This window comes from Euwallacea fornicatus, chromosome 30 (genome assembly GCF_040115645.1).
Source record: "Euwallacea fornicatus isolate EFF26 chromosome 30, ASM4011564v1, whole genome shotgun sequence".
Classification (NCBI taxonomy): Eukaryota; Metazoa; Arthropoda; class Insecta; order Coleoptera; family Curculionidae; genus Euwallacea; species Euwallacea fornicatus.
The window spans coordinates 2,625,681-2,911,230 of NC_089570.1; the positions used below are offsets into that span (position 1 = coordinate 2,625,681).

General features: G+C 35.9%; 15 protein-coding genes and 1 non-coding gene across 44 annotated transcripts; 8 read left to right on the forward strand and 8 right to left on the reverse strand.

Moving 5' to 3' along the window:
- Positions 1 to 4,936: 4,936 nt before the first annotated feature.
- Positions 4,937 to 47,342, forward strand: Syn (synapsin). The gene is made up of 11 exons (XM_066298487.1): positions 4,937 to 4,999; positions 5,184 to 5,429; positions 5,989 to 6,182; positions 7,762 to 8,005; positions 9,921 to 10,031; positions 10,669 to 10,773; positions 39,667 to 39,759; positions 39,818 to 39,947; positions 40,000 to 40,160; positions 41,640 to 41,892; positions 43,208 to 47,342. Exons 1-11 carry the CDS (start codon positions 4,937 to 4,939, stop codon positions 43,375 to 43,377), a joined length of 1,770 nt encoding a protein of 589 aa, XP_066154584.1. The 3' UTR covers positions 43,378 to 47,342.
- Positions 8,964 to 34,073, reverse strand: Timp (Tissue inhibitor of metalloproteases). Of its 5 annotated transcripts, none has more exons than XM_066297998.1 (5): positions 33,878 to 34,073; positions 18,720 to 18,837; positions 14,422 to 14,636; positions 11,011 to 11,196; positions 8,964 to 10,961 (listed from the first exon to the last, which is right to left on the reverse strand). In XM_066297998.1, the coding sequence occupies exons 2-5, from the start codon at positions 18,835 to 18,837 to the stop codon at positions 10,863 to 10,865; spliced, it is 618 nt and encodes a 205-aa protein (XP_066154095.1). In that variant the 5' UTR covers positions 33,878 to 34,073; the 3' UTR covers positions 8,964 to 10,862. The 5 variants fall into 5 exon arrangements, with proteins under 5 accessions (XP_066154095.1, XP_066154092.1, XP_066154096.1 ...); XM_066297995.1 differs by having other exon boundaries at positions 18,720 to 18,840; XM_066297999.1 differs by lacking the exon at positions 33,878 to 34,073 and adding an exon at positions 28,144 to 28,417.
- A 919-nt stretch (positions 47,343 to 48,261) lies between the features above and the next one.
- On the forward strand, positions 48,262 to 69,544 carry LOC136347736 (uncharacterized). 4 transcript variants are annotated; one of them, XM_066297991.1, is made up of 9 exons: positions 48,262 to 48,850; positions 48,940 to 49,252; positions 50,032 to 50,237; positions 50,302 to 50,451; positions 60,658 to 60,833; positions 61,392 to 61,584; positions 61,640 to 61,925; positions 65,879 to 66,399; positions 66,446 to 69,544. In XM_066297991.1, the coding sequence occupies exons 2-9, from the start codon at positions 49,134 to 49,136 to the stop codon at positions 68,056 to 68,058; spliced, it is 3,264 nt and encodes a 1,087-aa protein (XP_066154088.1). In that variant the 5' UTR covers positions 48,262 to 48,850; positions 48,940 to 49,133; the 3' UTR covers positions 68,059 to 69,544. The 4 variants fall into 4 exon arrangements, with proteins under 4 accessions (XP_066154088.1, XP_066154087.1, XP_066154089.1 ...); XM_066297990.1 differs by having other exon boundaries at positions 48,262 to 49,252; XM_066297992.1 differs by lacking the exons at positions 48,262 to 48,850; positions 48,940 to 49,252; positions 50,032 to 50,237 and adding an exon at positions 50,877 to 51,764 and having other exon boundaries at positions 50,334 to 50,451.
- On the reverse strand, positions 53,950 to 54,020 carry TRNAG-GCC (transfer RNA glycine (anticodon GCC)). The gene has a single exon. It is a non-coding gene; the product is annotated as a tRNA-Gly (tRNA).
- LOC136347737 (glycine dehydrogenase (decarboxylating), mitochondrial) lies at positions 69,533 to 74,923 on the reverse strand. The gene is made up of 6 exons (XM_066297994.1): positions 74,638 to 74,923; positions 74,333 to 74,411; positions 72,757 to 72,923; positions 72,499 to 72,704; positions 72,291 to 72,442; positions 69,533 to 72,228 (listed from the first exon to the last, which is right to left on the reverse strand). Exons 1-6 carry the CDS (start codon positions 74,827 to 74,829, stop codon positions 70,052 to 70,054), a joined length of 2,973 nt encoding a protein of 990 aa, XP_066154091.1. The 5' UTR covers positions 74,830 to 74,923; the 3' UTR covers positions 69,533 to 70,051.
- A 659-nt stretch (positions 74,924 to 75,582) lies between these two features.
- On the reverse strand, positions 75,583 to 78,305 carry Sec61alpha (SEC61 translocon subunit alpha). The gene is made up of 5 exons (XM_066297961.1): positions 78,108 to 78,305; positions 77,885 to 77,952; positions 77,580 to 77,645; positions 77,144 to 77,354; positions 75,583 to 77,037 (listed from the first exon to the last, which is right to left on the reverse strand). The coding sequence occupies exons 1-5, from the start codon at positions 78,112 to 78,114 to the stop codon at positions 75,959 to 75,961; spliced, it is 1,431 nt and encodes a 476-aa protein (XP_066154058.1). The 5' UTR covers positions 78,115 to 78,305; the 3' UTR covers positions 75,583 to 75,958.
- A 476-nt stretch (positions 78,306 to 78,781) lies between these two features.
- LOC136347721 (transmembrane protein 65) lies at positions 78,782 to 82,658 on the forward strand. 2 transcript variants are annotated; one of them, XM_066297964.1, is made up of 5 exons: positions 78,782 to 79,273; positions 80,287 to 80,412; positions 81,553 to 81,594; positions 81,736 to 81,803; positions 81,867 to 82,658. In XM_066297964.1, the coding sequence occupies exons 1-5, from the start codon at positions 78,961 to 78,963 to the stop codon at positions 82,173 to 82,175; spliced, it is 858 nt and encodes a 285-aa protein (XP_066154061.1). In that variant the 5' UTR covers positions 78,782 to 78,960; the 3' UTR covers positions 82,176 to 82,658. The 2 variants fall into 2 exon arrangements, with proteins under 2 accessions (XP_066154061.1, XP_066154062.1); XM_066297965.1 differs by lacking the exon at positions 80,287 to 80,412.
- Positions 82,659 to 83,137: 479 nt separating this feature from the next.
- On the reverse strand, positions 83,138 to 84,748 carry CSN5 (COP9 signalosome subunit 5). The gene is made up of 5 exons (XM_066297962.1): positions 84,439 to 84,748; positions 84,066 to 84,300; positions 83,810 to 84,004; positions 83,484 to 83,751; positions 83,138 to 83,428 (listed from the first exon to the last, which is right to left on the reverse strand). The coding sequence occupies exons 1-5, from the start codon at positions 84,603 to 84,605 to the stop codon at positions 83,235 to 83,237; spliced, it is 1,059 nt and encodes a 352-aa protein (XP_066154059.1). The 5' UTR covers positions 84,606 to 84,748; the 3' UTR covers positions 83,138 to 83,234.
- A 388-nt stretch (positions 84,749 to 85,136) lies between these two features.
- On the forward strand, positions 85,137 to 87,166 carry LOC136348025 (sugar transporter SWEET1-like). Of its 2 annotated transcripts, none has more exons than XM_066298547.1 (5): positions 85,137 to 85,298; positions 86,084 to 86,282; positions 86,341 to 86,623; positions 86,687 to 86,806; positions 86,863 to 87,166. In XM_066298547.1, the coding sequence occupies exons 2-5, from the start codon at positions 86,113 to 86,115 to the stop codon at positions 86,983 to 86,985; spliced, it is 696 nt and encodes a 231-aa protein (XP_066154644.1). In that variant the 5' UTR covers positions 85,137 to 85,298; positions 86,084 to 86,112; the 3' UTR covers positions 86,986 to 87,166. The 2 variants fall into 2 exon arrangements, with proteins under 2 accessions (XP_066154644.1, XP_066154645.1); XM_066298548.1 differs by lacking the exon at positions 85,137 to 85,298 and adding an exon at positions 85,347 to 85,494.
- Positions 87,167 to 90,905: 3,739 nt separating this feature from the next.
- On the forward strand, positions 90,906 to 96,248 carry LOC136348024 (G-protein coupled receptor 143-like). Of its 4 annotated transcripts, XM_066298544.1 has the most exons (7): positions 90,914 to 91,218; positions 91,272 to 91,471; positions 92,205 to 92,316; positions 92,392 to 92,486; positions 92,871 to 93,049; positions 93,101 to 93,428; positions 93,482 to 94,060. In XM_066298544.1, exons 2-7 carry the CDS (start codon positions 91,322 to 91,324, stop codon positions 93,710 to 93,712), a joined length of 1,095 nt encoding a protein of 364 aa, XP_066154641.1. In that variant the 5' UTR covers positions 90,914 to 91,218; positions 91,272 to 91,321; the 3' UTR covers positions 93,713 to 94,060. The 4 variants fall into 4 exon arrangements, with proteins under 4 accessions (XP_066154642.1, XP_066154643.1, XP_066154641.1 ...); XM_066298545.1 differs by lacking the exon at positions 93,482 to 94,060 and adding an exon at positions 95,727 to 96,248 and having other exon boundaries at positions 90,906 to 91,471; positions 93,101 to 93,432; XM_066298546.1 differs by having other exon boundaries at positions 90,908 to 91,471; positions 93,101 to 93,432; positions 93,482 to 93,658.
- LOC136348023 (late secretory pathway protein AVL9 homolog) lies at positions 94,472 to 100,177 on the reverse strand. Its single transcript, XM_066298540.1, has 10 exons — positions 99,937 to 100,177; positions 99,456 to 99,653; positions 99,024 to 99,249; positions 98,773 to 98,962; positions 98,488 to 98,720; positions 98,139 to 98,433; positions 97,698 to 97,903; positions 97,296 to 97,467; positions 97,033 to 97,121; positions 94,472 to 96,813 (listed from the first exon to the last, which is right to left on the reverse strand). Exons 1-10 carry the CDS (start codon positions 100,003 to 100,005, stop codon positions 96,476 to 96,478), a joined length of 2,016 nt encoding a protein of 671 aa, XP_066154637.1. The 5' UTR covers positions 100,006 to 100,177; the 3' UTR covers positions 94,472 to 96,475.
- Positions 100,178 to 101,583: 1,406 nt separating this feature from the next.
- Tlk (Tousled-like kinase) lies at positions 101,584 to 159,418 on the forward strand. Of its 14 annotated transcripts, none has more exons than XM_066298428.1 (15): positions 101,584 to 101,949; positions 102,970 to 103,046; positions 104,886 to 104,950; positions 129,207 to 129,257; positions 148,719 to 148,809; positions 153,328 to 153,593; positions 153,664 to 153,792; positions 153,860 to 154,036; positions 155,194 to 155,357; positions 155,517 to 155,819; positions 156,119 to 156,328; positions 156,739 to 156,886; positions 156,990 to 157,240; positions 158,073 to 158,292; positions 158,825 to 159,418. In XM_066298428.1, exons 2-15 carry the CDS (start codon positions 103,019 to 103,021, stop codon positions 159,041 to 159,043), a joined length of 2,322 nt encoding a protein of 773 aa, XP_066154525.1. In that variant the 5' UTR covers positions 101,584 to 101,949; positions 102,970 to 103,018; the 3' UTR covers positions 159,044 to 159,418. The 14 variants fall into 14 exon arrangements, with proteins under 14 accessions (XP_066154525.1, XP_066154523.1, XP_066154527.1 ...); XM_066298426.1 differs by lacking the exon at positions 102,970 to 103,046 and adding an exon at positions 126,156 to 126,241; XM_066298430.1 differs by lacking the exon at positions 129,207 to 129,257 and having other exon boundaries at positions 101,585 to 101,949.
- Positions 159,419 to 162,923: 3,505 nt separating this feature from the next.
- On the reverse strand, positions 162,924 to 178,549 carry LOC136347970 (putative leucine-rich repeat-containing protein DDB_G0290503). Of its 4 annotated transcripts, none has more exons than XM_066298422.1 (19): positions 178,023 to 178,549; positions 176,914 to 176,962; positions 176,737 to 176,857; positions 176,328 to 176,480; positions 176,121 to 176,275; positions 175,888 to 176,053; positions 175,400 to 175,568; positions 175,143 to 175,337; positions 174,876 to 175,086; positions 174,643 to 174,770; positions 174,359 to 174,538; positions 173,180 to 173,423; positions 171,190 to 172,810; positions 170,974 to 171,103; positions 170,778 to 170,860; positions 170,288 to 170,467; positions 169,904 to 170,113; positions 169,161 to 169,435; positions 168,330 to 168,575 (listed from the first exon to the last, which is right to left on the reverse strand). In XM_066298422.1, exons 2-18 carry the CDS (start codon positions 176,957 to 176,959, stop codon positions 169,264 to 169,266), a joined length of 4,164 nt encoding a protein of 1,387 aa, XP_066154519.1. In that variant the 5' UTR covers positions 176,960 to 176,962; positions 178,023 to 178,549; the 3' UTR covers positions 168,330 to 168,575; positions 169,161 to 169,263. The 4 variants fall into 4 exon arrangements, with proteins under 4 accessions (XP_066154521.1, XP_066154519.1, XP_066154518.1 ...); XM_066298421.1 differs by having other exon boundaries at positions 176,914 to 177,763; XM_066298424.1 differs by lacking the exons at positions 168,330 to 168,575; positions 178,023 to 178,549 and adding an exon at positions 162,924 to 165,553 and having other exon boundaries at positions 176,914 to 177,990.
- Positions 178,550 to 178,744: 195 nt separating this feature from the next.
- Positions 178,745 to 180,138, forward strand: TBC1d7 (TBC1 domain family member 7). Its single transcript, XM_066298441.1, has 4 exons — positions 178,745 to 179,154; positions 179,209 to 179,683; positions 179,738 to 179,867; positions 179,927 to 180,138. The coding sequence occupies exons 1-4, from the start codon at positions 178,959 to 178,961 to the stop codon at positions 180,026 to 180,028; spliced, it is 903 nt and encodes a 300-aa protein (XP_066154538.1). The 5' UTR covers positions 178,745 to 178,958; the 3' UTR covers positions 180,029 to 180,138.
- Positions 180,139 to 180,330: 192 nt separating this feature from the next.
- Positions 180,331 to 180,987, reverse strand: EMC6 (ER membrane protein complex subunit 6). Its single transcript, XM_066298442.1, has 2 exons — positions 180,694 to 180,987; positions 180,331 to 180,562 (listed from the first exon to the last, which is right to left on the reverse strand). Exons 1-2 carry the CDS (start codon positions 180,812 to 180,814, stop codon positions 180,351 to 180,353), a joined length of 333 nt encoding a protein of 110 aa, XP_066154539.1. The 5' UTR covers positions 180,815 to 180,987; the 3' UTR covers positions 180,331 to 180,350.
- Positions 180,988 to 190,462: 9,475 nt separating this feature from the next.
- LOC136347805 (homeotic protein empty spiracles-like) lies at positions 190,463 to 224,614 on the forward strand. The gene is made up of 3 exons (XM_066298109.1): positions 190,463 to 191,226; positions 212,345 to 212,517; positions 222,276 to 224,614. Exons 1-3 carry the CDS (start codon positions 190,686 to 190,688, stop codon positions 222,489 to 222,491), a joined length of 930 nt encoding a protein of 309 aa, XP_066154206.1. The 5' UTR covers positions 190,463 to 190,685; the 3' UTR covers positions 222,492 to 224,614.
- Positions 224,615 to 285,550: the final 60,936 nt, after the last annotated feature.

Here is a 285,550-nt window from a genome sequence, read left to right on the forward strand (position 1 = left end):
TTTTCATTAAATATACTAGGTGATTCTATGCAATAGGTCGTGAAACACAACCAATGGCAAAACCTCCATGAACAATCATCTCTTAGGTAGTTTAAGCTATGGTTTTTTTCAGAAAATGCCCTGTATGTTTACAAGGAGTTTTTTCCGATTTTTCGTTGAAGTATAATCCGCAAAATTTTGTCTGCAGAAATTTCCATCACCCTGCATGTGGACCAAAGTCCCTCTGCATAGTAGAGATGTGACTTTGGTCGATGAGCTTGACTGCCTCAGTGCATTCCTCAAGCTAGACCTTCCAATTTATTAGTCAACCATAGCATGGTTTGGGATAATTAGGTACCACGCGAAGTTTTTCTATGTAAAAATCCTTGACGGCGAAATCTAATTATTTACAATTACAACTTTTAGCCTTTTTTGCGGAAGATACAAAGATAATGGATAACTACGAGTAAAACTGGTTTGATGCTGTTCTACGGTTGTTATTGGTTACTACCCGAATTAAGACTGCATTGGTTACAGAGGCGTGTGGCATGAAGATCTATTACAAAACGTCCTTTACGCTACGGCTTAATTTTCAAATTTTCCCACCTCGATGCAATTGAGAGAACACTCTGATAACTTGAATTATGATACTCTAAAATGACTTCGACGAGTTGAATGTGTTTTAGATTAAAAATGGAAATAATATTGGCGAAAATGATCATTTCTAGACATCATTTTGTAAATATTACGCAGACTGGTACCGTAATTATGATAAAATTGTAAGTTTGGCCTGGTTCAAACGAGAACTCGGTAGGAAGAATTACTTCTTCACCACATTGTCAAGAATTCACGTATGTAATGATGAAAACTGGTAGATCTATTAAAATGATAAAAACGAAACTATCGCAGGAAAATATTTTTTTACTTTTATCCGATGGCATTTGTGTAAAAAACTGAGAAAGGAAAAATATTGAAACAGTCGCGAACAGAGTGTTCATTTTGACCTGATTAGCTTCATGCGCGTACATTTTGTTTCTATTAAACCATTAACAAATAAACGCAATTTCGACATGACAGCGATTTTTTTTTAACGTTCATATACAAAATAAACTTTTTTTTACAAAAAAACACTGCTTTGCATAAAGTTATTTCATGAAACGAACACACGAGCAAAAGGCTTACGTCGATGAAAATTTCATTTATCATCCGAGCATAACTCACGCATCGAAAATTCTACATAATTTTAGAATATCCATTTATAGTTACAAACGACCATCAAGAGAGGTCGCTCCAAGTACTGGTGTCGCGTCGTCGAACTATTCTTTGCATTATTCACCTAAATGAGCCCATTAATGTTAACAAGTTTTTTATGTTGATATTGAGATGCACTGTGCCATTTTACAAATCCGATTTAACATCTATCGCTCATGAACGCGATCGAAGTTGACTTTAATTTATTGTTAAACCTAAGGCTTGAGAACTCGATGCACTCTACAACTGCATTGAGCGAAACGGGTGCCTAATGCGATGGTCAGTAATACTGGTAAATTGTTTCATTGACAAACGAACGTTTTTCCTTGCAAAAAAAGTTTCCTATTTTATCGTAGATGGGGAAATCCGATTTTCAACAGTTTTCGAAACGATGACGTTTGACATATTACACTTCTGACATTTTTCTACGGCTTTAACTTTCGAACGGCCAAAATAGGAGTAAAACACATAAATATTACATATTTTAACTTGTGAAGCTCTCTCTGATGGCATAGTTTTCTTAGTTTGACATGTGTCAAAATTTTTGATGTTCAAGTGCCGCCACTTCGACAAAATTTATCCGATTAACGTTTATATTGGGCCACATTTTTAAACTTTTCCCGATTACAGCTTCTCTGTAATAAGTCAATACGGTTCCTAAAAGGCCTGTATACTGTCCCCAAAGGAGTTCACTAATAAAAAACAATATATTTCAACAAAGAAGGCTCAACTGATTTTTTTAATTTTACATTAATCATTTACAAAAAATTGAGGGCCTTCAGAAATTTTTCTGCGTTATTTTTTAATTTTCCGGGTAAACGACTTGATATATTGCTGGTAGATTACGCTTAACTTATTTTAATTCGGGGCTTTAGAAATTATTATTTTTTTAATTTCATGTTTTAAATTACAATCAATTTTTTTTTTAATTTAAATGTTCTTGAGAAACTACATAATTCCAAAATCTAATTCTCTGTATGGCCCTTTAAAACCTAATTAATATTCGCCAACAACTGTGGCGGCATCATTTTATTTATGGGTCTCCCAAAACCCAATAATCGACCATAGCCAGGAAGGGAAATATCGACCACGGTTTTCCCAAGTTTCCCGTACTGAGGCGCTGTTATAGTCCGCATAACACGAATTTACGCTCAGTTCACATTTACCCTCATTAACGGAAACTCCGGTTTCTACCCCCCGTGCCCGTAGAATATATATTTTCCGAAAATTATCCGGTTTTCGACAACTCATCGTCTCTTCGAGAGTAAGTATCAATAAAATAACTTTAAATTTCAGTAATGAGGTTCATACCATACCTGCGATTCAGCGATTGCCTGGCGATGATAAAAGTCTACTAAAACTTAGATTCTGGCGTTAAATAATTATTATCAATTAATCCAGAATAAGTAAAATACGAATTAGGGTTTTGAGGAGTTTCAGCTTAAATTTTTTTGAAATATTTCCATTTTAAAACGTGCGGAATCAACTAGTTTTAGGTTATGAGTCCGCGTATGTAAGGCCGGATCAATAGGGGGTTGAGAAGGCATCTGTGCTACATTGGAGGGGTGAAAGCTTTGGCACAGACTGAACAAGCTCGAAAGGACAAACTGTGCCATACCGAATAAAATCAAATAAGGGGGATAATCAATCTTAGATTTTTTTTATTTACGAGGTTATAATTGCGGGTATAAAAATAGAAAATATGTCGTTTTGGGGGCTGCGAAATATCCCTGACACATCGACGGTCGTAAATTATATTAATGTATGTTGGGAAAGCCTCTGCGGGGGTTGACAATATCTGAAAATTAGTTTTTAATGCCGCAAAATAAATTTAGAGGCGACTAATGAGAGCCGTATTGATTTTTAATATTTTAATTAACACCTATGGAAATGTTCAAATGTTGCCGACCGAGGAGTCTGGACTAATTTGAATCATCGCACATACAGGGAAGATTGAATTTTTTAGAAGCAATGGAACTCCCGCTATTACGTCCGGAAAAACCTTAAGATCGTTTTTTGGTCGCATGACTAATCAACGAAGTCCGACTCCTCTCCAATTTTTTACTTTCATATCTAATTCATATCAAATTTAACGATTTTTCTCCCTTATTCAAATTGGATTCGGTTTGTTACCCCTAAAAAGCCACCGACACTAAACGTTTGCATATTCTGCAGTTACGATAGAAACCACACTACGAACCTTAAAACTATGGAACTTCTCTGTTTGGAAAACCGCTTCAACTTTTCGATTAAGACAAATGCGTTATTTCAACCTCAAGAAGTTGCAGTAGATTTTTCCAGGCCCGTTAGGGACAATCTGCATAGAGCAAACATTACGTCGGAAGCAACTTCGCAAGCTTTCATTATCGTTAGCCTTGAGCTCCCTCACCTTTAATACCTATCCATGTTTGTAGTTTTACAGAGCTTTACGGATCCGTTAAATATTTTACGAAATCATTACGGCATTTGCGGATTTAACAAACATTTCATTTAATAAATCCGTAATTGGAAATAGAAGGTTGCATTCTAAATTTCCATCTGCGCCTCGTTGAAATCGTCAACATATACGTTTCAACGTTTCTGAATTCGATCTGCTTTTTTCTCGAGTTAATCGGGTCTCCGATTTATGGGATAAATTATCCCTAATTCCATTAGCAGGTTGCATCGATAATTCCAACAAGCGCAAAGGCAAATCGCGTTTTTTTCCCTACATGTTATTTGTTTAATCTCGTGAGAAATAAGGAGAGGCCTCATAAATTCCAACATGTTTTAAGCTGCAAAGCGCAAAGCTCTTGTATCATTTAATTAAAGGCTTTTATTCGGGGACCTATTAATCAATAGCGTAAACGTGGAAAAAAGCAGAAACGGGAACAAAGATACAAAGTCGCGATTTCATTCAGGTGAGTTGTTTCGTAATCCGACCCACCTCTGCCTTTTCGCAACAGGAAACTCTACGGAAAATATTTGCCTTTCTTCCTCGAACGTGCACTACAGTAAGTAACCGGGGCTAGGAATAAATATAGCGAATATACATATATTTGTTTAAAAAGCATGTTAAAGAATCTAGTACATTTATTAATCTTCAGCTGGTTATTCCAACATTTCGCTCCTCCTTAATTCGATTCTTTTGTCTAAGCGGATTAAAATTAGCATAATGACTTCTGGATTCCAACGAACTTATTTCTTTGGGTTCTGAAGATTCTAATTAACGAAGCCCATTACTACGACCCAACTAAATATTCGTAAGGAAAATTTTTGGGAAATCCACCTGAACGTTTTGATTCTGTTCAAGGTGCTAGAAACGTCACAAAGTCCACTATCCGCGCACGCGCAAGGCAAAGAAATACCAAAAATACAATTCGTTGACATGTCTCCTGTAGATCGAAGATTAAGATAGCAGATGACGAAAAAGAAACGTTTAAGCTAGATGAAATTCGGAATTAGACACAAATGCGCGCGTCGCACGCGTCCGGCATTGAAGGCCCCCAGGTCCTAATAGGAATTTTGCGGGGTGAAGATGACCGAAGACCCCAAAATGAACTCGCAATATCCAAAACAATCACTGCTGTTGCTCGCTGACGTTCAAAAAGGAAAAAGCGCTTTTCGTGAAAAATTAAAATCGATGAGAAACGATTATCGGTTGCGTGGGTTCTTGAGAAAATGGAGTTTAACCTTTTAACGTCGCTTTTATGCCTCTGCGCACGTAATGCTCAGCGATGTTGCTAATGCAAATTTGTTTGGGGGTCCATTAGTGAAAACTGAACTAGCGGTGACCTCTAGAAGCAGAACTTCCCATTCCTATTAGAACTCACAAGTGAACATGACCCCGATGTTTAGAACTAACGTTGTTAAAAACTGCTTGTAATAAGTCTTAAAATTTTCTTTTCAGACACCTAGACGTTTCCGCGTGTTCTTTTAACCCAAATCCGGTGGTACTCAAGACGCAGACGTAGAACGTCGCGTCCGGCAGGGACCAGTGCGATAAAGCCTCCGGCAAAATTAACGAGTGTGGCAAGTACTGCGGCCAACCCGCCAACGGCCCCACCATTTCGTTCAGCAGCTTCCGTCAGTCCTTCACCTCTAATGTTAATTACTTGAAACGGAGGTTCAGCTCCGGGGACCTATCCTCGGAGTGTGAAGATGGCGACGCTCACATCGACCCCTACGCCAAACCACCTCCGGTCACCTCACAACCACAGGTCAGTTTAATGAAAATTTACAGAACCTCCTTTAGGGAATTAACGGTATTTCCTTTGGCCCACTTGCGGACCTGGTCATATCAGAATTCAATATTCCAAGTGATAAGATTTTAATCAGGGACCTAAGGCAGTGCGGTGAATCTTGCGTATGGTTGCGGTCGTTCAAGGCACCATGCAGGTCAGTGTTGCGCTGTCTTGGTCAATCTTAAATTCCCAAACCTGGAAGATGATAATTGAGCATGTTTCTTGGCAATGACGTTAAAATAATATGATCAGCTCCAACGGATCTCCAGATTATTGCGATTAGGGTTAATAGTCTCTTCGGGTTACTAACCATGATCCCCGTGCCAGGTTATTGGGTTGGTAGGCATTTGGGATGGAACACAGAGAGGAATTCTATTCGATTTTTCGCCATATTGAACGAATTAAGAATGAGAGGGGCAGATAACGATCGATCACTACAGCATCGGTGCTAGAAATTCGTAGAATAACCGAAGCATCTTCGGAATGTCACATCGCTATATAAAATTGCAATCGATAATTAGTCTTATCATTCCAGGGACCTCCTCCTCCCCCTCCCTCTCAGTCGAGCACGAGTGGGGATTTATCGCTTAATCTTCGACCCGGGTCGAAGACGACTAGTGCACCAAGCTCACCTGCAAAATCGCGGGAGAGTCTTCTTCAGCGCGTACAGTCTCTGACTGGTCAAGCCAGAGACCAAGGGGCTTCCATTTTAGGAGCAGCAGTTTCAAGGTAGGTTTTGTCTGATTTGGTCGTCACAATAGTTTAAAATAGGAAATTTAAGCGGGATTTTAACGGTAGAATTGGAGTTTTTGCAGCGGCAACGCAAAAGAAGATACGGGGGCATTTCATTACGAAACGCGACGAATCCTAAAAAACGAAAAAATGAAATTCTCTCGAAGTGGCAGCGTTTTCCGAAATATTCTATCATACATTTTTGGTGGCATTCGATGTTTAGAACCACCTCCCGAAGCATGGCTAGGCAGCTCGGAGACACCCTGTACGTCAAAAACCGAAAAATGCGAAAACGCCTCGTTTTATCGTTCTCAGGCTTTATTCAATTCGGATATTTGTCTGGATCGAGAATGAGAATCTTTACCGTCATTTTTCACGCTGATCGAGGGGTAGCAATATTTCAAATTCGCCTTTATTTGAAATTCCTCCTTGTTTTCACTTTCGCACTAATAATTTTGAAATGGAAAACGCCTAAACTTTAACTAATGTGCCTACACGCAAGTTTTGAGAATAAGATTTGAATATTTCTCGAAATTTCGTTCGTTTCAAAAACCCGTTATAGGTGGAAAGATATCGGTGCTCTTTTGAGCCTCAATGTACGGCGTCTGAGAGAACAAGTTTATCAAATTTTGGCGGAAACACGAGGGATGTTAGAAGTGTCGCGACGTCGGACTGGGTCTTCGAGACTAACCATCTAGGAACCAAAGGTCCCTTGCTAGAAATATAGAATGAGGCGACTCTTCTTTCGAAGAGCATTCTAACACCTTTGAGCTTTATTGCACTCAAATAGAAACATCACTTGACAGGACATTCATCCACTCAAGGGGTGAAACTATTCATGTATTCCGATCGGCTATCAATTGAAAACACTGGAAATTGCTCTCAATGATGACGATATCGATCCATGTTTTCTCTTAGTAACTCATTTTCATTTCGTTCGAAACTCTATACGACTCTATTTCCACTTTCTTAGAGACTCTTTTCGGCTAACGCTTTTACTGTTAATAATTGATAGGCCCAGGTGTTGCTTCTGATAAGGGCACCTCTACAACGGATTGGTTTTCTCGAGACTTCCTCCGTTTATTAGATTGCGATCCCCGTAGACTCAATTTCGCAGATCGATCCATGTGTGCAGCTGACTGCGATCACAAAAATGGACCGAGTTTATTAATTAGTAATAGCTCTCTTTTTGCGGATTTATTTTTAGTTATAGATGATGGGAAGTGTGCCACGAAGCTTCATTGAGTAATATCGATTCATCACGAGAAGGTGAAATTACGTATCACCATCGGAGTTAGTTTTGTCCGCTGGGTACCATGGAAACACCACGCTTTCGTGGCCGTCGAAGCAGGGCATTTGCCAATTCCTCCGTTTTCACGTATGCGGTACTCAAATTCCCAAAATGTCTCTTTGCTAAAACTACCCGGACTTTGGCATATCACCAAAATTCTCCTCCCTCCGAAGTTGTCTCCGAACGCGGGACCTAGATCTCGCGTAAGGAGCTCCGCGGAACCTCACAATCTTCCTTTCTGTCAAATTCCCGTGTCATTTCTCTTACAGTTCCGTTCTTTTCCAGTGCTACTCGTGTAACGTCGGTAGTCTCAGGCCGACATCTGAGCCTGCTGGTGATCGACGATCAAAACACCGATTGGAGCAAATACTTCAGGGGAAAACGAATCGGAGATTATGAGATCAAAGTAGAACAAGCAGAATTCAGGGAACTCACGATTACAGCGAATTCAGATGGCGCTAACGTATCTATGGCCGTTTACAGGACCGGCACGAGGGTGGGCCGATCATTTAGGCCTGATTTCTTATTGGTAAGAGAATGTGCGTTTTTAATTCAATGTGGTTCGATTCTCCGTGAAGCGACGTTCACCGAACATGAAGAGACCGCAGGTCGGCATTCGCTAAACTAGTTCGTCCCAGTTTTATTTAGGATAATCGCGCAGGGTTATCTACTAAGTGCTTATGTAAAGCCTAGAAAATCTACATTTAATTGCTCATTAAACGGGCGCAGCTGAAAACACAATATTCCATTGGTTTGCTGAACAATTAGATAAGTAGCACAACAATAACCTGGCCTATTTCTCTTTTGTGGAGTAAAGCTGGGAGAAATTTACTAGCATGGGAACAAAATTGTACTTTCGTATGTCCATATTTTCGCTCCGGGCTTAGAAGTAGTGAAATATCCAACTCACCCTACTCAAACGTGGAAAGCGACTCAACGAAACATATTTCAAAAATCCTTCATTTAATATGTGCCGACGTCATTAAAATATATCCCTTCTTGTATATCTCCATTATGATAATTTATTATCTAACTTGTATGTAATTCTACTAATGACAGCACGCTAACGACCGTACTTTTAACGTACGGCCACTTTGTTAGACACCTACACTTTCCTTTATTCAACAAGAAAGGGGAGTTTTTATTAGAATATTTTCAGCATTTGATCGACATATGTGCAATCAGCTATTCATTCAGGTACTTATTGGAAATATTAGTGCACCTCTAAACGGGCCTTACAGAATTTCCATTTATGTCTAATTCATTTTCGGGGTATTTTTATCTTTTTGCACCCCGAAACGGGGCGACCGAATGTGGGTTTTAGCTCGCAATTTGAGAATGATAAAATTTTTGTTTTTGGTCACAGGGTTTGTTGTTCCTTTTCTATTAAATTAGATAATTCTCACGTGGAAAGGCGTTTTTCCAGCGAAAAAGCACCATTCCTTAATTTGCTAAATATGGCCCCAAAATAGAAGAAAAGTAAAAAAAAAGTTAACCATACTATTTAATACTTATTAGAAAGCTTTGTACAATAAAGGATGAACTATAAATATTAGGAGTAGAAATATATGCAACTAACACATAATAAATTAATATCAACATCAACAATGCCGTTAATAGATTAATAAAAAGGTATTTATTGCAAATCCTTAGAATCTCGCGTTCGCGCATTGATTCGGCACCTTCTTCAGGAACCTGGCGCCCTTCAGTAAATAGAATATTCACCCTTGAAACAATGCAAATACGCGGGGTGTCTACTAAATGATAGCATTAGTTTCAAGGGGTGATCCCTTGTCACGTTTTATGAAAAAAAAGTGCTAATAAACGTACACTCTATCTCACTTCGTCTTCGTGGTACAGGGTGTCAAAGTTATTTTTCCGGTTTTTCATAAATAGTTTCGGACTTAAGAGCAATGTCTCGATAAAGATCGGCATCCGGGAGTTTTTCGAGACGAGAAGTTCAAATGTGATATCGGTTTTTGCCGCAATACGTAGGGGCGCACCTGCGGCAATGGCCTTGCGTTAAGTTTGCCCCAACATTTTTAGGACCCTGTATTTTGACGCCTAATGGATCTTCGCAAAAATCCGCTCCTCTGTCGTATTTTTGGAAATTGCCATTTACTTGTTGTTCGGTCAAGACATTCTCGTTTTGAAAAAAATGACATAACGTGCACATTTCACATGCGACAAAATTCACTCGCCCTCTTATGGTCACCCAGTTCTGCAGTTTTAAATCATCTAATATGTACAAGAAAAGCTTCCTCTCAGGCTCGTTTTTCCAAAAGAACTCGAGATTTGTCCGCCGTGATTTATTCTATTTAGATAACAGTCACGTATGACACGAAATTTTACTTCTTAGAAATTTCCCTCAAGTAAGCTTCAACTGGCATTTGCATACAAATACACGAAAATATATCATGAGGAAGACTTTTGCCAAATTTCAGGTAAGGCAGAACTTGCGAGATGCCGGAGAGGACAATAAGAAATTGCTGCTGGCCTTAAAGTTGGGCGGAGTTCCTAGCATCAACAATCTAAACGCAGTATACAACTTCCAGGTATTAAATCTCATTATTTCATTGGAGTTCAAAACTTTGCTAAATTGAAATCAATATATTGTTCTCAATCTGCGAGTGTTAGAATTTTGTGGTCACGTTAAACTTAAAAGCTTGCACAAGTATTTTGGAGTATCGATTTCAAATTTAGCAAGTAAGCTAATGTGTTTTGTACGTGTTTTCCAGTAACGTTATGTTAGTATAAGTTTCCATGAGTAAGTCCGGGTTAAAGTGATATTGCTTCAACCACCGGCTTTTCTACGCGTTGGAATATTAACTACAAAATGTTCATAAAATGCGCTACTCATAACTGAATAATTTATGATACACCTTTCTCTTAGAACGTCTTCCTTACTAGTACGGATATGAAATGAGGTTCGAATTCAGAGAGGGGTTCTTAAGCAGGTTATAAAATGGTTTAATCATTTTCCTCGATGTGATTGCATTGGTTTCGTGATGTAATTTTCTTAGCGAAATTTTTCCGACCCAATTTACTTGTAAAACATGCATTCCCAGAAAAAGTTTTTATAGCAGTTCGGGCGACTGAGTCTCACAAATGTAAATTTACAATTGAAAGGGCAGATCGGTGCTCATGAGGTTTGTTGCCATCTACCCTGTTCTTATTTGTTTGTATCTCTAGGACAAGCCTTGGGTATTCGGCCATCTGGTGCAACTGCAACGAAGACTGGGTAAAGACAACTTCCCCCTCATCGACCAAACTTTCTACCCGGATAACACCGAAATGGTAAGTTACTCTCTTTTGTCTAAGGACTTTAGTAAATACCTGTTTAAAAACAATTTAAAAATGTTTAACAATAACGCGAATCCTACAAACTAACTGTGTGGTCTCTCTCCCACGCCAGACCTGCAAGATGTCAACTGCTTGTTCTTGTTCCACATGCAGGAACCGTGTGCTTGACGTAAACAAATTCCCTAAAAAGTGTTCCTGAATTTTACCGTTTAAGACATAAATCATACTTACATCGCGGGTTTCGCATTCACTTTTCCATATGCAGCTATCTTTCGGCCTAGACTTGCTGCACCAGCCGAATGTGCAGTTTTTGATCTTGCATTCGCACCCTCTCTTGTAAAGCATCCTTAAACCTTTTCGTTGCCTCTTGGAGAGCTCATTCCATTCTTTGATCATGTTGCAAATATTGACTTGGGCCTGGAAATATTTTAATTCATAAAAAATGCAGCACGGGCTGATTAATTTGTGTAAAAAGTTTTATTAAGGATTTTCAGATACAGGAGGATACCGGTAAACATTTTTCGGAACGGAAATAAATCTCTTAAAACGCGATGCTTCTCCAAACGACGCCGGCGATTTTATCAGACATTCTATAAATTATGTTACTTTTCCTCTCAGGGAGAATAAAAATCGATCAAGTATATTTGAGCCAGTTTCACATTACATTCCAGGTTTCTGAGTACATAGGTAGTGTCCCCGAGCTTGCGAATTATAATGGCACGCTAAGGGTACACGTCGTAGACGAGTCCAATTATTTCCGTATAACTTCAATTTGAGATACACAGGGTGAATCGGGAGGATCGTGCCAAACTTCAGGAGCGTGTTGTACATGAAAAATAAATGTAAAAAAACTCAAATGTTGTCGTCCGATTTTCGTTTGTTTGCAAGTTACAGCGTAAATAAAATTAAAACATAAAATTTAAAAAATTTATAAATTTCATAAGAAATTCCATAAATTAACGTTTGGATACCATAGTAAGTGTTCAAAAATATTTCCATTAACTTCTAAATATTTTCGGCTTCGTCCATGAAGAGCATTCGTTGCGCCCCTGATTGTTTCATGTCTTTCTTTAATGGCAGCTGCAGCATTTCTAACGCGTTGAACTAGAGCATCTTGAGTGTCCATTTTTACTCTGTACACTTCAGTTTTAAACCAACCCCACAAACAATAGTCCAGTGGTGTGAGGTCTGGAGACCTTGGAGGCCAACTAACAGGGCCACCACGACCAATCCAACGTCCAGGAAAGGTACGTTTATGGTAAATAGAATCCTAGTTAAAAAAATTTATTTACGCCATAATTTGTAAACAAACGAAAATCGGATAACAACATTTGAGTTTTTTTACATTTATTTTTCATGTACAATCCTGAAGTTTGGCACGATCCTCCCGACTCACCCAGTATAAAAAAGTTTGGGAAAACAGGACTTTTTTCACATTATAAATTGAGTTAACTGGACATTCCTTCACGTTCCGAACGATTAGCCCTAGTCTGGACTTGACTGAGCATATAAGTGGAACTCGGAAGCGTCCAGAAGAGAATAGATTTTTGTCCTCTCGATTGTCCCAGTTGCGATAATGAGCCAAATCGTGGCATTACTGTCTATAAATGTTTTTTTTTCAGAAATAGCATACACGCGACATGTTTATTCAACTGTTCATGTCATGCCAACATGAACGATAAATAATCAGGTTCTAATAAATTACGCTAAAAATACATAAATCAAATGTCGTTGTTTCCTCATGCATATTTCATCGTAGCTATATCAGCAATACAGCAACTTTCCAGTGGGGCGACACAGTTCTCCTAGGTTAGTAAGAATATCAATTCAAAAACCAAGAAGTTCCGACACAATCCATAAACAAGTACGTCGGAACATGAATCACTTCGTGCTACAATAACGTTGCGCTCCTTGAAGCTTCAGCATGGTATCGATGGAGGGTTCTGCCGCAGCTACCGGCTGCTGTGCAGACACCCGGTGCCTCTTAACGCTATTTCGGCGCACGTGCACAATCGACGGAAGAAGGTTCCAACTGACAAGTGTGACGAAACCGGTCTTGCAGCGTGGGAAGCAAACACTTTTTCGGAATACGAAAAACGACGACTTTATTTCCATGGCTGTGCAAATAGCCGTCCCGTGCAGGCATTCATGAAAGTTGTGTATAAAACGCCGCGAAAATTTTAATTCATGCTATACGTCTTATCAAAGAAAATACGTAATATGATTAAGTTTCAGACACGGTTCCTTGTCAGCAACACTGACAAACTCAATTATTCAGCAACGTGGACGTTGCATCATGATTTCACAACTTTGAGAGTCTAAAAACGTTTGCTTGAAAACTTCATTGCAATTCATTATGCCACTTCAGGCAGAATTACACGTTTTATGGAATATAAAAACCGAACGATTTTTTTTTTACGGCTAAACAAAGGGCCCCGCACTGAAATCGATAAGACTTTTGCCCGAAACGCTGTGAAAATTGCAAATCGTTCTTGTACGCGTAATCAAAGAAAATGCATAATAAAATTAAATTCGAGGCATAGTGCCTTGTCCTTTGTTCCAACAGGAATAAAATTAAATTGCTCCACTCGCAGCTTTTCCCGAATTCTACGTTCAGTTTTAGTCCAGAGAAGTGTACTGCCGATTCTCGACTTCCGAGAGTGAATCAGTTGCTTTTGCAAAACCTAATGAGGAAAATTACACATGTCAGAATCGAAATTTCTAGTACCGGTCGAATAGGGACCATACATGCATCATAAAAGCCGTCTTATGCATACCGCCATAATCGTCGATTATGATGCATGCATATTAAAAAGGGACTTTCGCACGTATTAGGTACAGTAACTCCTACGAGCGCTTTTGTGTGTTAGATTCGCTGTTTTCTATTCCGCTAAAAGCTACAAAGCGTTATTTTTTATTTCAATTTCGCGCAATTATCGAATATTTTGTTCATTTCGATATTGCACAATTTCGCCTTGATTCAAGAACTGATCACGAAACACAGAAGAGCGAACGTTACATACGAATTTATAAACTACGCACCACATGTACGTAATTTCGTTCGCTTCAGAGAAAAGCACGTCAAGCTTCATTTGACAAAGAAAATAACATGTAATTTCGTTTCAGCCATGCTGAAAATACGGTGTAATTGGTTCCATGCCCTCAACTAAATATTTAAATACCCACATACATCACTTGAGCTTGAATTATCCCTGGCAGTTAAAATTACAACCCAATTTGTGATTATAAAAACTAACAAAGGTGCTCGGACACGTCAATTTAGCTATCACTGATTCACATCTGGTTTTGATTGGAGAACACGTGACAGCACGGAATTGCCCGCAGAGTCGCCGGGCTCGAGCACCCAGGATTAATTTCTTTGGATTTGGATTAAAGATAGAATTTAGCAAAATAAATTTGTTCGTATCAAGAGGTTGAAGATAAGTTTCGCTACAGAAACTGATCTCCCGCAGGCGTTTGCAACCACTTAGGACACCAGAGATCTGCAAGCGGTGGTCACTTTCGAATATCGTCGAAGTGATCTTTCGCAGAAACGATTTATTTCTGCGCACTACCACACAGCTCGGCCGCTGGTAATTACACGAAATATGGGTACATCCACTCAAATTACCAAACACTTACCCGCAAACTATTAATAGTTCCAGAAATAACGTATAGTTTTCCCACTTTGAGATCCACCCCACAAACCGCGCTTGACATAGCGCTGTGCAGTTTTCCAGATTTGAGGGCAGCCAAACCTTTCTCGGATATCTTGAACTCCTTTCTGATCCTCACCTTGTACACTTTCGAAGCCGTGGATTCCATAATTTGTTCCTTTTTTATTCTGGCCAAAATAACTGAGAAAAAAAATTAAAAAAGCATCGGTAAACATGGTAAAGACGATGGGTTAATGAAACTCGGCTAACAGATCGTACTAAGTAAGTGAAATCGAAACTTTGAACTGACGATGAAGACACCCCATTGTAAATCGTTTCGATATAAATATTTCCATCCATTACCGAACGGTTGAACTGGTTGGCCAATCGATAATAATGTTTGTGCATGATGGAATAAGAGATTCTCGTGGCTGCCGGCACACAGATTTCACGTTTAATGGAAAGTTAGCAGTTTCACGTCTTCATAACGATTCGGTAATAAAAGTCGCTTTTGGCTTTGGCTTTGGCGTCCGTTGCCGCGAACCTGAGTGTTACATTCCAAAAAAGCTCACTTGGTACATGCAACGCAGAGCAACCGCAGAGATTTCGAAGCACAAAGTGTCTTAATTAACAACTCGCTGATGGCACAAAAATCCATGGGAACAATAAATCCATAATACTTGTATCGAAGCTCAATTTGCTACAAAAATCCGTCTCCATCCGAGGCCACGAAAATCCGAGACATAAACCGAGTTTAAGCTCTCCAGATTTCTCGTTTGAAATCCAAGGCTTAAGGCTTTGTTTGTGAAGTTTTTGTGTTCCAGTCAAAGGCTCCTTACCTTTCAACGTTATGAGATGCTTTCAATATCTGCATAAAAGATTTTATCCCAGTTTTCCGGCATAGATTCATCGACAAGTTTTCCAAGAACCTTTTTGTTTTGCTGTATGCGAATATCCAGGTGGAAACCCGTTAATTTCCCATTGCAATTTCACACGGCGCTATTTCGTTCGGGTTCCGTTTGACAAAAACTATCGCGCATGTCTCGAAATCAAGTCGAACTCAAATTACGCTCAAGTATGGAGCATCAAGTTCAATTGAGTCATTTGGTCGAAGCATGATCTTTTTATGTATTTTAATCTCGATAGTGTGGCCAGGAGTTCGTCGAATAAATTAGCTGTATGGCGTCAACCTGAAATACCGCGTGAAGGCTTTCACGGCTGAAAAAAGTATAATTTGAAATATTTTCTGGGCATCCATAGCCCATGGTCCAATGGAGTTGCTCCCTGACGTTTCGCCCATAACTGCGGTGGAGATTTTTAAATCGGTGAGGTGACGCATAAGGTGATTTACCGTGACACTCCACACGAACGCTCATTTATTTGCTCTTGTCCTCGGTGGCAAGGGAAAAATAAAAAAATGGAAGAAATTCCGCTGGACAACGGTTTATGTGTCCGGAAATCGTAAAACGAAAATAATCTCATGGACAAAAATACCGGACAACATAAATGTTATTCAAATTCAATCTTACACAACTTCCTCGGTTTCACATCGAGTGATGTTTGTTTAAACACAAACGCATTGTAGTCGTTGTCATTTTAATCATCATTCGATGTTAACTTCGCCAAAAGTTAGAATTTTTTCTCATGATACAGGGCGAAACGAACAAGATGCTTTTTTGTGTAGATTTTTGATCGCGTAAGTACGGTCAACAATTCACAAATAGTTTTCGAGTAATATTTTCCCACTCGTCAAAAGGAGCTACCCGAAAGTCGGCAATGGTGTCCAGCCGCGTCTTGTGAACACGTCTTCCAAGCACGTCCGATACATATTCAATTGGGGTTAGGTCAATGCCACGAGGAGGCCACTTTTACCTCGCTATCCCAATTTCATCTAGGTAATTACTGACAACTAATGTTTCTCGGTTAAAACCTTATTTTTATAATTGTCTATTTGTTTGACATGATTTGATTTTTTTCAGTAAAGCGCATATTTTCGTCGAAAAAATCGCAATTCTTTCCAGAATGGACGTATCGTTGCGGATCAAAAACAGGAATGGTAAAGAAACGCAAACCTCTGCAATCGCATACAGACATCTCGCGGTGCCTGTAGATTCTTCCACAGGGTGTTTAGAAATCCGGATCAAAAAACACTTCCAGGTTTCACCCCCTATAATGACAAATTAATTACAACATTTGGTAAAATTAATGCACAGTGACGATTAAAATGGAAACGCCTAGAATTTGTCGAAACAATAATCAAAATCTATATAAAACTAAAAAAGCTACACGAAACTGAAAATAAATTATATTCGTGCTGTCCGCTCTTTTATGGCAATTGGACATTTCAAATTGCATAGTTCAGATAGTTCAAGTGAGACAGAGAAGAAATCAATCAAGCCTTTGATCAAGGCGGTTTTCTTGAGTTCGCAAGCAGTATTGTTTACAAAGAAATTCCAAATTGGTCTTTAATTTATTGAAATTATATACGCAAGTGACTGTCTGATATCATAGGACATAATTGCCATAATTTAGTAGTCGCACCGATAAATCTCTATGGTAAATTTCAGTGCGATCATAAATAATAATAAGAGAGGTAAGGAGAAGTGTCGATGCTATTTATGATACATGGGAGATGCCTCAGGAGATATGCAAAAGGTTAAGTAGGTTTTGTACTTATTGGTTAGAAAATAATACCCTCAGTTTTTTTCGTTGCTAATATGTGGAATAAATTTTTCTCGTTGTAGCAATCAACAATGGAGACGTGACTATGGCAAATTGGTATCTGCCTGCAGCCATAGACGGGTCTTAGAGATTTTATTCATTAAAGTGTACGCCAGCAAGATTTAAATCATCAGTTAAAATTCAATAATTTCCTAGAATCCCACTCTATAATCGCGCTTTTAAACTAATTTAATAGAAAAGTTTGGTTATTTCCTTTTAGACCATATTTTAAATCGTTTGGAGCACCGGTAACGTACGGCTCTGAACATTCGCTATTCGTTAAAATTTTGGCATAAAAGCGATTTCTTATTTCCATTAAATTTGCATTCATTTAACTGGAAATGAAATTCCCTCAGCTTCCTTTAATTTTTTTTTTTTTTGCTTTGAGCAATTTACTATTATCAAAAAAAAAAAAAAAACAAATTTGTGGGAGGTCTTCAGTAATTAGAAATGAAATGGGCATTTCGATAAGATGAAGTGGAATTTCTGTAGAGCTTTGGTCGAAAACCCAGATTTTTTCAACGTTTCCGCAGCTCCAACTGTGCAAGAGTAATCCTCGTTAATTTGCAAAAGTTCTCTTCAAAATTATCTTGAATTTTCCGCAGAGGTATTTTATGTAATCTTTGATGCATAAAGTGAAGATAATCCTGCAGTGCCAATGAATCAACAATCACAAAGCAGATATGGCAAGTAAACAGGAAACTCGAAGGCCTTCCAGACAAGTGTTCTTCCTCTGTGCGAGCAGCAGACACTTTGGCTTTTCTGATCCTCTTCCCGTTTAACTGTACGCATGGGCGACTAAATGATTTTTTACAGCTCAACTATCTGGATTATGATATACAGTGCCCGCCAAATTTCCGAGCCGGTGGCTCCCACGCAAACTGTGTTAAGTTAATAGTTCACGCGTTTAATTGCGATTTTGCCCTCTTTTAATGCGAAAACTGGCCAGATTAGAGCGATATTAAATAACAAAACTTTTAACTCTACATTCTCCTTTATAATTGTTTTCTTAGGAAATATTTTGTTTCAGAAGTCGCCAGTAAGATTTCTTTCAACGTTGAAACAATATCTTCTCGACTCATAATGAAAGCAATTTGCCGGCTCCATTGAAAACATTGCATGCAATTTGAATGTAAAAGAATTATTGCAAAAGGCGGCACTGCAAACACAAATATTCCATTAAATTTAAAATTAATATTTAATTCTGCCTGATCCGGTGGCACATACATAAATATTGTCGATACCAGCAACTTTGTATATTGTCAATTACTACCGTGGACTGAACAATAGACTGAAAGTAATACATGCTAATCAATTGATTTTAGATGGAATAGGTAATAAATTCTTAACGCATTTGTACGTAAACATAGGCTTATTAAGGTCGGAAACTGTATTTCAATGCACCTATGGCACTTTTAACAATCCTTTCCATTGGATCGGGAAAAAACACATTGCTAGATAGATATCGACATGAGGCCCGTTACCGTGTGTTCTAAATGCCAATAACTGCTTTATAAGGAAATAAATCAAATGGCGGAGAGATCGGACTTAGTTGGTACCTACCAAAATCTGAATTGCAATAATGCTCCTGGGGGTGGGCCTGCATGCAACTGCACCCATGGCAGTAGGAAATAGAGCTGACCAGCACAGCCAACGACAATGTCCACACGTTGGGCCTCATCTTCTGGAAAAAAGTCATAAATCACAGAGCAATATTAATGGAGAACGTCAACATTTTCAAAATTGAAAAACAAACTGTAGGAGGGAGTCAAGCCAGGCGAAGTTGTACCCAGACGAGAGTTTGAATGAGTTTTGTTGGTTTAAAACGGCTCAAAGGAAAGTACTTCGAATAAAGTTGCTTGAAACTATTAAACTTGCATCAGCAAGGGAGAAGATAAGCGAAAGAGAAACAAATTGGATTAAAGAGTTTCTATAGTTATAAATAATGCAAACTTTGAGCGCGTAATACGTAAATATTTGTGAGTTATTTTAGAAAATTTAATGCATTTCCTGGACATTTGCAAACCGTTCGGTCCATAAAAACCTCATGCCGCACTTCAGATGAAATTAACTATTGCGAAGCATCATGGAAAATTTAAGGTGGGCACACACGTAACGGCAAGATCGACGAGCATGCGTGATCAGTCTTTTCGTGCAGTTACGTGTGTACCCACCTTTACAGTGTCCTTCCGAAATTTTTACGTACTTGTGCTCGTTTGCAGTTTGCGTTCGCAAGGCTGCGAAACAAACGCATCTGTTAAAATTGCTAATCCGCAAGTTATCATTAAACGAAATCGCAATAAGTTTTGGAATTATTCCAAGCACGTTGAAGCCATTGCGTTTTATTTGCATACGTCACACGTAACAAAATTCGACAAGACCACAACCCATTTTCCAGTTGAAACATCACCGATTTTTAATCGAGCCGAGGGCAAATACTTTTAAGGTAGTTAAACCTGCTGTTTTGTTCCTTCATTAGCCTAGAGTGGATAACGCTCTGAGGATGATGGAACGTGGCGGTTCAGGGACCCCCAAAAAAGACGACAGCCGCCCACTTCCTCATTTCAGAAGAGAGACAGGACTAACCATTTCGTTTTCGAATTCTAGGAATATTCTGTGTAACGCGTCATATTTGAATCCCTAACAATGTTCCAGATAGACGCTTGGCACCGGGCCCCAGAACTATACCTAAAAATCGATTTTTTTTCTCTCGGGGGTTTATAAAAATTTAATGCCGGGGATGGAATTCGGTTCAACAGGAAGATTGTAGGCAGCTTCCGAAATGTGTGAAATTTTTTCGAGTAAGATTTAGTCAAAAAAGGCCTTTTGTTTACTTTGATCGACGTGTACTAGGCTACCAGAGGCGGCACATCCAGGACTATTTTCCTTCGATGAACACTGTTCCGCCAGTCGAAATATAAAACGCCGAAGCATGACAAGCCGCAATACTGCAAAAGCCTTGGTATTTTGGCTTTATGGCTTTATTACTGATTCATACACACATTTATTTATTTTCCTACTGGAAATGCCGTAATGCGTCCGGCTTCGTGAAATGCTTTGAGTTCTCCCTATCGATTGTCCGTCTACCCCATCGGCGGAAATTCCTGCTTCAAATTCGAATCGAATTAAAACATTTTGACGTTTCCTCGAGTGTTTTTCCGGTAAATTGCTTGTCTGAAGCCCTGAAGATTGTAGTAAACACTGTCGAAAGCTCAGTAGCTGCTTTAAGCTTTAACGGGTCAGCATTAATTTTATTTTACGAGCTTTAGTTTGTTTAGTTATAGAATTTCGATGTCAATTTAAAAATACAGCTACCCAATTAGAAATGAAAGAGGTGACTTCGGCTTCCGGTGGAACCAAAACTGCGGCATCGAGACCGCATTTTAGAAAAAGAGATCGTTTAAGCTTTGGATCGATGTGAAAACCACATTTTTTCTCAGCTCTAGTTTCTTCGTACTATATCGAGGACGTTCCCGATGGGACGCCCTGCATGGGGCGTCCTTCCTTACGAGTTCCTTTAGTTTATGAACACCCTGCGACGACCTCCATTTCAATCCATTAACGAATGGTCATCGCTGCACTTTTTCGTCTAATGGGAATATTCTCCACTTTTATTTCAGTCACCGACACTAAAATACCATAATAAAGACGTTCTACGATCTGTGTTGTATAGCTCTCGGATTTTGTTTAGTTTCGTTTGTTAATTTACTCGTATTTCTAGCCCTTAAGTTACGCCCGTGTACGTCGGTACGTACCCTAGAAGGTCCCCAGCCACAAAGGTCCTTTACGGCGGAGAATTACACTACTTTTCTGACAGCGATTTTTGAAACTGGGTTATTACCGAGATCTTTAATCCGACATGTCTGCATTAACCCAATCAAGTCAGCGATATGGTATTCACTCGAAGGTTGCACTTTGAAACCGTAAGTTCAAGGCTGGCCTATGAAGGTTTCTGATAGGAGAGCACCGCCGCATGGAAATCCTCAGTTTTTAGTACTTAACGGTCGAACCAAGTACTCTCTCTCTCTCTCTCTCTCTTACATTATGATATCTCCACTCCTCATGATGCAACTTGTACAGTAAGTTGTAACTCGCAGAACATCCATCGCCGCGAATTCCCGATTAGTGTTTAGGCCGTTTCGTTACAAATAAGTGAAAATTCTAATGCGGTCCATTTTCGCCAAATTTGTGTCTTCGTGGTTTCACCCATCGGAGGAACCTTAACACTCGGGTTCTATGTTGGCCAGTGCCACCGTTAAACCACATAAACAAACCAACAAACGCCGACATTCGATAATGCGGACATTAAACTTAAATAAAATAATCGTAATGGTCCGAAATAAATTCACTGCTCTATTGCTTTTAGCTCAGATCCATAAAAGGAGGTTGATTTTTTTCGTCTAGTTTTCTAAGCTAATCGGCGACACCTACAAAACGCATTTACCGTATCAGACTGAGATATTACTATGCGGATTTCGCCTGTCTGCCTACTTACAACGCTATAAATAACATTCAATGTAAAGTAATGTCTGATGGTCTCAGAACGAATTTGGGAAGAAAAATAACAAATTTCAGTACAAATCATCCGGATGAATTAATCTTCCTCGCGCGGTCGCAACAACGGCGCTTCTTCCATTCTCAATGTGTGAGTCTGCGGTTTTCACATATGCGAGACCAACGAGCTTCCCACCTCTTCGTACACCTTCAAAGAAGTAAGGTCGGCGAGCGCTTCTGCTGCATTCGCACAATTGGAGGTTTTTGAGATTTGTGCCCACCCACAAAAATCAATTAAGCACTTTCAATTAAATCGGCGAATTGCTTCCATTATATCTGTAGTGGTCTTTCCACAACGCTGCAATTTAGCAAATGGTCCAAGTTAGAGATCGTCGGTGGTGAATGCTTTGGCGCATCTAAATTCGTAATTCCCCCAATTTCCTTTATTTCAGAAACCAACCCCCTGCCTCCAAAACTTTTTCTCCGCTCTCTGGCTGACTTGACTATCGACGTCTACAAGGATAGTTCCAGAAGTACACGACTTGACGTATAAATGGCGATTTTTTTTGTTAAAAATTTTACCCATATTACGAAGACTTAACGTTAAAGGGCCAAAGTCTAAAGTTTGAAGGTGACACGTTGCTTTGTGTTTGCTCTGGAGCCGTTTTTGATGAGGGCTTTAAAGACTTTGTGAACATGGAAGAAAATGGTCATTGGTACGTGGTTCAATACTTTCATTTGAACGGTCTTGGCCCATCCAACATCAAAGCGGACTTGGATTCTACTCTGGTCGAATCCGTACCTTCGTTAACAACCTTAAGATGTTCGGTGGCGGCGCTTACGCGCGGTCCCACGAGCTGTCTAGACGAACGCCGCATTGGTCGACCCGATGACACTCCAGATCTGACCACTTCAGATATTGTGGTGACAAGTCACAAAACTGTACTGGAAGGTAGCTATTTTAAAAAGTGCTGGACACCGTATTTCGACCGAAGAATTGGATATGAGAAAGCTGTGCGCAGCACAGATGCCGCGATTATCCTCAATTGAAAAAAAACAGAACTGAGAGAACGTTTCCAAGAAGTCTTTGGCAAGGGTTCGCAGCAATAAAGGCGAGTCTTTACGTCGCTTCATAATCATATATGAAACATGAGTTTATCGTATCACACCTGAAAATCGATCAAAACAACGGATTCCAAGGGGACAATCGGCTACAAACAAGACGAAAACCGTTGCGTCTGCAGGAAAGGTGATGGCGTCAGTTTCTTGGGATTCACGTGGTGTAATTTCTATCGACTATCTCCCTAAACAAAAAAAAAACAAACGGAGAATATTGAACAAATTAACTGCGACGTTTGAGTAAAGGAATTCGGAAAAAAAACGACCGCATTTCGAGCAAAAAGTAGTCTTTTTTCATCAAGAGGACGCACTAGTCCGCACGTCCGACATCGCGACGGCCCAAACAATCGACTTTGTTTCGAACTCTCTCCTCAGCCCCGCCACTCACAAGATTTAGCCCTCTCAGAATATTTTCTATTTCCGAACTTGAAAAATTGGCTCGGTGGAGAGAGATTTCCCAGCAATTAAGAGGTGGACTCCGATGTTGATGCCCATTAATAAAAAAAAAAAAATCAAAGCTCGTTCGTAGAACATCGCTGGGAAAAACGTGTCAATCTCAAAGGAGAGGCGAAATAATGTAATATTTTTCAATTATTTTTTCTTTAAGCATGAACGAACGTGAAGCGACTCGATGCAGTTATGCAACCTGATCAGGGGTAAGCTAATACGTATCGCTCCGTATGTTTCGCACCTACAGAAAACTTATATCTGTAAACCGACTTTGGGCTGGTGAGAATGGCCTCAAACATCAATTTATCATCATTTCTAGATTAAAGCCTGCAAAGCCATTAATTTGAACTAATGTGACATATTTCCGATAATGTAACTTCACCTGAAATACTTTCCTATGAAACTTCCTCAGAGTTATGGAGGAATTACTCTTTAGAACGGTTTGAAAATAAAAACGTTAATAGACCGGTCAGACAAGTGACCATTCATAAAATGAATATCAACAAAAAATTCATTCTCTCGTGTGCACAGGCCGGGGTGAGCCAAGGAAAATCGATTCTGCAATTGGGCTTAATTGTTTGTTATTTTATTGTTGTGTGCATATTTGTTTGTTTTTTAAGTTAAATATTGCTTTTCCAATTATCCACGTGTTAAAAAAATCTGGACGTATCGACTGGACTTCTCGGATTTACTCCGCACAGGTCTCTATTTTTAGCTTCCTTGGTGATTGATTAGACGCCATTTGTTATTAATGTTGTGTTTTTCTTCAATGTCCTAATCGATGGACCGTTCACGATTTTGATGCATTGAAGGAAAACACAAAGTTCATAAATAGTCTCCGAACACAAATAACTCACAGAAAAAGGTGAACACTTGTCGTGAATATCAAAAAAGCAATTCCTCAGTTAAGATCAAGTAAAATGCATTTAAATTGAGAATTTAGGACGAATCGAAAACTTATTTTAAATAAAAGATGAATTGCGGTTATATTTATTTGTTGTCAGCATTTTCTTACCTTAAAACCGCCTTTATGCGAGTGTTTACCCAACATGAGTGGCATTCTCGAGCCAATAAAAGAACAAGTTGAAGCTTTATTTCAGTATCGCATTTACTTAACAGGAATGTGTTGCGATGGGGACCCGACAAACGCAGCCGAAGCTACGAGCAAGAATTGACTTTTGCAATTCAAGAAAGTATCATCTTGCGGACGTTCGAACCTGATAACGCTCCTTATGATATGTTAACATTTAGTTCAAACGTTTGCCTAGTGAATGCTGAATATTTCGTTGATAGCAGATATTTATCGTTCCAAAAAAGACAAGATTTGAACCCTGATAATTAATCATGGAGTTGTGCTAACCATCTGCCGAGTACGTGAACGAAGTTATCTTTTTTGCAACAAAAGGAAAATAATATTAATTAGAAACGTGTCAGGATTGTCATGCCATGTTAAAACTATAAAAAGGAAAACGAAAAGCAGAAGTCGGTATTATGTCGGCGGCCCAGACGTATGATGCCAACAGTTAATGGAATCGTTCCTCAAGCGTGGCTGACCGTGAAATTTTAACAGCTTTTCGAAGATAACCGGATAATTTGCCTATACTTTCCATAATAAATTAGCTGGGTTAATTATAGAAAATCCATTTGATGGCTTTAGTAGAAGCTCCCAGAATAACTCGTGCACACTCATAATGTAACAAATCTCATTTCGCTAGGTAGTTTTTTGCGATCTAAGAATACCAAGCGAACGAACTTCACACGTGATTTTTTTCATTTCTGCTGTAGGGCTAAGAAATAAGTTCACTCACTTGGTTTTCGAAAATATTCCAGAAAAACGCCCTCAGATATATCTCCGAACCTATCCGAGGCCTTTGACCGCATCGAAGCCGCAAAACTCTAAGAAAAAACTCGAAACCTTTGACATAACGGAATAGTCGTTTAAATGGGCTCATTTGTCTAATGAAGACAAAATCCAAACAACTGAGATACAGGTCATGATCGAACTATGTCAAGAACGTGCATACTCAGCCATGGAGTTCCCCAAGGCGACATACTGGGTACATCATCATAATCATTTGTATACAAGGATTTAGGATACCTAAAGGTCTGACAAGGAGGTTTAACTACTAGATGAAAGATTATTTCTAATGAGCAAATGGCGCAAAGAAGCGGCATCGGAAGGTGAGGTGGAGTTTGTACAGGGTGTTCCGGAATTAGATGGCACTGCGCGGTAGTGAGAATTACTTTAATTTTTTCGTTGCACCTCACGGACAACTAGTTTCCGAAACCCCAATTCCTTCAGTAATTTATAAACTTTTCCATGTCTATCAGCGTTTGCCAGTTATTTGCAAAAGCAATTTTTGCCATAATTTATTACATACATTTAGTGCAGAAAGTGTTTCGTAAATTAAAATAGGAAGAACCAAAGCTCGATTAAAACACGTTTTTGCACATTTTTGCACATTTTTGCACAACTGCCTTAAAAAGTCATAGGGCTGTAGCGCCTTAGGCAGACTTTTCGGGACTTATGCTCAAACTTTTTCCTCTGTTACACCGAGCAGAAGTTTGATCCACTAGTTCTGAAACACCCTGTATAAGATTATCTGCTGAACGAATGCTCTCTGCACTGATTGTACATACCTGGAGATCCCAGTAGGAGCGCATGATGGCTATGAATAAACCACATATTAAAAGAGATATAAAGAAGTACACGGGCACAACCTGCATGTTTCTTTATCTCAGACCAGTGCGATTTTTAGTTGCATTGGTACATGACTTCATGGAACATAATTTTGCTGCTACAGCCCACATACCGTGTCTGATTAACAATTCATAAGCTCAAGTTCTTCCGAACTTTACGTATAATTAACAAGATAATTGGTGTTCACTTGGATGCATATCGCATTATTTGCTTAGAAGAAAGCTTATGAATATGAACAAATCTATTTAACGCCTTAAAAGTGGAGCAGTTATAAACGGAAGTGGGTGACTACATTCTGTACCTACACATATTGTTCTTATGAAGTACACAATCCAACGTGAAACCGCTCCTATTTTAAGATCCTGAATCATACTTAAATATCCATTTTGTAAGCAAAAGAATGCGAAAGCACTTCAACCGGTCCACCCAGTCAAAATTGATCTTTTTATTACCCCATGATAAAAACGCCCAGTAGCCATGTGGTCTCAGCTGAACTTCCTCAACAAATTTGTTTGCTTTCCCACGATAAGAGCACACTTATATAAGATTGCTATTTATTGACCTTTTGATAAACGGGCATTTTAAAATTGCCAGAAGTGAACAATTCAATTTACATAACTAGGGACTTAAAGAATTTTTTTGGCTTAGAGGCGATCGAGTCTGAGGTCAAAGCAAACCGCATCGTTTGCAAGTAATTTATTACCCTTCCCTTTAAAATGCAACGAAACTTTTCCCGTGGGGAAACTTTTACGTCATATTTGGCCTAGTCAATTACACCCCTTTCACTTATAAAGGTGAACTAATTGAGTAATTCAATTTCCTGGAACGATACACTTTGACTGTACGAAAAGCGCTTTATGAGAGCATGGAGGAAATTGCTTTTTAGGTCTACTCATTTCAATCGTTTTATTGGGAGCTGCGCAATTGCAGGAATTCTCGTTTAGCTCTCTAAAAGACCATTTGTTTTTTCCGCTACTAGCTGTAGAAGACACCATTATTGGACGTATTGAGTGATTGTGAAATAGGCTTTCGCGCCCTTTCTCTAAAACTATCCAAGAACACTTTAACAATGACGTATATGCCTCATTACTGACCTAGCGCGGTAATGAAGAAATCAGCTAAAGTGTCTTATACCGGCGAACCCTGGTCATAAGAGATTAACGTGGGAAATCGATTTTGATTTTTTTGCGCCTGCCGGGATTTTCCAATTGAAAAGCTTCTACATGGAAGCCAGAGTGCTCAAGACCGGCTATTTTTCCGCAATTTTCTCAATCGTCTAGTTCGAGTTGTTCCGGCTCAAAACGTCTCCAAATTTCAAAAGTTTAAACGTCCCGCTCAGCCGTTCGAGGCCACGATTGGTAAGAATCGAGACGTTGTACTTATTCAATTTTGACCTTGACTCTAACCAATCGCCGCCTCGAACGGTTGCGCGGGACATTCAAATTTTTGATATTGGCCGGTCTTGAGTACTACGACCCCCATGGAAGTTTTCATTTGGTTAAATCCCTGCATACGAAAAAAATAAATAAAAGCCGATTTCCCACGTCAATCTCCTATGTCCAGGGTTCGCCTGGACACCCGTCATCAATTGCGAGTTTACTTATGGTTGCCATCGAAATTGATCTACAATGAAAAGTGACCGTCGATGTTTTAATTTAAAACGCGTCCTCTTTTCCTGTTTCGGATTTAAGTTTTGTTTAATTTAGATAAATTCATTGCAATTTTATCAAATTTACTACTGGAAAAATCGTATATACATCCCCGTTGCGAAACATTTATGGACCTCACGTCTTACATCCCTTAAAACTGCGCGCCTCGGGATTTCAACTTAGCATGCGGGTCGTAATAATGTGCTTTGCAGCCCTGGTGTATAATTTACTATTATTGGACGTGTACATGTAAAGCGCGAATGAATTTGCCTAAACGGCTTTAGAAAGTAGGTTCTTAAATAAAAGAGATAAAGCGGTTACACAATGATTTTTAAGTTAGTTTTTAGGCTTTATCCAAAGAATAAGAAAAAGCTGCAAGAAAGAAGGGCAATTTAGGCGAGGCCTCATTTTGGGAACATGCATTGTTCGGAAAATTTATTTGTCTCTTTGAATATGGAAAGCCGTAAAAGCCCGGAGGGATTTCGCGTTTCCATTTGGTTTTTTTCTGGTGATTTAAAAATATTAATGTCCAGCTTCAGCTTATCAGCTACTTTGCTGAAAACGGCAAGTTTACCTGAATCGCCCTATTATTTGCTCTGCAGCAGTCGACACTCTGTACCGTTGTTTCGGAGAGGCCCTGTAAGACTTTTTTTTTATTTTTCGAATAAATGGTTCTATTAACGACCCCTGTTGTACGGAACTTTTCGGTTCAAAATGATGCTCTTGTCATTGGTTAAATTTTCAAAACTTGTTTCACTAACACCCCTTATTCATTGGAATTACACCGTGTCCTGGGGAGGGACTTGAGGACGGTTAACCGGCTCGTGACAACTGCGTAAGCCTTTTGGGTGCAACTACTAAGAACACTTACTTTTCGAAACCGACTCAATTAAATGACGAGTCACTGTCGAAAATAGCATTAAATTTATTGCCACTTTCCGAGATATAGTTGAAAACATAAAAATTTAAAAATAACCAATGCAGACTTGCAATGCCAAGCCCGGGGCTTGGCCGGTGGTTATTTACGAAATCCCCAAAAATTTATGGGCGACAGGTGACTGGAATCCCTTTACATTTTTTTAGTCAGTGTTTACAGATTATTCGTCAAATCCGAAACGTGTCTCAGTTTTTAAAACACGTGATTACGTGTCTTAAAGCTCGAACGTGCAATCGTTTATCATTGGGCGACGACAGCTTTACAAGTTTGTTGAACTTAAATTTGTTAATTTCTCTAAATTGAGTATTCCCGTGGTAGTTTTCGGATTTTGAATAATTATTCAGAAAAATGCACTTGAATTAAAAAAATTTTATTTGTTCCGCCTAATTGTACGGTGCTACGCCCTTTCACAAAAGAAATCGCCGAATAAAACACACCACACTCTGCGCACTTTATTTATTATTTCAAATTTGTTTATGCGGTTTGCCAAAACTTTGCTTTGCAAAAACTCTGAAATCGCCAGCCAGCTCTGAACCTGTGTCGACTCATCGCCTTTGCGCAGTTGTTGGTGCCAAATCCGTAAACTGTTACCTAGCAGATCTAGAGCAGGTAAAACGTGGGTACCTTCAAATGATTTGAAAACTCCGTTTTTCTGCTATCTATCGCCCTTTTGGGCATGTTGTGGAGACCCACATATTAAAAATTTCCTTAGATAACGGCGCCCACTTAACAAACGGACAGCAAATGCATTTTGCATTATTATTTTGATTCGACAAACACAATAAACATAGAGTAATTTAAAACACAGTAGGTTTGGTAGGACGTTAACACAATTTCTATTTCCATTTATTACTTCCTAATTTGCCTACTGCACCATTTTAGGAATTCTTGCATAAGTAAATTGGCGCACGCATGTCTAGCTTTGACTGAGCCCATGTATGTTTGTCCTGCGTACGTTTGCTTTCTTTGCCCATATCAACGTGTCGTCAAACTCTGTAATATTTATATTTTCAAGAGTTATTGTTATTGAGTAGATTGTATTCTCAAGAATTGCGGCAATTAACCTCTATAAGTTTCTTGTTATTCCCTACTGCAACACTGAAGAAAGTTGCCAAAGTGTATGGACTAAATATAAAATAACATGTTAATGCGAACTAGATAGATACACAGACCCGATCGAGAGGCTTTGTGCTGTTTAACCTGCACTAACCTGAACTTAATGGATTTGGGGAGTGGGCCGTAAAGCCCTTCGGTTTGGAGAGTTTCTCTGCGTTTCGCGCATTCGGAACAACGATAGAAAGACCAGGTGTTCGAAGATTCCTCACACACCTGTTGATCAAGAAATAATTTTTTTTACCAACACGCAGCGTTCACCCCCAGTAAAAAATCCGTTAAAATAATTAGCCAGCGACAATATTGTTTATTCTAAAAATTAGGGAGGGAATTCAATTTTCGGATAATTATTTCGGGATTTTACCCTTGGGAAGGAACCCCAAGAAGGAAAAACGAATTCTTGTTTCCCGGTTTGGGGTGCGAAAATGGGGATCTTTTGAAATTTAACACCCTTATCAAATAATGCTCCTTAAAGGAGGAAAATTCAGATTTGCCACAACGCGCGTCTGCATCGGTGAGAAGGATATTTTAGTATGTCAAGAACAGAGAACAAGCCATAAATTTTACATTTCTGCAGCTCGCTGTTTACTGTTTTCTAGAGTTTTGGTATTAAATAAATAAGATGTAACGAGGGAATTTGGCTAATTATCGTCAGGTCCATGTTCTCAAGAATACGACTTTTGTTCCGCTGAGCTGCTTCAATTCAGTTTTCGTTTTAGCACGTTCCGTTGTCATTATCATCACATTCATTAATAAACTAAACAAACTTCTTGCTTCGAATTGAGGTTGACACAGCTCAAAATCCTGCCTGAAGAGAGTTTAAATGGAAGCCCGCAGCAACTCCTATATAGGGTGTCCGGTTTTTTTGTGCCAGGATTTTAACCACGCATGCCAAGCATAACAATTATGTTAGTTCGCCGTATGAACTACATTCGACAAATGCTTTGTCAGGGAAATTGGGAGTGTTGAAGTTTTATATTTTTTGTCCAACTTACCTTTTACAGCTCTCAAATTGTTTGAGACGTTAAACTCAATCTTTGAGCATAAGTTAATAGCATTACTGGACGGATGCGCCTCGCACTATTCCCTAGCGGCGAGGAACTGGGTAAAGCCAAACTATCTACAGAAATTGGTGAGTCGTGGATTGCTCGGCCCCCGCGATCGTCCGATCTAACACCGCTAGATTTTTATGTTTAGGGGTTTGTGAAGGAACACGTTAATCCAATCGGGATATCGTCGGTTCAGATTCGTTTCCGGGTCATGAGTACATCTACGAACGATATGTAACGCAAACTTCCGTCACCACCCTAAGCTGTTGAATCACGGCTTCGAGTCTGCTTCTCCAGCCGCTAACCCACATTTCTAATCTCAAAACCCATTAGACCCATAAATAACAATTAGCAGGACACATTTTTTACTTACTACGATGCCACAACTAGTGGTCGTCTCGTAAATATTGAAATAACGAGCGTTCTTTTGAAGAATTTCATTCATCGCCACTAAATGATGTCATTCAATCGCGAGTAATCTAAATGAGTTCTGCGAGCGAATAATCAACAACGTCTTGCATTCGTTGGACCCATTTATTTGCGAAAATTCCGCTGATTATACTTTTTGTTTATGATGGTTAAGTGGAAGTGCGAACTCTGGCAGTTTATTAGATTTCGTTATTAATCGTTCTGGTGTGATAAGTGCTTTAGTTGCCGCGACAATGGAGAGAAGAGAAATGCTGGGCGGCTACTCGAAACTTTTTACTTCGTATCTGGAAGGGCAATTTAAGAGTGGAAATGTTTTTTGGAGAAAAATGCTCCGAAGAATCCGTCCATCAACTTTGGTAAAGAAACCATCATGAATTTCTCAAAGGTAAAAACTCCAAGAAAGTTTGATGGGCCGCTTAAGGCAATTTGCATAGAAATTTCAATAAATGCCGCATATTTTATCTTTTCTCTTTGCAAGGCAATCAAGAAACTGGTTTCGTCTGCGACCAAAAATCCTGTCGATCAGAAAATAATAGCTCAGATTCCAAACGACTGGCCATCAGGCAATTAATAGGGACGAACTGACCTAAGACACGTTCAGACAAAATCGCTTCTCTCTATGTAAATATCAATAGATTTTTATTCCACTATGGCACAGCCTCGAATTATTATTGGTTATTTAGTTGGCTTGTGCTTACTTTCGACAATCTAAACAATTTAAAATTAAAGTAAATATTTGATTTGAACAACTAGCATAACCAAATTTGTTTAATTACAATGCAAACCGCAAGTAAAATGTTGCTATCTTGACGTTCTCTTCATTCTCTGAATGGGCATTGCACAAGTGGGTAACACAAGCTTCGATTACTCTTTGCCTTTCAATGGTTTATCGAAAGAGGAAAATTCTCCAACTTTAAAAAGTTCAAGTGTTTAATTAGGTATCTTCACCTAGCATTAACACGTCATTATCTCACGTGTATGTTAAAACTGAAATCAATTTACTACACGACAAATCAATAGGATGTCACTCTCTTTTCGCTTCTAATAGCATTTTGAAATCCGACTCCTAGAGATCACCATTAGTTTGAAGCCTTGAGACAGACGTGTCGATTAAGCCAGCGCCCAAACCTCACAAACGCCTCTGCTAGATATTATTAGAGAAAAAAAAAATGTTTTAATTATTTTCTTACACAAATCGTCGGCGTTATGACGATCAATTTATCATCGCCCTACGAAGAACCCAGCGGTGAATTCTTGAAGCTACGTCTACTCCCTTAACCGGAAAGTTGCAATTCGTACCCGTCTCCCGGGGTAAGTATTGTTGCGCATGGAGGCCGCTTTGACAAAAAAAACATTTGCTATCGCATGACGTACAATGTGTTTCAAAGCCCACTTCGGCTGATTTAGGTTTCATATTTTATATTTGGACAGGGATGGGAAAAACTATATAATAGCGATCGGAAAATAGTATCGGCGATCCTTTAGATGAACTTTTTCCGGTCCCGACTGGCTAAATGTTACCTACGGGCGCAGTTAAATTATACAGTAATAGAACATTTTTCGGCCGATAGTTGAGGAAGTGTTCGTTTACAATCATGTACGTAATGTTGGCTTTTTTTACCTCGGCGCAGGTTGGAGAATATCACATTTCTCACCCCTTAAATTTAGTTAATCGGTCTATTTTTATTCAATTTTAGCACTGCTTCTAGCGCATTACACATTTTCCACAAGGTTCCTCCCTATTTTATTCTCCAAAGTGTGCCAGGAGAACATTTTTGGTACTCAAAACCTTTGCCTTTTTCAAAAACGACTAACCTTTGGTCACATTCATGCCGTTTATTTTTTGGCAAAAATAAACTAGTATACAAACCACGAACTAGGCAGAAACAGTATGCATGCCTCGTTAAAGTGTCAACTCTCGACATTAATGAAACACTTTATCGATAGCTATGTAACACGCTATTTCTGTTGCCAATTGGTAGATCAGTGCGGAATCAGTAGATTCAAATATACAGGATGTTAATTAAGTACTTGCACAAACTTTAAAGAGTGAATCTTTGGCTAATTTCGACATCGTTCGTGTGTCAAACGAAAATTTTTGTTTGGCATTTTGATTATATACTTGTTCAATAACATATCAGTTTGATGATATTCTGGACACTGGGAATGTATGTTTCCAAGACTAAGATTAAATTACCTTTGCGAAGAAGTGGGCGGCATTTAGAAGAATTGCTGAAAATGACCGCAACGCATTCGTCAATGCAATATTCACTGATGGACTCTTGAGGATATACCTGATGTCTTATTAATAATGGCACACGATCCAAATATCCTGTTTCCTTGATCTCGTTTATTTTGGGCTGGAGTTTCGTGAACTAGTGACTTTGAGTGACCCCACAGAACACGATCCAAAGTTTTCAGAACTTGTGATCTGGGAGCCTTCTCTTAAGTCGCGTGTCTCGAAAACCAAGCCGATACAGACCCGCGATCGTATGAACTTGTTACCTTAAAATTGGGGAAAGATTCACTCCTTAAAGTTTGTCAACTACTTTATAAACATCCCGTATATTGACATTTACACAACATTTGTATCATTTAATGAATGTCACCCGGGATTACACGATCGGATCAGAATTCGCGTTTCACATAACGAAGCTGGAGCGAAAATGCAGCCGAAAGAATGAAATGGCAATGTGAAAAACTGAAAAAAAAATCTTGTTGAAGTCGAATGAATGCAATGGAAAATCTTTCCATTAGCAAAAAATTGTGAAATGACATACCTCGATGTGGAAATAAGATAAAGTCTTTGAATTATTGCGTTCACTTCAGTTAAAACTTGAAAACAAACAAAAATCGTCTTCCGTCATTGACGCGTATCATACGTAATCCATAAAAAAACCGCGTCGTCGTCGTCCTCGTCTCCGACCTACAAATCACCGACACCGACTGACTCGTACGAAACCAGACCATACTGTTTACAAGATTTACATCGACTTTATAAATAATGCCACCTCCCTAAAATGCATTCAGTGTTTAATTTGCAACTTTTGCACATCCGTCATATGTTTAAAATGCCATTTTGGCCGATTAGGGGGGGATTTCCTCGCTAAGCCCCCCTGAGTCCTTAACGATCAGACCGTAAATTCTGCCTTCTGAGAAACAACATACGTCTATTCGCCCTATACATGATGCCTCATCCATTACGTCACATGACGTGTTGTATAACGTGATGTCATGATTTACGCATCATTTAGGAGTACCTACCTATGGCATGTGCGGTAGTGCGGTTTATCTTGACACAGAATCAACGTTTGTATGTTGGGTATTCCAGTAGAAGTAATTCGCGAATGCGTTATTGAAATTCAATAGCGCATATAAGGATTTGGAACAGTAAATTTATAGAGATGTACATATGTCCGTTGATTAGTTAAGATTCGCTTCCCTCCAAGACCGAAATTGCGCTGCTCCTTTTCGACCTTGTATTAGGATCGAGGCGATTTGCGTGTTACATGGACGTAAAATTTCTGAGTCCATCGATATATGACAAGTTTTACGCATCAGGCAACGTCTTGCTGTTATTGTTGTATTTTTTCAAACTTCACATTGTGCGTAATAATATTACGTAACAGTGCTGCGACAACGGCGCCGCGATGCGCGCGTTATATGGGTTGCTTCAGGGTTTCAAAACGAGGACCGACGCTATCCGCTGGGTAAAGTGCAGTTGCACGGGGCGACAAGTTCAAGGGGAAATAGCTACAGGCAGAACGAAAGAAAAAGGTTTATTTTAGGGACACGAGGATCCATGATGGCATAACGTTAATTTCCGCAGGACGGCAAACTACCAGCGGCGGCTCTGTTCGAAATACGTCATCCCTATACAGGGTGATTCATTAACAATTATTTTTATTTATATAAATTAGACACCCGAAAGCTGGAGATACCACACTTCACACGATGACGACTGAAGGAAATGTGACTTATCTAAAAGTTGATAGTTTCTGACATATACGGGATGTTGAAAGTTAGTCACTTGAAAAATTGTAAAGTTGTGTTTTTAGGTAACGAATGTGATGCGATTTGAAATTTCCTCATTGCTAATAGATTATTAGAAATAATGAGATTTAAACTTAGTGTTCGTTTAATAAATTTTCCTCGAAAACGGATCGAGATATCGAAATGAAAACAACAACATGATTAATTCGGCAATGATTTGTCTTTCCTATTTTAAATCAAATTTAATGTTAGACATACAGGGTAAAAAATTATTAACTGTAAATTCCATACAACCGAAAGTGGAGCCCTCTATTAACAACACGGGAATTGCAAAACTTATATTCTTCTTCACCCAAAAAACCATAATGTTGCAAACTGAATGAAGTATTTAACTCAGAAATTTTCAAAATGATGCCAAAAAAATGAATTCAAATTTTCACTTTCAACACTGTATACAGGAAATTTTAAGTTCAGCTCCCACCATTAGGATCTTGAAACCTAAACAAGACACGAAGACGTTTAAATGGGGACAAAATTGCATAATTTAGCGCCAAATCAAATGCCGTTTCCAAAATTTGATTTCTCCGAGTACTTTCAAAGATAATCGAAAAAAATTAAAAATTTTAGATTTCTTTGTTATTTTTTTAACGTTATTTGACAAGGAAGCTCGAAATCACAAGCGCATTTTCATTGCCACTTTTTTTCAACTACACAATTACGTTTTCAGATTTATCCGACGTTTCGCCTTTCCGCTACCATCATCAACTTAGTTTTTTTGGATTTTTAACGGGAAATTAGTCGGAGAAAAATCTGAAAAAGTCACCGTGCAGCTGAGGAAAAATGGCAATGAAGATGCGCTCGTGGTTTTGAACTTCCTTGTCAAATAACGCTAAAAGAATATAAAAAGGCATTTAAGCGCTATTTAGGCTTCAGGCGAATTTTTATACTCAGAAATAAGCGATGTGCAATTTTTTCATTTCATAATTCCTATAATGAACGAGCAACACAATATGATGGAAAGTGAGGCATGGCGAGCTGTAAGGCAACTCGAAGCTGGGCCAACACAGACGCATGTCGCCCAAGTTTTTAATGTCAACCAAAGTGTAGTTTCAAGATTGTGAAATCGATTTCTTGAAATAGACCAAGACCAAGACGAGATCGGCCATCAACAACAACACCCAGGGAAGACCGATTTCTCCAATTGCTCGCGAGAAGAAATCGCAATGCCAGGGCAACAGTTTCAAAAAGCAAGTTTGCCCGTGGTAGAGGAAGGCTTGTGTCCACTCAAACCATAAGAAATAATCTCCACAATGTCGGATTGTATGACTAAAAACTAATGGTGTGTATTCCACTGACTGTGGAACACAGAAGAAGCAAGAAGAGCATGGACTGAGCTTTATCCAAATTAGACCCGTAATGACTGGGGTCGGATTCTCTCCAGTGACGAGTCTAGACTCTAAAATCTGATAACCGACGTGTTCTGATTTGGCGTGAATGCGGAACACGAAACAATCATCGTTTTATCAGAGAAAGATCTCACTTTGAATGTAGCAATATCGTGGTATGGGCTGGTATTAGCCTTGGCGGGCATACAGATCGTTATTTCATTGACAATTGTCCCTCAAACGCCAACAGGTGTTTAATGAAATTCTTCAACCTATTATAATGCCGTATGCTGGAGCAATAGGTAATCAATTTATATTTATGGACGACAATGCTCGTGCACATCGCGGTAACATCGTGAACAACTGGTTGGATAAAACGAATGTTAAGAGAATGGTATAGCCTGCCAATTCTTCAGGTGGAAATCCAATTGAGCATGCTTGGGATACTTTTGGAAGACGTGTCGCAAGTAGAAATTTACCATCTTGAACTATTCCAGAATCTTCGAAATGCCCTAATTGAAGAATGGAATGGAATTCACCAAGACATCTTTGATAACTTGACTGAATCGATGCCATCACGATGCAAAGCCTTTTTAGCAGCAAGGGGGGGTTATACTCACTATCAAGAAGAAGCTTTAAGATGGTATTTTGAAATGTCCCGTAATTGTTTTGGCCAGTGTACGTATATTCGAAACAATCAATTTTCGGATAAGGCACATTTTTTTGAAACGTCACAATTTGACGTGTAGTATCTCCAGCTTTCAGTTGCCCATTGATAATGAATCATCCTGTATGTTGGCACAATTATCAAAAGCTTAATGAGTTTTTAAACAGATGGTCCGTACAGTTCTGACTCTCTTGATGTTATCGAACTGAGTAAGTGGTAGAAAGAAGTACATGTCCCCTTTCTCGAGGAAATTAATTGCTTTTTCTGCGGTTCAACACCAATTAGCATGCGATAAAATATTACTTTCCGCACTTTTCGCTCAAACAGCCACTCTAATACTTTTAGATTTCATAGAGTTTTCTGGTACACTCTAATAAGTTCACGCTGTTTGTCGAATACCTCGAAAGAGAGCAAAAAACTACTCTTTTGGAAATGAAAATCACATGCTGGGCCCTTTTAAAGCACCAAAGCTGAATGTTCTTTGAAGCAGTCCCAAAAGGCATTACAGGTTTCTTTCGAGACGCGTTCGAGCGAATACCATTTATCCAAATCCACCTGAATCTGCGAGATGGCCTAGAATAGAGCTCAACGCGCTGAGAGGAGATGCACTCAGTTCAAACTTAAGCTAATCAAGCAAGGGGGGTAGTCTGGCTGGATGGTTAACCAAACAGAACACATCTGAATTTTTCTCAGGACTAATAGACGTTTGTGAATTTTTGTCGTTTCTTACAGACGCGAGAGAACATCTGACCTAAACAAAATACAAAACACAAGTTTGTTGTTCAGCGAACCGGACGCAATAAAGATCTCAGTAATGAAAGTTTTCCGATAATTTTCGTTTATTTATTGTAAATTCGTGGGCGCGGACATAGTCAATATGGGTCAGGCGTGCAACCTTGGTGCTCATCGGTCACTGTCTAAACTGCGAAAATATATTAAATTCACTTCAACCCAAATAAACTGCATCGGGATCGTTTATTTTGTAATAAAGTTTTGTAAGGAGATTATGTAAGTAATTTCTTAAAATAAATAGACATTTTTATCGCGCGAGTTAAGCTGTAAGAACGGCGTTCGTTATGTTAGCAGGGTCCTGTGTTCGTAACATGAGACCAGCCTGTTGACTATACGTTCTGAGGCGATTAAGTAAATATTAATCCAAAACATGAGCAGTTCCATACACGAATTTGTAATTAGTTTGGCATGCCAAACTTTAGAAACACAATTTCCTCGAATCGTGTCTCATTTTCAAACTAAATACATGTTCATTAAAATTATTGATTGACTTCCCCGTATGTGTGTTAAATGCGTATAATAAGAATTAATGTAGCTGATACGTGTATTTTTAGATATTACTAGTGCATGTAAAAATTTAAAAAATAACAAAACCAAAAATTACCGGCCTAATGGATTACGCGGATAAACACTAAAAATAGCAATTATTTGCTGAAAACATCCACTGAGTCTACAATGCAGTGCTTTAATTTCGAAAATAGCCTTTTGGTCTCTATGGAAAAAAAAATGGGTCTAAACCAGGAACGTGCCCATTGAGATATCCGGGAAAGCATTTTAAACCATGGCAACGAAGATAAATGCAATATAATCGCCGCACGTAAAATTTAGGAACATCGAAGTCTATTACGGCTTAAACGCCCATTCCAGCTCTGCAGTTAATTAACTCGAGCACCCCGAAAACCATTTCGATTCTAACGTATCTCGTCAGGCCGGTTCATCCCTAGTCAGTTAAACGGCAGCAGAAATCGAAACTGCGAACAATGAGCATGTTTGACTTGCAGGAAAGTGTCCTAAGAGTGCCAACTACCCGGCCCTTTTCCCTGCATCTCTACCGAATCTTCGAGAGTCGGCAGCAGGACTTGGCCCACCCCCAAAAACTTGAATCGCTATGACTGTGACCGCGCGAAATTTGGCACTTTTAAACCACAGTCTGAGCGACCTATTACCGGTTGCGGCGACGAGCACCGTTCAGATTTTGAAGGAAACTGCTAGTGTGTACTTAGAGGTCGGTCGCAAGTTAATACCTCTGAAGGTGTATTGCTATACACAGATTCGGACCTTCGAAGTCTGGAAAGTGGAAAAAATGCTAACCCCCCACCCCTTAGGCATTTTTCGAACGAATTTCGAAATTTTCGATGTTCTGCTTATTAGTCCTATGGCGTCACGTGGATCCTTTATTGGCCGCGGATACTTCGACTGGCGTCGCGGAGTCTTGGAAAGGCACTTTCTGCGCATCCTCATTTTTGCCACCAAAAATGGCAGAAATTTAGATTCTAAGTGATACTGCATATCGGAAACTTTACAGGTCATCCACTTGCGGTTTGCGGCATCTTAAAGAGCTTGACGAGACGATTAATATGATCCATTTTTAAGGCCCACGATTCCGCACAATCTTAAGAATTTTTACAAATCTAAACTACTCCCCCCTTGGCCTTTATCAAAATCTCGTTTAACGAAATACGATACAAAACGATTAAAAGCGAACATCTGACCGTGAAATTTTTTGTTCCAGATTACCGCACCTCGATTTCCAGTAGTCCTGAAAATTGGTCATGCACACGGCGGTTTGGGGAAAGTCAAAGTGGATAATGTTAATGACTTCCAGGTTAGTTGATCCTTAAAACCCAGAGGGTCAATGAGCTTTGTGATAATTAATTTTCTAGGATATGGCCAGCGTCGTCGCGGTGGCAAAAACGTACTGCACTGTCGAACCATACATCGATTCCAAGTACGACATGCACGTGCAGAAAATTGGGAATAATTACAAGGCTTTTATGCGAAAGTCTATCTCAGGTCTGCAAAATGTAAAACTTTGGATAATTCGTCCCAAACTCTGGATTTTCAGGATGCTGGAAAACGAACACCGGCTCGGCGATGCTCGAACAGATCTCAATGCCCGAAAGATATAAACTCTGGATTGACGAGGTTTCCGACTTGTTTGGTGGCCTAGATATTTGCGCCCTGGAAGTAGTCGTCAGCAAAGACGGGAAGGAATTCATTATAGAGGTAAAACTGCCATTATTCTCTTTAAATGGCCTCATTAATATGCGCCTAGTCGAGCTAGAAACACAGGAAATGATGGAGGTAAAAAAGATTATGACTGGAAGGGACAGGGCGTGCGTTAATTTCTCATAAATATTTAGAGAATTGCAGGCTAGTGCAATAGAAAATGGAGCAGTCAACCTGCTTTTTTCCGTTAACACGTGAACGACGAAATAGGAGCTTTGTTTGAGCAAGTGATTGTCTGCGATGACTGATCGTCTGCTTGCAACGTGATAGTCCGTTTTCCAGAAAGTTTCCATAGTACAAGAGAGTCAAACTTATTTCTTCGATTCCACTTTAATCGTTAATCTCAGTTCGAAAGTGCCATTAAGGCTGAAGCCGTCTGTATTTGGCATTTCATTCGAATGCATCTGAAAACAAAATTTCAACCCTAGAACCCAAAAGTTAATTATCCATTACCTTCAAATAGTCTTGATTTCGACTTGTGATTAAATTTTCCCTTCCCGTTGTGAACTCTCTCATTCTCGATTCGTTTCGCACGCTTGAGGTTGTTGGAAATAACGTAGCAACAGTTCTGATTTGATTGTCGACAGCCCCAAACAGTTATTGAATTCAAACCTATCTTGAAAATCAGCTCTCTTCAAATATTGGAGGAGAAAAATTGTGTTGTTAGAAAAAACTGGTTGAGGGCGCTGTATCCGCAATTTTGGAAAATAAAAAAATATGAATTTGTAGCCGTAAAAATGATGCCCAGTAGCCCTTCGTTGAGACACCACAAGGAAATCTTTAATTGTAATTTTCGTTTCTTCGCATTAGACGTGAGACGCAAAGTTTTAAACACCCAGTGTAAATTGGTGCCTAACTTTAACTGAAATTATGGAGTCAGAAAAACACGTTAACATTGGAAATTATAGACGTCACAATAACTTAATTTTTTCCTTCGGACACCCTGTGTGTTACATATTATTTTAAAGCCATTACTAAGCCCAATTAAAATGAATGGTGGTTTGCAAGGTACTTCTTTGAAAAACTTACATTTGTTATACCCGAACATGTCCGGGTCATTCTATCTCTAAGGCTACAGTTCTATTTTTTAATTTACGTGACTAAAATATGCAGTATGCAGGTAAAGGGACCTTTCAGGACATTATGCGGGCTTATCAAATAAGGTCCCTCGAGCTTTCCGTCATTTAAGGACATAATAAATGGGCTGAATGGAAAAAAAATTGAGTGAACCTTCATTGTCGAAGCATTTGTGCCGTAATATTATCGTCTATGGCTAATGTCTATTTTCGGGTAGCAACCCAAATTGAAATTAAATTTTTTTTCCCGTTAACTGAGAAATTTTGTGCAACCCGAAGAGCAACTGCATTAAAACTCCAGATTATATTAATCCCCTTGAGTGGCTTAACTTTGTTCCTTTCAGTTCCCCAGACACGAACTAATTTTAATAGGGACGTTGCTTCTTCTGTGTGTTTTCAGGTCAACGACAGCGCACTAACTCTTCTTGGCGACTCCCAAGAGGAGGATCGAAGACACATCGCCGATTTAGTAGTATCCAGAATGCAAGCAATTTGCCGACCCAGAACACCACCCAACGAAGAACCGGTACCGCCGCCAGTCGGTCCTCGTGGTATTTTGAGCAGTATTAGCAGCCTTACTCACTCAGAAACGCCGCCACCAAGTGCTTCCGACCATCCTTCTTTGAGTAGCATTGGGAGACGGGACAGTCAAGGTAAAAACTGAAACATCTGGAAAGGATTTGGGTGGTCATTGAGTGGCTGGTTGGGGCTTCGTAGCTACGGGGCTCGTCCGAAACCTTAGTCCCGGACGAATGTTATTTTTAGTTAGTTTTAAATCCGAATAGAGTGCAATTTCACAGCTCCAACAACCTCTATTGATATGTAAATCGCTATTTCCAAAAACATTATAGAAGGACGAATAATCGGCGTCGCAGATATAGAAGATATTGACGGGCAATCATCTCCTCATTCGCCATGCTGTCAAGAACATTTTTTTGAGGTGGACAATTACAAAATAATTGAAGTTGGGTTGCTAATAAACGAATTTTGAATCAAATTACATGAAATTGACTGATTTCTACATGTGACCTCAACGAATTGTTATTTATTAAATTATGTGAAAAAATTACCTCTGTTAGTGCACACTCTGCGGCTCTAAATTGTCCGTCCCTCCTGGTGACGTTTTAACATTTTTTTTTAAATTCAGAAGCAGCATGGTGATTCGCAACTCTCCATTGAATACAGTTTTCAAAGACCTTTAATTTGACGTGGCACTTGACCCATGCTTCAATTAAAAAAAATCTGCTATTTAACTTTAAAGGTGAAGTAAGCAACATTTAAGAAAATAAACAAACGTCCAAAGATAGTATTTTTTGCCCTATTTAATGCTCTTTTTCGATTAAAAAAAATTATTAAGAAGTTCCCAGGAAAGGGTTGCTTCGAAATAGAAACAGATTGTGAAATCAGAGGGGTAAAAAAGGTAAAAATTTCTTAAAAACAAATTACTCTTTTCACCCCAAAAATTTCAAAATCTTCTATTTGAACTGGAGAAATCGTTCGACTGGTAATTCATCGGACACCCGGTAAAATGCTTTAATATTTTTAAGAACTTCTGATATAAAATGAAATAAAAATTCCATACTCGAATTTAAAACTTTTAAGCAAATTTGACCAGCTGGCACGCTAAACGTCATTTTAGGGACCTAAAGTGCTTTCAGCAAAAGAGGCACTTCTGCGAGTTAAAACGTAAATCCATGGAAATGTATACGGTTGATATAACGAAGGTATTTTATGGCAAAGAGTGTGAATTCCAGTAAAAAGGGTCTCTTGATCCCAGAAAGGTCTCATTTAGGGATTTTTTGTATCCCTCAAGAAAGCAAGATTAATCATCTTTTTAATCTTGATCCTTATCTGGATTGTGCTCGGTAATTTTGTACGATCTTTTACCGTACTTTTTTTGACTCGTCAAGACTTGAGTTTTACTGTTATCTCTTTGAACTAACTCCTGAGGGGTTTCTCAAATTTCAGCATCCCAGTCCAGCACTATAAGCAGTGCCCCCAGTACCGGCAGACTTCCAGACCCTCCACCCCGCCCTTTCCAGCGACAAGGCAGCCAGCAGTCCTCCGTCGCTGAGGACGCCGAAGACACCATGAAAAACCTCAGAAAAACGTTCGCCGGAATTTTCGGCGATATGTAATTTATTAATGATTCAGTGCGAATGTTGGTCAAAAAATCACGTCATGCTCCGTTTAAGTTTGAAGTTGTTTTAATATTATGGGTAGTTATATGTAAGTAGATAAACGAAGCCATTGAATAGGGGATGATGGCGATTTCCGTTTTACCACTCAGCTCGAGCTCGGTACCGTTTTGTTGCACTCAGCTCGATCTACTTCCGGCAAAATGATCATCCTTGCGATTTTAATTGATTCAAAAGCTGCTGGTTCTGATAAACAGAGCGTTCATATCACCTCACGAGTTGAATTTTGTATTTATTTCATTTCTATAATTTTTACTTGGGATATTTCGAGATTGCAGCGAAATCATTATTTACCAGAGCTGAAACCGAAATATGTCAATAAACGATACGAATCTCTTAGAGGAGACATCCCCGAAAATCCACATTTTTTTTCTCCGAAGAAGAGGCCGTAATGTGTCACTTTTAATAACCTATAATGTAACGCTTTGGCTGCCTAGATATTAAATCTTTCCATCACTGTAGATTTGATATGTAAGCTATAATACAGCCTTTTATTGCCTGGGCAGTAAATGTTTTTACAAAAGTTCAGATATGAGCTTGCAAATAGCAAACGAAAACGGATTTTAGTCGGTAACCATCGGGGAAATCGTATTTTGTTCAAACGCAGCAATTCCTGTTCTCAATTCTTTGCTGCCTCGCAGGTTGTAAATTCACATTTTTGTCAAATAAAATTCATAATTTTCTCTCCGATTGTCGATCGATCCGTTTTTACTCGATTGATGACATAAGTGATTGGGCGACCGAATAACTCAAAACTGGCCGTAAAGCATCACTTTCAGTGCCTGACCGAAAAAGCAACATTTTTACTGTATTCCAATATTTCTGCGACGTAACACGTTTCACTATTACTTCAATAGAGTAACATATTCACTGCTTCGGTTTTAAAAAATCCACTTTGCGGCCTATATTGTATGGTTAGGAAATCACTATTTTGTCAATCGGGGAAAAACGCGTGATATTTTGTATTAGCTCGGCAAAACCACAGATTTGCTGCCTCAGTTTACTTTACGGTCAAGTCAAAGACGAGGCCGCTGCGGCACTAAATTTGCTACTTTTTCGTCTTGCGAAACAGCTTATTCGAATAACTAATCAGGTTTAAGGTGACATTTTATGGTACTTCATGTATCGTTTAATTGAACAACTGTTGTGAAATTACCTATCTCTATTCCTATGTTTATCTCGCTTTCAAGGAAATATAATATTATGTGTAGTAACATATGCTAAGCAATATATTTAATAAGAATCCTGAAGACGTTATACACTGCCTAGGGCTGAAGAACTGCATACTTACATTAGGGAGAGGAATGTTTCTTGGCAATATATTTTTAGAAAAACCAAATAAAATTATGAAAAATTCATTTTTTGCTGAAAAATTTTCATTTTGTAATTTTATAGCTCATATTCGTTCCATCTGTTGTTGCGCAAAACCTAAAAATTCCAAACTAAACTCAGTATGTTTCGATTGATTCGTGAAAACAAGAAATGTTTACTAGTTAAAACGAAAATTTATATGTATCACTCATTTTTTTATCCAAACTGGTCGTTCCAACTTCAACATATTTAGGCCCAAAAGCTCTGCTTTACGGCCTCGACTGCCCAAATTTACTACCAACTTTCTGTTACTAATTTTTGACAATGCTCTCCCAAAGCATAGTTGTCTCTGTTAATACAAATACTGTAGTAGTTTACTATGTGTAAAGCTAAAATTGGTGTCTGTTGAAACTTAAGAGATTCTCGAGTAATAAAGTATTTTATTGAATCATGTAATAATTAACTATTTAATAGTGTAACAAAGACAATATTATTAATTATCATGCACTCTTCTTGTGAACGTAGAATAGGCAAATGGAAGTTGCTCTGAATGCTATTCAAAATGCATGAAGTGTTCTCAGTTGATTAACTATAAATTTCTATCTGAGGTTATTAAATTTTAATTATTAATACGCAACGAAATATCAGTGTGATGTCTACACAAACGTTATAGCAAGTTGTGAAAAGACGCTTTTAGTTTTAGATATTCTTATCTCTTATGTTATTGTTATTTCTCTGTTTATTCATCTGTTATTCTCCATTGAGAATCGGTAAAGACTCGAATGTACTAACTCAATTTGTGGGATTTAGCGGTGCTTTCCCCGCAAAATCCTCAATTATAGCAACGATCAATAATTTTTGTTGAGAATGTGTAGGGTGTTCTAAAAAAGTTGGGCCAAGCTCAACAAGGATGTGGGGATATCGTGATGATCAATTTTCACACAGAAACGTCTAGTCAAAAATGAGCCGTTTCCATTAAAGATAAGAAAAAAAAATTATGTAATAAAATGACGTCTCCCAATCTGGTTACATGAATTTGTTCTTCGGATCATTGAATCGCGCCCGGATCTTACTGTATAAAACGAAGGGCTGCCATCATTATTTCTAGTAGTTCATCATAGGTTCATAAACCGCCGACTCGCGTACCGCCGGAGAAAAAAATCCAACGGGCTTAAATCGAGACATCGCGCTGACCGCCTGATAGATTCGCCTCTTCCGATCCATCGCCCAAAAAAATGTTGATTTAAACGAATCAGCACCTCACTGACGAAATGTGCAGGTGCACCGTAACGTCAGAAACACATTCAATCTCCCATAAGAACACGTGCATTGTCCAATAGCTCAGGAATTCGGGAGACAAAAAAGTGTTTATTTTATTTATTTTTTGCTGTATTCGCTTCAGTTGAATATCGAAGTCTTTTGAATAGAAACAACTTTGGAGCCGAAACGGCTCATTTCTAATTAGGGATTTTTATGCAAGAGTGTCCTCCACAACCCTAAGTTTGGCAGGAACTTTTTGGAACACCCTGTATGTATTTTTGGATTTTTATCCGGAATTTCTACCATTCACGGGGTCCGAGATAGGGCCGATAATCTGTGCTAATGGGACCCACGACTCATATTTTTACGTTTAATTATTTTAGTTCACGCACAATATTAAGGGCAAAATTGTCGAACGTAGACTTTAATGATTTTAAATATGTCTGTACTCGATACTAAGTAACGGCTTAGCCATACTCATATTTTGGTAGAGAGATTGCACAATTTAAACTGTATCATAATCAACAGTTTATCCATTTTACCGTTCAAAAAAATCAGAGGTCTTTAATTTCTACTATCGTTCAATGCGTTATTGTTAAAACCATTGTTTCCCATTTGTTTATTACTAATATTGTCAATACAAGTACTATAAAACTAGTGATAACTCATAAAAAATGTATCATTAGATTTTACATGAAACGATGTAGATGATCACACACTCATTATATTTTAAGGGTAGATAAGCTTTAAAATAGCTATGTCCCCGAATAAAACGTAATTAAATCGTTATTAATATAATATTAAATTAACTGATTGATTCAAGTTGATTCTGATCGTTATATGATGCTTAGTTGAAAGTTAATAATCTGGAAGAACTTTAAATTTGAATTTGGGGCCCAATTCGATCTCGTAGCCACATGAAAATGTAGCCGAGAGTGTCGGTATTATTTGCTGAAACGTTTCAAAGTGGAGTAGACATAAAACTTGAGTTTCTACCTTACAAAGTTTGTTAATAATTAATTTATGAAAATAATAACAATTTTTATATTTTTAATATTTAAATTACCTGTAAGTTTCTTCACTAGGAGGCGTGGTACTGTAAGGTTGTGTAGTTGTTCCGCTTACAATAATGTTATGTTTATAAGCATATTGTATAGTGTTATATTGATGGAATAAAAGGCAAAGTAAGGGAGGCATTTAAATCAGCTGCGAGTAGAACAAAACTTATTGGGTGACAGTACATACATATATCCCCTCGTTTAAATTACAGAGGGGGAGGATTTCAGAGAAAGGGGCTTTGTTTGAGAGAGGAGGGACGTAATAGCGCCATTAACAAATATGTTTAATAAACGTGCAGTTAGAACGAAAATCTAATATTCCTGATATTTCGCAAAGTCCGGTGATAATGAGCGAAAATGCTGCATCCTGGCACCATTTGGCAGAGACGAAAAGCACATAACGTTGACCAATTATTTAAAATTTGCAACAAATTGTTCCCCTTCAAACATATACGTTTCAAAGGCAGCGGCTTATTCGCGGACAACTGCAATAGTTGCATAACTGTTAACTTTACTGGACGCGGCCGACATTTTTCGCCCCAAAGCCTCAAATGTGAAACTTTAAATTTAGGCTAGACAATTATGACGTTTTTAGCGTAATTTTTTTACAAACCAACTAAACACAAAAATAAAAGTTCTGATAAAGCTTCAGCTTTGCAGTTGCGTCCGCTTCTAGATTATCGATAGAGGCATATATTTTTAGTAACGTGGTAAATATTAGATTACCGGTAGAACGATAAAAGCAATATAACACTGAGGTTTTCATTCAACTGATGACATCTCCAAGGTAAGTCAGATAGTATGGGGTTTAAAAATGTTTTTCCACTGTACTAGCTTTAAAGGCGCAATTATTGGATGCGAGAAGTGACTGTGAAGTGCGTTTTTTTACCTTGCTTAAAAAAAGTCATAATCATACGTATTTTGTGGTTCCGCAGGATTAATGCAGATGTGTGTGCCCACGTTTGCTGATAAAAAAAGATTGATGGGCTGCACGAGTGCCAGAGTGCAGCCTGGTCGGAAAGAACTCTCGGTCGTGTGTATTTAGTGAACAGCCCTGGTGAATAGTCCTAAGCAATCGATTAAACTGATCGAACAAACTTACACCGCATATCCAGGCGATACCTGGATATAGGAGATTAACATGATAAATCGGTTTTTAATTTTTAGCGCCTGCACGGATTATCGAATCGAAAGACTTTTACGTGAATGTCATAATACATGCTCAAGAGCGGCCATCATCCGTCAACTTTTTCAATCGTCTAGTTCGAGCCGTTTTGGCTCAAAACGTCTCCAAATTTGAAAAATCTGAATGTCCCGCTTAACGGTACCAGGCCACGATTGGTCGGAATCAAGACTTCGTATTTGTTTAATTTTGACCTTGATTCGAACCAATCGCAGCATGGAACGGTCACGCGAGACATTCAAGTTTTTGAACTAGCCGGTCCTGAGTACCATGAACTCCACGGAAAAGTTTTTCCATTGAATAATCCGCGCAAATGCAAAAAAATAACCACCAATTTTCCAAGTCAGTCTCCTGTGTCCAGAGTCCGGCTGAACGCCTAGTACATAGTCTACAATGGCCCTAATTATCAAATAAGTGCGCACCAGCTATGGACTCAAAATTCACGTTTAATACCTTACATAGTAGATAACTCATTCGAAGACCCCTTTAGATAAAGTAGCATAATAAATAACATAAAACATGAATAAAACATACCACACTGTTACACATTCGGCTTCAGCGCATATCACTTTTGAACGGGAAACGTGGATATACCTTATCTGTAAGGGAATTAGAGAGCTTCAAAAATCGTATTACATAAAATACATGAATAGGCATTAAATGCCATTTGAACGCTTTAACATCCAATAGCACGAAGGAATCTCAATTGGAAGCGAATAGAGTAGGGCCTGAGAAAATTTCGTTTGATTCAACTTTAAAGATTCAAAGTTGAAACCAGCAATAAGAGCAATGACTCTCTAATGTCCTAGTACCACCAGCATGACTTCAATTAAACAATTGTGCCGTTTTGCAGAATTCATCAGTTAGAACTTTGTCAACCCAAAATGTTTGGAAACATGGTGATTTCTTGCGTGAATCCCGAAAATATTTTACCTAGACCTGAAAACCAGATAATTCAAGATATCACGTTTCCTATTGGAATCCTCGATATGAAGCGAGAAAGGTTGGTAGAGTAGCTTAAGTACTGCTATTTTCCTACGAGCGTGCGGTAAAGGGGCTTTAACATACGAATCTGCGAGCTAAAAGGAAGGTAGCACTTAGCTTCTTTTTTTTTTTAATTGTAGCACACGCAAAACGAAAGTTTTTGCACCTAACTCCAACCGTTTTTGGGATATAAATTATAATGTGTAGACATACGATCAACTTTCACTATTTTTGGACATTTTGTCGCATTGTCCTTGTCGAATCATAGTGAAAGTACTTGTTAGTTCTAATTAAGTTTAACACGGCTTTGTAACTCTCCTTTATCACCTTAGTGCCCGAAAACATCCGTGACGTGCGAATTTGCAGCATACTCTATCTTTTCGCATTAAATTTATTTAAATGAACGTCGTCGGGACTATCACGGGCGTATTTCAGTTTCCCGAGGGGGGCCGTTTAAGGAGTCCAAAACGAATTAAAAATTTAAATGTAAAAGTCGTAAAAATTTTCCTTGCCACAAGGGTCCCATCGCTCGGAGAAAGGGCGAAAAGCCTGGATGCGGGGTTTAATAAAACTCTTATACTGTGCGAGAAATTTAACTTTAAATTTATCATCTTCAGGGTCCGCGAATTTTTTCATCGAATTTTACTTTAAAAAGTTTTACTCAGGCCCCAATTTCTAAATTGCCCATAAAAGCTAGAAAACTCTGATCTGTCTTTTTACGTAACGAACTTACGCATTTTCCCTTAAAAATCGATTAGGGGCCGTAACTCTCGTTAAGCGAACAACTATTTAATATAGAACTGCGATCAGAAGGACCCACTCATGCGACTACGATGTCCACATTCATAATCCCGAATACGACAAGAGAAAAGCCGGCGAGTTGGTAGATGAACTTCTAATGGAAATCTACAATAGCGGGCATAACGGAATCACAGATTACTATTCGACCTCCGGCAAAAGTCAAAGAGGAAACTGGATCGATGTTGTTGATTTGCACGTTAAAGGTGACTCTTCAACAACCTCCAACTGGAGGGATTTTAGTAAAAAACACGAAACCTCCCCCTCTAGGTGCAGAGGAACTGCGATCCATCATCTGGTGCTTGCGCGAGCACATCGGCCGAACCGGCAGCATGCTAGTGCGCCATCTAAAGCGTCGCGACGCCCTACGGCGGCAGCAACAAGCGCTTTGTGACGTCATTTCGGGAAGACTTAATCAGCGTAAGTATAGCTTTCATATCGATCTTTTATTACGGATACGAGTTGATAATCAGCCCCTGCTGCAGGAAACTACTATCCCGGAGGGTTGCATTATGTGGGGGTTTAAAAAAAGATACCTGAAGCAGGGCAAAATATACTTTTTTATACCTGGCGCTAGATTGTCAGATGTGAGGAACAGAACTTTCCAGAGAATAAAAAATTATGTGTGTTGACTAATATCACACGTGGCCATCGCACCGCTGGGCAGTGTTGATTGAATCGTATTAACACCGTTCTGGGGGAATTTTTTCGTTCCTCAGATTCCAGATTTCAGCCCCCCTTTTATATGTAGCAACTTAGATCTTTTTTCTTGGAATTTTACCATGCACTCTTTTCCTTTAAGGCTTTAGAATCTTTCCAATGTTTAATGTGTTTCTCCTTTCCAGAAAGCTTCAAATTCAATCATCCTAAACCCCTATTTTGAGACCCGGAATAACGTGAATCTTAGAACTCGTTGAAACTTAGGTCTATTTTACCGGATAATTCGATCATCCGAATCTCTTTCGTTAAGGTTTCGAGTTTTACCAAAATCTGGGGAATCGAGATCCAGTTCGCTCTCCCCCTGGAAAACTTTAGATCCAGATCTGGTTTTAATCCTCGAGTGGTGCAGTCGAGAGATTTTTTCAATTAACTGCGTTATTTTATGATAATTTATGATCTATTTCATTCTCCCTTTATCTGTAATTACCAATTGGAACGGCGGCAAATCATAGTCGCTAACCACTTTCCATTATGCAATTTTATTACCTGCTTCACATTCATTAAATCTACAATTGTAAACACTAAACAATACTAATTTGAGAAGTGTTTTTTGATCGGGTTTTCAGGGAAATTAAATTGAGTTGAAGCTTCAAACTTCGATTTTTGAAGTCCGATCTTCATCAAACTCGATTAAAGCTAAAGTCTAAAGTTTTTTATGCTTCGCCAATTTACTTATGCAGCTTTGTCTTCCTGAAAAACCCCCTATTGAATTTGGCTTTATACCCGAATATCAAATAAAGCAGGGAGCGAAGTAGCGCCCACAGCCCAACGACGCCGATCCAGACATCTGCGACACTCCTCGAAAAACACTGGATCCACACTCGTACGATCCAGAGAGAGATAACGCGTTTTCCCCCTTTTCCCTGACATTTTCCAGTATTTCCACCTGATAAGTGTATTACGTCAAACGTGCACTTCTTCAGTTCGTGTTTTGCAATGTGACTGTAACGTCCCAATGAGCGGTTTCCTGAGTTCTTTCAAAAAAGTTGGTGGCGATGTGTTGAGAAATACAAGTAAGTATTTTCCTACCCTTATTTCGAATTTAGACAAGGATAACGGCTGAGGAGGGTGCGAGGGCTGCTTAGCCTGATTTCTGGACAATTTGAGGTTATTATCTTGGTCATGCGGTTCTGGAATGTTATCTGTTTGTAAACAATATCAGTTTTTGTTGATATTAGTCACAAATTTGGTGGGATTTTTGATGGAAAGATTAACAGGATCTATCTGAGGTTGCTGTTCGGCCACTTTGAGTATTCGATAATTTTCCGGGCTTTAAATATCATTTTAAAACTATAGAAATGCTCCACACAAAGCTCTTTTATGTGCTTTACTCAACATTTTGAACGGAATCATGAGATTTTTATATTTTTTAAAAATTGCCATTTTTCCTGCTGACAAAGTGTAGGTACAAAGACGGAAAAAATGTGGATTATGGAAAATAGGTAATAAAAATCGTCGATGCGACACTCAAAGTTATTATCATTTAAATTCAGAAGAATCGCTATTATCATATTGCTCATGGCACTCAAGGAACACCAGGATGGGATGATATGTTTCCAACCTTGAAAATAAAACAATTTAAAATTGGTCGTACTATCATTTTATTTTTCTAAATAGGAAGTTTAATACACATCGCCCAACGGTGCTTCCAGGCCTTTATGCCACTGCTATAAAAAGACTTGTCCAAGTCTTCAAAATACGCATTTTTTACGGATATCACTTCAGCACCTGACCCCAATTTCTTATTAGTCAGACCTTTTTTCAAATTCGGGAACAAGGGGAAATCAGCAGGAGCCAAATCTAGTCAATAGGGGCGAAATTGAAAACCCCACTATTCAATTTTAACCATCACGGCATGAGGTTTGTGATATGATGCGTTGTCCTGATGAAATAGGAATTTTCTTTCTGGACAAATCAGGGCGTTTCTCCAGAATTCTGCGATGCAGCTCTTCTAGGAGGTTTGAATGATATGTTCCATTAACGGTTTTTCCCTTTGGAAGAGGGTCACTAAGAAGGATTCCTTTGCAATTCCAAAACACATTCGCCATAATCTTTCCGGCTAATGGAACAGTTTTGGCTTTTTTTGAACGGGTTCACGTTTTGCTGTCCACTGTCGGGACTGCTCCTTGGTCTCGGGTAAAACATAATGTTTTATTCATTGCAATGAAACGACACAGAAAATCAGTCTGGTTCTTTCGAAACATATTCAAACATTGACGTGAAATATTTGGGTGAGTCAATTTTTGTGGGGGCGTCAACAGCCACGACACCCACCTTACAGACGACTTTCTCATGCCTAAAAGTTTGGTCAGGACATGATATGTCCGCTCTAGATACCGCCACGGTGCCAACAATTTTAATCTTCGGCCCCGTAAGACAATTTGGTGAACTTTTTACATCATTTCTTCAGTAGGAAATATGTGTGAAAAATAATGAGAATAAACCGCCTAATGTAAACTTTCACTTCTATTGGCAATACTTTGTGGCTCCTTAGTTTTTCTACATTGTCGACAAGTGCCAAACTTTTGCGTGCATATAAAGTGAAAACGTCAAAATTAATTGACAAAAATGACAAAGTTGAACAAAAAATATATCATTCGATGTACAGATTGAATTACTAAGGAAATCTTCTTTTAGTCATTGTGAGGTTGGAAACTTTTCATCTTACCCTCGTACTTTTCAAAACTTAAAGGACAAGCAACCGAGTTTAAAAAAAGTATAAGATCCACTCAAGAGCGTCAAAGAATCCGCTTACGTGGGTGTCCCTATTAGAATTGCATTTTTTAAATCTATTATTGAAAATCTCGATAATGCTTACTTCTGCAAAATGATTCTTTAAGAAGCGACTTTCAAATATGGATGCAAATTTGAAGAAACTTTCAAATTAACTAGCAAAGGAGATTCAAGTTTGGAACTTTCGGTGTTTACACAGAAGAAGGTACAATGAATGTGAAATAACTAATAAAATTACATTATGGAAATTGCCTTTTGCGTTTACGGTTCATGTCTTATGGCGAGATTCATTTTTAATAAAGACGCGTTACGAAGTTGGCAAACTAACGAACCGACTTCTATATTTTTTTAACGTTGAAAAAACCTTTTTGTTAATGGTCAATCTACACATTTTTACTGTCAACTATAGAAGATAATTAATTTTAAAAAACGGAAAAAACAAGGAGAAAAAAGAATAAAAAAACATGCATCGGCCGGGAATCGAACCCGGATCGCCCGCGTGGCAGGCGAGCATTCTACCATTGAACCACCGATGCGTCTGATCGATTACTCTTTAAAGATACAATCTTTCGCCATTTGGTTTACTTTTAAACATTCAAATTATTAATTTAATTAATAATATTAGAAAAATAATTAAATGTGAAATTATTCATATTTTTTATGCCGGTACTCCACTGAGTACTACAGGAATAATCACTGTAATGAAACTGTCACCACAAAAGATGCCTACTATGTAAAAATGTTAAAAAAATGTTACTGTGCTGAGTCGTATATTATCTAAAAAATAATTATTTGTGACTAAAGAACGCACATTAAAAAAAAAGATATATTTTATCTTCAAAAAAGTCTAATCCATTAAAAAAGATAACTTGATAATTGAAACGAACAAAAAATAATGGAAAAATTTCTGTTAAGGGTAATTAGAAAACTATCCTCCTTTCTAATAGACTTTGATGAAACTTATGATAGTTCAAGATTCTTATTATTACAATTTTCATTCCATTATCTCAATCAGAAAGAAAGTCATTTTCAAAAATATTCAAATGATAGGACCTCTTTGGAAGGCCATATTTTAATAACAGTGCTCCGTCGGACCAATTTGTATGAGGAACTTTTTTTACTATTTTTGGCTCTATTGCTACCTCCTGAAGTTGTGTGCCAATTCTTCCAAACACCCTATATGTAACACGTGTACCTATTTTCACTTGTCCCACTAGGCCTTATTCCTTGTCTTCATTCTTAGTTGTTACCCGCCTAGAACTCCAAAACCAACTAAATAATACAGCATTACAAAGGGGAACGTTTCTAGCTTGATAAGTTAATTACGTTTCAACTAATGAACTTGAATAATGTTTAGCGGGGACGGAATTGGATTACTTTGGAATTGGAAAAACGATCGATTTCAACCCAGAACGTTAATAATATAATAACGTGTAGTCTGATGATATGTAGGCGCAGACAGATTACCATCGGAAAATTAACACCCATCTATTATGCGCATAAGTAATGTTAATGATCCGAAACAGTCACAAAACAATAGAAATTTAATTTTCTCTTTGTGAAAACGATTCCATAAGCGATATTTGACAAGTTTGTCACTGTACCCCCAGAGAAAAAGTTCTAAAGGGGTCGAAGATTTGACACATAAAATCATAATATTCATATATTCGAGGTATCACTACATGTGGGGGCTCAATTTGAGCCACACTGTATATTTTCATTCCAATGCAAAAGCATGGTTAAACACAAATTTCTATGTAAGTTTCTTTACAGCAGGTCTGATTTTGCTTACTTACTCCCACTTCCTTTCATATTCTTACACATTCTTACAGTTCTGAACACACTCACTTTTGTTGATTAAATAATTATCTAAGAAAACAAAATAAAGAAATTGGAACCGATAAACTTACATATTTACCTACCAGCTGAATAAAGCTTCCATGTTCCACGTGAAACTTTCCAAGTGTACAAAACTGAGGTCAAGTGTCGCTTTAACGTAATTGCACTCGATTTCGAAGTTGACTATGTTCACTAAAAGTTAAATTAAATTGAGGTTGGTGGAAACCACTAAAAATTATGTCTCCTGGTTCTTACTTACGCTTAAAGAAGTTCAAGCTAGCCTTCAGACCATAAAAGTTACAGAACTAATCCTTTTTACTTTCCAATCTATACCTACTTGGTTCCCTGGCAAGGAATGGTAAAAATGGATCCCATCAAGTAAAAGGTAATAAGGGAGAGTGGCAAAAAATGAAATTTGTCGAGAGTTATATACTTCAGAGATACGTAGCCCCGGTGGTGTCCAATTAGGAACCTCTGTTTATCTTGTTTTGTGGAACCTTTTAAAAAATTTATTGCAATTTGCAGAGATTTAGAAAGTTTATTCCAGGAACTCCAGAGTGAAATTGACGGATTAATAAATGAGTTATTAAAGTAGGTCAATTGCTCCCAAGAGAGTAAGAACAAATTTACTTCTCTCCCTCTCTAGACCATATACTAAATAAAATAAAACGAAATCGCTTCTGTAGATTTCTGAATTTATGTAAAACTATTCCTAAGTTCATTTAGACCAATTACCAGTAATAGCATTACCGTTAACGTTAGTGCTCCCTGCGGTTGGGCAGCAAACTGCGCCTCAGGATGTTTGCCACGAATATTTATTTCTTTAATCCTAGTGAGAGACAACGTAAACGAAAAGATTTCTGGTAAATCTAATTCTACTTCAGGTCAGTTGTGAGGATAGATATGATTTTGAACCTGATTGAAAACTCAGGGCTCAGAACAGGAAAAGAATAGGACAAAAATTGCAAAATCCACATGGTTTTTTCCAAAAAGGGCAAACCGCAAAACCCCGTTTCAGTTTCTGTTTACATAATTTCACTGCACCCTCAACTTGCTTTTTTGTACCTATACATTTCGGTTAAAGTTTCATCTGGTAAGTGTTTCCTCAAAATATTCTTTCAGATATGACAGACTTTTAGTGAACTCTCTGAAGTTACATTTTATAACTTGGTAACTACATGAAGGACACTCGAGTCTCAGAAGATGTGAAGTATGGGAGTAATGTGGTAAAGTGAGCAAAGGTTTTGTGGTGTACAATGTTGAAAAGAGGTAAATACTGTCGCAATAGATACATAGGAACATGTATCCACCGAAAATTTTTGCTTTTGTAGAATTGAAGAAAGCTACAGAATTTGGGTGATTTAAATCATCTTTTTTCCCGTATACATGTTTAAGTTTTCTTTTATTAAATAGACGTCTATGTATAAAATATTCGGATATATGTACATGTAAGTTCAAGCACACTGCTCAAAAGAATCTAGGAACAAACACACTTCGGCTATAATCTTTATATTTAATGACACGAATTCATAATAAATTCACATAAAATTTCATCAATACCTCCTGTTACTGCCACGAGCAATAATAACAACACGACAACATCTTGACGTAGTCACAATCAGTCTATCCACAGCGTCTTGTGGTAAAAGTTGCCACTGTTCCCTGGGGGAGTACTACGAGCTAAATTACCATAAACAGACGCCACGAGAGACTTGAAGTGGCTTTGAAGCATCCCCATTCCGATCTCTATGGGATTTAAGTCGGGTGATTTTGGTGGCCTATTAATAAAAGTTATATTGGTGTTCGTGAGCCAAAGCGTGGTAGCCTGGCTAACATGTGGACGAACATTCTCTTGCATATAAAGGAGTTGTGGGCTAGCAGGATGTGCAAAAGGAAGAGCAACAGCATCAAGCACATGGCTAGGTACCGCGTTGTTCAATGTCTGCGGCAACAAACGAGTGCGGTTCGATGAGGCAATTTGATACCACCCCGTACCACCATGAGACCGCCTCCATAATTATGAACTCGATATCGTTTCCACCAAAACCTTCATAAATAAAAAAAAAATTTCTTTGTTTATATTGTAATTCAGCGTATTACTGAACAAATCGGCAAAAAATATAACTGTTTAGAAAGCTTTAAATTGGAAGAGGTAATTTATTGCGCAGCACAGAGTGCAGAATGCAAAAAAAAACTCTTTGTTCATTTTGAATGAACAAAACAATGAGGCAAACATTTTCCAAACTGTACAGAGCAAGAGGGGAACCCTATGAAAATAATCACTTTATGTTCTCATATTTATGTTATTGTTGCACACCAATCATGGAAATTATTCTTTATTCTCTATACAGGGTCATTCCAAAGATGGCGTTATCCCTTCACCAACGAATACGGCTTCAAAAAATAAGATTTTTTTCGTTTGGCGGTTTTTTCGAAATATCAAGATCAACGAAGATACAGGGTGTTAAAGATTTATTTACAAAAATGAAAATTTATTAATAATTGCGACGCCTCTTGAGGTAATTAAACAACATTTTGTAGGAGTATGAGTTAATAGTTGCATTGGAGGGGAATTCTACAATAAATAAAGCTATTTTTGGGTTTATCAGTGGCGCACGTATAAAAAAGTTGTTTAATATTTTGGAAAAAATGCGTCGCCACCGATTTTTCCGAAAAGAAAAGCTCTTTATTTTTTGGTACGACGCACCGTTTTCAAGTAAAAAAATAAAAACCGTTTTAATACGCGCTTAAAATTAAATGCTATTTTAATTTAAAATTTCAAAAACAAAAATCGAAATGCAATTTGACTATCAAAAAACCTACAAAATTGTGTTCAATTATCTCAAATTGCTCGGCAACTATTAATAAATTTTAACTTTTTAAATAAAACCTTGACATCCTGTATTTCCGTTGATATTGATATTTCATAAAATCGCCAAAGGAAAAAAATCTTAGTTTTTGAGGCCCTATTCGCTGTTAAAAGGATGACTCCAACTTAGAAATCACTCTGTATAATAAATATCACGGGATTAATGGAAAAACAATTATTAGATCAGCCAAACCAGGAAAATCAATTAAGAAAAGACGCAATTGGGTGGCTAATAAATACAAAGCAAATAAATCGAAACAAAGGACTGATTTATTTTATTTGTACGAATAAACAAAACAATTTCGATCTATTCGAGATTATTCATTTACATTCCGGATGGGCATAAATCAGGAATTAGTACCAATCCCACCTAATTTAAAATGAACCCTTTCATAATAGAAATCCTTCTCATATTCATGGCCTATTACACTGTGATCTAAGTTCAGCCTCTATTCATGTTCTTATGCGCTATCAAGCAATTATTGCCCTCCATTCAGTTTAAGCCTGAAATACTGCGTGCAGGACAATTCATGCACAAGTTAACCTAGTCTACTTAGGCTCCATAGAGACTGGTGTAAATGGTAATTTACCGGACTAGAGTATAAAGCTATTTTTGCATTGAAAGTTTAATATCAGTAATTGGAAAAGGATGTAATGCATTCCGGACGAGTTTTTACGTGTTGACTTCATTAAAGACTCATGAGCCTTTTGTGAAAGTTATGCTATCGATATGTAGATGCCAATACTGCTGTTTTATGTTTTTTAAATTCCCATTATTTTGATTTTACCATGTGATTTTTCTCTGCTGTTTCAAAGCTTCACCCACCGTTTGGAGCCTACTGCACTTAATTTATGTCCTAATGGCAAATTCTTGCACGACCTCAATAACGCTCAGTCGAGGCATAGCTGTTGCCGAGTGCTTAATTTTCCATTTTCCTTAATCCATTAGCCACTCTCCATGAATCCCTCTTCGGGAAAGTCCCTATTTTCTTCCCTTTTGTCGGATCGTTATGTGGATCTAACGCAGTGCAGTTGGTCAATATTTATTTTATTACCCTGAAAATGTTTTCATTAAGATGGTGTTTACCGAGCCCGATCCTCGTGCAGCTGGACATCCAAAAGAGTATATTGATGAGCGTCAATGTATTTTTCTTGGCATGCCCAAATACCCATCATGTAATATGTATTCAGTCAGAAAATGCAACGAGTTCTATATTTAGGCAACGAGTGGGACACTGCAGGGCGAGCAAAGCGAAATCCCACAATATGACACGCGTTGTTTTGCAGAAAATAGCCTTTCCTAATGAGTTGCAAATATAATTTTTTTGCTGATTTTGTAACACAATGTATACCTGCTTAGATTATATAACTAGTTACAAAATGAAACTCGTTTAGTCACCAGTCACTGAGTCCGCATTTCTAACATAACGTCTTAAAGATGTGATATACCCTGATGTTTTTCTAAATGGGACTAAAAATATATATTTTTTTAATATCTATTATGTTTCATTCAAAAGGTAAACAACAGAAAAATGGTTTTTCAAAGTCATCCAAATTAAACTGTAGTCTCGTCACGTTTTCCTAAAACCACACCCATTGCGTCATGCAAGGCTAATGACTTGTTAGCGCCCCAAATCAGGAGCAGAGCAAGTGGGTGTGAATGGAAGATAATACAACTAAATCTCCATTACTTCCCCTTAAACTACCGTAATTGATTGTTTAAGACGTAAACATTTTACTAAAGCATCTGGACAAGGTTATTTCGTATATTACGCTGTGAAAGTGCGTTTTAGCTTGAAACTTAGTTGTAATCTTTAGAATTCACTATTTTACCGAAGTTTCCAGTATAAATTTTATCCAATTTAACTTTAAACTTCTATTGAGTGCCTGATCCTCAAATCGTTTCAAAACTTTTTATGATTTTAATAAATTATAAAACCACCTGTACGTATTTAACTTTAAGTGAAAACTGTTAAAGCAGAAAAAGTTAGGAGAAAGTCCGCAAAAGCCAACGAGCCTTCAGGTAGTAGTTGAAAGGGAAGCAGTCCGGTGACAAGTTTTTCTACTCATTGGCTTCATCAAGCATTTTGATGTGCATAAAGCAAATACGCACACCTCACGGTGGCCACGACCAAAGACGTACGCACATAGACCTGGTGAAGCTGCGCGCGAATACATTTCTTCCCTTCCATCCCTCCCTGGCTACACCAGCAGGAACGTATATTTTTTCGGACATGCGTAGCCTTATATGTGTGCGTTTACTTTTAACGCACACTCTCCTGATGAAGTCAATAAATAGAAACTCGTGTCGTTGAGTTGTGCTCTCTGATTCATTTTCTATTTTTCCTGGACCGGTTAATTCCTTTAGTGAACTTGCTACTAACTTGCCCTATATCCATGTTCATCCGCTTAAAATCCCTTTATTGTGTGAAAATTATTTATTTTATTATAATTCCGTGTTCTAGGCCTTCTGGAACCAGCAGACATGCGTTTCACCATCCACCCAACCCCAGGGGAATCTGGGTTTTCTCAATGGGTCGCCGCCATGAAGATGGTAGCCCAGCTACCCGGAGGAATCCCTCCGGAATTTAGAAGCAGATTGTGGGTAACAATGGCTGAGAGACACTTAGCCTCGAGAAGAGTAAGTCTTGCGTTCTTTCTGGAGTAAACAGGGCGATTGTTTTAAACTTTAGTCTAAGCTTTTACCATCTTTTTACTTTTTTTCGTTTTTATGTGTGTATTACAACCTTACCACGAAACTTCTTTTACGTCTGTCATTTCACTACCAAATTCCCCTCAAGAAATCTTCAATAAAAAACGTGACATGTTTCTTTTATGACACCCTGAATATGTTTCCATGTCTTTTACAGATATTACTGTTATATAACGTCGCCACATTCCAGCTTTTAGCACTTTATTGATCAAAAAACATATAAAATGAGATAATAACACGTGGGCGACTTCCCATGCATATAAAAGTAAAATGCTCCCATTTTATATCTTTTTGGAGTGATGGATGAGGCAAGTTCTTGGACATCTCGGGTTAGCATTGCGTTAAGCTTGTATGATCCTTTTTCCTGGAATAAAAAAACCATAGTGTCCATTTTCGTATAAAATAACAAAGCAAGATTCCAAAAAGCCTGAACCGTCATTTCGTAGTACATTTAAGTACAAATTTAAGGAAAAATCTGATTTTCAGATTGAGTGGTCAGAAGTAGAAAAATCTTGCTTTAGCGAATGGTCCCATCCTGCAGACGCAGAGCTCGGAATACAAATAGTAAAAGACCTACACAGGACCGGTTGTAGCTTATTTTGTGGTGAAGATGGTCAGGAAAACCAGGCTTTACTCAAGAAAGTGTTATTGGCATATGCTAGGTGGAACAAAGTTGTTGGTCAGTAGCTCCGTGGCCTCTATTACTTAGAAAGTTGCAATTGTGGTTTTAATAGGATACTGTCAAGGCTTCAATATGCTGGCAGCCCTAATTCTGCAGGTCACGGACAGAAATGAAAGTGATGCCCTTAAGCTTATGATCTACTTGATAGAAGGGGTCCTCCCAGATTCCTATTTTGCGGACAGTCTCCGAGGACTGTCGGTAGATATGGCTGTGTTTAGGGAGCTTTTGCGTAGTAAACTGCCTCGACTGTCCAAGCATTTGGATCTTCTCCAGAATGCGGTCAAAGACGGAAGTAGAAGTTACGAGCCACCTTTGACCAATGTCTTTACTATGCAATGGTAAGAATGACATACATATTGGATTATACGAGATATATAGAACCTTTTTCGCTGCTATGCCCATGGAGCTTTAGTGAGTACAAGCAAGAGGCAATTAGGCGATTGATAAGTACGAGAGAGACAAACTATCATTTCCCCTTCCATTGTCAACGATCGGCTAATGTCGCTAACTCGAAAGTAGTACGCCTCAATCCAAGGGAGGATGTAGTTCTACGTAATGTCGAAGGTCGCAAGTTCCGAGCATACATTCCGTTTTATAAAAAATTTATATTTTTCGGATTAAAAACTACAGCTACAAAAAATTAATGTTTGAGCTGAGATTTTGGATAATCACATTATCGGGCCTTTCTTTATAGATGGAAATTTGATTGCTCAAAAATATTTGAAACTTGCCGAACATCAAGTTGTCCCAACTATCACTGAGCTTTTTGTGTAAAAATCAATAGCGTTTGGTTTTAACAAGACAGTTATCCTGTCCACGATGCCAGGCAGTGCAACAATTCTGAAATCAAAATTTCCCTAATCATCTAATTACTCGATTTGGAAATATTAAGGTGGTCGCTGGATCAGCTGATTTAATTCCAAAATATCTTCTAATACGAAGAAGATTGGGCACCTAATTTAGCAGAATTGAGACAAAACAATTCTTGATTCCTGTCAATCAGTTACGCAGGACATGTTAAACTACTTTCGTAGGGAATTTTACGATCGTCGCAGATATTGTTTAACGCAAATGAGTGATCGGTTTCAGCACCTTCTGTAAATTTCTTTTTTAGAAAAGATAAACTTTCTCGTAGCTGTGGCCTTTAACTTCGAAAATATAAATTTATTCTAAAACAAAATGCAGACGCGTAATTTGAGTCTTTCAAAATCACGTAGAGCCACATCCGACCTCAGATTAAAATGCACTGCTGCGAGTCAACAACATTGGCCGATCGTTGACAATAGAAGGGAAAACGGTAATCTGTCTCCCTCGCACTTATCAATCGTCTGATTGTCTCTTGCTTGCACTCACTAAAACTCCACGTAAATAACAGAGAGAAAGATACTCTGCACATGTATCATAGGTTGATGCAATATAGATGTCGAAATTTACGTTATGATATTTTAAAACTATTTTTTGACAATTATTAATAATTTTTCCAAGTGTGTTTGATATCCGTTTAAAGTGTGTTGAATGCGCTATATTTATAGATAATTGATATTTACTGAAACAAGGATTTGTAAGAAATATTATCAATTACATTTAAGATGTCTAAACGCATTTTCGCAACATTTTTTTACGAGTATTAACTGGGCCGGTCTGCCGCTCAAACTGCTCGGAAAATCAATGAAGTGTGGGGCAAGGGAATTGTTAACGAACGCACGCTACAACGATGATACAGTAAATTTCGTTCCAGCGACACCAACCTTGAAGACGAACCACATGGAGGACGTCTATCGGTTATTGATAGCGACCAATTGAAAGTATTAATTAAAGCTGACTCTCTCAAAACAACACGAGAATGTGTCCAAGAACTTAGCGGTGGTCACTCGACCGTTTTTCGCGGCTTGGAAAAAATTGAAAAGGTGACGAAGCTTGATAAATGGGCGCCGCACCAGCTGAATGAAAATTAAAAAAAATCGTCATTTTGAGCTTTCATCGAATCATCTTCGTCGCGATGAAAACGAGCCGTTTCTCAAACGGATTGTGACTTGCGACGAAAAATTAATTTTGCACCCAACAACCGGCGTCGTTTTGCTCTGTGGCTGCGTCATGACGAAACCCCACGGCAAGCCGTCTTTGCCCCCGCAAAAGGTTCTGGTGACTGTTGAGTGGTATGCGGGGGTTTGATCCACTACGGCTTCTTAAATTCTGGCGATAACGGCAAAAAAGTACTGCCAACAACTCGATATCATGCGTGAGAAGTTAGAACACGTGAATCCAGCATTGGGCAACACAAAGGGCCCACTACTCCTCCACCACCATGCTCGACTACATGTTTCAACGATTACACGGTAAAAGCCCCACAATTTGGGCTACGAAAACTCTTGAACGCTCGCCGTATTCGCCCGGCCTCTCACAAATCCATTAGCATTGTTTGAAGCATTTGGAATACACTTCAGGAAAAATGCTTCAGAAGTCAAGATGAGGTCAAAAATGCCTCCGATGAATTCGTTACTTCGAAAACCTCGGAGTTCTACACTATTGGCGTAGAAAATCTGGCGAAATGGTAACGGTTCAAATGGCTGTTATTTTAATTAATAAAATAAATTTTTAGCTAAGCAGTTCCCATTTACATTTAAAGTTTTAAATCCGAATTTTATATTGCATCAACCTTAGGTGTAGTTTAAATAGTTTCCATTTCCATTTTTTAAATGACGATTCCGGTGAAATTGGCTTATCGTGTTTTTTCTAAAGGAAACGGAGAATTTTTTTTAATGGTCAAGGAATGGCATAATAGAACGTGTGCTACTTCTTTGATTATTTCATTATGCAGATATTACACACAGTACTAACCCACATATGACTGCATATTCAAAACAGCCGAGAATCTATTATGAGGTTCTATTATTAAACTGTTACACAAGAAATAGGTCGTGCCTCGTCCCTATCGATTTCAAACGTTTCAATAAATTGTAAAGTTACGTAAGTAGTTAGACAAGCTTTGAATTTTTTATCCCCAAATCACAGGTAGCCTGGTGGTCCGGAAAGACCGGTATAATTACTTGGTATTGGGTGCCAGAGGTCACCACACCTCGTGCAAATATTCCTTTTTCATTGCACAGAGTGTATACACATTTTTTAATAGTATATTTTCACAGATTTTCAATTACTGCATTGAAATTGCTCACAATGGAGTTTTTGAACACAATAAATTCATATTCGACTTCAGTTGTAAGGTGGTTCACTCGTGAGCCCGCAACGGCCGCGAAAATATTAAAGGCACGGAAAATCCCAAAAGGAAATGTGCCTTTTGAAGTAAAAAAATAAGAGCATCTGTTAAAATAGTCAGGTTATCATAGTTAGTAAAACGGTTTTTCTTAAGGGCCCTGTGTCCAACAATTTGTTTTTAGAACACCTTGTGCAAGTATGAAAGGCCGTTCAAGAATATGATTGCTTCTCCAAATAAAATCCTGCGTATTGAATGTCGATAAAATGCCTTTCTCCAATTCTAAGTTTATCCGTATTTGCTTCGAAATATAACAACATGCCCGATAAAAATAGTTCAATAAGTACGAGATGGGAGTATCGGAAACTATATATCAGACTTCTTTGAGCTGAGTGAACTAAAGTTCTTAGGCTTTGGCTAAAAGAAAAGACATTTTCTCGACTGGTTAAAAAGAAAAAAATACTGGTAACAGACAGGATATACGTTGGCACAAATTGAACAAGCAATTGATAAATACGCTCCTTTTATTGGTTACTTTCCAAGAACTCGTAGATCCTAGTTTAAGCACGTAAGTCCAAACGTTTTCAGAAAAAACTGAAATTTTAGAAAAATTTTCCTTTCCCTAGCTTATTCGACGAGGTGATTCGTTCGGAAATTCAAAAATGTTTAGCCTCAACGCGGCGGCCACAAGAAAACCGATGATGGTTGTCGAAAATTGAAACGTCGGATTTCAAATATGCCATCGCCACGTTGTAGAAATGGAAATGCCGCAATGATGAAGCAGTAATCATTATTAATTACATCGCCTAATAAGCCGAGAAAAAAAATATTCAAAAATTTCGGATTTTTTCAAATATCTCCGGAAGCTATACGAATTTTTTTATTTAGCCGTTTTTTTTTAACTCCATATTGCTCATTTTTGCCCAAATTTCACCAACCTTGTGTCTTTTATGGCTACCGAGATCCTTATGGTGGAGCTCCGGAAATCGACAGCCCGCAATGCGAAAACCGTGAATCATAATTAATAGTCAACATAATCACTTCTTTATGATTTTGTTCGTACCATTTTCCCATTCACAGGTTCCTTACCCTCTTCTGCAACTGTTTACCTCAGCCCACAGTTCTTCGAGTTTGGGACTTAATATTCCTCGAAGGGAACGAAATTTTGCTCCGCACCGCCCTAGCCATTTGGCAAGTCTTAGCTCAAAGGATCCTTGTAGTCCACACAGCAGACGAGTTTTACTGCATAATGGGAGCCCTCACCAGGGAGCTGTTGGAGTCCAACCTCATCGACGCCAACACCCTGGTGAAAGCTATTGTTACCATTGGGCCTCTTACGGAATTGAAGAACTTGAGGGATCACTACTTGTACAATATCACGCCTTGGGGTTCGTCAATTCCGCAAAGTGCTCCGAAGCAGATCAACTTGCATCCCAAACACACTATTCCATTAGACATAAGCTCGTTGAAGAAACAGTATGTGAAACTGAAGCAGAGACAGAGGCAGGCTCATGTGATATTTTCTTCTGCCATATCGAGGCACCCACAGCGTGCTGCTCCAGTGGCAATGAACCATCTTCTAGTAGGCAAGCGGGCACTAAGTAAGATTACGTCAGGTTAGGAAACCTTATAACATTATTTTCCTAGTTCCAGCCAAGCGCCTGGGACCTCCAAAGGGGTCCATCCCTCCAGCTCGACAAAGTCATCCCACCACCTTGCAATGGAAGGACACTCAAAAATCTCCTTCCAGCTCCAGTTCTAGTGATACCGAGCTGTGCGATGATGAAGTTCAAAGTTCCTCAGATGAGGAACTAGAGAAACCTCAAAGCGACAGTCAATATAGAGACAATCTCAATTCTGGTGATAATAATCTTATGAAGACCGACAATACCCCGGGTGACTCTGCTACTTTAACTATTCCTCCTGAGTGTGCACCGAATTCTGATAGTTTAAGGACGTCCCCGATAAATATTACTAAGTTGGCCTCCGATTCTGAGGACGAGAGTGCTGAGTTTGAGAGTTTTTTGGCCGATCGGGTAAAATGCATTAAAGTGATCGAAGCTGAGGAGGATTCGGGGAATGTGAGTGTTAGCAGCAGTACAAGGCGGAATAGTGAGCTCGCGCTGCAGATCATTCAAGAGAATTCGTTAATTTTGCAAAGAATAATGCAGTGCCAGTCGAGGCTATCACCTTCGCCACCTCCTTTGACGACTACAGCTGAAACTGGTCTAGAAGACTCAATTCCAGTGGCCGCCGACACCCAGAAGATGGAAGACGTTTGCTGTTGGATAGACACCCAATCCAAATACTGCAACCCTGAATCGACATCAAAATCAAGATACCACAGCATTCTGGAAAAAACCAAAAGTTTGGACGAGCGGTACAATAATCTGTTCTCCACCAGCGCTTTCAAAGATAAAAACATACCGCTGCTTCATGAAAGCAAGTCGGAGTCTCTGGATTACCATCTGCATTCACCACCTCTAGATATTGACCTATTTGACCCGATTTTGTCCAATAATGGCTCCGAAGATACTTTGACTCTTCAATCTCTATCAGACGATGGAGCAAAAGACAGCAAGTCCAGCCAGTTGATACAAGAGAACTTAGACTTGTTAAGAACATTTTCAACTAACAAAGCCAAAGAGCAGCAACAGGAAAGAGACAGCATGTCCAGGAAGTTGATGAAAGAAAACGTCGACCTATTAGAGTCCATTTCCAGTGAGAGACAGTTTAGAAGTGACGTTAACGATTCCCTAATCAAAGACTTGGAATCTGACGATCTCGATTCGAGCTTTGATGAGGTTCCAAAAATTATAGCAGATGATATTTCTTTCGCATTTCCAAAGGAAGATGAAGACTCAGCGATAAACTCTCAAGCTGCCTCTTCCAGTCACTATCTGATTAACCTGGACGATGACTTCTCAGTAAAGTGCAGTAGGTCTGTCCCCCTAAACCTATCAAGTGAGAAATATATCCAAAGCTGTGATACCTCTTTGTCGGATGCTGGTTCCAGTAAGTTATTTCTCGATTTGGATAGACCTCAAGTGTTTAGTCCTTCTATTGATGGCCTCAGCGTAAAGTCTTTGCCTCCTAATGTGAAGTCATCTCCCAGTCAAATATTCTCAGATCGTGCCTCCAAGGGCGAGGGGGAGACTCCTGTGAAGTCACCCAGTAAGGTTTTCAACCCTTTTCCAGTGGCACTCAATTCTAGGCAAAGTAAGGAAGTTCCTTTAAAATTAGGATTGTACAAGAAATAAAGGTAAAGAAATACTCTTCCGATTATTTAATGAATGCAATTGTCATGTGTGCCTGTTTCATGGTGGTTGTGTGATAAAAATTTGTGTTCGGTGATTTTCTCGCGGTTTTTGGTTACACCAAGTTTCTTCCCTTAGAGGAGTTCTTTTTGCATTTAGTGTGAAGAAAGCTGTAGCTGGATGCGTATTGTATGAATAATCCCCTAAGTACTATTTCTGAAATAGCGGTAAGTTTCTACCGATTTGTGAGGAAATTGAACTTTTGAATCCACACCCTCGCTAAAAGTAGTAAGATTGAAGCGTTATGTTCAATGGATTTAATACACGGTGTTCCAGAAGGGTTGAACCAAACTTAAAGAGGTTATAGGGGACATTGCGGTGAACATTTTTTGCATAGAAAGCCCCAGTTAAAAATAAGCCGTTTTGACTCCAGAGTGATTTTTGATCGAAACACTTCAATGTTCAACTTAATTGAATAGAAGAGAAACGAACAAAATAAACAATTTTTTATCTTCTGGCTTCTCGAGGCATTGGACAATGCACACCTTGTTATGGATATACGGGAGAGAACGTGGTTCCAGTATGACGGTTCACCTGAACATTTTGCCCACGCTATGCAAGATCGTTTAAACGAACGTTTTTATAGGGGATATAGGTGAAGGAAGTGAAGAAGGTGACCTATCAGGTGTCCGTGTATCAGGCGTAAACTCCCGATCTAAACCTGTTGGATTTTTTCCTCCGGAGGTACATCAAGTCGGTGGTGTATCAACCCATGATGAATTATTGGGAAGAGCGATGGCAACCTCTCGTTTCATGCAGTAAGATCCGCACATCTTACAACGAACGTGCGATTCAATGATACAAAGAACAAATTTATGTAACCAGGTTAGGGTCGTCATTATGAATCTATATTGTAATTTTTTTTTACATTTTCTTCAATAACAATAAATTATATATCGAAATCTTTAAATTTTTGAACAAAAATGACTCTGAAGGCAAAACGACTTATTTTTTACTAGGGGTTTTTATGAAAAAATTGTTCACCGCAATATCCACTATAACCTGCTTAAGTTTCGCTCCGCCTTTTTGAAACACCCACTATAATTGTTTTAATTGTTTAAGTTTTTTGAAAGGCGATAGCCTTTATTTTGATGTATTCCAGTTGTGCAAGCCCTAGACCGATTTTAAAATATAAGGAGCGGTTTTCTACAAGGAAAAGCTAGAATATATTACAAATCACCTGGTCTGTATATGTCTATGGTATTTTACGAAATGTTAAAAATCAAGTTAGATGATATAAAGATAACCATCGTGCCAGTCCAATGTACTTTACTGTTCTTGAATTTCTGATGTAGATACCTATTTAATAAAAATGTAGGAACGTAACTGAATGCTATATTTTCCAATAATAATTTACTAAATACCTACTTACCTAGTTATAATTATATTAAGATCTTTCAAACAATAAAGGAGTGCGTTATATTGTTAATGTTTATTTTATTTATAAAGTAATTACTTTGTAACAATTAAATAATAATTAACAATAACAAACACACTGCGACTTTTTTCAAAGAAAACCGTATTTTTCAATGATAAAGCGTGAGGAATCAAAACTTTTTTTAACCCATAATACTCTAAAAGCTAAAAAGAAAAAACCTTTGGGCGCCCTATATCGATTCTGAATATCCGATTATCCAATCGAATTGATCTAATTTTTTTAATCCAAATCATCATAATCAATCGATACATAATAATATTATGAACATCTGTATTCCAAGCGTCCGTTCATACTAATCTCACACTCAAATAAATCACCGAGGGATGCTCAGAAAGGTCCCTTAAAATGAGTGAAGATCAACCTTAAAGTTAGTGGAAGTTCGGCATACAAACCTGAACTTGTAAGTATATTTATATTGAATTTCCGGTAATTTGCGCAATATCTCCATTAAGTACTCGCAAAAACCCAATTTAAAGTCCAAATCTGAATTTTTTTTCTCTAATAATTATACTCATCCAAAATAGGCGGACACGTACACACCAAATGCTTATCCCCATAAATATCATCGATCCTCGCCACTGTAGGCCAAACTTTCAACTCGGGCTTAACAAAGGGAGCTGGAAAAGCTGCCTGTTCCCTTGTATAAGGCCTCTCCCAAGTGCTGCTTATAACCTGTTCCTGGGTATGGGGAGCCATTTTCAGGGGATTCACCCGAATGTCCATTTTCCCCTCTTCAATATCTCTAATCTCCTGGCGGATCGATATTAATGCTTCGCAGAATCTATCCAACTCTTGTTTGTCTTCCGATTCCGTTGGTTCTACCATTAAGGTACCTGCTACCGGCCAGGACATAGTTGGAGCATGGAAACTGTAATCCATCAAACGCTTAGCTATGTCCGCAGCTTCAATGTTAGCAGTCTTTTTCAATTCTCGTATATCAATGATAAACTCATGGGCAACAAGACCTGAGCTAGCGCTCTTGAATAAAGTAGGGTAGTGGGGCTCAAGAACCTTGGACATGTAGTTGGCGTTCAATATTGCCACCTGCGTGGCTTTTCTCAGTCCCCTAGGGCCCATCATCTTAATATAAGCCCAAGAAATTGGAAGGATCGCGCTGGAACCGAAGGGAGCAGCACTGACCACTCCGTACGAAGGAGAATTGGCGCCTAAAGGGTTGACCACTGGATGACCAGGTAAGAAGGGGGCCAAATGAGACTTAACACCAATGGGACCCATCCCCGGTCCACCCCCTCCATGAGGAATGCAAAAGGTCTTGTGCAAATTCAAGTGCGAGACATCACTGCCATAATCTCCGGGTCTGCAGAGACCCACTTGGGCATTCATATTGGCCCCATCTAAGTAGACCTGTCCGCCGTTTTTATGAGTTATTTCGCAGACTTCTGCCACCGTATCTTCGAAAACTCCATTGGTGGAAGGGTAGGTGATCATCATACAAGAAAGCCGATTTTTGAATTTCTCCGCTTTTGCCTTGAGATCTTCTACATCAATGGTTCCATCAATTTTCACTCTAACAGCCTCCACGCGCATGCCGGCCATTTGAGCACTGGCCGGATTAGTTCCGTGCGCACTCACAGGGATTAAGCAAACATCCCTGTGTTTTTCTCCCCTAGCCTCGTGATAACACTGAATAGCTCTTAAGCCTGCGTACTCACCCTGCGCCCCACTATTCGGCTGGAAACTAATTTTATCGTAGCCAGTAATTGCGCACAAATCCTTCTCTAATTCAGCGAAAAGTTGATGGTAGCCTAAAGATTGATCCAGGGGAGCAAAAGGATGGATGTCCGTGAAATGTTTGAATGAGCAAGGCATCATTTCCGTTGTTGAATTCAACTTCATGGTGCACGACCCTAATGGTATCATCGAGTGTACTAAAGAAATATCTTTATTCTCCAGCACCTTCATGTATCTGACTATTCTGGTCTCTGAGTGATGAGAGTTGAAGACGGGGTGGGTGAGGAATGATGAAGTTCGTTTAAATTCGCTTCGATAAATAGCCTTTGACCGCACTTGTAGGTCATCAACCAAATCATCAAACCGCTGAGAAGTACCAAGCACGTAGAAAAGATCGTTAATGTCATTGGGCCCTACAGTTTCATCAAGGGCAATGCCCACCCATCCATCGTCGTAGTACCTCAAGTTTATAGTCATCTCTTCAGCTCGATTACGAATCTCTTCCAATGAGATTGCCGGCTGCACTCGCAAGGTATCAAAGAAGTACTCATTGGATAGAACACTTCCAGACCTCTGTAGACCCAAATGAAGCACCAACGCTGAATGGTGAACTTTAGTGGCAATATCTTTAAGCCCTTGGGGCCCATGATACACTGCGAACATTGCAGACATGTTAGCTAGAAGGGCTTGTGCAGTACAGATGTTGCTGGTAGCTTTGTCCCTCCTGATATGCTGCTCTCTAGTCTGCAGGGCCAAACGATACCCATCACGGCCAGCAGCATCTCGAGTCACCCCAATCATTCTTCCAGGCATCAATCGCACCAACGACTGGTTACAAGCAAAGAACCCTGCATGTGGCCCTCCATACCCTAAAGGTACCCCCAGTCTTTGCGAAGTGCCCAAAGCGATGTCTGCACCGAATTCACTGGGAGGCCTCAAAAGAGTCAGGCTGAGAAGGTCTGTTGCACAACAAACCAAAGTACCTTCGATTCAATAAAGAGTGTCATACTTTTAAGAATTAATTAATTAAGGGTTACAGAACTACCATTTGAATGTGCCTCTTCGGCAACTGAGCTGAAATCCTGGACGTTTCCTTCAGTATCTGGATACTGGAATAGGACGCCTGCAATGTCGCGATTCGAAAAATCGGACTTAAAAACATCAACTACTTGGACTTCTAGGCCTAAGGAACTTAGCCTGGAAAATAGCTCAATAACAAAGATTTGATCTTTTTTACCAGTGAACCCGCTTGCCTGGTTTGAACAACAGAAATAGTCTGAGGATGTAACTTATCAGAAACCAGCATTTTCCTTCTTTTATTGTGTCTAAAGCACAAAGACAAAGCTTCAGCTGCAGCAGTACCTTCGTCTAGCAGTGAGGCGTTGGCTACTTCCAACCCTGTGAGTTCTGATACCATTGTCTGGTAGTTAAGAAGACCTTCCAAGCGACCTTGGGCGACCTAAAAGCATTTCGTTTCGTAAATTATAACGGACTTGGTGGTTAATTCGAACCTCAGGCTGATAAGGGGTGTATTGAGTCGTCCACCCAGGGTTTTCGAAAATATTTCTCATGATGGTGTGAGGTACGCAACAATTGTGATAACCCATTCCGATGTAGGATCTCCATATTTTGTTTCGTTCAGCTATTGTTCTTATTCGATTAATGAGGTCGTATTCCCCTGGAAAAGACATTCGCAAAAACGCATTCCCAAAAAAAGCGAAAAATGGAGTTATTAACGGTATTCATGTTATAAGAATACATTTTCTAAAATTAAAAGTAAAACATTTGTTAGCACTTCCAAAAAAGCACAAAATCGAGATTTTATCAGGAACTCACCCTGTAATACTTTTGTGATCGAACTCCGATCGAACCGAAAACTTCTAAATGAAAAAAATTATAAAAAAACATGTTTTTTTTTATTTCGAAAATTGGATTTTCCTGTAAATTTTAGAAAAATGTCTTTTCATTCAAAATAAGCATGAAAGCAGACTCGCTGCTTCCTGATCGTCATTCGTCTCGTCATAATTGTGTAACTTTCGTGAATTTGGAGTAAACATATATTTCAATAATAAATCTATAAATGTTGGTTGAGTTTATCTGTGGACCCCCATGGACTGTTATCAGAACCAAAAAGAAAAATATTCCCAGTAAGATATGACTATGAATATAAAATATATTAAAGTATATAGGGTGATGCAAATTTCTCGCTTTAAAAACAAACAGGTAGATCCAGAATATGTTATAAAATAAACACACATATCTCACATACGATTTTCAAATTGTGACAAAAACAATTACCTGCATAGGAATTATGAATACGGGGTGTAACATATCATCATAGAGGTATTTAGGGCGTAATAGTACTCTTAAAAAATGCTAATAGGTCAATGGTTAAAACGCACCATTTTCGATATACAGTGTGGAAAAGTTTCACGTTTTTTCATATTTTGCGTTGTTGTCAAGTATGGCTTGTGATATTTGTTTTTATTTCGTACACCTATTTCCTTTAAGACCCTCTAGTACAAGATGACAAAATCGTCGGCAGCCATATACAAAGTGTTATGGTTTTTTGAGTCATGTACTATTTTATGCCTTTTATCTTTTTTCTAAGAATATCCTATATGAATTCCGATGTCAAATTTCAAGCCCTACTTCAATTTTTTAGCTTTTTGGTCTTTTGCAGTATATTTTTGTATCTTTCGCTGTTGTCGTAGAACTTACAAAAATGTGTATTGATGCAAATTAAAAATGTAAAAAAGGAAAAAATAATCATCTGGCTCTGTTATCAAATATCTGAAGCAATTTGAAACATTTAATCAAATTTCTCAAAATAAAAATAAATCTAAACGAAAACAAGATTATAAAAAATACGAAATTTTGTCCTCTATATCGAAAACGCTTCTTTTTTGACCATGGATCTATTAGCATTTTTTTATTATTTTGCACAATACTATTACTCTCTGAAATATCTCCATAATGAAATGTTACACCCTGTATATGCCACAATAAAAATCACTATCTGCATACAATAGTATCCGGAAGGTCGATTGCAGTTTCATTTAATTTAGAGGGTTGATACCCACTTACCAAGCGGTTCCTCGATATCCAAGGATTTATTCAAACTGATATTCTTCGGCACAGCTTGCTCTGTCAGTTGATCTAACGACTAAAATTAATATTACTATGCAATGTAATCAAAAACTTGCCCAACAGGAAGTCAATAATAATTTTATTAAAATAGAAACTCTAAAAGCATTAAGGCGCTTAAAATGATGGCGATTGTGGCAATCTCAGTCATCACAATAGCTCCAGTAAAACAAACAATTAAGTCAAATTAATGTGTAGACGTCACCCTATTGGTTTCCCTTCATGTTCCCAATGCACATACTAACCTTGTATCCAATAGTATCTAACATAACAATAACATCACTATCCCTAGGTCCAATGTGCCTACTAGGAAATTCATCTTTATGAGGAAACAATGGTCCTTCAGGTTTAGCGGCTGAGCTGAAAGATCTAGCATATTTTACCCAAATTCTGGAATTATTAAATTTCTTCAAAGAATTTACAACAAGTCTATTCATTGTGCAAAAAATGCTCAGAAAGAATCGGGGCAAATTAAAATTTAAAATCGACTAGAGCGTATAATACTTCCAAATTGAATTGTAATTTGTGAGCGGAAAGAAATGTGCTTTAGGTTGCTATCTGCGTAAGGTTAAAGGGCAACAAATAAGATAAAGCAAAAATGAGCAATTGCAACTTAAAATTATCGTAAATGTGAAAGAAATCGTCGTTCATCATTAACTTATTCAAAAGGAGATACTAGATATCATATGAGAAAAGAAACATGGCGCTTTGTACCTATCTCCTTTCCAGATTGTTCAATTAACATTCTCCTCTGTGCTCCTGATTTTTTATTTTATCTTTCGAATTTTTTCGCTTCAGTGTATGTCAGGCAAATATTTATGCTGAAGACTGACAAAAGCACTAATACATCTTTTATTTAATTCAAATATGTACTTGATTGTTGCAGTATAGGTGCATAGAATACAAGGAGGAACCAGGACCTTTGGAACTAATAAACAATACACAGGAAATCACCACACAACTCTAAAAGGAAAGGGGAATTTTTTAGCAAAACACCAATTTTGGTTCTTACCTTACTCGTCGTTTTGTAATTAACGAAAACTCCAATGACGTTGCGAATCGCGTCCCTGTTATAAATAAACCAAATTTAGGATTGGCTAGTTAAACGTAAACATTGACTAAACAACCAAAAGAAGAGTAAGGTGTAGAAGGGCACAATGACTTTGCGTGAATTAAAAAACACATCGCTATACGGAAAATTGTCATTAAGTTTATTTAATAAATTACCTCTTATAAACAAAAAAATAAAGTGCGTGAGCACACAACCAAATAAAAATGGGTAATGACATGTAAAAATGATGTAAAAATATACCAAACGCAAATCATGTAAATATACAATGAATATATATTTGAGGGTTCTCCTTCGCCCTTCCAACGAATATTTAAATCTAGCAGTACAAAAAAACTTGTACTGGCACAGGAGCGACTGCACTCTTACAATGTATGTATATTACATTAAACCGAACCTATTGCATATTACGACTAAACTTGCACACAAACTTTACACTCGCAAAGTGTACTAACACATCCCCATCTTTACACTTAACTCTGAGTTCAGTCAGCAAACTAAAACAGGAGAGCTCCCATGCCTCCCATCTCGCTTTGTTCTTTAACAAATATCTCAAAGTACTGATAAATAATAGTAACAGCCAGAAGAATACCGGTTCCTGAACCGATGGCGCCCATGAAATCGGCCAGGACCGAAAGAGCCCCGATGCAGAGCCCTCCGAACGCCGCCGCAGTGGGAATGTACCTGTTGAGTTCGTGTATCATGGAGTTATCCCTGTGTCCTCTCATAACCATTTGTTGTTCTTTCAATTGCTTAGCCACATCTTTGGCAGAGCTTCCAGAAACTTCAATCCACGTTTTTGAGAAAAAGGCACAGGACCCCAACATGAAGACAATGTACAAGAGAGCGTGGATCGGATCTTCAAGTATATGGCTCACGCTCTCTGGTGGGGACAAATAGTAGCACAATCCTCCGATGGGGTAAGATCTGGCCGGACCGCCACCTCCAACATCAGCCCACACTCCCAGCAAGTTTATAAGAATATTTCCTTGGAATTTAACAGCTAACATTTGGGAAATTACGTACAAATTGGACACTAAGGCAGATTGGAGGATGATGGGAATGTTGGATGTGTAAAAAAGTTTGATGGGGTAACTGGAGTACTGCCCACGGTATCTGGCACTTTTGATGGGTAAATCGACTCGGAATCCTTGGAAGTATATCACCACGGCAAACACCAATACTGTCGCCAACAAATTCATGAGATTGGGCAAGTTTTGACGATAGAAAGCTTCACGAAGAGCCCTAATTTTGTCCTGACGAGTGGTAAGCAAGTGGAACAAAGCAATAACAGCTCCTTCGAATTCGGTCCCTCTTCCTGTATTAACAGTGGCAGGTGAGAAGGCCTTCCAGATGATAGTTTCACAAATATTGGTTGCAATGAAGAGAGAAATTCCGGAACCTAAACCATATCCTTTCTGCAGCAGTTCATCAAGCAATAGGACGATAAGGCCGGCAACGAATAACTGGATAATGATCAACAGGCAAACACCAGCTCCAATTTCAGCAGGGTCTCCATACATTCCAGTCATTACATAGACAATGGCTTGACCAACAGTGATTACCATGCCGAAAACTGGAAGAATAAACTGAAGTTAGTAACAAAACTATGATTGAACATTTAGAAAATATTGCAACTGACTTGATGCCTGTAAAAGAAATAAAAATAAAATGCCGCTTACGTTTTTGAGCACCATTAAATAGAGCTCGATCCTTTGGAGTATCTCCAACTTCAATAATTTTAGCTCCTGCAAGCAGCTGCATGATAAGACCTGATGTGACAATAGGTGAGATACCAAGCTCCATAAGAGTGCCTCTATTTGATGCAAGGATGACACGGATCCAATAGAAAGGATCTGCTGAATCTGAACTCATGATTCCAAAGAGAGGAATCTATAAAAATATGTTTAACATTAACAACACATTAAATAAATCACATATAGAAATCAAATAGACATAATATTGTCAGATGGTAATTTGTGGATTTTGCCTGAAAACATAGGAAAACTGCTCTATCTTGGTATGTGTCCAATATCCTTATTTGTTTACTTAATACCCAAATAATTATTTCAATAATAGCTAGTCATTAGGTACTATAATGTGCCACTCTAAACTTACCTGACAACAAACTAAAAAAATGAAGAGGGTTATTGCAGTCCATAGTACTTTCTCTCTAAATTGGATCTGAAAATTAGGGAATATTGAAGGTAACTTGGATCGAATGGAAGTAAAAATCTCAAACAGCTGTTTCCAAAATTGTGAATGAAAATCTTCAAATGAAGATGAAACATTTTTTGGTTTATTACCTCTTAATCAAAAAGATATTAAATTAATAAAATATGCAAAAGTATGTCAGTGCTTTACACAGAATACAGATTGAGTGTAATTGAGAACTAAACTGTTTTTCCTTAACAAGGACTCACCTTTCTTTCTGGTTTCGCTATTTCAGGCAAAATACTGCAAAATGGCTTGATCACCTCTAGAAATTTAACTGCAAAAATAAGCGAAATGTTAGAAAATTTAGGCACACGGGCCCTACCACGTCGACAGCAAAAATTTGCTAAAATTTAAGGATTCCTGGATGTTAGGTTAAATGGCTGGGAAACAAATAAAATCACAGAAAAATAGCGAAAAAAATATACTTACTCCCCATTTTGATGGGCCTTCAAGACAGGAGAAACCTAAAGAAACTACAATTCAATTCGATGGTGATGGTTTTATGGGTACTTCAACTTCCAAGCCGAAAGACAGACTTTTGCCTTCGAATTATACGGTACTTTGAAAGAATTTTGGCCCACTCGCCGAACACGTAGCAAGAAAGCGTACCACGTGACTGATGATGTTGGCTATAAGACGGATGACGATACGGTAAAAGTGCGACAACTGACAACGGGGATGCGTATATCTGGTTGCTCATCCTAAGGTATGTTTCATTTGAGATTACGCAATTAATGAAACACCTCATCAGAAGAATCACTGTAAATGTAACAAATAGTACTTTTAGCTCCACCAAGAATCCTACAAAAATTTTAAAATATCATGTCTGCTCTCCGACTACAGCTGTTATTATCGGTCGTCTATGGCATTCACCTTTAAAAGGCGTCGAGTTTAAAATTTCTTTGAGGAATCAAATTACCTCGTCCTCGAGACCACTATAGCTCTACTGTGAAAATATTCAAAGACTTCGTAGGCGAAGAAATTCTAAAATTGCGAAACAGCGGCAATAAAAATTGTAGGTCTGAGGATCTTCGCTGGAAGTAAGTGTAACTGGTGTACCCGTTAGGGTAGAATCTGTTATCTATGAGCTTGTCAAAATCATATTGTCATCTGTCATTACCAATCAAAATATTAACAATATATAATTAATTACTAAAATAATAATTAACAAATTTTTATTTTTAAGTTTAAATCCACTTGTGTTCAGTAGTTTTCCTCGCATATAGTTACTCCACTTATTTAAGGTTACGAAGCCGTCCTTATCTTTAAAACCCATAATACAATGTCTTTGAGAAACATTAACAATCGTTCTATACATATTTTGTGCAAAAGAACTTTTAAATGCTACTGCAACACTTCAGGGACTAGATTAACAACTGATTCAAAACATGGCTGTTTCATAAGCAAAAGGAACCTTAGAATTACCTCATTGGTGCCAGGAACTGCAGGACATGCTGAAACAACAAGTATGACCCAAGGACTGTCCAAACTGCAAGCACAAGAACTCGTTCTCAGGCTAAACGATGAGGAAAGGGACTTTCTAACTTCCGCACTTCACGAATATAAATCTAAGTTAGTCAAAGATGAATATGAAGGTAATTATTTTGAACCGAAATGTGGAAAATCCTGAATTCTTTTAAAACAGAATAATGTTTCTATGTAACTCATAAGAAAATATCTGTGGTAAAAGAAATTGGGTAATATTTAAGAATCATAACATGGAGTAAGTATTAAGACTCATCTGCACAAAAGTGACATTCATTATAAAAGAAATGATTGAATAGAACATCTCAAAAAACATTTAGACATTGTCGAGGTTTCTAGACTAGAGAAACAGGTTTTTAAATAGGAAAGACAGCCCACTTTGAAGAATTTCTAAAATTTGTCTTAAAGATAAATATTGCCCCTTGTTTCTTTTGTGTGGACACATCTTTAAATATTAGGTACAATGCATTAGTTGTTCAAGAAATTGGGAAACATACTGAATTAGTTATATGAAGATGATTCTAGTATGTATGCCACAATTTGCTGTTCAAATTACCACTGTTACATAGATGTGTTTTATTGTATGTATTAATTTGCTTGTTTGTTCATTGTAACTGTATTTGTAAATACACTCATTAGCTTAAAGTCCATTCATACTTCAGTCTAGATTTGGACAGATCTTACTCATCTATAGACAGATATGAGTTGCACATCTCAATTATAATCCAAATTTAAACAGTCATAAATCTTTTACAAAAGGTATATATAATCACAATCAAATTTAAATTACAATAAAAAATGAAGAATTTGTATATATATTTTTCTTTACAAAAATACTTAATTTTTGAGCAACACATTAAATATAACTACAAGATTTTTTTGCCTTAGTTGATGAAATTTTGGTTGAAACTAACAGTATTATATACAAATCTACAGACTAAAATAGTAAGGCTATACGTAAGTACTGTGCATACTGCCAACCTACTGTCAACATATTTACATATTATCAGTCACCAAAAATATAAAGTTTTTCTTATTTAATGTATTGTTTTGTTTTCCTAACAACTGCTTTATTTTTTATTTACAATTTTTATTTTATTACATCTTAGCAACTAATTTAAAGGTCAGCTAGCTGCATCAAGATGGAGAAGTAAATTTGGCAGGCCTGCTAAACTACCTAGGTTGGGTGATGTCGATCCAACTGGGACATACTGTGCCTTTCCTGAGGATTGGTTAAAAAACAAATTTGGTAGGTTAATGTAAACGACTTTTCGCCATTTAGGGATTAGGTTTCTCACACAAGAATAAATTTGATTCTCCATTGAGCTTTTACCTTAAAAAGATGTAAAAATGATTTTTCTGTATGTGTTCCCTGAAATTACATTTTTATAGTTATTTCTTAATTCACTGTTTCAAATATTTAGTAGTTACCAATAATAATGGGAATTCATTTAATTAAGGATAAACAAAGATAACCAGAATTATTTGCACTATAAATCACTGAAATAATCCTTTGTATTGCTAAAAATGCTAATATTTTTGTGGCATTCTTTTACCCGAAGTTTATATAAAATTTTTTACTGGGTGTCCAAAATTTGTTTAGGGTAGGATTTTTTTTTTATTATTCTTTAACCTAGCTAAGTTTATTGTTAAAGGGATGGTGTTTTGATACATTAAAAATGTACAAGGTGTTACATTAAGAGGCCATATCTTTAAAAGTATCTAAATAACGTATTGTTCCACAAGTCCCTATCCTATACTAAAGAATTATATCTTGGACACACTGTAGAAAAAGTAAGAAATTTATTTTATGCGTATTTCTTTATTAATTTTTTTTTACATATTTACTTATGCAACAGATATTTACACACGTACGTATATTTACAAACAAAACAAATTAAAAATGCAAATGCGGATTTGGCACTACAATAGGTAGGTACCCTAACGCTGATATTTTTATTAATTACTTAGCTTAATTGTGCACTGGTCTAAGTTGGCATGATGCTTATAGTCTTGTGGAAGTAATGTGAGTTGTGCATGTTAGAATTAAGTTACCAATTTTTTAAAATTAAGATTGCAATATGGATTGGTAATATTGTATTATTTTTAATGAAGTAATGCACCAATTCAAAAAAACTGGCTATACTAGGTATCTCCGCTTTTTATGTAATGATTGTATGTAATTTGACATGAATATAAGAAAACATTTCCTATTAACATAGCTTCAAAAACGTCTTATTTTCAAACAGTTAAGTTCCCCGTAAACTTTATCTTAAACTTTTTTTCACCAAATAGTCGAGAATTCGCCAACAATCACGATCATTAGCAATCTTCAATTATTTAAAATCTTAAAAACCAACTCTTCCATTATAGTTTGTGCCTTTTTCAGCCGAGTCCATACCAAGGCCAACAAGAAAAAATCTGATTGACAGTAAGTACCTATTGATATTTGTTTTAATGAGTTTAATAAAAACCTAAGTGTTCATTGCTTTCTTTGAAAAAAACTGATCTTCTATACCTCTACCAACAATTTCAAACATAATTATTGACTAGAGGACTTTAATGATTACAGTTTCCATCGCCAATTCGATTCCTTTTATTGGATTTGGATTTTTGGATAACTTCTTTATGTTGATATTTGTAAGTATATATACTGCTCACTTAAAAATCTACTGGGTGACATTGCAACGATTCAAAATGTAGGGCGATTACATCGACTTATATCTTGGATCCTACTTCTGTTTAACCACAATGGCAGCGGCAGCATTAGGCAACACTCTTTCTGATATTTTGGGAATAGGCACCGCTTTCTACGTTGAACGATTGGCCAACAGAATTGGCTTCAGCCCTCCAAAACTTTCTCCCATGCAAATGGACATGAGCTGCTCAAGAAACGCAGCCAATGCCGGGCGGGTATTAGGGGTTACATTGGGTTGTTTACTGGGGATGTGTCCGCTGTTCTTTAAAAAAAATAAAGAGGAGGATAAGGAAAAAGAAGAAGAAGCAGCTTAAGTAGTTACTAAAACAAAATAACTGTGTCCTTGTTTTTGGTGGAGAACTGCACACTAAGCATACATTTAGTTAATTTATGTTTTATTTATTACAGTTTATTTACAAAATTTAATGTAGAAAGCTATTAGTGGGCAACGAGCATTTGGTATTTACTGTTGTTTTTTAAATTAACTAGATATTTTGGTGAAACTGATATTATGTGTGGAATAGTTTTTTTAAACTATAGCGGTTATACAGAAATGCTAGGAATTGTTAGTTAAATGTATCATTTAAATTAATATTAATTAAGTACCTACTTTCATACTCTAATCTGAAGGGATTTTAGTGCCATATAATACTGACAAATGTAGTACAATATATTTATTTATTTTATTTACTCTGCAGCCAGTGCATTTTATGCAATATTACGTATAGAATTTATTTCTTGCTTACCATTGAGGAATAGTGGATTATGAACGAAATAAATGTGTTTCTTGGCTTGTTCGAATTAGCAACTCAATATTATACACTAGCAATCATTATTTAAATCTGTCAATAATGTAAAATGTACATAAGATATTTTAAATTAAAATGAAGCATCTATGTACACGTAGTTTTTAAGAATGAAAATTGTTTATGTCAAACGGTAGAACATTATCAACAACCTGTCGATTTTATTTGATCATCGCTTCATTCTCATTTACGAATTAGCAAATACAAAGATATAGATAGTAAAAAATTTTATTGAATTGGGTTCCTTGTCTGAATGTTTATGACAAAATGATTTTGTTGATACGGTGTGGGTACATCTATACGTACATTACAAAAGGACCACTTATGACCTAATCACAATATATCCATATTACTACTTGTGTTATTGCCCAAAAAATTTTGCTTCTGCAATACTGAAATATTGAATCTGCCACTGACGTCGAACACGAAAAATTATAGGTATTTAAATATCATTATAACCACCAAAGAAATAGGTATAATAATATATTTAAACCAGAAAATGATCATCATAATACAGAAAATTATTAATAATAAAGCAAAAAATCACAATTCATTACTAAGGAGGCTTTAAGTCTCATTTTCTGAAACACAAGCCCGTCCAGGAGTGACGCTGTTAAACAACCTATCTTTGATCATTTGTGCCATTAATCCATGTATAATTTCAATTGTTGTTTTGCAACTATCTTTTGTAGCCTTCAGTAATTTATCTTCAGTTCTTTTTTCTGTGGGATCAGTAGCACCTACTATAAACCCACCACGTCCTATATCAAAAACAAACATTCAGAAGACCAAATTTAATTCAACCTATTAACTTACCTATTGCTGCTTCTGACTGCTCCAATTTTTCAGATAAATCAAAAATTTGTCCAGTGGTGTAATCTGCATTAGTTAGTAAGCTGGAAGAACTAAGAGTATTCACCCAATATTTATTCCACAAGGAATCTAGTAGCCTTCTATCTAGAGTTGACTTGAAGTATGAGACTTCTAAGGAATAGTACTGCTTACAGTGTACACCAAAGTCTTCTATTTTATTTAAAGGTATTGTTTGATATTCAGATGGTTCTTCATTAGCAGGTTTGTACCCCTAAAGCTTATTTATTCTCCCAACCTGTTACAATACACATTACAATATATATATATACCTTAGGATAGGTTCTGAAAGCGCCCAAGCAAACTTTTCCAGCAGAAATGGTTCGAACTGGATCAATAACTATAGCCACAAATGGCTCTTGAAAGTTTTGATTGAGCATTTGAGTGCTAACATCTATACCAGACAACCAGCAACCATATCCTGGATGACTGTGATACCAACCAATAGCATTTTCCTGCCTATCAACCTAAAGAAATTCTGTTTTAATTAAATATGATTTCAAAAAAACCTAACTCATGCATATATACCATTTTGGCAGCTTCAATGTAAGAGCTCATATACTCATATGCTTGAGCTTGAGCATTCACTCTAGTTTCAGTTCCTTCTACAGGCAGTGCAAAAGAATCCATAACAAACATTGTATTACCATCGACTTTCCCCAAAATAAGGCCCATAACTTCCAAGGTACCTCCTGATCTGGCATGCATTACCATTTTTAAAAGAGCTAAAGCTGATATTTTTATGTCTTTGAAAAAATGGGGACTGAAATCAAAGAAATTTGTTAGAGTACATATAGCAAGTGTCTAGTACATATAATTAGCAGTTATGAATTTTCCACCTTTACATTACTGTTTAATTTTATGGAAACTTCTATGCAACAATTTTAAGAATTACACTTACTCTTTTTCCCAAGGTTTAGCAGCCAAAATGTCTTGTTGTTGTTTTTTGTCATATTTGTAGATTTCATCAACTGAATTTACTACTTCCATATTATTAGACAATTCCCAAGTTTTTTGAGCAACTTGTAAGTGAGTATCACCACTACTGGACGTGCTCGGCTTGGACATTTTCGAGAAGGGAATTAATAGGAAATATCGCAATTAAACGAACATGCGAAATTAAATTTATTATGCAAAAATACTTTATAGCAAGAGCAAACTCCAAAATCAGAACAAGTACTCCAGTTAAAATCAAAATAACTTATTAATTATTTTACTGCCACCTGTCATTGTCGGGTAATAATTTCATTACTCTTTCCAAATTCCTTATAGATAAGGTGTTTTCGCAAATACAGGTATACCTCATCGCAACATCACACACACCCAATACACTAAGCTGTCATGTTTAAACTCATTTGATGCTCAAATGGTTTTAGTTTTTGTCTCTCTTCATCTTTCTCCAGATATTTATTTATCAAAAATATACTTCGCGATAAAATCCCTGATTCCCGCAAATTTATATTTTTTTAAATTTACCAATAGCGTCTATAGATCAAGAAAAGTTAATTTGTCGGTCCGGAGCATATTTCCTTAATCAACCCTTCTTGCGGAGCAATGATCATTTCCAGTTAAAATCAAAAAGTTGTTAACCTCCAAAAATAACCGTCAAAAGTGTCAAATTAGAACCAATTAAAAATTATATTTTCTGCCACGATTTTTAAACAATTTAATTATTGAAAAAAAAACTTGGTTAATATGTACGAATTTGTTATTTAATGGTGCTAATACCCTATTGATTAAATACGTATATAATTAAGCTGAGTAAGTAAAATACAATTATATTCAGTTTGTTTTATGATCATTTACATAAATCGCATAGCAGCATGCATAGTATTCTATTAGCAGACAGCCTTCAATTCTAAAAACAATATTTATTTTAACAGAATACAGAATTGGTTTAGCAGTCGTTATTATTAAAAATTTAGTTGTAGTGGTGCATTATATTGGATGAAATTAAGTAAGTTTTCCATGTCACATGCTCAGATTAATATCTAATATTTCAATCACTTTTAAAACACCCATTAGAAATTCTTATAAATAAATGGTAAACTAAAATACGTAATCATAAAATGACCTTCTTTCCTTGGACTAACTTCTTTTCTCATCTGCAGTTCAACATACCAGTTGATCCCCTGATAATTTAAATTAACTTCATTGCACTTTTATTAGTATTTCCTGTATAAGAACAAAACACGCAACAATAAATCTCATGACGCAATTTTAATTCTGGCCCAAAATATTTATAAGTAAACAAACAAACTGGTCCCATGTAATAGGAAATATAATATCTATATCTTGATCATGTCCTAGCCTCCAATAGAAAGACATATAAGTATTACAGTCATTATTGGTCAATTATTGGGATTATTTCTTAAATATTTGTTAAGCTTTTCTTATGAAACAAATTTTGCAAGAAATTAGCATTATTTAAAGATACTTTTTAGTTAACCCATATACACGACCTTGTCATCTCATTGTAAATTAAAACTAATAATAAACAATTGTTTAAATCTGCTATCAGATACAATAAACCAGTACTTTTTCAGTACTCAAAGTGAAGTAAGTCTGAGAAGATATGGAGGTTATTTCTTACATTTTACAACCATACAAGGAAATTGTGGGTGAAGTTGCTAGCTATGTGACAATAGCTCAATTCTTTTCTGGATTATTTGTATGCCGGGATATTTACAACAAAGGTACATCTAAGGGTATTAGTTCTATGCCATTTATTGGCGGTGTTACTATGTAAGTTTCCAACCTACTTCGACAAGGTAATTAATTTTAATATATTCTAATATTTTAGCGCTATACTGATGCTTAAGTATGGCCTTCTATTAAATGACCCTGCAATGATAAAGGTCAATGTGGTAGCCATAGTGTTGAACACGATTTACTCAATATTTTTTTACAAATTTGCTGAAGACAAATATGAAGAGATATATAAACCAATCTCCATGGGCATTGGAGTATTGGCAATTTTGTTGGGGTACACAGAATTAGAAAGTTCCAAAAACCTAGAATTCAGATTTGGCCTTATTTTGACTATACTTATGCTGGCTCTTCTGGGGGCGCCCTTGGGAGGAATTGTAAGCAGTTCTGTAATTGCTCTTTGTCAATGCATTATTAATTAAGTACATAATTTTTTCTAGAAACAAATAATAGCAGATAAGGACGCATCATCGATTCCACTTCCCATTACCCTGATGGGGGCTATTGTGACATTCCTATGGTTTCTCTATGGAAACATTTTACAAAATGGTTTCATGATTGTATGTAAAAAGAATTTAGCTTTAAATTGGCTTATGGCAATTGTACTTATTTTTAGATTCAGAATGTGATAGGTTGTGTCTTATGCGTGGTACAACTTGCTCTGATAATTAAGTACCCTAAGCCCGAGCCATCACAGGGTCAAAATAAGAAAAATAAGAGCACAAAGAAAAAGCAATAGCAAGTGCGAGAGCCAATTTTTTAATCAGTGATTTTTCATTCCAGGTCTTCCAGTATTCATGAGAAGTACCTAATAGTGACAATATTATAATAAAATTATTTATTATATATCTAAATTTATTTATTATATACAATTGTGTATGTAAATCGTTGATGTAATATATTGTTTTGCTAATTTTCAATTCCGAGATTTCAATGATGATCCTTAAATTGGCACCACCTTGTAGATCCTACTTGTAAAGCAGCGAGAAGATCGAAAATTTCAGTAAGTCTTTTAAAATTTCTAGATATTCTTGAAAAAAGAGAAAAATTCCATTACAAATCTGGAATGAAGCATAATCAAGTCCCTAGGTATTTTGAAAAATCATTGGTAAAACACAAATGTGTTTCAAAAACCAGTAAATTTCGAATGCTTTTGAAGATTTGTGGAGAGACTACTCTGATATCTATTGGACTATCTACCTACTCTAATAAAACGATTTGCATAGACCGTGTGATAAATGCATTTTAAGTAAGTACATTTAAAACATTTTAAAATAATAAAAATTTGTACAATCTAAACAAACTCCAACACACAACTTCCACTGGAATCTTTAGCCTGTCCTGTGGGACATTCCACTGTAGGTACGTCAATAGCATTTCTATTACCTAGAAACATTTTTTTTATGGTAATATTTCCGGTTGTGTTGTCTTCTACTGCTGATTTAATTTCTTTCGTTACATTGATAATTTCGCCACCATTATTCGATGGCTGCGGAACCTGTCCTATTTTAGTAAAATTTTTGAGAGGTGCTGAACCAGATTTCTTTGAGTTGTCTTGAGTATGGACGCGTTCGTGGCTATGATGGCTCTCTCTGTCTCGAGGCGGAGCTTGGTGGTCCTTACGGTGATTTCCAATTATTAAAATGGGCGGTTTGTCAAGTGGACGCTGTGCTTCTTTCTTATATAGGGGCATCAAACCAATAATCGCTTTTTCAACGTCTTCAGCAGAGTGGGTCTCGTGTTGCAGAAACATCTGCGAGGTCATTTTCGGGTCTAATAATCCTAACAGCTCTTGCTGTAAGTCCTTCGCTCTTTCCTTGACGAAGACGCAGCACTCGCCTTGAACTCTATCGTTGTTAACTAGCACTCTTTGGCAACTCGCCGTTCGGTCAGTATTCACTAAATGTCCCAGCATTACACCGTATATTAAAATTTGCAGACACAATTTCATTTTTAAATCATTGATGTATCCACTGATGATTGCTTGTAGGTGCTGCGTAAGGCCAGATGAAAATCCCTGAATAACGAATTATTAAATGGTACCTTGTTTCTTTATGAACATTTCTCGGCGAGGTATTGCTTGTAACTGGTTGGTTAGGTAGTGAAATGAGATGGCGAGGTGGTATATAAAATAATTTGTTCTGGTAAATTCATGCCTTCAAATCTGGGTTGATACCAAGTGACTATGGTTTAATAGCTGGTACCTCTTTTATTGGCGAACTTGACCTTGTTGGTGGGTACCTAATGGTGGGTTTTACTTAGAATTTTTCTGGGCTTCATCATTGTGCTAAACTCGCACTCATACTCATTTGTTCAATAAATTATTAATATGGTTGTTTACGTTCCATATTTTTAAGTACTTGATTGTTAGATTCCTTTCATACTCAAGTAACATCTTGTCTTAAGACGTTGTCTAATGTTAATATTTTAATGGAGAAATTGGTAGAATATCTTTGTAAACGTTTGATTGGTCCTAATGTAGTTTTCCACTAGATTAGAACCTGATTGATTCGGATACTTCCAAAAACTCTCACTGTAGGTTTCCGAGTTAAAATAACAGAAATTGAATTATTTCCATTTGAAAAGATCATTGTGTGAATTTAATTAAATTTACAACACTTTGGGCTTGGATATCATCAGGAAGTTATACTTTACATTTGGCTTCATCGCAATAAAATATTCCTAACAGTTGAACTTTCATTAATTTTTTTAAAATCTGAAACAAATCTGGGAGATCGCTGATTTCTTTAGTACCCACGTCCTTCCTTTAGCGTCTGATTAAAAGTTAAGTGCGATGGGGCCACACAAAGCAAATAGCGAGCATTTGGACCAAAAACTAAAAAACCTTTTTGAATTTTCACAGTAAAGAAGATAAAACAGAACATTAGAAATATCGAACATGAATTTTGCTACATTCATGTTATATGCCATTGGTAAGCATCCATAAATGGTACTTTTTTGCTCTAGTAGGTATTGCTCTGTTTCGCTCCAATGTGCCAAATGCTCGATCCACCATGTACTAAACCACTCATATTACAAATACTTAGAAAAAAAATCATTCATAGAACGTTGTGCAAAGAATTCGCCTAAATCCCATTCAATAGTTTTCTTTTATTTAAATGAAACGAAGCTAATTTAGATATTGCCTTTATTAAATTACCGTACCGACTTGATGGAACCGCTTTCAATGGACTGCTTTCTAATACCTGAATACCACTACTGAAATCGAAAAAAGAATTTACGGCTAAATTATTAATGTGCTGACAACTCTAACTGCAAACTAATTTTCGTAGCAATACTGAAATTGAGTTTATGTAGGTAATTAGTCGGATTCTTCGTATCCATGGAAACGAGCTTGGTGTTAATGTAAACAGGAGTTTAATAGTTTAGAACTTATGCTACAATATTAAAAAATAACATGTACAGGGAAATTCAGAACTATAATATTAAACTTTTAGGAATTATCCAGTTCAACAGTAGAAAATTTTTAAGTATAAGAACCCATGGCTGAAAATGTCTTCCTAAGACACTGCGGCTTTATGATTCTTTCCAACAATTATGTGCATAAATATGTTTTATCGAAGTTTAGTACGTTTCATTTTAATCTACTTTTATAAAATAACACTACAATAATTACTCAAAATGTCGTGCTTCAAATTGATTGCACCTACTTAAACGACATACATAGTTTCTGCGGATTTTGCTAAAAATTTGATAATCGTTTCAAAAAACTTCAAATACCACAGTATTTCGTGCATTCAGGTCTTCCTCTATTTCTACTGATTTTTCATAAGTCAGAGACTTTACATGTCCCTACGGAAAGAAATCTAAAGGTGTTAGATCAGGTGACTTAGGGCGACACGGAACTGAATCACCTCTGAAGAACTGATGAAGTTCAAGGACGACATTTTCAGCAATTACTTTGATATTATTTTATACAAACAAATTACAATGAAACGTACTAAAACTCGATAAAACATATTTATGGATATAACTGTCCTAAAGCGTCAAGCATCCGTAGCGCCTTAGGGGCAACTTTGCGGACACGAGTTGATATACTTACATATTTTCTATGTAATGTTTACCCTGAATAATCCCTAGAAGTTTAATCTCATAGCTCTGAATCACCCTGTATAATACTTCACATTTCACAAAGTTTCTAAGTACTAAAAGAAAGCAACTCGGATGTGCTTAAGCTTTATTTAAGTAGATTTTAGTTAGTTCTTTGTAAGAACTAAAATCCACCCATCCCGGTTTTTTTACGTAAAAACTTTATGATTTTGATGGGCGTAGCATACGGGTACACTTTATTTACTCAAATATGAGAAGAAATATTGTTAAACCTTATTGAATCTTAAAGGCATGAGGACCTTCTTCAGTCCAAAAACTAGACAAATATCTTATCTTATGTACTTTTTTAAATCAATTAAACAGTAATCACTGATAAGTAAATTTAGGTCTGGCCTTTGGAAACGTGTAGGTTTATTAATGTTATCGAAATTCTGTAAACAGGCAATAACTATTTGTTGAAGAATTCATTTTGGAATTATTAATAAACATAGGCGTCACTGTACTCGATTGCAGTGGTCATAGCACGCATGTTTATCGCACTTCTGCTCCTTCCTATAAACTATTTTATTTTTATTGGCCTGATTTGAATTATGTGAGATTGCATGGCCTTTCGAAGATGTCTCGCATGTATGTATTATATATATGCAAGCATATGACGTATAGACAATTATCAGAAAACGACGCCAATGGAGTAGGGTAAACGAACATTTAGTTTTTCTTCGCTTTGATACAGCGAGTGATATGGCCTTATCGAAACTACACACAACATCGCCATTTACATTTTTAATTTAAAAACCGACCCGAAGATGAAAAAAAAATCATGTTTCGAAGTATCAGTTTGTTAGCGAAGTTCAACAACTTTTGTGCAACAACATGCTGCGTGCGGCAACTTGATACCTAAGTTGGACTGCAGGGCTTCCTCAGCACAATTAAAGCTCATCAGTGGTATTTTAGTGCAAAAGCGGTACTTGCAGGGTTAAAACTTCAAATTTAGTCATTAAAAAATGTCGGATCCAACTATCCAAACATTTTGCTGCCACCACGGCAACGGCACTGACGTGGCGGTGACCATTGCAAAAGAATTTGATACTAATTCCTATAACATGGTGTGCCTCTTTTGCTCTGGATTAGGCATTTTGGGTGCCTTATACCAAGTAAGTGCAGCTTCTTGCATATTGCGTGTTTGGGTTTGGTACATCATACGTAGTTCTTCCACGTTTTCTGGGAGTTCTTGGGCCCCAACGTCAATGAACTGCTTTACTTTAGATAGCATTCATCACACGCAATTTCAGTACTCATTGAATGAGATAAATATTAGTTGAAAAATCACTATGACGACTGATAAATAATAGAAAAGTATTTTCCAATACGTAAACTTTTTTTTCACGTGATTACATTGTGAGTCCGGGTTGATGTTAATTTTATTCTGTCCCACCGTAGCAAATTTTGAATAGCGGCTTGAGGCTAAAGGCGAATCAGCTTTTTTAAAACTTGATGTGTAATATGAAAGTGCGTAATTCCAGGGATATTTGATTGATTGTAATGATTAAATGTCTATTATTCGATAGCTGAGACATAATCAACAAGACAGAGTAAGAGATTGATGAGTGTCGTTTTGATTCCACCTACATTCTAGGAGAGCATCTATCTACATTAGATTAGCCGCCCATGCATAGATAGATGGTTTATTTATCCCACGAGTTCTTTATTAAAAATAAAAAATCTAGCTATGTATTCAAACAAATCGTTTTAACAGATTCAGGGATTTTCCGCCAATTAATCAATCTATAGTTAGTCATTACCTGCATTGCTCACATTTTCACCTATCTTAACGAAATAAATTACTGCAATTTACATCAATTTGTGCGAATTTTTTTCTTATTTTAGGTCCTGCCACGAAGGCAGTTTGCAAACAGTCACAGATGGCTATCCTTTTCCGCAGAAAGAGGAAGAAGGATCATCGTGTGGCTTGCATTGGCGGATTTATTAGCAGCTGTAGGTAATTGAGCATTAATTTCATGAACAATGATTATTACAGTATGTTAAAAACTTCTATAAATTTACTATTTTTAAGGAGTATTTACAAGATCTATGATATGGATGAACAAAAAAAATATAATGCCAGCTATAGAGGATGATTCGAGCGTTATGTTCTGTGCTATATCATCGGTAAGATTTTTTTGGTGCAACTAGGCCGTGGACAAAAACCTCAGTTTCGTCATTAAATGGTGAATGAAAATATACTGAAGACAGTTTACATTATTTAATGTATTAATCAAATGTAACAAATGTGTTCATTAGAGCTCAATACTTGATTTTTGTTATATATCGCATAATTAAAATTTTTAAGTCTAAATTCAAGGAAAAAATTACGAATATTCAAATACTCTCTAACAGTAAATAAATCTACAAATTTCTTCATGATTTAATTTACGCTTGAATTGTCAATGCAAAAAGATTTTACATACATGAATTCATTTATGAATCAATAATTATATCTGAAATACGAACTTAAATAAACTACAAAAATCAGAAATTCAGTTTTTTATGCAGGCATTCATCCAATACTTTTACACATCAACGTGGATCTGGACCTTGTGCTACTCCATAGATATGAGATACATCCTCAGCCAAGAAGAAGGCCACTTTAAGTATTACCATCTCTCTGCCTGGCTAATTCCAGCAATATTAACAGTCACCGGATTGTCCCTTCTTTATATTCCCAATGCAGAGTAAGTTACCTGAAAAAACACTTTCTGAGCCATAATTTCAGTCGTATGCAGTTGTCATACTTCAGTATCATTACGGATAGCTCTGCAAAGAATTCTCCCCAATTACATAATCACCTACTTACCAATAGTGGTGGTAATGTTGGCGAATCCAATACTGTACAAGCACTCGATCAAAGACATGAAAACTATGATCACTTGCACCTCTGGACAGTTCACCAGTAGAGAAAGAGATATCCTGGAGGCTATAAAAATTAAGTTTGCAGTAATTAACGTGGTCTTTTACGTTTGCTGGCTGCCGAATCTGATCAACGGTTTTTTGCTGTGGATTTTGTGGTTTCATCTGCCTGCTAGATCATTGATTTTGCTCTGGTATCTCATGGCAAGTGCGTATTTTCGTAAATTTAATTTATTTTATGATTTTTGCGTATATAGGCGTTTACCAACCCTCTGCAGGCATTTTTTAACGCCATGGTGTATAGAAGGTGGAGTGCAGGGTCGGAAAAATTGGTCCTGCCCTGGAAGCATTACGAGAATCCTTATTGTCAGTTAACAAACTCTATTACGAGCAGCAACACTTCAAGAGAGACAATACGGGAAGAAATTTACCCGCTGCTGCAAAACGCTCCCTCGAAAAGTATAAATGGATGTAAAAGTTTACCTTAATAAACTAACACAATAAAAATTTTACTACCTCACACATGACCGAATGTTATATTTCACATAAGACAATTTTTATTTAGATGATGAGGTTAATGAAGGAGTTGCGGATTGAAAAATAATGTAAACTCATTTTGGCAAAGCTTAATAATGAAAATTAGTTAAAAAATAGTTCGATGGTTAATAAATACTCTTTATATTTAAATAAGGCATTAATGTCTGTTTTAGGGCTGTGACCGTGAAAAAATGGAAAATATGTCAAAGACGCATGGAGCTGTTGTTTGGTGCCCGCATTCTCCGTAAATCCACACGGTTTAAGGTTTAAATTGCAAGCTACAGTATCAAATTAAACAACTCGACATGTGGGGCTACAGAGAATAAGGGATTGCATGTTTTTAATTTTACGTATGCTTACTTGAAATCCAGAAAATAACATATAATATTCAATAAGCTTAAATTATTGAAAATTTACAAGCGTCCTGTTTTCCCAAACATATTTGAATTCCTTTAAAGCGTATAACACTTCAACTTTTTTTTAGTTACACATTTACACATTTTATTTATTTATTATTTAAAAAATATTGCTTTAGGTAGATTGTTTCTGTAGCTTCTTTTTGAAAATATACATTTGGATATATAATAAAACTATGTATGTTTTCACAGGTTTCAAATATATGCATCTCTATGCATAAAGAATATGAAAGTATTTTCAGACCACTTCTTGTACTTTAAAAACCACTTTCTTAACAATCCATTGATCACAAATAAACTACAATTCATATTTTATTTTCTGCTAATAATTTCCCTGGTGCATTAACAATAAAATAATATGCATGGACTTTATGAATACAACATGAAGCCATCAGCGACAGTAAAAATATAAATTAGCATGTATTTAAATATTTTTATTAAATACATAAATAGAGAGGTATTTGAATATCGTTTCACTATTATTATTATTATTATTATTATTATTATTAGATTATTGCACAGTCCTAACACTTCTCAACAAGATAACAACTGTCGAACATAATGGTACTTGCATAAAAAAATAAGTTCATATTATTTGATCAATTATTTATGCTTGTAAATTCTTCTGACGAAGTTTTAACAATATTTGATTGACTTATACGGAAAACTGTAATATTAACTGCTAGTGAAGGACTGCATAATGTATGTTATACTAAAGTAAAAACAAGGAATAAGTCGTAACATTGCCTACTAGTTATAATATAAAATTATCTATCATGAATCACGACGACATTTAATAAAAATATTTCATGGAATTTGGCTTCTAAAAACCTTAGGAATTTGGATTTACTCTAACTTACAACAATTCCCTTCAGGAATATGTACCTGATAATAAAAAATATCATGGTAAAAGAAACACAAGCTTGTAGATTTTGCAATACAGATGAATTATTTCAATAATGTCATCGGAAATGGCGGCATTATCGTACTTAAGTTTCTATTTAATGTTAAATCCGTATTAACCAAACAGGAAAAGTTGAGCAAAGAAATTGTACCAAATCTAAATCTACAACCAATTATATTGGCCAAATGAAATAAACATTATTTAATAGAAATAAATAATAGTATATTATAAAAACAAATAAGTAACAAACAAAATAAACATTATATGGAGATTTAATAAAACTAATAATCACATTTTGCATTAAAAAGTTATTTTTTTAAGCTACTTTTTTAATTAATCACGTTTCAAATTATAGACAAATAAAACATGAAATAAATACGAAAGTGGAAAGAAGAAACTAAATACATCGCAATGGGATATATTTTTCGAGCTTTGATCAAATCAATCAAAGGCGGAGCAGACATTTAGAAAAGAGATTAAAACATTTGAATCCACAGTAAAACCTCTCTTTGTTGTTTACAGATTTTAAAACACGTCCTTGTGCATCGAAAATTCTCTTATTTTCAATGATCGGTAACACTGAGATGTTTCTTAAAGACATTCTTTACATAGTACATTAACAAACACTTCATTTTTTCATTTTAGTTACCGCAACATCCCAAGAATTCCAACGCTACATCTAGTACTAAACAATTCTCAAAAGTGGAAGTAAATAACTACTAGTACTCGGTTTAGCACAAGCATGCGAGTATATTGTTACTGAATTTTGAAAGTATTTAATCAATTGTACGAAATTTTTTTATACCAGTCGTTTATTGAAGTATGACTCGTAAATGTATTGGCGATATTAATCGGCGATCGTAAATGTGGTGTAATGTTGGTGCCCAAATCCTCCTGTGCAATGCGCAATACTTTTCAATACAGCAAATTTATTGGTATTAACTTGTTAGTGTCTAATTTGTATATAATGTCAAATTTATAAGTCTAGCTTAAAGCTTAATTATAAAAAAATACAATTTTATTCCGCTTCCACTTCAAATTAATAAGATACCTTAATCATGAAACGTACTTAACCGAAATTAGTGTAGCTTTAAGTTTATTTTAATTCGACAAATAGGAATGTTTTTGATTAGAAGTATGTGAGATTTTGACAATTTTTGAGAAAAACGAAGATTTTCTACTCGTATGTCACAAACTAATTTACCGAAACTAAAGTAATAAAACATATTCGAATGCATCATATATCTTAATAAATTTCATATAAGGGCCCTGGTGTACACTGGAGCTAATACCAATAATAAAAAGGTTTATCCTCGTCAGAATGCTAGCACACTTCCGATATTTAATAACAAACACATTATTAAAGCAACCTGACTGACTGACCGACATTTAACTTAAACTGTATGTACCTCACCCGGCTTATGGTTCTCCAAAGGTTCAACATAACTATTATCACTACCGCCAGTCCTAATAACATTGGAATCCTTAACTGGAACATTATTAATACTGCTTGCTTTCGAATTTGGCGTGTTAGATACTCGATAGTTATCACTGTTTTGAGTGTTTCCAATGTTGGAACTTTCGATGGCCGATTGATTATAAGGATTAGTACTCGGCTCTTCTCCGAATAAGACCTCATCTGTAGTTGCTTCCTTTGGAAGGCCCGGCTCCGGGCTGACCAAGTTATTCCACCAATTTGAGAATGCTCCTTTAGCTTGAGATATGGCACCACCTTTGCAAAAAATTGAACATTTCTTTTTTTGTTCATATATATTATATGTGTCCATAAGAACTTGTTATTATTTTTTAAATGTTCAAATTATTCGTTTATTAGGCTACCAATTGTGCAATTTAAACAATTCTTCTGGTTTCAGAAAACAAAAACCATTCTCTATAGATACAACCATATTTAAATATGTATTCTTAATTTTTAACATTACTTTTAACTTACCTACTGCTTTACTTGTTGTAGCTACAGCTCGTCCAGTAGACGTCACTGCCTGACCTAGTCGTCTACCGCTTTCTGTTGTCTGCATGGTGCTGTAAAATGAAAATAAAACATAATTTCTCATACGAAACAACTTCCATCATATTTATACACTAAATAACTGTTAGTTCTATGTTTCAACACCCTTCTGGCAATGAGATAATAAGAAGTAAGATAAATAAGACAAAACGTTTGATAAAAACATTAGCTTACAGAAATCTACTTACTGGGCTAACCTAAGCTTCATATCGGCAACAGACAACTGTCCCGCAAACGGATGGCCCGGCTGCACATCTAAAATTGCTGAATGATCCTCATTTACCCACATTTTGTAATTATGCGTTTCTTTCCAAGCGGACAAAAAGCTGGCGTTAAAATGATCGGATTCCCGAGTTCCATCTAAGTTTATTGGAAAAAGGCATACAAGATCCTCTATTAAAAATGTTAAAAAATCGAAAAATTAAGATTTTTGCCAAAATCGTTCAATTCTAAGAAATGTAAGAATTGCACCAAATGACTGATTTCAATTGGGCTATAAATTTCGCAAAATCGTAATTTCTGCAGAAAAAATACGTGGGTGAAGTTTCGCATATTGACTGAACACCACCATATTTAAATTAACTGATTACCTGGTACAAATGCAGTTCGAAGTAGACAGAGTAAGTAAACCCTAAATTGCATGCGAATCCACTCGTCTCCACCCTCATATCCCACACCATCCAAAAATACATCATGACGTTCCTCAGACACATGTTTTACGATGTAATCGGCAAATCTCAAGTCCTCAGTAGTTAAATGAAGCGATTTTCGAAGTGCAATATCTTGACATTCTATTCTGAAAATAATTATAAGTTACCAGGAAGATGGAGAACAAGTTCTAGATTTGAAATTATGTGTTTATAATGGCTATGGACAAAAATTTGCATTGGGAAATTTAATAATAAAATTGATTAAAGTGTTGCATTACATGTTCCATATATATCTACAAAATTTTATTCAAAGCTAAAGATATTAGACACTGCAAAAATGTAAAAAAAAAATTGCTAGACAATAAAAAAATAATTTCTTACCTGCCACCATCAACATCGACCATTACATCATACAACTGCCGCTTTTGTTTGAATAAAACATTTGTAGCCCCAACTACATAACTTCTAACATTTACATCTGCCAGCAAATCCAAATAAGGTAATGAGAGATAAGGTAAACACAATGATCCTTTACTAAATATCGATAATGGAAATCCACAATTCTCTATGTTAATTTGGGTCAAGTAATTTAAATTACTTTGCACAGAATCTGCCATAGCATCTAAACTTAAATCTCGCCGGAGGCTGTTATTTTTGTCTAATATATTTCCAATTCCTAAATAAGATATAATTAAAAAAACTTGAGCACTGAGATTTTATATAATTGTACCATTACTATCATCTTTGTTCAATGGAACTGATTCAGAGATTTCTATACCATTTTCTATTGGCTCTAATTTTTCATTATGATTGCCAGGAATATCTTTGTTTGAAGAAATATTACACAAGCCATTTTGTGAGGTGCCATTATGCATTATGGCTTCTGGTAATTTCATTGGGGAAGTACTTGGTGAGTCGCCCTCATCAGAAAATTCAGGCATTGGCGACATTGGTCTTGACAACCTAAAGAGACTATATAAAATTGAATGAATTTGACACACCATAAATCTTTTACCTAATACAGGCTGCCTGATGCAATCCCTTTTCAATCATTTCTGGGAATAAGGATACCAGAGTTAAAATGGTAGAACATAGTGGAAGAACTGGCGATTTGTAAAACATAACTCGTTTTTCTAATAAAAGTAACTTAAATAAAAGAATCGTTTTATGCTTCCATTGCAGAATTAAATCCCTGGCTGAAAGACCTTAAAACAAAGACAATAAGATGAAAAATATATGCAATTGCATATCTCATTTTAATCTTACCCACAAAAGTTTGTTGTTGAATGTCTGCCTGACTCATGACAGCATTTAAATGATGAAATGTGTCCTCTAAAATAGATACTTTACTAAAATCTCCCTCATCAAAATAGGCATGAGTTATTAGAGCCATTTTTACTTGTATTTGTCCATACAGGGGAATTCTACTGAGTACACAAACTGATTTTTGTACTGTAGTCCTAGTAATGTCTGAGGTACGATTTTTCAGCTTCTGGATAAAAAAATAATATGAAGCTTTTATGATGATTCATAAATACTGACATTAATGAGACAGAATTATTATAAAAAAGAAATAAGTTTATTATTTATAATGTTTTCATAAATAGGTTATTATGTTGGTTTTACTTAGAACTTGCGAATGATGAACCATGATTAAATAATTTAAAAATTGAAAATGAAACCTATAATTCAACTTGCCTCAACTGGAATTTGTCGAAAACATGATATTCCAAACACAGTTTCTTTAGCATTTGTCAAGCTTGGCAAGTGGAAAAATACAGTATCATCCTCATAATTGTGGGATCCATCTGGCAGTGCAAGAGTAGGCAAGTATTTCCATCCAGGTGGACATTCATTTGGAGTGCCAGGCACAAGTGGTGGATAAGAATATTCCACCTAAAATTCAATCCAATGAACACAAAAACAAATTCCACTTCTGTGCATAAAATATGAATGGAGATATTGAAAATTTTCAATCACTTTACCAGAATTATCTCTAAACAAGACATTCAAAGTAATGTATGCTATTTTAGCTTTATACTATCTGTAAACTTTGAAGGCAGTCACATTCCCTAGTTACCTTAATTTTTAAATGTTTCAAATCAATGCAATAAGATTAACAATGTTATATAAATTAAAAATGATAAGCACAGTGTATCAAGTTAGTAGTGCTACTTACTTGGCAGCCCTTTTTATGATGAAACCCTACCACAAGAACATACAGAATAGGGGCTTCTGGGTCATCCATGGCCAATGTTGCTCAATACTGTTTCACAAAACATGAAGTTCTAACTGCTCTCAAGTCCTATAGATTTGTAATTTTTATTCAAGCTTATTTGTTTTTAATGCAAAAAGAAACCCACACATAAAGATAAGAGGGGTGTTTTGTGTTCATATTTTGAAAAAAAAAAACATTGACATTTTGGCATATATTTTTGAGAACTGTCAATAATTCAATAGAGCGGTCTCATTTCACATTCTGATTAGATTATGGGAGTAGTTTCTTCATGTAAACTACGAAAACAAAGTAGATAATAATTTGAAAGTGATCTTTTTTTTTTTATGAATTGCTAAATTATTAGGTGCTTTGCGGTTATTCGATTGATTGCAATTAAATATTAGAGATAGATACAAAATCAAACAAATCATAATGGTCACAAAATAAAATAAACAACTGAACAAATTAAGTAAAAATTAAATTTTTGAAATAAATAAAGGAATAACAATAAGAAAACTTCAAATAGGCATTGAAATATCAAAAGATAAACTCATCTATTTTTAATTGTTTATGGAAACTTCTTTTTTAAGACCACTCGTTACTACATGTACATACTTAGTTGATGAAATTAATTTAAATTAAATTCAAAATGGATGGCTTACGTATCGCAAGTAATATTCTTAAATTTCTCTGTATACAGCACGGTCCCGTGCAATGAGATGTAAAAGCGTAAATATCATGTTTTTCTCTACATACTACATGGTGTATATATGGTTGCCTATGATAAAACTATTACACTAATTTATATTCAGATCCAGGGTAAAAGGAAACAATACGAAATAAAAACATAAACTTAGAGTAATAAATGATATTAGATAATCACAGTCGGAATATTAATATTTATATACATACATATAATTTTTAGAAGAGGAAATTGCTTATTATAATAACACCCAACCAACAGCGCACAAATTTTACATATCTTACAAACATATCAATCTAATAATTTTAGGAAACTTAGATAGTAATGATACTGTAAATGGTTTAGGAATATAAGAAATAATGAATTATTAACAAAGGAAAAAGAAAAGACAAACTTCTATAAATAGTTTCGCGTTCTAATCAAATGGGCCGGTATAAGAGTACGCTAATTTTCCCACCGAATTGAATATAGCCATTGGACGATTTTCCGACAGACCTGTCACCGCCACCTAAAATCCTTTGCTTACCTGTTATGTTTCAGCAATGATCAGCCACGGTAACTGATGAGCAGAGACCTGCGCTTTTCATATTTCTCATACGAACACCGAATATCCCAAACCGAATAGTTCTGATGGTTGATCTGCTATTCAATCACGCGATTTGCTGATAGTTTTATAACTATCAAATCATTTTAGGGAATGCTGGTAAACTAGAATTTCGGGACATGCAACTTAAATATTTTTATAGCGATACATATACGACGGGTTTTGCAACGGATTACAATTTCATCGGTTTACGTTATAGTTCACGCATGCGTTTTGTAAAAAGTTTGGCACGAATCTTCAAACTATCACGGACTGATCATGGATTGCTTGACGAAACAAACCTATTAAACATCGGTGCTCTTTGCTCTTTTATGCAAAACAATTGAAAAGTAGATCAATTTGTGATTTTTGTCGGTGTAACCGCGGTTTTTTCGGTGTTTTGTGCAAAATTGCGACGTCTTTGGGGCCCGCAATATTGAAAAATTGCCAAACGAAGGAACGAAAAGTGAGAATCATCCTTATTTGGGTGATTTGTTGACCAACAAACAATTAATTCGTTCATAAAAAATAATCGGCAACTGGCAATCAGTCGCCATCTTTTTCTCGCGAGTTTTTTCTTTGATTGTAGAGTTCAATTTTCCAAAAAATTTGTTGTATTGATTGGTCAGTTTCTAGTGCAAAGCTCTAGGAATTTTGGTGCAAAAATCCTCAGCTGGCAGAATACTAGGTAAGTCATTTATTTGTTCATCAAAAACGTCTTCAAATACAGCCTCATAACGTTAGTTCAGAGTTAAAGGCCTCTTGTTGAAGTGCATGTTATAGGCAGACCTTTTTCAGGGGAATTTGAAGAAAATTTACTTTTTTTTATTACTATTACATCCATGATTGTAATTCTATCAAAGAGCATACTTGATACTTAAATTATTCTTAAAAAATTATTTAGCAGAACTAGAACCTCTAAGTTTTGAGAAAATTTGACGTGGTACAACTGGTGAAACCCTGATACTTGAAACATCCCATGAGAATAATATTGCTGTCACCGAGGCTGTCATCAAGTCTCACAAATGAAATAGATTTGCCAGCAATGCTATTCTTATAAGATGGTTGAAGTTCCAGTTTAGCTGAACAACTTTTCTATATGTGGTCCTTTAAAAAGTTGAAAGATGAATTCACAAAATGCAAGATAGTTGCAATATAAAATGTAAATTTTTGTAATGTAACATTTAGTATATTTATCCTGAATTTTCTCTTAAAAAGTATAAGAGTTTTGTAGTATTATATTTAATCATTTTCACTGAAACCAATTATATACCCTTACATAAAGACCCAATGACTTTATTTTTTGAACTTTCTAACATTTGAACTTGAAATTTGATATAGGTTAACTATTTCAATTTAAATTTGTTGTCATCAACATCAAAGTTAAAAAATTATAAATGACAGCTGGATGCTAACTTGAAAAAGATTTTTCATTGGAACACATATACATAATTTTATTAATATTTATATTGAAAAATTAATAAATCTGGGTAATAATGAATGTATTTTTCCAGATGCTCTTAAAAAGGCTATAGTGGTACCCATTTTTAATCATTTTAAAAATAGAAGATAAAACCAATGTTACAAATCATACACCAATTTTTCTTTTACCAGTCCTTTTAAACATTTTTCTAACATGCATACCCTCTCAACTGTCATCATCATAATTTATGTTCAATTTTCTTTCTGAGGGTCAGTTTGGTTTTAGAAGGGGGAGGGGTACTGTCCTGGGCGTACTGGACTTGGTATCTATTGTAATGGACCCATACAAGGACAGAGAATATGGTATATCTTAGTTCTACAACCTGAGTAAGGCTTTCGACTGCATGTCTCATTGTCCCTTGATGTTTAACTTAAAGTAACATATGATATAGTGTGTTTAGATTGCAGAGAAGGGCTATTCAGGTTATATTTGTATTGAAGGGTGTATTGCATGTAAGATAAATAACAAATAATGCACCTAGACATTCTGTTTTCGACAATTATCCAACAAGGGTTAGGGATGACTGCCAAAACCACAAGCAAGACTTAAATTCTTCTTCTAATTAAATTAATAAAATTCTGTTAGATACCAGATCACTGGTCTATTTTAGTATGCATATTTGTGCAATTTCAGAGGTATATAGTTGAAAGTATTTTCAAAGTATCCCAAATATTATAAAATTAGGTATCTATATCTATCTAGTTATGATGCCTATATTTAACTTTTTTGTTACTACAAATAGGAAAAAAACAAAGTTTGGAGAGTTCAAGTTTCATATTCAGTGTCATATTATTTTATTTTCTGGGTCAACCATTATTTAGTCCTTTCTGATTTGGCACCAATGACTAAGCACAAAGTAACTTTTTTCCTAACTTATTTTTGACTTTTAATCAACCTTCTGACAGTAATAGATTTTTTTATTTTTTTTAATTTCAAGTTGTGCCTAAAATATTTCTTCTTATGAACACGGTGTGAACACTAAAATAACTCTTATCAATATATAGATGGAAATCAGGGTTAGTGATGTTATATTTTCTTGATCAGAGTACTTCAATAACATAAAGGGAAAATGTTGTGTCAATAATAAATAATGATCTAGATCCGATTCAAGAGGTAATTTTAGTTTCCAGAATCCAATTTAATCAGATATTCGATATGGCGGAATTGAGATTTTGGTTAAATTAGTTATATCAGTTAAATTGGATTTGGAGGAAGTGTGGAAACTACAATTGTCTCTAGTCCTATAATACTACTTGCTACTTATTATTGAGTCAAAATACCCTATTATTCAGACAACATGTAACAAAAATATCCATTTTGTTACTTTTTAAAATCCTTTATGACTGAATTTTTTCTTTCTCTACAAGTATAAATATCTTTTGAAGTATCTTCCTTTTGTGCAGGGCGTCTTAAATTCAACTTTGAACCTGCGGATCTTCATAACCATAACAGATAGAGCTTTGGTTAAATCAAGATAGTTACATTTTTCAGTTGTGATTAAAAGCCAGTTTTAACATTTTACAAGTTTCAATCACTTTAAAACTCTAATATGAATAAAAAATTTCAATTTCTATGTTTATTTTTCTCTAACATTATTTTTGAATATACAGCAAAACTAGGGTTACTTTCTTGCAACAGGAATAACTCCCCAGCGCATTTTTGATTAGAGGACCACATTTAGAATTTTGAAATAGAAAGATGGTATTTCAAAATCAAAACGTCAAATTTTTAAAATACGATGTTTTGAACACGAAATCATCCTACGAAAGGGCTATGCAGAACAGGTCAGACATCCATAATCCACTGCCAATAGCATGGGTTGAGGGCAATGGGTTTATTTTAAATAAAAAACTGACATTTGAACCTAAAAAAATGTTCATTAATCACCACCCCTTAATTTTTTATATTGTTTTTCTTATTTATTAGCAAGTTCAAATGAGACTTTATCACTCAGTTTATCGTTAAAATAAAATAGTTTAAAGTGATCGTTTCCTACTGTGTTTCATCTAAATTTTTCTAAACTTCAGTTGTATAGCATTTCCTGGACTAACATTGATTTATATGATCGGATGTACATGTTTAGAAAGAAAATAATACAGCTAAGTTTGCTTATAAAATCAGTAAATTTTGATCTTTTACAGGGTCGAATGGCGTCTCGAAAAGGCGTTGTTCGAAATGGCAGATAACCGGAGATTCTCTGGAGGCGGTAAGTGGAAGTTTCGTCTTATTATTGATTTATTAAACCTAACCCTGCGGAACTAAAAATAGGCATGTGGAGGATCTGTGTCACACTTTAGTTGCCATATTCTCAGATTTGCACCCGCTTCCTTCTTTTGTCACATGCGTAGAAGTTGTAGCTTGACGTAAATTAAGTAGGTAGAAAAAGTGCATGGAGAATACTGGTATATTATGTCGAAAGACTGTCATGCCTATAGTCAGTTGATCAGAAACGTAGAACATCAAAAGTCACGTAATTGAGGATATGAATTATTTAGCAAGTTAAGAGGCGTATGTTGCAAGTTGGAAGGCAAATCGTTTGTGAAAATAGCTCTTAAAGTTGAAAGCTCGGAAAGTAGCGTGATCTGGTGTCAGGTAGATGAACCGATTTGCACGAACATTCGGCCTCAGTGTTTAAAATTCAACGAGGTGAAAGATTGCCACATTTCTTTCCCAACGGGAAGCGGAAAAAAATCAGTGGCGTAACCAGTAATTTTGCTGTTAGATTGTGTCTTTTTAGTTCTGGGGATTCTAAAAGTGACTTTATATTGTAAGTATCCGATAAAAAAATATGATATCGGTTACTGTCGAGTAGTTTATTAAAAAAGAATAATTCAACTCTGTTGAAGTTTCACCAATCGTTCATTACCAACCCCAAAGCACTCTTAGGTTCTGTTATTGAGTTCGGTCCCTCTCAATGTGCAATATGTATATATAGGTATTAAGTGAAACTTTGAAGCAATTATTTACATATGATTTTATCATTAGACAAAACGTAGTTGTGGGGGTTAAAACTCAAGAGCCATAACGGCATTTGGCAACGTGGCGGATGGTAAATGCATCTTCGCCACTGGGCCACTTGTTGCATACATAGCTGACCAATGATGTGCGGTCGCTCGGGCCCGATCCGTTCTCAGTTACTGCGATTTCCTCCCGTTCCGACAATGCGCTCTTGTTATTTGCCGCTTTCAGCCTTCTTCGCGGATTTGGCAGTTGCGAGGGAACTGTAGTCAGTTTGAATTTTCCCATGGAGGTTCTAAATTACGGACTAAGAGTAAACGTTTGTGGATGAGAAGATTATTTGAGAAACGCGAGTTTTGAGTATATTTTTTAAAAGTTTTAATCCAGTGCATTGTTTTATATTTAATGATTTTGAGTTAAATCATTTCATTCGGTGATAATAGATTCCTTTTTGATACAGAGTTGGTCTATACGTCGAGTATTTATAATTACAACATATGTCTATTTTTGAAGAAGAAAAATATGCATTTCCGTATATATATTGCAGTAAACGTCACAATCCCATTTCTTTTAAATTTTTGAAGGCATAATTTCTGTAAAACACTGTTTCATTCTTTTTATTGCGGATCGTCTTAAAACGTATAGATTATCAATCTAGTCAAATTGATAAATGTCTAGATCAATCCAGTAAACATATAAAAACAAAAAAGGCCAAAGTCGATCCCTGCGAATATCAACATGAGCATTGGACCAGAAAAATGACTCATGCAGCGGGGAGCGTTGTTAAATTATTTATTTTAAATGACTTAAACTTTGAATCTGAATTCAATGAAATTTCTAAATGAATGAAATGAAAAATTCAATGAGAAAAGTGAAAGAATACGGGGAGGGAAAAGAGTATAAACTGAAATGAAGGAGTAGCATGATACAAAGGGCATGTACAGGAGGTATTACTGATAATTAGAAATAAAATTGTTGCGAGATTCCGCTTTATAGAAGATACAACTCTACCAGAAACTATTGATAAAGAACTATTAAACGAGCTCCTAAGCATACGGTGCAATATATATTTAAAAAAATTAAAAAACAAGTTTTATATTGATATAATAAAGTAAGTGAAGTTAGTAGCTCATTTGAAATTAATTGTACTTATGGTAGGGAGGATGGGATTGTTGTATTTATAGTAGGGATTCTTCGTCTTTCATATAAAACGTTAATGGTTAGAAATATAAGTGTGTAGAGTCAAATTCAGCAAATAGAAGGAATATCATAGTTTCGTAATATGAAACTGAAGAGGGCGCTAATTCTGCTTGGCGTGTCATGGCTTGCATCTTCGTGGTTGCCGTCTTTGCGCCTTCGCGGATAAAGTGCAGGCGGTCGTTGTCGATGTTTCTTTCAGTGGTTCTCGTCAGCCATATTTTGACGCTGATATGTAGAGCACACATTTTTAGAAGCTTGTTGATTAAAATTAATCAATATTAATCTAGCGCAACGAGTACAGAATATACGCATAAATACCTGCTACAAAATTCAGGGTTCACTTTGCGACGATTTTTAAGGTCAAATACTGCAATGACTTTTTCAGTTGAATTATTGTATATTCACCAAATTGTCAAGAATCGAGCAAATTTCATAACGAAAAGTGAATGATTGATGCTTTATTGCTACATGCAGAGCTATAAGACGTATTTTTGTCACATATAGAGGAGTATGTAATAAAGAAAATATACATAAATACTTGTTACAAAATTCAAAGATCAGTTTGCGATTTTTAAAGGTACATTTTGCAATATTTTCTGAACTAAAAAAATCGAGAATCAACCAATTCTCATATGAATAATACACATCAGAAGGGATTTTTCACTTTGTGATAATTAAGGTTGAATTATAAGGAGGTTTTAAATTTGTTCACCACAATTTATTTGTTCACTCAATTGTCACGAGTATCATCAATTGCAAAATATTTAAGGGTGAATTGCGAATGGCAACACATTTGAGGTGTGCAGATTTGTTGATAGTTCCACATCAATCTTAATACAATTTAGGAAAAAATCTGTTCTCAGTCTTTTGTTTCCATTTTGGCCTTTCAGTAATAGTGACCTGTTCGTACTTGCAGAGCTATAAGACCTATTTTGGCACACATAGGAGTATGTAGTTCTATAATACATATACACGCATATAAAACAAAATGCGCGCATCGTGCCCGATCTAATCGGGGCACAAGACACCCTGATCGATTCCCAGGTGCATGCATACAGTGCCAACGGAGTCGGTGATGGCAATGGCGGTTCGCGGGGGACAAAAGGGGGGTAGCTGTTGAAGGGGTTTTTTGGGGGGGCCGAAAGTTCCTCCTGCCCCCTCGGTCCCTTCTGTTTCCGCAGCCCCGTCGGAGACTCTTATTGACCCGATCTCGCTGGATGTTAACGGAATCCTGCTGGATGTTGTTTCTGCCACCGATGTGGTGGGGATTTGTTCAAAACGTTATGTGTATGCTTTAACTATTCAGAAGGGCATAGGCTAGCTGCCACAGACCTCATGGCTTTTCCCCGAAAGGGGTTGCCACAGTTTGAAATTCTCTCTTCCTGGTTCTTTAACTTTCGTCTACTTTAATGGGGGGATTTTTAAAGGAAATTAATATGAAGTACACATATTCAATTTAAGTGCATGGTGTGTAAAATACTATTCCCTTTGTGCAGAAGACCTAAGGCGCCTTCCAGTCGAGGGATGGCGCGGAATAAAATACTTTTTGTTTCTTTTAAAGTTTCATAAGAAAATCAATATCGTATGAAATTTACTGCGACATCGGATGTTGCTGGGCGGTGTCTTTAGGTTATGATTCGAAATCAACCCGCATATTACTTATTGGTGGGAGATAACAAACTTTAGTTATTACGTCCATTGCGAAAAGGGCGAATTGTTTACCAGTTTTTGACTAGAACAGATTAAGGTTATCAATTTGACGTGACAAGACCTAGATATTATGATTTTTGCTATATCATAATTTTTCTTGTAAATCATAAATGAAAAAATCATCAAATACGTTTTGAGGTATCGTCCAAAGCCGTTAAATTATGTTTCAATGAAATTTATACAGCAGGTGCAAACACTATTAATGTAAATGTAACAAGTGTGCACTACATTTTTTGTTTTATACTTCATAATGTATTAAATATTTTTTTAAATATGCACCGGTCTATACTACTGATTCTGCATGAAATGATTTTACACACACAATTTATTTCTTAGGTACAGAGAAGTTAAAGAAAAACATAAACTTTTTGATATATATCGTGAAATTTTTTTTCTTACTCACCAAATTAAAATGTGTCAAATATGTCATGAGATATTTAGTCACTTAATTCTGAAATAGTTTAATATTAGAAATAACCGTAGGTACGAAATGCAATGGGTTGAATAGTAACAATTTTGTATGGCATTATTCTTTACCCTCTATGGCATTGAAAAAAATATAATTTTCAAGATGAGTGTTCGTTCATGATTTTTGGATTTAATTTATATTTATCATAGAAAATTTTTTAAATAAATTATAAGATATGTTTTAATTCGCGTTAAAATGATTTACTTATAAACCTGATTTAACAGTGATATTAGACATATGTCACGGTATCGACTGGGGGCCAATAATGGTCTTACGTCTTTTAAAGGAGCACGGCGGAAAATGTTTTTGAACAGCAGTTATTTGCTAGAATCTCGGTCAACAGCCGTTTCATCGCGTGGTCTGCAATTGCGTGTAACTTGATTTTTTACAGTGCCTATTTTTATTTTCATGTTTATCTTTAAATTTCATTATATAGGTGTGTTGTGTCTGAAGTTTATTGTCTTGTGATAACATGCGCATATGTGTTTTATTGCTGGTGTTTAAATTACCTTCCAGTCAAAATGGAAAAGTAAAAATTTTTTTCTCAGTCAAATATCTCGTAACACATTGAATATTTGCACTACATTGAATTCTAGTCATCATTATAACGACGAAATATTTCGTTTCGTTTTTGCGCCACAAGACTCAGTATAATTTTCTGATTTCGGAACATAGACAAACCTAATTTTAACCTTTATTTTAGCGTATTATTATAAAAAGCTTTGCAGTGTGTGCAACTAGATGGATACATGTGCCCACTAAAAATCAATGTCTTCTGACAAAGACTCTATACGTAGGTACCCACATTAAATCCCTGTAAAATGTCCGCGGCTCCTCGTGGGTGTCGAAACTGCCTATTGATTTTCTTATCCTGGTTTTTCATTACGCTCTTCTTTAAAAATAACGAGCTGGTAGAGGAATATTTTTTCAAAAGGCTTTCCCTAAAAGTCATATAATGGTCGTTCAATCTCGTCCAACATCGACGCCCTTCGAGATAGGCATCACGGGCCGCACTCCAGGTTTCCCTTAATTCGCCTGTTTCCCTAAACTTCCGATTCGCCCTGTTTCACCCTCAACTGGGTCAATCCCACTCAGAGCCGTTTACTCCTTGCTAGACAGAAGTTTTGATTGCTGCACAGGCGTTCAGAGTTTGACGGCGAATTTTCGAGAGACCATTGAGTCCAATTCCACATTGGTAATTACTTGGTATTTACCAATAACTGTTGTAAAAATAAATACACTTTTTGCAGACATTTTTTCGAGGTAGAATAATAGTTGGTTCATTTTTTGTAATTATATTTGAATAGATATATTAATAGTAACGTGCTTTAGATTAAAACCAAACAATTGAAATTTATGTTTTACCGAATACTGCATTTTTTGTGATAAAGTTGTTTGTTGTCATTGCGCAGTTAATTGATTCAGCTTAACTCAGGTTTAAATTCTTACAAATTTCTCTTGTGATATAAGTGAATTGAAAATACCTTAATATCCGTTAAGTCAACACAAAGTCTTTTTTATTCTTAATAATTTAGGCACAATAGACACAGCATTTGATTGGAAAATGACATTTAAGAAAGACACTGAGATCTCGTTATTAAGTTTGACAATTCTTCGAGCCACAGATATCGAAATCAATATTTGCTTTAGAATAGAAACACATCTCTCCGGGCATCCTAAAAACATGAGCCTTATTTAGAAAGAAACGTATATAAGCGACGTTTGGGGTTTACATAGCACGTTATATAATTCTTCCGATCGATAAGACACCGTCTCTGAATGCACAAAATGCTTCTGGCTTGGGCTTCCCTTTACATCCCAGGAATAATATAATTTTCCTTGGCGTTAAGGGCGAGGTGTCGTGTCGGCTTTCCGAACACGCCCTGTATTCAAAGGAAGGGCATCATGACTGAGAACATCCCAATATGCAGATTGGAATATTTTTGATAAAAATTACTGATTTATTCTAAATATAGTGAGTGCACAATTAGCTCATTGATTGAATGATTTAAATCTATTTCGAGGTAATATGTTGAATTTGATCATAACATTTTACAATAGTTAATGTTTTATTGATAAATACTATAGGTATATTCTTGACAATAGGGTGATTTGAATTTATACCACAGCAAATATATTTGATTTATATGGTTGAGACAAATATGTTAGTATCCCTAGAGTATTTGGTTCTTATCTCGATTGTAATCTGCACTGCGTTAATTTCGGTCCAAATGGAAGTATTTCGCATAACGAATTAATGTGCTACGTGGTACATTTAAAACGAAACGATGATCTCGTTCCACCTCAGCTCATATGTTCAATTTATTCGTGTAGCTGGAACACATCCCGGCTTTATATTTAGAAAGAAATGTACATGGGCGACGTTTGGGTTTTACATAGCACGGTTATATACTTGCCCGGCGATCGATAAAACCCCGTCTCTCTGTTCTGTATACACACCCTGCAGCTCTCTCATTCAATTCATTACATAAATCCCAAATTACTCCACACCACCGCAAAGTGGACGGCTTTGCTCGTAACGGCAACGGCAGCATCACACAGCCCAGCCAATTGCGTTGTTTTATTTCTCTATAAAGGTCGAAACGACCTCACCGTGTCTTCTTGTTAGACTATTGATTTTCGGACGTCTTAAACTCGAGAATCCATACTTAATGCGTAAACATATCTAAATTCAGTCCGGTGTTGTGTTTAAATGGGGTAAGTTATCGCTTCTTTCTTTAGCCTGTAGATTTCCATTCTAGTTGGGCTGGGGTCTCATGCCGTTCTCCTGCGCATATCTCAAGTGGTCCAACCCTGGTAGCTTGCTTAAATACGCATTGCGTCAAGGATTGAAGCTCATCGTTCTATACCAGGTAGAGAAGGTCTCTGTCGTTTCCGACTGTAAGAATAAGATAAGAGGGTGAATTCAAGGTTGTTTTATTGCGGAGGTAGCCCACCGTTCATTGGTAGATCAGGGACGATGTACTGACTTTATGTTCGCATTATTTCTGGATTGTTTAATTAAGATGTAAATTGGGCTGCTGAGCAGGTACAATCAACCGTTGATCCATTCTCTTTGATAGCTTTTGAATCAAATCCAATTGCGTCCTTCCTGTAAGTTTGGAAGAACTGTTCAAGCAAGTCTTGTGCGATATCGCGCACACTCGAAATCGGCACTACAGTTCTGCACTCCCTTGCACTGCAGGTCTGCACTTCCTTGCATTGCGAATTTCGGGGCGACGTTGGTTAGGAATTTGAAATTACCGTTTCATATTCTATTCGTATAAGATACAGATGGAACTTGGATCGAATCTACCCAATTAGTTCAGCAAAATCTCTAAATCAGTATCAAATATGTGTATAGATGTTTTAACTACTGTTTTTGGTAATACAATATCTGACATTGTCGCCTTAATTTGAGTGAATTTGTGACTTATTCTTGACTTTTCTACCGGAAGAATCTTGGGAAGAACACATCCGAAGAAAAATCCGCAAAAGCTCGCTTGAAAATCAACTTCATGTGTTTGACGGTGTTCTCGAGTCATTATTTCGTGCTGTGCATTAACTCTTCACTTTTGGTTCCGTATATTAATAAATTGGAAAAATTTACCATCCTGAACAACCCGATAAAGGGATAGAGATAAAGTTTAGTTTTGAGAGAATGACACCATACATGTTCCAGATAAAAGATGCGTTTCAGCATATATAAGCAATTCACACAACTGCAAATTTATCTTTTAATTTGGAAGTACAAGAACAGTTAAATTGAAGAAAGGCTGTAGTGGCATTAGGAATGGAGTAATACTTGTTAATGTATCAACTACTTTAACACATGGAAAATTATTTTGAACCGTAACTTCATCACCATAATGTTCACTCAATAAAAAGAAAAAACACCATTATTTAGAGGTCAATTTCAAATCTGGCAAAAATGGATAAAACGTTGAACAAGTGGGACTATCTTCAAGGTCGAATTTCTAGGGAAATAAGAAAGGAATCATTTACTATCGTAATATTCAAAATCTTCCGAGTGTATTCGTAGGTCCAAGAGAGCGTTACATGCTTATCTATAGTTCATAGCGAAGCCAACCTTCTGATATGGGGTAATTCAAAAGTTCGATACATCCCTACATGAGCTAGTGTGCCGGTTCCTGTCGCTACAGGTAGGCAACTTCCTTGTGTTCCACATGGACCATTTCATGTGAAAACGAATTGTCCGAAATATTTCAAGAAAATCCTGTATCTGAATGATGGCTCGACAGATCATCCAATCCTTGGGCTTCCCAAGTCCGTGCGAATTATGCATTGCTCGGATTTGAGAACACAATCGGATGATCTTGGATTTTGGATGCCAAACGTGGTTAGGGTAGGAAACAAGAGTAAGTAGATTCTTTCTCGTTCGCAAAATGCTGATGGATCAGATCGTGTGGGTGAAGTCGCATTCAATTTTTCCCCTTGTTATTCTAGAAAGTGGTTCCTATAGACTGTCCCATGTGTAGGTCGTTTAATTCTCGTGTAGGTGCTCAGCTTGAGATGAACGCCGCCATTTTCAGAACTCGGCTCGAGTTGATCGTGACCAATGGAAATTAGTATAATTCTCGCATGGTAGTAGATTTTACCCATTCACTATCGTTCTCTCGCCATAAGGTAAAAGTCCGATGGGCTAAAATTTTACATCTATGAGTAATTCATCTAGACAAATTTAACCTGTGCACGCCAAATCAGCGGGCGTTGGAAGCAAGAAATCGCCCTTAACTTCAACAAGCGGATAAAAAGCGATAGCGCTCCTGCTGTTTGCTGTCGCGCCTGTCAAAACAAACCGGCAACACCGCGTATAATTTTCCGGCGACCGAAACCGAGGTCGCGTAGTGCACCGGCGACTGCGGTTGATTGTGAACGCGTTGCTTCGCTCAGCGTGGAACGACCTTTAAAAATCGCGAATTGTGTGTATGTGTATTTTCGCGGAGCGAGTAAGACGCTCGAATATGTTATTCTATCTTTGTCGCGTTTTGTCCAAGTCTTTTTTCGAGAGATTTGGCTCGATTGCCACTTGAAGGATTACGTGTCGTTGTTGTTTCCCGGAGGGATTTTGAGTTTCCCGTTGTTTGGTTGTAAGGATCAGACCAGCAACACAAATTTAATGGAAGTGATGGACGATTTTCTCTTGGGAGTATCCTTCTGAACCACTAGTAGAATGCCATGGCTGTACTTAGATCTTCATTTGGTGAGTTTACTAACTTTTCTTTAGCGTCCTTTACACCTTATAACCCGGTATATTTGGGTCAGAGTCACGGTAAAACATGTTGGATATTTTCCTAATGTTCAAACAAGTGACTTGAAAAGCAGCTTTTAACGCCAGGTGCTGCTTTAACACTCATTGCAACGTAGTACTGCGTGCTGGTGGTACTGGAGTGATGTGCTGAGAACTAATTGAGTGCTATCACTCATAATCCCAATCGCGATAACGGATGTGATATTACAAATGCTCGAAGAAAGTTAATTTTAAAGAAGGATGGTTTATCAGCGTTTAGCTTCTAAGTGATTGTCGTGATTTTGAGTTCTAGTTAAATTATTTACCATTTCTTGTTATTTCCATGTTTAATCATATTAATAAGCAGGTACGAACGCGTGTTAATTTAAAGCAACAGTACTCTAAATATACCTATGCACTTGGAGTGTGTAACAAAAGTCTGGCTCGAATCGTGTTAAATTTTGTATAGTCTAGTATGAAATCACGCCGGATTGAATAATGTCTTGTCACCACGGTTGTCCTGCATACTATGTAATTTTCTTTTTTTAGGACATCTTATGGGCATTTTATTTTATTTTTCCGTTCTCCGAAAAATTCTCAGCACTATTCATATCAAACACTTCGTAGAGGTTTCAAGAAAATTTAGTTCACAAATAAATAACCATAATGTTTTATTAATATTGATATTAATATTTTACTTTAACATGTCTGATTATGTGCAGTGACATTGTCAATTTGATTTGTAAAAATATGTTTTTATTGCGCATGCATCATAATAAACGATTATAGCATGCTGCAGCGCGCATAAAACGGCCTTTGTGACACATGCATGGTTACTGTGGAAACAATATTAGAAATTTAAATTCCGGCATGTCTAAACTCTATCACAACATATAATTCATAACACTTTAAGGAATTGTAAGCAATTAGTTGTAATTATGATGCACTTGCAACAAAAAATATTGAATATGCGTGCGTTCGTAAGAGAATTCAAAGCCCGTGTGGCTTACAAAATACAACGCATAACGGAAATGTCGCGCTTGCTTTGAAAATTTCTTATACACTGATATTATAAAATAGTAATAATTTAACAGGCGCTTAAGCAATTGAAATTTTAATGACATTCAGTTATGATAAGCATGGCAACATGATAACAATGCGGAACTCATTGGATCCATCATAAATTCGTACTTATGCGTACAAAATCTCCTAAATTTCGAATAAAGTCTAAGAAGTTTGGACGGTTGTCATATGCGATCTGTCGCTATCCATTTTTCTGATTTTGCTATTATCCTTCAATCCTGTTTCAACAAAATAAATACCACAAGGTGGTACTGTCTCACGCCCAACAGTCGCACAATTGCCAAGAAGTAAATCGAGGACCGGTTTAGTTGACTCGGCAATAGCGAAGAAAATTTTTACATTAAAAATCCATGGGAGCATAAGCCAGAGAGCCAATAAAATCCGAGATCCTAGTCGCCGTAAGCAAGAAAACAACAACATGTAAGCGTAATCTTAAGCGGTTGATGAACTGTACCAGTACTATTATAAGTACACTATTTCAGTTCTCGAATTACGGTACTATACGCTCATCAGGTCAACGTGGGCTTATTAAAACGTTTTGCTTGAATTCTGCTACACTTTTATTTCTGCGATCCAGCAACAATTTTGCCTTTCACTATTCCCTATAGGTGTCAGTGAATAATCTGGTTCAATTAACATCGATTTGTGAAACGTGTGTCAGCTCTATATGCAAGATGGCGGCAGTATTAGTTTCACTGACAACAGATCTTAGTTTTCTCTACGGAGGTGTCTATTAAGCAATTAGAACATAGTTGCATGTCGAGTGTGACTTGTCAGTTTTCAGACCGGTCTAGTATCAGTTGGGTGTCGACTGAATAGGGTGCATTGTCAAGTGTGAGTTGTCAGGCCATTTTGGTGTCAGTTAGGTGTCGACTGAATGGGCTGCACTGCCTAATGTGAGTTGGCAGGCCGTTCTAATGTCAGCTAGGTGTCGACTGAATAAAATATGAACGAAATATAGAATAGACGCCACTGCTCTCCAGGTTAAACAGAACGATCCGTCATCGGGTTGAAAATCGTTCGGCGGGGGAGAAAGGGGATCTAGATTCTCTCACTCGCGTCGATTTGGCCTGGGTACAGTCGCGTCAAGAGTTCGTGCGACATCACATTCTCACGGCCGCTTCTCCGCCAAGCTGTGTATACAGCCTGAAAATGTTGGCTCTTCTAGGCTCTCGCCCCCCCGACCCCCGGTCCTGCACCCACGGCCTTCCGCTAAATGGGAAAATTCCACGTCAATAATCTACACTCCATGCTTGCTCACGGTTTGGCTTTCCGTTCGGTCTTCTACTTTCCCGAATCTGCCTTCGAAAGGTGTTTGCTTTGGTATTCTCCGGCTGGGTCTTGAGTATCAATAAAGTTCAATCCTGGAAAGTAATTTACGGGGAATGTGGACATCCGCATCAAATGCCAGAAAATGGCCTCCTGTAAATCTGTTGGCCTGATCTTACAAAATGTTATAATAAAGATAAAAAAGAAGTGGGCAATTATGTCGTCCTCATTGTGTTCTTTTATATGTCTGAATACTTCATTGATACTTCTTGCACCGGCTCTTGCTAGTGAGAAAAAGTTTATAAATTAAACTAGCAACTGAACTTTGTGAAGGAAAATATTTATCAATAAGAAAATGGCTTTTGCAACTAAATAGATTAGGAAAAAGCTGGACATGCTATTATGTTCAGTATAGAAATCCGATTGCTTTTAAAAATGATACGGTGTTTATTAGATCAGATTGCCACAAAATCGATATGAAACCCAATGGTCTTTTAGTTTAGATATTATGGATATCTGACAAGACTTCAACAGATTGAAAACACTCAAATCCTTCTAATAATATGAGGGGAAAGTTACATGGTTTCGACAGTAAATTTGAACATAATAGCACCCCAAGCCATGTTCAGGATTTGTGAAAAGGACCCTTGGGGCTAAATTCCTGAATCTGGGGAGTAGGACGTTCCCTAGGAACAATATTAAAATGGTGCAATAACATAGTACGGCACATGACGGGGGACTACGGAAAACAAATTATTTGTAAAGTATATTTGAAAGTTTTTTAGGAGTCAAGGTTTCCCCATATGCAAACGAATATCTTTTGTCTCATTTTTAAGAAATAATAATTATCTAAATATCAATTTTTAAGACAACATTCACAATGGGAAACTACTCATTTACAGAGAAGAAGGTATTCACGGAAGACTTTTCGATTTCGTTTCCCCTTCACGAACTGGGGATCGTATCTGGAGCCCTCGAGTGCAATCGGCAAACCGCCGACAGGTTGGTCCTATGTCTGAATGTACGACATCCAGACTTGCTAGCGAAGCCTTACTCTCGCGTGGATTCAATTCAATGAATCGCTAAAAAGGGACTTTTGAAAAGATCTGTTTCTTGGTATTGTTTTTTTCTTTAATACTTTCCAGCTGGAAATATTGTGGATAAATATATATATATATATATATATATATTCAGAGTGCATTTAAAGTGGCACTCATGTTAATCAGTATTTTGATGGAAATCCTGTGAGCTCTACAAAAATAATTAAAAAGTATTATTGTACTGTTGTTGCTATACAGGATACTACAATTCTCAAGAATGTATAGGATCTTCTAAGAATAAGAGAAGCAGATTTTTTAAATTACGAGAAATGTGCACAATTTGATGTTAATTTTGAAATCAGGTTTAATATTCGAATCGGAAAAAAATTATTCACAAAAATGCCTAAATATAAGTGCACGCTTTTCGTAGGAGCATCCCGTATGAAACTATGCATTCCTTGGTCCATTTGCCATTAGATGGATTTCTATACAATAGTCATCGGAGTTGTGTTAATAGGTAGCGCTTTACTTATTTTTCAAATCAGCTCGGATAGCAATGCAAAAAAGCGACGATATTTATAAAGAGGGTTAAAATTCCATCCTAACAAGGTGTAGCCCGCCCCCATTTCATTTGAAAACTTCGAAGGGAAGGGATTAAATTTCCTGCCCTGAAATACCTCCCTCGATTCATTTTCTTTTTTGTTAAGTTAACGTCTTTTTCGTTTCTTAGGACTTGTAGAATGTAGGGCACCGGATTATTTCTTCGACGGTGAAAAATATTATCTGTGTATGTTCCTGCTAAGCAGTACAAATTTACATTATTTATACGTAGCATTATTGCAGTGATGCTACAAATTTCCCTTGATCCAAAACTACCCAAACTTGCTGGTTCCCGTTGCTGGCTTCTGTCGAATGGATCTAAAATTTTCTGAATACCTGAAAATATTACAAATAAAATAACTTTTCATAATATTTGAAGCTCGATCTATAGGAAATATTAAAACAAATCCTAGAAGGCCAAAGACACTATTACTTTTCTAAAAAATTAGTTGCTTTCTACGCAAAAAAGACACTGATATATTTAGAAGTCAACAATGGAGTTAATCAGATTTCAGTTAACACATAATATTAAGTTATCTACTACCGTGGAAGAACCGAAAACCAAGGAGCAAAAGAAAACAGAAGCTCCAAAACAGGCTTCGGCTCAATTGCCAATAGATGCATGTCGCCTAGAATCGAGAATTAAAAAGGTGATGGATGTTCAAAGATCCCGATGCTGACTTCATGTATTGATGATGTAATGTGAAGATACTCAGATAAACCGAGAACTGTATGGTCTGGGTTATTGAAGCATGTTTCACTAGATTGATTGCAGAACCGAGTTGTACGATTTTATGAAATCTGAAACCTGTAAAGATGCGTGAAATAACCTCTGAATCAATGGTCATTTATGCCAGAAATAACGATGTAGTCGAAATACTGATACCCTCATCTCATTGTATATACTGAAATATAAATTTACGAGTAAAAATCTAAAAAAAAACCAGTAAGGTTATACTACGCCCCTGTGTCGCTCCGGTCTCACCCTGGAAATTACATCTATTCCCGACCGAGAGTGTTAAACTCGGTTTGTTCAGTGCAACGCAAGGGAAGGCGGATAAACGGCACATCACACCGAAATGGAGCAAAATCGATCCCGCTTTGTCATCGGATCCCGGCGTCCTCGATTCGTTTTGCACGGCGCGCCGCGGCGCCTACACCGACGGCGGCGCTTGACCTTGCTTCTTGCAACGTCGAGGGCGTATAATCACGAAAAGCGACAGGAGTATGGAACTTTGACTCTGAAGCGAAGTTAAAAATGGAGCGCATTTTTTAAGTCAGTTTTTACTGTTGCAGACTCGGTAACAGATTATTATTTACAGGACAATACCGTTACGGACAAATACTGCTCTTATTATCATTCAGCCTTAAGAAGGGTGATTTGGTTTTATTTTACGGGAATACACAGGATCGTGATTAAACCATTTGAAAACCCGCCATTGTCTCACAAGTTAAATGCAGTAATATTGAACGGTAAATTGCGGATAAAATTTGCAATAATTGGCCTCTCTGTGTGGATTTAGTAACGCGGCGACGATCGATCACTGCTTTCGTAAAATGGCGGAATAAACTCGGGTTCGCAGTTTCGTAGGCAAACGACCCGTGGCCGAGCTACAGCCACGTAACAAGATCGTGACAAAGCAAGAAAGAATACGAAGATGGGAGTAGAAAAGGTCGCATTAAGTGCCCTCTGTCCCCCCCGTTTGCTGGCACGAGCAATCAATAGACAAGCTACCAAACAAGCTCTCCAACTCAAGGGTACATACGCTCTAAGTATGTGAAAGCTTTTTGATAAGCCTTAATCTCTTGGCAACCAGTTAGATTTCCATATGGTATTTTATGCTTCCAACACACTTGAAACACGTTGTAATTTGAGAAACTTATAATTGGTTAAATTAATACATTTTTTTTTTCACAAGTCATGAGTATAACTACATTTTAAAATATAAAAAGTGATATTTAAATTTATGATGTTACGCAATAAACATTTACTAATACGGAATGTTTATGAAAATACTTTAATAGTATACAGACCTGGTCAAAGTTAGATAGTTAACAGTCACAACTTCAACACGATTTTAAATCAAATAAAATGTATCGGTTCTCAGATATTTGTCGCCATCATAATAAACGTTCATTATAAGGTCTTTTTTAATTCTCAATCTGAATGCTTCGGGGGGAGGGGGTCAATATCCTCATTAAATGTGGTAGCTTGTCCAACAGAGGTCCTCGATAAATAGTGGCGTTTTTACTTTTGCTAGTGCCAGATATTTACCTCTAACTTGTCCACATCTCGAGTAGACTAACAGTGAAAATCTCGATTTATCTGGTATGACTCGTAATTTTGGCAAAGGTGACGGAAAGACTCCCAAAATATGCTAATATGGAAATATCAATATGTTGGTAGCACAAAGCTACTCTTTAACATTATCCTTGTATTTTAGTCCTATAACATCACTCAACAGTTCAAAAAACAATTTGGGTCACAACTATGTCTCCAACATAAAATACCATAACTAACATTAAAAAAAAAAAACATATCCAAACTTTAACTTTTTATACTGGAAAAAAGTCATGTAAAATTTTTTTGCAGGTGAAGAAACTAGGATTTAATTTTATGGATACATTAATTGCAAAAAAGTTAATTGTTGTGTTTGCTCAATCATTTGGAGAAAATGTCTAGTTGGCATGTAGTGCTTAAGAGATTTTTAACGGCATTTAATAAAAGGTGATCTTTGAAAAAATTGTTTAACAATGTTTACCAATGAGAGTATGCTGATATGGTCGTTATTTATTGGTTTTGCTAACAGTAACAATAGAAGATTTGTCAGAGTTTACCGCACACGAAGATTGGTCACTTTCTCGTCGAGCAGCTGGCAAGATGATCCTACAAATAGTACACGTAGGGTATCGAGGAGACTTTGCTTCCTCTTGCTGTGGTTCGGTATTTACTGTTACTTATTATGGTAGAAAGCGATAAGGAAGTTCGTGTCAATTTCTGTCATTGGTATTTAGAGATGTGCGCAGAACACACGCAATTTAAAAAGCAGGTCATGTGGACGGATAAGGTGACATTTACGCGTGCAGGAATTTTTAATTCACGTAACTCGCACCATTGGGTTCATGACTATCCATCTGCAACTCCTCATTTCCATGACCAACATTAATTGTCATTTAATGGTTGGTTGCGATCAATGAAAAAATGTTTAAGCCCTTCTTTATTCCAAATATATTGAGGGCAGATATTAAAAAAAAATGAATTTCACTGTTTGATAAGACGCTTCATATATTTATAACATTAAATAATAGTATCGTTGACTGCAAAGAAAGTGTTACATAGAATACGAATCACTTTTCTATTCGCTCGGCATAATGCATGTTTCAGCATTGATAATGATTTTTCCACATAAACTGATCTCTCGATCGTCATATCACCAACAATTTTTTTGTTGATGTTTCTTTTGCTTTTTACTATTGTTTCCTTTATCTCACTCTATAATATCGTAAGTACCATGGAAACCAAGAAATAAATATCCCAGTGGGAATTTTCCTTCTGGTAACGCAAGCGACAAACATGTTCTCCTGGTAATCACAAAAGGGTCCACCTTAGCCCTTTCTACCTTCCATTTAATAAGTGGTACTAACCCCCTTTTTATCTTGAATTTTTTTATTTCTAGCCGGTTACCCCTTATTACCAGTCTTAAATATTCATAGTCTGCACTGTTTACATGCATATTCTTACGGATCAATATTGTCAGAATCGCAAAACGCAGGCGGCCTGGAGTAATAGCACACTTGCAACCCTCTACCCTCTCATTAAGGTTCTCATTTCGTATTTGCGTGTTTCCTTCGAGAATTGGCAGGCGATTTGAATTAAAATTTTATTAAGAAACCTCGGTTTTTGAAGCACTAAAGTGTTCCTTATTGTTTAGCAGGTATTGTAATTTTCTACTTGAATCGGCAAAAATTATATAAGAATTTGTTAATTTTTGGCATTACTCTGTAAATGCTCGCCAATTAAGTTTCATAACAATGAGCAAAGCCACGACTTGGTGATTTGGAAATATGTGTCTAGTGATTTTAATATTGTCAAAAGTTAGGTTGACAATATTACGTAAAATTAGTTGACGTTTTATAACGCCCTTAGTATACTCATCAATAGTCAATTCGTTCGTTCGCGCCGCTTTTCTCGACAGACTTCCTGCGTCAATATGCTCTCTTTTGAAACCCCTATCTTAATGTACTATTACCGCACGTGATAGCTGCAATCAGCGTGCGGTAAAGCATCTCATTTCGCACTTGCTAGTAAACACTATTACATAATTAATTGCGCATTTTTTTAATCATTTACAGTAAAAGGTTTTTAACAATGATTTCAATCCTGATGACTACCACTCAACTTGTAATTCATTGTAAACCATTTCTCCACAAAGTTAAGATTCGGAAATCTGTTATTAATGGGTCTGTTATACAAATCGAAATTGAAACCAATGCCTCAAGGGAGGCCTTACGATAAACTAAAAGGAAAAGCATTTTCGAAGTTCGTGGTTTTGTATCCCCTGATCCGAAATATTTTTTTACTAGGAATGTTGTTATTGTAAATTCCTGTTTGACAGATTTGGGAGGATAGTAGTCTCTAATCGACAACAAATTATTTAGTATGTTATTAAAAGGCGCGCAGAAAACATTTTTACCCCAAAAGACAGGCGAAAACGTGTCCGACAATACGATCGCCCTCGACTTTGTGTCACGGCGGTGAGTGGCGTCGGGACGCCCTCGGGAATCGTCGTCGACCGACCGACAGGTTGCTCCACTTTTCGTTCTCCCTCTGGCTGAATGCCGTTCGCGTCTCGGATATTATGGTTTTATGGGGGAGAGCGTTAATGCGGGGCTTTTTGTTTTTAATTGACGCTTAGGTGGCGGTCGAATTTATTTTTGGAGTCCTGAAGAGAACTGTCACAATTAGGAAACATTTAGCTGAGAACTATCTTGAAGATATCTTCTTTTCGAGATTCAGAACCGGTTTAGTTTCAGGTGTCCTGATCGTCATGCATAACCATCAATATGACATATAAATATTTGAAGGTCAATACTTTCTTTCTACTATCATGACACTTCAAACGTTCGAAGTTGTTAAGGCAGGAATGGGAATTCGGGACAACTTGAGTCAAAATTCAACGCGCCCATCACAGGTCCCCTGGTCCTCAATATTCGGAAATGAACTAGTTAAGGGCGTATACACGAGATTTGCAACAATATGGCGGCCGGAAATGGGTCCGTTTTCTGCACTATACATACAATTTCGCTTCAAGATGACGTCACGAGGCAATCTCGCGTGCCGTGTCAACATTGATCGGGTTCGGGGGGGTGGTTTTTCGCCACCGTACTTCCTCTTGCCCCGCAAAAGTCCCCGATCCCTAGTTTCGGTTCCGGGGGTTGGGGTGGGGGGAGGACGGTCGGGGAGGAAAGGGGCGGCGGCCTGATCCCCGGCAATTACGGCTTCCAGATGGAGCCACTGAAAATTGAAAAAGTTCCGGCGTCTCTGCATGGCCAACACCCAACATTCAAATGTGCCCAGAGTGATATAATATGCGATTCTGATGGCGGCCGGAGATTTTTTGGGGGGGCTCAGTTGCTATATTCTTGTATTTCTGCCGGTGGTAACATAATGAAGTGATGACGTAAAGGTCGTAACAATTTGAATCAAGTCTGTATGGAGCATGGAAGAAAATATTTTTTTGACGTCATTATTGTCGCACAACTGACGTTATTTATCATCTTTGCTAAAATGACTAGCCTAATGGTCAAAAGGTACAAAAATTTTTAAGAATGATCAAAATAAATGTTTAAAGTGATTCTCTTACATGCTGACAACGGGTAAGGCGATATTCAAACTTTCTCATTTGTTTTGTTTTACTTGAACTTTTATTATTGAAGCGAATGATAAAGAAAATTTTTCAAGAGTCTTGTAATGCATCCTATTCAAAAATTCATCATTCTGTATGCAGAACAACGTGCTCCTTCAAATGGCGATTTAAAAGATGCTGCTTTGGTTTTAAAAAAGACGAAGTGACATTATATATGTGATAATAGGCGCGTTATAAAATATGTTTTTTCCTCGGCTAAATATTAAAATTGTCTATTTAATGTTATACATCATGAATTACCCGCTTTAACCATACATTTTTCGATTGTTTTACTTTAATAATGTATAATTTTATATATGTATATGCAACCAATTCACTAAACACGATATTGTTCTACTTGACGCTTACTCAACAGGTTGATGTAGGCCCTAAAACATTAAATATGTGGTCATCTGTCTTCATATCATGATCCTGTCACTGTCATCACGATAAAATTTTTGAAGTAGGCAACTTCCGACTGAACATAACTTCTGTGACGAGAGCCGTCGCAATCCAGAAGAAAAATAGGCAACTGGCATACTTCCAGCAATACTCCCATAAATAGCGGGCGGCGTTTGGAATTGAAATTATGGTTTTCGTTGCCCACGAAATTTACTACAGGGAGCAGAGATTTCTTGAATTTGCTTTCTACTTATTAAAACTTTTTACGATTTCTTTAATTTCGATGTCCTGAAGGCCAATTTCAAAACGCTTCATGTCCTCATCAATAGTCTTACCAATTTAATGTCGGTGTGTAATGTCGAATGTTTAACGCATTAGAAATTGGTCGACCAACTTCTAGTTTCTTTCCTTTCCTCTGTACATCTGACTTACTTCCTATCCGTTTCCCTGTTTGTTTCTTACTCATAGACAGGTTGCCATGGTTTAACTGCATTCACTTATTATATCGATATTTTGGAACCGCAATGCAATGCCGCTTGTAAATGCAAAAGCTAGATTCATTAATGATATCGATACTTTCGATAAAACAATACTTCTGTCGAACCAGGTACAATATCGAAAATCGATCAAACATGTTCCTAGCTAGAATATTCTTTTCAATACTACTATACAGAAGTACTAATCTGAGAATTTCCTTTCGGAGAGTTGTACTTCAAAGAAATTTCGACAAAAAAGCGTGACCTTTTTGCCGACCCTGTAAGTTTTCATGCGCAACGAATTGGGCTTTCAAATACCCTACCTGAGATATTTAACTTCAAATAAGAGCTATAGATTTTCATTGTCCGTGTCGAAGTTATGATATTGTATATCAGAATCTGGGCACTTAGGAATTAATTTTGAAGTGTCTTCCTGAGTTTATTCCTTTATTCAATACAGATTATATGTATTGAATTGGTTCCAACATAGACAAGAAATAGTCTGAAATGTTTAACGTTCGCGTTCTCAAACATTTATAGTCGACCATTTGCGAATAATACTTTCTTGTCGAGGAATAAAGGTTTTAGTAAATTAACACGTTCAGGTATATGTGATGTGTGTGCGTAATGGAATTTTATTGGACTCATTCATTTATGAACATTTATAAACTGAATCGTTTCATAAACCTAAACATTATGTATATGCTTATTACATAACCAACTCTTATGAACAATAAAGCTTGTTGTTTGTCGACTGATCGCCTTGCCGTTTGTCGACACCATTCGCCAGCTAAACGCTCTAAATTTCTTTCTTAAAACTTATCAAAAATCTGCTATAGTAACATGGTTGGTTGGTCTTCCAGTTCTGCATTTGTTGGGTTTTCCCTAGAACCCGATTTTGAACTAAACATTATACCAGGATCAATTCGTATTGTTTGTGTGCTTTGAAGTAGAGATGGTGATTGTGTAACTGGTAGAGAGTAGAGTAGCTTCCGCCTTAGTATAGTAGACTGGTAGCTGGTCCTTATGCAGGTCGCTCTTTTCCAGGCGCTGGAGTGAAGATGGAACACTTCCAAGCGGCGCTCGACCCCCGGAAACAAGAACTCTTGGAGGCCCGTTTCTTGGGCGCTAGGGTAAGTTGCTGCAGAAGCAGGATTTTCTTGTTTGAAAAATTAATTAGTCGGAAATATATCAAATTTTATTTTCGTATAATTCAATAGGAATTCGTCTACCTTTCAAATTATTTTTATGGCCGCATGCTCGCTCACTCTTAAATAATAACTGCAAAACATAAAGCATGAACTACCGATATGATTGGCAAAAATATGGCTGTGTAATCAATTTGAAGTTCCCGCGATAGATGGAATAATACAATGAGTTTTATATAAGCAGGAGGTCGAAACGCTAACTAAATATAATAAACATCGATTCTTGATCGATATACATGTACGTAGTTATTCGTATTTATTTTCGGAGTTAGGTGGGCGGCACGTAGAGCAAGTAACCTAGAAAATTAGCTGCCTTGGCTGTGTATATGAGTTTGCGATTTGTTATCGAGTTTGTTTGCAGAAAAGAGCATTTTTTTTATATAGAATAGGTATATTTTTTCACAACTTATAACCATTTTAACAGATTTTTGTTTTCGCCATATTATGAATCCACGATGAATCTTCTATATAATATTTCTAAACTAGAACATAATATTGAAGAACAGCTAGTTCTTTTATTGGGTGATCCCTCAATCCATCCAGAAACGATTGCTATGATCAGATCAATGGATCTTTACATGCGATCAGACCCTGCGTGACACTAGTAAACACTGCTTTATTGTTCTTGGATTTTTAAAGATGCTTTTGCCCAAATTTAAAGTACAGATCACTTATTATGTTCACATTCTTAGTAATTCAACTTCTGATGACATATGCATAATTTGTTTTTTCACTATTGAAAGCATCTTTAACGATATAAAAATGAATCCAGTTTACCGAGTCCATCAGTTCGTTCCGAAATATTTCTCTAATGTACAATGAGCTGTACCCCAAACTCTTGTTACAGCTTATTGTTGAAATGTTTTCAAGGGAAGATATCACTGTCGATTTCCAGATGTTATTCCAGTCTTCGTGACTTGGGACCAATTAACTCACTAAGTAAAAAAAATAAGCTGCTAATAGCCAATTTCAATCACTATTCTCCTGTTTTCATCTGGCCTCATTTTGATTTTATTTATTCTCTAATTCATAGAGTTTATGACTACAATCGATCGATTGATTAAAGTTTACGAAGTAACCTTGGCGGTCTTATCTAGTTGTTGCAGCTATTAAATAGGATTTTCTTTATCTTCATTCGTTTTGATATATAAAATGAATAGACCTGATTTTTTCATGTTAACCAGCGTTAAAAATCGAAAAATCACTTAATAATAGCACGACCTGGCAACGCCGCTTTTACTGACTACAGATTACCGCCGGAGAGAAGAGATTCTCGGCGGACTATGAAAATCGGGCCACTTCTGTTGTTTTATGTGTAAACGTAACCCGTTGAAGGCCCGAGACAAGGACCGCGTCAGCGTGTAAGTGCGATAAGTGGAAGGCGGCGTTGCCATCCCTCTGCACTTTTCCCCATCTCACTAATATCCTGACTAACTGCACTGAGTTCTCACTGGAATCATGCTCTGTAAACCAGATGTGTGTTGGCAAATTGAAGATGCTGACTCATATGGCATTAATGTGTAAGAGTCAAGATGGTTATTTGCTAAATCGGCGCCAGTGATCGAGCGATAAGAGTTTTTTTGATACATTGGCAACACCGCGCCGGTATCCAGTCGCATAACAAGGCGAGCATTGAACTCTGAAACGCGGCATCGCGCACCCGACCGACATTAGCGGCGACGGCGGCGTCGCTCGTTACGTCGACGACGTCGTCCGTTCATTCGAACAGCCGGTGTGAAGGCAGTGCGCGGGTCATGGACGATGCGCACGATTCGCTGATAGAGCGCGGCATTGCCATGTATAACCGAATTTAGCTTCGTTTAAGGATTAAGTGCTTCCCGCCCGTTTTCGTTAGATTCGATATATTCTTTATTGGGACACATAATAGTGATAGATATGTTAAATTTTTGTATGTAGTTTGAGTATTGTGTCTTTTAGATATGAAGGTAGAAAAGTACCTTTTCTTTGATTGACAGAAAAAGTGACCTTTTAATGATACGGATCAGACTACAAAGTAACACTTTTACTGCTGCGACATTGAAAAACTTTCAAAGTTGATAATATGTGGGAAAAATATAAAATTGTTATAGTTTTTTTTTGTTGGTAACAATGTTAATAATCGGCATTTCTCAGCAAAGTAATAGCATAATAGTATAATAATAATAATAGCAGACTAAAAACGTTTCATTAAACAGTGTCTTGAGTAGGAAGGAAACTTGCTGCAATAATAATCGATCGGAATGGGCAGTTAAATCTTAATGAAGCATGGAGCATCATCTCCGTTGATGAGTACTTCGGATCATTTGTCTGTGTAGATTATCATAGTATTCTTAAAAAAGTGTGTTTTGTCAGATATTATCGTTATTTGTGAAATATGGTTTGGTTAGAATATTGGCAGGAAAAGTGTGGAAATATTGAATTTGAATAATTTGAAAGCACAATGAAGCATATTTGCCAAAACTGCACCGAAAGGAAAGGTGGTTGTTCCGCAAAATGATCCCAGAGCACGAAAATCTGCGTTCATTACTGGTTCGAGTATCGATTCGAAGGACTTAGTTACAGATGGATATTAAGACTCCATTGACTACGCGTTCATGAGCCAAGACTAACTACATTGAAGTAGATTGACGCCGTTCCAATAGGAATTGTTGTGAAATTGTTGTCATATGTCATTAAAGAACGAAAATTTTAATTTATGAGTGATATAGATTTGATTGTATCCAAAGGGATCATTTCATGATCTTCAAAAATTTTCCTCCTTCCTCCTTTTTTTAAAAAAATTAAATATATTCACCCTTACAGTTTCGATCAACCTGACTGATTAAAGCTGGTGGGTGCGCGTTTCAAATACTCAGAGGTAATAACAAAATGTTATTTTATTTTGTTTCAGGTGAGTGTCCCCAAAGAGCTGCCAAGTAGTGTTTCAAAGAATGTTAGTGACGTAAGTAAAATTTTAAATCATCCTTAAATACAGACCGAACAATTAAAATATTTATATTCCATTTTATTCATAACAATTTTTTTCCCTTTGTCGCAAAGGAAACGAAATTAGCTGCAAAATCACATCATAAAACCGTAAAAGTTAAACTTATGTGCGATTTTATTGACATATTCAAAGGAAGTGTTGATAAACAAATCAATTATGTATTGTATTAAAACTGGAAAAATAATCTATTTTTGTACTTATGGACATTTATCTTATCTCGGAAAAATATCCCGGGAACTGCTTTTTTAGAATTTTCAGTAGTTAATTAGTTTCCCGTTTGAAACGTCCTAATTTGGCCACCATGTACATATATGCATTTATGTAACTAACAATATAAACAACTTCGAAGCTAGTTGTGTAACAAGCACATTAAACAAATTCTCCTAAATCCTTAACGTGAACTATTGCGAAGTGAGCTCATAATCTTTGTTTAAATTTTTGGTGTTCAGCAATCAGTAAAAATAAGCCACTCAGCTGTACGAAGTTTCTCATCTCCACTCGTCGTGTGATGCCGTTTTAATCCCGATCTTTCGTTTCCTTTTGTGCTTTTTCATTGTCGGCATCCGAGCTTTGTTTCCTTTTCGATCACATTCGGCAAAGTGCAGCAGTAACGCGTTGAAAGTGAACGTTCGCAGATGCGGTCAACGGCTCCCGCGATCGGTCGCAGGCGATTCTCGACTGTGCACGGCGGTTTCATTACGCTGTCTTCTCGATAGGCGTGTGTTTTCCCACCGCTTACGACAGGCAAGAGGCCTGTCGTAAGCCGCTCACTGTAATCGGTCGTGCACGTTGCCGGCCGAAGCGGATGGCGAATGAATAATACGAATTGAATAAACCGGGCGGCGATAAAAGCAGCAGCTGGCATTCCGAAGTGCGTCGTCTCGTGAGAGATTTGGCATGCGCTCGTGATAATTGGAATGCCTGTCGAGGTTGCCACTTCCCCGTATACAGACTCGCTACGTGCCTTGCGGTTCGCGATGGGATGGCAATAAAGGAGACTCGTTCATGTAAGCGTTCCACTGATCAATATCCACGAAAGTTTGATAGCAACGCTGTACAATTTACATTTGTTGTAAGTCCATTTTATATTTCGATGAGACGCTACTGATCTTGCTGTTGCGCCAGTTACTCACCCAATTGAATAGAAAAACAAGTCTGGGAAATTCGGGCAACGTCGCACAGCGCCAGCTGATTGTTGTGGAGGGCGGCGCTGTTGCCAGCGGCGTGGCTGCTGCCATGAATGGCATTGCAAGGTCTGTTGTGGTGCACTGCGGTGCTGCCCGATCAACTCTCTGAGCGGGTGGTGAAACAACTGAGCTAAACTGATATATGACCTGTTCGGGTGCCGGGAGCTGTAAACAATTCGTTCTGAGTCTTGACGTTCGGCGAGAGTTTAATAGTCATAGTTCGAAAGGCTCGTCGATACCTTTGATACGGTTTAATTGAGGAGAGAGATAACATATGAAGTATTTATAGTTTGATTCTATAGAAAAATGTGAGAGTGAAAATGAAATTGGCTGATATTGTGACCGATCAACGTCGCCAAAAATTTCACTCTCCCATGCTCTTATAGAATAGAACCCCAAATTAAGAAATCGTGCAATGCTTATTTGGTGATGTCATCCTATCTGGGGACTGTTGATTCAACACAGGTAGTCACTTACACAGGTGTTTTTTTACGTTTGGTCTTTTCTCTAGCAGTATTGTGAATAGTTCGACTGTCTTGTGTGAGTTCAATGTGGCGATATGGTCGCTGAAAGTTACGCGTCTAACACGTTACGACAGGTAGTAAGCAATAAAATGAGGCTAGTCAAAAAGTAAAAAAAGACAGCCCTCTTACTGCACCGTAAAATGCATACTTATATACTCAAAAATTGCGTTAAGAGCGTGAAGTTAGAGGGTATTACCTTAATGCGGTTGTTTCTCGTTTACTCGAAGATTTCAAGGGTCGCTTCGCTTAATAATAGAAAACCAAAAGTACGAGAGAAACATGACAACGACGCCCTTTACGATGAAGCATTCCGCGGCGGCGCCGCCTACTGTACTGTTTCCACTATCCACGACTTGACCTACTGACGGCAACTCATGGATTTCAATTTGGGAGACGGTGCCAGACTTTCCGTCTGTAAACTCGAAGTTGTAACTTGTAACTTTATTCCACGTTCTGGAATACTGAAGTTTGTTTTTTTTTTTGTTCTGTAGTGATGGAATAGACTTAACATTGTTTATTCTTTGTGCTTATTTATTACTCACGAAAATTGAAATCAGGTTTTTCGAAAATTGCGTTATTCTTGATTTTTCTCTCTAGTGTTGTGAATTTGCCTGTATAGTATTAGGATAAGGACTATGCACATCTTTTCGTGCGGAAAAGTTCTTAAGGTATTTTTTTGCATTTTCCTTTAGCGAAAACGTTTTCTAGAGACGTTAATCCTTGATCATGGATTCTACGTATTATACTATGAAAATTACGTTGCATTTTTTTCTCCGTAGAATTGTTTTTTAAGGTTTAAGGGTTCTTCCGTGATTTTTGTGCACTTTGGCGCGATATTTTTGAGCAGAGGTCATGCTAAAATTTCCGATTGTCCTGCCGATTGTTCGTATAAACGTGTGTTATGTAAGGGCTGTCGTCTATCATTATTATAAATTTATCATCTACAGAATTTAGTTTCACGAAAGAATAATAAAATCTTCAAATTGTTTAGCATTCAATAGCCATGTTCCTCAAAATTACAGGAAACAGATATTAAACTTCGCTGCGCCTCAATAAATATTCTTGGCACTTCAATTTTGAATTGATAATTTAGTTAAACGAAATTGTATATTAAATTGTTTCTAAAATCTCATGTCATTTTAACAATGATATTTTAACATTTATTACAGCCCACTTAACCTTTTTTTTCTTATTTCTTTTCAAATATTGTTGAAAATGAAATAACGAGGAAGCCAAGGATATTCTCGTAATATTTCTTTCACTTTTGTACTCAGTGGCTTCAAAGGAAACCAAGGAAGGAGAAATTATTGACATAACTGATTTCATGTATGGAAAAATTCACTGTCTGTAGCTGTTCCGTTTTCCTTTGCTCGATCCATTTCGCAAATTGTTCAAACTTCAGCTACACAGATTTCTCTTATTTATTTTCACTTTTCTTGTGTTAGTGAATCTTTTGGTTCTAGGATTGCTTATTTTTCTTCCTTATTAATACCAATTATTATTTAATTTTCAATTACGATTTAAAAAGGGTTCTAGACTTTTCGACCGAATCTATTGAAGTTACTCCGAAATATTAAAACCAATATAAGATACACATTTCATAAGGCAATTGGTGCATTCCTACATTGCGAACTCATCGCTTCATTCCTCGTTTTGTAAACTACTATATTATGAAATTTGTAACTTAATGTACTGTAAAGTAACTGTTTCAAGTGATCTTTACTTTATTATGTGCAAACTCAAAAAATAGAAAAAGTGTAGCGGTATTTAGTAGTGTCGGTAACTAACTTACTAAAATAATTACTATAATGAACAGAATGTTGTTATGCATTCTCGGTAAATAACTGTACTGATTAGATAATGCAACAGGGTTTGTGGTTGCCTAGTGCCAAGGCATTTGAAGTATCTTATGTTGGAAATAATCTTTTTCACTGCTGTAATGTAAAATTACAGTACTTACCTATAATTTTAAAATCAATATGGATCCTCAGCTTTTATTTTTTTTATCAATTCTCAATAGAGCATATAAAATCTAAATAAAGTATATGTACAGGCAAGTAATGAAGTTATGAGTCAATTTTTTCATTGGACAAACTGGAAAAGTTCAGTTGAATTCAATTTAATTAAGCAATCATCACTTATTTCATAAAGTTTGAACGCATGACTGTATGGAACATTTCGCATTTCTAGGAATAAATTATGTCCCAAGGTCATTGAAAGGTTAAAACGGCTACTTATTTTCGAATGTTGTAACTAAGATAAAGCTTTTCATTAACGAATTTATACTTGTAAGGAAAATAACATGTACCTATGCATTAGTAACTTGATCATTTCCACTAGTTAGATCTAGGGCAATTTCATGACCGAAACAGAGGAGAAAACTTCTCAAAACGAAAGCGGTAGTTTGGCTAGTATTCATGTGCCAGCCTTTGTTGGTTGGTTCACAGCTAATTCGAAGATGCTGTTGTCAAAATGACAATGCAAGGTATATATGATTGCCGATCATGATTGCGATTAACCTTCCCATATGGTTGATAATCCTGAAAGATCTGTTACATTTAGAAAACGCCGTTCTCGAAATGGCTACGTGAACACTGCAATTATAGATCATTTATCTCCTGTTTTTTTGGTTCAACGTTTCTGTTCCTAGCGTTTCAAAAAATACCAGATGTCCAGGACTCGTTGTGTTCAAAGTGGAATTTGAATGGTTTATCAGGTGGTTAAGCACGTCGGAAAACGGTACCCATACTTGGAATAACTAAAGCAAAAATACTAATGCAATGCTTGGTTGTCAAATTTCAAATGTAAGAAAGTGAGCGATTTTGACATTAAACTAGTCTAAATAACATTTGATCTTATAATGTGTTCATTACTAATTTGGTTCATTTCGCTTTTTATCTCGTAGCGCCCTCATCGAGCATAAATTATTTTCCAATTATCATGAAGATGCCAACGTAACTAGCATTTGAACTTTTAACTGATGGTGGGGGGTACCTACGAGCGTAAAAGTCAAAAATTTCATCTAGTTCCATCAGTAACAAGAAAACCTACAATCAGTGAAATGAAAGAATAAAGGGGTCTTTAAATGGCCATCTTGAAGTATTATGTTGGCACCGTCATGAAATACTTTATACAATTTGCTGACTCGTAAGGTTCAAAGATCAATAATTTTTGATTTGATAACTTTGCTATGAAGGTGGAAAAATGCCCATCGGAAATATAATTTGAATTGAATAACAGGTTTTTGATTAGCCTCTCTTAGATCCGAATGAGTAGTACATACGTATATGTAAACGCCATTGTACTTCGCTTTAAGCTATAAATAAAACCTTCTTGAACGAACCAAACGGGTTTTGTTTGTTCTGTCGTAACTGCTTAAACATGGAAGACCGAAATAATTTTGTTTTGTTTTGCGATTATCGAATACTGAACCAAAAGAGGTTGGTTGTTGCACCTTTTCAGTTGTTATTCGGTGCAATATTATTATCTGATCTAGTAGAACGTGCGGTGCTGCCAATACTCTGTTCTGCTATTCGATTATTCATAGCAGGTACAGTTTACTATGTACTAAAGTAATTGATAAAATGCGAGTAACTTGGAAGATAAAATTTGACAGAAAATCCTAAATTAACGTCAAAAGGCACGATTTATCGCATAGTTCCTTTTATTTATTTTTCGTAGAGCCCTCATCTGCCTAATTTTTCCAATAGGACCGTTTAATGCTTTTAAGCAGCTGTTGGTCGATTAAGGTTTGTTCCAACTGGTCAGAAAATCGTTTTAGAACGGACCACGAATCCTTCTGGGCAACTCACGGTGTACATGTTCACTCGAAATTGTGAAATACTCTTGTTCAGAAGATTTCTTCAATTATATCGAAACTGTGTACTGGTGGGTTGGAAGAAGCTTTAGAGGGGGGAATAATCACCACTTAAGAATTAGCTTGGGGTATGTTCGGTATCCACGGATTGTCTGTATGCCACAATCTACATTGTTTTACTCTGGCAAGACTGAAAGATATCAAACTTGATTGGCATTACCTTGCCTTTAGGTGATGTCATAGATGAAATGACGGTTTAATAAATTGACAGTTGTTGCCACTATCTTTAATTTTTTCCAAGTTCGAAAATGCATTGATAAAACCAAAAAAAAAAAAGATGAAGTTCACTATTTCACCGAGTAATAAAAGAACTACGAAGCGATAAATCACAAACTGCTACTAACTAGAGTGACTACGAAATGGGTAAAAACTAAACCGCCATTATTCACCTGATTTCGTCCTGGCTGGGCGCACCGTAGCACGCTATACTTTCCATTGGAGTGGCAGTCGACGTGCAAAGCAAAAACCCCACATAATCATTATTACAGTTTATTTACGTTTTATTAACCATGAAAATTCGTCGACTAAACTGGCAACGTCGCCCTTCGTGCGCTTACCCGATTATCTTGACGAACAGCTGTTCGCTAGAGATGGGCGCACACCGGTTCGTGCGTCGATATTCGGATTATTTAATCACGGTCAGTTTACGTGTTGATTGTTAATTATGTTTATTTAGATTCAAATTCTGTGTCCTTTTAGTTAACTGTTAAAGAGGAATTACTAATAGTTATTGTACTAGTTTCTTTGCGTTTATGTATTGTATCTGTTATTCTCCAAGCTTAGGTTATTCGCACAATTTGTCATATAATTTTTGGTAATAAACCAAGCTTAGAAGTAAACTCCCGCTAAATGTTATTGATGCAATCACCTCTTAATCAGTCATTTGACAACCAAAGTAAGAAACGGTAATGTACAGCCCAACATCGACAATTTCTATTGATTCAACACTAGGTTGCATTTTTTTAAAAATTCAATATCTGAATAGGCCGTGGGGACACTGGGAATATAAGACAGTGTAAGAATGATCAAGATCGGAAAGTCGTAGATTCCATTAAATTATGCGGGATAATTTTTGGTAACCGTTTGTAAATCTCCTTGCATGCAACTACATATGTCTATATTTTATCAACCGTTGAGTGAAGCAGTCAAGGATTTTAAGTTATAATTCTTTGTTTGTTGTGGGTATACCTAGCTAAACCAGGTGCACTTCTACTGAGTAGGCAGGTTGTCCCCCTCATTCGGCCCATACCCATTGTCGATACGCTCCCCATTTCTATTATTCGGAATTTTTGCCTTTCCTCGTCTCCGCTACTAACTATACACTTTACGATAATTCAGTTTTCTTAGTTCCTTTCCGGTGTATCCGTGTCTTTTCAGCCTTTATTGACGCCATTTTGCGACTCGAGATCGAGATTCGATCCGTCGACGTTCTAAATTTCGTTTTGCCATCATTTCCCAGCTCCATCGAAACGGCCCCAGTTAGTTGCTCGCGTTCGTGGTTTTTAAACGAGATAGACAAAGTTGCCGTTTACCGAAATGCGGTTACATCGGGTGTATCAACCGATGTAATCGGAATCCACCATGTTTGTGTTTTGCCTACTTGCACTCGTTTAGTTTAATGCTGTTGTCCTCTTCGTGAAACTTTCGGAATCCCGTCTCGATGTACTTACCGTCTGTCGGGTCATACTTCACATTCACGTTGGCTTTTAGTCTCCGTGATGATGATCGTACTTGCGCATTAGTGAATTGGTTCGTCTGGATGACGTTTTCACTCCATCTGGATTAGGGCGGACTTGGTCAATGAAAATGTTAAGGGTGCATATGGTAGGTTTAAAATTTAGTGACATGTATTTCTACCTCTCCGAGTTACTTAATTGTCATAATAAGATTCTTTTAACTTAGTAAAAGATTTAAGTTAAGTAAAATACAAATGCTCTCCAGAGGCGCAATGGTATAATGAACATCGATAAGCTTATATGAAGTAACCTTTTAAATAGCTCAAAATCGAAGTGGAGATAAATATCTGATATTTTCCATAGACAAACTTAGCACCACTATAAATAGTCAGTCATATCGTACCAGTCTAAATTAAGTATTCAGTAATATCTCCAAACAAACAGGATGAACCGACCGAGGCTACATGCCATTTATTGCCTACCACGTTTCGCGGTCATGATACGTAAGCATCTTATCAGTATTATCATTGTGTTCGAACCTCCTTAATGAAGAGTTTCAAATATTTATTGTTAAAGGTTTCCAACAATCGGATTTTATTGTGGTTAACCCAAACGGTTTTCGTGATCCTGATTCCTTCTAACCTACTTTTAAAAATCCGAGATATTGTAATCCTGAATGAATAAAAATGATGTGATGCTATTTGGATTTGGGGGGTCAATCAGGCAATTTTAATGATACGGTTTGCAAGATTGGTGAAGTTTACTATATCGCGATTAACGGCCCTTGTCCGCCTTGTCTATTTACATCTGTCGCATGTCGCACCCTCCAGTGAAGAAAAATGTATGAGAACGTGGGTAAAGTAAAATAAGGAGGGCTATATAGCAACATTGCAATGCAGTTGTTATATTCGATAGTACACTGCATGTAATAAGCCTTAAATTTTTAAAAATTGAAGGGTTACGTTTCCGAAGGAAACGCTTCGACTCCTTAAATTTTAATGTCTATCTGGGACGCCTTTGAGGTAAATTAGATACTAGGCTAGAAGCATGTGTGTATGTGGTATGGCCCATTTATCTAGAGAAACTGATCGTAGTGTCATTTTGCGGTTTTGAGATCCCTATTTAGCAAATGAAACACTGCTCCATGGTAAATCAAAGAAAGGGTCTCTTCTCTATTGTTCATTACATGTTGCAAGCTTCAAATTTACTAGAGCATGACATAGCTTTAAAATGACGTCACAGGGATATTAAAATGTAGCAAACTTTTGGTCAAAAAATTACTTCTATTTCCTGTCCTACTGTTTCATATCCAATTTTAGATTATTTGATGTAGAAATTTAAAACTCGAATAAATTTTTTTAAATGTAACAGAAAATTTTTTGGATCATATTTAGGTTGTATACGGAATTCCAAGAATATCTGATAATAAATACTTTGATGAACCCGTTTTGAACAATATCAGTTAGGTGCTTTTGGAGATAATAACCTAATTCTAAACTTCTAAGCCAATTACTACAACCCTTTGCATTTCAAAAATTTTTATAAAATATAGTTGACAAGGGTGAAATGTTAGGAGCTGGCTGGACACTTTTCAAATATCAAGTTGTAATCTGATTAATTTACCTTTGAATTGCTTTAGTTAAACTCTGCTTCAAGCAAGAATAGAACAAAAATTATCCTATTCATTATGATTGACTATGCGCCATCAGTTGTATTAATTATTTGTAGATTTTATGTGGAATGATTCATAAATTTCGTTCTCTCCGGCTTATGCAAGAGATTTAAAATATGCTTCTGTTTGGTTTTGGAAGAAATACCATATTCATGAAGTGCGACATCTTTGCTTCTGCTACCAAACCCAATATTTTTTACTTTTACCAGTGCTTTTAAAGAAAGCATACATTCCTCAGGTATATGATGAAGCTGATGATGTCATACTAAAAGGTGATCTACCTGATGGTACCGTGCCTCATGGTTTAAGGCTTGTTGATTTCAAAACATTTTTCATATGGGATTTTGATTCTAAGAATGAGCGGTTTAAGCTCCATACAAGAATTTTTCATATTGACTAGTCATAACCAGTTCTCACTTCAATTATGGTGGCGTATTGTAGGTAGTTTATGTCATTCCGATATGCAGTTTATATCATTAGACGCGTCGAATGGGACGACTTGTTTCAAGAGTTAAAAGGCTTTGAACTCACTTCGGGCATTCACGGTGTTATTTGCCTTCGTTCAGCGGCCTTTGTACGCTTTTGCAACTTCTTGAAATCTACATACCCATTTTGTACTCTGTTCTATAATGCCCGCAAGGTATTGGTATATTAAAACGAATAGATTGGTAAAGAATATTCTTCAGTAAAATTGGCTTGGTAACGATCAATTTGTTCAATATTGTTATAAATATGCATGAAATGAATTTGTAAAAAAATTGAAAAAAAATTATATGAAAAATTTTAACCTAAGCCCGAATCGGTATTGGTAGTGCATATTTTTTTTTAAATCTAAAATTAGCATCCTGTTGGTATAAAAATAGGTTTAAGTTCAAATGTGATGCTTCTGAATTGGACGAGTATCCAAAAATTCAAATTAGTTTATTAAGCAGGGGGCAAAGGAAGAAACCCTTCTTTGCTTTCCTCAAATTCTTTCCTCATCCTCAAATTTGAAATATTCTATTGCCACAAATTATATCCAAGTCTGTTTTGATTAATGATTAAACCAAGAATAGTGTATGACAGCAAAAGTTATTTTAATAATATTGACGTATATATAACCATCTTTGACTCATTCAAAATTATTACTGCGAGCAGATATTAGGCCCGATTTTGTAAGTAGTAACCATTTCCTTGATATTTCTATGGGCGGAAATAGAAATTGGTAACATATAAGATTGGTTTATATTAAAATATAAAAAGGATATGTGAAACCTATGTGTATTGCACCGTGTTTGACCACCGGTTTGATTTGAAAACGCTAGTCAGGCGTAGATATTAAAATTAACACCCGTTAAATTATCGTCAAACAAAGGAATACTCCAAAATATACATTATTTAATTTATACAGAGGTTTTATAGAGGAAGTTGGGATATGGATGGTGTAAACAAATTAACTACCATAAAAATTATATCGTTAGTATATTCAACTCACCCATATAACTTTTGAGTTGAGTTTAGTTAGCATTTCCAGAAAAAAGAAATTAAATCCTAAACGCTCTAATTGCAACAATATTATAGAAATTTTCTTGTGCCAAATTATAAAAACATGTTAATTTTACCCGATTATAGTGGAAACGTATAAATTTCAATTTGGAACGTTTTCTTGGTAAACTTACGTGTGATTGATAAGTTATATGGTTGACCTCAATAATAGAGCTATAGAAGACATTGTTTGTCAAAGCGCTGAAATAAATTTAACATCTCATATCCATAGAAAATCTCTTAATAAGACCCTTTTACTTGATAACTAAAAAATACTCTGTCCTTTGTTAGGTACCTTTCCTAATTTTTTCTAGGTATAGAAACACACGTTCATGTAGGATATGTGTCTATAGTATAGGTAGTGTTTTTGGGTCTGATACCTACCTTACTGGGCCATTTGGCAGCTGCTTTTTGAACGAATCGTCTGCCTTTTACTTATAAGTTGCAGGCACATCTGGGATTACCACGAAACACACCCTCGTTTCAACGCTTTCATGTACGGTATTTTTGTCCCATATAGGTTGACGTAGACGTAGACGTAGAGAGAGTAATGACGGTAGAGTGTGAAATTGTGTTTAGTGCGAATAGAATATTATTTAACTGCGATAAGCCAAGTTATGTAATTACTGTCGTCTATCCTATATCATTTTCATGTCTGAGCAGACATTGTCAATATGCCACATTTATCAGACAATTTCGTTTTGAGTAATTTTATATAATTTTCAAAGAATTGCGCAAAACTTTTCTTTTACTTTAGGGGAGCGAAAAAAATTGTCATGCAGTTAATATCTTCATATCAGCATAAATCGGCGAATCTAGTTAAAAAAAAAAACGAAAACCTACCGGCATGACATTATTCGAGAGCGTAAATAACGAATACCTACTTCGATGACGATAATTAAGTATTACTTCTGATTTGCCATATATCGCCATACAATAATAGTTAATGGCATTTTGTTTTACTATATTTACGTTTTCAATTATTACACTCTCTTACTTGTCAGTACAAGTGTATTGCGAAGTTTCATCATATGCGTTTTACGAGTTTATTTATGTGACATGTAATAGAAACACTCGGTGTGTAGGCACTTCTCTTCCCACAAATGAGTATTCTACAGCATTTTTCGATTCCAAAAATAAGACTTCACGTTTTGGGGGAAAAGTGGTAACAAGGAAACCTTCCTTTAGAAAGCCAACGCATTAATGTTGAAACTGATAACACATGACAAGAGTACCTATTACTCGATCGGAAAATGTTCTTGACAGCGTATTTATTAAAGTAAAACAAATAAGTAATGTAATTATTGTTCAACTTCTAAAAATAGCCCAAATAATCGAGGCAATGTTTTTGGTATGTATGATGAAGTTAAAGGTAGAAAATACTTATTTTTAGTATGATTGCAAATTCGAAGCTAACCATTAGCTTGTAGCTATGTTCAATGTAGATAGTTTAACTCCAACTTTAACCTTAAACATGATTGGCAAGGGATGGGAATTAACTAAATCTTCAACAAGTAGACGTGCTGTTGATACGGTTGGGTGCAGAATTAGATTGAATCATTTTCGAAGCATTGACAGCAAGATTGGATCAATGCAACGCCATGGAAAACATTATTAATATTATCTGTTGTAACGTTTTTGTTAATAAAACACTTAACAACAACAACAACAACAACGTATGTATCTTGATCATGGGCGAATTTGAATGTGCTACTCTCAACGTCTGAGACCAGCGTGTCGCAGCTTCGTTTATAAGCCCGGCCCGGCCCGTAGGCATCGGTCTGGTAGTAGTCGGCATATACGTTAACAATAAACAAGTTGGTCTGTTTGAAGGCAGAGGAAAGATTTTGTTTTAAATTTAATCGTTGCGGTGTTGAATAATGAGAGGCGACATTTTTAGAACGGCTAATAAAGCTCTTCCATAACTAAAGCGTGGTTGTTGGTGAAACGCGACCACTCAGGTATATACACAAGACACATAAAATAGAATGCTAAATAATGTAGGTTATCGACCCCTGCGGCTATAATATGGCGTGTAGTGTAACTATAAGCGACTTGTGCAATAAATTAAGGTTCAAGAAGAAGAAAATGGCCGCCTTACCTTGTCGAGAACATCGCCAGTATCTGGCTCTATTGTGCGCCGCCTCAGGATACGCAGTATTTACGATACAATTACGAAGGCAGAATGTGCGCCTCGGAAATATTCCCATATTTGGAGAGGTTACCGTGGCAAAAAATTACGATTTATTTTCGAGATTGATTACTAGTCCATGGCAATACCCCAAGATCACCCTCCCTCCCTCTATTTCACAATGGAACCTGCTCCACTAACCGAAATCACTAGCTAGAATCACTTTGGTGGCTCGAAATTAAATTCGTATATTTCAAGATATTGTTTTTCCTGAAGAAGCTTAACGTTGATGTGGTTTGCATTGTGGATACTTCTTAAAACAATATAGTAATATTATACATAGTATAGGCTTAATAATACCCTTCGTTGTATCTCTAAGCGTATTTTGTATGTAAAACTCCGCTTTTCCTCTGAACGATTCAAATTTTGAAGTTTGTTGAAGGCGTATGCAATTAACATCAATTTTTTCCGAATAAATATATTTTGGTCCTTTAAACAAAGTATTTCGACTTTACTCCTAAAAGAGGATTAAAAATCCGCATTTGACACCACTGCGTCAGTTTCAAAATTACGATGACGTACCAAATGTTTGCTATTGAATCATATCCTAAAGTGGTCACGTCAGCTGAAACCTACAGATTATTGATATTTATTAAAATAATTGCATTGTAATGTGTTATAATTGTTATTCTAAATTACAAACAACAAAAAAATAGTACGATTTGCCTTGAGCTTGGCTAACCTAGTACACCAAGCATTCACGAAAGGGACATGGATTAAATTACTTCACCTAGTTGCTCATGTTTTGTAAGTTTATACCTATTTTATGCCAGAATATTCTTAAATTCATTTTGAAAAAAACTGTCATGTTGTTCTAAAGGATTTGCTACTTAATAATATTGGGTATACTCCCATTAGCGATAACGAAGGCAGGAACCGTAGGTATGATTAATGATCATGATTGTTGGCGTTTAGATTGTCAGATGATCAGAAGTTCACAGCACGGTTTTTTAAATGTGAATTGACGTGAATTAACGCAAAATGAATAAATTGAACTTATCAACATCTTGAGTTTTTTTTTAATTCGTAATGAAACCAACGCTACCAATGGTTTCTAGTAAAATCATCTCGATAGTAATGTATGTGTAGCTTTTATTTCAGATTTAGACACCTATAGCGTGACTGTGTTCAAGTTGTTGCTCAGTTTGAGTAGGTAGGTATGTATACACGGATAAGTTATTTAGTTTTCGTTTACGGATCAATTTTTAGACCAGAAGTGTATTTATAAAACCGTGGGCGGGTGTTCGTTCGGTTCGCTAAGCGCAACTTCAACCGACACTTTTAAGTACAAATTGTAGTATTGGTGATTGGCCTAAGTAACTCCAGTTCGTGTCACTTAAGCAACGTTTGCAAATAGCAACCGCACATGTGCTACGAGCATGTAAGTGAGACATACACCTACTTAAAGGTTATTAGACGGTAGTTTTATTAATTTCTTCATATTGATTTGCTGAGGATCTGAAGAAAGTAGAAAGTGCTTTGACGTGAAGTTAGTTGCACGTTGCACTAATAATTTGAGAAATCATTGTCTCATTTTAAAGTGATTTAACGTTACATTGGTGAAATGTTAAAACTTACTTGGTCGATACAAAAAAAAAACAAGGTGTGGAAAAATGTCTGAAATAATACTAATAATGCTGCATATATACGGTGAAACAGCGATACAGTCATTGATTTTTATTAATAGATTAGTTATTTATAGCACTATACTGTTGTTTGTATGGCACATTATGGACGCTTGGATTAATAAGTGAAGAAATTGTTTTATATCTGTTAATTTTGTGCTGTTTTTTCGCAGGAAGCGATTAGTGCGATTGAGTTTTTATGAAATTTTTAGCAAAGATTTGCCAAGCTCGATACACATCTAATTTGTCGTTTAAATGTTTGCATATACTACAAGTTTTTGGCAATAAATGTGCAGCCTTGAAAACTAATGAAAGTTAGTGGCGAATGTAGCCGACTGCAGCCCAGACCAAGCAACATTAGAGTCAAATAAAGAAAGTAACAATCTTTAATGAGCATGCACTGACGAAAAATTAAAAGCGCCACCTAAAATTTACGATACGTTTGTTTTCAACTTTTTTCTGAACCATTCATTGGATTTTATTGCTTTTTGCCTGAATGGTAAAATAGTGTTGCCATTTTCAACTTCATTTTCGATTATTTCGGTAATCGATAATTTTGCTTATATTCAGGGTATTCTACTGCAAATCTATTTTTCCCGGATTTTTGTAACAATCTCTTGACATGATTTCCTTTTAGTAGTAATTAAAGAATATGTAATTTTTAGAATGAATCTTTTATTTAGGAAAACTTTCTTCAACTAAGTTTGGCACACGGTAAAAACAAAAAAGTTGACATCCCTATAGATATATATCTATGGTACTTATACCTATAGATACATATCTATGGTACATCGAATACCTGGTATATATCAGGTATTCGATGAGAGATGAGTAGAAAGGGGAAGTGAACATTTGGTTTAATAATTAGGTCTCTTTTAGGGAGTAATATGTTTCTCGATGTTGTCAGACTAGCTTAGCTTATACACTTGTACTTTACAGTTGTACAGCCTGTCAGTCTTGTTTCTTCTGTGTCTGCTAACCGTCCCAAACATAAATCCTGGTTTCGCCACTGATGAAAGCTGATATTAATTTTCTTGCAACGGAATATTTATCATTGTTATTTAACGTTTACATTAAGCAGGTTTGTCAATCTCGCCAGTTTAATTACTCGTAACTATGGAAGTTTATGCGAAATATTATTGTATTGTTGTCTTCTGGGGGGAATTTGTAGAAATTATTTTGCAGGCTTACGTTTGTTTACGTGGTATCGAGTGTCGGTGAAGTGGGACCTCAATCATTGCGACCTTGTGTAGTAAAAGCTCTGCTAAAATATTAATTTAATGCTGCTGAAATGTTAATTTAATGAGACGCGAATGAAGGCAGATGATGCTTGAAGGAAACACGAACTCGAGGTTTTAGCAAGTTTGTCACTCGATAGATTTTGCATCTACGTGGCAAGCTTTATTCTTTGTATGCTTGGTCGAGAGTCTTATGTAAAATACAAACTCGAATCGACGATCAATAAGGCAACGTCGCAAAATAAGGGAAGAATGATGTCATCATATAGGAAACGTAGGGAGAAGGAGAATGAGACACAATTTGTCGACGTAATGCGTAGTTTATTGATTTTTATCCACACAATTCAAGTTGGAGGTTTATAATTATTATTCTAAATCGTTATAATATTTATAGCTTCAAACGTGTTGGAAGTGTCTGATGTTTAATATGTTTCTTATGTGTAATACATTTGTCTTAACTAATAATAATGTTATACCATTGAAGTACCTATTTAGCAACAAAGCGGTTTAAGTAAAATATGTAGGTATTATTTATTACTCAGATCTTTAAGCTTCCTGTAAATATAATTTGTGATAATTATTGGGATATATTTGTCAATTGATGAAGCTGTAAATACCAGTTTGCATAATATTGTTAAATTTTAATTGAAGCTCACTTCCTTGTCGATGTGTAATATATGTGTTTCAATTTTGTCCGTTATTACGGGAAAAATGTTGATAACAATTTTACCAACACTTTTAGACAAATGCAATTAAGTTGCCATTGGCATTTCACCTTTTCTTAGAATAAAATATCGTAAATAGTAGTTTTTCAAATTCCTTGCATTCCATGCGCCACAGCGAAATATAACTGTCGCAATATAGTGCTCGTGTTTCCCCATGGTCAATTTTTTAGATTTGAAAAATGTCCGTACTTTACACTCTCATATATGCATAAAACCTAACACGAATGGCATAATGTGTTAAGATGATCATAAGTGATTTTCACAATGCTTTTTCGACAATTGTAGAAGAACCGGAAACTAGGAAAGGTTTTTGTGGATTCGGTTTAATCCTATTCCAACTTATTAAAAATTGAACCTAAATAAATCGATTACCTTGACAAATGCCCTCGTCCTTAAAAACGGTCAATTTTCAGCCAATCATATAAATTTACTATTGAATAAGTATTTCTAGCATCGAGAAAAGGACGGTTTTTGTCCCTGTAAAAAGCCAGATTTTCTTCAGAATGAAAAAACAGGTTTTTATCAGTATTGCCAAGGAGACCAATTTGATTATATTTCAACATCAATTCCAATCCAACAATCGCTAATTTATTGTTATATATTTTGTCTTCTCACTAACGAATTATTCGCATATTGAATTAATATGGATAAATTAATCATATTGCCATGAAAAACGTACAACTTTTTATTTCTTTTATTCTTATTAGGAAAAGGATTTCAGCAACACAGTAAGTATTGTTGTAAGACATAATTTTGTTTATGCCGATGGGGTGAACAAATTTTTCTGGCATTTGCCCAGCTGGATAGAACTAGATCTCGTAGGTCTTATTTTATTTAGGAATATTGTCACAGCCCAAGTAGGGGTTCATGGAGAGGTGTAATTTTACACTATTCTCTGTTAAAAGTAACTGAAAATAATATTCATCGTTCGCTAAAGGCTGGGGTGAAAAATCTTTATTAAAGCTTCGGCGTCAAATTTGTCGTCGTTTTCCTATATCCTCACATCGATGTGTGGCTTTTTGTTCAGTAAGCATCAATAACTCTTGGTTACCCATGTTAAACGACGCAAAAAAATTAAACACTAACAAATACCAATCGCTTACCTGAAATGAACCTTTGGAATTATGACATGACTTACGTAAAAAAAGTGTCATTCCTCAGCGATTGAGAAGAGGAATTTCCAAACATTTTATTTAATTGGTAATTTTAGTTTTCTAATAATTTTTTTTCAATAGATTAATAATCCGCCTCGAACGTATAACATATTTTTTTTAATTTAATTTCCTTAAATGCCCGCGTTAAATTTTGGCACATGTCAAACTGACAGAAGTAACATTTGAAATTGTTAAAAATATGATGGCAAGATGTGTAAACACATCTCGGAAAAAATTGTACAAATGTCATAATCTCCATAATCGGATCTGAAAAAAAAACACTATCATTCTTGGATTAGGATGTGAAAAGTGCGTTTCCCACACTCATAAAAGTGCGTAAATGACTACATGACCTGTTGTTTTTGAGAATGTGCATTTTGCGATTTTCAGGTTCTGTTATTAGTGAATATGTGTGAATTTTCCAGACAGTCGTAGAAAAAAAATGTTTACGGACGTCGTTCTGTCAATGAATAATAACAGTTTCCAGGGAGCCCTGCATTCGGTAACAATTGACACTACTCGTAAATCCGAGATCACCTTGCCCGTGCGGGATCATATCAATGGTAACCACCCTTAGCTGGTTAAGGAAAAAACTTTTAATGATTCCCCGGTATTTCATTTGGTGGGCATCAGTACCGGTACCGTATATATCGGGCGACGATGGCGGGCATAGCCTGTGTACCGTGTTTAGTAGTAGGCATCGGAGCATGTTTGGAATTTGCGATTTTTCAATCTGCAAAGTAAGATCGCACACAATTATAAAGAAAGAGAGGGAAGCAAGGCAAAATAATCGTCATCGACGTCTGACGATATTACCTGCCCTGAAAACGTCGACTCGGCCTGTGACTTCCTCTCGAAAAGTGGACGAATAAAATAAAGACCGGGCCGATTGTTGTCGGGTTTCGAAACCAGCTTTTAATAGTTTCGACGCTTTTCTATTGCTCTGCATCAGTTTATAGTTAGGTGCGTTCTTAGTACGGCTCGATTCCGATCATTTTGATATATTACAGGTTTGTTGTCATTTTCTTCCGAACAACCTAACTCCAATGACTTTTCTAATCTTACATCCACCACGTCTAAGTTCGCTTCGTAATAATTAAAAGCCAATGAAGTCGAGCAGAGTTGGTCCAAAACAGTAGTCAACCGCATGACAATCTCAGCTGAAATTCAAGCGGACTCGCTGTGGACAATCCAACGAAGACGGTCTACGCATGCTTGACATGTTGTCGATTTGTCTGACATGCGGTCCGTATGTGTGACACATCGTCATTCACGAATCGTGGTCAATTACATGAAATGAAATATCTTTTCTCGCGAACCTCTCTCCGATTGATCCAGTTGCTGTCATTTCGAAATTTCAATAATACGAAACGTTAGCCTTAATCGTATTTCAATCTACATCAATGTGAAATTCAAAAGTATCTTTTTCATTAAAGTTCGACAATTGTGTTTTGATAAAGGAAGAGCATCTTTCTTAAACTTTGAATGAAATGAAATTAGAACTTTCCCATGCGTGTTCATCATCATTTGCTTTAACAGAATTGGAATGGGTCTTTCATAGTTTTCGAAGTACGTGTTAATGTATGATAGGTAGAAATTCAATTTTGTTAACCCAACCCTCACGTTGTTGGACAACCACAAGAAATACATTGATGTTGAGTAAATGTCGATATGACATTAACACGTTTCTTGCGATTGTTCAGTATCTGCTTATTAAATGGGTATCGTTACCTTTGGAAGTCGTCGGGCAAAAGGAGACGGGTAGAAGAAAAATTAAGATTTAAATATTAATAAGGTACATATAATTCGTGGACCGGTATATCAGTAACTAACCATATTAACAAATCGTATTATAATGCAGAGTAAATGTGTCTAAGAAAGATATGCTTTATAGTTTAATACGCAAGTACAGTAAAATTTGTCCGAAAATCTGTTATATAGGTAGATCAATTACTATGTTTGTGCTTTTTTCCAACATTATAGAGCATTTTTTTTTTCTAATAAAACTATATTTACTTTACAGATGTCAGCTGGTTCTCACATACAGATGGCACCGCAATCAACAGTCAACACTACCCAACCAATCCATAGCCAAGACTCTAATATGAGCACAGGTGAGAACATTAATGGTCAAAGAATTACGCACTACGTAATTTTTAGTTTTACTAAATCCCAGTTGTGCCATACTAGCCATGTTAAGTAAATGCGGAATATGAATCTCGTTTCTACAAGCAAACTCTTCATTGAGAAAGGTTTATCATTTAGTTTTAAATAATTTTCTAAGTTCGGGTTACTGTGCGTTCTCCTGTTTCGCAAAAAATTGGACCATTTCGGATACGGGGTGAATTTCTCGTTTGAAGGTCTTTGGGCACATCCCAGAAAACCCATTAATTTGTTGATGTATTAATTACATTTTATCTTACAGAAATAGTTTAACCCATCATGTTTTTAACTACTCCACAGTAAATATAGTTAGACTCCTAAACTGTCTCAGTGTTTCTCAAATTGCAAGTTTAATTTGTGTTTGAGTGTCAAATGAGACATACATAAAATCCATATTTTTAGATGACGTTCTAAGTTTATGACTTCTTTCGTCGGCTAATAATATAGGACATCCCTGTGAATTGATTCAAGCTTCAGCATCGAGATCAGAATAAACAATTTTAATTTGTGACACTATAATCTTGCTGAAAGTGTTGATGAATATTGAAGACATAAAAAACATTACTGTTTAAAGTGAAATATAATCGGTACATTGGTCAAACGGTTAGTTGGATGGATATTCCTTAGTTTTCACCAGATGTTTATGTCAAAAATAATAGCTAAAAGTTTGTTTGAAAATTGTCAATTTCATTACTTGTGCAGCGTCAGTAACATAGAATATTAACATTTACAACGAAAACATTCAGCGTAAGTATTTGATGTAATAACTTAACAAAAATACAAACTCAATGAACTTAAATGTAAAGGGATGTTTTCTAAGATTTTGTAAAATAGGAGTTCTTTGACACACTTTGCTGTAGCCGAAACCATAATTTTCGTCACAAATGACAGAATAATCTAAGTCATTTATGAGTTGTATTTAGTAGAATTCGTTCTCTTGTGTTGAAAAATATGGTGCTTTGGAAATTCAACTACATATTTGTGATTAATTCAAGTAAGCATTGGTTATTATTTGTTCAAATGAGAAACTCTATTCCTATGTTAAACATGCCGCAGGAAGACGTGAACTTATCTTACACGTGCCAGAGGTAGTTAACGCTTTACCAAGTTTAAATATATATATTTTTTTAAGTTAGAGGGCATATTATAAAACCCAATTGAAAAACTCGATAAACAGTTTAAACACATGTAAATTTTCTGATCGCCAATTATTGTACTGTTCTCGTATGTGGCGGAAATGCTATTTTCGAACTTAAACAGTGTTGTTTTCTATGGCCATTTTTTTAAAACTTATGGCGACGAATGCATAAACAATACGTCAACTACTATTCTCTCTGATAGCATATGAATAATAAGACGTAAAGCCCATTAATTTCTCATTAAATGCATATTCTCAAGGAATGCAAAACCCACTGTGAAATCGAGATAGTGTTAGACACTTATTGGTTAAAACAAAGTATGCAAGCTTGTTTTACTGATTAAATGTGCATATTCAAATATAATTTGAAATTTCACAAATAAATATGTACAAAAAAGTCAATATCACTATTGTCATTTAAGTAGTGAGCATTCCGTTAGAGGTGAATTCCTATTTGAGAATGTTGACATTTTTAAAATGTATAGAATGGTTTGCTTTTAGTTAAAAAGACCGGTATGCTCCTTTTTTCGGCTTATGAAGATCCACCATCAGCTACAAGTATGATTTATTAGCAAAACCATTCTTTAACGACGTTTAAAGGGGAAACACGCATAAACTCAGGGTTGGACAAGGATTCTCAAATTTTTCAAATTGAGATTGGTTCTGCATTTGTTCCTTGATTTGCACCAGCAGTTCAGTAATTTGGCCCTTAATAATTTTTGTTTGCCCCTTAAAAAGTAATTCTGAAGCGAAGATTTGCTAGGAATGAAGCGTAAGTCTCACTATCACAAAACTTGGGCGGACCATAGTAATTTTTTTAAGGAAGGTTTAAAGGTCATATAAGCATGCTTTAGTGGAACTTTCCGTTGATTTCAATTCGATTTGGCTCCATTACTTTTTTCCATAACCAGTAATGTGCTCAACTCTGCAAACGTTCCGGCGTATTAATTCCAGACTACTGCACGAAGCCATCGTTCGATAAACATTGTCTAAATTCAACTAAATGATTTTCACATATTATACGCTTACATTGTACGTATGCATGCATGTTCGTACACGCCTCTCTACTAGCCAATCTAAAAATGTTCAACTAGAAATTTTAATATTTACGTGGCAAACCAACAATACAAAACAAAGTAGGCTAGACTGGACTAGAGAGGTGCAATACCGATTAGATTTTATTTCGCTATGCCAATGTGATGTTTGGCAAGCCCGCCTCGTCGGCAATGAAGAAAGGGCAGCGGCAACAACCGGCAACGCCGCTATAATTGATATGGTAATGAGAGAGGTATTATTGTGGATGTGGAAAGTTTTCTATTTAAAATGCCACAAAGTAATACTGGAATCTGGCTCTTATCAAGTCAAGATTAGTTTGCGAGCCTTCGTTATCCCGTTTGATGGGTATCATTTTCCACAATAAGTTTAAAAATAGCCGTATTCACAACAGATATATGTTAATATATTCCAGTAGGGAAATCGTTTCTTCTTGTCTTTGTATGCGTTCAAGGCCCTCGTTTGTTGGAGATGCCTTAATACCTGCTTCTAGGTGTATCCGGTCGTTCAGCCGAGAGTAGTTTACGGTACTCCACTTCACCTTAGGCTTCAATTACTAAAGCGCTGTCAAATCACAATATTTTGCCATTGTTAACTCATCGTTATCTTAAACCAGCGTGTATTTATTCATTGGCTATTTAATTCACCGTAGCAGAAATACGTATAGAATTAGTTATCACGTCACCCAGCTGTAACGGGAAATAAATATCTAACTTTGGTTCGCACCGTAGGTGCAGGAATTGGTTAAAGCAGTAGCCAACATAAATATTTTATTGCATTAATAAAAATGGGCTTATTAATCATAAGATTCCGCTGAAATTTAGGCTGCAACGTTTATTGGCACTTGCAAAACGCTCTTCACTTAATTAAACTGAAACTATGAACAGATTTCGTACTTCAAACTTTCATAATCCAATTCAAATAGTGAATTGTTTTATAGATTGGTGGTGTGGTGAAAGTTTCCACGTTTCAATTACACACATTTTAATTTGTGTGACCTGCCGGCTTGTACAGAGTGAGCGAGTTGTATGAGGTGCGATAATAAAATAAAATATTAACGAAAGGGTAACTTATGCTGATTCAAATATGAAAGAAAAAACTATAAAAGGAGCCAAATTAAAGAGTTTTGAGCTAAATAAAATATGCAGATGAAAATTTATATGAACTTGAACTAAGCAAAAATTAGAAAGACTTCCTATTTAACCAGTTTTCAACTGCTTTTAGTTAATACCATATATAAGGTGTGCAACATAACATTAAGTATTAGAATTAATAGGTATCCCTTATAATATTTTGATTTTGAATGACATCAAATAAGTTGACGTTAATACACTATGTTAACATTGTAGAAAGTGTCAAATTTTGCCATTATGAAATCTCTTCCGTGTTGAAATTAATTTTCAACTGTATTTCCTGAGATTCCCCATTTACAGTTTTTACGTGTATAACTACATATTACCTGCACGATCTCTGTACCTGTGATATACAGGGTCTCTAGAATTGTGGTTGCGGAACGTAAATCACGTATTCCACTTGAAAGAATATGTTGCATTGCTGCATAGGGTGTTCCTCATTGAAGTGCTAATGTTTCAGGGTGTGATTTCCCAGTTCATTGTATGAAGAACACTTCATATGAAAATAAGTCTACAATCGCTTGGTTATCTAGATAACTATAGTGTGTCAAAGTCTGATTTCCTTTTTGTGGTTTATTAACAATGCGGTTAAGTTCTTGATTGTAAAAATAATTTGAATTTTGAAAAATGAATTTTGAATTGTTTTTTTTATGAATGGATTTTTTTGTCATGTAGTCATTTTCTCTAGATACCAGGAAAAGTAATTATATCCAGAGTTACCTCAAGACACTGAATTTAAAAAATATATACAAACATTTTTATTTTTAGAAAATTTCGGTGTACTTTCGTATCATACGACCTCGTTTTAAGCAAGGAAATTAGCATTGCCATTAATTACAGTTACGTTCACACGATAGATAAAAGGCGACTTTAGTTAGTATTGGCAAATACTGGGTGTCGGATCGCGACGCACTTAGATACAAAGGCATTTTGACCTCAGGCGTATTGTATATCATTCCCCACTCTCTCGTGGGCCCGAACCGGCTCTGTCTGACTGAAAATGACCCTCCTGATATGTATGTAGTAGTACTAAAAATGAGTAAGACCGTGCCTTTCCTTGTTTTCAGTGGCGCGGCGAACGCTCAGCGGCGGCCGCTAAATGCCTCTTCTTCTCGGTACTAATACCATGATTGTTTTCACCAAAGGTTCGTCTCACAGCGACAAAGAGGTGGACCCGAACACTCCCGAGAAAACGACGCGTGCGCCGGAACAGAGGAAGCGCAAGCGCAAAGCGGATGACGCGGGCGGCGGCCTAGCCGGTGGCGGAGGGGCGGGTAAGGGCGGCGGGGGCGGTCGACCGGCCGTCCCGCCGCCCGATAAGAAGATCAGCGAGTACTTCAAGCATTCGGGCAGCAGTCCCATTAGGCACGGTGGTGCCAAAAGTCCTAGTCCACAACAACCCTATCCTATGGTGAGTTAGGTGCCATCTCACTTACTTGCTTAATACATCACTTTTAACTTTTATATGTTTCTATTTGCAGTTACCTCCATCTCCTCAACAAGTGGGGCTTCCATCGCCTGTGACGACGGGGCCCTTCGACTTTCTTACCTCTTCCCGACAACCTCATCCGAGGTTACCTCCCCCACATATGGTTAGCAAATTTATACAGGTAACATACTTTAATCATCAATTTCATAGTTTTTCTCATACCTCACGATTGTTTTTTTTTTTTTCAGACTGAATTAACGTGTCATCGAATAACGGAATTCGAGACGCAAGCGTCCTCCGATTTGGAGGTGCGGAATAATAAAATAGAAGAACTGACGCGGACGAATGAGGAGCTCAGGCATCAGATTTCGACGCAACAAAAAACCATCGACCAACACAAACAGCAGGTCAATAAGTGCATCGAGGTAAGTACCTAGTTTCTCTAATCTTTATATAGAGAGCTAGAAGTTTTCGCAAAGACTTAGATGAAATCATCGAGTTTTTTCTATGCGTGATGGATTTACATATTTTCTGGACTAGACTGGATTAAACGCGAAATCTTACAAAAGTTTTCCAGGTTTCACCGAAAGGTTCCGTGTTCTTTTTTGTTATGTCTCAAGCTGTTGAAATGTTCACTTTGTTGCGCATTCATTCGTCTGTATGTTTGGTTGCTTATGAACCGTAGAGGTGCTGAGATGTCATATAGCATGTCCATTCTATTGAGCACATTTGTCCTTTCTGAAAATTTCGGAATAATCAATTTTTTTGTTATACATAAATTAAAGTCCCTGTTTTATTTATAATTCTTGAAAAAAAATTGTTTTTATCTATTATAACATGTGTTACGTATATTGAAAACATTCAGATCTTCTTACTGTGGGCGTCCCTGCGCGTGGTACTCTCAAGTTATTACGTTGTTAAAAACCATGAATGGTGCCAGTCAACCTTCTCAACTTGTTTTTTATTTTTAATCTAATATTTTGTGGAAATATTCGTTAATAGTCGAAGCTCGAAAGTTGTCATCCGGTAAAATCCTTATAATCAAGTTTATATTCAAAAAGAAACCGATAGGGCGCGCACATAAAAATCGTTTTTTTGAAGATCAATGTTGAACCGAGATCTATTGATACAGGGTGTGAAGCTTTTTTGCGTGGTTTAGTTCAGAACTTGTTTACATTTTTAAATTCTAATTTAAAGATATTAAGTAAATGGTATATATCAATGTTGTAAGATACACTATTAGGTAAAGTTGGAATCCTGAAGCTCTCAGTGTTGAGGGATCTAAGACCCGAGGGCTATAAATATTTTACGACCGCGGTGTGTATATAATTTCTTCCACCACTAAATCTAACTAGATTTTATGTCAAATTGCAATAATCTTAATAATACTAAGAATATTAAATCAACTCGTCTTTTATCGCATCATCAATGAAGACGTTTCATTTGAAGCTAATTTTCATGGTAAACATCTTCATTAATTCACGGTGTTTATTAGTTTGATGTTGTCTCAGTTGTAATTAATAGTAAAAGGAGCGAATGATTTGGTATGATTATATTATCTAATTTTTGTCTTTACTTCTAGGTTGTAAAAAAGTTACTAAAAGAAAAAAGCTCAATAGAGAAGAAGGAGGCGCGGCAGAAATGTATGCAAAATAGGTTAAGACTGGGACAGTTTGTGACGCAACGGGTTGGTGCCACGTTTCAAGAAAACTGGACGGACGGCCATGCGTTCCAAGAACTGGCGAGGTAGGTAATTGCTCGGCAGCACCTCTATGTATGAATGAATGATCAGAGCGTCATCTTTTTCTTGCTTATATTCATATCCAGTTCTCTGGTATTGTCTAGGGAATAAAAAGATGATGTACCCTTAATCTTAGTCTTACTAAACTTCTTAATTTTTATTAGGCGGCAAGAAGAAATTACATCAGAACGTGAGGAAATCGACAGACAAAAGAAACTCCTCCTGAAAAAGAGGCCGTCGAACAGTGAGGGTGGTGGCCGAAAACGGAACAACTCCAACGCCCTGCACAACGGCACGACGGATAGCGGGTTCCTGAAACCGGACGCGATCCCTGGTTCGCTAACGTCTCAGGAATACTACGAGGCGGACGAGATTCTCAAGCTACGGCAGAACGCCTTAAAAAAGGAAGATGCCGACCTCCAGCTCGAGATGGAGAAATTAGAAAGGGAGAGGAATCTTCATATTAGGTAAAGGAATAATTTAAAAAATAGCATTTCGAAAATGTGTTACAAGGTGTGAACAATTTATTTAATTTTTCAAAATTTTTATACACGTAATTAAATGTCCATTTCCAATAATTTTAAAACGCGTAAATAGCATTAAGTTTGGGGGGGGGGAGGCACTCTTCTATTATGTAAGATTTTAAATATACCTAATTAATATCTACTCGCTGTGACGGGAGTTTTGCCAGAAAGTTTCATAAAGTTTTTCGTCCTAATATCTTTCATTGTTACAATCTCTTCAGATACTGATTAGACTTATTTAGGGAACTCAAACGTATCCACAACGAGGACCAATCGCGGTTCAACAACCATCCGGTGCTGAATGAGCGGTACTTGTTGCTGATGCTGCTAGGTAAAGGTGGCTTCAGCGAGGTGCACAAAGCGTTCGATCTCAAAGAGCAGCGGTACGTCGCGTGTAAAGTACACCAGCTCAACAAGGACTGGAAAGAAGATAAGAAGGCCAACTATATCAAGTGAGTTAAGCGGTAAAAATCATTGTCCTTTCAGTTTGAAGAGATCATAATCCCACATTAAATTCCATTACTTTAAAATATATTAATAATAATGACCAATAATTAATAATCCATTTACTTTTCATTTTATTTTCGGTTTTACTTTGAGAAAGTTATAACGCACATTTGAATTATATTTTTTACGTTGCAATAAAAATATCACCGTTAGAACTGTGTGTTTTAAAGTGATGAAGCCTGAACCTATAAAAATCTATTTTTTTTTCATAGTATCATGATGATAAAATCTGATCCAGAAACACCTATGATGGTTAAATTGTGTTTCAAGACGGGACTGATCCGTAACAACTATCTTGTTGTACGATTGTGTAGGGTTACCAGACATTAGCTACACGTTTTTTTTTTAATTTCAGACATGCTTTAAGGGAGTACAATATTCATAAAGCTCTGGATCACCCCCGCGTAGTTAAGTTGTATGATGTGTTCGAAATAGATGCAAATTCGTTTTGTACAGTTCTAGAATACTGTGATGGTCATGACTTAGACTTTTATTTAAAGCAGGTAAGCAGTAGGTAGTGACTTCCGTTTATAATATAATATTTTTGAAATAATAGTGGTTAGAAGGGTTGATGAACGTGGAGAAATAGAAATATGTGATTTTTAGCACAAGACAATACCGGAACGAGAAGCACGATCCATAGTGATGCAGGTGGTGTCGGCGCTCAAGTACCTGAACGAGATTAAGCCGCCTGTGATCCACTATGATTTGAAACCTGGCAACATCCTGCTGACAGAGGGTAATGTATGCGGGGAAATCAAAATCACAGACTTCGGCCTGAGTAAAGTCATGGACGAGGAAAACTACAACCCAGATCATGGGATGGACCTGACGTCGCAGGGTGCGGGGACTTATTGGTATGTATGTGTTAGGTGTGATTTATTTCTGCAAAGTTGAAATCTAATTCTGACCATATGGTATCAACAAGTTGCGGTTATGAATTATGTAGTGCCATGTTTTTACGTGGTTGTAGTAATAGGTTTGTTTTTTTGTCTATCTACAGGGTATCAAAATTTGGCTCTAAAATAATGTGTGCAGTTTTTGACACATTTTTTATGTTTGACATGAGAAATTTTAATATTCATTTAGGGTTGTCCACTACTCAGGCCAAGTTAATTAGAATCTAAAGAATAATACTTTCATAGGGTCGGGAGCCCTTTGTTCTGTTTTTTTTTTGGAGTAACGACTTTTTAATAATTTTTAGGATTTTTTTTTGAGAATAGAAACACAAACTGCAACATGTTACCTACTAGACTTACGGCGTAAATAGCTAATTTATTAAAAAATATACAGAATTTTATTCAAATATCTCTATCGGTTTCACAGAAATTAATACATATTCATTATTTAAATTAAGACTCACTGTAACACTTCGTATTTCCGTTAGTTTTGATATTTTAGAAAAGTGGCAAGGGAGGGAAAAATGCTTATTTTTTAAACTTTATTCGCTGTTACATAGCAAGAAATTAAAAAATAGATTCAATAGATTAATCGAATTGAAAAAGTTGCGAAAAATTGTAAATTACTGCGAGAATTCAAAGCAGGTGCGCGTCATACCAGTTAACACAAATACAAAATTAATTAGGTACATTATTCTGATTCGTGCAAAGACAATTTTTAAATATCCTTAGCTTCTAACGAAGTGATTTCAAACACAATTTTTCTCCTATATTGGATATTATTTTACAGGTATCTGCCACCGGAGTGTTTTGTAGTAGGAAAGAATCCCCCAAAGATTTCGTCGAAGGTCGATGTCTGGAGTGTAGGTGTGATATTTTACCAGTGCCTCTATGGTAAAAAGCCGTTTGGACATAATCAGTCCCAAGCCACCATTTTAGAGGAAAACACTATCCTGAAAGCGACTGAAGTTCAGTTCGCTAATAAGCCCGCTGTGACAAATGAAGCTAAGGTAAGACTAAGGGCAAAAGTAAACAATAATGACTAATAAGTAGAATTTTTAATTGCTATAATGTCAGGGTAATTTTATCAAAAAAATAATTTCCATAGAATTAAAAAAATTAGCCAATATTGAGCTTTGATTTCATGAGTTCTGTGAAAGTTATTCTATCATTTCTGAAAATGCATTTTATTCGTTTGTAAATGTTTTAATTTGTAATTGTTTCCTCGCATACCAGAAAAGTGTTCATTCTTTTATAAAATACACATTCGAGGCTTCAATTCGATTATTACTCAGGAACATGTCACGTTCACTATATAAAAAAAATTTTTACATAGCAGTTGTGACCAGGATTTTTATATGCCCATTATACAGGTTTGGGAAGGCTCGGAGATAGAACAAGAATTCAAGATTTGCCGTGAACATCAAATGTAGTGGGTTAAAATGTTACATTTTTGCAGTGCATTTTTTTTGCGCTCATGCAGTGTGTAGCGTTGTAGATTATATAGGCGACAGTCTGAGCAACAAATTTCCTGTATTACAGAGCTTTATCCGAAGCTGTTTGGCCTACCGCAAAGAAGATCGTATCGATGTTCTGTCGTTAGCCAAACACGAATATCTGCAACCGCCGATGCCCAAACATTCTCGACTCAATTCCAACCAGCAAGCGCAACAGCAGCAGCAGCAGCAACAACAACAGCAACAGGCCAGTTCCTTCTCGGCGGGCATATTCGGAGCAATGAATGCTTCGTCCTCATCTTAGTGCAGTGCTGTGTTTAGAAAGTTATTCAAATAAAACTCGCATATTCCTAGTTTACGAAAACCGATAAGTTGTTGCATGTTGCCAAGAAGTACTGTGCCGCATTCGTAGTGGTGATACGTGCTGTTCTAGAGGGAGATTGTGTTGGACGCCCGAAATGTTATTGTTAAAAGTTATTTTAGTGAGAAGGACCCAGTTGCGAGACAAAGCCAGGACGCTGCCATACGGGGGCGTATGTACACAAATTTCTATTTCCATTTCTTGTTGCTTGAAACGCTTAGTTCGCGTCGGTCGGGATGTTACGTCGGCTGGTGGTGCATTTTTCTATTACTTACTCTTTGTCTAGGTCGGTGAATATATCGTTTTTTATCCGATTGATTGATTCTGCTGATTTTTACATAAGGTTTCTATCTCAAAGTGAGCGCTAAGTATTTTTTTCGCGAAAAAATATATAGACTTAGAATTAATTACTGGGAAATTATTCTTCCTAGCTAGTCATTAAACTTTATTATGTAGGAGTTTAAAGGGCGACGTCTGTAGGAAAGCGTAAGATTCAGCAAATATTTCGAAAATTTTCATTACAGATCTTTTTCTAATGTGATATTAACACCGCAGCTTTGTTAATCTTGCAAAGCGCCTCTAATGTCCGATAAACACCTGGAGAATAATTTGAACTATTTGTGTGAATTTTTAAATTTTCCTTCTGATAACTTTTGATATACCAAATCGGAGCACTACGTTAACCTTACTTTGCAATGATCTATTCGGTTTGGAGGTAAATATCTATCACTTACCTTTATTTTAACTGTTATAGAATATGCGGCTTTGGTTTATAATATTTAAAATGGCACCTAGATATATAGTCATACCGAGAAAAATTCTGGAATAAACATTTTTCTAGATCCCATACTATCAAGGAAACCTTCTTTAGGTGTTTGCCACTAGGGTTTCACCTTCTCAGGTTTTATTATACGGTATATTACCCTCATTAATCAGTTGAGCCGTCAATCATCGGGTTTTCGTAGAAAATAAAAGTATATTTGGATTCTTCAAAAGCATTTTTGTTAACAAAATGTTTGACAAAATGATTAAAACATCATAAGATAATAACTTAAATTCATTCGTCATATCACCATTATTCTGAACGAAGACGACAGCTTAAGAACTGCGTGGCATACTTAATATCGGGTTTCTTCTGTAGGTACTTTAGGAAATCTTTTCTTAAATTTAAAATAAGAATATCTTGGCTTCAAATGCAGTTTATCATTTCTATCTGAGCATTTCCTGTGAAATTGAGATCAGCCCATGGTAAACTGTTACGTTGTGTTCATAGACGTGTTATTGCATAAAAATGACGTCATCCCCATATAGGGTCCTAGCAGATGGTATCATAACTTAAGTCAGTATATTACAACACCGCTTAGCCGTTAGTTTTGTTCCTGTTAAGAAACCCCTGCGCCCTTCAAACTTGCTCAGTCCTAAAGAACCTTGGCATACGAAACAATCAGGTTTAGTGGTTCATAGTAACTATGTGGATTCTTTTACAATTGCGTGATTGAAACGTGTTCTCATCAAAAAATGCGCCTAACCCCCACAAATTATTCTTCTTCGCCCATTCGTATGCATTTTCTACCCTTCTGTGCTTATTTTCATGTGTAAAAAATGATTTTTGTGGCAGGACATTGATTCTCGATATCTCACATCTTCAGATTACGTCTTGCTCTGTTTATAAAACTTGTATGAAATGGATGATTCACGCTCTATCGATTCGTTTAGGGTGTTTTTAATAGTCTAGGAGATAGGAAAATATGAACATGAAATTCTTAGAAAAGGAACTTACATCTAGAAATATGGAAATTTAAACTTTGACTCAGTAAAGATGACGATCACGAATATTTAAAATCAACTGACAACAATTATTGTCAACTTTGAACAATATTATTACGACGACAGATCTTAATTTCTTTTTTTTCTTATTTTAAGCAAAAAAAGACTTGCGGAAATATTATGTAATGAACCAGTTAATTTGTCAATTTGATTGTTTTTGTTGCTTGTTTACGTATATATGACAGTTATGTCCTTTTGCTATTTACTGTATTTTTAGCTTGGGTGGAACACATTTAGCCATTTTTTAGATATAATAATAAGTTTTTTTTATCTGAGGCATCGTATTTTTTAAAGTGAATTTTTTTACTAACGTCAAACTACTATCACGTGATCCTCATCTCGTTAGTCAGATGTTAATTACTTGTTTATTATAAACAAAACGCCCACTGAAACATCTATTTTTCCATATTTATGATAAATCTCTGAATTCAAATAGTTCCTTAGTTACATATAACTACAGTGTGAAGCTTTCGAATTGTTCGGGTTCGAGCAAAATGATTTTGACATGTTTATTGTCATTTGTGCCTGTGACATTGGTTATAAAACACATGCCGTAATTAAGTGCTAAGCTTGATGAGTTGAAGATCGTCACATTATCTTCAAAATTAAAGGATCATCGGCAAATGTTACATTGGTTTTCTATCATTAGGTCCGATGACTCCATCAATTCGGCAACCTCCTGTTCGGTGTTCGTATCTTCTGTAGATTATGCTATGCAGGAGTTAAAACACTAGTCATTTTTCATATTTTTCATTTAAATTCTATTTGAAAATTTTTCGAGTGGTCTTATCAAATCAGTCTTAAAAGTTTCGATGTCATTTCTGAACGCTGTGATCACTAAATCTTATAGGTCGGGTTAAAGACGGAAAAAATGTATATTTTTTTAAATCTCATCTATTCAATTACGATGCTGATCATTATCCATATAGCAATAATTACTGGATCTATAGTTTCAGTCGAATTACAACTCATAATTTTGGGGACTGTCAAATAATGTGTTCGCTACGTTATTGCTCAAACGTGCGTTATTCGAAAGAGGAATCAATCTAAAATAATACAATTGTGCTTTTCTACCCACGTATAAAGTGCACTTTCCCACACTCATTTGAGTGTGGGCAATGCACTTTACTGCACAGAGTACGATGTAGCTATGTAATGAGCCGTTAAAGTAATTTTTCTGAACTCGCACGAAAAACTCATTAAAAACTATTCACTTGTAAAAAGCATATATTTTGGTTTGCTCTTGATCCGACATCTCTAACATGAAATTAAACAATTTGTTTCTTAATAAAATAACACTGTTGGTTGCATTTTACTTTACCAAAAATTTGTATTGTGTAATTGGTATAAATACTAGTTGAACACTATGTATGTATAAAGCACATTCGTGGGGGATCTGATCTGTTTTAATGAATATGTTAATAAGCATATTCACCAATTTTTCATATGATTTTTCTTGTTACACAAACCTTGGTTGTTCAATAGTAGGTGCAAATTGAAAAACATGTTTGAAATATTCGAGATATTTGCTTCTCTTACTCTTTTTTTAGAAGATGTTGGCTGTTTATCAAACTGGACGCTTCTATATTAACAATGCTCTGATCATCACATCTCCTATTTGGCCAGGGTGCGGTTAATTTAAGCTTCAGGTGTAACTATTCTGAGTAAACCTTATCTGAAAATAAGTCATGAAACTTTGAGCTTGTAATGTGAAACGTACATAGGCCTAAACCTTTTCTCGGTTATCGTCACTGCCATTTCGGCCAATGTCTGGACCAGATTTTTTGGAGATTTGTATTTTTTATTGTTAGTGGTATAAAGTTGCCTAACTAAATGAATGAAATCACTTTCAATGTGTAGTTGAGGCAACGTGAATATCACTAACGACATGTATACACAATTGTTTTTTTTTTATTAATTATAACGAAATTTTCTTCACTTTGTATAGAGAGTACGTCATAAATGCGCCGTGTGTATGGATTTTTTCTATTTATTTGAAAGTATAGTTTCCTACAGGGTTGTTAGTAGTAAGCGGTGATATTGTGAGCGTGCGAAGAACAAATGGACGGCGAATGAGATGGTTGCAACGTTATTTACAGATTGCTGTATTTACTTTATTAGAATTTTCTGACTCTACATTTAATCAAATTCTTAATATTTAGTAAAAGCAGAAATAAATGTATGTAGAAAGCTGTTATAAATCATGTTTTGTTGTCGCATACTCTTACCGGACAAGCGGTTTAGCTAAATATGTTTGGAAAAGTCAGCAAAGAAGGACATTTTTTTGAAGAGTTGTTGAAAAACGTTGCCCTATAGTAATTGTGCACATCTCTTTTTTGAGGTCAGAAACCATGTCATCACAAGAACGAATGCCAAACCAACCATAACAAGATTCTTTTGTCGAAATTTCATTTTTCCAGAACAAAAATGTTGAAGACAGTATTACCGTAGATAGATAGAAAAGAAAGTTTAAGTTTTACATTTTTTACAGACTGATAGAATGATGAAATAGATGAAAAAGTTTTCGTGTCAAATTTACTTGCTCTAATGTTGATTTACAATGATCAGAGAGAGTTCGTTTTGATCCTACCAATAAACAGGTGCGCATACTGGGTTTACCCCGTTTTCAATGCTTCCATGATCCCATTTTTTTGAATCCGATTTTTTATAGTGACGTACTGAAATATTTTCACTAACTTTTTCACGTTCCGATGACCAGTAGAACTTAGTTCGATATTTTTATGTTGCATGAATCACCTATTGTATGAAACTCGACCCGAGCCAGTCTGGAAATTGACTATCTGATACAGTATATAATCTTTGAAATTTAATTGCAAAAAATACTGGGTGTTAAAATTTGCAGTTATTGCAAAGTTGATAGGTCATTTCAGAAAAAAAAAAACAAAATTCGAAATGGTTGCATTTGCAGTTCAACTAAGTTGATTTAAATCTAGTAATCATGAAATAATTATTTTTCTTGTATCTATCCATTTTCGGAATATGTTAGGAAAATTTGTTAAAAATGTCATTGTTAAATTTCATTTCTTTCCGTTTTCAACTGTTGAAATAGAAAATTGGGAACCCCAAAAATGAACGTAACGTCTGATGGACAAAAATGTAGAGATAAGAAAAGCGAAAACGTCCGAAATAAAATTTGAAATAAAATTTTGGAGGCATGATTCGCATAGTTTTGTGCAAAATAAGCTGTTAGTATTTGTGTCTAAACATGCCCACCTATCGACCATTCCTAGGAACCGGATGCTTTGCTGAGTCCTTCATCTCAAAGCTTGATACCTGGGATGTATTCGGATCGAACAAGGTATCCTTGGTAATTCTGAAACATTTGAAAATGGTGATTATTTTAAATAAATATGCAGAACGATCCACCTACCTGTCAGCCAATTTAACCGTATTGAACGGAAAATTTACTTCTTTATCGCTTCTTTGAATTTCACCTTCACTTCCCCTATGATGGAACATTCATATTTGAGTAACCCTTATGTTCAGTCATAGGGGTTTGGAGGACGTTAATGTGAGTTTTGGTGTATTTTATTTTTACATTTAATTATATACAGGATGGAACCAAACAAATCTTTACACACACGTGTGTATGCATAGAAAATTAAAATTAGTTGGTTGTTATTGAAGTCTTACGTAATCAAAGATTGGGATACTTCGTAGAATCTATGAATAATCTGACTTATTGCGTCATCCGTTCTAATTTTAATTTAATTTTTCAACAATAATAATTGTTTATTTTGGGACGGCAACTTAATTGTCCTGTAATTCACTACTTTGCAGGCTTACAGTTATTTTTTCACTTTATCTCCTTAACGTACGTACTTCATATGTTTATTTACTTTTATTCAATTTTCGTACATCAGGGGTCAACTATTCCTCGCGTAGCAACGCTCTAAAAAACGTTTTATTCACTAGTGCTTTGATAGCTATTATACAGTTATAAAATGAGCCAATTAAACAGCCACGAAAACCATTGTTTATTTACTATAAGAGCAATTAGGTCGTTGAGCGACAGCGTGTGATTTAAGTTCTTCTTCAAGTGATAGAAACAGGTTTAGGTCACTAGTATTATACGAAATTTTTGTTCAATTTTGAACAGATTGCGACTAAAAAATACGAATTCGATTTCTGGAATATTTGATTCTAGAAAATATAATGAGTTTTACTGCATACTATGAATTGTGTAAGTGGATAATTTTTGTTTTAATCCCAAGTGAATAAAACGATAGAGCGTCGATCCGCGTTAAATAATTCATCTTGATATTTAAAAATTGAATAATGGTTATTTATGCAACAAGTGAAAAAACAGGTAGTGTCACGAGTTTTATATAAAATTTTACTGAATTTTGACCATACTATGGGAAAAAAAATTATGTTAAATTTCGATCACATTTAATTTTTCGAATTTTAATTAGTTTCGCTGGATAACGCCAGTACTGTCAAAGGGTCAAATTAAACATCACAATGTGTTCGAAATTGAATAAAATTTTGCAGAAAGCTTGTTGAATAAATATCTATGAATTGGTGCGAATCGGCGACGACAGCTAAGCAGTCTTCCAACCAAGTTCCAAGTTTCATGTATTGCGGGTTTAAGACTGACAGTTCCTACAAGAGAAAAATTCACTGCAGCCGACCAACAATCGAACCGAAACGCGAGATTCGTTCGTAAGGCAGTAAATATAGCAATTAAGGCATGTTTCTTTTACGTACATAAATAGATACAATGCTGTACTATAAGGGAGAGAGAAGTATTTCGTATAAAGCGATTTCGCTTTATATCGATACGCGTTATTGTTAGACTTTTTGTTGGATCACAAACAGAACTAATGGAACCGGCAACAAGGTTTTATGTTGTACATGTGTTTTTGCAATGTTTTGTTTTTCTGGAGATTATATTAATTGCGCATTTAGTTGGTGAATAATATAGATACGGTACAACTATGCTCTTCTGGTCAGCGGGGGCTGAGGGCGAACTGTCCATTTATTTTACTTAAGCGCAGAATTCGCCCCCAACCGTCAGCTTTCAATAAGTAGATACAGCGACAGTTGCTTAGTAGCATACATCTTTAATTGCCACTTTTGTTGTTTTTTTTATACTACAATATAATAATTGTAATTTTCGATAACACAATCAAAATATGTAATAGGTATGTGTGGTGATTACCTAATTATTGTTTTTCTATCTCGATATTGTTCCAATCAACGTCATAATAGAATAGACTCAATAATTCAACTGTTGATATGTATATCTGATTACTTATTATAATTTTTGAAAGTTCAATACTCGGCACTAAGCTTATCACAACGTTGTATGTACATAATCCCCTATTTTCAATATAATATCTCGCTAGTGTTAGATTAACGATTGTCGCATTTCATTGGTTAGAACGTGCAGATGGTCCTAATGCTATTCTTGCAAGGTTCGCTACGAGTTAGCTCTTTCAGCGTGAATATCATAATGAACTATTCTACACAAAACTAAGACAAGTACTTGATGCCAAAACACGTACAAGTTCGGAGATGAGCCTTGCAGGAACGATGCTCAATCTAATGGCAATTCATGTCAAGACAGCTACTATTTAACTGGTTCTTAATGTACGCTAATTTCCACGAAAACGTTGAAACAGAGCTTCTATAGGTATTGGTCTGATTCTTGGTTTTCATGGAGACTCGTTTGATGTTGACGCTAACAGCACATTACAGCCACCAAGGGCTTTTTTAGTTGGTCATCGCCCTGCAGGTAGTCCTGCTGACAATGGCAAATGGGGTTGTTACGTAGCAATATCAATGGAGCGTTGCATTATAAATTACTTTTCCGGTGGAAAATTCACACTTAAAATGAAATGAAAGAAAAAAAAATCAAATTGTGGTTTTTATGGAAAATAATGCCTGAAAGTGTGTCACGATATATCATAAGCTACATAATCAGTTTTGGTAAATAGCATTTTTTATTGACACATTTCTGCTCTGTGTATTTGTAATACTACTTCATTGGCCGTAAACCTATATTACTTAAATTGTGACGGTTTCTTTTGAATGAGTGAAGTGAAAGGAATAGTGCTGTTCCGAGTCTTTCAATGAATTGTCATTGTCTCCTCCATCCACAAAGTTTCAAAAACTCAACAGATTGTTTTACTTGCTACTTGTATATTTAGTGTATATTACACATTGTTGAGGTCATCGAATGTAATTTCTGAGTGGACTGAGTACCTACCGACAAAAACATTTCCGTAACAATACACACACATGTTTATTTGTGGGAAAACTATTGTTACAAAGATATTGTCGGAAAAATCCGGTGTAACATTAGATACGTTGTAAATACCCAATAACACTAACTATTGTAAACAAGACAAAAATTAATTGCTGCAATATAAGCGGAAGCCAAACGTGTCCATATTAATGAAAACTCGCAATTAAAAATACATGTTACTTATTTATACTGTGCTGTTTGTGTGGAGTGGTGGTTCGCCACGGACCTTGTGATAAGAGTAGGTAAATAGTCATGTCTAGATGCAAGAAAAATGTATCGTTATAATATTATTGTTTATGTACTGTATCTATACTTTATTTTATACAATCGTTCACAATTTTCTTAGGTAGGTATATTTTACCGTTGTAAATACAGTGTGTATCATTACACGACATAAGTTTTCAAAATTTAACTTATTTTTTTTTCTCCAAATTTATGAAATATAAGTTCTAATGATTTCCAAAAAAAATCGCCGTTTTTATTGTGTTTTTGTGTAACATTATCGATAAGGGTTCAATATTAATCGTTTTGTTGTGTTCACTTTCTTGAACGGCCCGATTTGCCCGACGACTATCCCAAGAGTCCTAGAAAAACGCGTCCCATTTCATCGAATGTATAACGTTCGGTAAACTCATCTTACATTAAATGCTCACTTTAGATGCATAATAATTTTTTTTCCACAAATTTTCGTGTTGGCGCTTGTAAGCTCTTATCACCCCTTTTTCGACTCGACCTAATCCTTTCAAGTGTGGATGATATTACTAAAAGACCGAAGTTAGCAAAATTGAATTCTAAGTCCTCTTTAAATATATCTACATAAGATCCGTTACTGATGAACTGAACGAAATGAAACGTGTTTCTAATTTTACTAATTTTCGATAATTTTATAAGTTTAAAACAACATTAGTAGTCCTATTGAAAACCTGCTTCGTGTCATGTACGGTTATCTTAATACCTTTGAATGTTGCAATGTTCAAATAAAATTTCACTGACTACTTTTGAATATAAAACGTTCGAATTATGTTAAAATTCTAGAATATCTATAATACTCTAGTATTTTCAGAGGAGTTTTGTAAGCATTTCTCAGTGATGACTGTGGTCATCCAATGAGAGGAAGAAAGCAAGTAATTGCAAAAAGACAAATATATTTATATAGAAAATAATCTAAAAAAATGTGTTCCTCAGTCTACGGTCCAATAAAAGCATAATACCTATAATATATTATATATATATAATATATTGTTTATTATGGTACATTTAAGGCAGAATTCAGAAACCTTTTTGTGTGAACATTATTCAAAGACCACTGAGTCGATTTTTACCACTCATGTTCCTTGCGTTTTCATACTCTTTTCTCACACTCAACCGCGCTTTCTAAAATTTAATATTAGGAACAAAAAATGCATTGGTGTTGCAAACTCGCTCACTTTACAAACTTGACTATCATTAACTGCAGACTTGCTGTGGCATACAAATTTTACATAATTTTTCGAGTGCCTCATGTCATTGGGTTATCTTATATCATCGACATGATATTACAGACAAGAAGTGGTAGGTATTTATTAAAATATTATGCAAAGTTTTTTATGTGTAGTGAGTGGATCTCAGAAACTATCACGGTAAATGGGTCCTTTTAATGGTTTAATTCTGATTAATTAAAAATCAATAAACCTTTTTCTCTAGCATGAAAATGAGCTGTTAATAATCACCCACCATTTATAAAGTGGATAAGTTGCAGCGTGCTAAGAGTATAGGGAACTATCCAAAACATTTTCATGCGTTTAACTCATTTTTATTAGTAGTGGATTTAGTGATTTTGACTCTAGTGCGGTCAATAAATATCTTAAAATTGCAAGTTTTTATCTAAGCGACTTTGTAGGTTTTCGAGATTCTTTCACTATCCATAAAAATTCGCCCTGTGTATTGTGGTTTCTAATTAAAAAGAAATATATATCTTACCGATTATGCGGTTATAGATCGCCAGTAACATCAAAAATAACATTGAACATCGATGAGAAAATATATTGTAATTTATGGTGAGATATTTGATTTAGCACCACATTTACATTGGAGGCTCTCCTATGTTAATACGTTTAACTCCACTGTCGAAGGGACAATATTTATCATCTTCGGTCATCATTCGACAGGCAAAGTTGACTGCCAGGCTTATGCCAAATGCAGCAAGTGCGATCGCTAAAATGCCTGCCGCTCCCATTATACAGCTGATGAAGGGTCTGAAACAAAATCTAATTTTTTTAAAAGGCCATTAACTTAATGTTCTATCTTGTTTTCAAATTATTATGAGGGGACTTTTTATGAACTTCTACCAGAACAGTCTTTCCCTTTTGAACAATGTCGGATGTGTGTTTGCGTGCAGGAAAGTACAACCTTTCGAAATGAAATGAGTCCAAAAAAATAGCTACTTTCCGCACGCTTTAATATAAAACAAGTTTTTTCGAAATGCATATAAAAGTCCCCTTAGTGATAGTGCAAAGAAAATGGCACTTTTACTCCTTAAGGGGCGAAAATATTTTCCTCCTTACTCATTATAAATATACGATAGTTATTTACTATTCACAGAAGGAAAACACCAATTTTCCTCTTACTTCATTATTTTCGTGCCCGATGTAATATTTTATATAAATAATAATTTAATCATCGCCATTATTTCCCCTCTCCATATGGTTTAGAAAGCACTGTACCTGGATTTATTCCGTAAACGTTCATTCTCCTGACTTAATATCGTACAGTAATTTATCAAAAGTTTGCAGCAACGTTTCATTCTGTCCTCGCAAATAAGGGCGCTTATTTGACTAGCGCATTGCACCACGGCCTTTAGTTCCAGCTTCACTTCTTCTAGTAGCTCGTACACTGGGAATGTCGGTTCAGGAGTTCCAATGCAAACATGATTTCTAAAATAAATTAACCAAAGAAGTATAGATTCGGAGGTCTGGAATAATTTTCAATAACAGAATTTGTTAACACAATTTTCACTCCCTTGTGAAACCTTTCGTTGGCCAGCTTAGGTAATTTTTATGTAATGTCCTAGAATCGATGGAATTAAATTCAACAAATTAAGTTTATACCTTAAACGACATGACATATCTGAAAGCAGATACAAGAGAGCCTCATACTGGTTTCTATACTTTTCAATCTGGTTATCGATACTTCGAGGAACAGTACTCGAATTGTTGCTGAACCACAACATTAAAGCCGTAGTTATTCTCTCCAATTTTTCCTTTTCGCTTTCATTCCCGTTAGATTCACTGCAGATAAAAATGTATTGCTTTGAAGTCTACTATATCCAATAGGTCTCAAATACATAATAAACAGTATTCAAAATGACCAAGACAAAAATAACTAGTATGACCGACAAACGGTAGATAAAATTTTTGGTGTTACCCTAAGGATATCTTAAATGCAGACTTGAATTTTTTGAAATAGTTTCAAACGAGTTTCAATTCAAAACTAACGACATACAACGTGCACGGTGAACTTTAAGATCATAAATCTCTTATAAGCTTGTTTTGATTTGTTTAGAAGAATGTGATTTAGGCAAATATTCAAAAAGCTTACCCTGTTTCAGAACGGTTTAGACCTAGTTCTTCAATACAGTCAGCAAAATTACTTACATCCAGGGTAGGCACTTCCAAAACAGTCTAAAACACAGTGAATTTTATTTTCAAAAAACAGGGAATTAATAACAGGGAGGTAATTTTCTAGATCTGTCATAAATTAGAACCAATTTGTAAATGCCATAATTATTACTTACTTCATTGTTGAGTGCGAATCTTTGTTTGGTGGATAAATTCTGGTTTAGTTTGACTAAATCCAAAAGCTCTGCATCTAGAGCAGAATCCTGACAGTCGGTGACATTTGCTAATGCAACGGTCTCGCTCTCGCTATACCAAACGAAATGAAACAATTGGCTTTGTTGTGTGAAAATATCTGACAATAAAGTCAATTTCAACATCAAACACCAACTTACCACCTCAACCCAACATCCACATTTATAGTAACCGGTACAGCAATTTCTACAAATTTCTTTGTTTCTAATTCAAGGCTCGACTGATCTGTCGATGTCGACACGTTCTTCATTAGCGGAGAGAGTTTGAAGTTCGCTTCACATCTGGAACTCTGCTCACGATTATTCTGTATAACTAATTGACTTTTCTCTGCTGTGACTCTTTTTAGCTTTTCTTCTAAATCCTCAATTTTGTTTCGTAATTTATCAAGCATAATCTGTTGCTTAGAAAATGAGCTTTTCTTGGTATTCTCCTGATTACTGCACATGGAAGCTTTCACCTTTGAGAGTTCAGTTTTTAAATTGTCGTTCTCCAGAGCATTCTTTGAGCAACTCAGTTGCAGACGAGAAATCTCACAATTTAAAGCGTCTTTTTCAACTTTTAATAAGGCCACTTGCAACACCAATTCGTCATTTTGACCAGTAAGTCTTTCCACTATCTCAGTTAAGGCACGTTTTTGCTCTTCTAACTGAAATTTTGAGGCTTGGATGAGAGGCAGTTGATCTAATAATGAAGCACATTCCGTTTTTCGATCGTCAAGCTTTTTTCGTAATCTTTGTATTTCCTGATTAGTCTCTTCAACTTTTAAAGATAATTTGGCGTTTTCTTCCTGGACATGACTGGAACTTTCGATGAGGGTAGAATATTTCTGAGTTATTTCATCCAATTTATTGGATAGAACTGAATTCTGTTCGTTTTCGGCGTCTAAACGGCTCTTAAATTCGTTTTCCATCCAAATCAGCTCGGTCTTTTTTTTTTCCAGATCTTCTCGCAAAGTCCTCATTTCACCAATAAGTTTTTTATAACTCTGATTACTCTCCTCTAAATCCTGAGTAAGAATTTTGTTTTTTTGAAGTTCTTCGCTCAACTTTTCCTCAAAGTCCTTCGCCATTAAAAACCGATTTTGCGACTCTTCTTCAATTTTCTTTAATAGCAAATCTTTCTCCTTTACAATATGTACAGTTTTCAGCGCTTCTACAGATGAACTGTCAGCTTTCTCTCCACTTTCCTGCAGTTTCATATTCGTTTCAGTCTCACAATCAGCCAATGTGTGCTTTATTTGTAGTAATTCACTGTCGACCTCCAGGTATTTCTCTCTCAACTCTTTTAGATCCTGAGTGAGTTCTTTGTTTTTAATAATTTCATCGTCAAGTTTGCAATTTAGTTCTTTGAAAATTCTATTGCTCTCAACTTTTATTTTTTTAATAAATTCTGCATCCATTTTCAAAGCGGTTTCATTAGTTTTCGAAATGGAATCTTGATTTGTCAACGTATGTACTTCAATGGTGGCTTTGAGCCGTTCTATATCATTCTCATATTCTTTTATTTCTCCTGGGTTCTCATTAACTTGCTCTCTCAAAGCAGTACAAGTCTCAAAGATTTCTTCTCTTTTTTGCTTACAAATTTCTAAAAACTTGCACAGTATTCCATTTTTGTCGAATTCGTCATCGTGAACGAGAAGCAGATTGCTGTAGTGTACATTTAATTCGTTGTTGCATTGAATCAGTTTGTTTAATTTTATTAGTTTGTTGTGCAAATCACGTCTTAAGGTTTTGATGTTTCTCCACAAATTATCGTTTACACCTGAAGCACATGAGGAAACCATTAAGAGTTGATAATTAGAATTAAATAAATTTATGAACACAGTTGTTGCTCCATTAAAAATATGCCAAAAATTTTATAATAAATTCTTCTAAAGCTATTGCCTGACTGAGAGAAAGTCTTCCTAGTTCTTTGATAGTCCCAATTATCTTCCTATCTGCGTACTTGCGTGCAGAAAAGTGTAAACATAGGAACTAGAATAAGACTAGAACCGACCTTCAAAATTGATAGCCGGTGTGATCATTACCAAACTAGGAAAACAATAATTCAAATCGGACAATAAATTTATGCTATTTAGCATCAGATCTGTGGCATGTTTTTTGTAATAATCCAGGGTGGCGATTTACCCACCTATACAATAAGAAAGTTCATTTTTAAATCTTAAAACAGTGCCAATTTTGTCCCCTAGGTCTGACTCGGCTTTAGTCAGCTTAACTCTTAATATCACATTAACCTCCTTCAGCTCTTGAATCACAGCATTTCTACTGGAAAGATGAAAATGTATCATCTCCGCCACATTTTCTCCATCACGAATCGTTCTAAACATATTACTCGTTTCGAATTTAGGACCCATCACTTCCAAATTTTGACTTTCCTGTTGCAAAAGCATAATTTTAGTTACAAAGGGTCGAAATTATGGTGACAAGTTAATTATTTAAATTGAAATAGCTTTGCGTTGAGTGGTCAACTTTAACCTGATTGATTTTTTATCCCTTTCTCTTGACAAACACTTTTCGGAAAGAACTCTTTAACGTTAACACATAATTTCATTACCCATTCATCATTAGATTCATTTCACTAACAGTGGATTCTTAATTCCAACTTAAATTTACTGTTTTAAGTGACTGTTTCTTCTCTTCAAAATCAGGTTCTATTTAAAGTAACTGGAATTAAGAACGGGCCACAAGAAATGACTTGCCGCAAAAAAGCGTACCCGTCTTAGGTGCAATTTAATTGTTTTTTCAATGACTAGCCAGGAAACCAGGGAGGATCTGAATAATTTTCAAAAAAATTGGAACGCGAACGCAAAAGATAAATACTATTAAAGAAACTATAACTCGTCTATAGTTTCATTTATAAAAGTTCCTGCCTCCAAAAATATGAATAATTGAAAATTTACAATAATTTAAATAATGTACAAAGGCACTCTACAGTGCCCTATGGTTCTCTTATTTATATCTTCATCTTGTATAATTTTCAGCCTACTTTCGGCACAATTTCTTACAAAAATTAGGGCCACAAAAGGAGCTGGAGGATCATCTAGTCCATTAAATTTTCACACGACCAGTTTATTTTAACTTTTGTCAATAAAAAATTTTGGTTCCACGCAGTTCCCAGAGGTCAGTTCTACCTAAGGATATCCCGACATCCAGAGTGATAAAATTGGATTTTAAAAAATGTCTAAAAACAAAATTGTGAATGGTTTCTTTAGTGGGATTTTTTTAATATATCCAGATCCTCCCCGCCATCTACTTTACACTCCTTTCTTCTAGTATTAGAAAAAGAAAGGAAACTTAAACCTTCACGTACGGAATGTGCATTCTCTGGATCTTGTGCAACTTCACCCTGTTGTTCTAAAATTTTGTTAATTCGCTCCATTACGGCTACCAAAACCGATTCCGCCTCTATTTTTTCTACTTGTAATTGTTTCATTTGTTCTTCCAAAGTCATTTCCTGAGCGGTTGCTTCAGCAAGATGTTTCATGTCAGCCTGAAAATTTTAAAAATCTCTACTTAGGTAACCAGCTAAAAATGCACTGTTTTGTATAATAATTGCGAGGGATTCTACAATACTAATAATATCTCATGTTGCACCTCAAATATTTCTTCTTGCAATGGATGGAGATTTAAATCTTCATCACTTCGCCAATTAAATGCTTCTGAAAGAGACTGGTTTATATTCCCAGTATTAACTTCTTCACCTTCCCTTCGAGGTTCACTTGCTGAAAATATTGAATCAATAAGATTTAAACGTAGGACTAATGTCCATAGACAAAACCACCTGGCTCCTATGAAAATAACCCATTTTCCATTGAAGGAAGACTTACCAAAGGAATTCTTTTCAATGGGATTTATAGCTCGAGGTAAATTATCTGTAGGATTAGACGGCCCCTGCTTCGATAGCGGTACCGATTGATCTTTATATTGGTCTTTAAGAATTTTACAAAAAAAGTTACCTAAATTGGTTTCAGAGGAACTGGAAGGTTTGGATTTGGTATTCAATGCGCTTCTTAGGGTCAATTTTTGATATTTGAGGAGCTAAAAATAACGAATATATTGTAGAAACTTTTACATCCAGCTAAGCACTAGCTCACTTCATTCTCACTTGCCAGTTGATCAACTACGTCTTGTAGGTCACTCATTTTAGATTTTAGCCCTTTGAGTTTCTTAGTGAGCTCATTTAATTCCTGTTCCTTCGCCTCACATTCAATCTTTACCTCAAATACTTCCTTCAAATAGTCTTGATTTTGTTTAGAATATACTCCAACTTCCTTTTCAAGCTTCAATTTCTAAACCAAATAGCAAAACAGAGCACTGAATGCTTGATTTTCCTTTAAAAGAAAATGCGCACCTCATTCTCAATTTCAGCCACCAATTTTCTGTAGTACAAACTATTTTTCTCTGACTGACGCAAGTTTTGTTTCATTTCAATAAATTCTTTTTTTATATTATTGAATTCCTCCTGTAGCTCCTCGCTTTGCTTTATATCTTTATGCAAATGCTCGTTTACTAATTGCTCCCTATAAAGGTCATCAATTTTTACAACTAAAACATGATTCGTGTATACCCAAAATGTACAGTAAATTTCAAAATATTCTCTTCTGGAAGATACATAGTACAATCCAATAAAAAATCTTTATGGACAACAAAGCCGTAGCTCAATGGTCAGTGGAACAACACACATATCAATAATGGTGGCAGTACAGGGTATATATGAATTATTCTTAATACTTAATGCCTATTAAATATGAGTAAATCAATATAAAAACAAATGGCAGTTGTTTAATTAAGCGATAGACAATGAAAAGAATAATAAAACAATTATTCTGAAATACCCACGCATGTAACTGCCGATTAAGCTTCTCCAAATCCTGCTGCAGTTGTTCGTTCTGATCCTCTGATACAGAAAGCTGATACTTAACCGAAACTAATTCGCTTGATAATTTGGAAACCTGATGTTTCAAGTTCTTTATCTCTTCTTCTAATACTGTTGAATCCTGACCCACTAGTAACACGAAAAAAATCAATTAAACGTAGCTGGATCGATTTATGTGCTCATCACAGCAACTCACCAGAATGCTCTAACTGACTTGAAGACAAACTATATCCAGAAATATTAGAAATATTTAGTAAATCTTTACACTTTAAAAGCTCATCTCTTAAGCTGGCTCTAGGGGTGGAATGTTTCACGGGCGAATGTTTATCATCTGATAATAGAACTGAAGCGCTGAAAAGTAAAACGTCGATCAATAATCCTTGATAATTCGAAGCAATCTAACTTGGGAATGTTGTCCATCTCAAATCCAGCTTCAGAAGATTGTGTGGTAAGTTTGTGGCACCAGCCACCCATAACTTTAACGAACTGTTCATTAGTTACAAATACGTCTTTACATTCAGGGTCCAAACTGTTTTTCAGATCATCTAAAGCACGTCTATAAAATAAGATCGCTGGGTGTAGAAACTCACGAGTTGTTATTTATCAGGCAACTCTTTCAAATATCAGTGAAGGGAAAACAGTTGAAATATAGGGAGTTCCAAATAAAGTGAATTCAGTGTAGATAGATAATCAAAATGAATAAAAATATGAAAATGAAAAATAAATAAAAACCAAAATAATTTATTGTGTCCTAGGAATGAAGAATTTTACAATAATTGTTGGATTAGTGAGCTTTGTAAAGTGTTACTTACAGATTCTCTGGGAGATATGGTTGAATATACTCAACAAGCTTAGAAACATGTACAAAGCCAGCGTTTTGAGTATCACATGCACTGAATATTAGCTGCAGTACATCAACCGTATTTTCTTCACCTGTGCAACATAAATGAATAACATGCATGTCACATTTTTTATCTTGAAGGGGTTACCTTCATGTGATTGAACGGGGTCCATCGCTCTTGCAGAAACCTGCATAGGCTTAAAAAAAACTTATTGTTATAGGTATATACATGAATATGAAAATGAATGAAACGTTTTAAATATAATTTTAAACGGGTAAAGAATGTCACTCTCATTTACACACACGCACACACATACCCATTGAATACTCTTTCAAGCAAGTTTATTTAGAATTAACTAGATCCAAAAAAACACCCAGGTAGACTCAAAAATACCATTAGACATAGGCAGCACAGTGTCCAGCCTACCAATTTTTATCAGGTAAATTTTTTCAGTAAAAAAAAATAGGTACTTGACCTTAAAATGCATGTTTCTTTATTTTTCAATGGATTCAACCAAAAGAAGGGTGTGTTAATTCTTAAAGGGGACCTCAAAGCATTTTCCATTGGAAAATTACAAATTAACATTTTTACAGACAAATGAATTAAATACTCAAGTGAAAAATGCACTAACTTTAATTTATATAATTGGTAGATGTTGCTGAAGCTATATGACAATAAAGCAAAAATAAAGCGGGAATTGAAGAATGAAAATTATATACAGCTAGCTAGTAATCCTCATGAAATTGTAAGTTACTCTCAGTGTTGTACATTTTTTGTTGGTGGATCTAAAGTTATATGTAAAAAACTTTTTGCAACATATGTATCTAAAAATAACTAAAAATATGGAATTTTCTACACAGGGTAATTTATTGTCTCATCATAAAACATAATATAGAAAAAAATGTGGTATGGCCTAGTGACCAATGAGGTTGCCCAGTGAGATGATTCGTCATACCATGACATTCAAAGATATCAGATGCATTGGAGTAAGATTTTGCTGAAATTTACTGGTTCATGACACGATTATCATATAAGATATGACATATTACATGCACTTGGACTTAACTAAGTTTTCTCAATTCATGGTACAATTATATAGTATAATATCAGATGCATGGGACTTAGGATTTACTATAGTTTTTCATGAGATTTATTTTACTTGCAAAGTTCAATGTAATTTGAAACAGTGTCCATCAAAAACAAAGATTTTTGTCCTTCGTCTAATACACCCTTGTCATCAAAACAAATTTGCTTACCCTATATATATGCTTGTAATTGAGTAGGTACTGGTACAAGGGAACAGCTAGCCTGGGCGTATTTGAAGATGTATTACAAACAATTTTACACAAGTAGATATTCTTAATATTTGAAAATTAATTTGAAAAAGCCGAAAAACAGAAGTTAGCGTCTTTTTTAGAGTTCACAAATTACATCGTCACAATTTTACTTTCATATTTCACGATTTTCAAACTTCCCTTCAACCATGACACTGCTCAAAAACAAATGAATAAAATAAAATTACTTCTGACAACAAAATTACAAATTTCATTGGTAAAATAGGAAGAGAAACGGTACCAACAGCAATTGGGAATCACAGACAAAGAGAAAGATAAAAAATGGGAGAGAAAACCTGAAGTTTAAAGATGGAATGACAACCGGAAACGAAAAAGGTTGTTGAAATCCAAAATTACCGCCAGGAAAAAGGCGCCATTTTTAAGTTAAGGTATAATTGTAATGTTAGTTACCTACACTGGCTGAAATTAACGATCTACTCTCTGTCGAATATCTAAACGTGAACTAATTCCCAGTAATAATCTGTAGGCAGAAAATTTAACTGTCGACTTTTTTACCGTTTTTCATTTATTTATCAAATTGACACCCTAAAATAACTTTCTAAGGGTCAAAGGTAGTAGAAAATAAGAACTGATTTAGGCAATCATCAATACAACAATTCGACAATACTTTTTAACCTCAAAATTAAAATTAAAATATATTTTGGAATCACGGTTCGGTATTTTGCTCATTGACTCCCTTCTGTTCCACAGTAGGATTTGATCTCGAATTTATTCTAAATCATCTGGTCTTAAATTCAGGTCCTACAAATAACTTGTACTTATTAGTTTCTCTTTATGAACCCAAATTGAACTGTATTTGGAAATGTAGTGAAAATTTCTTATTGTTTTCCAAATATTATGACTATGAGTACAGATGAGAGAAATTTTCGTTCCATCTACTATGAGAAAGTGGGTTTTAAAAATGTGGAAGAAAAAAAGTCTTTAGAGATTTTGCTGAAAGAGAAACATCTAGACCTAGTGAAGTTGAAGCAGTTTTGTTTGCGCTTCACTGTGCCTCATGTTTATAGGAGTTTCTTATATAAACTGTTATTAGGTAGGTATATAAAGGAGTTTCAATTTTGGTGTGGATAATTGAATTTATTTCAAGGAGTTATACCAGCACAAGTTGAGTTACACAATTTTGTTACTAATCAACGGCAACAAGAGTTTAATGATTTGCATCACACATTGCAAGTGATGCGCCTCATTGATGAGAAAACAGCAAAATCTCAGGTCTTCATTTTAATGTGGTTAATTCAAACTAATAATCTATTATTCGACCTAAGTTTGCTGTATGAAAAAGATGAAGGAGTCATCAGTTTTTCAGCAATTGTCAAGTGTTTGATGCATTTCTTTGATGATGATGTGGATATTTACTGGATAGCAAAAAAGTTTTATGAAAACATTGCGAAAATGAAAAATGAAGTTCCAAAGTTTGTAGAGATCACACATGCCATTTTAGAAAAAGAAGACCCAGAATTGTACAAGGCTTTGCAAAGTGCCTCTGTCTTAGATAGTTTACCATTATTGCAGTGGTTTGATTGTTGCTTTGCAGGAATAATTCATGATAATTACCTGATAAAGTATGTTTCTCAATTAATAACATATAATTCAATCAAAATATCTTTGTAATTCAGGATTTGGGACAAAGTATGTAGGGGCTCTTATAAGATTTTGGCATACTTAGTAGCAGCTATTTTGATGACTTTAAAACATAGAAAAGTGAAGATCAGTGATCCTATTGCTGTAACACTGGCTATTAAAAAGGTGAGTTCATAGGTAAATTATCTTTTTAGAAAAATATTAAAGAAAAAATTGTTTTACAGCTTCCAGAAGAAACTTCTGATGTGATTGTGAATAAAACTGTTGATATGTGGCTACATCATTGTAGCCCTTTGACTGGGCATGATAAACCTAAGGGAACTTAAAATAGGTGTTTTTAGGAATTAAGTATTATTTGATGTAAAAAATATGAATAGTCCCAATTTCAAATAGTGTTAAATTAAGTAAGAAAATTAATAAATAAATCTTCAAAATGGTTCTATTGTATCATTACAAAAATGTTAGAACTGGGAAGACACTTGACCATCATAGATAAGGGTATTGAAAGATAACTTCCTTTGAAGTACCTTTAGTAATGATGGTAAAGTATTTTTCAAAGTTCCAACTTTTCACCTTACTTCAATTTTGTTTGTTTTTAAAATGTACGAAAAGAAGAAAAAATTACATATGCAGGAATTAATAATTGTATTAATAAACATGTACCATGCCATAAATAAAAGTCCAACACAAGATATAAGTGAATAATTGTCCAAAAAAGCCATTTGTTAAAAGTGATTTACGAGATATAAAATATTTCTTCCAAGTTGAGAAGCCAGCTTTATATAAAATCATGAGCCACAAGCTGGTGACTGCACAAACGTAAAATAGGGCTCCATGTAGGTTGGTTAGGCCTAATACACCTAAAAAAGAAAGTTGGTTTATGTTTCATTGGATGGGTATTGTAAGTTATTGGCCACAGTAATAAATATGACCTACATAAATTAAAATTACTGTACAGACATTCAGATAGTTACTTCTTTAAAATAAATACCTGCAGTACATCCTGAAAGAGCAGCCATTGAAGTTCTGCAATATTCGACTACTGCTAAATTGTTTCTAATAGCAGATTCACTATAAGCCACAGAAGGGTCTTGCTTCATTTTACCAGACATTACACCGATGCGGCCGTGATATATAACAAATTATGTTCTTACGATTTTGATAATTTTTCTCTTAGTTCTCACAAATGTTATTAAAAGAAATTACAAAATCAATTCAATTATTCGACCATTTTTATTGCACTACACATGAACGAATGACGTTTCAGAAGTTGGGTTAGGTTAGAATCCAAAAGCGACCTCGACGTGTGCATAGACGCGCTGGGTGATAATAGTTTTCGAATCGCTCGCTTTTAAATAAAATGTGCATTTTCACCTGCATTCATTTTACATTCGAAGTTCCTCTGTCATAAATTGAAATCAATAAGGTTTACTTACCGCTTAACTAGTTTTCTTTTTAAATATCGATTCCAGAAAGTTCCTATTCCGTAGGAATAATTGAAACAAATACTTCGAAACATGTTTTATCCCTTATTTTTAGGTGTAGGTCCCTTTTTTTTTTAAGTTTTGCATCTCATTTATTTTTAATTTGAGTAAGTTTAACAAATTTTATTAAATATAGTAGTGAAAAAGAACTGTAATATATTCTTTATTATTTTTAAACAACGTATTAAGAAGAAATGCGTATTAGATTTAAAAAAGTGCATTGTTGACTTCACCTTTTTATTTATAGGTTGCGCCACCTATAAGATATGCAAGGCATGAGCTGCTAAACAGAGACATATTTCTTTTCCCGTAGAAGGCTTTTCTAATTTGGTGATGTATAGACGGAGCCATGTCAAAACGTTTTTGATAAAATAATAGCGAAAGGACTCACGCTCTCAAAAATTTAATTACATTTGACTGTAACAAAGATAAATATTTTTAGTGGCGAATCCGACAGTTTCCACTACGGTTTAAATTTGATAACCTATAGTTTAAACAATACTGATTTTCTTCGTTTGCAGAAGAGTAAAATATGCAAGATACTTAGTGTAAAAAAGAATATGCAACCATCATTCTTATGGTGGGATTCATACTCTGCCCTTTCCAGATGATCATTGTTAATCCTGAGAACGTAAGTACTTTTTCCATGAGTATAACTTCGCAAACTTGATCATAAAAAATCAATAGCGTAGATGGCAATTTCGTATAAAAATTTAAGTAGAATCTAAGGGGCCTCAATTTTAGCGTCATTTAATTCCGCAGTGTTCGTGCCATACCGCATTAATATGCAAAGGTTAAAACACAAATCAGACAAATTCGAATTTCTGGATAAAAACTTTCTTGAGTTTATTTATATATTTTTTTAAATTTATATGTATATTCCAAGTTTAGTAACAAACATTTACTTGGACAAAATGGCGTGAGCCCTGATTAAAAAAATGTTGTAAATTACTCAAACATATTCAAACGGCAATCGGCAATCTAGGAATTCATTGCTCTCAAAGAAGACTTGGTGACGATGTTTAATTTTAGCTTCTACTGACCCAACTGTCCCGATAAAAACACCCTTAGCCTCAATTAGAGGCTGGGTTTTAGTTTCGCGTGCCGACTGCTTCTTTTCAAATCTCGATGTTTCGCAACATGTGTTTAATGAGCGATAAATTTTACTTAGTTGCAGTTATTGCAACTAAGTAAAATCTCAATAACAAACTCAATTTGAATAATGATTGGATTTTTTGGTTTTGTGTGACAGTATCAACGCCGGATAGGGGATAGGATAACGCCGCCTCGTGCCTCCGTGATTTCCAGATTTAAGTATATGTGTTTCAATCATAAAACTGAAAATTCGATACAGCTGTCATCGAAATTGCCGCTCGGTCACTGATGGTACGAAGCCGTGGATAATTAGCTTATTTCTTTATCGTTGAGCACGCAACGCGTAGAATATGAAGGAATACAGAAATAGGGCGTTTTTAAATATTATTTTTGAGTCGGTAACAATGCAATGCTCTCAAAATTATCGGAAAATTACATTGCAGTAGCGTTAAGTTTTGCACTCCTCAATATACTGTTTATTTTCCAGTTCTTATCCGATATTTTAAAATTAAATCATATTTATGAATTTATCATAACTTATGAGGTCTTTCTGATTTTTCTTTAAGGGATATCATTTAAATAATTATTATCCATCGGCAGCAATTTCAAGCCTAGCGAGATACTTTATGGGAGTACCTACCTACATACATCTGAAATGAATGCCTACGGGTCGCAAAAGGTTAAACCAGAAATTCCACTGAGATTAAACAGTGTTACACGTCATTACTATGATACAGGTAATTATCATGATATGTGTATCAGAGTGCGACTGACTGAATAAAGTTATTTCTTTTCCCCTGCAGAGAACATGTGTGATGCGATGGAAATCGGTATTATAAGCGATTAGGAGCCCTATTCTTGGAAGGTTTACTCAAGAAGGCTACTTATACAAGCAATTAGAGCAAACATCTCGTCAAATAATTTCAAACAAAATGAGAGGAGAGATTAAGAGCAGTTTTGTACCTACTACAGGATGAAAATCATATAAAAAGGTAGGAAGTAGTAAAATGCAATAACGCGCGCGAGAGCTGAGAGAGTAGGCACGGATTTAAGGCTTAATTAGAGGTTCCTTAGAAATAAACTTATAATAAACATGTTACGCCCTTGGGGAGACGCATTTGGACCCTTATTCCAAGTAGGAACCAGCGGGGGGTTCTCGAAATAATTTGGGCAACACCGGTTTCTCGTTCTTCGGCCCTATCTGCTCGCTGCATCGCAGATTTGTTAGCCTAAATGGCAGCCATGAAAGGCACAGAAATGATTTAATAACAGATTACAGATAATATTCCGTGAATCTATTTGGCTTAACGAGTGACAGGTCCCGAGAGTTTTTTGTGGTCGCGGATTAATTGGCCGTTTAGTTGCCTTATTATAAAATTTGGGAACACTTTTCTGTTCGTAATTGGTTGTTGGCACATGTCACGAGATTAAAAAAATAATCGACCTTTTTTTTATTGATTAATACATTCTTTTCATTGGTTTTTCAGCCAGACGTGAAACTAATAACTAAACCAACTAAAACTAAAAACGTTGATTAGTAGTAGGAACAAGATAAGCAGCTATATCCTCAGAATTCTCACGAACTCACTGTTCTTGTGCTGTGTGGTGTAGGTACTAATTCTGAACTCTAAGGGGCCCGGTGGGTTCTGCTACAAATGGGTGATTTCTGGATTCCAGTGGATTAACAGTAATTGCGGGTAATCAATTACAACCCCTGCTGCCCTCTCGTTAGCCTTCACTTGAGCATATCTCTCTCTCTCGCACCTTCGTGAGCGTCAGCATATTCAAAGATCACGAATCACCGATGATAGTCATTAGGCGTTCGTTCGATCGGCTGCTAATACTTAGTTTAAGTTCAAATGCGGCCCCCAGGGGGGTAATTTGCGAAATAGCCCGCCACAACACTTTAAAATAAACAAGAAAATAAGCGAGTGCCTGCTTCAACCAGATGCATTCTTTATTCAAATATGCGCCATTATTTCAAACATTCATCGACAGACCATTAGCGCTCCCTGACGCTAAAGAGGAGACTTTATTGGGACATCCGGTATATTGGGTATTATTACAAGGCAGTACACATGTAATACACAGCGGAATGTATTATGCAAAGCAGGTTCAGGTAAAAAGGCATTACTATCCTTGCTATCAGTGAGCTCAGATCGGTCGTAACGACCCGAAAAGTAATTTTATTGACAAAACAACTACTCAATTAAATTAAAATACCGCAGTCATCTACGATATAATTGATAGTGGAAACAAAGGAGCGCTGATGTCATCGTAAGTGATCTGCCGTCTGATCATCAATAATCCTAAAGACATCCAATCAGGGCTACTAAACGTTACGGACAGAAGGGTTTTCGGTGGTGCACGATAATTAAGGAATACGGAAAACAATGACCAACACTAACTCGCAATATATCTTATGAGTGATTAATTATCATTTTTATCATTCATGGTCAGACATCATGGGAAATTATGTGCTGGTGGGACCTTAAAATTTTTAGTTGTCCAGCGGTAGCTCAGTAATTTTGTTTATTTAGTGTAGTGTTAGAATCTTGAAAATATATAAAAGCCGAAAAAACTAAGGAACACAATTTGGACAATTAGTAGATTCGAAAAGGTTAAGATAATAAAGTAACGGTATGCAGAGGCAGATTAAACACATTTTAAAATGGGTAATAAAAAAGGACAAAAAAGAAGATGGTGACAGATTTGTATATTTGGTGTTGTCCCGGCAAGAGAAAGAAGGCGTCGCGTAGCGCGTCCACGTTCACCAGATTTGAATAAATCTGACTTTTTTTCTCTTGGGGTATTTAAAAGAATCTGCACATTCAACCCTCGATGAGATTAAGGACGATTTATGAAATCACATCTATACCAAATACGCCATTATGAAAAATAACATTCAGTTATTGAATGGAAGAAATTTTGATTTTCTGCGAAAAGTATATTTATGTGTTATAAAAAAGATGAGAGCCATTTTAGTGTTAATATTTAACTAACACCTTACAACAGACGCGGAAATCTATAACTTTATGCAAAAAAATATCATCCAGTGTTTCAACAAACATCTGGCTAAATAAATTAGCTAAAACAATCTTTAAATCAGTGACAGTGTTTTATATTATTGACACTGGGGACTTTTCTATTGTGAGTATTGCCGACAAAGAACGCTGGTGTGAGTTATGACCACAAAATTGAATACAAGACGACACAAAGAGGATGTTTCTGTTACCTCCATTACAAAAGGTGTGTAGTTGCCAATTTCGCACGACCCACGAAGCGCGGCACAAGTTTTTAATTAATTTTCGAGATCAAAATTTTATGATTTTTAATTTTATTTATTGTACCAATATGTCATGGTTCCCTAATTTGCTATTTTGCCAGCTTCAGGACGGATTGTTAATGTTCAGAATCATAAAATGTAGCTTAGAAATCTTGCTGTAGGGTGTAAACCTGAAATAGTTAAGTAGTCGTACCAGAAGCCCGCAGTTTAAAATACGGAATATAGTAATTAGATATTTTTGCTAATTTTTTAAATTTGAATTGACAATTTCTTCGTCTCTAAACATTAATATCAGCCATTTATTTAACAAGACGAGAGAGGAGGCAAGTTCTTGCCTTAGTGACTTTCATAGCCGAGACGAAGTTTCATGTCAGATTCAAATATTTTTTCATACCTATACAGTAAAAAAGTTCCTTTACTTCTTAGGCGTTAAAAATGATACTTCGCATCCTATTTTGGGCTATTAACAGATCAGCTTCAAAAGCGAAGATCAGTTAAAGAAAATTTAAGTCTATAGAAAGATTCTATTTAATAGTTCCTATATAGGGTGAATTTTATTCTGAAGTACCCTCTTTTGATGATGATTATGATGGTAATTCAAAATTCATTCCCAAGACTTTAATATCGCATTTTTAAAACGAAAATAACATTTTCTTTTCTCTAAACGTGGGTCCGTAAAAAATATCTAAACTTATTGAAATTTAACAATACATAATGTGATCGAATCAACTTTGAAATTTTCAAAATCAGACAAATGGCATGAACGTTCAGCTAAACCAAATTGTCGAAAAATTCGACAGGAAAAGAGTAGAATTGTCAAACTACGTTATTATAGCTTATTATGAATTTTGATAACGACAATAATTTAATGCTCGGAATATCGAAAACTAAGCATTTGTGGACCCATGTTTATAGGAAAAACGTTTTAACTCAAAAAGACGCACCTAAATTCTTTGCACAGAATTTTTAATCACTATGTATATTTATTTGCCTGATGAAATCAGTAGGTAGATATACAAAAAGGTAAAGGAACTTTTAATATATACGCGAAAGACCTACCTGTGTTCGGAAGGATTTACAACTTGCAATATTTTGTGGAAACTTCAGATTATGTACCAACTTACTTACAATGTCGGAAATCGTTATAATGAGACATAAATTTTACAAAGTATTTTGTTCATTAAAGCGAGCAACCCTTTAGAAGAATTAGGTATGTTGTTTGTTGTGAAAACATTTAATTAAGTAAAGGACAAGAGGGAGAAAGGAGTAATTTCGAAATTAATCAACAAAGCAAAATAGCACTATACACAGATCCCAAGCGGTTTCGTTTTTCCCACGGTTTACATTCCTTAAAGACCGTTTTACAAAAAATCGTAGTAAAATGTAAGTAATAGGTATAATAAATTATACAAAGAATGCTTATGGTCATTATAAACACTTTCGTTGTCACTTTCGTGTAATTAACACCATATTCATACTAATAAAATGAGAACTAAATGACTTTACTACGTACAGTAGAATATGACTAGTAAAGTGTAAAAGAGAGGGAAACTGACACGAATATCGTGATAATGATTTTAGATAGGTTTGTCTCAGTAAGATATGAACAATTTTTTGTCAACAAAAATTGCATTACAGGATACATTCATAATTTCTGTATAGTATGATTTCAGTTAAATAACAATACATTAAAATATAACCCTAGTAAAGCGATATATTTTTCTATTCATTCTGTATAATACTAAATATTTTCAAAATGTGTAGAAAACGAAACTAAGTCGTCATGTTTGGGATATTTTATTTACAAATTACAAACACAATTTTTTGTTATATTCCATAATAAATTACAATCCTGTATGTAAACTCCAGTGTAAGGCTGGGATTATCCAGCTTCATATTACTATAAGTCATAGTCATAACTGTAATTTGTTTGCATATGATACGGACAAGAATTACATTTGCGACTAACAATTAGTGATGTGAAGATGGATAACTCTGGCTTAAATGAAAAAAATACGGAGTAGACAACTTTGTGAGAAATTGAATTTACATTAAAAAGAGCAATCTGTGAGCCTATAGCATTGGAAAATGGTTTTGAATGGTGAAAATTTTTGAGATGTATGCACCTATGCACACAAGGTGGTTTGTATGTAAGGAAACTGTAAGAGTTACACCAAATGTTAAATAGAAACATTACGGTATTTTGTTATTTACATCACTGAAGGTATAGGGTGTCTTAATGGTTGGATTATACGGTCAATTCTAATAATACTTCATAGCACAATATCTCTTACACTTAAACTGAACAGGTTTTGAAATATTTACAATCAAAAACTGGTATATAGAAAGTATGTACTAAGTGAGATGATGTTCAGTTCTCTTCGAAATAAGAGAAGTTTTATCATAGCAGTTAAAATTTTTTAGAGTCACTCGATACATTCCAGCAATAGTTTTAATAATATGTTTCTTTTAATATCTTGTAATGTTTCGTAGATTTTTTTAAATAATTAGCTGTTCCCATGCTATAAAATTACGTATATCGAAGAGTAATTTATTACATAGGTATCTTGAAAAAACCGTTTAAATATTTCAAAAACTGAAGAGGCTCTATAGAAGGAAAGACAAATGAAATTTGAGCACCTTAACCGTACAATTTGAGACGTCCTGTATAGGATTTTGAATTATATGCATTTTGGCCAAAACTTAAATTTTTTTGTAATTATCGTTATTTAGCCTATAAGTGTATTTATGACGGCAATTAATAATCAAGACGACCTAAAGCGCGAGCGAGGCAAACGTTTGAATAGACGTTATTAATCGCCCATTAGTATACGAGCTAGTAACAATATTTTTCCGTCGAGTGCAGGTATTCCTTGTTGTCCTTGAAGAAGATCGAACTTTTTTTTTGGATTTAATAAAAATAAAATAATTCATTTGGCAGAGTCGCGTGAATGCAGTGGTCATGGAAGTATTTCTGGAAGAAGGCGATGAATAACAGATGATAAAAACTGAATGTTTTATAACTACTTTTGTCCGGCGAATATCAGCAGAGCGATAACACAGTGGTGCCGCAATTTTTATTCGAATATTACCGTGCGTTTATCATAATTATAATACGTAAATTATAATAATATTACTTGAATTAACCACAAGTTAGACATAAAACACACAAGGCCAACACGTTTTGAATCACAACAGTGACAGCGATGTTTCATTTGTCATTAATTTCCATGGCATTCATAAATAACAGAAGAATGGGGATTATGACGACTTTGCGGTTCACGAGTTTATTACGTCATTAATAGGTAGTTATTCGATTATAAAAAAAGTCAAGAAAACGGACTTCGGACGTTATTAAATACGCTAATAATGGTGCATTATTTATAGAAACAATATTTAATTCACATCTTTCCTGGCATGTATTTTTAGCTTACCTGGGTGTCTGAATACCTACAGCTAGGTATACGAACACCCTTTACCAATGAAGGGAAAACGACAATTTTTTGTTGCAATTTTGCGGCCCATAAGCAGACATTATACAGAAATCTGCTGTTTCGTTAAAGATTTTGACTTGTTGTTAAGATTAATCAATAGATTTTATATAAATTTTGTAAAAATCGCTGAGGAAATCAACGAATTATGGTCCGATACATTTTCAATTTGCCTTTTTTTCTGACCGGTTAGAAATTCCTTCTCACTGGTTTGTTAGTGTGATAGCTTCGATAAATTTAATGAAAATCGGTCAGGAAAGTTACGGCTCTGCAAAACATTAATAGTTTTCCAAGACCACAATTAACTTATTTCCTGGTCGATTTTCATCAAATTTGTGAATATTATGTGCACACCCTGCATACTAGCCTAATGGTCGGCATAAATTTCTAACGGCTGAGAAAAAAATTTCAAACAGGGCTGTAATTAACGCATTTTCAGAGCAATTCTCTTACATACTTGCGAAAAGAAATTTCTAATGGGACAGCAAAGTTATGGATGGTATAGGTGTGCATTTCTCATAGGTCTGCAAATAGGCACCTTCCACTGACTAACGTCAGTCTCTTTATTGAGTGAGTGTTACCAGTATAGCTAAGTTTCCTATAGGAAAGCAGTGACGCCATATAGCGGCCGCTATAAAACGTTTCCTAAATGTATTATATTTTATATTGAGGTAGAAGTCGGAAAATATTGGTAACATCGTGTCAGTGCCGCTATATTCCGGGAATGCTTTTCTATGACAAACCGTAGATCAAGTAGGTTCCCAGAATTAATTAATATTATTAATTTACTGGCGTTATCTACAATATAAATTCAAACAAAATAAATGCATAAAAAAGTTAAAATGATAATTACAGCAAATGCGACACGAAAAAGGCACTTAATCGTCTCGGAAAAAACAGCATTGTTATAATTAAATCAGATCTTGGTCCATTATAGCTATAAAACGTTCGCCATAAAAACCGGAGATATTGTAGTTGACAGGGGGTATTAAATAAATTAAATTACCACAGGTCCCGCCCAGGTGCGCGCGCACCACTAGGCGGGACGGTCGTTAATTGCGTACAAAAACAAACGTATAGTTACTGCGGGGCATGTTATTTTCTAAAGACTCCGGCAAATTGTTCGCCAACCTGTTTATCTTGCACTTATACAAATCGTAAAAGTAATATCCCATCGTTTATGGAGTTAAACGAGTTTTTTTCTTCTTGGATGGAGAGGTGAAAATAAAGGGCCGTACTTGTCACCTAATGCCATTTCGGTTAGGAGCGCCATCCAATAGGGTGTCCGCGTTTGTGCGTAAGGTGTTGCAGCTGCCGCCCAATCAGGGCAGGGCGCCACCCATCGCCACTCTTTTCCATTCCTCCATCGTTCCCCCACGCCGATTAACCATGTTGCTGGGTTACTCGACTTATTAACTCGAGAGTTTCGATAGCGGTAGCACGTTAACACTATATTAACAGTTAAAACGTTTATAAAAATCCGATTTATGCGGTCAATTAGACAGCGGTGCGGCGCGTAGTACATTCGGGTGAACATGTGGTTGATACGTAGTTAACTCGATAAAGGACCAAGTCTTGCGGGCGACAGTGGTGCATAGTTTCGTTGCAAAGTTCGGACCAATTAAACATGATGCCTTTGGCACCGACTCCAATTCTTCCTGTGCCATCTAAACCGAAAATCGGATTCTCAATCGATTCGATCGTGGGGGGTGCCATCGGAACCAGTCCTCAAACGTCCCCAGTGCATTACTCCGAAAGTTCGGCCCCGTTATCACCGTCGAGCGACGCCGAGCAGCGACTCAACGGTTCCCCAAAGAACTACTCACCTCAAAGATCTCCAATGGGTTCTCCGAAACCGCCAATAATGGTACCAGGGATACCGGCGCATAGTTTGGTACGACCGAACCCCACATATGACCCGAATTTGGTGGCGAAGAATGGGTTCTTGCAACCGGAGATGATTCATAATCACACGGGACAGCATCCGTTTGCTTTGGCCGCCCATTTTCAGGGGGCAGCGCTAGCTGCCGCCTTGAGTGGTGGGCAGCATGGGTTCCCGGGTCAACCATCACCTCTTTCTACACACACCCCTCCGAGGGATAGCTATCCGTTGTATCCTTGGCTGCTTAGCCGGCATGGCAGGATATTCCCTCATAGGTTTCCCGGCGGTAAGTGCGTACCTTAATACCAGACTTCAGTTGAAGAAGTTTTAATCAAAATTGGCTAATCGATTAAACCAGAACAGCGAATTACCTGCGGGCCATCATATTTTACCGCATGTGAAAAGTTAAGTGCGAAAACTAATGCTTTACCGCACACCGATTGTCAGTTGATTGAACGACAATGAGTGTGGTAAAGTATGATCATTTTCGCAGTTTCGTACGCATTAGATAAGTGCCCAAAGTATTTTTCCTTTATCTATTCGGGCTACCTACCCAAAATAGTGATACATACGAAGTTGGTGAAATGAGAAAAAGGTTGTCATTTCTGATGCCTTTTAATTTTCCATATGCATACAACGTTGCCAAAAAATTTTTAGCTTTTGAAGTTTTGGGGAAATGTAGAAATAGCTAAATACTTTATTAATTGTTCATTTTAGAACAAGTGTAATAAAAATATTTGAATGCAGAAAAGTTATTTCTAGATTTTTTTTGGTCCATAAAACGAGCCCATTTAATTTGCATTGCAACCATGCGGCAAAAGTATTTATGTTTCGACGTTTCGTGCGTGAAAATATCTATCATCAGTGTTTTCCGATTGAGATGTTTCTCTTTAAATTTTAATATTACTCTGATTGAAATAGGTTCATTTGATAAGTGAAATGAAGCAAAAAGTATTCCCTTCGCACAGTAATCCTTTTACTATTTTTAAAATGTTTGGAAATCAACTGATTAGAATAAATTATTAATATCTGCCTTAGTCGTTGCGTAAAGTGTACTTAATGTCAATTTCGTTTTCGATCGATTTACGACTTTTAATGCAAACATGAAGTTTTTTATTGAAGAAAAAGTGCACGTGTCGTGCACTTATGCGGGAGCATTCCGTAATGCTAATAGGGACAGCGCAATTTATCGGGACTTGTGTCCGGAAAGGATAAAAATAAAGGATAAATGCGTACATTCGGCAAAGCAATTTTACCGCACGCTCGTAGGAAAAGGAAATTTCCCGACGGTAAGTCCTTATACATTATAGAAACTTTGGTGGAAAAACAGTTGGTTAATCTTCCAAAAATGGAGATCCTCGGTGAAAAACCATGAAAGTAGATGTACCTTTGTTGTACGTAGTGATCCTATTATCTTATGTCTATCTACATATTATTTACATCGGGTGATAGAGCAAAGTTAGAATTAACATTTTTATAAAAATATTGAGAAATAATATATTATAATAAAAAAATTCTCAGAAATGCGCAAGATGCCCTTTTCAGCACCATGGAGTCACAAAGCGGTATGTAATAAATTGGGGTTAATGGTAGAAATTTGCCTGGTTTACATAATATTTGACACTAATTTGACAGGTTCACACTGTTTTTTTATTACCAAAAATATCTCCATTATGAATTTATGCCACAAGCTACATGGTTAAAAATAATCAGATGTGCTGTGAGACAAAAAAATACCAGCCTCTGCGCAGAGTGTACTTTACTAGACCTACTAATTTTGACATATTTAGTTTCGATTTATTTGGCAACTAAAAGTGCTTTTAACTTTTTCACGATTAGTGTGCAGTGTGTAGGACGTGACTTCCGAACTACGACTATACAAAAAGCAAAAAACAGTAGATTTGCTTATTACATTGCACCTATCTAATTGTATATGCGGTGTCTTCAAGATAAGTACAATGATTCATGGCAATCCCGCAAACGACAAGAGATGCAACTCGAGATGCGAGGTTGACTAAATTGCGAAAAAGTTCAATTTGGAGGTCAACAGAATGTGGAAATTATGCAGAAACATTTAGATCTCCATTTTTCTTAAATAATTTGAAAACTTGGTAGTCTTCGTAGAAAGATGATATATAATATTTTAAAAAGTCCATTTTATAAAGAGTTAAGATGAATTTGCCAGATTTTTCACATCGCCTACCTATGGATGTATTATTTATATGCCTACACCCATAAATGGAGTCGGGATATAATTCAACCGGATAAGCGATAATTTAGCAGTAAGTATGAATTTATCTATCATTGTCATGGTCATATCTGTGAATATATAAATAAAAAATATTCGAAAGTGGAGCAAAAACTGTAAAAAAAATTATGTAGGGTGTCCGTGTTATATGCCTTACATTTAATTATTAGAAATTTGCGCGAAAATTTACTCAAAATAGCGCGATTTTTTTAATTATAGTGATACAAGAATAGAAAAGCCTTCCTTAGAAAGTCTTCCGAGCAATGCCAGCTTTATGGAGCAGGGTAAGGTTGAGAGACGGTTCAAGGCAGCGAACCAGTTAGGGCGGCGGACTGTTCTGGTCGGTCGTGGTTCCAAGAAGAAACTTTAATTTAAAGAAAAAAAAATTATTTTGCACCACATTGAGAAACGCCCTGTATACCAAATTTTGCCCATTATGGATGGAGTTTTATCTTGGTTTCGTATTTCATCCCCAAACACCAAAGGTTTCTATTTTACTAAAATGGACCTTAGAGTTTCTGGGACACTACTCAATCCCTCTCTCAATCCTAAAACTTGCAATTTTTTATTTCCTATCGTACAGAGCCGGTAGTGTAACACATGCTATACATTGAAATTAAAAGGCGATTAAAAATTTTATAAATAAAGCTTTGTGTAGCCGTCAAAGAAGACTCACACGTAACAGACAAACTGATAAAAGTTTAAACCAAATAGCGTTCAAATTAAATCTCAATTAACATTTAACCCCAACTTTCTACCTCTATCAGCAATCTTGATATGAGTGATGATTAAACTTTTGTTACAATCGCATGAATGGATTTTAAATGCTCGCAATTTTTAACTTCCCAGCCTGAGAAGAACAAGTGTTTGCCTCTGCATTAACCCAAATCATCATTAGATTCTCATCAACGCGTGAGTGCAATTATTAACGTGAATATACGTATACGTACCTAAATTATATGCAAGCGTTTAGGAAAAATTTACATATACATAATAATCAATTTTACATCAATCATGTAAACATGAACTTTTGTGTTCATGCAGAAAACACAATTTAGCATTAGTATAACAGTTACCAGTTTTAATATGGTCGTTTCGTTATTGTTATATGAGCATGTTTAACTTCATTAACGTTTTCATTATATTTTATTACCAACCTTGTTATCAACATTAGAACCACTATTATCCCTAAACCAGAATTCCACAACAAAATGATCAACATGTTGAAGAATGAAGAGAATGATCATGTTTGTACGTCTCTACTAATTCCAATTTGCAATAAGCTTATCTTGTGTCAGTAGAGCCTCATCATCAATTCTTATTTGCATGTCAGTCTTCGCCATCGTTATTACGGATCTGGTTTATTCAGCATTATCTAATTAGATTTGTTTATCTTTGATCAATGATCTTCTGGAAGAACCAGTATTTATCGAATATTTAATGATAATCTGCTAATAATTATTAACGATATACTATTTTTTCCGTTGGAATGGTAAATGCAAGGTAGATATTACTTTTGTAATTTAATAATTATAATAATAATTTAAGTTTTTATAAGTGAAGGGAAAAAGATTTACGGGAGGAAAACCATGTTAATTGTTTTACCTTCTTATGTATATTGAGAAGTTTTTCACTTATATGTTCATAACTCGTTCATTATGAAACAATTGATAATTCTGACATTTCCTAAGAGTGGTCCTACATATATGAACATGAAACAATTAAGACGTTTTGAAAATTTCACTAATAATATAAGTGGTGTCGAAATTATTTACGGAAGTCATTCCTTAGAAACGTTTCTCTCTGAGCCGCGGCTCTTGAAATTTCTAAACATATTCTATTCTTAACGAGATTTGGGGACATAACTTTTTTTTCACCACTTTCCAAATTTATCTTCAAATAAAAAGTATGAATTATATCAATAAGGTCACACTGCTCGGATATCTCGGCAACCTTAAAAGGTACAAAAGCAGTTGGAGAAAAATTGCGATATGCAGTGATCATATATGTACATACATTATCGCGGATATGCAGAGTAACTTATAATTTTTTTTTCTATAACAACATGAATTTAATATAATCTATTACATTACATAATTATTGATTTAAATTAAAAATAAATATATTATTGTTGAGATTTATTTTCTAAACGTTTTTAAACTGTAAATAAAACAATATTCTGAAACATATGGGTCAAAAGTAGAGGAACTAAATACATTTTTTATATTTTCACTCACAATTAAATATTTTATTTAGTATCTAGTACACCCCTTATTTTTAATTGCTTCTCAACATATGCTGTTCATAGACTTTAATAACCTTTAAATATAATTTTGAGATATTGAGTTCTAAGTATTTCGAATTTCTTTGAACAAATCCGCTATATTTATTTTGTTTTTTTCTCATGAATTCCTCTGTCATTTTCATCCCAAAAGTTCTTTATGGGATTCAAATCGGAGCTTTAATCCGGAAAAATCAGCGCATCAACGTTATGTAGGGTTAACCACTCTTTAATTAACTTCGAGGAATGCTTCGGGTTGTTGTCGTATTGGAACGTCCACCAATGACTCATATTTTCTACTGCTCAAGTCAGCATGTGATTTTTTAGAAAATTTTTACAAACAAATCGATCCATAATACGATCAATTTTTATTAAGGGATCTATGCCACACCCTTCGAAATATTTCCAAACTATAATATCATTAAATGGTCTTTTGACCCAACAAATTTTGCCTAAATTGAATAGTTTAAGTCGCCTTTCATCTGAGAAGAGAACAGTGTTTCATTTTTCATATGACTAATTCACATGCTCTTTTGCAAAACGCAATCTAGCCTTTCTATTTTTCTTTAAGATGAAAAGCTTCTTTGCCGATTTTCCCCCATGTGAACTAGCGCTTCTCAATCTTTGTTTTATGGTACTCACTGAGTAACACAAAACACATAAATAACTCTTGTTGTATGCGGCTTGCTCTCTTGAAAGGATTCTGGATGGATAACTTGTGTTTATTACTTTATTAGTTTTTCGTTCTCGGCCACACTTAGGAAGTCCATCTAAAGTTCCTTTATTTTAAAAATAAGAAATCATCCTTGATATTATTGATTTATTTAAAGTGATTTCTTTTACAATTTTACGCTGCTCTTCAGTACTTTCAAATTTTACTAAGATTTTTTCTTTTTACTGATATGATAAATTAACGTCTTTTGGCATTTTGAAATATTTTCGGTTAATACTGCAAGTACCAAAATCGGTACCACACAACGATATAAATAAAAAAAATTGGTTGCTCTATATATGAACCCTATGAAAAAAAAACTGAAAAAACAACATAAAATGTATTGAAAATACTTTTCTACCTTTACAATATTTGGATAGTATACATGGGCGCATTTTAGAATTATAGTCAATTTTAACTATACATATTTATAGATTTTTTACAGAATATTTTTTCATTGTATCGTTTTAAGTTTTACCAAGATCTACCGAAAGTTATGAGATATGTGGATATTTAAATTTTTTAGGCATTTGTGCAGTTACTCTCCAGTTAAATAAATAACTCTTCAAGTAATCTATTCATGGTTTTGATCTGCACATTTATAATTATTTATCTAATAAGTGGGTAATGTAAGGTTTTATGGTACGGATGATTTTATGGCCGAGTGAGCTTGCGAGCGAGTTGAATAAAACCTCGTTACATAGGCGTTACATATAACGTTTTATGTTCGATTTCATGTTAATTTGCTAATAATTTAAATTTTATGTCAACATTAAAATACCTCTGAAATCTCAATCACTTGTTAACAGAAATTTAATCGGTCACTGTCAGTTCTATATTAAACACATTACTTCTGGTTTAGTGTACTAGGACCATAAAGAATCAGTTTATGGTCGCACAACAATATCATAAAGGACTTTTTACATTGTCGAATCGGATATAAAATATCTATCTCTATTAGCACTTATTCGAGATGACAGGTGCATTTTTCATTAATTCCTGGTAAAAAATCGCCTTATTTGTTAGAATATACTTTGCTGACACGTTAACGGCAATACATTCTATTGTGTATGTGTGTATATCACGAAATTCATTATGTAAAGTTCTAATACCGGATGTATTTCTCATCAATCGAACTCTGGGGAAAAATTATAATTTCCATATTCTAGAGCTTTAAAAGGTGCAACGAGGAATGATTTTGTATTTCGATATCTTGTAAGGTTTCTGAGGATCATCTTAAATTGAATACTCGGTATACGGCAATCGATATCATGGCTAATTTGATGCCACTCCATGTGAATTTTTTTTTAATAATTGAAAAATGTATAATTAAGAAATTGTGATCGCAGTTTGGTCAAAAATGGGGTCGACAATAACAAATCTACAGTTCTGGCCGTTGTCCATGCATCTCTTGCATTCGAGGTCATCTTCACGATCTGGATTTTACCTTACAGGGTTGACTTATTCACTTACATACTTACACGGATAAACTCACACTTACTGAACGCCATTTTTTTTTATTAACATAAATAATAATTAAAATTGTAATTTTAGTAGTAGCGATTGGTCGATATTTGTCTTGCATGCATGAGATGGTATTGAGCATGCATATTACATTTATAGTAATAGTATGACAAAATTCGAAAACCATGAAGCTATGCGAAGTTTCCAACAAAGAAAGGAGGAAACACACAGGAAAAGATAGGTCAAAGATGGATATTATCAGAATTAACGGACTGTTAAGCCGATAATGCATACTATGTTACAAATAATATACTTGTTACGATATGACGGATGCGTTGAATGTCAAATCAGTTTTCCGTCTGATGTATGGCGAGCATGTAGTACGGGTATAATTATCTTGTTTTACGTTAGTTGGCATATTATACTGTATAAAGCCAGCTAGTGTAATTAGGGACACGTCACATATAAGATTGGTTTGATCGTGTGGTTAAGCCGTCGAGTGATGGAAGGTAGAGTGAACACATTTTAGCTCCTTTTCCAACGAAAATGTTAATTTTAATCGGTGTTATATTATTAACGTGTAATTGATGATGGTATCAGTGGATGTTGTGAACTTGTACTTTTTGGAACACTTGCTTGGGAGAGGTGGAGTGAGTGCACCTGTAGATATTGCCTTACAGATAGGCCGGGAATAAAAGCTTCATCAATAACCTTGAGGAGGTAGGTACGCTCTTCTCTAACTTATCATTATTTAAAAATACATATGTTAAAACGAGATAAAAACTCAACTTTAGTTCGCCATAACTCAAAGTTAGAAAAATTTAAATTTGAACTACTTTGTACTGGTTGTATAAAATGCCAGTTTTTTTTATCGATGTCGGGAACATTTTATTCATCTGCTATTCCACTAACATATTTAATGATTTACTTAGTCATTTGTCAGTGTAATTGAATTGTAAATATATGCGTTTTTAACCATCCCTGATATTAAATCGAACTTGTTCTTAGGGCTTCGTTATGTGATTGACAAAACGAAAATGAATAAGGATTTTTTATATACCAATGTGGATTGTAACAATTAAGTAATTGAAAGTCAAAAATATCAGCTACGGTGTATAAATAATGCATTAAAAATTATGTAAGCAGGAATTCCTCATTCTTAAACAGAGTTCAACGTGTATAATACCCATCTCATTAGTTCCTAAACGCACCTATCTATTTCATAGTGTTTATAAATATATATTTGAAACATTTTATTGTATCTTACTTAAACTAATGAAAAGATTAAATCCATCAGTTATGACTATTTTGCATCAATATAACTTAGCACTGGGTGTAAATTGACAAATTTGACGCTGCTGTTGTTTATGGCTTGTATTACTTATAGGTAAATATAACTTATATTCGTTTTGAAATATTAACATGCCTTACTTGAATGTCAAGGCTTCGAAAATGAAATTGAGGTATGTTATGCATAATATTCAAGATATTTCGAGACAAATTAAAAAAATGCAGTGGTATATATAGGGTTATTTACGCTACACAGCACGGAATATTGTGGCCAAAATACCAGGCTTTCAGAAACATTTATTTTTGAGTTATATGTGGGTCTATCATGGCTACTTTTTAAAATTATCTTCATATTATACAATGTGTCTCAAAAGTCTTAAAAGTATTAAAGTTGTACTTTTTTAAATGAAACTCCCTGCATATTATTGCATTTTCGGATGCTCCGATCAAAAGAATGGTCTTAGGGTTTAGAACACCTAAAACTTAACGATTTTTAAATAATTTAAATTTTATCAAAATTTAACGGAACTTTCATGTTTTAATTACTTAAGAAGTATTTAAATTGTGTAAGCGTAATTTGCAGTGAAGTGTAACAATAGATAATATTTTATATCTCAATTATAATCAACTTGTCATCTTGAACAGCCTATTCAAACATTAAAACTAATAAAATAAGAACTTCAGTTGGCTATAACCTGGTTAATTTAAATACAACGCCATATTTATCGACTATATATTTAATTATGAAAAAATAGTAGTTCATAGTAAAAAATGAAGAAATTTTAACAAAACTACATTTGTATATTTTTTTCTTTCATTCTGTAGAGAACAAAAAACCATTCTGTGTTATTCAAAGAATTCTCCATGTAGATATATCAAAGATGAAGCAGACGTTGTAGGCTTCCTGAAGTATCTTCATTTAGAACATGATTGTTTCGGACGTTTATTAATTTAAAAAAATTGTTGACGCATGAGCTGGTATCGCTTTAATGAAACTCACAAAAAATACGTAAAAAACTACTTTCTTTCAGAGAAAAATGCTACAAGGACGAATAGAGTTCCTAACTTTAGGCTTCCAAAAAATATATACATATATTATTTTACTTAATTCTATTTGGACGATTTTTAGTTGAAAATCTCTAAATTGTAAAGCTTCATTAATGATTTTCCCAGGAGGTACATGAAATACTATCCTCTTTTGTAGAATAAATACGTCATACACGTATAGAATTTGGAGTAAATTTTCTAGTAGCCCCAAGGAAACTTCTTTGAGGATTTAGCAAAATTGTTGATTATTACAATCTTGCAGAGGCGCGGTAATGAAATTTCCAGAAAATATATAGAAAATACCATGTTTGAGAAAAAATTTGCCAGACATATAGGAGCTCACTCGCAACTTATACGTACTTCCAAAAGAACCTTTTTTCAGAGCTTGATTTTTTTCGGACGTTTAAAAAAAGGAAAAAAACAGCCTGGTTGTAAATCCATGGGTTATTCCAAAAGAATGGAATGATCTCTTGCTCTTTTAATAAAAAAAAATCGAGTGCACCATTCGATTGGAATCGACTGCAGCTATACTGTATATCGTGAAACCCAGTATTATCTAAAATTATACTGGGTGCCTTATTTAAAATTCGAATTTGCTACATTTTTAGTTTACAGTACGGCAAAATTATGCGATAACTCCTTTAATCCACTTTAACATCCCATACATAATTGAAAATTTAATTTTACTCGGCGCAGGCACAGAAAATATAAGAGAGAACCATCTTACAGGGATACACGGTTGACTAGACAGCGATTAATATTCTCAATTTCTGCTAATAACGATGAGGTAAATTAAGGTACATATTGAAAATTGGTGGGTAGGCAACTGTAGTTAGTATGCAACATATAAGTTGGAAGATATATTTTCCGAATGGTTTATTACAAACCTATTGACACGTTCTCCATACCATTACCTCAAAGGTTCTTAGTCAACAACCTAATTTATCACTTAAGCAGACAGTAGACATCACGTTTAAAAATTTTTCGATAATAAAAATGAAAATTATCATTATCTACCGACAATTTATAGTATAAAAACGGGCATTATGCCTCATGAAATTACTTTCAGAGACGATTACTATTCTATTTAGGTAGCCCATGGACATTTAAGACAATTCGTCTTGAATAAAATATCAACTTTTGTTAAAGGCAGTCCACTGACTAATCCGTTTATGGTTTCTTTTAAATACCCTTCCACGGAAGAGGTTGTAGTGAATGGAAAATCGTCAATATGTACTTTGGTCGTCTGGTGTTTTTGCGAAGGTGTTGTAGTGGATTTATTAAGCCGTAAATTTCCTATTAAGTTGAAAATTGCATTTTATCGAGACTAGCGGTGATGGAAGAAGCAGCATCAAAATATACACAAGAAACCAGTGAAGTGGCAATTTAAAATTATGATAATTTTTGGTAGATATAATACGCGCTAAGGACCCAAAATCATGGGTTATGGCTCGAGATAAGCATCGCACGTATACATAATAAAGGCTCGAACGCCCGTAATTATTTACACATTAGCGGAGTCCGCTGTAATTACGTTTAGGAGTTTTCTGCCCGTTATTAAGTTTAAGTTATGAAATTAATACCTTAATAGCAACGTAATCGGTCGCTGCACTAAAAATGCCATAATTGGCTCTTCAGTTTCCTAACAGCGCCATTAACTGCTAACTTCGTCGAGATAAAACATGCAAAATGTTACCTACAAACTGGGTAATTATGCCCGCAGGTCTTCCCATAATTTGCTTTCAATTAAATGCTCTCTAAAGTGATTCGACCCATCCTAATTGCGAATCCATGCAGAACCGACGATTTTGTTGCCTTTGTATTGAACACATACACGAATGCTCTTGATTAATCATATTGCATAAAGTCGCGCTAACACGGAAAACCTATTCTCACGCCATTCTCGAACTGAAAAATTCGGATACCTTCTTCAAGCCTAGTGAGATCACTATCAGATCTTTTTTGTTCGGGTACTATAAACTGTACATTAAACAATTAGTAACTAAAATTACAACACACTTGGACAGCACCAAAAGACCTTGTATCGTTTTGTGACTCAACAACTACTTCGAGCTTGACCGGGAGTGCGAAACAGATTATACGGTCCAATGGATTCAACAGATACTGTATACTTGGAGTGCGCAGGTGGCTATATCACTTCATGGACTTAACCACTACTTGGGGTGCGAAATAGCTTATTTGGTTGAATAGACTCAATAAATGCATTTGGAGTGCGCAAAAGACTATCAGTTTATAACTACTTGAAGTGTGCAATAGATCTTTAAGGTTAATGGACTCAATACAGGCCCATGGGGTGAGCAAAAGCTGACTCATTAACAGCTTGAAGTAAACAACATATCGTACGGTCCTACAGACCCAACACCTATTTTAACTTATTAAATCACATTCACACTTAAAAAAATAAAACACATGTTTGCGATAACTTTTTTCCTCCTAACAAACAAGTTATTCGCTTTTTTGCCCGTGCTACCCTGAATCCAACAAATCAAATTGCTTGCACACCTTTACGTTCAACTTTCACTTTTTTGATACACCCGAGATATTAGGCACATTTGAATTTTAATATTTTCGTCTGATAGGAATATGGAAATTGAACTCCTGCGCATGAAATTGAACTTGCACAGAAACTTTAAAATTCATTTTAAACATATACAAAACGGTTTTCAAAACGATACTGTTTTTCTTTTTTTTTTAATTTTATTTTAGGTATATGAATAGTCGTGTAATTTTAGTTTTTTATTTAGTAAAAAAAATGTTTATACATAAAAATAATTTCTGGAGTTTGACACAACTTGTCAACTCAATTTTATCGTCTAAAATTTGATATCTACTAACTTTCTAACCTTACTCATTTGTCAAATTCGGCAACTATGACTGTCATGTTATTCATATAAAATTGAAATAACGTATAGATACGTGTATACCATTAGTCGGGTATCCGATTTAGGTTTAATATGTTTTTAAATTTGTTACAGTTAGGATTTAATTTGTAATGGGACACCTACCGGCGTGTTGAAACAACAACAAAAAAATTGAGCTTTGCACACCATCACCTCCCATTAGCCATACTCGAGTGCTTTAATGGCAGTTTAATACACCTGCACCATTTTTTAGTTCCTATTGTATATGGTACGGTTGTTGTCAGCTCGGATCCGACACACTGCCGATAATTATCCGTAATTATATCCCCGACAACAACCACTCTTAAAATGCCACAATTCGACTAATTATTATTTAATTAAAGAGGCCCGTTTATCCTACGTTTATACTGCTATTAGATCGTTAACTGTGGCATTTAGGAAACGGTCGGGTGGTAAGTGGGTTCCTTGGGAGCAAAATGTGATGGGCTAATAATGGATTACAAGTTTGCAACCGTTAATTTCATAATCAAAAAAGGATTCAGTATAAAAAAAATCAGATAGACTTGAATAATTGTGTATACAGGATGGTCAAGTCTCAAGGCAATAAGTTGGCGTTTGGAAAACGTATGTTTGAGTTGCCATAATTTTTGCAAGACCCTGTATAATTTTCATTTTCAAATTGCGGACCAAGTCACCCGACATGTCACTATTTTTGTTCCAAATCAATATCATATATATATATATATATATATATATATTCGCATTAGGATCTTGAACATTAACGAATCCTACTGAATCCTGCGCTGAGAGCCCTGCATATATCTACCTGCTTAAAGGCTTAAACTTTTGTCCAAGAAGCTAATAAACCATGCTTTCACATGCGACTATGCTCTTGGTAGGTGACAAGTTAAGCCCTATATGAAGAAATTGTTGCGTATAGGGCGAAAGGGGCATCAACGTGGCGCCAGGACAGATCATTGATGGCAATCTCAAGGAGTAACCCCCCACACACACCGGGACGTCGTAGGTGAGTGGCTCAAGAAAACGTATTCTCACCAACAAGGACTGTTTGCCGACAAACATTGTAGTAAAACAGCAATTCTACACTGCAATTGTTAAGGTGATTGAATTTTAGCATAGGCAAGAGAGTCTCATGTAATATGCGATCAAAAGTCTCAGTTAGATCCCAAATTGTTGCAGTCATGTACTTGCAATCCTCAAAGTCCACATAATGCCCAATACAATATATGAAATTTTTGTTGTCATATGACGATTTCTAGGAAAACCGAACTTGTAGTGGTGAATTTACTTTTCGCCTAGAGAATCAGGGAGATTTATGTCATATGGACAACAGTTGCAACCAAGTTTTTTGTATGAAAATTGGGCGATCGTAGGAAATGGAAGCCTATAAACATCCTCAATTAAGAGGCGTTACGATAACCCTATCTTGCCACTATGCAATTAAATTAACATATTTTTTAACTATATGGCATAATTAAGACGAAAATGTTGGGCTAAAGTGAGCCGCTCTGGTATGCTAATTAACACGTTAACGTTATCGTACCAATTCGTTAGGAATTAGAGGAAAATTATGCTAAATAGCGTACACTCGTGACTGTAATGGGGATATATTTATTCATTCTTCGAAGGGCATGGTTTTTCAAGATATTCTGATATAACTTCTTATTTTTAGAATGAATAGTGATTTGGACCGTGAATTCATGAGCGACCACGCATAAGCTTTGCAACTCTCGTTCAAGAAACAAATTAAATTTTAAGCTTAAGAAATGATTGTTTCAAAATATCCGCGTTTACTACTAGATTTGAGTTGTAGTACACTTCAGCTTTCATGCATAGAAACCTACAGTGTGTCATAGGGTTTTGATAATTTTTTGATCAGGAAATGAAAATGGCCTGTAATCCTCGCAGTATCAAGGTTTTTTTTCATTGGTAGATGTTTCGTTCTGGCGCATTTTAGAAATTTAAAGGTCTATGTATCCCTTAACTTGCAGATTTGTTGCAGTACTTTCCAGACAGTTCTTCATATGAGGATAGAAAAAAAAATCTGATAGTTAGATAACTAGAATTTCTTTCTGCAGTTGGTTAAATCGTCAATTCCACCCAAATCAAATCGTGAACCGTTTTAATAATATATGAGGAAGTTTCCGCGTTATTAGCACAAATATCTCTTATGATTATAAATTCTTAGTTTTTTCACGTTAGACTTAACTAAAACATTTGCAATTGAAAGTAATTCCCTGAATGGGATTTAGCGCGGGCCTTAATATGGGCGAAAAAGGTAAACCGTCGGCTTTTTCATCACATGGGCGTTAACCAACGACTAAAATAATGAAATTCGACAGTCAACACCTTCTTTGGACACATTCCAGATGTCTGATATACTATTTATAACCGTGATGAAAATGTTACCACAGTCGCCTTAAATAACTATGCTAATACCTTCAAAAGGTTGCATTTTTTATCGGTCCTCATGGGCTTTAGTTCCAATTTTAAAGATGCTACAACATGCTAACATTCTTATAAATGATACGATAGAAAACTTGGCAATTTCTCAAATAACCGTTAACTTGAATGTGTACAAATACTCAAGAATTTTTACATGACGACCACAAAACCACATTAAATGTGTATATCTACACCAAATAATGTGTTTTATACCCACCAATTTGCTGGTAACATAAATGGTCTCCAATTTGTATCACTTTGTGTACAAAAGGCACTTTACATACAAAGAATGCGGTTAGGTAACTCGCTTAAATGTGAGAACGGGGATTATATGTACGTATGTCTGAAATTTTTTAGCTCAATTAAGTACCTACTGGTACGATTGTTCAATTAAGCCCTGCAACAACATAAACAAACTTACTTTAGCTCAAAAACAACCTCGATAACCGGCGTTATTATTATTTTGTAGACCCATTTCAACAGCTACAGCAGGACCACTTTTTTCAGTGGCTTAACAACGCATAAATCATCTTCCAAATATCTCGTAAATATTTATTCAAAATCAGCGTTGTTAATGTGCTTTTTTAAGGCCCGCCTAGACGATTAAGCACAAAAAGTCGGCTTTAAGAAAACAAATTAAGAGTCGAGTGGACTTCCCACACTCAGCCTCGCACAATACCATAAAACATTTACAATAAGAACTGAATGCCAGTGGCTATTACTCGTTAGATTTGATCGTTTGTACATGTATTTATTGAGTTCATTAATGTTAATTGCGTTATTGATGGTATTTTTTTGTTGTATGGTGCTTCTTGATCATCCTTAGGTTATATTGCTGTTGTTGGAAAGGAGGAAATATTGGCTTGTAGCTTAAGTGAAGGTTTGCTCTTTCAGCAGGCTCAATAAGCTAAAATGAATATCACCAAAATGCACATATATGTATATGAACAGGGTGTACATGTAAAGATATCCGGAAAATACTGATAATAGCTATTTTTTTTTGTCTTAAATTACATAGAAACATGAAAATGGAGAACGCTTTTTTAAGGCACTTTTTCCCCACGCTACAAAATGAAAATAGTTTTTCGGAAATACCACGTTCCGATTTTTAAATACCATCATCAATTTTCTTTACAAGAACAGGTCTTACTGGTTTTTTTTTACGAATTCGACTAGACATCAATAATTGAAAAACAACCATGTGTCACACTGGCCGATTTACAACGTCTAAATTAAAAATACTCATTGCTAGGAGAAACATTATCTCATTTTCACATACTACATTAGTGCGTTATACTTACTCCATTTTAATAGTGGAAATTGAAAACCCTCATATCAAAATGCATAGATCAACAAATGTCAGATATTGATCACGTAATGTGACCATTTTACTCAAAAAACATTTAACTTTTTCATATTTGTATTTATTTTTGTTATTTGTATATATTCATTTCAGAAATTAAAAAGAAGTGTTTTCTTGAATTATGTTATCATTTCTATTAGTTTTAACAGCAGTATCGTTAGCCTTTATAAAAATAATTTGCAAATGCTCTTTGAATGTATGGACAACCAGAATGTTTAAAATATATTTTCAAAATCCTGACAATTAATATTTTTGATCTAGATGTCGCAAATCGTAAGTGTGACACATGGTTGTTTTTCAATTATCGAACACTAGCCGAATTCATAAAAAACGGTTAGGTCGATATTTGGAAAAAAAAGGTGGTAATAATATTGAAAAACCAGATCGTCAAATCTCCAAAAAATTATTTCCATATTGCAGTGCGGGAAAAAGTGCCTTAAGAAAGTGTTGTTCATTTTTATGTTTCAATGTCATTTAAGGTAGAAAAAAATAAAAGGAAAATAGGAATTATTGTTTTTCGTGATATGTCCAGAAGTAATAATTTTTTTTTAATTAAAAAGGTAAAGTACACGTCTCACAAAGACACAACTTGCCTCCATTTCAACCACCCCCTATCTCTTACGGTTTCCGAGATCCCCATATTGAGGATCGAATATGGGACATCCTGTAATTCAGTTTCTCAGGCACTATATCTGGGAAAGCTTACGAAAAGGATTATTGACTAAACGAGACACAGCTATTTACCTATCAAGCGCGGAAAGTGATACTTTACCATCAAGGGCGGAAATCGATACCGCACGACGATTGCAGTTGATCACACGCTGTGAAGTGTTTTGTTAACGGATAGCTGAATAATGGAGATTAGATGAAGTATTGGTATTTGGCATAATCAGGCCAGTCTCCGATTGAACCGAGTGGTTTTACAGTTTATGAAAGAGAAAATAAAGAAAGAAACCTATGATATATAAATCCTTCAGCGGGCTTCCTACTAGTCTCTATAGAGTAAGACTTCTGTGAAGGATGTGTATGCCTCAATGGCCCGTGGAAAAAAGTCAGAATGACCCCTCTTTAGAACAATTTACTCACTCAGTAAAATTCGGCTGAAAATTCACAGGCTCATAACTGTTTATGAACTCCAAAAACCCAGAGCTGAGAGTGCATCAACTATAGTTTAAATCATTGATTAACTGAAGTCAAATATTATGAAAGACATCTTGACAAACGTCATATTGGTTGGATTCTCGGGACAGCGTAGTGCCGACTTCGAGTGACACAGCGTATTACACAGTAAAGGTGGAAATTTGAGTTTTAAAATTTTACAAGATCAGAATAACTTATCAAATTAAACAGGCAAACGAAATGAATTGCGCGAAATCAATGTTGATCGCTCCTTCGCTGCAAACCCCTGAATGCACCCACCGACACCATGGAGTGTTAACGGTTAAATATGGTGCGGACTCTGTCCTTCAAGTTAAAGGTAAGTTTAATAGTAATTAATGTTATTACTAAAATAAAATTTTCCTTCATAAACTGGTTTACAATGGTTTCCGAGATACGGCATAAAGATGATTGACACCATCAACGACATGACTTAGTAATTTCAAAAGAGTCAGTGAAGAGTAGTAACAATTTCGCAGTAACGCCCTACCAACTTAAAACTTGCAAACAATAGGTGGATAAAAAACGGATCGCACACACTCACACAAAACCTCTCTCTTACTTTTTGAATGTCATATTCACGGTCTGGCGAGCTGGTAACAAACGGCCCTTTTTTAAGGGGCGTGAAACTAGATTAAGGGCATTGTTAGAGCCTATTATTAAATTAATTCGAGAGTCAATCATAAGCCAGTTAGGGCTCCGAGCCAACGCTAAAGAATAGATTAACGATAAAATCTAACGAGCAGCCGTCACCATTTGATTTTTATTGTGTATCTTATTGACTTTGTATTGTGTTGGGTTAGCTGGCGTGGGTTGATTTCCTAATTCGTTTTCTTATGCATTGATATTTTCTTAATTGATCTTTAAAGGAATGGCGTACGGTAGCTTATGGTTGATGTAATTAATTTACTTATATAGCTTACCGGACAATGGTGACACTACTTAGTAGGTAGTTGTAATCTGTTCCGCTACATAGACGGAGATACGTAGGTTATCACTATTGGTCACGAACAAAAAATGGTGCATATTTCGTCTACTTCTATTCTTATTTTTGCGCACCACAGTAAAAATAATGATTAAAGCCACGCTACAAAAATTATTTACTTATTACTGGGTTGCTGAATAATATTAAGTAATTAATGTAATTAGTTAATAATTATTAATCGTCACATATTAATAATTAATACATATGATTAATAACTAATATTTAGAAAAATGATTTGGAACAAATGGATACAATTTGTTTTACAGCAACTTAAACGTACATAACGACTGGATTTTCACTGTTAAAATACAGGGCGTTTCTTAGCGAATGATAAAAAATTTAATAGGTGAATCATAACCTTATTTTAAGATAATGGTTTCATATAAAGACGTGTCTTAAATTACCTCCATTTTGATTTACAGAATGTTGAAATTTCATTTCATTTTTTCATCTTCATTTATTACTCTGTTATTTGTAAAGATATTTAAGTAAAAATTGGTAGTAACAATAATTTTACCATTAAAAACAAACTGTAATAACAATTATTTTAAACACTCTACTAAAATACTCTACTTCTTTCGTAATCCCATTCAATATTTTACATCAGAACTTTTTTTTATGACAATTTTAGATTTTACTCATTGACTTCATTTAATCCTGTACGTCTTTTATTAATTATTTTGCCTCCTCAGTTTTTTTTATTCAGAATAATAGTTTTAAATAAATTTGCAAAAATATGTAACCATATTAACCCCGATTGACATACGAATATGATAAAACTTTAATAAAATTCTTCAATCTTGTTCTCCTCGGTTACCTGACCTAAATACTTTAGATTTTTTTGCGTGAGGACATATAAAAACTTCAGTATATTCCATACCAGTAAACACTGAACAGTTAAAGAATAGAATTGTAAATTCTTGTGAAATTATTAGAAACACACCCGGAATTTTTTATAAGTTCGGCAATCCATCAGACTCCATGAGACGGTGGAATCTTGTATTTTAGTAGGAAGGGGAAATTTTCAGTAATTACTTTGATTATAATCCAAATTAGTAATTTCCATTTTTGCAAATATTTCTTAACTTGTTGTTCTTAAGATAAAAACTGAAGAGGTACAAAAAATAATAAAAGGCAAAAGGTATCAAATGAAGTTGATGAATAAAATCTAAAACTGTCGTAAAAAAATTCTGATATAAAATATTAAGAGCGACCACGAAAAAAGTAACGTTCTGCGGAGTATTTTAAATAATTGTTATTTCAGTTTGTTTGTAATACTAAACGTTACAAATAACAGAAAAACTAATGAAAATTAAAAAAAAGAAACTTAAACATCCTAGAAATCAAAATGAAAGCATTTTAAGACATATCTTTATATGAAGTTTTTATCATAAAATAATCTCGTGATTCACCCATTTTATTTTTTACCACCCAATAAAAAACACCCTGTACAATTGATTTTCATAATGTTAGAGAGTACGATACACATTTATTTAATAAACACTTATTTAGCAAAATGCGGGTATACAATGGTTATCTGTAGCCCATTTCATCAAATTCGTTAGTCAGAAAATTCCTCATATAAGGTACAGGGTGTAGTTTTTAACTCATTGCTTTATAGCTGTCGCCGAACTGGCTATACGCGCAGCCAGCTACCAAATTGTCTGTAGGACAGGTTCCTCGCGTAGTATGTTCCGAAAACTGTTCAAGAAATAGAAAATTTTCCGAAAGTGAAAATGATCGGTGTTCAGACTAGCGAAACTTCTCCTTGGGATTAAAAAGTTATGGACAAAAATGCCCGCCGATTTGGAAGTGTTCAGGAAAAAACCGTTAAGGGAAAGTTTATTGTTTCAATGGAAGATGTAAGTCCTGGATGTTTCCATTGAGGCCCCGCAAGGTTATTGTCGAGGATATTTACATTTTAAGTTCACTCAAATTTGAATTGGATATTATTACCAGGAGATAATTGAAGAGGAAATTCACCGAACCGAAAAATAACTGCTTCTCATGTAGTCAAAAAAATGTGACCCCATTTCAAAGAAAAATAACCTTTTCTCAGTCTGACAACGCCAACAAACGACTCGGGCGTCGACATAACTAAAACACGTGCTACAATTTAACACCGCGGTCTGGCAAATTTGTCTTGCCGTTTAATATATACGCGCCTTAACCAAACACATATGGCACGACCGACGCGACGGCCAATAAAACAGCTCGGCCCACGTAAGCTCCGTACACAATAGAGCTGTGTTGCGATTTCACAAGTCAATTAGCGCGTTGCGTGCTTGCGCATCATTAGCCAGCGATCGTTACGATATACTGAGGTGAAGTTAGCTGTGCTCTCTCGTCCGCTCGATAAGTGTTCATTATGTGGAAAACGGACCTGGCAGCTTATTTCCGAGACTCGGAACCTTATTATTATTGTATTAACTGCAAATTGAGGTTTGGTACTTACTTCTCAAAAATTGCACGCTGCGCAAAACCTGTATGGGTTTAGGTAATCATTGATATTTCCAATTCATTATAGGAGCAAGGTTGGGTCAATATTGGGTGCTAATGGGTCGTAATTGCACTTGTTACCTTAATCATAAACGTTGTCTGCACAGTACTAATACCAAACCAATCTGCGCGTCACGGACCAATATTGTGACAGTGATAGTAGCTTAACATGAGTAAAATAAGAAATTATACAATATATCAAATATAATTAGGCGTGTACTAAATTTATAACCTCACTCATGTATTGCATTTGACTATTATGTATGTCCATTAACAATACTCGGGTCAACCAAAAACGTCTACTTTCCATGACGAGCTGAGATTTTCAATGCGTCGAAGAAGTTCGGTACCAGCAGCAATGTGTGGAAAACCGCGCAATAATATTTGGACCCGGAAGACGAAACGACATTAGAGAATAGAGTGAAGTTTCTCACAACTTCCCGATATTAAAAATTACTACTGCTTTCGCAATGAAAACAAGTTCCAGCTTACCGCTTTTTCCGCTACACACTTAGCGGCAGTGAACACTTCAGGCCATTTTCCGTCGTTAATGAACGTTGAATTTCGTGCTCGGTTTATGTTCCCGTTAACAAGGGACGGCCGTGTTCCCATGTGTAATTTCCGGATATTTAACTTTAGATCTATTTGTTTTTTTTAAGGAAACCAGGGACTCACTGTTACAGTGATACGGACAAACCTGTGTTCCCACATGGGTGTCCCGATCATTCACTTTCACCGGGCGGCAGTCGGTCGAGTCAGACTCCTCCAAAATATAGATTTTTTTACCACGTTGAATGTATATTAATTTATTTTTCCTTACGTGTCGATTTTTTTTTCAAAAACGTTCCTCTCTTTTTTAATTTTCATTACTGGTTTTTTAACTCGAAGTCCAACCCGAACTCGAGACACGTCCGGGTAGGGTGTAGGATTATAGTGGTAGTGCATCGAAATTGTAATTTAATGCACGACAAAATTGCCTTGAATTCTACAATGTATCTGGTCTTTTCAGGTCCTGACATACCCGGGTTTTTGCTGCAGCCGTTTAGAAAACCAAAACGAATACGAACTGCCTTCAGTCCTTCACAGTTGCTGAAACTGGAACACGCGTTCGAAAAGAATCACTATGTTGTGGGTGCTGAAAGGAAGCAGCTGGCGCAATCTCTTTCGCTTACGGAAACTCAGGTAAATCTCATAACTACAGATACTGTAGCATGTAGAAATGAGGAAATGAGATGTCCACAGATACTCACCAACAGAATACTTCAGACATTTTTCAAATAGCACAGGATGCGTGGGGGATGTGCGTCCAACAAAACTTTTTCGACCTCCTACGAAGATATCACTTCCCGCATTTGTACGGTAAACACTTATAGCTCTTGGGTAAATTTTATGTCATAGAATGCATGAAATAAATGACTTCACAGACACATATTCAATTCACGCGCTAATAGTAGATTTTATTAGTCAGTCATCAGCATTCATGCTGCAAATAGTTGTAGGAAATAAATATCTCGGCTTCTCCACCATCAGCGAATTCTAGTCTCGACATAAAAAAAAGTTCATTTCACACCTTAGCTGCATAAATAACTGTTCTACAACATAAATCTAGGAAAAAGCGTTAAACTTTCTTTGACTTCAGTTGGAGAATAATGAGTTCAATTGAGTCCATACGTACCACGTCGTACCAAAATTTACCACTTTTCTACCTGTTAAAGATGATAGTGGACCGATACGTTAATACCATAATAATAACATAATGAGGGTTTTCCTTGTCGAGTTGATCTGATCGGTTTTCGGAAGAGGCAGATGTTTCATATATAACTGCACAATACACTCACTTGGCAGCTCATGCTCAGTACTGCTGAGAGATATATTCCAATTATAAGGAGCAACAAAAAATCAAGGTTGTAAAAAACTAAAGTAAAATTACCCTAAAGAAATGAGACCAAACTGCTCATTATCATATGATACTTCATTCCAGATAATAGCCTCGATAAGTATCTCGCGTCTACCACCTCAAGACGTAAATTTGTCCTGTTTGCTCACATCTGCATCGATCTCGGTGATTTTTAGCAATAAACCGTCTAATATTACTGTTATTTAGTCCCGACAACGACATTATAAATTAATTTAACAGAAGAACGGAATGCGAAAGGCAAACCATCCGATCCGAGAGAGCCAAAGGTAGAATTAACCCGTAGCTCGAATTGAAACACGCCCTAGGCCTCAAAGCAATTTGAGGCAATTTATTAGTCTAAACCAGAGGCAGAACGTGTTATTAAATTTTTAATTTTGATCACTTTACGTTATCAATAATATTAATTAAGAGTCTGAGAATAATAGCTTATGAAAAAACGCGTATCCCTCTCGATGGATATCGTCGAGTGGGTTGTGCCCCCGGCTTTGGATACAAACCAGTACGTTGATGGTGCAGATAATGCAAGTGCAGTTCACCCATTATGCACAAGATGCTTAAACAAATTATTTCAATGCAGTTTAGCCGAGTGGAAAATTAATACGTCTCGGGAATTTTTGCCTCTGCGGCGCAGTATTTACTGAAGCTAAACCACCTAATTTGTTTACTTGTTGCGTTATATCAACTTCCTCGTTGAGGCTATCATTTTTCAATTCGTACGTACATATTTGCATACTGCATAAGACCGCTAGGAGTGAAATTTACACGACAAAAAACCTTTTAAGAACAATTATTCCGGAAGGCTCAGCGATTATGAATGGTGGAGTAAGGAGGTATTCAAATAAAAGGGATATACCATAAATACAGAACAGGCTCACAGCATCTGTAACTGTACTTAACGCACAAAATGACTGTTGAAAACTGTTTTACACTTGTTAAAACAACTTATCATTGATTTGTACATTGATCGACGATCTGGTAATAGTACTGAAACGGAACGTCGAAGCGCTGTAATTAGCCCTCTAGTGCCCTTTTGTCGCTCCCCAATCCACCCGATTTGATTCCATGCGGACTCTAATCCCCCCCGTACTCGGTCACCAGCGCTTCCCGTGATTTTATTGAATATCATCACTACCTCGTTGACACCGCACGCCTGCGCGCTGAATTCTTCATTATCCAAAAACCGTATGGCAGGAAACGCCAGACATTTTCTTCTAGTGATCTCTCAGACGTGTCGTGCCTTTGTAACCGGAAACGCCGATTTGACCCGTCCCACCACCCGAGGTGGGGCTGTTCTGGCTCATAAGGGTATCGCAAATGTGGTCGGTCGGTTCTTGTCTTATCGGGCACTATGCCAAAGAAGAGCTGCCCATTTTTTTCCATGTTTTCATTATGAAAGGGGTGTTATAGTCGTTGGTCTGAAGGATTTGGCGACTGTGGTCGTAGTGACGCTTGAGATCAATGATGATTGAGGGTCTTACACCAACTCCTTGAACATCGCAACGTTGGACTCACCCATCGCCCATTTCTTAGTTCAATTGATCATCACTTTTCGAACTAGATTATTGGCGTATTAGTCTTTAGCAGTTTTAGTTCTACCAGAAAAATCGTACGACACTAGTCTTTCGGAGAATAAAAATGGTTTAGAATTCCCTATTCTGTCGTTAAGAAGGGAAGTTTTATTTGGGGTTTTTTAAGGTTGGCAATTCAAGAGCAGCTTCCCAATTCATCTCCGATGCTAATTAACCCGATAACATTTCCTCGTCGCATATAATAATGGTTTGAAAAGGACCATTACCTAAAGGCAATAATAGTGAGAGCACACAATAAATTAGAAATTCAATTCGGCGTATCCAGACCGCTAGCTTAGATCAACGGCAGATGTGCCATCAGCTAAATGTAAACCAAACACTACGTTACATTACGTTCCAACATGGCGTCGAACATTCGCCAATGAGGATCATCCGCGGCTCCATTGTTGTTCCCGAAGCGAAAGGTGTGCAGAGGGTTGAAGGGGGCCCGTTGCTCCCTTTTTCGCTGCGCTAATATACCCGGCGTAAGTTGATCGCTTAGGAGTTGCGATGCGCGCGCGCACCCCTATTATCGACCGAACGAGACCCGGGGGATTTGCCAGGATAATAGAGCATGATTGGGCGAATTATTTGAACAATTGTCTCCCTAAATATCCCCTCATTTTACGACAACCACGGAGATTTGCTTTATTTTATTTCGTGGGGTAGTGCTGAAGTTTATTTAAACGCTGTTTAATGGTTTGCTGCATTGGAAAGTATGTGGTTTGGCGACAATGAGAAACTAAAACAGTACATGCAAAGTTGCGTCAGTTTTCACCATATCTTTTTCATCTAGGCGAATTTTTCATTGGTTTCTTGTGTAGTAAATTCAAAACAACACTTAATACTACGCTGTAGTATTGCATTATTGATTTCTTTGAGTTTTGGTTATGTGTAATACAGCTTTAAAAAAACAATTTCAGGCTCCGCTCTATACCTTTATGCTTAGAATGTCTTTTTTTCTTATTTTGGTTCTTAAATTTGTGATGATCTCCTTTCGCAACTCATTACCATCGGCAGGTGCGAAATTGATAAATGAGGGATTTTATAGTTCTCTGTAAATAATAATCCAGTAGGAAAAGGTCTGGTAGACGTTCAGGCGAATGAATGTTTTTATCGTCTCAAATAACTACCGGAAAACATTTCTGACAAATCATCGGCTCCTCCTTAACCGAGCAAAATCTGATCCATGAATACGTCTTTTAGGCTTAGAAATGCAGCAAACTCGGTTAAATTCCTAGGAAAGCATAGGAAGTCATTTTGAGTCAGTTGATTGTTCAGGTCAGGGTTATCCAAAAAGAGCATTTGGATATAAATATAATTCCACAGTAACTTGCCTATTTCGATGCGAAGCGTAACAAATTTGTAGCATATCTCTTTGGTTTTTTTCATTTGAAAAAAGGATTTTGTTAATAAATTTGTGTTTAAATGCAACTGTTATAAGGTAAGGAAAAAAAATTCAGCTTTCTTCGAATACTTCTGGAAGTCGTCGAAATTTTTTAAAGTTTCAAATCAAAAAAAATATTTTAATCTTTACCGCAACTTAACCGACGTTACATCTTTTATAATTTATAGAAATAATCCCTCTGTAACTAATCGGAAACATCATTTATATCTATTTTTACACAACCAAAAGAGACAGAAAACGATTCTCTGCTCGCTTTCAAATCATAGTCACGCTTTTGGCGACGTTTTGGAAAAATGAAATATTTATTTTTGGGTATAGCCAAAAATGGTTTTTGCTCATGTTTCATAATGTCAAATTATTTTTTCCATTACTTTAATTTAGTAAAAATCTTTTATCATGATTCGCTATTTATTTTATCAAAGTGCAGTATTTTTTTATGTTAACCCACTACCGCTACATATATTTTCATCACGTTTTTATGTTTTTTTAGAATTTACAGAATACATAAGTAAAAATTCCGGCAGACTCCATTTTTGCTAGTAAATGCGTATACTGTATTACTACTTTAGAAGGCACAACAACTGTTACCCATATAGATATAACTGTTCTTGAATGATTAGAGAGTATTGCGAAGAAAGGTAGCGGCAAAGGTATTAATAATAGGCTTCAAAGTGGTCGTGACGTTACATGCAGAAAAAATACTTAGTAATTATGCATTACATATTGCTTGCATTGACATGAACTGTGAAATAACTTGTTAAATATAATATGAGGGTGGCGTTTCAACAGTACCCGCAATACTATATTTCCGGGAATGAGGAATAAATTAACCACAATAATTTTGAGAAAGTGGGAAACACTCGGAAATTATTTTGACAAATATTGGTTATTTACTTGGCCCGCTATGAATTGAAAGTCCAACTGAAGTTGGGCGATTTTATACAAGGGAAACAATTGGGCTTTATTAAAGCTAATAAATAGATTCCTCCTTTATAATCATGGGAACCAGACAGTTGCTCCTTTTTATAGCTCACCAACAATTTCGCCACATTAAAAATTCTCAACATGACAAAGAAGTTGGACTACTTACTAATTCCGCAGCCATAGACATTCTGAGAAATTAGAGAAAAAACCATCCAATTAGGTGTTGTTTTATTCAAAGGAGGTTGTAGGAGTGTCGGTGCTGCTGCAGAGAAAAATATGGCTGACAAATGCGAGACAATAAAAAGGCAAACTTACTAGCGATTAATAATTTATAGTTTAGAACGATTGAAAACGAGCCATTAATGGTGGCCAGTATGCAAATTAATGATTGACTAATTATTATATATAGCGGGTTCATTACAGGCGGACCTAGAGTGAATGTCCTCTATAGTTTATTAGAGATTGTCTCTAGTGTTAATGTTACTCAAGAATTGGTAAAATATGCGAGTATTATTGTTATACAAGAAAATGCCGATACTTTCTATTAAAGGTGCCTTTTTTATTGCAGCACTCTTAAAATAGTAATATTAATTAGAGGTTTATACGGGTCGAGCCCATCCGTGGGGCAAGAGGCCCAACCAAATAAACTTGTTCTTTGACAAATTTAACTACATAATCACTAGCTTATATTGATTTTATTTAAATAACCAGATAATTTCGGCATAACATTAATTAAGAGGTGTTTCGTTTTTTGACTACAAAAACCAATCACGACTGACTGAAAATTTTTGTTTCGCTCCATTACAAATTTCCATGATTTGAGGATTTGCAAAATTGCAAAAGTTTTTCGTTGCTTCTACCGATATTCAATTTTGTAAACTTTGGGTCTTAACAAACACAACCGATATAGAGAAAATTTATTCAGGGTCTTTTGTGAGTTTTACTATGTACAAACTCATTTTTTGTATTTGCCTTGTCAAAATACCATAATTGTCCTTTAATAAATAACCCTAATTTCCCAAGAATCCCACTTCACCTCCGTATGGTGTAATGGCAACGGCCGATATCAAATTTCTGCTGAGGTCTGAAACATACAAGACATCAGTCAAATATTTGACATCATATGTAAATCAACAATGAATCTACATCCCGCTTGATCATCAGCTTTTGTACATATAAAAAATGCTACATTTCTCTGTCTTATCATCCTTGTTCTCAGTTTTTCATAGATCCGAAGCTTCTGTCTTTTCCAAAATAACATTCTTCTTCCTTGTGATTTATTTGAATTTCAATAGCTAAGATTATTGTTCTTGCAGTTTCTGGTTTAGGGCTTTTTGTGCTTACAACGCCATGTTTTTGTCACTTTCAGCCTTTTTAATTCTTTGTTCTTTTGCTACTAAACGTGGAGTCAAATTTGTTAATGTTTTTCCAGCTAATAACGCCGTCACCCATGACGTCCCAAAATGTACATGATAGAGTTCACATGACTTTTCAAGTAAGCATTTCATCGAATGTGAGTGATGTAAGGCTTCTAATGGAAAAGCAAAATTTTCCAATGTACTTCGGTGTTGTATCGAAGCCTTTCTCCTGATTAAAATTAAAGATTTCTCGCCAAAGGCACCAAGAGCAATGACAAATTGCTGTTATCAAAATATTAAAATACAGCGCAATTGTTGTATACCAAAGGTTAATATTAACAAAGGTAGAGAATGTTAAAGTTTATATTTCATATGTTCAGTCTTTCAACTTATCGTAGTCATTTGGTATCCGGGGATTTTCGAACGTGACAAACAAGCTAGTGCTGTTAGTTTTATTGTAGCTAACAAAAGGCGCCATTTGAAACCATCTTGGCTAATTAAAAAAGCTGTAATTTTTTTTAGGCATCTCTAGTATTCCTACTCATAAAAATATTATTTTGTTTAATATTTTAGAGAAAAAATGCCTTAAACGTTTCTTAAGAATTACAATAGCCCAGCGACCTTCTCAAATGTTAATTCCTTGGTTAATCTTCATACTTTTTTGTCCATTGCACTTTTCAGCCCAGTAGGAAATATGAAAACGTGCGTTGCAAACAAGACAACATCGAACCAAACAATCATTCCCATTTCCCAGTTCAATTCCCCTGCATGATTCAAATCGACCTGTCGAAATTTTATTGGGTTTTTATTTGACTATCCGAGACCGGATTAAAAATTCAAATATTAATCTGAAGCGGGCGCACGTATGAACTGTTTACATTCCATTAAAATATGCGGGGAAACCATTTAACCACACGTTTCCAATTATCATCACAAACAAATGAACGACGAAACCAGGGCTTAAAATAATCGAGCCCCCACGCCTGATCTTAATCAGTTAATCATTTTATTAGTCTCGTAATGTTATCCCGGCCCTGATGCGCCTCGAACAAGAAAATGGTAAGGGACGCAGTAGGGCGTTCGGAGAAGGGTCCCGGAATGGGAATCGATTGGGTTAATTGAGTGTGTCGTCGAATTATCCCAATTTTCAACTTTCGACAGGGGCAGGGGTGCCGGGAGTGATGAAATATGAGCATGAAGGGGGATAAAAGGGACGCTGGTAATGTGATGTACAGGGTGTCCGTTTTTACAGTTCAGTCATGGGATATTTATAACTATTGGAGGTACGAGATCAGTTAAGGTGTACAATTCGAAGTTCAGGAATGATTTGTGATGGATAGAGTGTCTGGGAAATAACAAAATTAGATACAAATAGTTAAAGGAAATTGTGAGAGGTACTCGAAGGTTCCTCTCTTCATCTGCAAGCACAGCTCTATGCGTCTTCTTAAATTTCGCATCAGTCTTAAAAGTTCCTTCCACTTATTTTGGTCCTTAAGGTTTTGATGATCTTCCCTCGCAACTTATCAATATCAGTAAGAATAAATTCATAAAGTTTTTCATAGTTCGCTATACAAAATGGAGGAAAGTATGAGGAAAGGTTTGGTAAACGTGCGGGCCAATGTACATACGTACGTCTCCATTGTTACGTGGTGGCGCACCATCTTGTTGGTACTAAAGGTTATTCAGACACTTGAAGCAAATCTTGGTATCCAGGTCAAGCGTGACGTAGGTTCGAGGTCCATATTCTGGATTTTTATGTAGAAAATATTTGAAACTATTATAGTATTATTATGGAGAAGTGGTAAAAACGAAGTTTGTTATTTTCAAGTATTTCATATTAACTTTTATTTTTATGTAAATTCCTCGACTTTTCTTTAACGGTAGATTTATTCCTCCTTCTTATTTCATTGCCACATTAATAAAACAAGATCATTCCTGTTTCTTTTTGTCATATAGTTTGAAAGCAGGCCACCATTCGTTCATTAAGCAACTCTCGCGAAGCTGTCAAAGGACGTTGACAGATATGGACAGTGATAGATATGTCATATCTCAACAGTCTTGTAAAGCGAGCTGTCAATCTCAACAAAACATTTAACTCCTTCCCAATATTTAGGGTCCCACCACTCGCCTTTCCCATTTCTAGCGCAATTTGTCTCGAAGCAAAAATCTACCGATTCCAGTCAAACATGATGACGCCATTTCTTTTCCCGACTGGATGCAAAGTCTGCGTCATGTTTATATTGTCTGTAGAAATATGATTCGAGTCCCTGGGCGTCCCGGAAAAATAACAAATGACTCGCGCACCGGATACAGGCAAATTGTCTCTGGAACGATATGGGGGGAATAAAAAGGAGCAAAGGAATCGACGTTGTCGATTTAATATTTGTGTGTAGGCAAAATAAAGTGTATGGGGTCGAAATCATTTGTCAAGTGCTTAATGGTTTGTGAATCATTCCTGCTTTTGCAACGACTCAGTGGGTGTAGCCGAAGCTTTATCACTTGTATGTGATCCTTTTATGTTTTCTTTACCTCTTCTTCATCTATGCAATACGTGAAAAACGGCAACTTGCTACTCCAAGTTCTTTGATACCCTTTAGGTATTCATTTTCTTAATTAGCGCCATACATGGGGTGGTAGAATTAAATTGCGCGGAAATCTTCAATGAGCCCTCCTGAAAAGCGGTTTCCTGTATATATGGTTGGAAAGTGGTGTGGTTGGGTGGTCTCTTCGTAATAAGTGGCATACGTGCGCATATAAATAACATAATAAACGTATAGTTTCTAGGGACCATTATTTTATTGGCACAATGATGTGCGTGGCTTATTAATTAGCTGGCCATTGCCATGAATAGTTCTTGATTGGTTGAAATTTTTAACAGTATGTTCGTTGAAATAATACATAATTTATAGTGTACGATACGCGGCAATTGAATTTATATATGAGAAGAACTTATGTGCAGGAGAATAAGAAATTTCATCAACATGAAGACTTCTATAATTAGAAACAACGAAGCCATTATATAAATATTGAAAGTACGACACCAAAGAAGAAATATCACTGTATTTGAGGCCCTTGCAACCTTTTGATTCGTTTTAACACTGGAAAATCATTATTTTAAATATTAAGAGGATTTGTAATCATTGCGAACACGCCAAAACAGCATATCTGTTAATACGCAATCACAGCCATAATAAGGCGACAAATATTCCGGTATTGATTGAATTGATATGAAAATCAAAATTAAAATTTCATCTATTCCACATTCATCCTTTGGCCTTCCGTGTATTAACTCTCTGTCCCTCCTTCAGAGCGGTGTCCCCGGATCCATGGGAAGAGGCATTCAAGGGCCACCACTCGGAGGTACAGATTTGTCACAAAACAAAAAAGCCAAAACTATTATTACAAAATGCCAAAGAATGGACTGAGGCTTTCATTTTACGTCCTCACCAATAAGGATTGGTCGTCTTCCCACATAATCCTTAATTTGTTTTAACTTTTTTGTGCAACTATCCCGGTCATAGCTAACTTCGACTCCTTATTGATGGTTTCATTTTTTCTTAACAAATTGGGTAATAAGTTGCCAAAAAATGAGAGGGTTTGATACGTTACGACAATTCGACAATTGGAAATTGCGATGAAATGTTTAAAGTCTGTCTAGAACTTTCGTATTGGGTAGCGCTAATAAATAATTTGACAAATTCAAACAATATGCCACATCTAAAAGAAAAACACTGTCCAGTACTTAGATAAATATCTTGTTTCAGGTGAAAGTATGGTTTCAAAACCGACGGACCAAACACAAACGAATGCAGCAAGAAGAAGAGGCCAAAACTAGTCAAGGTGGCACCAAGTCCAGTGGGGAATCACAGACTAACGCCCAACTCAACAAATGGAAACAAGAAGCGCCAGATGAGTATGGGGAATATATAGACATGGACATGGAGGACGATTGTGTCAGTGATGTGGAAAGTGAATCGTAGAAAATAACATTTTTTATTACTTCCCCAACAATGTCAAATGCAATAATGTTAATGTCCTTGGAATGGCTTCTTTGTGTTCTAATCCTCGGAAAACGGCAAGGGCTCCACCCCAATCGTCTACTTAAGATGGATACTGAACAGCCAACAGTTAATCAGCCCCAAATTCCGGGCTCGCTTCCCCAAAGCATTAGCAAATCTGGCAACGTTGCCGGTTAAACTTTATTTTACCCTCGGGATCGCTCCATTTGCTGAGCGTTTATAGCCGAGTCTGCCAGATTTATCGATCCCGAGAATTATTTGCCAGGAAGTTCTTAGCCTTTTAGGACTTTCTCCAGAGAACCGAGTTTTGGAACTATAAAATAATGTAATTCTCTCTGTTGTGAGAATTCAACTTGTTTTCCATTGAACATCTCTACAAAACAAGTCGTTCCAAGGGTGTACCTAGAGATGTGAGTCGCGAATATTTCCGAACGAAAATTTTACACACTCGGATAAGTCGGGCAGCTTGAAATTGGTAACCAATATCTCCTAAATGGTTAGAGCCACAAGATTTATCAAGCTTAGAAATAAAGGGACATTGCTCTTTATGAAGATTCTTTACGATTGACTATGGAATTTTACCCATTTTCCATAGTTTAATCGAAAATTTTCAAATTGTATTTAACTAAAAAAATTTAAAAAAATCTCTGCACAGTGTTGTTAAGGTTCGAAGAACTAAACTTCCAGTACGAATCTTAGAAATTCTCAAATTTTAAAATCAATATAAAAAAACTAAAACAAACCAAAAAAATTTCATGCAATGTCGTTGTGGCATAAAGTCTTATGACTAAACTGAACTAAATTTGAATAATAAAATTTTAATTTATGTTTGATTTTGATTAACTAAAAAAAAATCATCAAAGTTGCCATAGAAAAAAGAGTAGACAAATGGGAACAGAAATGAATATCAAGAAAATAAAAATTTCAAAATGGAAATTTGGACGAAAATCTGCTTTGCGGTCAATTGAAGAAGCTCTGTAAACAATGTCTGTAGGGATATTAAAAATTCCAAACCTAAAGTATTTCTCTTTCAGAATACGAATCTTGTATTTAATTTAAAAGTATGCGCTCCCGAAAACGCTAAATTTCTTTATTCAATGAATCTTGAGTCTTCAACTGTTTCTGAAATAGTAAAAGGGCAAAAAAACATTCTTGACGAATAATAATTTCGGAATTTCCTCGAAGCCATATAAAAACGTTCAGGAACTTAGACAGTCTCTAGGTGCATGTATCTACTACATAGGGTGACTACAAATTATTCTTGTTCAAGAACAAATAAAGACAAACTAATGATGAACAATAAGATAGTAATTTTGGACACCTTGATGTAAAGGGAGTAGAAGGTCGCTGAGGAGGATGTCCCTACTTAGTGATAACATACTTTGGTCAGTTTTCTGTAGTGCCAATAATATCGCCAAACTACGTGTCTGTTTTCCCTGTGCCAATTTTTGCAATTCTCTCTGTGTGTAAAGACGATTGTATATTTATTTTTCCTATTAAATTTTATTTATTTGTAAATAGAAAGTGTAAATAAAGAGGTACCCGCCGAGTGTAGGAGTGCATGTTCATATGGGGAACTCTGATTTTCAAAACTAGCGTAGGACATTTAACGAAGCTTAAATTATTTATTTCTGTGATGTTTGTAAATATTTTTGTTATTTTATTTTATACTGTATGCTGTATGTATGAGACATATCTCTTGTATCATATGTATATTCGTAGATGTATGTTTGTCAAAAAGTCTATAAATTTTATTTTACGATCAATTTCAGTCAGCATTTTTACAGATCATTTTACATATTTCACAGCTCTAATGAGTGTCAATATAAATTATTTTTATGTTATTTATTCTTCATCCAGAAGCTTAGAATGAACAATGTTTTGAAATATCCAAGAAACGTATATATATTCATTGAAGTTGTGGTTGTTAAATGAGGATGGTCTGGAATAGTTTCGTGGCATGTGAATTTCAGCCCAGTTTTATGGTGTTTTTATCGAGTAGACATAGGCGAACTACCTATTATAAATAAAAGTAGTAGTTAACGTTTGTAAAGAGTACAAAAATACAAAGTGATTTTTAGTAATTTTGCATTTGATTTTTCTTTCGAAACGTGCATTAACTGCCCGAAGAGTATATCATCTATACATTTACATAAAATGGGTGAGATATGATCAGACCACCATTTCTCAGTTTTATGGTGGAATTTTTTAAATACATTATATTTAATAAAATACATATACTACAGCGTTTTCTTTAACTTATTGAAACATCTTTAAAAAAATGGAACATTAATTTTCAAAAATGTTGGGTTGAGAACTGATTTTGGTATTAAAAAAAAAATTTGACATGTGTGAACTGTTTTTTCTAAAAGTTGATGCTCAATAATTTTTTGCAATGATGATGATGAGATATTTGTTTTAAGAGGAATATTTTAGTTTCTATAAAAATCCCAGCATAGAGAAGAAAGATCCATTAACCTGTTTGTATGAGACATCTATTAAACAAGAGAAACAAAAAAGCCTAACCTGAAATTTTGTATGCAGTGATACAATGTGGAACGTTTTTCAACATCGGAGTATAAACGCCTGTAATGATTATTGGAGCTAGCGGAATTTTCTTAATCTCAAGTATTTTCCCCAAGAAATTAATGAGAAAAGCAGTGCAGGTGAATGCCCTCAGAAAGATCGTTTGTTAAAGGAGGCTATTTGCCTATCACTGTCTGATGAGTGCCAACAAGCACGTAACAGGTAATGGCCTGATCAGATGGAATTCTGTATCCATAAATGTAATGTGAAATGTTTCTTGACGCAGGAGGATAATGCCGAATTTAGGATTACAAATGTCTAAGAACGAATAGAGGATAATTTATGTTCGAAAGAAAACTTAATTGTTCATGTAAAAAAAAATTAAGGAGGTCGTGCTTTGCAATATTTGAACATTATCTGGGAGTCGTCTTATGGAGCATACTACAGAGGATGTTCAAACATTCAGATAGTGCAAATTAAGAAATTTAGTTTTGCAATCGCACCAGAACTAACGAATTTAATTAGGAAATAATCCGGCAAAGAAACACAACCGAAAACAAGGCCAATTTGCAATAAACCGTATCCTAAACGGACGAAGAACGAGCAATATCGATCAGATTACCCAGCGACACCTTAAAGGTCCGGGCGGGGCATAAATTAAGGAGATTGGGGCACCTTTTATTTGTAACCTAATCTATAGCTTGTTAAATCGCGTGTTCCCTGTTATCCACATACACATATATAACATATGAATATATATATATATATATATATATATATATATATATATATATATGTTAGTTACTTATCCATTCGATGCTTGACGAGCGTATTGTGCTTTAACGCTGCGAACAAATAAATAAACTGCCTGATCTGTTAATAAACGTTCTACAGTTCTTACAGTTTTTTAAGATGTTTTGGTGATTTTTTGAGGTTCTCATTCAGGTGCTACTTTTACGCTTCCTCGGGAAGTTTTCATAGCAAAAGAGACAGCCACAAGAATTCTAAGTGACACACGGCCAAATTGGTTGGGTACCACAATTTCAAGAAGGGGGCCTACAATATGGCGTCAACCAATAGCGTTAAAAGAAATAGCAATTCACGGCTCGACGATAAAAATTGAAATCTTTTAAAACGATTACAGGCAGTTAAATCAGCCACGGGAGAATTAGTGGGGTAATTTATAAAGCAGGTAGAGATAAGTCGGACTCGGCCCATTCTAGAGGTGTGTCTTGCCAGAGTAATTTGTTGGCGGTTCTGAAACGTTTGCTTAACCCAAGATTAAAACTAACTGATAATTACATAATAACTACGTTCGGAGAGCCTGCAACTGTTAGGGCAACATTAATAATCGGCCGTTTAGTAATTTATTTGTTTAATTACTGATCCGTAACGATGGAGCACCGTATCGGGAAAAATAAATTAGGGGCGCGTTTTGACAGGCGACGATGTCAATTAGCAATATTTCAGTTCTGAGCGATTGCCAATGAAAGATTTGGCTTTTCACACAACTGGCTATCAGCCAAAGGAATTGTGCTACATAAGAATTAGTCACTCAACCCCTACAAAAAAAAAACAAGAAGTTGATTCAAGAGCGACAATGGTCTAACATAGGACTGTTGTCTTATACAAGACGATCCTTGGAAAAAACCGCAAGTAGGTGTTGAGATATCAGAATCATGTCTGAGATCAATTTATCTGTTAATGTCTGTTTCAAAATATTTGGCAGCGCAACTAAGGGTAAAAACATAGTGAAGTATCGCACTTCGCCGGGCACTTGGCCCCTTGCATCTCTGTAAAATGAGGGACAAATATTTTGTTTTCGAAGTGCTTGAAACTTGCTCTGTAATTGGTTCTCTCAACCCCCCACTCCCTCGATATAGCAACAATGCATGTTGTGTTTAATCATCAGTACCCCATGCGCTCGGTCCGATGGTAGGACCGCATGTACGTTGAGGGAAGAGGGGCGGAACGTGTGGTTCTGCTTGAGAGATCAGACCAAATTTAATATAAACACAGTATAATTCATAATAGCTGCCATATCGAGGTATTTTTTGAGTAATTATCACCATTTTTATATAGGCACCTTTTTTGATACCTCTCTATTCGTAGAGAACTAGACCAATGAACTACGATAAACGACTATGTAAATTTTTTCACTATATTAATCAGGGTCGATGTTAAATTCTTTGGGAAGTGAATGGCGAGATGAACGTCGAGATGCCCGGCGAAGTGTGATGCTTCACTCTAAGGTCTAGGTGAGGTCCCTTGAAGGTCGAGAGCCATTTAATTCCAATAAACCATAGTAGTCTCAAAAATATTGTTGAAAAAAATCGTGAATTTTGGTTTCCATATGATCATGATCACAAAAAATACAGACTTTATATCATGCGTTAAAAAAATCGGATCAAGCAGACTGAAATTATTTAACACCGAGCCGGTATATCTTGACATATTCTAGATAATCTCGAACAAAAAAAAACTATTCACACTTTTAATTCTAATCTTTACTAGCGGTCACGAAAAAACGAAACATATATAAATCTAATTAATATTTATTTACTTATCCCAATTGCAATGAATTCTGAAAGAACAGGGTTGAATTTCAAAGGCCCATTCTCTGTTTATGAACTGTCCATTCCGAAAATAAGACTCACCCATAAAGGCTTTTTGTTCAAATGTAAACACCATTTTTAGCACTTAGAAAACTTCCACTAATTAACACACAAGTCCCTGGAACCTTGAAAAACACTAGTTTTAATAAAATCCAACAAATCATAAAGAAAAACAAAGTTGTATTTAATTGAGGTTATGTTTATTCGTTTATATTCGAGATTGCGTAGAACATATTAAAGTCATACGGGCTCGGTGTCAAATAATTCCAAAGCCTACTTGACCGGATTTTTTTTAATCGCAAGGTATTTTGTTTTCCAGCCGCGAGGTGCTTCAAACTTGCTGTGATTGGTTCTCTCTACTGCCCGCTCCCTCTATACGGTAACAGTGCATGTTGCATTTAATTAGCAGTACCTTTTATGTTCGGTCCGATGAAAAAATCAAATGTACTTTGAGGGTAGAGAAACGGAACGCTTGGTGCTGCTTGAGGGAGCAGACCAAATTTAATAAAAACATAGAATAATTAATAATAACCGCCATATATTTTGGAGTATTTGGCGGGTTCCTATCACCATCTGAAACAGACAACATTTTTACTACCTCTCTGTTCGTAAGAAACTGGATAAATTGGCTACGATATACGGCAATGTGAACTTCTTCATTATGTTAATCAACGGCGATATTCAATCCTTGGCGGGGTAAATGAGGAGATGAATGTCGCGGTGCCCGGTGAGGAGTAATACTTCACTAAGTTTTTCCCCTAAAGGTCGAGAGCCTTAAACCCAAATAAACCATAGTCGTTCCAAAAAATATTGTCACAATTCCAACTGTCGGGAAAATTGTCAATTCTGGTTGTCACATGATCGTCATCGTAGCAAATACAAATTATACATATATCTTTATCTTTTTGTGCGCAATCCTTGAATTTTTTTAATTGTTTATATTCTATGAATATTTTTGCAGGCTGTTATATTATGATTTTTAATATTTATATTTAAATAAACGTTACATAAAACTAAACGCAAAGTATTTTTATTAAATTTCAAACTCTCCCCTTCTTCACACTTCGCCACTGGTACCAGAATTCACCCGCATTATAATTGTTGAGATTTTATGATTTATTGTGTTTCTTGAGGGTCCAAGGTGAGTACAACCTCGAATTGTGAAAATTACCTGTTTATAAAGAAAATTGTCTCTTGTATTTGAAATATTCGCAGCTAACTCTGTTAGCGTAAAATCGTGTTTACTGGTGTGATGTGCTACAAAACATTTTAAAATAGTCTATAGTGAGATGTAAATTACTTAATCAACGCCTTACGTTAGTGTCCCATCATATAATCACTCAAAAAAGCATTCTTATAGCCGAAAAAAAATCTACAAACCATAATTTTCGACTGATTTTGGTGAAACTTTATACTATGAAAATTCAAACTTAAACTCAATTTACCTGTTCAAGCAACTTTTCAAAATTTAATTTTTAGAGTGCTTTTGAGGGTTTTAAAAAACTACGTTTTGGGAAAGTTCTTGTGCGATTGTACTTTTATAATATGGTTTTAATAATCTTGTAGAAATAATTTTTTTTACATATATCCTGAAAATTTGATCAAAATCGAACCCCAAATAAAGGACTTGCAGCCTTTTGAAATCGCCAAAAAGTGACGGTTTTCACGCAAAATTATGAAATTTAAACATTTTTGACGATTTTAAAAGGCTGCAACTCACTTATTTGTGATTCAATTTTGATCAAATTTTCAGGATATATGTAGAAAAATATTTATTACAAAATTATTAAAACCACATTGAAAAGATTACACCACGTAAAAAGTTTTCAAAATATAATATACTGCGAGTTTTTTTTTAATGATCGCCCAATATAATACAATAAGCATAAAAAATAAAAGGTTCAAGAGAAAATGTTGGGCAACCTGAGAATATGAATTTCTGTCTATTGGTTTGAAGTAGTATGTGGCGCATAAAGTTTTACAAATCAACATCCAACTTTGCCATTTTGGAGCATTCCTGCCTGAGCAAAATCAAAGCAGTTGTCCATGATGAAGCTCTCATGGATATCTTCCTCAATGTATCTCAGAAATTAGGGCGACTTGGTGTTTTCACAACAAGTTGAGCTGATGTTTTCTGGAAATTTTCTTTTTCTTTGTATCATCCGTTCCAGGCTATTTCAATATGTGAATATGTAAACCCCCTCTCATCAATAGATGTTTGCCGATCTTCATGACTCATTTTAATTTATGTTACCATAAGAATACTTCAAATTGTTTTCGACGAATAATATCAACAAGTTAAAAGAAAATGATAACAGCAGTTGGAAGTTTGAAAAATATTTTATCTCAGCGAGTTTCGCTTTTGCCACAAAATATGCGTTGTTATTAGTTTTTCGTTTGTACTTTTTAGGCAAACGAATATTTTCTAGCATTTTGTTCTTTTTCGTAAAGTACAATCTTTCTACTCTTAAAAACATTGCTTTTTAATTTGGTCGAAAGTATTTAGATAAGCCTTGTCCGTTTAAAAATTTATTTTCGTTTAGTGAGCCAATTTGGCTTTGGCTCACTGTCTTCGTACAGGCACAACCATAATGACAGCTACTTTATACCGACACATGCCTGATGAGACCAATTTGTAAAAACACGTATTTTCAAGTGAACTTGCTATTAACCTCATTGAATTGGTCTCTTTAATAAAAAGTTCTTCATTATTCTGTTTGTTCTTCTGTTTGTAGATCTCTCCCACTGACCTCAAATTCGAGTCAAGTCGTTTGGAATCTTCTAATTCGCCTCCATGTATCGACATATACTTTGATTTATTTTGACTAATTTGTGTGTAAACCAGCTTCTACCGGTTTTGTTCGTGAACTGAATTTGCAGGTCCGCAAACCATTTGATCGATTAGCTGTCGGTCTAAGATTCGTTTCCAGCTAGAAAGCATTTTATAGAACTTAATTCGACTAATAATAAAGAGTAACTTGAAACCACTGGGTTCTTACAAATAAATGTTACCCAAGGAAAGGAAGAAATTCAAATCTCTTTATCACTCTTTTCATGTGAGAACCATAAATGTCCGGTGCACTGGTTTACCGATACAAATCTCCATTATCGTAGGCATAATATCAATAATTTATGAACGGTTCTTGGAATTCCTGATAATCGTGAGTATTATTATTAATAAGCGAACAGCCATAAATGGACCATAAAATTCTGAATATGTTAATAATGATAATAAAAAAGGCATCGAATATCTCTACTAAACTGGACTAACATATATCAGGCCGATTTATGACGATTTTATTGGTAAATAATGAAATTAAGTACTGCTTAAAGACGCTATTAGGAAAAAATTGGAAGATAAAGGTGAAGATTTTTAAGTTATGTAAATTGCAAAGGTAAAAAATAATGTAAAATTAATTAATGGCACTTTTATTTGTGAGAAGCTTATAAGTATTTAAATTGGGTTATTATAATAAAAATAATGAATGAAAGGATGTATCATTAAATTAAAACAATTATTTTAGTTTTAGACGCAAAATTCGGAAATTTTTTATTCTAATCTTGGAAGTTGAGAAAGAAGATGAAAGTGTCTATCAGCTGCATGCGGAATTTCAAATGTATTGATATTCAAATTAATAAAACGTTTTCAATCAGGCATCAAACAGAATCTCTAACCGTTCTGTCTCGAATTTGTGACTATTCTGACAATCCACTTAGACAGGGCCTCACTAAACGCTCTAAAGCTGGATAAACAATCTGTCACAATTTAAAAAGCATTCAAAATTTGCTTCATAATTTAAAAATGTAAATAAGTACTACGGTTCATTAAGAAAAAAAACATCTACTAATTAACCAAATACCGCTGTATATTTTAGTTTTACGTGAAAAGCATTCCGTCAAAAAGTTGATTCATTGCTTATAGAGGAAAATATAAATTTTAAATTAATAATTGATAATAAATATTAATTAAATTAATAATATTCTAGATTTCTGGTCATCAGTATATGTTCTGTCCTTATCCAACATTCTCCTTCACGCAAATAAGCACTTGAACTTGAAATAGATCGCGTTTGAATTTCAGAAATTAAACATGTCATTATAGATATATGGGCGTGTTGGGACCACTTTCAACGCCTGATTTTGGTGGTGTTTCACGGGACCACACGTGTGCCACACACTCTGATTTCCTCGTCTGGCCTACCCATTAATTTTTTCGTAATTTGCTGCCGTTATCGAAGGTGACAAACTTAAGATTTATGTTGCATGGCAGAGACAAGGGTGCGTTGATTTTTATAATCCTGTCTTAGCTCGAATTAGTGATCATGTTCAGAACTTGTTTGGCTTGATATAGAAGGTGACCGATGGAAAACACAATAATCTTAAAAAAAAAGTATAATATTTCAAGTTTAGTTATGAAGTGAACATACAGAAAGGGACTGATAGTACCATACATTCTTCGGCGCTTAGGCATATGGCGGTGAAGCGCTTGTAATGATACATTTCACATGATGGAATGATATAGGCGCCCTACTCTGTACAACAAACCACTACCAGTAATGTCAGCGATCAAGTATATTGAGATTCAAATGAAATGCACTACGCAGTAATAATAATTAGTTCCTGTAATTTTGGTAAAATAATGCTTCATAACAAAGTATCAAACGATCAGATTTCCAGTAGAAAAACAACATTTTTTAATAAAAAAAAAAGTAATAATGAATAGCATCGTCTTGTACAGCAATGTAAGCATGTACTCTCTGCAGCATGTTTTGCAAAAAATGATCAGTATCCTTCGAGGATATTTCATTCCATGCTAACTCTAGATAGTGTCGTAGGTCAACCAACCAGTTTGGATGCCTCGATAAATTTTGAAGACGGCAACTCATCATGCTCCAAAAAAGTTCAATATGTGATTAGTCTGGTGACTATGCAGGCCAAGGCAGCATTTCCAATTGTGCTTGTTCCAGATACCTTCGAGCAATATTCTCAGTATGCCACCTTGCATTATTCTGTTGAAAGAGGCCGTTTGGTAAAATCTGGGCGAAGGATACCATTGCTGAGTGGTGCATTTCATACGAAACTGAGTATATTTGGGGGTGATCATCGACCGCTTGCTGAATTGGACACTACATATATCTTTAGAAAGAGTATTCAGAGTACTCTAGTCATTTTTTTCTATCTCCTGCAACTATCAAGATTTTCTATGAAGGGTGTCACAGCTAAAATTTGGATCTCATGAAATCTTCGATTTCGTTCAAATTTGGGAAAAATGCTAAAATATATCAATTTTAACTAGAAGAAGGGTAAAATTTTATCTTGGTTTGAAAGTAATCTTTGCATCTTTTTAGCATCCTGAGCTACTTTTTCAAACACTTTAAATTCCAAGAGGGGCCGAAAAACTCATTGTGTGAAAGCTGCCTCCATTCTCTATGCAATCATGTTTTTTTTTTAAGTTTGAGCGAAAGATTTTTCAGAATTATGAAATTGTGATTGCCTGATTGAATCTGTCAACATTATTATTATCAACAACATTATTTATTCGGTACACTTTCGTCCAAACTATTAAAAAAAATTACTAAATATGGACTAAGAAATGTTGCCTTATCTGCACTAAAGTTTGAATTTTTTAATTCTCCTAATTCCTTTTTCTCAGGCCACTTAAAGTCTACGATTTAAACTAAATCACCTCCACCTCTACAAATGGTTCGAGAACGAATCGTCGCAGAGTGCGATTTGATCAGACAAGAAATGTTGCAAAACGCTAGAGAAGCTTCAAAATCGCTGGTACTATTGTATAGAAGTTGGTGGTGGACTTTTTTACTAATACATTCATTAAATTGGATTGTTTTTTTATAACCACTTTTGTATCCTTTCATAATCGTCTAAGCAGTGTTCTGAAAAACCAATCGTTCAAACTTAAAAAAAAAACCATGGTATCATAGAGAATAGAAGCAGCTTGAAAATCGTGTGTCACTCGGCCCATCTTGTTGTTTAAAATTTTTGAAGGGGTGGCTCTGGGCGCTGGAAGCATGCAGCAATTACTTCAAAACCAAGATTAAAGTTGATTCCTCTCAAATTAAAATTGAAATATTTCCTCCACATTTGGGCGAAACGAGAAATTTTTTGGGATGCAAATTAGGACTGGTTCATCCTATATAGACCTCGAATCTTACCTAACATGTAAACACTGCATTTTTCGTAAAGGTTTGAGCGATACGAACAGAATCGTGATCAGAATCCATTGCTGGAGCAACTCCCGACTTTAATTCGATTGAGCAAGGTTTAACATGGGGTGCAAATACAGCAGGTAAGTGTGTCGCATACCAAACGGGCATACCATTCCACCTCTGCGACAAAAAGCTTAGCTGACCAGCGTGACTTTCTCTTGGGCGAATGGCCGAAACGTGTGATAACATCGCGTGATATAAGGTGAAGAACAAGACCATTTGCTACATACAGCTATTAACTTAACTAAAAACGAAAAAGTTCATCAGTCCCTCGTAAACCGTTTGCGAAACATTTTATTCCAGTTTTGGCGAATTTTGAGAAATAAATTGGTTTTTATCGGATGGTCGGCTTGACAAAAATTTATGTCTCGTCTCAGGGATTGACAGAAATCCGCCGATGTCGAAAAGTCGTCTGGGCCTTTTGTAGTTTAAAAGCGCGGACACATTCCGACAAAATCGCGCGGCAACAAAGCAAAACCTTTAGAATTTATATTCGGAATGTAAATAAGACACTTTCGCACAATCTGGCAATTGTATCTTGAAATATCTCGCCGGACTTAATGGTCGCTGTTTTAACGATTTCTTTCGTTTTCGGCAACGAGTTTTACAGACAGCCAATGTTCTGTTACATCGCCTAATTGCATAAATAATGCCCCAATTGACGTGCTTTCCGCTGTCAACAGTCGAGACTTACCATTCGCATAGTACAAATCCAGTCCTGTTTCATTTGTATAATATAAGGCTACTTGAATAACAACCAGATTTGTAATTATTTGCTAAGTACTCATTACATTACCACCTCAGAACCAGACACCAAATCCATGTTAGTAATAAACGTTCAAATTTACGGCGTTATGCAAATACAGTGCAAAATTAAGTCGAGCACGTCTATTTCTTTTAGATAAAAGAGGTTTTTTACTGATCTTTTTCCATATAATTTACCTTCAAGTGATTCGTTTCTTTATGGTCTAGATGTTACTTCAACACCGAGCTCATCAGAAATGTGGCGCTTACTTTTTTTCGATCCTAGAAATGGTTCATTCTTCACAGTTTTTAAAATGTGTTTATCTTGTTAATAATTGATTTTCCTGGATCTGCCACAGTTTCTCTTTACATCACTATTTCCGAACATTCGATATTGCCGGATAATTCAACAAACAATGGATTTGTTTAAATTAAATATTTTAACAATATTTGCTTGCTTTTGGCTACTTCTATATTATTTAACAACACGTTCTTCTATTTCCTCTGATAAATGTTTGCCTTGAAGCATTTTGACTAACGATATATCACGAATGAAATAAATTATAATGTAAATATTTTTTATAATTTGATAAGTTGCTCTACTTTTTTCCACCAAAAAATACGACTGTTAATATAAAATTCTACAAAAAAATAAAAATAAAGAAACATTTTGTAGAAGTATTTAGACACACACTAACTTCATATTGAACTTATACCTAAATATTTATAACTATCAAAACTTTAATTATATTAGTTTTTCAAAAGTTGCTCTACATTTCGCCACTACTGCATTTATAAAAAAAGATCACATAGCAAAACTTTCCAAATAAAAAATTCTAAATTTAATGAGATTTTGCTGGCCCTCAAGACAACTCCAATTATCACACCTATTTGTAAAATCGTGCGTAAGCACTTAGGAACATCTGTTTCTGGGAGTGTTAAGTGGTATAAAAATAACATAATGCCCCTAAAAAATCTGTTCCTCTTAAAAAAAATATCAGATTATCTCAATTTTGGAAATAATTTATCACCTTAAGTGGTTTCCAGAATGTCTCGAATTTAACAAGCGTTATTATCGCCGAGCACGAGTCTAGTTTTGCCTAGAAGATTAGCCATGTGTTTGTCAGTCGATGCCATCATAAATAAAATAAATGTCGTTAAGATGTGAATTTGGTTTCTGTTTAATGAAACATTTATCAATTAATAAAAATTTTCTATCGCATCTCTTTTCTTGTCCAAGGGACACCGAAAGCTAATGACTATACACGCCCTTCCTAAGCTCGGTCCTATTAGAAAAATGTATTGTTGCACATCTCTATAATTTTCAGTTTTAGCTCCTTCGGGGGTTCACATACCATCAAGATGCGCCCCACGAGCAGAATTGTTCCATGCCTCTTTGGCATTAATTACAAAACAAGGAGTTAACGCAGGGTTGTAGAAAACACTGCGGAGCTGAGATTTAAGATATTTTCATCATGGATTTGCCGAGCAATTTTTTAATGGAGCTTGCTCTTAAATTTATTAGTGTCACTGTCGGTTCTCCTGTGCATCCATTAATTTTAAACGGACTTATAATGTAGGTAAGGTACACAGTGTAGCCAAGATGAGAATGCCCAGCATGGGGATCTCGTAAATGGTAAGAGCTACAGACATGGCTAAATGGGAAAAAAGCTGCGCGTTCAAGGGAGTAGTTTTTAACATCGGCAAAAACTGACCAGGGCCGTATTTAGTACGAAGGTTTCATTTCGTTACTTGAATGAAGTGGCATCAAACTACCTGTGCTTCCAATCGAAGTCCGTATTCATGTTCTTGAGCAGCGCTCCGAAATAAACAATCTCATCGCAAGAAGCAAAGGGAATGACGAACTCATGTCTTGAAATCTTTAGTGTGAATAAAGACAGCATAATATTCATAAAAATATAATTTGTGAAGTCGTGTAGTGGGTGACAAACATAAACACCAGACATAATACACTCTAGCCCACGCAGAGGCGTTTTATCGTTTTAATATGAAGTCTTTATTAAACAGGCGAGATTCCTTTATGGGACTCTTATTTATAATTCCTCTGTATTCGGAATGAAGAGCTCTACCGAGAAAGTGCCGTCCCGCCAGCTGTTTAAGACGCAGCAGGCATGCGACCGCCTGCTGCGCAGTGTTTCGCCTAAAATTTTCGTGGCCCCGACCGTATCGACCGAAAAATCTTTTCTCCTGCTTTTAATTCATTATTATCAGGTGAAGGTATGTTGGTTTAACACTTAGCGCTGTTAATAAGACATTTTCTTTACTATTAATTAGTCGCATAATCGATGATGCCAACATGCGCAGCCGGCGGCGCGCCTACCTATGAGAGCGCACTAGTATTACTTCCGAAGGATGGATTGCGGCCTCGAATTTTGTACGACGCAAAATTCACTAAAATTACATAGAATTGTACGTCTAGCAATTTCAAATGTGTTACGTTCAAGAAGGTGACTATAGAACTGATCAAATACTGTAAAAATATTTATGGGAATAGCTTTACCTCGTTCAGAGTTTCCTCTTCGTATACTCTCTAACATTATCGCTTTGAGGTTTAATGGTTCTGTTAAACCTAGCGGATCAAATATCTGAGAAATAACGATTAAATGAATCTCTTCGTGACACCATGACTCAAACAATTGTCAAAAACACTCTGTGACGTTCTCATTTGGTTTCCAAAAGACCAGCGTTCGAAGGGTTTAAGAAATAAAATATGATACATTATTCGGATTATTAGATCTTAGTATATCCTGATAATTATCCTAAGATTATTGTCTTAGACTGAAACCAGCAGGGCGTAGTAAATCCGTAATTTTGTTTTTTAAACTTTTTAACCGCTCCGATGGAATTAGAGCCAGTTACTAAATCGTCGACTTAAAAATCAGATAATAAGATCCGAAATTTCTTTATATTTCGTATTAAAGTCGATAAAAAAATTTTAATTATTCCACTACATTTGCCTCCAAAAAAATACATAAAGAAAGCTGGATTTATTTTTTTCTTATAGTTCCCAAAATTTATTATATAAATGTCAAAATTTTCCCACCGCGTACGTATTTATTGGCGTTTAATTTCCTTTTCTCATTTTCCAAGATGGGAATCTAAATTTGTATATATAGAAATGTTTACATAAAAATATTATTCAACCCGTCGGATACAAATTACAGCTAGGACATCGCGGTAATGAATAACGCAAGAGTTAAGGGGAAACAAGTGACCAGTGTTGAATACCAAACGGCGTAAGTGAGGAGTAAAGATTCCTTAATTATCACATGTGTCAGCTAGAAGAAGGTGGGTAATATATAGTTATTGGCACCATTGTTAACCATTTTTACCTAGTGAATACTAAAAGAGACCTCACAAGGTAAAACTAATAAAAAGCAAGCTGGTATTCCTCGTGAATTTTAACTTCAAGTGGACATTTAGCTATTTCACGACCAATTAATACTAATTTGATGTTTTTGGACTCGATTAGCTAATAGTGAAGAGATCAACTACAGCCAGGTGTTAACAAATTTTAATAATAGGTTTCCAAGCGAGAGACTTCTATTAATTCAGGTAAAAGGGCACACTTATTGAAGTCTATTGTAGCGCCAAAATGCATAAAACCATACCACGACGTTGACAAAGGAAGGCTGTAGGCAAAGTCAAAAGGGATCGAAGTGTTATTTGGTCACCGAAATTACAAAAGGGCCTTATTTTGCTACTAAAGGCCGCCTTCTAATTTCTATTAGCAGCCATATAAACTCCATTATGCTCCGGTCCCAAAGAACAGTTGCTATTCTCCAATATTTTCAAATGTCACTGTAAATTTTTTCTAAGAATATAATAGAAATTGAGATGTGCGTCAGTAGACTTCCAGATAATGAACCTCTTCAGGGGATCAGCAGGGGATCATTGGTTTCTAACAAATTTGTCGTTTACCTGGTAGAGAACTAACCCACGTCAACTGGCGAGGTAACATATTACCTTAAAAGTAACTTTTAATATACCTAAAAATGTAATTCACACGCTTCATATAACATGATACTCGTTATAGGGGCTGTTCATCTGAAGTGATTTATGCGAGGGGTACTTATCTGGAATTATGATGTATAAATTGAAAAACTCTTGAAAACTTGAACTTTTGAAAAAAAATGCAAAGAAATGCGAAAACAAAAGCTATATATCTATTTGTCCATGTCTATGTATACAAATGTTATACATCTAAATTAAAGGGCATGCTGAGAAGTTGCGCTCGGTACAATATTATGACCTGGGTTAAAAAATTATTTAGCGGTTATCCTGTACTCTTCCAATTTCAAATTCTTCAAGTTATTCCTTTTTTTAATTAAAGAAGACACTTAAAAGTTCCATCTTGTCGAAGACTAACTTTCTTTTAATAAGTTTTTTCTTTTACTTTTTTAAAATTATATTTGGCTTTCGGTATTAAATTTGGGTCCTATTTTTCAATCGTTGGATTTAGTGTGATATATTCCAATGTATTACATAAAATAAATCGTAATTTATTAAACTTAAATTTGTAATATTCGAATGCAGTTGCCTTAAAAAAACTCTTATGCCGACAATGTAAATTTGCCATCAGTTACGTTCCAGATTCAAATTTCTGACAATTGATTCCCTAAGTTTAATAGAAATATATTAACTTTCCATATTTCCGAAATTGATAAAAAAACAAATACAGTGTGTGCCAAATAGAGATGTCCAGCATGTGAATGAAATAAAATAAAATAATTAATTACCAACTCAATGCCAAATATCTCTTAACTTTCCACATTTTCAATGGATAGAAATATCTTTATTTGAATGTTATCATTACCGTGATTCGCCTATTGAACCGTACGCTGGTAAAAAAGACTGTAAAGTTATTTGAAGATTTGTAGAGAATCTTATCGGTATTATTCATGTTATGGCTCATACCTTTGCAAAAGGCAAATTGTAGAATTTTTTGTATGTTTTCGTGCCGATATGGTTTTTATATGAATGATTCAGTTGTGTATTCGGGCGGTGGCAAACAATTTCCAGTCTAGTAAGTATCATTTTGATTTTAATTTTTCATCAATGGAAAAAATCCGCATGTCGTGAACAAAGTTTAAGTTGATGTATTTTACTGCATATAAAGACATTTAGAGGTTTCCTCAGGAATATGCATCTCATTTTTCGTTTTTCAGAATTGTTTAAAAATTTATGTGGTTTGGCCTTATTGGGCCGATATTTCAATAAATCTCCTAGTGCACTTCTGTTTTCAGCTACTTCAAGGTGCGAAGTTACACTCTTTGCTCTTTACACGACTCTATTTAGGTAGGTAAGGAATTGTTGCCATTGGGTGGGGATATTATGCCCGCTCTTCTGTGATCCTGATCACTCTAGCCATATGAATTTAGGTAGACAAGTATTAGTTTTTCTAAATTCCTGGATAGTACATACTGTGGAAGTTTCGTTATGCAGCATTATTCAAATTCTTTGGTCGCCATTGAAATCTCGAAAACTATAACGGTCGGTTAATTTTTATTCCGAGTTTATTTGAAGATATTTTTTGAAATAAACTCCTTTTTGTGCCGAGAGTATGAAATTTTTAACGTGGTCGGATTTTCACAATTCTCATAAGTTTCATTTTTTCAAGTGTGCTGCTTATAGTTTTATCATATTTTTTGACCTTCTCTTGAAACACATAGTTCTCCTTTACATATATACATTATTCAAGATCACTTGATTGTCACAAATATACATTCACAGTGCACCTGAAGAAAATGCCTAAAATTGTATATGCATTAAATAAATCCAGGCCAACTAAAGGTGTCCATGTCATAATCCGAAGATTATTTCACTAAGCCAATTTAAAGATGCCAAACAAATCTTTTGGGCCACAAATGAGATTAGTGCCGGTTTCCTAAACATTTGTACCTACTCGTCTAGATATGCGTTTTTCGTGGGTGGTCCTCACAAAACATTTTCACAGAAACTTAATCCCATCCCAATATTGAAGGACTTACCTATTAACCGAATCAATTCGAGCAAAAAATTTAAATACTTTTTAAAAGAGTCTGTTCTCGGCTTAAGGCAAAAGTCAAGTGCCAATACGGGTTGAGGGTGTCGAATTAGAACTGCTTGAAGTAGTCTTTTGTGAGAAGCTATAAAAAAGGGATTAAGTTTTCCTAAGTAGAAACTTTTGTGGTTTGTTGACTATTGTAACATTTACCTATTAGTAACAGCATTGTGCTCTGAAAAATGTGATTTATGCGTCAAGTCTAATAGTTTCTTATTTATTTTGAACTTTGCTGTATTCACTTGTCACAATAGATATTTCTACAAATGCAATACTAATGTCTTATTATCCCTCTGAGTCTTCACCGATGAATTATGGTATCTGGAAATTGCACAAGAGCGGTTGCCAGATTCTCTTCGTATGCGCTCGTAAATGATTACAACTTAAACTGAAAATTGTACCATGTGTGCGTTATCGCTGAAAATTCATGTGTTAAATTTGACATTTGCAGAGATGAGGTAGAGAGCGTTTACACAAATGAAATTACCCGTTGTTTTCTTCATGATGGCAACTCAGATAGGTCGTCGCGGTTAATTCACGAGATTCTCACCAGTCCGTGCTGTAGCGACACGCAAATTGGTTTTAAATTTCGTGTTGAAATATCCTAAAAATTATCGATAATTTGCTTTGCGCGTATTACTCTTCATGGTTTTATTGAATTACTAATGCTCTATTTATACATTTAAATCAACTAATTTTTCAGGGGCAAAGTTATGGTACATACACAACCAGTGATAGTATCACGCCAAATACACATATTATCTAAATTTATTATCGTCGCAGAACAATTAATAAATTAAATAATTAATTTACCGGTGTAGCTGTCTCGTTTAGATCTTATCGGACAGGAATTAATGGTCAACACAAGAAGATATTTATTTGTAAACGATACAACACCACCAACTATTCTAAAATCGATTTTGGTTTGTGTTTCTGGTGATATATCGCCAGGCATGTGATATCCACCACTTCCTGATTAATGCAAATTTCAACGTTAGAAGATTGTTCCCGGTTCAAATTTGCATTAACGTCGTCATCAAGTTGATGATGTTCCGCATGATAAAGTAGCAGACTTGAACACTCAAATGAAACCTTTGACTTATCCCTCATGGTTAACGGTATGACGCAGAAGCTTTATGTCCAACTAAAAATTTAGGCTAAAAATGGAGATTCTCGACTGCTACCCATAATACGATGATGAGCGTTGTTAAACCACCGTAATACCAGTTAGTGGTCTCATTATCTTCGGGTTTTATGACAAAAGAGCTCGAGATAGGCATCTTTTCCCAAAAATTCCGGCTTGATGTTATGACACACCTGAGTTACAGTTTCAAACGTCGCGTCGGCCATCGTTATAAATTTGATGCGTATCAAGACGGGTCGGGATAAATTATTGATGATCCCAGAACAAAAAGCGAGCGAAACAAGTTCTAAAACATGCTCACATTAAGCAAAAACGAATGTTAGCGGCACCTCTTCGTTTTTTCTTGACCATTTTTCTTGAGTTCTCGCAAAAGTGCTGTTAATACCACTTTAAGGTTACCTACCTAATGCAGCGCAGTTTTTTAAAGACAACGCAAGATTTTAAGTTTGAGTTCTTGCCGTTGCTAGGTATTTGAAACTGAAAAAATACCGCAGTCTTTAGGAAATTGACGTTTCGAAAGAAAGCAAATCCATGTGGTTCCTTAACCAGAAATAACACTGCAAAATGTCTAAAAAAATTTTGTTGAAAAATAGTGAGCGCGACTATTGACTTAAAAGTGCAGAGGAAGGAAGATTCTTTCATCATCAGATTTGATGCCATATTGGAATCGCGCAAAATGTTCGAAGGGAGTATCATATTTCACGCCTAAGAAAAGCGTATCCAGTAAAATTTTACATAAAACGCATCGGCAAACAACAAATCTTGTTTTATCTCTCCCAAAACAATACTGGCGCAAAATTGAAGGGTATAAATTGAAAGCATCCCCGGAACGAGCGGCCCGGGAGCCATCTACCTATTTTCGAAATAGCAGAAAACACGCCGGCGACAATTATTTTCAATAGAACGCGACGTTTTTTCGAAAAAAAAACACATTTCCGATCAACGAAACTGGGCCCCGGGGCTCGGTTTCTGTCTTTAAAATAAATCCACAATTTTAAACCTTATTTTTGGAGCCGCCCCGGATCAATTCCGTCGAAAGTGGTACGTCCAAAAAACTATTTGGGTTTACGTCTTTAGGTCTATACAGATTTACGGTTTTCACTTTATACGAAATCGCTTTATCCTTTCCATTCCATCACGGATGTGGCATTTTGATGCACAAAGCCGATATGGCGCAACGCGTAAAAGAATGAATGCTAAAAAGTATCGAACATGAAAAACCCATGAGAGAACTTTTTTTACAATTTTCAACAAATAAAGAAACATAGATTTTTACATTAAAAATTCTAGTCACTTTTACAAAAGAAATGAATATAAAAATTAAATAAAGCACTTTTTAATGTTGTTAGACTCGGTACCGATGCCTCTCATCTCAACTGGATGAACACAATATCTTGAAACAATAATAGATGTGTATCGAGATGCCAGGTAGACAACGATGAGGGATCTGTATGATCTTCGGATTATTGGTTAGAGAGTGACAGGGTGAAAAAGGTCAATGGGAGAAATCGGATGCTGTATGGTGTATTAAGAAAAGGGAAACTTTGTGATGAGATCTTCGGAAGAAATCCAGAGATGAATTGGAATTAAGTTCCCTGGATGTACTATTACAAAATATTTTCTGAGATTAAACAACATAGGAGATTTTTGGTGAATAGAAACTCCACATTTGCCGGCGCTGGAAATAAAATCAGGTACCGCATACATGAACTCAAAATCCTCTCAACATGTATCTGAAAAATCAGGATTTCATTAGTAAAAGTGTGACATCGCGGTCACCAGTAGTCAGTCAATTTCCCGATCCCTCTCAGTGCATTAGCTCTGAGTAATGGACTCTATTAAATTATTTTTTTAAATCGATAGAGCGAGCAAAAATGTTCAACAGTTATCTTGATATAAGAGTATGTTCAATGCTATCCTTGCGTGCTCCGAGGACATGAAGATTGAATTTACCTTCACAGAAGTTGCTGCAAAGTTGCAATCAGATATGTAGGACTAGGCGTAAAAAATCCACGCACTAAAGAAAATCAATTTATAAATATTTACTTTCAAAACACAATTTTCACGCCGCATCAGAGCCAAAAGTCGTTTGTATCGCATTAAACGCCATTCAGCCTCGCCAACAATGGAACATGGGTCTTTTGTCGCTGTTAGTAGCCAGTTGCCCGAAACGGTGATTCCATTGTGCACAGTTTAGGTAGCAAATTAAAAATAAACTATGTCGTCGGTTGATCTGGCTGTTCGTCATGTGATTTTGAGAAAAGAAACCCATATATCTCTTGGCACCTATTGAACGGCTCCATGAAATCAAGAAATCCCAGAACCCTGCAGCTGATTTTCCAAATCATTTAAGCTATAACGAACTTCTAGTAGTTCCAGTAACAGTTCATCAAACCGCAATCCAAACTCACCCCATTTGGCTCCGTTTAAGCAGGCCATCATCAATTGTTACAGATCGCTTACCCACCCCCGGCGTTTAAATTACGCCCTAAACACAAAAGTTCCCGGGGGAGCAATTCGACATCATGTCGTGGTCGGTTCCCAAAAACGGCAGCGATTGTTAAGGATGACGGCACTAATCGATTGGATCTTAATTTTTCTCCCCACCTCACTCCCCTCAGGGAATGTCGCATGGGGTCGATAATTGGCGACTAAGTGTATAAATCCCCACGATCTGTGGGGTGCGGGTAATTGAGTTCTTATGCGCCCCCTATAGCTTGTCTTGTTAGAATAATCTTCAATTCAGTAAATTCCGCAAAATATACAGGGTGAAATATCTATCTAAAATATGTCAACACAATATATGTCATAGTAAAATAGTCAAGATTAATTAAAGACCACTTTTATAAACTATGATAAAATTGATTTTACAATTTTTGTTTTATTTGGTAAATGTTGGGTTACTTAGGGAATCAAAAGGGTTAAACATAATAATTAGTTTTTAAAAATTGAGCAGAAAATGACAAAGATATTAAAGAACTACTGCAAATATTTAATTTGTTACCAAATTGTATCGTTGAAACAAACTTAACGAATGCAATAAACAAAGAAAATTAATAATAGGTGTGTCTGCCTCGGTCTTTTTGACACCGTCTGGGCACAGAGTTGTTTAGGTTTTCTGTCATTTTCTTTAGAATGTTGTTTCATTTTTCCTGGCGCACTTTTGCCTGGTCCTATAAATTTTCGACAGTCGGACGATCTGTGATCCTTCTCTGAAGAACCTCCCAAAGATGTTTAATGGAGTTCAGGTCTGCGGAATTGGTTGGCCACTCCAAAACTTCGATATTGTGTTCCAGAAGATATTACGTTACTAATCGGTACTGGTCTCGTTACTAACGATGGGAGGTTTAGTATTATCCTGTTGAAGAAGAAAGTTTGGACCTTCTTCTGACGTAAATTTCTACAGACGTACAGACGACTATTCACAATTCCATCTCGAAAGATATGTAAAGTGGTGCGCCTCAAAGAAATTCCTCCTTATACTCTAATGAAGCCCTCTCCAAAACGGACAGTTTCTCTAACATTTGACGGTAAATATGACTCACCTCTACGTCTCCAGGTTCAAATACGTTCATCGATATTTTGACTCATCTGTAAAAAAGACGTGTTCTCATTAGTCCATATCCAAAAAGGCACTAAATGCAAGCATAATAACAAGTGTTTCTTAATTCATTTTGACAAGTTTATTTCCGATTTGATGCAATTTGACCAGCTCTACAGGGTGTATGAATACGCATAAGTACTAGATGCTAAAGGGTAAACATAACAGACCGATTTGACTATAGTGTGCTTACATTTAAGCTTCATTCTACAGTGATCTTAGTTTTAAAATGTGCCCAACACATGCCTGCTTCCACCCACAAGCATACTCAAAAATAATTGGCGTAGTTCCTTATTTTAGAAGGCAGCAATTTCCAAAACATTTCCCAGTTAAATGTTTCACCCTATATATGTGAGAAAATAAACAGAACCTACACGTACTGAAAAGGAGCTAATTGATGATTTTCACCTTTTATGTCTTATTAATATCGACCCATGGGCCTTAAAATATGGGCAAGCATAAAAATCGCGTATTTTAAAGCCTTATATTCGACGAAGATAATATATAAATCCTCAAAGAGAGATATGAGCAGGACCTCGTTACGGACGCAACAGAGATAGAAATCTGAAAGAATGCCAATGATGTATCGACGAAAAAGGCCGATGTTCGGTTGTTTAAAGTGTTTTTTGTTTAGTTGCGTTGTGTTTTGTTTCGACACGAACAAATGAATGCTACACTTCTCGCACTCCCGATGTTCGTTTGTTTTATGGCCTTGCTCTTTGGGTGTTTTAAAATTTTAATGCTACGTTTAGTCGATTTCCGAGAACTAATCGGTTGTACGGAAATTTCAAATCCCAGATGGTCGGTGGAATGTCAAACCTTCGCCGGCCCCAGAACTTGATGTTGACAAAAGTGATTTATTTTAATGATTGGGGACTGTTAGGAAATTAGAGTGAAATAGATGGGAAATCTCATTAAACCATTTTTAATAAAGAAATTTGCTCTATGAAGTTGAAGAGATTGAGTGCATTTAGACGCTCAAAACGCTTCGCTACTGCTTAGACGAAAAATAAAAAACAATTTAGATGTACATGTACAGTGAAGCAAATAATTGCACCCCCAAAATCTTGCTTTTAAATGATTTTAATGTTCACTCCTTAATAAATTACCATTCTGAGATTTTACATTGAACGCCTTGAACATTCATCAAGAAATTAATAAAGGACGGTACCCATATTAATCATTAACGTTTCGATCTTCAGATTATATCTGGTTAGTGATCAGGATTCCTCGTTCATGACAAAGAACGAATTTAATAGATTTTCTCTCTTCTCGAGGTGGATCTACTACCTCAATCGAAAAACATTATGAAGGGCTCTAAATTCACCTTCTAATCGGCTTCATTGATGAAATTGATTACCGCCATATATGGGCAAACAGAAATCACTTTATCTCTCTCAACAAGTTAATAAACTCAACAATCAAATGGCATATCAATCAGGCTGAACGGGAGAGAGAAAAAAGTCGGAGAGATAGCGCCCGTCAAATTCCACCTTGATTGGTTGTTAGCTGGAAAATTAATAGTGTTTTTTGTTTATTTTACATGTTAATTGTGTAAAATTCACGCGCTTATTTATTCATGGGTTGCCCCCCCGCCGGGGAGCCGCATAATACATCTCTCTTTAGAGGCTGCCATGACGGGCGATTTTTTATTTTTAGGGTTGCCAGCGTGCTGGGCTGCGCTGTCTGGCATCGTATATCTCTCGTGTTTGACATCTTGATACACTGTTTAAGGTACCAGATATTACTTTTTAAAACTGATAAAGGTAATATTTACATCTCGAGTAATTAAGAAGTGAAGCGTGATGGGTTTGAGGACCTTTCATGGTCAAAGAAGAAAAAAAATTTTCTCCCGGTAGTGTATCAAGAAAATATAGAAACTCATTAAAAATGCGACATCTCTTTAATTGAGAGCGTTGAGAAAGCGTTGCGGAGGCATCAAAACGTGCGAAATTACCAAAACTACCGCCTTTAGAATGATAGTTTTTCATTTGGGAAAATAACTTAAGTTCTTTTAATGTTATGTCGCTAGTTTTCTTTGAAAACGCAGATGTATGTCTGAGATATGTTCAAGTTCCAATAATTCTCAGTGCAGCCAACGATGGTAAGGCAATACTTGACCTAATCTCAGACATGCTATTTCTTCAAGGCTAAGCAGAACGCCAAGCCCTTCATTATATCTCCAATCTTGAATATGCAAATTATCACATTATTTATCAAAAAGTAGGAAAAGCCAGATAGAGATTTTCGATAATAGATCAAGAGGTTCTAAATCTTTAATATCTTGATGGTATAAAAATTTCCCAAAGTTACTTTATTTAGAAAAATCCTTGATAATTGCATTTTTTTAAATTTGTGACATATTTACATTTTTCTTTAGGTATATTTGAATTCACCATTAGCGCCTTATAGAATGTTAGCAAAAAGTTTAGAGATGATTTAGGTGTTACCTTAGAACATTTCCAATGCAGATTTGTAAAATATTTGATTCACTCTGGGACTTAATTATACCCGATCTGATGCTACTTAAGTAGTTCATCATACTTATTTCTCTAGATAAATGAATTTTTTGAAGATGTCGGGTAGTCCAGAGTGTTTTATATGAAACATGCTTCTTAGATAATGAAGCACAAAATTTTATACTTTAATTCAAGTTCGAGAATGTTATTAAAGCTTGGAATAGGGATTTTAATTTGGCTTCTTGAAGGAAATAAATATATTTGTATCTCTTTAAATTTAAGGCAAAAATTATTAGTATTCTATTGATTTGTTAGGCATTTTATATTAGCTTCTAGAAGCATAGTCTAATGTCCTGACATAAAAATAAGTGCCTTTTCGTAAATGTTCATTACCATCTTAAACAAAGAATGTCTTCCAATGAAAATCAGATTTCTACTGCTAATAAAGTCTCGTAATGCATTTCTATTTTCCTTCTAAACGTCTTTATTACCAGGTTGTAGTTAGTGTATCATAGTTAAAGCTGATTTATGAAGCTGTCTTAAATCTGTTAAAGCCTTTCATATGTTAATCTGCCCTGGTAGAGTTCGTTTAGCAACATAATTAAAACTGAAAGGCATCAATTAACCTCCGAAACTGGCCTATTATTTGTTTAACAATCGCATTAACTCTCTACCGCTCGCCCAAATTGTTGACCCATCAGTTCGTAATAGCTTAAACGTAAATACGTAATAAATTAATAACTGTTAAATATTAAAAGGAAACCAGTTTCGGGCCTATAACACTAAATCACTGTCAAGAATTAAAGTTTTAACAACACGTCGAATTATTTATATACGATAGCTCCTCTTAGCGAACCAAACAGATGGTTAATTGCTGAAATACAATGTGTTCTGTAATAACCGGTTAATTTATTTTAGTGTTAATTAGGTGTATTTTATTAAACAGGTATTATGGCAACCACTAAATTGATGTACCATCCGTTACATGCATTACGAGAGACATCAACGCCGGATGAGGTTCAATTAATAGCTCTAGATGAGACTCCTTAGAGTGTCGCACTTCATTAGTTTTATCGATGATCGATTAACAAAAACCCTGGAGTTAGTTTTGTCAAGTTTTTCGAATGTAACATCATATTTTAACCTATACGATTGCAATAGGCAGATCCGAAAATACTTCCCAATATAAATAATAGTTCAATATCTTAAAGAATCTGTACTTAATCAGTACTAAAAAATATTTTTTTCGAATCTACAAATGACAATATTACTGTAACGAAGAATGCAAACCCCCTAGGGGACGACGCTGTGAGAAGATGACGAAACCGGTTGGCCGTTGAGCGACGGGGGCGTGATTTATCACCATGCAAACAAACTGCTCCAGAAATTTTTAGATTATTATTTTTTCGAATTCAGAAATGTTTTACTCTTCGAACACCCCGAGCTTGATTTAAAGTTAAATAGAGCAAAATTAGCTTCCTGGAATTTTTTTTTTTGGTTTTTACTGCTTTTTTGAGTTTCACAAAAAATTCGTATCGGTTTGCGAGGACTTCTTCGATGTATTCCATATCCAGAGCAGTTTTTGGCATCAACGAATTTTACATGGCGCACATATATTTTTAAGCGTCTTTTCAACTGCGAGTCTCTAAGGGAGAATCGTAAGAATTTTCATGTTTTACAGTGAATTTTCTTGGTGATTAGGTGATCTTTTATGGCTACCCAGATCGCTATGGGTGAGGTACTGAAATGTTGCGATTGCCCATTTTCTTGCGACCCTACATATTTATCTAAGTTTTGTATTTACCTTGTCATTCTATTTGGATGCTCTGTATATTGCGCAGTCTCTCACAATGTCGTTTATTTTCTCTCCACTTCATAAAAAGAGAGCTTTGAGACCAATAACAACTTACTAAAGTAAATTTCAGATTCCAAGTGCCAGTTGATGCTGCATCACTGCGGAGAAGGTTTACCCTGTGTTATACGGTAGGAAAATGGAAGTCTTACTTACCGTTCTGAATTTTGTCAAAAAGTCACGTAGATGAAGGTAAACATAGTGAACCGCTGTAGATATCTCAATTCCGCAGCATAAACATGACCAGGCGTGTAATATTTTAAATGTTAAAGTAACCGGGGCCTTATCGGCATTATTTATCTCCGTACTCCCACACGGTGCACACCTGAAAATTAATTTAAAAAATCCTTTTCACCCATCTTTGTGTTATTATAAACGGCCGTTTAAACCTCTCCGCTAGCCGTATTATTAAAATAACGCATAATGTCCGGCATTTATTATCCTTGATTATGATGTACTCGTATTCTCAGAGGTACAAAGTGATGGTAATGGAAGCTTTCTTATTAACACAGTCTCGGTTGAGGGATCGCTTATTATCCATGGTTTATTTACTGTTGATGTGTGTGAGTTATTAGATGCTGCGTCTTCTTCCGCGCTTGGTGAGGACGAGACTTTTGATTTCGCTTCCCATCTGAATTATAAGATGCAGCGTTTTTTTTCAGCACTTGATGAGGATAAGATTTTTTTGTGTCAATTTCCATCAGAGTCATTATTATACATGCTGCCACTTCTTCCGCGTTTGGTGAGGACAACATCGCTGCATTCGATTTCCATCAGTGTTAAGATGTTGCGTCTTCTCCGTGCTTGGTGAGGATCGAATGTTTGACCTTACTTTCCAGCAGAGTCACTGGATTCTGTCTCATTTCGCGTGCTCGGTGAGGACCAAATTTTTTACTTCGCTTTCCACCACCATTTAAGAAATGAAAGAGGTCTCGATTTATATCGCCAAGGAAAGAAAAGAATTGCATGTGAATGAAATCGTACATAACCGGACAGATCAATTTATTTTTTGTGCATATAGCGACCTGAGTGTTTTTATTTACACGGCCCGCGAATATAAACTCTTTTGGCTGTGAAGCCCTGGCTGCAGCAATAAATTAGCCAGACACATTCTGAGAATATTTTTAAAATTATTATGGTAATGCGAAAGGCGTACACTGTTTGGAAATGTAAATTGACGGCCCGGCTCGAAAACGAGACGGAAACAACGGGCGAGAACGAGACGAGCGCTTGTTTATTGCCTCTAACTTCCACTAACCAATTATACCATGTCTTTCGTGACAGGTTTAATGGTAATAGACGCAAGAATACCTTGTTAATATATAATTTGCTGCGTTGAGTTGAGGCCATTTAAGCTGCGTATATCTTCCCTAAAATTATATTAGTCTCTTCAGTTCGGGTTAATAGACCTAATTAAATACACAATGCTTGCGGTGGAATTTTAAGGACCCTTAATTTCCTTTAATTATCGTTTTGAGCAAGTTTTAGGGGCAGGGTTCAGAACATGCATAAATAAATCCATTATAGGAAATAATTATTATATTGCAGTAAAAATTGTTATAATATGCAGAGCGCCTCTATAAACAACCTCAACGCTTTATATCAAAACTGCCCTTTAGTTCATATGTCTAGGGCAGATCTAAGGTTTTGATGGATTCAACCCGATTAAACCATTAGTCCAGTGTTTTCATGGGAAACCTTCAGCTAATTGTGTTTTCATTAATTTCTCAAAACCACCATTTTGCACGATAATGTCTTTTACCCATACCCATTTTTCTCCCAGACAATGATTGTGACGAGTTTACTGGTTACAATTATATGATTGTTCATGGAAAATAAAGCTCATCAAATTTAATTAAAAAAATTACTGGATTTTCTAGAGATTTCTTAAAAAACTACCGTTGAGTAAAGTCGATTTATTGTAATAACGATTTTGCACACGGAGAGAAAACATTTGGTACCAATGATGGTACTGCCAGTTTGTTAAAAAAAAAACAGTCCTCAAAATCAGACACGTATGTTCAAGTTTTATTTACAACGTGTCTTGATTTTGACAACATTTCCTATCTTGCGATTAAAAAAATGATAACAACTTCACAACTTTGATATGTACCAATATAAGTAAACGTGGGTGCCATCTATATGTGTTACGAATTTCTAAATCTTCTGACGTTTTTAGGTTTTGGAAAGAACGAATTGGTGATCCACCCATAAGTTATCAAACACACTAATCGCCCCATCGTCTGTTGATTTATCGGAACCAGTCTCGATAGATCAGTGCCTATATATCCAAACTAAAATACTGATGTTTTCGATGGTCCAATATTCCCTAAATATCTCTGGGATGGTTTGGTTTCAGTTGAAACGCACTGCATATCACAGCTTTAAAAAATTTACCCAAAAATTACCCATTAAAGTGTTATCCCTGGCACGTTCAAAGACAACCTAATAAATTTCCAATAAAAAGAGAATGAAATTAAGCTTTTATTAATGACTCAGGAATCCGAGCCACGTCATATTAATAATCCACCGAACGTTCGGCCTTAAAGATTTCATTGGCACCCAGGTATATTTATAAATGGAACCCAAACTCTTGTGGTTTCATTAGTAATCTAATCTCAACCTTGTTAAATTGCTTGTCTCTCTCGAATGCCCATGTTGGTTACCCGTCCGTTTAACGCTTGACAAGTGTATTGTAATAAAATATATTTATTTAGATTGACCGTGTCGAACAATGGGCAATGCAGTCGCCCATTGATATATAAAAGTTTAATTATATCACTACAAAAGAACTAATAAAATCAATTTATGGCCCAGGCAATTATTAGCCTGTCTAATAAATCAAAACCATAACTTATAGATCGATTAAAATGTTATTTAAAAAATGTACTCAATTAAATTTATATTGCCAGGATCGGATTTGGATACACAAATGGAAAAACTATGGGAGGGATAACAAGAGAAAACTTATGGACTGTCAAGGTTCGGTCTTTTAAATATTTCTTAGATAAGAGTTAATGGAAGTGAGCATAAAAATTATATCTCCAAAATATTAGTAAGGGTTATCAAATCTAAGAATATATATATTTTACTTTGTATTTGGAAAATTCCATCGTCTATAAATCCACTAACATTGAAAAAAAAACAGAAAAAATAATATTCCTTTTTAAAAAAGTCCTTATTCAAATATACTGATTTTTCCCGCAACTGTACCTACATCACAAAAGAAGCCATTCTTCCATGTAGAGGTTGTCCATTTTTTTAATGCAGATTTAGAATACCTCGATGCTTGCGCAGATTAACCACGTGAAAAACTTTTACATAAAGGGCATACTACTTAAGACCGGCTATCATTCCGCAATTTTTTCAATCTTCTAATTAGAGCTGTTTTTGTTTAAAATGCCCCAAAATTTCAAAAATTTGAACCTTTCCCGTAACCCTTCGAGACCACGATTGGCCAAATTGGTCTCTTCGAGCAATTACTATAAACATTTTTACAAACAATGTTTAAGTTTTTTTTTTTTACTCACTTGTTTGGATGAACTTTAAAATATAAGTAGTTGTTTAATTTATTTGTTATCATTTTTTCTTTGTTGCATTTAAATAAAACTTTAAATAAAAAAAAAGAAAATTCATTTTGACATGTGGTTTTTATATTTATGTTATTGGCAATATTGTGTTTGATTAATTTTGGCTTTGACTCTGACCAATCGTGGTCTCGAACGGTTACGCGGAACATTCAAATTTTTGAACTGGTCGGTTTTGAATACTATGACCTCCATGCAAAAGTTTTTTAATTGACTAATCCATATAAGCGCAAAAACAATAAAAACTGATTTCCCATGTTAATCTTATATGTCCAGAGTTCGTCTTAACACCTAATATTTTAACAGCCAATAAACAGTAAATATGTTTTATCTTTCATTGTTGAATTAAGCAATGAAACGAGGCATGATCACATCTAATCAAGTGATGATTATTACTTATGGAACACGTCCGAAAAATCACCATTACCTCACGGGCGAAATTAATTAAAACAATAATATACCTCTGCGTTTCCCGTTCTCTTCTCGGCCTGCACTCCACATCGCCCGCGTTTAAATTCTCATAAATAACGCACTAACAATCTACTAGTGACAGCTTGTTAAGTCCTAACCACAGGTTAGGTTATAATTAATGGCTTACGTCACAGCATAATTGTTGACTCGTCGCTATTATACCCACCTTTAAACGTGTACGGCCATTTGTTAACGATATTGGGGTATTTCAGGTGTTTATGTTGGCATCCCTTTTTACATGCACCGAGACGTGTTCGGCATGCAAGCCCGAATTCTATGGAAATTAAGGCCAAAATGCATTTTGGAATGACTCTATATACATTCAACAGTAATTACCCCCGACATTCTTTTCACCACTTTAGTTCGAAATTAATTGGATGGAAGTGAACCTCAGGCCAATAAAAGGTTTGGGGAATTTATTAAATAATATTTCATAATTTTGTTTCTGCGGCCATGCGGCAAAGTGGGCTTACTCGCGACTTTGCCAGCTGGACATAGCAATTTGCCATATGTACGTAGGAAAGAATTTTTTTTTACATGACATAAAAGTTCAGGAAAATCCCGAAAAATTTGAACTAACTATTAGAATTCCGAATTGTAGTACAAAATTCAATGAAATTGTCCAGTTTTGGCAGTCTCTCGGAGTCGCATATTTATGAAAATTCCATATAATCACTGGATATTCAAAATTGCTAGAAATCTACAAAGATCCCATAGGAATTTCAAGGAATTGTTACTAGTTTTAACTTGATCAAATTGTGGCTCCGACACATTGTAAAAAAGGAAAATTTTAATTATAATTTCTAATAAATAATAAATTCTGTTAAAAAATATCCCATTTGCCAAAACTTTCAGTGCTCCAATAAGTTGCAGATCATTTGCTGTCAAATTAAGAAAAACTTGGTGTCTTGTACATACGCCTGGTACATTATATTTGAACGAGAAATGTTACAGGCCCGGCCCTAATAGAATTTTAAAAATATTTAAAAAAATGCAATACAATTGCATATAGAGGGCATCTAGCAGTGTCAGCAAATGCTATAATAAAATCACACAATATATAGGGTGTACGGTTTTTTTGTGGCAGGATTTTTCTCAAAATGCTGCACCAAACTTCTTAAACCAAAATGTCATTACAAGGTTATATGTACAGATGCCGAGGTACGGGGAGTCAAAAATTAAGTTATTTTATTCCAATTTTACTTATACATAGTTTTCGAACGGGAATTTCTTTCAAATTTTCAATCATGATAAACGATCTGATACAACAAAATTTAGTTTAATAAATATCAATTTAACCCGAAGCTGCCCTTAATCCAGTCCTGTCTATGAATGCGGGTATGATTTTTGGTAGAATAAAATCGACCTAATCGAACACGAAACAAACAAAGGCATTGGGTTTTATATAATATAAGCTTTCGAACAGTGCCTAATTAATTTTGTCGATTATGTAGGAATTACTGCGCTATTAATTTATCGTCATAAAATCAGTAGTTAATATAAAGCTCGCGTGTAAACAATAAAGTTGCATATTATAATAGCACAGAACCTTTAAAGTAGAATTGCACCACCATAAAATAGTTTGCCCGCGACCACTTAATAATTAACCGATATTCAGCTTGTTGACTGAAGTGAAATAGGGGTTATATAGCGTCAAAGGGATTAATGAGGGATCAGCAGGATATAAACTCTTTATTCCCGCTGCCATTTGTTTTACACATGTTGCCTAGGCAACTTTCTCGCGCGTTATAGCGTATAAGATCAGGGCCCCAGCCGGCGTTGGCTGCCGCTCTACCCCACTGCGCAGCCGCAGTTACGCAAAATCAAGTTTGACATTTCAAATCATTCTATAAGTCCGATATAATTTGCGTTTTAATACTCTTTAACGTTAGGTGTAATGGAAATTAACTTAAATTGCCGAATTGGTTTTTGGGAATGGAGTGAGCTGTTTTAAATCAAATAAAACTAATCAAGTTGCCTAAAGGAAACTTTCTGGTCGATACCAAACTTCCCATAGTTTCGATTTATGTGCCTGATATAGGTCTCAGTTTCGTGTTCCAAGACCGAGGCCAAGGAAATTAGAACTAGGTCTTAAAAGAAGAAATTAAAGTTTCGATTTTGGTGTATAGCCCGTTTTACAAATATAAAATATATTATATGTCTTGTGACTCAGGGAAACTCTGCGTAAAAGTTCAAGGTGCGCTGAAAGCATTCTCAGTTAATCAAAGTTCTTAAATCAAAATTTTAGAAAGGGGAGTCTGGCCTTACTCTAACTAATCGTTTTCATTTCAGTAAACTATTATTATATTTGCAAACTTTTCGTCTTTTGTGCTTTTTCGCGTCCTTTGCTAAGTCATTTATGTCATATTCAATCTGACTTTAATTGGCACAGAAAGTTTATTTAAATTTCATAAAATTTCTTTTGCTTCTAGATTCTTTGTGTTGTTTTGTCGTCCAAAATTTATCACATCGTTATAACTCAACCAATCGCGTCTCAAAATTCAGGCAATTTTTTTAGGGAATTATTGATCCTAAAATAAATTGATGCAAATTGTTACATCCTTACCTCTGAACGACTTTGCAGATACTTTTAGTTGTTCGATTGTCCTCTCAAAAATTTGCACAAATTGTGTCTGTCTATTTCAGTATTATTCTGATTTTTGACCGAGCTCGTATCACGGAAAACAACGATATGGAAAACCTAATGTATGCAAAAAGAGTTTTGAAGTATGCTGGCTGCGGGTTTTGGTCGTTTTCGACGTAGGTCGAAACGCAGTAGCCCGTTAAAATTAGATACTTTGTGATCATTATTATGGAGGGCGAGGCTGAGCGACGGCCTAGGACGGCGGACATCCCTGGCCAGCGGTTTTTCTTATAGGTAGAGAGACGGTCATTAAAACTTTTACGCACGAACCAGACTTGCTAAGGCTGTCTCTGACCCTGTATCTGGTTATTGCATCGTTATTGCATTAGGTGCAGGTTATGCTCATAGAGATCCCGATTGAACCATTAGGCATAAATATAAGTATTAACATAATGATCGGAATATATTTGTTTGGGTTATCTTGAGAAGAGCAACAGAAGTCATCGTAGATAAGCTCTTTAAACACCTGCTCCCAAATCTTCAAATTCTACCTGGTCTTCGAGAGTTAATTAAAATTTATTAGGGTAGAGGCCGTTTTATATTTTATTAAATCGGTTTAGGGCCGGATAAACATTTCGACTCTCGTAATGACCTAATAAAACAAAGACTTTTAAACCAGGAGAAATATAAAAAGAAAATTCCTTGCAGCAAATAAGACGTTAAAATGGGTAATAATTCTAGAGAGGCCTCATATTTTTACACCGATTTTATCGCCCGGTATATGTTAGTATCATAATAAAAAACGTCAAAATTCTTCGGCTATCTAGATGGTATCTCTATTTTTGGGCTGGATGGGTCGGTAAATGTGTCGACCCCTGGTGATTCTGGTTATGCTTTTGTCAAGGATCAAGTCAATCTTTATTGACTCGGCGTATTTATTCTTTACCCGTTGTGCTACGGTGAAACAACACACGTAATGTTTTTATTTTCTTAGAATCCGATGCCGTTATAATGAGGAACGAGGGCTTTTGTAGACAACTTTTTAAACATTCAATATGTTTATATTTACAGCACGCCTTTCCGCGTTGTTTCGAAGCTTTCTAAACTCATCTATCATCTTTTGATAACAAATTGATCTGTTAATCAATTATTTTAGTCCAGCAAAATATCTAATAGTTGATGCGGAATATCTATTTTGAGATTTAATCAGCGCTTACCTCAACGCACTCTCGTTTCGCTTTCAATCAGCCCTCACGATGATTCAATAACAATCAATTCAGGTCGGTTCCTGTGTATTTCTCGATTAAAAAAGTTCTGATTTATGCATCAACATTAACTTATTATACTCTTCGATTTAATCCAATATATCTTCGTACAAAAATGGACGGTTTCCGAAATACAAGACGTCAAAGTGAAAATAAAAAAAAAAATTAATTACTTCGTTTGTAATGGTACTATCTAAACAAAATGTCACATTGGGGAGTTGTTAAGGACGGTAAATCACAACCCGTTTACCTTTTTGATGCATATTGTAGAAGGCGTTGTCAACACCAGGGAAACTTTAAAGAGTCATAATTGTTCCATTAACCGGCATAAAATTTATTTATATCTAAATTTATGTTTTCTTATATGTTTTATGAAAAACGATATCTTGGTACAAGTCCCTAGGGGCATTCCTTTTTGAGATATTTGAGGTTTAAAGTTCCGTGCATGTCTTGAAAAATAACTTTTAAGTGCACATTTATTTGTACAGTTAAAATGAAAATAATCGAAATATTCAATTTTTATTATTAATTTTTATATTCATTTGATTATACTAATTTTTTATTATTTATTTTGTTGTCCTGTACGAATGTATTTCAATGTTATTTTTCATGACATACAGCAAACTCTAAACTTTAAACATCTCAATATGGAATACCCGTAGGAACTTGTGCCAAGATACTTTTTTTTCATAAAACATGTAGAAAAACATAAATTTAGTCATAAATAGATTTTATATTGGATGTTATAAAAGTCAGGCGCCTTTAAACAGAGTTCACATAGCGCTGACGGCGCCCTTTAAAACGTGTATCGAAAATGTAAATGGATTCTGGTTTCTCGCGCCTAAAAACTCCCCGATGCATCATTTTGTTTATATAGTACCATTAAAGAGGGAGTAATTAATTTTTTTTATTTTTTTTATTTTCATTTTGTTGCTCTGTATTTTTAAAATCTAGCACTTTTGGACTAAGGTAAATTCTGTTAAATTATCATGTTTTCTCTTCATAAATCTGTGGAAGAATATTGTACAAATGTTTTAGAGACACTCTATATAAAATTGGAAATCAAACGACGCAGTCGTTTCTAGAAAAAAACAACTTAAAAACAAACGTTTTATATGCATTTCGCCCCTTAACGCGTCAGGTTGAATTGTTGCGCACGAGCCGCAGGCACGGGCGCCAATCGGGCGAGCGTTGAGAGACTTACTAGCGAATTCGGGTAACATATACATATTTTCCACGATCCCAAAAGTGAAAACGCAAACAAAATATAGGAAAAAAACTACCGGAATAGGAGTTGGACCATCGAACAACTTCATGCCTTTTCATGTCGTGCTGCTTCCTGATTGGCCAAAACATAGCTCGTTATGATTTTCTAACACTTAACGAACGCTATTGTTAACTTTCTAGCTTTCATTCACCACTCTAGATATTTATAACTCTACATAACACTCCATTTTGAAATTGTTCAAAGATGGTGGAAGCGCTAAAATTTCATTTGAAGAATAGATCCTCAAGTTCGATAATAAGTCCACCCCTCCCCCTCACCCCCTTCGCCCTAATGGGGCTGGTTAAGCGGAGAAAACTATTTGTTAAAAAATCGAATGAAATGTCATACACTGCGCGCGTAAATTATCACAACTTAACAAATATTTTTCATATCTGGAGCTCGTATTTCCTTTGGGGGCACTCGAGTCGATTGCGTGTTGTTTTACCATAACGGGCCGAGCGATTTAATGAGGTTTTTATGCAGCCATTGACACTCTTTTGTCGAAATAATGACTTTAGGGTTGTCGGTCGTCAGGGGTATTGTTCACGTAACGCTTTTGTTGTGCTTTTGTGCAGCATCCCCATCTTCGTGACGGTTCCAGTTTATATTTCAAATGGCTCAGTGTTATTCCGCTTTTAAAAGCTATTAAGGCGCTTTGTGTACAGGACAGGGGACAGTGGCTTGTATTATTTGCCGCCAATTATTCCAACACAATTATCTCCACGGGAACGAGATTTATGTAGGTTGAAATTTTCGATTCCTGGAAGGCACTTCGTGCATATAAAGTAATGCCCACTTAATTAATTCCAGTTTACTCACACCACAGATCCGACGAGGAGCGGATTTTTATACGTTTTGCCTAAATTAAGTCAAGGTTATTAGAGAGATTTAATCGCGATTTGAAAATGATGAATACCGAGAAGGGTAAAATAATCGTGGCAAATTATAACTAATAAATTAGTGGTCAGAAGAAAGAGACAAACAAACAAGGCCTATTAAACAAGCTAACATCTTGATAAAGGCCATAGTTCCGTGGAAAGATGGACTGCGATGTACGGGCATAACATTAATTTTAACCCAACAGCCTGTCTCAAAAAGATATCAGATTACGTGGTTCTCTAAGAAAAACTCACCATTTAAGCTACACCGTTCACGTGATTAACAGGTCACAAGAAAGGGAATTTTGTCGTTCTCTTTTTATTCTGGTTAATTTAAGCTTTATCTGCATTTCGGCCTGTTAAATTAATTGCTTATAATTGAGTCATTGAAGAAAGAGAGGCTCAGGCGTGTATGTTAATTGCGGCTTAAAGATCGAGGAATTGTTTTAATGAGGGGCATCAAATTTGTTTTTCCTTAATTAATTGGACATCCAACTGATTCCAAGGAAAAGAGCTTGCTGGTCACTGGTCAGCTGGTTATCATATGAGAACCCTGAAAATTTATTTGATCGCTTATGACCTTTGGTGAGTCATTAAACACGTTGCCTGGGAGCAGACAGATGGTCACCAGTGCCAGTTTAGAATCTGCGAATTCTTTGGTTGAACTGTAATGCCTAAATAGTTATTTACGCAAGAAAGGAGAAAAGTGACACTTTTACTTCGGCAAATAATTTTCACAGAAGTAAAAGGCACTCTAGTCTAGAATTTTACGACCAATGTTCTGTCTCATAAAGCAGAAGCAGGTGATATTTAAGCAAACACACAAAAAAGTACATGGAACAAGTAAGGTCAAAGATCAGCAGGCACAACATCTGAAAAGAAACTCTTTGTTTTCAATTTTAATATATTAGCAGTTAGTTGATTCAATGCATATCAACACTAAATAACGTTTTACTCATTTATGGTTAAAAAAAATCCACTTACACAACTGCTAGTATGTATTAACACTCATTATAATTTCCATAATCAAATATTATAGAACCGGAACCGCAGGAAAATAGGACTTTTCCTACGACTTTTGATCTCGGGGGACGTGGCCTCACCGCGTGGCCGGCAAGGGTCGCCAGACTTAAACCCCTCAGATTTAGTTTTTTTTCCTTCAAAATAAGGTGGTAACATAATAATGTTAAACTCTTGATAATGCTTCATAAAAATATGTTTAGAAGTGCACACAGCATTCAATCAGAGACAAAAAACTATGTGGTTGGTTTTAAGAAAATCACAACTGACATTTGAACAGTTTTTGACTCATGTTGTATAATTGGAAATAGGTCTAAAATGCATATGAAATAAAAATTAAACCGATATGTCCGAGCGAATTTTTTTAAATCGCGTTATTCCAAATACATTTGATATATTCCATAATAAATCACACCCTTCTGTGTCCTAAGTAGGAAAAAGAGGATTCTCCAAATAATTGTTATCTTTTGAGATCATACATGTATCTCGCTATCCATTTTCTTTACTTCTGCGACATAATTTGTATTAGAAGCAGCAAACGTTTCTCTTTATTTCCTGTAAATTTTAATTCTGTAACGTTCCTTCAATATAATCTGCAGATTTCGGTTTACGCATATTCAAATTGGTGAAAAATACTGACTTTACATAGAATAAAACTTAAAATCCATGTCATATTTAAAATATAAAAACTAACATTAGTCAAGATCTAGAGGAGATAGGACGTTTATGAAAGACTGAAGGTGATTCAAAAGTGAGTTGGAACTGTAAGTACTTTAAGTCTTTCTATACATTAAAATTGAACCTTCTTAACACTGACAGTGGCCAAATTTGACAGTAGCGTGAAGTTAGACATTTAGCAAATGTCAAATTTTATCAGAAATATAAACTTCCTTATTCATTAAATATTTACACGCACTTACTGATTATACATTCATGCTGTTATTGTGCATTTTTTACTCACCGAAAAATCAACATAAAAAATCTTAATTGTTCATAAGTTGAAATATGAACATACAGCTTCTGTCAAATACCCGCTCAATATTTAGTTATTATCAGCTACTAATTTCTAGCAATACTTATTTGTCCGAATCCCCGAAAGAACTCAATTTACAAGCCCATTTACAGCTATTAAGTTACAAACAAACCCATGTTGTCACGGATCTCCGCAATCCTGTTATTTATGGATCACAAATACATTTAAAGTATCGCATGGTAACATGATCCCATCCTGTAGCACCTCTTAAATTCAAGATAAATGGCGCGATGAGCTAGTTATATGCAAAAGAACTGGACAAAACCGAGGATAATTATAACTCGTTTTAGCTCTTTTGCTCGATGTATGAGTGTTGAAAACAACACTTTCCAGTTAAGTTTTATACATTGTACAGTTAGCCCTGATTGGTTGGAAAAGCGGTTTGTAGTTCGTGATATCTGCTTATTACCCGATGCGCTGCCGCTCCAAACTTGGCTCCAATTGACTTTGTAGCCAGTAATTGCACCCCATAAGCGAGACTAAATGATACCTATCTGATTTAGATATGCGTAATTACAGTATTTTAGATGGTTTAAGACGTTCCAAAGAACCTCTATTAAGTGCACGATGGAGGAATTGACGTGGGTTCGCCCGCTTTTTGCAGATGGGTGAGATGCAGAAAGGGGCCGGTTCTGAACCGTATTTGCATACAATAATAGCAATAATGATGATTATGATGATAGCGGAATCTAATGACCGTCTGGCTTTATCTGAAGATTAAATTATATTTTCATGCGGAAGATTATTGGTTTCTAAAGAATGTCATTTTCCATAGCTAGTCCCCATCTAGCTCCCTAATAAATACATTTCTAATAAATTCTAACGAGTTTCTAGATAAAGTAGACAATTTTGGTATATAGGGTCCAACACTGTGTGAAAGGATGAAGTTATTACCAACAATTAACTCTCGGCATATTTTTTATTATAGGGCCAAGTTATAGAAGGTGATTCATGGTCGGTGGTAGATTTTATGTTTGATTGTAGAACGGAACACACAAACTTTACAAATACTTCACATTTATTGGGCTTGCTCTATCGCTCTAATGTATTTTTACCAACTGCGACATTGCCGGATATATAGAAAAGTACTAACATCTCCGATATATAAAACACCATGTGCATCATTTGATTTTTAGGTTCGTTACTTCTTTTAAATTATTTTTGCTTAACAATTGTTATCTCTAGCATTTTTCAAAATATCAATTAACGTTCTTATTTTTAATAAAGTAATTTCAATCAAGTTATGATCAAGTATAATAAAGTTCTTAATTAATGTTATTTACACCAAGCAACCTAAACTAGCCCAAATGACTTGAGTTCCAACTAAAACTTACATAAACAATGAAATAATACAATTGTTCAATATTTACATTGGAAGTTGAAGATGACCGTCATTGGATTCCAAGCGTTTCAAAATGCGCACATTTATGAATTGATTTGTGGCCCTCTGGATCTCATTTTCATCAAGCTAACGAACACGGTTGATTTACATGTAGGTGCAATTTCTTTTTACCTTTTACTGGTGCAATGTAAACTTGCTATTTTATCTTATCACACACAAGTATAAATCCAGTGGGGTAAGATCTGGAGATCAAGGAGGACAATCCTGTGGATCGGAACGTCTACAGCATCGAGCTATTAAACATTTCAAGAAGTGCTTGTGTTAACTTATGGCTGCAACCAACCATGAGTCCTAAAATAAATAAAAAAAGGGAAAATAACTTGGAACTATATTTAAAAAATGTGCCGTAATATAATTTTTTTACTAATATAAACGTACATAATTGTGCATTTTCCGCACGCAGAAAGTAGTATTCTCATGCTGTATTATTTTTTGGTGTACGTTTTGTGTTAATATCAAGTTTAAATTAGACTTTCTCACCATCCTCATGCTAACATACATACATATGTATGTAGATGGGTAAACTATTTTGAACATGCGATTGTTCTAATCTTTACATTAAAACTAATATAGAAATAAATGGTAATTTTTAAGAATAGCATATAAGACATCTAAAGCACGTACAAAATATTATAACACAGGTATACAAGAACGAGATATTTCGTAAGGTACAAAAGTTTTAAAGGCTTTTACACACGAACATTACACGATCATTTTTATTACAATTGCAACAATATTGCAACTAATTGACGCTTTTAAGATTCAAGATCTCACCATGCACGCATCTTAAAGATCGTTTTATTCACGCAGCAGCGTGTATTAAATCCCCATCATGATGCGTAAGTAATGAAAAAGTTTTTCTATTTAATTACGGTCGGAAAGAAAATATTTTTCCGCACTCATGTCATGGAAAATGTTTTACCCTCACTCGTTAGGAAAATAACCATACATCTTCAATTAGTCTGTACATTACGGAAGGGCTTAGCGGATAAAATGGTTGTAAAGTAATGTGATCGCCTTGCGTCATTTCTTCAGCAGTGTATTTACCCAAAATCATCGAATAATGTATAAAATCCTCCAAATAACTTCTCACTTAGCACAACATTCAGAGGCCTCTATTTCTAGAAGCTATGACAGACCCGCTGTGTAAGCAACTGAAAGTCATATGAATCAAACCTTTTATCCCAGCTATTATCACATTATTTTCAGAGTGGAATTAATATCGGATTTAAGTAATCCAAAAATACATATAATGGAGAGAGAGCACATTTAAAATGGTGTAAATTTCTAAATGAATAAAACCTTCATCGGCTGCGGTAAGTGGTTTATATCAGGCCCTTACTAAAATAAGTAGAGTATGCATTAAAATTTCAAACGTCTTAAATGTGGGGAGAAATGATATGAGTTGTGTGGGTATGCAACGTTTCCGGTCAAAAATAATTCGCATAAGATTTAAATTTTCGATATTTGTAATAATTGAATGGCGCATAATGGAGAAAGAGTGAGATTTAAAACCATTTTCAAATCACATATGAAAGTAATTAAAAAATTAACTGCTACATGTTGAAATAAAAAAGTCAGTTAAGTAACATTTTTTTCGTTGTTACTCTCGTTACTAACTCCCTCTGGATCGCGTTCTTAATTATCTTAGCACATTATTCCTTCCTTCCCATTGCCACCAGAATTTTCCCTTCTTTCGTTGTTCTCAAGCTTTGAATTTCCCTATTTCCCTTCTTATTCTTTATAGACTTTTTTCTTTTATCCACCGTTATTTCCAAATGTTCTCCCTGCACGCGATCCACAACCAGAGAATAGATTTCTTTATTTTTATTTTTATTTCCCCCCTTATTTTCCCATTCATCTGTATATATCATTACTTTAGTTATTGCCTCCACAAACACCGGTTCCGCCGTTTTTCTCACCCTCTACCTACACATTCCCCTTAATCCGTACATTGCCACACACTCGTCACCTTCAGTTTCTCTCTTAAGTGTTCTTAGATTTTTCCAAAGATCTTCCTCACTCCCAGTAAGCACGGTTCTCACTATCTTTTGCCATAGTTGCCTGTTCCCGGTCCCAGATTTAAATCTATAAAGCTGTTCAACAGCCTCAAAACCATACTCACACTCCATCAATTCCGGGTGTCTCCTCATGTATTCAGCTGGCACTCCTTTCTCCATCCTAACATCCCCCATGTCCACCTTCATCACCTTCATTATCGTAATTTTACTTTTTAAAGAATCTCCTATTTTCATTTCTGTATTTATAAAAGCCGAGTCATGCCAATTATTTTGTTCTATCTTAGTAAAATCACCATAATTTTGAATCCCCACTACTGTTTCTATGTCCCCTTCCCTACCCGTTTGAGTTCCCTATTCTACGGGTTTTACTCCCTCAGTTTGTATGTCAGCGTCATAGATTATATGTTCCGCTTTTGCATATTTATTATTTTCTAACCAATTTTTTATTATTTGACTGTTAAGTACTTTTCTTTGCTTTCCTAACCTTCTACTGATTTCTTTTATATCTCTATGAGGGTTTTTTTCAATCCTTTTATCTAATTTTTCAATTAATCCCTTAACTCTGGCAACAGCTTTTGTCAATATAAAAAATTTCACACTTTTCTTTTTTTATATATAACTCTCCCCCAAAATTTGGATCAATTGACATATTTAATATTTTCCTTTTCTTTTTATCCTACTCTTCCTCTCCGGACTTCCCATAGAGAGCGCCAACAGATATCTCTCTAAATACTCCCCCTTAGTAATCTTGAGTAAACTATGCCCCCAAAATCCTTGGAGCCAGCGCCAGCTATCGAGGCTCCCACTCGGTCGGAACCTGCGGCAGGATTATCACCCGTCTGGGGTACATTAATGTTTTGTTTACTCATCATTACACCCAATGTGTCCGTCTGCCCTTCCCCTACCCCTCCTGCAGGAATCCTTCCGAAGGGGGCAGAGGAGCAGGAGATCTGAAGCTCTCCCACCACGACAAGATGGAGACATCGCTGAGGGGAAACTTGAACTAACGATCATCTTCTACATGGGGAAAATAGAGGGCGGATCCGTTCCCCCTATGCCCGCCCCGAGGGGCGGAGGCAGGAGAGACGAAGAGGTGATGTTCATCTCCAAGAGGTTGAAGGAAGAGGGCACCACCTACAGCGACACCCTAAAAAGAGTTCATCAGCTCGTATCCAAAAGCGGGACACGAGTTGACATCGACAGTGTCAGGGAGACCCGCAAAGGCGAGCTCCACCTGGTGCTGTCGTGGAGGAGGAGGATGGGGGGGGAGTGATTCTGAGAACTGAGTAAGTAAAAGGCAGAGTGAGTGATTGAGCTATGTAGAATCATGACTTCTCAGATTAGCGGACTCCGATGCCTCCATATTAACCTGAACAGGAAGCGGTTGTCTATCGTCCTACTGAGCAAGGTGATCAGGAAAAGAGGTATCGACGTTGTACTGGGACAATTGCCGAACAAGGCGGAAGGGAACGAAATCCGGGATCGATGCAACGACACCTTCATATGGCTAGCAACCATGTGAGGATGGAGTCAATTCATAAAGGGCGGGGCTTCGTCGCGGTGGAGATTGGATAAATCACCCTAATTTCGGTGTGCTTCTCCCCGAATAAGAGAGAAGTCGATTTTGCGGCCTTCCTTAGTAAGCTAGAGGGGTATGTCCAGGGGAGGGACGGTAGGAGGGTATTTATTGCTGACGACCTGAATGCCAAAAGTGGGCATTTCGGCTTCGACGCTCCAAATACCTACGGTCTGATCTGGAATGAGTTTCTGGACGCGAGAGAATTTACTCCTCTCAACCTTGGGCGGGAGTGGACCTTCGGTACCAGGAACGGGAGATCGTTGATTGACGTCACTATGGCTGGTATGACTGCGTCAGGTATGGTTGATGAGTGGCGTGTAGAGAGCGAGTCGGAGAGTGGGAGTGAATACCGGTACGTCTTCTTCTCTATTAAGAGAGGGGGAGACGCACAACGGGCCAGCGTTGAGTGCAAAAGAGTGAACAGACGTGGCTGGATTGTAAATGCATGTGAATTGGAGCGCGTGCGACTGTACGTGGCAGAGAGAGAGGGCGTAGGTGCGGCTGACGATCCGGATCGGATAGTGAAGGAAGTCAGTCGTGTCTGCGATGTATGTTTCCATAAGAAGAGTGCGAGCGGACGGAGTGTGCGAAAAGCTGTATACTGGTGGAATGATGAGCTTGCGAATCTGAAACGGGCGTGTGTGCGTGCCCAACGACAGGTCACGAGAGAAAGAGGAAGGAATGTAGCGGTCGAGCGAGAGAGATGTGAGAATGAATTAATTCAGGCGCGAAAGGCCCTCAAGACATCCATACGGAACGCCAAGAGGGGGCCGTGGAAGGGGCTATATGCTGACTTGGAGACGGATGTCTGGGCTCTTGGCTACAAGATTGTGGCCGGGAAACTTGGGCATCTCAAGCGAAGTCACCTCCCAGAAGTAGAAATGCTTCGGAAGGTGGATGAACTTTTCCCAACGAAGGAAAGAGTTAGATCAGCTACAAGGAGGCCAGGAGGTGAGAATGTGCCTCGGATTACGATGGAGGAAATTTACCAGGTAATCGGGACCCTTAAGAGCCGCTCCAGGGCTGGACGGGATCCCGAACGAGGTCTTGAAACTGTATCTCAAGGCAGAGTTCCAGGGAATAGCGAATTGCACAACACGCATATTGACCTCGGAAGAGTTCCCCAAGGCCTGGAAGAGGGCTCGGCTAGTCCTCGTGGAGAAGGCAAAGCGTGATCCGAGCGCGAAGCTCAGCTACCGGCCCATCTGTCCCACTGACGAATTCGGAAAGGCAGTCAAAAAAACGATCAAGGCCAGGCTTCTGGAATCTGAACTTTTTACGCTCGATAATGTAAACTGTTTACACAAGATAATGTCAACTTTTTACACTTGATAATGTGAACAACGCGTGTGCACTCGACAACGTAAACCTTAACATTTAATTTAACACTTATGTTTGATATTGCCGTAAAGCAGCAGCAGCCCTTTCATAAAGACCACATAATTTTCGTTGAGTTTCGATTCATCACTTGTACACCTTGTAATTTGAATTCACACAAAAAAAACAGCCAAGAGATTTACGAAAAAGATTTTACTGTTCGACAGTGTCAATATCGTTTAAAGATTTCGAGATACACCACCGTCCTTTTGGTCGTCCCGAATTTTTCTGAAAGCGACCGTAGAAAGAAATTGCGATCCAACCTCTCCCAACTGAGTCAACCTGAAATATGTACGGTCAACATGGAGGTAAAGTTTTCAATTGAAATTTAGGGAAGTAAAATATAAAATACGATTTTCTTGAATTTCAAACGTCAATTGTAAGTGCCCCCGGTTTGAGGAGCCAAAATCATTTGTAAATATTGGCTCTTCCGTAGCCAACTCTAGCGGTTTCTAAGATGTTTTTGTTTTGAGCGTAGAGTACATTATACACAAGCCTGTTATTAATTAATAGCAATTAAAAATTATTGAGAATTCGCGGAGTATCGTCATCGGTAATTTTGAGAGTTTTTTACTTTTGGTAATTTGTTTTATCACTAAATCGGTCAAAAAATAATTTCTTAATCTTCCTTTACTTAAGAGTTGTTGATTTTACGTGAGTGATGCCATCTGTGAACTTCATCACTAAATTTTAGCAAAGTTACATACTTTTAAGTATCACCATCTATGAACTCGGCTTCTAACCATTAGCAAAGTTACATACTTTTCTACAGCGCCATCTATAAATTTCATCCTAAACCTTTAGCAAAGTAATTCTTTTTTTTCCTTCCTGGTGCCCTCTGTGAACCCTTCTCGTGAACACCACCAAAGTTGTTTTAATGTTAAATATCCGAACATATCGAATGACAATTATGACATTCACGTTTCAGTAATTGGACCGCGAAAGTTCTTCGTTTGTTTTCAATAAACGAAAAGTGGAAATTAACTTGAAGTTTTAGATTTGAAACAAAAATATAATCTCATTCAAAACAGAAGCAAAAAATAAGAAAGGGTATCATCCAGGTCGATTAAAAGAATATCTAAAGAACCAAGAAAGAGGAAGTAAGAAAAAAAAAGGAAACTCATTCCTAGAGGATCTTTCAACGATTCCTCGTTTACAAAAAGTAGACTCCCGTATTCCCGAAATATGTGAACTAATAATAAAATTTCCCTTCCTCCCAACGCAATCAAAACTTATCACTGATGTTGTCCTAAAGTAGAAGACCTTTCGTAGAGGACTACATTATTTTCATTGACTGTTCCCCTACAATTGGAATTTACCCAAAACTATTCCTCTGTTCTTAGTACTGAAACTGAACCGTTCCACTCCGACGAAGTGAAAAGGATTCTACTACCCACTAAATCTAGCAACTATCATTATTCTTCAGAGTCTTCGAGATATAGCATTGGATGGGTGCTCAATTTCTTGGATGGTGGAGAAAGTAGGGCTTTTCCACGGCTTCACGGCCTTTACCAAGGTACGTACAGTCAACTTTGGTCCATCATTTTTAATTGTAATTTAGGATAAGTAAAATTGGACTTTCTTGCGTTTCAAGTGTGAACCGTGAGCACCTCCGATTTGGGAAGCCAAAACCATTTGTAAATATTGGCTCTTACGTAGGCAAGTCTAGCGGTTTCTAACATTTGTTTTTTTGTGTAAGTGTAGAGTACATTAAGCAAAAGCACGTTATTAATAACAATCACGAAATCTTGACAATTGGCGGAGTAGGTTTTGTTCTTGTTCGGGAAAGATGGTGACACGACGGTAAGGTGGACAGTGACTTTGTCGTCGTCATCATCATCATTACAAATATCAATGACTATCAGAACGTAATAAATTGTACACGATCGTTTTTTCGTCAAAACTCCGACTTCTTTTCCGATCGATTTGTTCTTATTTTTAAAATAACAAACGTATTTGTCGAGTCCTTACCGGTGGTATAAAGTGTTTCAGCCTGGAAGCACCGAAAGTTTATTTGGGCGAGGACAATATTATAATTTACCAAATAGCACTTTTTAAACCGAAACGCGGAAATTTATTTAACATATACGTTTCAAAACGAAAACGTTTTGTCATTAATTACAATTGAAAAGCGTTCATCTCGTGCCAGTCGTCGACAGAGAGAATGTAATACTCTTAACTAGGAGAAGGTGAAAAAGAAAACAAAAACCCATTGCCATTTGAATTTCTAGCGATTTCTCATCATCGGTTATTTTAAGAGTTTATTAAATTTTTATGTTGGGTAGTTTGTTTCATTTCCAAAACGAACAACGGATATTTTTCCTTTATCTAAAAGATCGATTTTTTTTCGTGTGTGGCGCCATCTATTAACTTCGATTTCTATTCCAACCAAATTACAGTTTCCTTCCTTATTTCACACCCGCCATCTACCGTCTAGAGGCAGAATCTTTTACAGATTTCTTCTCATTCAAATTACAGTTCCCTACCTTGTACTACATTCGCCATCTATCTTCCAGGGGAAGAACCTTTTACAGATTTCTTCCCAATCAAATTACAGGATTCCCCCTTGTTCTACATGCGCCATCTACCGTCCAGGGGCAGAACCTTTTACAGATTTCTTCCCAATCAAATTACAGGATTCCCCCTTGTTCTACATGCGCCATCTACCGTCCAGGGGCAGAACCTTTTACAGATTTCTTCCCAATCAAATTACAGGATTCCCCCTTGTTCTACATGCGCCATCTACCGTCCAGGGACGGAATCTTTTACAGATTTCTTCCCATCCAAATTACAGTTTCCTTCCTTGTTCTGCTCGCGCCATCTACCGTCCAGGGGAAGAACCTTTTACAGATTTCTTCCCCGCCCAATTACAATTTTCCTCACATGATTTTTCACCCGTATTTTGTTCATCTGCATACCCATAGGCGTAGGAGGCGCATTTAAGACGGCTTGCGCCCCTTTAAAACCATCCCCCATCACCCCAAAAACAGGCATACGGAAGGATTGATTTGGAAAAAAAACCTATGAACTACACCACTAAACACACTAGAACATATCGAATGACAATTAAGACATTCCTTGTCAACAATCGAACCGCGAAAGTTCGTTTTGTGTTTTCATTAACAGAAAAGTGGGAATTAACTTAAAGTTTTAAATTTGAAATAGAAATATAATCTCATTTAAAGTTGAGAAGCAATAAATAAGAAAAGGTATCACCCCTGTGGATTGAAAGACCATCTACGGAACCAAGAAAGAAGAGGTAAGAAAAAAAAAAGAAGCCCGTTCCTAGAGGATCTTCCAAAAAGTCCTGTTTTGCAAAGTATAGGTTCCTCTATTCCCGAAATATGAGAACTAAGAATAAAATTTCCCCTCCTTCAAACGCAATCAAAACTTATCGTTGACATTGTGCCAAAGTAGTATTCCTTTCGTAGAGGACCACATTATGTTCATCGACTGTTCCCTTGCAATTGGAATTTACCCAAAACTATTCCTGTGTTTTTAACAGATACAGAAACCGAAGCGTTCCACCCCGACGAAGCGAAAAGAATTCAACTACCCACCACAGCAAGTGACTACCATTATCCTTCAGAGTCTTCGAGATATAGCATCTGTGGGGTCCTCAATTTCTGGGATGGTCGAGAAAGTAGGGCTTTTCCACGGCTCCACGGCTTTCACCAAGGTAGGTACAGTCAGCTTTGGTCTATCATTTTCAATTGCAATTTAGAAAAAGTAAAATTGGACTTTCCTGCGTTTCAAGTGTGAATGGGGCGCGCGCCTGCCTTTTCGGTGATTCAAGCCCTAATCATTTGTCAATTTTGGCTCTTTCGAAAGCAACCACTTACTCTATACTTTCAAAGGTTCTCACATATTTAGCATTTACCTGGAGAAATTTGCTTATTTCATCTTAGGGTATTGTTCTATTAACAATGTGAGAAACGTTTATCGGAAGGGACTATCTATTTTAGCAAAATTACAATAATCTTTGTTTAAATTTCCATTATAGTAAATCAGTTCATACGTTGTATCACCAAGTTACATTCTATGAACGAAGACACATTATATCACCAATATTTATTTTAGCAAAATTACAATAATATTTGTTTAAATTTCCCTTATAGTAAATTAGTTGATACATCTTTATCAAGGTTTATATTTATGTGGCTACCACAATGTATCAACAACGTGTCTTTGAAATAATCCACCAACCTTTTGTAGGTAGTTTAATAATTGAAAATTGTAACATAACAACACATTTTAAATAGTGGCATAAAAAATAACAGTCATAGATAAAGAAACAATGTTAATTAATATACATATAATTATTTTCAGAATTTCATCCAATGGTTTTCTTTAAAAATTGCCATTTAAAGAAATCCATCATAGGTGAATAATAAACACTTAAACATTCCATTCGGGGAATTCTTCCTATGAATCGTCGTTACTTCGCTTTGTATCCGCTGTGGCGGCGACGTTGCCATTTTTGTCTCTCTCCGAAAATTGCAATAATTTTATAATTTTCACCTTCTTTCGTTATAACAAACGTTTACTTTATTTATACGAGATGTGTTTGGTATTAGAAAGCTATAATTTGCCATTGGGGAAAGATAGAAAAGATAGATTCCTCAATATATTTCGTTTCCCATTTTTTAAAGCGATAAGTGCTTTAAACTCATTACACAGGGATACATACGAATATGATTTTGAAGTAATTAAAACTAAAATTACTTTGTTAATAATTGAAGCTTTATTTAGCACTGGTTTAATGGAATTTGTTAATGTAAATTAATCGATTTACAGGTAAAAATTTAACAAAAGAAGGTGAATGAGAGAGAGGAGATGGTACAAAGGGGGTAATGAGGGGATGTTGAAGGGTTAATTTACATGATTCGTTTATGCAAATTGACCCCCCAACATCCACAATGATGAAAATAATTGAGGAAACCCAGTAATTTTCAGAAAAGCATTCATTGGAAGAATTCCCTTATTTTTTTGATTTCTTGCACAATCCGGCAACACTGTACGACACCGGGCCCAAAGAGGGCCCGGCAGAGAAACGGACGCAACGCAAAGATACGTGGAGAAGAAACCCTCCAGGTACCTTGACGAGGAGTCGGCCTCTCGACCGACCCCTCTTTGGGGGTCTTAACCCAATTGTTAGATCCGGCAGAACAACAACGACCACAAGCCGGAGTCGCCCCCCGGTGAACGGGCAAACGGAGGAATCATCAATGGGGCCAGCACCGATGAGGCCTTCGTTCACGACGCCCCCCGAAGAGGTGCAGCAACAAGTGCCGCTGTCGTTAACTGGTCCAGATCCCGAGGGAAAAGACGGCGACAGCCACCGAAAACTTTACTAGTCTAAGTTCTAGGATTTTGCGAGGAGACGGTTTTTTACCGGTGGTTCCATCTGCGGCCACGATAGGAATCGAACGGTACCGAAGGGCCATCTCAGAGGGAGCTGGTGCTGATCGTCACAAGTCGGAAAGTCAGCGAAAGGGAAGGTCCCAGACGGCAATTCGTTGCAATTCAATTCGACGCAATCGTCGGGAACCACCCGTTCTATCCTCACAACGTAACGAACAAAGGATTAATTCCTTGTTCTTGAATCAAAAACGGATCAATCCACTTATTTCAAGAGGAACGATCCAGATTCAAACGTTTAGAGGGAATAAAGATGACAAAAATGTCGTCGAAAGAATGGGGGGCAAAATGGGGGCCGAGACGGAGGATCGGAAAAAGGGCGTTAAGGTACATCAGGTAAGAACCCAAAATAAAACTTTAACAGAGAAGAGAACAGGAAAATTTGGTTCAGGTTAGCAGCAGCAGCAGAGGGGCACCAGCAGCAAGGGGACACACCATTGGGAAGTGGCTCGATATGGTTATCGAGGCTGCAGATAGGGAGGGTGTCACCTACACACGGTAGGGGGCGACTCGCTAAAATAGGTAAAAAGCAGGGTTCACAGGGCGTAGCACCTCAAATCCTGGGGACCTAGAAAGAAGATTGGCACCACCAACTTCAAGTTTAAGGTTCTCGAAGAACCTTAACGAGCAAGTAAGCAAGGGGTACAAGGAAATTTTGGGCAAAAATTTCCACATTTGCATAAATTCGCTCCTAATCAATCGATTCACACATCTAGCTTTTACAAAAGACACACTTTGATACATTTTCAATAGGTAGGTAGGTTTAGCTTGACCAGAACTTTGACTCGAAAGAGTCTGAGTGACTAAAGAAGAGGCAGGATGTCATCGTTTGCCCCCTTTAGCAAACACGGAACACGTTTTATACACGGGTTCACTTTGACAAGACAAAGGGGGGCCAGGGATACATCGAAGTTTCATAGGCATCGACTCTTTCAGCAGGAACAGGGAATTGGTATTTGTTAATAATTTTTTAGTAACCTTTTTTAGCAGCAGAAATGGCATTTGGTAAATTCGTAAGGTACATTTGGCGTAAGCAAGGTAAAAAGGAGCAGAGAGCAGAACTTGTCGGAGAAGAAAATATCCTAGGTAAGCACAGAAATTTGATTTTAATTTGAATATCGAGTGCTTATTTCCAACAAGGTACAAGTCTATTGTACAGCAGTAGTGTCTCTATACAGGGAACTAATTTAAAATTCAAAATACAACAGTTATAATATACAGTTATAATAACTGAATTTTTTAATTGAAAAAGTAGGCATTCATCCATTTTAACAATAAAACATCTTCAAATTTAGTTTTTTTTTTTAATTTTATAGGGAACATAAGAAGCTGTAAAATATAGACACATAAAAGGAATTATTTTTTCTTTAAACAAATTATAAAGTGTAGGATCTTTCCTTTCATTTCTTACACAGCTATTTTAACAAAAACCATTATTTACAACAAGTAGATAGTTTACTATATTTGAGTAGAAAGTTCAACGTAGAGAGAATTTTTACTTGTATATTATTATTGTTTTGGTAAACATATACACATTCATACACTGACTCATTTGTTTGAGAGGTAGTCCGTAAAAAGTTTATCAAAGGTACGATTCAGCATGGATTTTTAAAAAATTATGGAGCTCAACAAAGTGCACATTTTCATAAAAAATGGCCCGGTCAATGTAAAATTTAAGGCCTACTGTGACAGTTTTCAAGAGCAAAATTTTAATAAATCGTCAATATGACTTGTTAAAATTTTGCTTCTAGAAACTGTCCCAGTAGGCCTTAAATTTTACATCCACCAGGCCATTTTCGATGAAAATGTGTAGTTTATACAGCTCTATAATTTAAAAAAAATCGGGGCTAAACCGCACAATTAATAAAACTAATGCAAATTAGGGGACATGTTTAAATGAATATTTTTTCATAAAATATGAGAAAATATGTGAAGGAACCTTCTCTTAAAATTAATGATCTCACTTAACTTGCACCCAACATGTATATATTTTTAAATACTCGAATACAGTGTATTTCCTAAAGGTAAGGAAAATGTTTTATACGAAATTTATCAAAATTTACAGCTACAGTTTCTCACTGGATTATTTAAAATGAATTAATTTTAAAATTTCCTAAAACTGTTGAAGAATAAAATACTTAAAATTACTCAAAGAACAATCCAACCCCTAACTACTAATTCACCTATTATTATGTAGGAAACACACTGTAAATACACACATTTGATTCTGGAGGTGAGATCACCTAAATTATTACCAAAACGTCCATCCAAAAAATAATTTTAATTCTCTTCTTCATTCCTTTAAATATTTGCATCGTTTGCATCGAAGTAACAAACACCAAACACCCTGTAGATTTACAGTTTGCATTAAGAAATAATTCCAATACTTCAACTTATTATTTTTTGTAAATGCACAAATGTTGATACAAGCCTTTTTAGGTTAACCAAAGGATATAAAAAAAGGAGGAGGAGGAGAAGGAGAATACGACGGTAGCAGCAGCACAAAGACAAAAAACAACAGCAACGTAGCAACGTAGCAACATAGTTACATAGCTTCGAGACTCTGCAGTGGATAAGGAGGATTTAAACAAGAACAGAAAGAAGATTTTCTCACAACCGATTCACGTCACCTACAGAGAAGAAATATCATAGGTACAAGATCGTTCACGCCATTTGGCAATAAGTTTTCAGCAATTTCAAAACTCATCATAGTATTTTGTAAAAACGTAACTTCAATACTTTAATCTCTCTAACGTTCAAGTCGATTACAATACGTTCCACAGAGTATCTGATATGGCGCGAACGACCCTGTATTTAAGTTTAGATTAAGCATTTTTCGGGGTAGTCATCATTCGAGTTAGCAACGAACTTTTAAAGAACGGATCGGGTGAATAATCCTCCCTCACACCCTCACACAAGGGGCGAGTCTCAAGTAGGAGTTTTCTTTTTCTTTTTCTTTTCTTAATACGAATCTTCAGGTTAAATTTATCAGAAATCCGAAATATTAAAAACAACTCAAAACGACTTCTTTACCACTCCAAAACAATCATTCCGTTCCATACTTTTTTTTGGACAAGATATTTTAACTAATACAAGTTTAGAGTATTTTTATGACACGTCGTGTTTTTGTCTTTTCTTTTTGTTACACTCACGTTAAACAAATGGTGGACAAGCAGCAATCTCGTATCACTTTCTTTACGAAACCTGAAACATAACGGGTTATCGAAACAGTGTTTGAACTTTTTAAGTAGTTTTTCAAATTTTAATTTAATGAAACACTTCACAAACTCACTTTAATTTTTTTATAACTTAAAAATAGGGTTTTGGCACCAAACAAAACAACACAAATTTTACACTTACCAAATACAATTAGAAGAGAATAGAAAAGAGGAACGAATACGTCTCAAGCACAAATCTACATTTATAAAATAACAACAATAGGAACAAAGTCAGCATTTTACGGTTAGCAGGACATTCGGGTGGTTTTTGAGATTTCTCTTAACTTTTCGAAGTCGACATCGCGACACAAATCGAAAACTCCTACTTAAAAAGGATCTCGTATATACACGGTGTAGTGACTGGTATTAGTTGGCGAACCTCGGCTAACCGGAGATAGTCGAAAAGTGACTGTTGCAACAATAACTCTGGCGTTTCTAAGCATATTTTAACGAAATTTTGCAGTGACGTATAGCTCGATTAGGCTAACATCTAACATTCGCCAAGGTTCGGGAAACGTAAAAAATGAGAGCCAAAGCACACGTTTTCCTAGCAACTTTTTCTTTTCTAATTTTTTCGATCGTTCGGCTCTCTAACAATTCACTCGGTCGTTCATTTATATTTATTTGGATTTCTTCATCGTCATAATAATTTAGATTCCCAAGTTACTTTACAAGTTACCTTAGAAAATATGTCAGTTTAAGATACCTTCTCTAACAGAACCAGAACGATTTCATTTTTTTTTATATTCAAGTCGAGAACGTAGTTTCAAAATATACATATACACACACATATTTGCCGGGTTACTATTACATTTATCAGGTTATTATTAATTTGCCAGGTCACTATTATATTTTTCGGGTTTTTCTTTTAATTTTTTTCACGAAACGGTTTAAAGCTACTCATACTGAAGGGTACTAGTAGCAAGGACGAGACTATTAGTTCTCACTTTTATATAATTCACGTAATTTTTATTTTTTCTTTTTTAATTGAAAGCTATACGTCACTGCAAGGTTTCATCAGGGTAAATTCAGTAATTCAAAAGACATTCGAATAATACCGTCGATTACACGATTCGAAAAGAAACGACTAAGACACTTTAAGCGGCAATCCACCAACGGGTATTAGTAGTGTTAAGTCACCAATCTAGATTTTTAGAACAATCGCAACGAAAAAACCGCAACCCATCACTCCTCCTTTCTTTCTTTTTTTGTTCCTAGGAAATCGGTAGTCTCTTCTCTCAGGTCATTCTTTCTAATCTTCCTCTCTAGTTTCGTTTTACACGACGGGTTCTATTCTTTTTCCAAACCCAAAACCAAAGCATCCAAATCAGTGATCTGTTTCGGATTGTTTTTGAACTATTTATCGTAAACACGTCAAGTCGCCGACACACATTTATTTATATTTCTCGTATAGATTCACGGAACATCTCGGTTAAATTTGAAGTTCAAACAAACATATTTAAAAAATGTACATACAAGCAAATAACACGAGTCGACTTCAAAGTTAACATTAACCCAATCTACGCGATTCTCCGTTAACTAATTCACGTTAAAAGTATCTCACGTTAAAAAAAAATATTTACCAAGCAAAAAAGGGTTCTAGAAATTTAGGATTAGCGACTTTATACCAACTAGGGTTTTAAAGTGTCATCGTCGTTTTTATTTTAACTAAAAAACTAAGACGGTAAAGAAAGTGTAATCGACAGGAATATCGTTCGGGAGCGGATCGATACATTACGCGATTTTCGACACACAGGGTGATTTTAGATAAGTGGGACAGGCAAAGATCTACAAAAAAAACATTCAAACAAAGTCTTCTTTATTTTCGGGAGCTCAACTTTTTTTACGTAATTTCGTTTTTCCGAACACTTAACTTTTTTTTTGGAGATTCGAATTCTTCATCGACAGTACAAATGTTTTTCGCTAAAAGTAACGAAATTCACAATAATAACAATAATAATAATTTTGATAAAATCAGACCAGTAGCATTCGCGGGGTGAGTTCGGGGTAAAAACATTTTATCATCGCCAACGAAGAATTCGAATCTCTAAAGAAAATCGAGCGTTACTTTCGAAAAGAAGGCGACTCAAAAAAAAATCGACATCAAAAGTTGGGGTACCGGAAATAAAGGGGGTCTCAATATTTTCCTTTATTTTCAGTAGATCTTCCCGGTTACAAGATATTGGCTCGTTTCACTTATCTAGAATCATCACCGCGTACGATTCATTTTTATTTTATCCATTATTATTTTTTCCTTTTCTTTAATTTATCATTTCTTTTCATTTTTATACATACTAACCAACAAAAGACACCAAGCACCAGACTACAATTAATTATACGATACCGACGAATTCACAGACCACTCTCGTCCCATCCCGATCGCGGTATCGCGGTATCTTCACCCCTTTTCATAGAAACAAACGCCCTAAAGACCGAACATAGACATAGACACAAACACTATTATTCACCGACATACATATACATTTTTAAAAATATTTTTATTAATGTTTTTTTTATTTGATTTGTATAATTTGTATTACTTATTTATTAATTAGTTTTTTTAATTTCTTATTTCTTTTAATTATTATTTTATTTTTCACTCTTATTATTTATTCATTTTTTTTTTAATTTGATTTGTATAATTTGTATTGTATATAGGATGAGTCAGGAGGATCGTGCCAAACTTCAGGAGTATTTCGTACACGAAAAAAAAATTCAAACGTTATCCGATTTTCGCTTGTTCACAAGTTACGGCGTAAAAAAATTATAAATTAACGTTTGGATATCATAGTAAATGTTGGGTAGCGGCGTGAGGTCTGGAGACCTCGAAGGCCAACTAATACATCAATATCACCAATACCAAAAGTACGTTTATGGTAAATAGAATCCTAGTGAGAAAATTCGATTTACGCCATAACTCGCGAACAAACGAAAATCGGATAACATTAGAATTTTTTTTACATTTATTTTTCACGTACGACACGTTCCCGAAGTTTGGCACGATCCTCCCGACTCACTCTGGATATATATGTATTTTTTTTGTCGCAAGCACATCTTTCCGATTTCAAGATATCTGTTTTTGTCTCCCTTAACTAGAATCACGGTGTACTCTTGAAATTTTTTTGTTTTTTTAATTTTGATTTGTATAATTTGTCTCATATATATATATATATGTCGGAGATTTATCAGTTCTGAAGTGTGGAAATGTACAACGTGAGTTAGCAATAAGGACCATTCGTGAAAACCAGGACGAACAGGTGCCATTGGAAATGGAATGGGAATCGCGAAGAAGACAATAATTAACAAAAAGGAAGGTAGCCGTCGAGCAGTAGTGAATTCGTGAGCCTCGTTTTTATTTTTTTATCATACCATCAATCGATACGAAAAAATTATCAATGACGGAGAACATCGCTGACATTACTTCGACACATATATGTCATTGATAATTTTCATGTTTTTTATTAAATAAATCGATAGTAAGGCAAGGCTAACGAATTCACTTCCCTTCTTTTTAATTACTGCCTTCTCTACAGTTCCCATTCCCATTCCCCGTGGTCCTCTCGACTCAAGGGAACGGTACTTGTTCGTCCTGGTTTTTGCCACGGACCGAAACTTCACACAAGATCCTTAATTGCGTCGGTAATAGTGACTAGTGACCTCGTTCGACAGTGCTTCATCTCCACGATAAACCTGTCAACCTGCTCTGCTCTTCAGCCTCATTGCTAACTCAAATTTTACATTAAAAACTTAAGAACTAACAAATCTCCGACATATATATGTAAGATTTGCGGTTCAAGGGTGAAGAGGAAAACACAATTTTCAGAGCACTTCTTTATTCTCCGCGAACCAAAAATGGAATCCCGATACAACCCGGTATCCATACACAGAACACATCCCCTCTTTTCGAGAGAACCGATAAGATGGAAGGGCTGTCCACTCTTTTCCCACGGGTACCAAACCCCTAAACGTCATTCTCACCTATGCCAAAGGAATTTATAAACAACCCACGCTAATCCGGGGAAGTTTGGTACCAAAAGCTTGTACCACTTTCAGATAATGCCAATTAATAGTCTTAACATATACAAGAAATGCGAAGAGATTCGTGACAGCCCTTTTACCATTTTCTCGCACTTATCTTGGGAGGAATTTAGAGCCAGAACCCCATGATATTTTCGGATAATTGATTAATTGTTTCAACATGGACAAAGAATGCTCACATATACATATTTTTTAAATATTTTTATAAATATGATTTTTATTTGATTTGTATAATTTGTATTACATATTTATTTATTCATTTTTTTATTATTATTCATTTTCTTTTCTTCATTTTTAATTCTGTCTCTTTTATCATTTTTTTAAAATTCTTATTGTCTTTATTTTTATTTTGTAATTCTTATTTCTTTCTTTATTTTTAATTTTTTCTCTTTCAGTTTTATTATCATTTTATTTTAAATTTATTGTTGTCTCTTGATCAATTTTTTATTTGTTGCTACCTATTTTTTCTTTATTTTTATTCATTAGTTTTTTCTCTTTTTCATTTTTATTTTTTATTATTTTTCTATCATTTCTTTTTATTTTATCTTTATTTTTTTCTCTTTGGTTTTTAATATTCATTTATTTTTTAATTTTTTTATCATTCAGTTTCTTTATTTTTGTTTTCTTTCTTTTAGCTTCAATTTTTTTATTATTAATTTTCTTTTCTTTTTTATCATGTTTAATTTTTATATTTTCGTTTCAGTTATCTTTTTTTCTTTACTTCTTTCATTGTTCATTTTCTTTTCTTTATTTTTATTTTATTCTTTTTTTACTTTTGCTTTTTATTCTCATTCTTTTTTCATTTCTTAATTGTTCATTTTTATTTCTTTCGTTTTCTTATTCATGTTCCTCTCTTATTTTTTTTATTGGTTATTCTCATTCTTTTTTCATTTTTTAATCGTTCATTTTTATTTCTTTCGTTTTCTTATTATTCATGATCCTTTCTTAATTTTTCATTTTTAAACTTTTATGTTTTTCTTTTCTCTTTACTTTTTTTCATTGTTCATTTTCGTTTCTTAATTTTTATTCCTCCTTTTCTTTTTAATTCTTATTGTCTATTTTTTATTCTTTCTCTTATTTTCTTTTTTTTTTATTATCAGTGTTTTTATTCATTTAATTTTTTCTTTATTTAGATTACTAACTTTCGTTCCTTAATTTTTCTATTATTCAATTTTTTTTTTTTCTTTTATGTTTTTAATTGATTATTTCATTTCTTAATTTTTATTCTTTCTTTTTAATTCTTATTCTTTCATTTTTTATTATTATCTTTTCTGTACTTTTTATTCTTTTTCTTTTATCATTTTTGTTTGTTTAATTGTTTTTTAATTCATATTACTTTTCATTTTAATTTCTTTATTTATATTTTTAACATCCTTTCTTTAATTCTTTTATTCTTTCGTTATCTTTATCATTTTTTCTTTATTATTCTTTTATTTATTTTAATTTTATCTTTATTGTTCTTTTTGTTATATTTCTTTTCTTTTATTTATTCTTTTTATTATTATAAGGTTTTTTTTAATTGTTATTTGTTTATTTATTGTTATGTTTGTTGTTTGTGGAATTGTGTGTGTGAAATAAGAAACAATGAAAATATCTCCTGTTGTTTTATTTAGTATTAAGAACCCGGGTTGGTAAGAAAACAAGTCAGGTTAGTTTAGAAATACAAAAATAAACAACCCGGGTTAGCTCAAAAAAACAAAAGAAAAAGCTCAGGTTAGTTCAGAAAAACTGAAAATAGAAACGAATCTACGCCAAAAATATAAAATAAAGTGAAAATTCACTAACTGATAGAATAATTTACAAAATATACTAGTTCAGGTTAGTTCAGGTTAGTTCAGGTTAGTTCAGGTTAGTTCAGGTTAGTTCAGGTTAGTTCAGGTTAGTTCAGGTTAGTTCAGGTTAGTTCAGGTTAGTTCAGGTTAGTTCAGGTTAGTTCAGGTTAGTTCAGGTTAGTTCAGGTTAGTTCAGGTTAGTTCAGGTTAGTTCAGGTTAGTTCAGGTTAGTTCAGGTTAGTTCAGGTTAGTTCAGGTTAGTTCAGGTTAGTTCAGGTTAGTTCAGGTTAGTTCAGGTTAGTTCAGGTTAGTTCAGGTTAGTTCAGGTTAGTTCAGGTTAGTTCAGGTTAGTTCAGGTTAGTTCAGGTTAGTTCAGGTTAGTTCAGGTTAGTTCAGGTTAGTTCAGGTTAGTTCAGGTTAGTTCAGGTTAGTTCAGGTTAGTTCAGGTTAGTTCAGGTTAGTTCAGGTTAGTTCAGGTTAGTTCAGGTTAGTTCAGGTTAGTTCAGGTTAGTTCAGGTTAGTTCAGGTTAGTTCAGGTTAGTTCAGGTTAGTTCAGGTTAGTTCAGGTTAGTTCAGGTTAGTTCAGGTTAGTTCAGGTTAGTTCAGGTTAGTTCAGGTTAGTTCAGGTTAGTTCAGGTTAGTTCAGGTTAGTTCAGGTTAGTTCAGGTTAGTTCAGGTTAGTTCAGGTTAGTTCAGGTTAGTTCAGGTTAGTTCAGGTTAGTTCAGGTTAGTTCAGGTTAGTTCAGGTTAGTTCAGGTTAGTTCAGGTTAGTTCAGGTTAGTTCAGGTTAGTTCAGGTTAGTTCAGGTTAGTTCAGGTTAGTTCAGGTTAGTTCAGGTTAGTTCAGGTTAGTTCAGGTTAGTTCAGGTTAGTTCAGGTTAGTTCAGGTTAGTTCAGGTTAGTTCAGGTTAGTTCAGGTTAGTTCAGGTTAGTTCAGGTTAGTTCAGGTTAGTTCAGGTTAGTTCAGGTTAGTTCAGGTTAGTTCAGGTTAGTTCAGGTTAGTTCAGGTTAGTTCAGGTTAGTTCAGGTTAGTTCAGGTTAGTTCAGGTTAGTTCAGGTTAGTTCAGGTTAGTTCAGGTTAGTTCAGGTTAGTTCAGGTTAGTTCAGGTTAGTTCAGGTTAGTTCAGGTTAGTTCAGGTTAGTTCAGGTTAGTTCAGGTTAGTTCAGGTTAGTTCAGGTTAGTTCAGGTTAGTTCAGGTTAGTTCAGGTTAGTTCAGGTTAGTTCAGGTTAGTTCAGGTTAGTTCAGGTTAGTTCAGGTTAGTTCAGGTTAGTTCAGGTTAGTTCAGGTTAGTTCAGGTTAGTTCAGGTTAGTTCAGGTTAGTTCAGGTTAGTTCAGGTTAGTTCAGGTTAGTTCAGGTTAGTTCAGGTTAGTTCAGGTTAGTTCAGGTTAGTTCAGGTTAGTTCAGGTTAGTTCAGGTTAGTTCAGGTTAGTTCAGGTTAGTTCAGGTTAGTTCAGGTTAGTTCAGGTTAGTTCAGGTTAGTTCAGGTTAGTTCAGGTTAGTTCAGGTTAGTTCAGGTTAGTTCAGGTTAGTTCAGGTTAGTTCAGGTTAGTTCAGGTTAGTTCAGGTTAGTTCAGGTTAGTTCAGGTTAGTTCAGGTTAGTTCAGGTTAGTTCAGGTTAGTTCAGGTTAGTTCAGGTTAGTTCAGGTTAGTTCAGGTTAGTTCAGGTTAGTTCAGGTTAGTTCAGGTTAGTTCAGGTTAGTTCAGGTTAGTTCAGGTTAGTTCAGGTTAGTTCAGGTTAGTTCAGGTTAGTTCAGGTTAGTTCAGGTTAGTTCAGGTTAGTTCAGGTTAGTTCAGGTTAGTTCAGGTTAGTTCAGGTTAGTTCAGGTTAGTTCAGGTTAGTTCAGGTTAGTTCAGGTTAGTTCAGGTTAGTTCAGGTTAGTTCAGGTTAGTTCAGGTTAGTTCAGGTTAGTTCAGGTTAGTTCAGGTTAGTTCAGGTTAGTTCAGGTTAGTTCAGGTTAGTTCAGGTTAGTTCAGGTTAGTTCAGGTTAGTTCAGGTTAGTTCAGGTTAGTTCAGGTTAGTTCAGGTTAGTTCAGGTTAGTTCAGGTTAGTTCAGGTTAGTTCAGGTTAGTTCAGGTTAGTTCAGGTTAGTTCAGGTTAGTTCAGGTTAGTTCAGGTTAGTTCAGGTTAGTTCAGGTTAGTTCAGGTTAGTTCAGGTTAGTTCAGGTTAGTTCAGGTTAGTTCAGGTTAGTTCAGGTTAGTTCAGGTTAGTTCAGGTTAGTTCAGGTTAGTTCAGGTTAGTTCAGGTTAGTTCAGGTTAGTTCAGGTTAGTTCAGGTTAGTTCAGGTTAGTTCAGGTTAGTTCAGGTTAGTTCAGGTTAGTTCAGGTTAGTTCAGGTTAGTTCAGGTTAGTTCAGGTTAGTTCAGGTTAGTTCAGGTTAGTTCAGGTTAGTTCAGGTTAGTTCAGGTTAGTTCAGGTTAGTTCAGGTTAGTTCAGGTTAGTTCAGGTTAGTTCAGGTTAGTTCAGGTTAGTTCAGGTTAGTTCAGGTTAGTTCAGGTTAGTTCAGGTTAGTTCAGGTTAGTTCAGGTTAGTTCAGGTTAGTTCAGGTTAGTTCAGGTTAGTTCAGGTTAGTTCAGGTTAGTTCAGGTTAGTTCAGGTTAGTTCAGGTTAGTTCAGGTTAGTTCAGGTTAGTTCAGGTTAGTTCAGGTTAGTTCAGGTTAGTTCAGGTTAGTTCAGGTTAGTTCAGGTTAGTTCAGGTTAGTTCAGGTTAGTTCAGGTTAGTTCAGGTTAGTTCAGGTTAGTTCAGGTTAGTTCAGGTTAGTTCAGGTTAGTTCAGGTTAGTTCAGGTTAGTTCAGGTTAGTTCAGGTTAGGTTAGTTCAGGTTAGTTCAGGTTAGTTCAGGTTAGTTCAGGTTA

Excerpts from the sequence above, each read along its gene's own strand:
- LOC136347721 (XM_066297964.1), top strand. The coding sequence starts at position 78,961 with ATGTCTTTGAGAAACATTAACAATCGTTCTATACATATTTTGTGCAAA. Across the intron at positions 79,274-80,286 it reads AGTCAAAGATGAATATGAAG|GTCAGCTAGCTGCATCAAGA; the intron begins GTAATTATTTTG and ends ACTAATTTAAAG. Across the intron at positions 80,413-81,552 it reads TTGGTTAAAAAACAAATTTG|CCGAGTCCATACCAAGGCCA; the intron begins GTAGGTTAATGT and ends TGCCTTTTTCAG.
- LOC136347805 (XM_066298109.1), top strand. The coding sequence starts at position 190,686 with ATGATGCCTTTGGCACCGACTCCAATTCTTCCTGTGCCATCTAAACCG. Across the intron at positions 191,227-212,344 it reads CCCTCATAGGTTTCCCGGCG|GTCCTGACATACCCGGGTTT; the intron begins GTAAGTGCGTAC and ends TGGTCTTTTCAG. Across the intron at positions 212,518-222,275 it reads TTTCGCTTACGGAAACTCAG|GTGAAAGTATGGTTTCAAAA; the intron begins GTAAATCTCATA and ends ATCTTGTTTCAG.
- LOC136347736 (XM_066297990.1), top strand. The coding sequence starts at position 49,134 with ATGTTTGGAAACATGGTGATTTCTTGCGTGAATCCCGAAAATATTTTA. Across the intron at positions 49,253-50,031 it reads CTCGATATGAAGCGAGAAAG|AACTGCGATCAGAAGGACCC; the intron begins GTTGGTAGAGTA and ends TATTTAATATAG. Across the intron at positions 50,452-60,657 it reads TTCGGGAAGACTTAATCAGC|GCCTTCTGGAACCAGCAGAC; the intron begins GTAAGTATAGCT and ends TCCGTGTTCTAG.
- Sec61alpha (XM_066297961.1), bottom strand. Across the intron at positions 77,355-77,579 it reads TTTTTTTAGTTTGTTGTCAG|ATTCCTCTCTTTGGAATCAT; the intron begins GTAAGTTTAGAG and ends ATATTTTTATAG. Across the intron at positions 77,038-77,143 it reads ATTTAATGGTGCTCAAAAAC|TTTTCGGCATGGTAATCACT; the intron begins GTAAGCGGCATT and ends TTATTCTTCCAG.
- Timp (XM_066297998.1), bottom strand. The coding sequence starts at position 18,837 with ATGAGGCCCAACGTGTGGACATTGTCGTTGGCTGTGCTGGTCAGCTCT. Across the intron at positions 14,637-18,719 it reads TTATTGCAATTCAGATTTTG|TTATTTTGGCCAGAATAAAA; the intron begins GTAGGTACCAAC and ends TTTTTTTCTCAG. Across the intron at positions 10,962-11,010 it reads GTGAATGCGAAACCCGCGAT|GGAATTTGTTTACGTCAAGC; the intron begins GTAAGTATGATT and ends AACACTTTTTAG.
- LOC136348025 (XM_066298547.1), top strand. The coding sequence starts at position 86,113 with ATGGAGGTTATTTCTTACATTTTACAACCATACAAGGAAATTGTGGGT. Across the intron at positions 86,283-86,340 it reads TTTATTGGCGGTGTTACTAT|CGCTATACTGATGCTTAAGT; the intron begins GTAAGTTTCCAA and ends CTAATATTTTAG. Across the intron at positions 86,807-86,862 it reads TACAAAATGGTTTCATGATT|ATTCAGAATGTGATAGGTTG; the intron begins GTATGTAAAAAG and ends ACTTATTTTTAG.
- LOC136348024 (XM_066298543.1), top strand. The coding sequence starts at position 91,322 with ATGTCGGATCCAACTATCCAAACATTTTGCTGCCACCACGGCAACGGC. Across the intron at positions 92,317-92,391 it reads GGATTTATTAGCAGCTGTAG|GAGTATTTACAAGATCTATG; the intron begins GTAATTGAGCAT and ends ACTATTTTTAAG. Across the intron at positions 93,429-93,481 it reads TTTTGCTCTGGTATCTCATG|GCGTTTACCAACCCTCTGCA; the intron begins GCAAGTGCGTAT and ends TTGCGTATATAG.
- LOC136348023 (XM_066298540.1), bottom strand. The coding sequence starts at position 100,005 with ATGGATGACCCAGAAGCCCCTATTCTGTATGTTCTTGTGGTAGGGTTT. Across the intron at positions 99,654-99,936 it reads ATCATAAAAAGGGCTGCCAA|GTGGAATATTCTTATCCACC; the intron begins GTAAGTAGCACT and ends ATTGAATTTTAG. Across the intron at positions 98,963-99,023 it reads TCAACAACAAACTTTTGTGG|GTCTTTCAGCCAGGGATTTA; the intron begins GTAAGATTAAAA and ends CTTTGTTTTAAG.
- Tlk (XM_066298426.1), top strand. The coding sequence starts at position 104,920 with ATGGCAGATAACCGGAGATTCTCTGGAGGCG. Across the intron at positions 155,820-156,118 it reads GAGAGGAATCTTCATATTAG|GGAACTCAAACGTATCCACA; the intron begins GTAAAGGAATAA and ends AGACTTATTTAG. Across the intron at positions 158,293-158,824 it reads CTGTGACAAATGAAGCTAAG|AGCTTTATCCGAAGCTGTTT; the intron begins GTAAGACTAAGG and ends CCTGTATTACAG.
- TBC1d7 (XM_066298441.1), top strand. The coding sequence starts at position 178,959 with ATGACTATGAGTACAGATGAGAGAAATTTTCGTTCCATCTACTATGAG. Across the intron at positions 179,155-179,208 it reads CTTATATAAACTGTTATTAG|GAGTTATACCAGCACAAGTT; the intron begins GTAGGTATATAA and ends ATTTATTTCAAG. Across the intron at positions 179,868-179,926 it reads TAACACTGGCTATTAAAAAG|CTTCCAGAAGAAACTTCTGA; the intron begins GTGAGTTCATAG and ends ATTGTTTTACAG.
- LOC136347970 (XM_066298424.1), bottom strand. The coding sequence starts at position 176,959 with ATGCAGGTTTCTGCAAGAGCGATGGACCCCGTTCAATCACATGAAG. Across the intron at positions 175,087-175,142 it reads AACTGGCAAGTGAGAATGAA|CTCCTCAAATATCAAAAATT; the intron begins GTGAGCTAGTGC and ends CGTTATTTTTAG. Across the intron at positions 169,436-169,903 it reads CGTTTACGGAATAAATCCAG|ACCCTTCATCAGCTGTATAA; the intron begins GTACAGTGCTTT and ends ATTTTGTTTCAG.
- EMC6 (XM_066298442.1), bottom strand. The coding sequence starts at position 180,814 with ATGTCTGGTAAAATGAAGCAAGACCCTTCTGTGGCTTATAGTGAATCT. Across the intron at positions 180,563-180,693 it reads TCTTTCAGGATGTACTGCAG|GTGTATTAGGCCTAACCAAC; the intron begins GTATTTATTTTA and ends TTTCTTTTTTAG.
- CSN5 (XM_066297962.1), bottom strand. The coding sequence starts at position 84,605 with ATGTCCAAGCCGAGCACGTCCAGTAGTGGTGATACTCACTTACAAGTT. Across the intron at positions 84,301-84,438 it reads GCTAAACCTTGGGAAAAAGA|TCCCCATTTTTTCAAAGACA; the intron begins GTAAGTGTAATT and ends CTTTGATTTCAG. Across the intron at positions 83,429-83,483 it reads GCAGTCAGAAGCAGCAATAG|GACGTGGTGGGTTTATAGTA; the intron begins GTAAGTTAATAG and ends TTTTTGATATAG.
- Syn (XM_066298487.1), top strand. The coding sequence starts at position 4,937 with ATGCTCAGCGATGTTGCTAATGCAAATTTGTTTGGGGGTCCATTAGTG. Across the intron at positions 39,760-39,817 it reads ATAATGTTAATGACTTCCAG|GATATGGCCAGCGTCGTCGC; the intron begins GTTAGTTGATCC and ends TTAATTTTCTAG. Across the intron at positions 39,948-39,999 it reads TATGCGAAAGTCTATCTCAG|GATGCTGGAAAACGAACACC; the intron begins GTCTGCAAAATG and ends CTGGATTTTCAG.
- LOC136347737 (XM_066297994.1), bottom strand. The coding sequence starts at position 74,829 with ATGAATAGACTTGTTGTAAATTCTTTGAAGAAATTTAATAATTCCAGA. Across the intron at positions 74,412-74,637 it reads TAGATACTATTGGATACAAG|TCGTTAGATCAACTGACAGA; the intron begins GTTAGTATGTGC and ends TATTAATTTTAG. Across the intron at positions 72,705-72,756 it reads ACACCCCTTATCAGCCTGAG|GTCGCCCAAGGTCGCTTGGA; the intron begins GTTCGAATTAAC and ends AAATGCTTTTAG.